Raw genomic sequence first — 288,358 nt, forward strand, 5'->3', positions numbered from 1 at the left:
CCAGCGTATGATCTCACCCAGCGGCTTCATGTAGATGTTAAATAGGAGGGGGGAAAGGACCGAACCCTGCGGCACCCCATACTTGAGGGGCCTTGGGGTCGATCTCTGCCCTCCGACCAACACTGACTGCGACCTGTCCGAGAGGTAGGAGGAGAACCACCGCAAAACGGTGCCTCCCACCCCCACCTCTCACAACCGTCGCAGAAGGATACCATGGTCGATGGTATCGAAGCCCACTGAGAGGTCAAGAAGCACAAGGATAGAGGGGTGACCCCTATCCCTGGCCCGCCAGAGATCATCGATCAGCGCGACCAAAGCAGTTTCCATGCTGTAACCAGGCCTGAAACCCAACTGAAAAGAGTCTAGATAATCGGCTTCATCCAAGGACCGTCGGAGTTGCAAGGCCACCACTTTCTCAACAACCTTCCCTACAAAGGGAAGGTTGGAGACTGGACGATAGTTGCTCAAAATGGCTGGGTCCAAAGACGATTTCTTCAGGAGGGGTCTCACCACCGCATCCTTTAGGAGGGGTGGGAAGATTCCCTCCCGGAGAGAGGTGTTCACAATCGTCTGGATCCAGCCGCGTGTCACCTCCCTGCTGGTCGAGACCAGCCAGGAGGGACACGGGTCCAGTATACAAGTGGAGGCACTCACCGCTCCCATGGCCTTGTCCACTTCATCAGGAGAAGCCCGTTGAAACTCAATCCATAAAACATGCTCAAGACCCTCCCCCGGTACCTCGGCTGGTATCGTGCAATTGGAGTCCAGCTCTGTCCGAATCCGAGCGACTTTATCCGTCAAATACTGAACAAATTCCTCAGCTTTACCCTGTAGAGGGTCACCCGCATCCCTCCCTTTCAAGAGGGAGCGGGTTATTCTAAACAAGGCGGCTGGGCGCGATTCGGCGGATGCAATAAGGGCGGCAAAATGCGAACATTTCGCCGCCCGTATTGCCACGAGATAGGCTCTAATAAAGGCTCTCATCAGTGCTCGGTCTGATTCAGATTTACTGGCCCTCCAGTGGCGCTCTAGGCGTCTCTTTTGGCATTTCATCTCCCGGAGTTCCTCGGTGAACCAAGGAGCCCTCCTGGATCCGCCGCCTCGGAGAGGTCGCAAAGGCGCAATCCAGTTTAGAGCCCCCGCCGCCGCCGTATTCCAAGCAGCGACTAAGGACTCCACCGGATTGTGGACGATAGTGTCAGGTATTTCTCCAAGCGCCGTCTGAAACCCCATTGGGTCCATCAGGCGTCTGGCGCGGAACCACCTAATCGGTTCCTCCTCCCTACAGTGGGGGATTGGCCTCTGAAAATCAAGCCTCAGCAAGAAGTGATCAGACCATGACAAGGGCAAGGTTTTAATGCCCTTCAACTCTAGATCACATCTCCACTGCTCCGACAGAAATACAAGGTCAAGTGTGTGACCCGCTGAATGAGTCGAACCTCGAATTACTTGGGTCAAGTCCATGGCTGTCATGGAAACCATGAACTCCTGCGCCCCATCAGAGCGTTCACCAGGTGTAGGCAGGTTGAAATCCCCCAGAACCATAAGCCTGGGGAACTCCACCGCCAACTCGGCTACTGTCTCGAGGAGCGAGGGGAGGGCTGTTGCAACGCTGTTGGGAGGTAGGTACATTAGCAACAGACCCACTTGACCACCAAGGTCCAGCTTCATCAACAGGGACTCACACCCGACAAACTCCGGAGCAGGGATCCTACGAGGAACTAAAGACCCTCGGACGATGACAGCCACTCCTCCACCCCTTCCCTGGGATCGCGGCTGATGAAGCACCTGAAAACCTTCTGGGCACATTTCAGTGAGGGGGACTCCTCCCTCTGGGCCCAGCCAGGTCTCAGTAATACATGCCAGGTCTGCCCCCTCGTCTAAAATTAGGTCACCGACAAGGGGAGCTTTGTGAACCACAGACCTGGCATTTAGCAACAACAGCCTGAGACCAGGGCCCTGACAATTCTCGCCACCTGGCCCTGGAGTGGAACTAACAGGGCCGGAAGGAGGGATCTCTGTGATGTAGCAAACCCTCCTTCCCCGGTAATGGCCAGCCCTGAAGCTCCCGTCATACCTGCCCCTCCCCATAGTGACCGTAATGCTCCGGCCCTCCCCCGCTACCGTAGACCCCACAACCCCTCCCACAGCTCCCGCACCATCCAGCAGGCAATCCTTAACACTCATTCTAGGACGGGAAGTAAGTCTGGGCCCCTACCACTTCTGCAGTGGCACTCAGTGGAGGAGACACCAGGCAATACTCTCAACCCTCTCATACACACACAGCCACTCACCCATGCAGTCCCCACGAAATAAGTTAAACACAAAAAATACAACAGTATGAATTTTAAAAAAAGTGGGTGCAAACATCAATCAAGCATACCATTCACACTAAATTCCTAAAAAATTCGCAGAGCACTGCGCTAGTGCGATGTAAGATAATGGTGTGCAGATGGAGGGCGAGCTGCTCCGCTCTTCTCCCCTCCTCTGAGTCCTAGAAGAGCTTCCCAGGCCACAGGTCCAAAGTCAGTAGCATATAAAGTGGCTGTAAGTGGAGAGAGCACGGGATAAGGGTCCGGTATTGGTACACAGCAGCTTTCCAGTCCTACGTCCTCCGGATCCAACAAACAATTTATGGCCCCCGTGTCGGGGGGTAGTTCTTCTCCTTCCCCTGAGATTGAGCAGGGTCCAGGATCCGGGGGGGGGGGGAGAGTCTGTGGGGCCAACGTCTGGGACTGGCCCGAGCTGCTCCAGAAGATGGAATAAAGGGCGCCAATTCCTACAGAGCCAAGTCCTGACCCCTATGGCTGCCATCATCTACCAGCACTAAGAAGCAAGGTGCACCTTGCTTCTCCTCCCACTACCTGCCACCCCTCGCTAAAGGGACGGCGGGGAAGGGAACCAGGCAGGCTGCCTTTACCATTGGGGCGAAGTGGGTGGTGTTCGGCCGCGTGGTACGCCTCTTACCTTTTCCAGGTCTGTCGCGTTCCTCGCCATTGTGTCCAGGGAAGCCCCTGGTATAAAAAACCCTTCTCGCAACTTCAAGAAGTTTGATTGAACTTGCAAGAAGTATTTTTTTAAACCAGCGGCTTTCCTGAACACAATGGCGAGGACCGCGACAGAGCTAGAAAGGTAAAATTCACGCCTGCTTCTCACCTGCCCCAGAAAATAATAAGCCCAAGGCCATATTTTGTGGGGCAAAAGAAAATAACACCCTGTCTTATTTTCAGGGAAACACGGTATGTATGTATAAAACTTCCTGTGTTCATGGCAGTTTATGGAAAGTGAGGATTGCTAACAGATTAGCCCAGTTGTAGGAAATCAAAACAACTTATTTTGATATGTTTATTCTTCTCATAAATGTGATGTATCTTATGCCAGATGAAGGAATTTTTCAATCTAGAACATAATTAAACCATATATAATGTAAAGATGTAGATACCTTTAAGAAGAATATACATAGTGAGTACTATATGAAATGTTATAGAGAACTTACTGGAAATATTTTATCTTTAAGAAATAGGAAATGTGATTGCAAACTTATGTATACTTACCCAAGAGTAATGGCCACTTAACTCAATCGGACTTTCTATGTAAACATGCAAAGGATTGAACCATACACAGGTCTGCGACTAAAAAGCTGTTTGATTATTTTCATCTAATTTCCATGTATTTTGGTGTGGTGAAAACAAATAAAATATTGAAAAAACTCCTAGATGTCATGATTTGCCACAACATGCAAAATTGTCTTCAAATTTATCATTTTTTTAATTTTTGGTATTTTTTTTATATTATGGGGTTTTAACCAAATTTAAAGCCCAAATTACTATTAATTAATTCACATAAGTGCATTTAAGATATAAAATGCCAAAAAAACCTTAAAGGGTTTGTCCGAGTTATGTAAAAAAAATATAGCACTGTAAATCTGATGGTCAGCAATATATACATAAGCTAAGCAAGTATTAAGTCTGTGCTTCCAATGGTAGAAGGGGTTAATCTTTCCTGAAGAATCCAGTGGGAGGGAGGCACAGGGCAGATAGCAGCATCTCCAGTCAGTGCAGGGGGCGTGGCCAGCACTGTGACGTCTCGTGTACAGACACAGAGCTGCTCTCTCCTGCATGCCACACTTGTGCACGAATCATCATCAGGTTCTTGGTTCTAGGCTATTCACACTTTTTCATCGCAATTCATGTTAGCTCGTCATTCTTCAACAGTTATGTTATGGCTCCGCGAAAGTGTATTATATGTTATGGCTCTGCGAAAGTGTATTAATTTGCCAAACAGTTTCTGTTTCATCTGTGGTGAATATACAGTGTTGAAGCAACAGCAGAATATTACAGACTTTGTGAAAAAAGTATACTTTGCATACTTTGAACTAAAAATTGGAGATCAAGATGAAGTTTGGGCACCTCATAAAGTGTGCAAACGGTGAGTTGAGGACCTCCGAAACTGGTTCAAGGGTAAGAAAAAATCTGTTATGGGATTCCTATGGTATGGCAAGAGCAAAAGAACCATAGTGATGACTGTTATTTTGTTCATGCGATGTGAAAGGGTTTAATTCCAAATGGAAGTATTCCATTTCATACCCCAATCTTCACTCAACAATTCGTCCCATCCCCCATGGCACAGATATACCAGTACCCAAGCCCCCTGCTACTTTGGAACAGATACCTAGCTCTGATGAAGGTGAAGTCATACATGAACCAGATGACGAATCAAGTTCTGACTTTGAAGATGATACAAGACCAAAATTGTTTTCTCAGGAGGAGATGAATGATTTGGTAAGAGACTTGAATCTTCCCAAAGATGCCACTGAGTTACTCGGATCAAGGCTGAAAAGCAGGAATTTATTGTTGCCAAGAGTGTCATCTTCATGGTTCAGACATCGTGAAAATGAGTTCATTCCTTACTTCGCCCAGGAAGACGTTGGTTTATTGCATCGATGTCGAAGGTCTGATGGGTCAATTTAAAATCCAATATGATTCAGAGCAATGGCGTCTTTTTATAGATTCTTCAATCTATAAAAAGATTCCCCCACTCGAATTGTGTGGTTGTTGACTGTTTTTAAATTGTTGTAGTTGTTTGTCCGTTGTCTTTCCTCCTATTTGTATTCCCCCCCCTTACTTTGGTTTGTGAGCCGCACTGAGTCCCTCTGGGAATAGGGCGGCATAGAAATGCAATAAATCAAATCAAATCAAATCTTCAAAAAGAAGTCTCAAAGCAGTTTTACTCCACAGCGGATTTTATGCTTCCATACCTGTAGGTCATTCCATACACTTGAAGGAAACCTACGAGAACTTGGAATTGGTTCTTCGTAAACTTAAATATGAAGACCATGGTTGGCAAGTGTGTGTGGACTTGAAGGTCTTGTGCATGCTGCTCGGGCAACAAGCTGGGTATACCAAATACCCTTGTTTTCTGTGTCTATGGGACAGTCGAGACCGACAAAATCACTGGACCAAGAAGAGTTGGCAGCCGAGGGTGCTAACAGTTGGTGAAAAAAATGTCCTCCGAGAAACTTTGGTACCTTCCCATAAAGTTCTTCTACCACCTCTCCACATAAAATTGGGATTGATGAAGCAATTCGTAAAATCACTTCCAAGTGATGGAGAATGCTTCAAATACTTGGTCACCAAGTTTCCATGCCTGTCGGAGGCAAAATTGAAGGAAGGTGTTCTTCGGACCAGACATTAGAAGTTGATCAAGAGTTTGTCAATACCATGACGGATCCACAAAAAGAAGGGTAAATTGCATTTAAAGAAGTCATACAGAATTTTTTAGGCAATAACAAAGATCCTCACTACAAAAAGATTGCCGGAAGAATGCTGAAAGCATTTCAAGCTATAGGTTGCCTGATGAGTTTGAAAGTGCATTTTCTCCAGTCCCACCTTGACTACTTTCCTGAAAATTTGGGAGCTGTGAGTGAGGAACAAGGTGAATGATTCCACCAAGACATTAAAGAGATGGAAACGAGATACCAGGGAAAATGGAACATTACAATGATGGCAGACTACTGTTGGATGCTTCAGAGACACATTCCAGATGCTACTCACAAGCATAAATGCACCAAGAGGAGCCTCACAAGGAGGAAGAATCGAATTTAGTGTGTGTAGGTGAGCTCATTTCAGTTCAAAAAAGGATTTTCATGAAAATATTGTAATAAAACTTTAATTTTATAAGTCTATTTCCATTTATTTTGAGGTATTGCCTTATTTAACATAGTTACCTAAATTGTCAGGAAATGTGATATCCTATGACAAAATGGACTCTTTTTATAGATTTTCAGATTCAGTGCACCAAAAAAAAAAAAAAAAAGATTACGTGGAATAACCAAAACAGCTCTCGAATTTTTTTTTTGCAGACCTGTGATTACATCTGATTCAAGACAGATTCACTCTGAGGTTATTGTAACAAATTACCTATTGACACCCAGAAATATTATCTCAAACTAAATTGTGATATAAATATCATTCACCTGGAAATCTATTTTATTGACTGAAGTTATAACATCTTCTGCTATAAAAGAAAAAATTAATAAAGATTGTCAACTACGATTTTAAATTCAAGGCATCAGGATTTGTAATGTTGAACAGTGAGTAATCACTATTATCATAATGATATCCTTTCCATTTAACTTGATAAATATTGCTAGTTAGAGGCAACATTTTTATGTACTATTCTGTATCACAGAAGGCAGAATTATTCCTGTAAATAGCCTCTATGTATTTATTTCATAATAGAGTACTTCTTTGAATAATATTTGCATTAGTGCATCAAATAAAAGGTATGATGCTAGGAAATCCTTTTAATCCTCTTATTTATCAAACACTGCAGAATAAGGTAAGAAAAAAGGGGGAAAAGAGAAATTGCAACCGTTGCAAGCTTTTCCCCCAGTATTTAAGCAGCTTTTATTTTCCTTTAAATTTTAAAGTTTATTGGTTGTCTAAATATGAATATACTTTTATAAGTTTAATTTCAATTAATAAAGATAAAAATTACCACAAGATTTAACCCTGCATGTATGGAACATCTTTGTGTAACATTCATTTTAACAAGATTTCATTCAATTTATTCATCTATTTTGAACTTAAAAGCAAACTTTTCTGAAGTAAACAGAACTTAATTATTCTATACAGGATAGTTCTACACACTATAATTTGAGTGTTCAGAAAAAGCTACTTAAGGGTATGCATATTAATGCAATATGCATTAGTATTGCAGTTCCAAATTTAAAGTAAAAACAGTGCAACAAGAATGGAAATAATTGAATCATTTTTAAAATCTGTCTTGTATACTGATGATGATTGCAAACATTAAATTGATATTTGTATCTGTAATTTTTCCCCTCCTCTTATCTTCCTCTGTGTCAAGATGATTTTCTTCCCAAATATATTTATTTAACTCCATTACTAATGCTGGACATTAATATAAACTTGTACACCTATTAAATGGTATCTTGACTACTAGAAGGGAAAGGAGGAAGTATACAATACAATTGCTTGTTCATACTGGATCCTTTCAGAAGCTTGCCTCTGTTTCCAAATTTAACTATACAAATGAAGTAGTCTTTTTCAAAAGGTCTAGTAAGCAGCTCATTGAAATCAGTGCTTTTATACAAGGAAACTGATTCTGTATTCCTTGCACATCTGACATTTTCATTAACTTAACTGGAAGAGCTGATAACTCAGATTCTCATGGATCTTTTAGGAATATTAACTTTGTGATCTTTGCACTATTTCTAGATATGCTGCACATTTTATATTTATTCAAATATTAGTTTGAGTGCTTTGCAAAATTCTTGCAATTACACTTATGATTCTGCCATTAATCAAATAACATTTTCTATGATCAAATCGTTGCTGCATTCCTAAAAGTGTTTATCTGAGAGTGGCTAACAGTAAAATCATTGGGACTTCTGAAGTAATGTATAGAACGCCTGTAAATTAGATTTCCGTTAATCCCATTAAAAACATTTCCCTTCTCAAAGCAGTATTTGGATTCCCCCCCCCCACACACACACACTTTAGCTGCCGAAATCTCAGCATCTCTCTCATACTCACGCACACTTTTGTGTTAGAAACTCCACAAACTACTTTGACATGCGCTGATTTCAGGGTCTTTGACCTGTCTGGAATTACACACTTTATAGCGGGTGCCCTCTGGTTCTATTCCCGCTCATTGGCTACTTGAAAATGAATATGCAAATAGCCTCTCCCCCCACCCCAGCCTCCCTTTCTTCTCTTTTGGTGTTTCAAGCAGCCGCCAGGCGGAAACGAAGAGCCGCGCGCTTCCCACGGATGCCGCGAAAGGGAGGGGAAGGGGAACGGGGGAGGGGCAAAGCAAAGTGGTTGATGGTTAAGGGAAGCCACTGCTGAGGTTCTGGCCAATGACAACGAGGTGGCAAGAGGCCAAGAACGCAACTCAGCCTTAACACCGCCAGCTCTTTCTGCGGAGCCAGACGCGCGGTGGGGGGGGGAGCGGTGTGTATGTGTGTGTGTGGGAGAGTGAGCGAGAGAGCAGCGAGAGAGCGCACCCCAGCCAGCCAAAGGGCGGGGTGGGGGTGGGGAAAGGGTTCAGCCTCTCCTGGACCACGTCCAAGACAGCAACCACAACCCACTCTTCAGTATTGCAACTCAAAGAGGAAGGAAGATTGAAAAAGAGGGAGAGCAAAGAATCGGGGGAAGGGGGGAGGCTCTGTAGACAGAGTTTTTTTAAAAAAATTTTTTTACTTTCGCTGATTTCTCTCAACTCCTTCTCTAGCCAAGAACTTTCTGAACAATCTAAACCAGTAACTCTTTCGGGTGCACACAAACCTATGTATAAGAGGGAAGGTTGCCCTTGGAAATCCAAACAAAGCTAAAACAAAAAACACCACCCCATACCGGCTCCTTGAGAAAGGCATACATTGGTTCGCTGAAAAAACGCGAAGCCAACGGGTCCCGAGTTGTGTTACGGAATTCAGGAGTCCACGGGTTTAAATGCAATACAATTCAATGGTATGTGGCATTGGGGACGAGTGGATATTTTTAACTTTCTTGTTGGCTGTCTTCTCTCCCTGGGTAGATCGCCTTGGATTTACAAAGTGGGGGCTGTTTACAACACACACACACACACACACACACACACACACACACACACCACGCACACGTCATTTTCTTAATTTTCCGGATTGAAGAAATGGATTTGTTTGTGTTCTTGTCTCTTTTGGCAGCTTTGTCCACGGGCCACACATTCATGCCAAGAAACAGTTAATTGGAGCTTGTGTCCAAAAGTGCTGAACTTGGTATATTTCCTGCTTCCAACTTTCTCTCCTGTTTGCTGGCAAGTGCCCGTTAAGCATTGAAAAAGATTAATATAACATGTTGGTTGATTAATTTGCAGCTATGTAGTTAGGGTTGCTTCCCCTTCTTAACAGCTGTCATAGATACACCCTGGTTCCTTCTGCTAAGCGGTATGGGAGGGCAATGTTGCTGTAGTGACAGGGCTATTACTTTTTGCATGCTAGTTAACTTATAAGAGTAGTTTGCTATCCTACACTATGGACGTTTTTCTTCTTCTTCTGAATTGCTAAGCATTCTCTCCTTGGGTACGCTTTTTGTGGCTTGCTTATGTTTTCCTCTATCAAATGGCGGTGTGGGTCTTACTGTCTTGCATAATTTCAGACCTATTCCCTGGATAGATGTCTGCTTTCCCCACTTGTCCTCCCTTTGCCTGTGTCTGGGCCATATTTTAATGCACAATATCCCATCCATTGTGGTTGAATGCGGAGTGTGTGAGGACTTGGCTGCTCTCCGGTTGAAGGGGGCGGGGAAGCCCGTTCGACTTTGACACAAGATGCCGATGTGGCGTGATCTGAATTATTATTAGGGCTGTGAACATGGCTATCTCTCTTGCTGCTGCTGCTGGAAAGGGCTGCCACTGAACTTGAGAAGGGACAAACAACATCTCCAAGTCCCCTTCGCTCCCAGTACAGTAGCTGGCAGAGAAAAGGCGCCAAAATACACAAGATTAACTTTCTTTTAAATGATGCTGAGGCTCTACTTGTGTAATCCTAATGAATAGTCACAGGAATAAAATTAAAGCTTAGAAATACATTATATATATATATATATATATATATACATATACACATACACATATACATATACACATACATACATACATACATATAAAAGAAAAAGTTGTAAACTTTCAACCTTAAGTAATTTAGCCTGATTCTTTATCAATAAAATTTGATTAATATAGTCATGTTTTCAAAAAGGTTTTCTACTGTTATGGGAAAACAGAGGGCTGAGCAAATTGGACATTTACGTAGGCAGGGTGAAAAAATTTAACTTGAGTAACATAAAACGTTGTGGTTTTCAGTTTTATATTGAGGTCTCATGTTTGAATTTTTTGGTCGGCGAAAGGAGAAAGCTTGGTTAATAGAGACACCATCAAACCATATGTGGACAGAGGTCAAGCACACATATGCTGTGAGAAAGATATACATGCACACCACAGATATTTAAATAGTTGAATACTCAAAAATATGTATGCATGATCATAAACATCCTAATTCCTTAACTGGAAACAATATTTATGATATGTGTGTGTGTATTTATTTCAAAAATACACAAGTAAAAGGAATATAATGTAGTAATGTGGTTAAAATAATAAAGTGAAATATAGATGAATGTTAGACATACATTTATAAAAGAATCATATACTGTGAAATCAGATATAAGTACCATTCAATTCAACTGGCTTATTCCAAAGTAATTCAGTATTTGTAGTCTAAAACAACTAATGCAAAATTTTTAATTATTTCTCCAAAGTGTCAAGAAAGAAAAAAATATTTTGTATAGTAGGAGTTTATGAGACTGAATGAATCCGAGGGATAACATGGGTTTCAGAGTAATATTTTAACTAAAGTAATCGGTATCTTGCAAAATGAAGAGTGCTTTTTCCTAGATGTTGTCAGTGATCTAAATGTAGGCTTTTCAGCTTTGACTATCCTTTAAAAATGTTACTGGTAAAATATTTTGTAAAGTGCTTATGAACATTGTGAAACGTTCAGTGTTGTACATAAAGCCAGAAGGAATAAGAGGGTTTGTTTATGAGACCTAGAAAATGAAACACTGAGTCCTTGTCTATGGAGAATGGGGGAGGGGGGGAAGGGGAGGGGGATAGCCAGGACCTTCTAGATTTTGATAAAACATACAGTAAGAGCCAGCTAACTTTCTATGTTTGCAGTAAAATCGCTGCTGCTTGCTTGGTGAGTTTCAAACTATAGATATGCATAAAATCTAGGAAAAAAGTGACTATACCACACCTTTAATTACTCTATATGTGTATATAGGTAGTAAAATAATTGAAAATATAATTTCTTTGCTTAATTTTGTCCCCACAATACATATATTCTGCCTGTAATACTGAAAATGACATTGAAAAATGAGTCTTACTGATCTTTCAATCTCTGATATAAAAGTTTAGGGTCAAATGGTCATCCACTACTAGATTATTCAATTATTTGCGTAGTATACTATTGTGTAGTATATAGTAGTATACTATAATACTTTCATTGTTTTATAGTTTTTAAAATATCTGCCTAAATTCCTAATCCTAAGAATATGCATTGTAAACCATACATATCTAATTGCAGACCTAGCAATACATGTTTTTGTTCCATTTTAGTGTTTTGTCCCTGTTTTGTGGTTGCAGACTACATCTTTTAAAATTAATGTTTATACAAATGTTAGAGGTTGCAGGTTGTAAGAGAATCAATTGACTACTCATGTAATGTTCTAGTAGAGATAATTTGACAATGCAGACCTTAAAAAAAATTGTTGCAGAATGTATTAGTTTTTTTTTTTTAACTTACCAGTCAAAACATAATAAGTGAGTTTCCTTTCATTTATAAATATTTTTCTCCTTATCGAATTTGGAATAATTGTTAATTATAGTTGGCTTGGAATTGTTGTGATAGCATGGGAAGTATATATACACACATATTCAAAATTATATTTTCATTAAAAAGTGTTCTAAAAGTGGATTAATCTACAAGAGGATTAATAGAATTGTAGAGATACAATTTTGTATCTTCCAATGTAAAATGTTTTAAATTGAGTAGTATGTTGTGTTAATTTTTATGCCACCTTTTCATACCAAAGCACTGCTTAAGCTAAATGTTGTTTTCTGTTGAAAAATTTCTTATTACTGCAAGAGACAACCGAAAATATCTTCCAGGTAAAGTTTTAGTTTGGCATGTGCACATTATCTGTTTATGCTTCTGTACACGCTTAAGTAATTACTGTACTTTATGTCCTCAGGAGAAAGTTTCTAAAGCTAGTGGATGCTGTTAGCATGTGGTTATTATGCTTGGATTATTAAAGATGGGCATTTATTTAGATGAATCACAAAACAATTTCCACTCCCTTCTGAAAGATGCCTCTATGGAATGAGCTTGGTTAGTCTTGGCTTTCAATCTTGTTCCTGGAAAAATCTGCAGTTACAGTGCTGTTTGTGAAGCTCGTGGTGCTGGTTTGTTGGTATGTCAGTGAGTAAAAGGGCAGGCTGGGCTGGGCTGGGCTTTATATCTGTGGGGCACCTAAGGACACTGAAAAGCACAATTATACTGTAGTTTTACAAGAGTTTTTCCATCCCCATGCCACGCTGTAGTCAGACATAGATCTGTCATGTTCTTTTTTTCCTCACTTAGTGGAAAGGAATAGGGTTTGCCTATGTTTTCACAGCTTCCTGTCATTATGAATATGTAAACTATATATTGCCATGTAAAATCAGCTAGTGAAGCTCTTTTTGGAATTATAATAAAACTAGCTATAATTCATCAGGACTACCTACTTCTCAAAGGAGTTAGCAGTAGTTAACGCTTTTGTGTTTCAGATCAGTCATTATTTAAAGCGTTTGTTTACCTCTAAGAGCAAGGCAAGAGTACTATGTAGAGCCAATTACCTATGGAATGAACTTGATTGCCTTTGAATAGTATTAATACAGGTAGTCTTCAACTTACAACCATTTGTTTAGTGATTGTTTGAAGTTACAATGGCACTGAAAAAATGATTTACAACTGGTCCTCACACTTACAACCATTGCAACATCCCCACAGACATCCAGTCAAAATTTGGGTGTTTGGCAATTGGCACATACAAGTATTCCTTGATTTACAACAAAAATTGAGCCCCAAATTTCTGTTGTTAAGTGAGTTTTGCCCCATTTTACAATCTTTCTTGCCACAGTTGTTAAGTGAATCATTTCAGTTAGTAACAGTAAAGTTAGTAACATGGTTGTTATGTGAATATGGCTTTTCCATTGAATTTTCTTGTCGAAAGTTTGCAAAAGGTGACCTTGGAACACAGCAACGGTCGTAAGTATGAACTAGTTGCCAAGCAGCTGAATTTTGATCACATGATCATGTGATCAAAGTGCCATTACCGAGACGCATTTTCACTTGTAGCCTATCACATTTTAAAAGACTTAAATATGAACCTTCAAGTTGTAAGACTTCTCCTAATAGCCATCAAAATGTGGAGCAAAGGCATTTAATCTTATACTAGTTGAATTCACAATGTTGTCTTGTCAGAATGTAGCTTATTTTGGTTTTGGATTAGTGTGTTTTCTTAACTCAAGCACTGTAGTTTGTAAATCACCATTCATGACTTAGCGTATTGTCTGCATCTAGCTAAATTTTGATTAATCAAACTACAGTTTATAGTGATTTGTGAACCCAGCCATTATAACAGTGGCTTAGTTTGCATGGCACTCTTGTCAGCACCACCAAGGTGCTTCCTGATTGAAAGGATTAGCTAGTGACATCACTGTTGCCCGAGGGACAAGCAGTTGTGGGCTCTTTCACATCCCTGACAGCAGCTAGAGCAAAGGACTAGAGCTTATCCTGCCCTATGGCAGCATCTGAGTCTCAAACACGGGCTTGCTAACTTTCAACCCAGCAACCTAACCATGCAAGCTATCGTGCTCCTTAGTGGCTTATTTTATAATGTGGTTGGTTTGGTTTTGGATTAGCCTTGTATATAAACATAATTTCATATAGTCCAACTAAATCATGGTTTGCTTACAGTTTTATTTAATATAACAAAATTGACTTGTTTGTACTAAGGAAAACTGGTTTACAAACCACGATGGGTAAGTTTATAGAACACACTAAGCTATGAACAAATTGTGAAAACCTAGTAAATCTACATATTCGGTGCCTAAATGCAGATATTTCTGTATTATATTTTTCAGGTAGCACATGGTAAATGTTGTGCAATATGTAATAGTTGCAGCTTCTCAGTGTTCACTTATTGAAAAAAATGGACAAATGTTTTTGGCTAGTGCGTTCACACTTAAAATTTGGAGAAACTTGAGAGATACATGGAAAAGGATGAATGGTGGTAGGGATTTTATTTTGGCTCTTCAATCTTGGGGGATGTATGAAGAGAGTTTTCATGGCTTTTTATGTTCAGAAACTCTACTTTCACTTTTGAATAAGAGATCCGAAGGAACAACAACAAAAAAAAAGGTTTCAAGATCTGAAGATTGCCCAGCCCTGCCTTGGAAGACAGAATGGTACATTCAGAACGGTTCGCTCTGTAAGCTAACTTTCTTTTCTCAGATGAGAAAAATGATCTGACCATTATCAAAGCTAAAATGTGCCTCACTATTGGATAGCTATCCCATCACCCTTGACTCAGCACAAAAGAATGCCAGGAGAACATCTGCTTGTTCCCGTTATTAATCCCTATCCCGACTTTACTGCATCTGTTCTGAATCACTACTGAACCATTTGTTGGAATTTTGGAGAGACGCTGGTATCAAAAATAAGGATGGGGACAGATGACAAGCACTTAGGAAACAAAGTACTACTCTGGTTAAGCCCAAAATAGCTCACCCGACCTTTTTTTAAGATAATGCATGTGTTGAACAGAGAAGATATTACTTTAAAACCGGTGCTTATTTATTAATTATTTATTTAGCAATTTTAAAAAGTTATGTACCTTTTACCACCTATCTTTTAAAGTGAACCTAGGCGGCCTAACACCAATAAAAGCAGAAATACAACAATTATGACTTTAGTTTATTTCATTCAGGGTTGGAGGCAAAGTAATGATGATGTCATAGGGCCATGGAAAAACTGGGTTTGTAAGGGCCTGTTGGTCCTGTGTTAAGCTGCAAATGAGAACAGAATCTGGCTGCTGGTCAGTTTATTTCTGAAGTGATAATAGGAGGGGAAAAGTCATATTTTGTCACAAAGAGTAAAATGACTTGGACAAACATGGGTAGATGACTATTGTTATATTTATTACTAACAATATTAAATGTGAATGTCTGAAAAGATGATCCATTGGCAGACCTGCATAAAAATCTGTGTTAGTGTGAATACTGAGGAATGTGGCCTGAATCTGGGACAAGCCTGAAAGGGAATGTTGGTGTTATTTGATTTTAGAGAAATGAGAAATAGAGAGACTTTTAATACCAAGACCCGAACTAACATTTGTATAATACTTCAACGCTGAGATTTTTTCAAGCTTATCACACCCACAGTTTAAAGCTTTTATGATCTCAAAAGATTCATATCATTATCCCTGAATTAAAGATGGGAAATGAAGACCCACTGCCTGAAAAGTTATCAAACTTCATACAGTAATAGAAATTATATTTTGGCCAACAATCACACTTACAAATCACAAATATATTTATCCTGAAATAAATCTGAAATTATTTGATTATGTTTCCAAAGAAATAAAGAAGGGTTGAAATGCCATGAAATGTATCATCTATTGTTACATGTTTTCATTTAAAATGTACCTGTTGTGATTATTGTTTGTGATTCAGCGGATTTAATACAGGTTATTAAAACTAATGTCTTGTGAATATATATATATATATATATATATATATATATATATATATATATATGTTGTATTTGTGCTGATAAATCATATATATATATATATATATATAGTTGTATTTGTGCTGATAAATAAAAATCTTATATATATATATATATATATATATATATATATACACACACACACACACACACACACACACACATACTGGTCTTGTTTTATTCTGGTCTTTTCCCGTGTAAGATTGAGATTGTCTTGGCAACGTTTCAGCGAGGTCTCACTCGCCATCTTCAGGCTGGGTTTGGGGCTTAAATTTGGGCTTTAAGTCCAAAACCCAGCCTGAAGATGGTGAATGAGACCTCGCTGAAACGTTGCCAAGACAATCTCAATCTTAGATGGGAAAAGACCTGAATACAACAAGACCAGCATACCTACACCTGTGAAAATCTACGAAAACATACATATACATATATACTTACATATACATATATATATATATATACATACATACATACATACATACACACACACATACACACACATCTCTTGCAATCTCAGGTTTCACTGATTTTTATAAGCAGTGGTTTGCTTAACCATGGTTTATTCAGTAACCCATAATTTTTAGGTTCAAACTACGCAAAGCCATAATTTATAGTAATAAACCAGTATGGTTTGCATTACATGGTTGAACACTCCTAGTATGCTGAGCCCAAGCCAACCTAACCAAACTATGGCTTAAAATGGATTATGTAAACTCAGCCACAATGCAATTCATTTGATCTTGCTTTATTGTGTTGTATGAATCCAGCCACTCATGGTTATGGCTTAGTGGGCTGTCCAAACCCAGCTAAATGTGGTTTTTTTCCCTAAAAAAACCCCACAGCTAAATAAACAATGCCTTATTATGATGTGTATACTGGTATTAGTTCTTAATTTACTTTAGTTTCTACTTCCTGTGTTTCTGCCTTTCTAGTTTACAGTGTAAGCCCAGGTGCTTATAGAACATTTCTGTAATTTGTGAATCAAAAGGAAAATGGAAGACTATTGGCTTCAACTGATGCCCAAAATAATGCCTTATGCAAGTGTCAAAACAGTTGAAATAAATAATTTTGAGCAAAGAAATTTAGTGAAAATACATTCACAGGCCATAAGGAAAACAGGCTCATGGCATTTTTAAGGTGATTTTGAAAATTGTGTGATAAATTCATAAATAAATTTGCTACATCTTGTATTATTATATGTAGAGTTTTGTTCCTAATACCATTCTTTAATGAAAGAATATAATTTATCTCTTTTACCCCTTTGGAATTGCACCTACATTAAGGTGGGCTGCTTTTGAAGACTTAACAAGATGAACTTCGTTTCTTGCTTTGACATTACCTGCTTTGTCCGAGCCCCTTCACCCCCCCCCCCTTTTTCAGTTTGTAAATTTATGAGAATTGCAGCTGGTTGCTTTGGCAAGTCACCCTCATTAAGAGCCCCCTTTGAGAACAGGCTGTGTTTGAATATTTCCCTAATGAGGACAGGACGGGGTTAAAAAGTGACCATTTCATGGTTGACTTGAACCTGCCTCCCGTCGATGTTTCGTGGGGAAATGCTTGACCCGGAGAAATGCATTTTTTGCAAACGCGAAAGTCAGCTGATCCTTTGCAAATAGACGGGGAGGGAAAAGGGGCCGAAGGAAGACGCGCAGGGACCAGTTTACCTGAGGCAGGCAAGTGCTGGTTGTGGAGGGAGCTTGACTTGGGCAATCTCACTCCCTCATGCTTGGGGCGGTTTCTCATGGCCGGGCCGGGCGGGACGGAAGAGTTACACAATACTTTGGGGCTGGTGACCTCAATGCAGTCCGTCTACACGGGCTTCTGTGGAAAGGCTCGGGTTTGCTTTGCCTGGGCGTTCCTCGGATCAAAGTCCGCAGGTGTCAAGGCGGGGAAGAAAAGCTTGGATTTTGTTTCCTAAGCCCCATAAAGCCTTAGGAAGGAATAATGTAGGTGTAGTTGGAAATGCAAGGCCAGTGGGCACCCTCTTGGCACTTGGCTTTCCGTCCCGTTTGTATTTCTTGTGGTCACTTTCTTTGCTCTTCCAAGAACGGGAGATTTTGCGTCTGATAAGTGAAAGGAAAGTTTTAAAGCAGAGATCGGGGCGATTTCAGAACTTGGCGGCCAAAACGAGAACGTTTCCTAGTCTCGAATCCACTTTCAGATAAATCCATCAATGGTAGCGCACCCCTCGCAAGCACGCACACGGGGGTGCGAAGGGGAAAAAAAACGTTCTTCAAACTGACTTCCCGCCTTAGGGCGAGTGTGAGAACGTCGTTAGTGAGTGCGTGTGTGTGCTTTAATATGCTTGCATTCCTGGAAAAACAAAAAACCCGCGGGCGCGAACTTCTTCTTGGCACGAGCTGGTGGGTGAGATTGAAAGCAGACGGGCCTATTGCTCCAGCAGCTGGCTTTCCTTTTCTTTTTTGCTTCCCTCAGGGGGCCCGCCACCCATTTCCTCCTCGCACCCTGGTGGAAAAGGCTGCTGCCCGAAACGGACCCCCACAAATCAGACACGGGCAGGAGCGAAAGTCTCGGGCGGGGATGGAGGCCACGTGGAAGGGGTTCCCTACGAGCATGGCGCCTTTCCACCACAGGGTTTGCAAAGAGCAGGCTGGCTTTCACTTTTCAGGGTGGAGTGAGGGAGAAATCTGAGCGAGTCTTCAGTTCGGTGACCTTGTTCCACATGTAGGCGACGGGGTCGCGGGTTTCCAGACGCTGCCTAGGCTGCAAACGTATGCAGGGGAAGAGCCGCCAACGCACATTTCCTCCACACCCCCACACCCCCCTCCCGTTCCTGTTGTCTAATCGGTAGCGAAGAGGCAAAAACTTTCCCGCTTTGTAGCCCCTTCCCCTCGATCGGCGAGATTCAGGATCTGCAGACAGATCGGGTTGGGGTTTCTTTCGCCCCACCCTTTCTCCCCCCCCCTGTGAAGGAATTTTCCACCGGGCGGTGTTGTTGCCGCGCTCTTTCAGAACTTGAACTAGGAAAACGCTCCCCAGTCCCCCCCCAATGGGCTCGCTTTTGAGTCCCCCCCGGAAAGGGGAAGGAAAGTGAGAGTGTGTGCAAAAGTAAAGCGCGTTTGGGAAAATGTGTGGCCAAGCTCTAAGTACTGTACGGCAGTGATTAAAGAGGAAAGGCAGGGAGAGGAGAAAGGAAGGGGCTCGGAAGAGGTGCATTTACAGCAGCAGCAGCGACGGGGGGGGGGGAACGTATGCATCGATTGTGTAATTAAATAATAAACCGAAATTCCAAAGTGTTTGAGAAAGCTACAACGAAGGAAGGGCCAGAGAAAGGCGGTAAAAATGCCCTCCCCCTCTGCTGAACTTCCAGGTCTTGCAGAAACCAGTACACCGAAGAAAGGGGAAAGAGTGTAAGGGAGGAGGAGGGGAAACCAGAGATTGATCGTTTTGAATTTTCAAGAGATCATTTTTATTACAGTGGGCGTTTGAAAAGCAGGCTCTGAACATTATCCACAGAGAAAGGGGGTGGAGAGACACACAGAGAGGGAGAGAGAGGGAGGCAGAGGCTGCTGCTGCTGCGAACTGTTTCTGCAGCCTTGGGGGACGCGCGCGCGCGCGCGCACACACACACACACACACGCACACACAGACTCCAGGGTTGGCGCTCTACTGCACAGGGCTGTTGCAAAGTTTCGCTTGCCAGGATACGCCAGGATTTTCCTGCTCCGCCGCTGCAACCTTGAACTTTGGCAACGTGGTTGATAGTACCGTGGTGTATCCCGCTAGCTGCTTTTCCAAAGCGCTTGGAAATCCGGGAGAAAGAGGGAAAAAAAGCAACGCGAAGGAAGGAAAAAAATATATCCCGAACCTCCCCCCGCTTAACTCCCTGCATTCCATTCAACCCCCACCCCCTATCCCCATTCCGCCTCCTGTCCCATTTCACCAGCAGCCACTGCAAAACAGCAGCGAGAGTGAACCGCCGCCGAGAACAAGAGGGTTAAAAGTGTAGATTGGATTTCACCCCGGGAAATCTAGCGCTCGGAGTGAACTTGAATCTTTGGCTATTTAAGGAGGACCGGGGCTGGTTGCGAAGTTGTGGCGATTCAAAGCAGAGCTTTCTCCGGATCCATCTTTTCCTTTTGGAAGCGTTAGATGATTGTAAAATGAATAGATGAAGCCGTTGCGCTTTTGATACTTTTCCTCTCGGCAGAAGTGCTATCTTAGAGCGAAGTCATGATGTATTCTCCCATCTGTCTCACTCAGGTATAGCCGCCTTTTTTCTTTTCCTTTATTTTTTTTAAAGGGGGGAAGTAAACTTGTACCGAGTTGCACCGAGTACCTATGATTAGAACTGTTCAAAGGAACATCCGTTCCGTCCTTGATTTTATAAGGGGGGACGATTAAAATGCATGTATTTGTGGTATAAACCTATTTCAAGGTGTGTTTGTTTGTGTGGGGGGGGATAGGGACGAAATATAAATATTTCAGAATGACAATAATAAACGAGCATTATTAAATTACTCTTACAGGAAAAAAAGTGATTAGAACTAGCAGCCACGTCGTGTAGATTCACATGAATTCGCCACAAAATAACGATCCGTTTTGCAGATACACTTAACCTGAAAAAGGAAAGTGTTCCCTTATTTTTAATTAAGCAATGGCTGGTAACATAATACCATCCCATGCTGAATTAATCATATATACTTAAGGCTGGTTTGAGAAAAGGTGACTTAGCTGAAGGCTTGCTTTTTTATTATCCTATACATTTTTTCCTTGATAAATTCCGGTACTTGGAACTTTTTGAAGTCAACACCCAAGGTCATAAGGAAAACTCAACCTTTCCTGCTAATATTAGGCCTGCAGACACTCATGTATTTTTAAAACTGAGTAATTGTGTATACTACACATACATGATTTTGCTTTGAAGAACATTTAGACAAAATGTATATTGATTTAATCTTATGTGGTTTCCATTCACATAAGATAGTTAAAATTGCAACACATGGTGTGATTGGAGTAAAGGTTGGTGGCATAGAAGTTTCAAAAGAAAAAAAAGCGCGGAGTCAGATCCAATATAAATTATAGCATAGAAAATGCCTTTGTGATGTTCAAGTGTCTAAAAGCATGTGACATTTGTACCATTTTTTCATTCATTAGATATTCCAAGTAGCATATAAAAAAATCAGGTCTGATTGAAATCTTAGGGTACAATTTGAACGTGTTAATGCATACTAATTAGCTAATATTTGTGGGAAGTCTTTGTTATGTAATATTTTGGTTGGTATTAGGATCAAAATAATAAAACTTTCCTTTGACAATTGGAAGCCATTGTAATTCTATTGGACTGGAGCATTCACAAATTATGAATGAAGATTTAAACAATGATAAGGATTATTCAGTGATTGGATACAGTCCTGTAGCTTTTTGGCTGACACGTTTTTATTGTTTATATTTTGTTTGGCATCAAAGTGTGATTAACTGGAATCTTTTTAGCAAGTAAATGGGAACTTTACTGATGCAAAACAGGTGTAAAAATGTTCTGAGGTATTTGAGAAATTATAAAAAGTCAGCACTTACACTTCAATGCGCACACATGTTTTATGCCTCTTGATCAGTTGGCAGAACATTGTAAAATTCAATATACTGTTTTCTCTTCATGTATAACATTTAATACTTAAGGGGACTTCTACTAGCCATATAGAACACATATTAGTTAGTTTCCTAGGATTCCCTTGCAAAGCCATGATTTGGCTTTGGTCTAGGATCATATGTTTGGGTTTCTGTGGTGATAGGTGTAGCTGAAAATTTAGCTTAAGTTTTTAATGTAATATGCTTTATTTGTAACGTAAGGTATTATCCATTCTTGTTTCTGGCCTAAAGTCTCAGTTCACAGAAATGTTTTAGAATAGGTATTTGTGCCTGAACTTATTACAATCGAAGTATTAAAATTTTCCTTGGCTGTTATTAAGCAAGTTTTATGACTTGCTTATTTACCATAAGCATAGCATTAAATGTCACTTTGTCTTTTCCAAAACAAAACAAATTATTTAGGTGAAGTTTGCATGCAATCTACAAGTCTGAAACAGTTTTACGGCAAACCTAGTATCGACCAATTTAAGATAAGTCAAGTGTTTCAACAAAATGCCCACTGGTTTTGAAATGAAATGTGTATTGCTTTGCCCAAATGATTTCTAAGCTGGTTTTCTATTTAGTTTGTGAATTTATAATTCACAGACTTGAAGAATGAATAGTTATAAGAACAGTTGGGACAAAATTCAGACACCATCACCACCCCCCCCCCTCAAATTTTGAATACATACCCATTGTCCCATGTTTGCAGAGCAGGTTTATGGTGAATATAATATTGTACTACCAGTATTTTATAATATATTTGTTGTTAGAAATCTTAGAAATGAGGAAAAGAAATATCTGATAGGCTAAAAATGGTATAGAACATGCATTTGATAACCTTTAAAAAAGAATCTATATAAAAATAGTTGGATTTTAGGAGCGGTTACTTTGTATGGTTGTGGTTACTTTGGAGTCAAATTAAGTTGCATTGAAATCTATAAGATATAAGAATAAATAAGGTGTCAATAGACATTTTGTATCTTGGAAACCTAACCTGGTTAAATAAAACAGGATTATCTGAACACATTCCTCTTTTTGTGTAATTAATATAAACTTAGTTTTTAGGTTCATGAATAGTTCCCTATGTTTGTTAGTACTCACAGCTGAAGTCTTTTTTTAAAGAAGTAGCCCAGCAGTAAATACAGATTTACGGTATTTTATATCAAAGCTAGAATTAATAAATTGACAATTAAACGTAAGTGTGTGTGCCTTTGGCTATATCTTTGCAGTGTTAACTTTATTTTGTGAAATAATTTTCTGAATTCATTTAACAAACTAATAGGAAGGTAAAATAGAAATGGGAAATCATTTTCTTTTCTTTTTTCTGGAGAAAAAAATAAGTTTTTTTTATAGCGGAAGGTAAATAACATGAAGATATTGTGGAAATTGACAATGATTGTAGATTCATAAGTATTGTGGTTTAAAATAACTAAGAAGCTTGATTTATCTGTTACAAAGTTTGCTCTTTGTTTTTATTGTAATCTCTGCAAAATACAACTTTTTCTTACATTGTGCATCTTTCAAAATATCAGATTTTATAGTGTGTAAGCATTTTTGAAGAGAACCTGTGTAATGTAAGTTTTACTTGAGAAGCAGTTTTTATTTCAACAATATTTTGGAATGTTACAATAGTTGATATGTATATCAGTGACTTAATTTTATTTAAATATGAATTTTAAGCCAACATCTGTTATTTAATGCAGGAGTTGAAAAACATGAATGTATTTTTTTTATCAGATAACTTGGATTTTATAGCTGCATTTTCATAGCAGTAAATACATTCTGGAAACTTTATAGGTAAAATTAGAATTTGAAACCAGTGTGTATAATTTTAAAAACACAGAGTACAATAGTAATAGTAATCACAGACACCATGCACTGTTGCATTCAGGTAGGTCTGTAGTTGCCTAAATGTGATTAAAATAAAATAAAATTAAAACCCAAAACTTCATAGGTTTTTTTTTGTTAAAATGCCAAATACCATGATCTGAAATGTCAATATCACAAGATCTTTGTTTGGAATTTATGGGGTAATATATATTGTAAAATAATTTTTAAACATACTAGACCTAGTTTCTAACAACTCAATTCCTAGACTTTTTAATAATTTCTTATAAAAGTTAAAAGTAATGAATGAAGTTTCTTATTGAAATACATGTTTTACTAAGAATTCTATAGCACTCAGTTTCTGAGAAAAAGAAACTGTGGTATTAAAAAAATGGCATCAGAGTGCACTGAGATAGGGAAGTCTTATCGAGGGCTGTGGTTGCTCTAAGCTGTGCTCTCTTCCCACACAAAGAGCAGATTGTGGTTTAACTCTTTCCTTAATGTAGTTTGTGCCCTTAAAGTAACAGAAAACTTAAAAGTCCCTGTGTAGAATGGCTTATCACTTTAGTAATTGCTTGAAACCTTGTTTTAATTGTATTATAATTCTTTTTATGCCCTGTATTTCTATTCTACTTTGATTAATGTCTGCCCTAAAAAGGAAAGAGACATATATAAAACCAAACCATTGCAGGTCTTACAGTACTTCTTGAAAAGTCTTAGTATTAGGTGTTATTATAAAATCTTGCTATTTTTACTTATAAAAATGCAGGATTCAATTTAAAGAACATTTCAGTATTTGCTGTAAATGTTTTGCATGAACTTTCGTTGAGTAATTTAGTTGATTGTATGAACTGTTTGATAAAACTCTACAGGAATTTTGAATTGAATTTTAATACATTTTATGTTCTCAATCTTAAATATAGGATTCTTAATTGGAAAACAAATGTCATTAATTTTAAGTATTTTAGTATTAATATATATGCTACATTTGGCTTGAAAAGTACAATTTAATTATATCAGGACTAATTTTTGTGTCAATATTTTACAGTATTATGATTTAAATCCAATTTGAATTAAATATGGTCTAAAAAAATAATAGGTCAAACAAATGAATGAGTAACATTTATCTCTTTTGTCACAATTTTCTTTCAAATCTTATGATAGGTGCCAGGACTATAGAGATAATTTTTCTTTGACGTAAATTATATACTGTATGTGACAATGATGGAAATTGAGGCAAAACACCTTAGTAGTTCTTATTGATCAAAATAAAGTAATTGCTAGTATTAACCAAAGTTTAGTCAATTTAAACAAATAATAAAATATCAAAAATATGTATGAATAGTTAGGTAAAGCCTGTAAAAGGAAAAGTTTGCAAGTCCAATATATCTATGTATTTCAGGAAAAAAAGTTTACCCAATAACGCAGTATTAATATCACATTGCCACAGTGTGTTAGATCACAAAGTAAGCAAAGTTTGTTTCAAATTATCCTTTTTTCTTTGTGTACCTAAAAGGTTTTTTTGGGGGGTTGGTGGTGGTGGAGTGAAATAATTATTACATACTTCAGAACCATCCTTGACTTAATAGGTAATTAATTCCGTGAAATTTTGTACCCCATAGTGGAATGAAACAATTCAGTTCCATGAAACTTTTCAGTATTTTTTTAATATTTTTTTTGTAAAGTTAAGCAGGGAAACGTGCATCTGGTGAACGCTATAAGATACCCTAATTTTATTAGAACGATGTCTTTTCTTTGGCCTTTCTTGCCTTATTTCTTGATTTCTGTAGTTATTCCTGCTAGAATAATACTATGATAACTGGAATGTTGGGTGATTAATAAGGGATTGAGTTATATTTTCATTGTTCATGGTGTTTGTGTTATCATCAGACTTTTGCTGATGACAAAAGTGAAAACTACATAATGCAACATTGAACATAAATACCATAATGTTTCTGAATACAGAATATGAATGATTTGCAATATTAACTTCTACATTTTTAATATTTTTAAAAATTTGCTGTACCATTATTTGTCATTTGTTAAATCACAGCCAAAGCATTCAAAATCCCAAAGCCATTTTGTTTGATTTTAAACTAATATAATTGTATGTAAGTTTTGAATCAAGCCCAAGGAATTGGTATATTATAAAATATTACTCCCATAAGTGAATTATCCATATACACTTTTTTAATATGTATGTATCTTTTCTAGGAATTGTAAGCCTGCTAAAAATGTTTAGGAATGCTCATGACATAACTTTGCATTTTACTCATTTCCCACCCAAAAAATAATTGTTTGTGGTTGTATAAGTAAAACTGGTCCCTGAAGTTTTGTTTTTTCTATTTGTTTCTTCCAACAGGATGAATTTCACCCATTCATTGAGGCACTTCTTCCACATGTCCGTGCAATTGCCTATACGTGGTTCAACCTTCAGGCTCGAAAACGCAAGTACTTTAAAAAACATGAAAAACGAATGTCAAAAGATGAAGAAAGAGCAGTCAAGGATGAGTTACTTAGTGAAAAGCCAGAAATTAAACAGAAGTGGGCATCCAGGCTTCTCGCCAAATTGCGCAAAGATATCCGCCAAGAATATCGAGAGGATTTTGTGCTTACTGTTACTGGGAAGAAGCACCCATGCTGTGTATTATCCAATCCTGACCAAAAGGGCAAGATTAGGAGAATCGACTGCCTTAGGCAAGCAGACAAAGTCTGGCGCCTGGATCTAGTCATGGTGATCCTTTTTAAAGGTATCCCCCTGGAAAGTACCGATGGAGAACGGCTCATGAAATCCCCCCATTGCACAAATCCAGCACTTTGCGTTCAGCCACATCACATAACAGTATCAGTCAAGGAGCTTGATTTGTTTCTGGCATATTATGTGCAGGATCAAGGTAGGGCTTTTAAAAATATTTTATTTATTTATTTAGATATTTATACACATATGCACATGAAAATGCTAAACCACCTTTTTGTTTTTGTTTTTAAAAAAGCTTTAAACATTTCATATATGTTTATAGATATTGATATGTGCTTGCTAATGTATACAGTAGATGCAGGAATATACAAAATACACATTAACATTTGTTATAAAAGTTGAAAAATACTAGGAATGATTTTGGTGTGTGTTACAGAATATATTCATAACAATTGTATTCATATTTTAAAATTAATAGATACTTATTTGCCATTGTTCTGTCTTCATTATGAAAATAGAACCATTAAATATAAAAGAATGAAAAAATGGCATGTTATTTTATATATATTGTTATGCAGCCGCATTATCAGTGTTCATAGTGTGGCATTTCTCCAAATTTTGAGGTAAACAATAACTTCTGCACACATTTTAAACATTGCTTCGATATTGTTGTTTTAAATTATAATGTAATGAAACACTTTTATGGCTAACGTTATGATTGTATATCTACTTAGATGATTTGTTTTCAGTGATGATATTTGATCTAATGTAGAATTTGTTATGTTTTTTGTTACATACATTTTTTACATTAAAGCCTTTAACCATTATGGTAGATTGTTTCTAGAACCACATAATAAATATGTCTGTTATAATCGTGGAGAATTTGCAGATGGCGGCTTTTTACATAAATTGGCCTGGTTCTAGAAACTGCCAAAAGAAAGATGGATGGGGAATGTGAATACAAATATTAAAAAGTAAAATTATTTTGCATGTTTCTGGTGATACTACCAAAAGACTTGGCTTTTTCTTGATATTCCTAGTGTTGATTTTGTATAATTCAGTCCAATATTGTCGTTGTTAACTTCTAACTTTATACAGTTACTGTATAGTATCTTTACCGTGAAAAACAAACATTTACCATAAAAACAGTTCTCTTTTTCAATAATGAAAGCAGTTATAAAACTGATTTCCAGTTTAGAGCAAGTGAATATTATTTACGTTCCATTGGTCTCAATGTGAGTTTAGCATGGCTAACCTTCTAAGCTTTGCTGTGATATGCATTTGAAAATTCTTGTAATCTAAGTCTGCAATCTTTGAATGGAATTGAAGGAGACCCTCATTTAGGATTATATGAATTTAAATACACTACAAATTAATCTTGAAAGAAAAACAATAGTGAAAATTTCGATCTGATTATATGAACTATATATTCCCTTCACCTCAAAGAGTATTTAAAAACATAATATTAGTAACTGAAACAAGTGTTAAATATAGTTAATATAGTTCTGTTAACTATAAGTAGAACAGTTGTACGTAGTCAGGGACTTTATGATGGAATATTTTACTTGGTTGCATATTATCTCCATTAGAAAGTCACCTGTATTTGAAAATAAAATGAATACAGCATTTTTATATCTGTGCATATATATTTCTTTGGATGCTATGTTTGCTTGCATTGAGAGATGGATTCCTGTAAAACACTGATGATATCAGATGATACTAGGGTCTGTGTATGAATTGTCAAAATAACTTCTGTAAATGTTTTTTAAGATGATTGGATTTTTCCAATATTCTTTCAGTTAGTGACAATTGTGGATGAAAAGTTGGTATCTCTATATTAAGCTACCTATAGAAGGACACTATCACAAGTGATACAAAACTCCATGTTTTGGAGTTAACTGTTTTTGTGGTAGAAATATATGTTCATTTTTCCTTTGTATAGAATAAGATTCTAGGTTTGAATTATTCTCAAGGTAGCTTCCTCTTAATCCATTGGCAGGCAGGGAATGAAGGCTGGTTACATATATACATGAGTTATAGCAAACTAAAATATTTTTAAAGAGAGTTGGTTTTCTAGCTAAGTACATGAATAGCTACTTGGTATTGTGTCATTGGTTAATGGGTGGGATGATAAGAAAAATTCATGGAGAGAAAAAAAGATAAAATTCTTGAATGAATGAAAGAATAAAATAGAGCTATATTGAAACATTGGCAAAAACATGAGGAAGAATAGTTTGAGAGCCAGAAATGGTTGCCAGTGGCACCAAGGTTGGCATTGGACCTTCTTTGTTTAGACTAGAATGCCTGTGATTTGTTACTTGGTATCCGCATTGCAGAGCAGAGTAATGCTACAATATATTGATAATTTCTTGATATAGAAATATAAGTCACTTTTATTATTTGCTGGAGAGTATTTTTCAGTTTTTCCAAATCTACCAGTCTACCAAGTTATGGTATTGACAGTATATAACTCTTTTTTAAAAACAAAAACAAAAACCTGCCCTCTCTCTTTTGCCATCAGTTTTTTTCCAGAATTCCCATCTTAAAGTTTCAAAACACAAGAGAATTAAATTCTTATTTGATTGATGTTGATTCCTTTTGCTAGCTAAGGGCAGAAAATAGTCTTTAAAATAATTTGTGGTCTACAGGTGTGCAGATGAAGCAAAAAGCCTGTTTTAATAACATTAATTTAAATGTTACATGTTCTAGTTAAATTCATTCAAAATTAAGAATTAGGATTACAGTATCTTGCTTAACTGAAAAGGATATGTTTATTAGTTTCTTTTATTTGGTATAGGCTGTGTTTCAGTCTATAAAATCAGTTGGTAATATTTGATTCAATCAGTACAGCTCTTATGCTGTGTTCCGTTTCTACAAGAACCGCCATTTTGTTTGTCAAGTGCCAGCAGAGTGGGGGAGGAAAAGCAGACAATGTGCTTGATGCCAATAATGGTTGCCAGTGGCACCGAGGTTGGCATCAAACCCTCTTTGTCTAGTTTCTGAATGCCTTTGATTCGTTGGTTGGCATCTGCATTGCAGTGGGCACATTGGAAAGTTTTTTGACAATCACTGAATGAAAGCTGTTGTATTTATTTGCTGCAGTAGAACTTCAGATAAAAGAAATCTGTCCTCTAATAGATAACTTTTTTATTCTATAGCAGCACATTTTTAAAGTTCTTCTTTTTTTATTGAAATGAACTATTTTTGGTGTGTATTTCTTTTCTAAATAATTTAATCCTCCTGGTGTTTGCTGTTCTGGAGTTATAAAGAAATGCATGCTTTTATTTTAGGCTGCCTAATGCATCTTGGGATATATTATGTGTCCTTAAAATAATTATGATAACACATAACACACATAGCACACAGTGTTTCTGAGTCTTATTTATATGTCATGGAATTGCACCATGTTTTTTATTTCAATAAACTTACATAACTAATTCAGCTTTAGCACCTTGATTAAAAATATTAGGAGTCTAATACTGCTTTCATTAATCAAGCAAATAGAAATATATTTTGTTTTCCACCGAAAGATACAGTTTATCCCGGTTTGCTTTAGTTTGGGTGCACTTGGATTATCAGATTGTAAAACATCAATTATTTTTGTAAGTAAGCTGCATGAGTTGGCACCCAAGGCCAGTGCAAAGACTAAGGCATTGCTGCTGTTTCCTAGATAGTATTAATATTGTTTTCATGCAAACCTCCATTATTCTCTTAATTAATAGGCTAGCAGTTTTACCTAAAAAGCCACATGAAGGAAATCTGGCCTATACAAGTGCTGAAATGTATCATGTCTGTAGAAAAAAAGGGGGAACAGATCAGGTGACTGCTGATTATAAGAATAAGAAAAAAGAGAATAGTTGATTCTAAGAATAAAGTAAAAGAGTGTGTGTGTGTGTGTGTGTGTATATATATATATATATATATATATATATATATATATATATATATATATATATATATATATATATAATATATATTATATTATATTATATTATATTATATTATAACACCCACACGTTCTTTGTTGGCATTATATTCAATTCACATGCCTTCTACAATTGTAACTTACATGTAGTTTATATCTAGAAGGTGAATTATCTTGGAGGAATTGGTAATAGTTTATATTATTAGTATCATCTTGGGAGAATCTTTTTAAGCATACACAATTTGCAACTGTATTGTATTCATTGGGGACATTAATATTAGGCATTAGTTATTTCTCTCTCCTTCCTGGTACGTATTAATGCAGTAATAGATATTAAGATAAATATAATTTATTTTAAAAAGTTTTAAAAAGGAAAATTTGAGTTAAGTATTTTTTTAAATTGTTTTTTGAAACTATTTTTTGTGTGTTATACATTTTGACTAGTATATTGATTGAGGTTAATAATTGTAAATAGAATGAGAATTTTATCCGTTAAAATAAATATTGAAAACAATAATCTGGACATGTCAATTTAGCAGTCATAAAGGCTAAGTTAAGGTACAGGTTTATTGTTTTTTGAAAGGAACTATTACAATGCAGCAGAACGTAAAACATAATCTGCTACTGCTTATTGAAACAGTTGCAATATTGACTAACTTTTAACAGTGTATTGACCATTTTAAAGATATTAGAATAACGATTTTGAGAAGATATATTTTGCACGCAGTGAAATGACAATTTAAAAATTAGATACTTGAAATAAACCATGTAGTAATGCAAAAACAACATAGTGTAATTGATATTTGTGTATGTGTATAATGTGTTTTACATGAGACATGAAGTACATTTCTATGTTTCTAAGGACTTCAGAGGGTATGGATAATAGTCATTTGTTCATGCAATTTTCTATGTAAAATTAGTTTAATTATGCCAGTGGTAGCAAGTTTCTGTAGAAATCACTAGTACTATATTATTTATGAAATAAAGTCAATTCCAGCGATCTAGAAATATGAGCATAGCCATTGCGGTTTGTAAACCACATTGTAACCTATTGTGAACTCAGTTTAATGCAGTGCTTCCAAACTTTTAATGTCATTACCCATGCAGAATACAATCCGGATTGGTCACCGGGCCAGAGGTTTAGTTTCTCGAGCTTTCGGACTTGTGCTGGAGCCCATCCTCAGGGAACATCTCTCTACCACATATTCTGGTAGAGAGAAATTCCTTGAGGATGGGCTCCAGCACAAGTCTGAAAGCTCGGAAGACTCAACCTCTGGTCCCATGACTGACTCCGATTAGATCCTGCAACATTATCCTGGGACACATATATTTGCCTTCATTTGTAAAATATTTTTAAGTCAGTTTAAATATCCTTATTGTGATTGGGTAATGGGTTTGTGTTACCCACAGGAAAAGCACTTTTACTGAAGTTTGGGTAATTTACCCAAGTTTGGGAAGTACTGGTTTAATGTGATATGTACACCTAGCCATTTAAGATGTTTGCACAAAATGGCTGCTGCCAAACTTGAATGACTCATTGTTTCCCTTGCATGTAAAAATGTTACTTTTTTATTGATGTCACTCTTCCGTATTGTATTAAAATATTCATTACAGTATTACATATTCCAGCATTGTTCACTTTTCAGTAGGATTTGGCATACAATTTGGTGTATTGAGCAAAATGAGTGTTTTGTTTGGTCTTGGAATTTTCATTAGATATAAAGCATATCAATAATAATATTAAATGTATTAATATATTAATATTGAATATTTAATGTACTATTTCTTGAAAATCAAAAAGCATTCTTAATAACTTGCATGCCAACATAAGCATGATTTTTGTCTAGACATTTTAATGATTGCAGTAACTAATTCATGTTCTGGACCAGAAACTTTTTAAAAATCCAATCTTTGGAAAAGAAGCACACAATTTTATTTAGAAATGTAGGAGGTGAATTAATCAATTGGATCAGAAATGAGTAAATGGATATGCAACATAGTTTCTCAGTTATTACAATTTCTTGTTTTACTTAACGCTATTTCTGAGGGTCTCTGGATTGTTTGGAATTATAAAATGGAGGGGACCCAGCAGCAAGGCAGATTAGTTGAAAGAATGTTGCAGAACTAGCTTTAGTAAGAAGTAATGCTTTTTCTGCTCCTATAAAAGGACCTCTAGAAACAACTCTTATTGCTTCTTAGTTTGTATTTGTATAGGAAGGCAAGTGTTTAATGTTTTGAATCAGTTTATTTAGTAAAAATAATGGTGTTTTCTAATATTTTGAAGTAAAATTAGAAGTGGGTAATAAAATATTTAACGGAAAGTGATTCAGAATAATTTCTGCTATGCAGTGTTAAACAAAATTCCACTATAAAGAAATAAAAGCTAGTGCATAATTACTACTTAAGTTAAAGATTTTATTGGTAAAGTTCAGTTTTTGACCATATCTTCTGGAAAGTATGTTCTTTATAATATACCTTATGACATTATGAATGTACAGAATTTTGAAAGGACAGCTCTTTAGATACTATATTCATTTTATTTTTGTGAGAAGAATCCAGATGGATGTTTGTTCATCAACACAGCAGTTTTTATAAGCAGAACAATTTTCTCTTTTGATCTGTGTCCCTCAATCTGCTATAACAAGTAGTGGGCCACTCTAATGTTAGTTTAAGATTTAGGAAGAAGATAGAAAACTATTGCAGAAGCAGAAGCCCATGCAACAGTAAATGTCAATAATAGATGGAGAACATTCTTAAATTAGTCTAATTTTATAAAACCTGAATACATTAAGCTTCAATTAGATGGTTGATATAATTTTGCTTGGTAAATTTCACAAGTTTTTGCAAAGGATGACATAAGCCCAATTACGAGATGTATTTAGGGTAATTTGGTCTTGTGGATATAAGCTAAATGCATATTCGTAATTAAAGAATGGTTTTAAAAATGGAAATAACAGTAGTTGCTGGAACTAATAATTACGGGGTTAGAAAAGAAATGTAGCAGTTATTATTTTTGCTGTGGTCCTGAGGAAAACCCATCTTCTTACTTTTATGAGACATTTCACACATTAGCGACATGAAGAGTTCCTCCTTACTTGAAGTAGTAAGATTCAGAGTATGATTTTTCCTCAAGTTACTAGTAGAGAAGGGGATTAAATTATTTTCTCTGTTCTGATTAATTATCAACATACTCACCTCTGATTATGGGTTTTAAATTTACATATTTAGGTGCAGTTTGACCCTAGGTTTTGGACTTTCACTGATTAAATAATGCTTGTGTCCTATATGGCACTTCATATGTTGCTGGACCATAGCATATTGGCCATGTTGTTTAGGAGTCCAGGCAGTGGGTTTATTGTAGAATCTGGATGTCCATGTGTTCCATCTCCCAGATTATACTGTGGTGGTCCACAGAATAATTCATGAAATAGCATAGATGTTGGCTGTTTTACACAGAAAAGGCTGCTTATTCTATGAAGTAAAAATATCTATTAAATAATTAATCATTGTCACATTTTGTAATTTAATAATTTGAGAAATGAAAATTTTTGGCCGTGTTTCCAAGGATGAGGACGCACACATTGCATGCTGGCAAATAGGAAGGCAAGGACTTGTTGCCAATTTTGATTTGCTTGCATATGTATAATTCATACTTGTAAGCATGTTTATCTAAGAAATGTAATTAAATTAGTTTCAAGCAAGTTCTTGATAGATATTCCAAGGATGTTCTATTCTTCCATAGACATTCTAAAGACATTTGTTAAGGATTCATAGAGCTCAAATTCTACTGATCTTCACCGCATAAAGTGCTAAATAAAATGGACTGAATGACTTGGGCTGTTTTACATGATGTCATGAATTCTTGTGCTTCACAGTTCTTAATATTCAGTGGCTATTATTTTAAGTATAGCCATTTTATATTTCTTAGTCAATCTAAGGAGTAACCTGTGGAAGCCTTCCACTATTTAAAATAGTTACCTGCTATTTCTAAATCCAACCTATGATGCTTTGAGAAAGAATAATGTAGATAGATTCATTTTGAACATGATGAAGGCTGAGCATTCTTCTCTCTAAAAGTAGAAATTATAAAATCATATGCATCTCTCTATGTGTGAAGATCAGTTTACAGAATTCTTTACCAAAACTGTACTGTTTGGGAATTCTAGGAGTTGAAGTTTATATGTTTAGAGGTCACTGAAGTTGAAGAAGATTGCTATAAGCATTTTAAGGAAAAAGTTCCTAAGGCATTAACAATATTGTTTACATTAAAGTGTATCTCACATAATGAGATTTACATCAGAATTCATTTCTAGAATTGTGCTGCAAATTTAGCATTAAAAACTAATATTTCTTTTATATATATGTGTGTGTGTATATATATATATGTGTGTGTGTGTGTGTATATATATATATGTGTGTGTTTGTGTGTGTGCGCGTGCGCGCATACACACACACACGTGCGTGTGTGTATATATATATATATATATATATTAACATAGTGTTCTTAGTGGTCTGAGATGAAAAGATGTGAAAATTACTCTTAGTAAAGGCAGCTTGCTTTTTATTCTGCTGATGTCTGAGGTTTCTAGATGGATTACCTTAAATTTGTTATGCCACGTTAAAAGCCTTGTTTTATGAGGCCAGTCTCAGCTCATGGCCTCAGTGTCAGGAACCCTGCTATGTGATGCAACATGTCTTGTTAGGTTTAATTGACCAAAGCTGATTTGTTAAAACAATTCATTTGAACAAGTAACTTATGCCCAGGCCAAGTTGCTACCTGAATCTTTTGACCTTGACTTGTTGGGGTCATGAAAAGGCTATGAACTCCTTGACCTTTTTGTTGTATAGAAGTGTCACTGTTTCTTCTGGTTCTTTTATGGAAATAGCTGACAAGCAGGCTTCAGTTTTGACTTTACACCCCAGTGGGCTTCTAGGCAGCCTCTGGAATTACTATGTCTTTTATTTAATGTGGTCTGGCTGCAGTCTTGGTTTGCTTTTGTCTGCTGACAATGATGGGGACAAATTGGCAGCCCTTGTTTATATAGAAAGGATAAGGAAAGGATTTCTTGTTTCTAGAAGGCTAATTTTAGGTCTGTGCTTCCCTAAGGCTGTCCCACATTAAAAATGTGCATTTTAAAAAAGAAGCACGCAGTCATTTTGAATTCTTTTTCTGAACTTTTATGACAACCACATTAAAACTTATAGCAGTTCTGGATAAACCCCTTGGTATAGACTTTGAAACCTGTTTTAACTGTGCTTGTTGTTTTTTAAATATATATTTAAATATTTATATTATTCCAGTGTTAGTTGGGAAATACTGGGATGATATATTTGTACACTACTTCTAAATAGTATACAAATACTGGATATTGAGGGATTTTGTGTTTTCAGTATTGTAATTACACAAATTCAAACAAAATTAGTGGGCCATGAATAATATATCAATTTGAATAAATGGTTCCACCACAAAACTGCGGTGGACTAAAGCGCGCTCGACGAAAGCGCGTACATGACATCATCACAGCGCGACGAAAACATCGCGCTGTGAGCGGTAAATTTAAAATTAAAGCGAAAACCTTACCCTAACCCCCCCCAAACCTAACCCTAAACCTAACCCTTAACCTAACCCTAAACCTAACCCTAAATCTAACCCTTAACCTAATGCTAAACCTAACGCTAACCCTTAACCTAATCCTAAACCTAACCCTAACGCGTAACGTAACCCTAAACCTAACCCTAACCCTTAACCTAACCCTAACCCTAACCCTAAACCTAACCCGTACCTTTATGTGAATCGGCTTGCTTTAATTTAATTTTAATTTAATTTATTTTTAATTTTTTTCGTCGCGCTGCTGATGACGTCACGTACGCGCTTTCGTCGGGTGCGCTTTAGTGGACCGCGGTTTTGACGGGTCACGGAATAAATAACTTGAATAGCCTGTTAATTTGACTATTCTAATGCTGGACTTGCATATCAGTTTCTATTATTGATGTCAGAAGTTCTCAAATAAAGATTCCATAGGTGATATATCCCCTTCCTCATTTTAAAAGTCCTTGCTAGCCTACCTGCCCATACTAATTCTTAAGGCTTTTTCTGTATGATTGGGGCATGGTCTATAGATCAGTTTTTTAATATCATATTGACAAGTTCCAGAGCGTTCAATGAAAGTATTCTGCATAAAATAGAGGATCCATGTGGTAAATGTAGATGTGAGAAAAGTAAATGCTATATATCAGTCTTATGCAAAGCATGTTAGTGTCAGTGAAAAAGGAATCATGACTTCTGGAAAGATTAAAACAGCTGCATCTTTTAAAGATTGGTAGTTGGTTTAAAGGCTATCCTCAGTTGTCTATATGTGATCATGTTTGCAGTTCTCCTGGGACTTCCAGCAGAGAAGCTGTGCCAAAATTATTTTGAGACAGTTTTGCAAGCTTTCTAAAAGATGCAGTTGATTTTATTTGTTGGAGAGACATACCCAATTTATGCTAATAATGCTTTGCAGCCCCCATTCCCTTTTTGACTGCTTTATGGAGTGTCACTGCAAGGTCCAGTTGGGGGGGGGGGAGTCCATTGCATAGATTAGAAACAAACAATAAATTATAACAGTACAATTTTAGTCCATCTCATCCCCTAGTAAGCTATGTGTACTTAAGAAAATGGAACTTTATGTGAAAATTCATTTCTAACATGGGCAAAGAAAAACAATATGACAACAGATTTGCCTGGGACTAAAACAAGAGACAGATGGCAAATAGGTCTTCTGCCTCAAGGGGGGTGGTAGTAGCTGTTGCATAAGATGGGCAAGAGAAAATGACACAATAAGGTTTGATTTTTGGTTCTGTAAATAAGACCTACATTTGAATTACAGCAGTTACAAAAATATTTCATGATGGTTTCTTAGGATTTTAAAAAAATCTTAATATTTAAAATAATAATAATTAATTCTTGTCCACGTTATTTGGAGAGAAACTTGTCTACTTCCTGGATCAAAGCCATAACCATGGATAGTTTCTTTGCAGGAAGAAGTGAAACAGTGCATCTGTGGAAACAGCTAGTGGAACTATAGGTCAGTTGTTAAAATATCATAAGGCATAAATTCCCCACCTTTTGAATAGATACTGTTGATGGAAGAATCCATTGATGGATTATGTATCATCAAGTTGTTTTTGAACGCCAGTGACAAAGGATGACTTTTGTCCATGACAATCTATCCCTAACCTATTCTTTCAAATATCCCAATGGTGACTCATCACCATTGCAACAGAACCATCCACTTTGATGCTGGTCATCCTCTTGTCTTTTCTTTCATTTTTCTAAGCATTGGAGCCTTTTCCCACAGAACTGGTTCTTCGCATAAAGTGTCCAAAGTAGGATAATTTGAGTTTTTCATTTCTCCTTTGAATGGGAACTCTGGGTTAATGTGTTCAATGATCCGTTGATTAGTTTCTTTGGCTATCCATAGTATTTTAAGAAGTCTTCTTCAACTTCTTCAAGTTCAAAGGGGTCATGTCCTGTTTCTTTAAAACCAAACTTTTACTTTGGTAGAGTGTCATAGGGAATACTATGGCTTGCATGTTTCTGATCCTTATAGGAATTAACACATCATGGCATTTCAATATATTTTATAGCTTCCTTTCATATATATTTGGGATATAGTTCAATAAATAACGGGACAAAATGGAAAGATCCATGTGTATATTTTAATATACAGATAGTCTTTGAGTTACGATGGCAATTGGGAGCTGAATTTCCATAATTAAGCAATGCATCATAAAGTGAGATGTCATATGACCGTATCACTTATCAATGGGAATGGCACTCAATATAGCTGTTATTGATTGAATATCACTTCTCGTTAACTAAGGACCAATCCCAACCCAAGCCATTCTCAGATGGCCCCTCCCAGTCCCAAGACTTGGCCCTTCCAAGGTAAGGTATTACCTCCCTTTAATTTTCCCCAACTGCCTATCTCCACCCTTTTGGCAGCCATACATCTTGTTTTGCAGGGTGGCAAACATTCATAAAATTGCATGATTCTGGTTGTTTGTTGTCCTGCAGTTCAGGGGCTTTTTGGCATGCTACAACTCTGCAAGGAACCCCTGAGCTGGGGTGTGAAGCTGCATCCTCCAATCCTGCAGGACGAAACCTTAGCCCAGTCCAGCAAAATAATGCAAAGTTCCAGCTGCATCTGCTCTTGCAACCCTGTATTCAAGATCCTTGACTTTTACCATGCTCTTGCTCCTGTTCCTGACAGGGCTTGCCCCGGCTGGCTCTTGGTGAGGCAGCTGTTGGTCACACGAGGCGTTCTTCCTGAGGTCATGTGAGGAAACTGCCACATGCATCCTTAAAAAGAAGCCCTTAAGCAGTCAGTAGCTAGCCTTGCAAAGGGCTGTGCTGGGCATGCTTGGTCAGTAGTAGGAACAAGGAGGTGGCAGAGTGCAGTAAGCCAAAAGAACAGAAATGGGGAGGAAATAGATTGCTAGGGGAAGTTGAAGCACCCCTGTGGTTATGTGGGTGGGTTGTCAAGTGCCGAAATTTTAATCACAAGACCCCAAGGGTGTTGCAATTGCTCTAACTTTGGAACCAGACATAAGTACTATTTGTTTATCGCTGCCATAACTTTGAATAGTCTCTGAATGAATGTTCGTTACTTGAGGACTATTTGTATAATTAATTACTTATATTCAGTCACACTTATTGCTATCATCTGTTGGATATAGCAAAAATTACTTTAATGTTACCTCAGTCGGAATCCTTTTCTCTTTTTTTTTTAAAGTTTGAAGAGAGAAAACACCAAATATTTACTTGTGCAGGAATTAAATTTAATTAAAACTTTCATTATCTAGGACAATTAAATATAAAGAATAAAACTGGCTCAGCTCACAGCATTGCAGCATAAAAGACACAGAATAACTACAAAAGCAGATGAGAAAGATAAGAGCAAGGGGGGAATAAGCACAGGCACTCATTGTTAAACTTACTGTATATAGTAGCTTTTATGACTCACTGGAGTGGAAAAAAGTTCAGAGGGAGAAGTGATGTAATTTGTCTTCCAGGAAATCTAACATGGCCCTGCTTCTCTGTCGATCTCCTGCAGCTTTTCTAATCCTGTATGGAATCCAGCTATGTTTGCATTAATTGTTAGTTAAAAACCTATTTGGATAGTTGGTGGTTGCTTCAGGTGTTACATGTATTAAACCTGTGCAACTATATTTTCTACAAAGACAACTCTGTATTTTATAGAATAATATCTGAATATTCTCCTCCGCATGTAATTTTGCATTCCACCTTTATTTTCTACAAATTAACTCAAGGTGGCGAACATATCCAACACTCCTTTGTCCTCCCATTTCCCCCACAACAATCCTGTGAAGGGAGTTGAGCTAAGAGACAGTGACTGGCACAAGATTACCCAGCTGGCTTTCATGGCAAAGGTGGAACTAGAACTCAGGGCAAAATGGATAAAAATTGATGATTTAAAAAAACAACAACGATTTTTTAAGTTTGATTTTTTTAATTTAAATCAGATTTTTTTTATTTTTATCAAATTTATTTTAATAAAATGCTTTTGGAGTAAAAATCTATCTAAATATAGTTTTTTATTTAAGATCCATTAATAATTTAGTTTATTCAGCATGAAATGGAGCTTAGTTATGTAGCATGAGGCTGTATATTCTGCAATATTTATATTTTTGGTAAACTCATTCAATGAATTCAAGCTGTCCAAGCTAAATCCCATGTTTTCGCAAAAATAAGACAGGGTCTTATTTTCTTTTGATCCCCGAAATAAGCACTTGGCCTTATTTTCGGGGAGGTCTTATTATTTTTGAGGTGCAGGAGGCCCTTTAACCTCGTCCTATGATCCACGGATGAGTTGATCCAGAGAGGATCTGCCTCTGGCACATACTTGCTAGCCCTAGTGTCACTGGGCCTGCCACTCTTTTTGTGGCTGCCACTAAGAGAAGAGGCATGGTGGCTAGGGTTTGTGAGAGTGGTCTCTGTGGGGCAGTTCTGCGTGGCTGGCAGGTCCATGTAGGACGCGTGGGGCGTGTTCCTCATCTGCTCCCCGGAAATGGCAGGGACCGGCTGCGCATGTGTTTAAATATTCTAGTGGAGGGCTTATTTTAGTGCATGCACTCAAAAGCCCAATTAGACTTATTAGCCGGGGATGTCTTATTTTCGGAGAAACAGTAGGAATTCATTTGTTTGCAAATAATAATATTAAAGATTCTAACTACTAGCAAGGATGAGTCCTTACATTTAAAGAGCACCTGCCATTTCACCTGCTGCCTGCCACGTCCCTCACCTTGTTGTGTTACTGCCGCTGCCGCATCACTGGCTGTCCCATTAAGAGATTGAGAGAGATTGAGATTTGTTTTATTTAAATGCTGCCCTATTCCCGGAGGGAATCAGGGCGGCAAACAACTCAAAAGGGGAAAGGAAACTCAAAACTACAAGACAAGCATTTAAAATAGCCAACAGCCACACGAGTCGAGAGGGGAAGGGAGCTCATCAACCCCAGGCCTGCCGACACAGCCAGGTTTTAACGGCTTTTCGGAAGGCCTGGAGAGAGGTGAGGGTCCGAATCTCTGCGGGGAGTTTGTTCCACAGGGCCGGAGCTGCCACAGAGAAGGCCCTCCCCCGGGTCGTAGCCAGATGGCATTGGCTGGTAGACGGAACCCGGAGGAGGCCAACCCTGTGCGATCTAATGGGTCTTTGGGAGGTAATTGGCAGCAGGCGGTCTCTCAAGTACCCAGGTCATTAAAGTGAATGGGACTGTGGTGAATCAACAGCGGGTCAAAGGAGGAGCCGCTGCGGGACAGAGATGACAGTTACCCTTTAAAAATTATGATTCAAATTGAATTGATTTAAATCAAGCCTTTTTACTAGTGATTAAAATCATGATTTAAATCGACTTGATTTAAATCAAATCCACTCTGACTCAGGGCCTCCTACTTTCTAGCCTGCTGCCTTAAACACTAGTACAAACTAGAATGCTAGCTATTATGCAATATTATGATATAGAACAATAGTGGGTAGCTTTGTTTGTGTGTTTGTTTGTCAACAAGTACAAGGAAACAAGTATGAAAACACATGAAAAAATGGCACAAATAAATGGATACAAATAAACAAAACATAGCCATATACACATAAAGAGATTACATATAAATGGGACAGTAGGACAAGGATGGTAGGCACGCTGGTGCGCTTATGCCATATGTTTTTGTCACTATGAAGATGGAATAAGTGAGAAACTTTCAGAGCAGCTCCAAAAGACAAAAAGGTTTGCTTAGGCAGATCTAAATTTATGCAACACATGGAAGAATACTTGAATGATATCTTTGAAGATGCCACAAGTTATAATTCTTCATATGAAAGATAGTTCCATGTAAACTGGATCATGTAGCAGTATTTTGGAAAAGTCCTAAGATGCCAAAGTGTAAAATTATTCCTACAATAGAGATGGAGGCCTCAAACACACAACCTGTCCTCGAGGGGTGAAATCCACTCACCTTTGCTACTGGTTTGGTAGCAATGTGAGCACGCATGGCAGAACATCAAAAACGGACATGTTGATGTCCGGACAGGTGGGCGGAGACTGCTACTGAGCGCGCCTGCAAAGATAAACAGCGAGAGAGGGAGAATCTGATTTGCCATGCGATTCAGCTGATTATCGGAAAAACCAGTTTGCCCGAACTGATTTCATTTTTTTTACTATGGGTTCGGGTGAACCAGTAGCATTTTTACTACTAGTTTGGAACCAGTAGTATTTTACCTCTGCTGTCCTCCCCCCATTTTATGTTACGCTCTTTCAGTCCCCAGGAAAATTAAGACCACTGCACAGGTTTACCAGGGAGAACCCTAAGAATTAAAGGAGTTAGTAGGATCTTTGCCTACTCAGATTCCTTCTAATCGACTTGCTCAGACTGAAGCAGCTGCTTGGATAGCAGCGAAATGTTTCAAACCAACAAAACTAAATCCAGTTGCCGTGAGTCAACTTCCGAACAGTAAAAGTTGTTAATCTGCATTTGCTTCCACATGTCGCCTGGATTAACAAGAATAAATAACACTCTAGATGCTGATATAGATGAAGTGGCAAAGTGATAAGCTGAGGTAAAATGTAGCTGAAGGTAGACTTTATGGCCGACAGGTATGCAGCTCTATTGTTGGCACTATTCTTGAAAGAGGTCCAGCTGTTTCTCTGTAATTTGGTGCCTGAAGGAAAGCTAGATTAGCTCATTTGCCCTTTCTCTTGACATTTTATAAATTACTGATCTTTGGGGGTATCAGAAATTTGCTCCCTGGGATATTCTGCCTTATCCTATATTTTTAAAGTATTACTTTATACAAAGCAATATAGAAATCAAATATAACCCATGCATATCTGACATAAATCAACTATCCACCCTCACACACACACACAAAATGCAATAAATTTGATTTAGTTAAAACCACAAGTCAATTTTTAACAAATGTAAACTTTGAGCTCTATTGTCTTCTTTTTTTTAATGCCACTGTTTGATGGCAGCGTGGTCTTGATTTTATAAGAGTAGTAAATGAATAAATACTACAGTACATCTAGGAAAAATACAGATGAGCGATGCAATTATCTTATTGCATGGTTTTCCTTGTTCTACATTATTAGATTTCTGTATACTTTAATTGCAAGGCTGTTCCAGCTTTATTTTTGAAAGGTTATATTGAGTTAGAGGTACCCAAAATGCTGATCGCATAGATATGTTCAGATGGCTTTGATCTTGTATTTATTAGATAGTAACCACCAAATCACAAAGAACCTTTCTAATTTGAAAGAAAAAATGTTTAATATTAGATTGAGTGTGTCAAAGACTTCGGGCATGCTTAAACTTGCATCGTTGCTTATTGTTAGAATTCCAAAGTAAAAATTATTCCCAAGTAAAAAAAATAAACCTGTGAAATTTAGTCTTCCTTTAAGTTGTAGATAATGTACTTTGTTGGCTTCTTATATTTTCTTCCTAAGTTTTCAAGGGAAAATGAGTAAAATACTATGAAATTAAACCCAGAATATCTGATTTGTATAGTTAATTATTATTTATGTTCCTTCCTTTCCTATCAAGAACCTTTTTAAGAAACTGAGAGGCCTAAGGGCAGAATGTAGCGAACCATAATTTGGATGAAGCTGCCTCTAGTATGGTGTACGCATTCTGTCCTTTTCCTCATGACTGCTTTTTTTAAAAAAAAAGTCCTTCTAAAATGTTTTGAGGTAGCAAACTGGCTAATGTGCAAAGGCTAAAAAAAATGCTATTTTTTAAAAAAAATTGCTACAATGAGCTTATTTCTTTTTGTTGCATTTAATGATAAAAACATTTTTTTGTTCTCTTTATTTTGATCAACGTTGATACTAAAAAGTATGTTGCTGCTTCTCTACTGACTAAAGAATAATAGGACAGTGTTACAAAATAGAATTATAAAAACGATTTGTCTGTTTTAGTGCAGTTGCAGACTTCTAAAGTTTATATGCCACTGTTTTTCCACACAATGCTTTCCTGTTTTTCTACACAATGGTGTCAGAAATGTGTTTTTATCCTACAGTCCAATTAGTTATATTTGTCTGTTTATGTTTCTGGGATTAAGTTATATATTCTAGAAGGTTTTGGGGTAAGTATACAAAACAGTTATTAGGATTGTTGTCATTATAACCAAAGGGCCAACCCTATATTCATTTTGAGCTCCTTAAATCACTAAGATTTAATTATGTTCTGGCTTGTAGTTTAAATTGTAAAGAATAAATTTAAACTAAGAAATAATTCTTCCATAAGTCTTATATCTTTCTATATCTATCTATCTATCTATCTATCTATCTATCTATCTATCTATCTATCTATCTATCTATCTATCTATCTATCTATCTATCTATCATCAACAGGAATCAATTCCTAAAGGAATGAATATTTTATTTACATATTCATATACTGTATTTTAATATTATGCCTTTCTTGCTTTTTATATTAATGCAATAGTGGGTATTTTTTCATGATCTGTAATTATCCAATAACAATTACTGCTCCATTTATAAATACCATAATAAAGGGAAAAGTGGCTTATAGAAATATAAGGAATATTAGTCTCTCAATGATTAAAAAGTCTCATTATATAGTAACCCTTTAAAATAAATATTTGGAATAATTTTTAATTCTAAGAAGCATTGTATCAGAATATAATCTGTTTCTCCTTTCTATATTTATCTAATAAGAAAGGGACAAACTTAAAAATAAGATCAAAATTTTGTGGCTAAACATTTGAATAGTACATAGAACAATGAAATAATGTGAAAATGTAGATGATAATAGGCAAATAATACTTAGGTTATAATGAATTATGACAGCTGTAAAAATGTGTCTGTCTGATGTCTGTCTAATCAGTGCTTAAAATTGTGTTAGCATTTACATAATTTATAATTATTAGTTCCAAGTAATACTTTTTAAAATGTATAGCCAATGCTCTAAACTCCTCAAAAAATCCAGTGTGCATTTCTAGTATAGTTGATATTTAGACTGTGCAAGTTCTAGAAAGAATTGCAACATGGGAAAGTGTTCATGAAAACTTCTTCAAACAACTGAAACATATTTTACTTTTAATGTTTATATTAAACACTTAATGTTTATTATATTATTATAATTAATATGCACAATCTTATTTGCATTGTTTATAAAAATATATTCTAAATATATCTTAATGCTTTAGGATATGTATTGTAATAGAGTACATTGGTAACTATGCATTTTTGAAGTAGTAAAGAGGTAAAAAAGGTCATAGTGTCCTCTTCCTAAATCACTTGATTAGCAATGTAGATGTCATTTAAGATGGATGCTAAACAAAAGGAGAAGAGTTTTCATATGTGAACAAGCAGAGATACAAAGAAGATCTATGTATAGTATTATGTAGAAAAATCATAAGAAATAGTAAGCTAAAATATTAATGACATGAGAGGAGGAAAGAAACATAGATTAATCTAGTTTATACCAATAGATTCATTGATTCTTCATATCTTCCATTCTTGGAAACTGTCCTTTTTATTGTAGCCATAACCTACTTGTATATGGATGCACTATCCTCCACTGTTTCTTTTTTTAAAATTTCTGTTTTTAAGATCTCCTTAACTACATCCAGATATAATTTTCTTGGTCATCCTTTTCTTTTAACACATTCACACTGAAAAACTGATGTAACTGGTGCAATTTACTTTATGTACATTTGCAACTGTAATAATTAGTGTAATTATTAACTTAATTATTGGTGTAGTTATGTCACTTGTATCAGTTGATCATGTTTGCATAATTGTACAAACAATTCACATTATGTCAGAACATGAATTCGGATTTAATGGGCATTTGGATTTAATAGATGCTGTTTCCCTACTAATTGAAAGAAGCTTTCACTGTAAATACCAGTGATGGCTAACCTTTTTCTAAAGGAGTTCCAAAATACTGCATGCACGTGCTATCGTGCGTGCATGCCCACCCACCTGCGCATGTGTAAGTGACCCGCAACTGCACATTCGTGAGCCCCCATCTGCGCATGTGTGAGCCCCCTACACATGCCCAAGTGACACCCCACTGCATATGCGTGAGTGACCCTGCGCATGCGTGAGCCCCCCACCGCACATGCACAAGTAACAGCCCACTGTGCATGTGCGAATGACTCTTGCATGCGCGGGGGGGGATTTTCACTCTCCCCAGGCTCTGGAGCTGGGGAGGGTGAAAACAGCCTTCCCCGGCCCTCCAGAAGGCCAAAAATCAGCTGAGGGCTGCCAAAGGCTGCCATGCTGGCAAATATGGCTCTGCGTGCCACCTGTGGCACCCGTGCCATAGGTTCGCCATAACGGGTATATATCATACTTGAATGTGAGAGTCAGGCAATTCCAAATAATTCCACATAATTCCCTAAAAATTTGGCTAACGTTCCATCAATCAGGCTGGGGGGGCAAAATTTATACCCCTCAGACAGGGTCCGCAACTTGGGAGTCCTCCTGGATCCACAGCTGAGTTTTGACCACCACTTGTCGGCTGTGACCAGGGGGGCATTTGCCCAGGTTCGCCTGGTGCGCCAGTTGCGGCCCTACCTGAACCGGGAGGCTCTCACAACAGTCACTCGAGCCCTTGTGATCTCTAGGCTGGAATACTGCAATGTGCTCTACATGGGGCTGCCCTTGAAGAGCATCCAGCGACTTCAGCTAGTTCAGAACGCGGCCGCGCGAGTGATCATGGGCGCACCACGGTTCGCCCATATAACACCAATCCTCCGTGAGCTGCGCTGGCTACCTGTTGATCGTCGGGTGCACTTCAAGGTCTTACTTACCACCTATAAAGCGCTCCATGGTAGTGGATCTGACTATTTGAGAGACCGCCTCCTGCCAATTACCTCCCTGCGTCCCATCAGATCGCACAGAGTAGGCCTCCTCCGAATTCCATCCGCCAGTCAGTGCCGACTGGCGACTACGCGGAGGAGAGCCTTCTCAGTTGCAGCTCCGACATTATGGAACAACCTCCCCGTGGAGATCCGTACCCTCACCACAGTCCAGGCCTTCCGCACAGCCCTCAAGATCTGGCTATCCCGTCAGGCCTGGGGATAGGATTACTCTTACCCCGCCCGAATGTTGAGTGAATGTTGTGTTTTTATGGATAATTTTCTTTTATTCACGATTCTTTTTCTTTTTAAGTCTTGTCTTGCACTCCCTTCCCCTCATTGTTGTAAGCCGCCCTGAGTCCCCTCAGGGAAAAGGGCGGCATATAAATCCTCAATAAAATCTAAAAAATCTAAAAAATCTAATAGTTCAAACTCTTTTACCTAGTATGCAAATACGTCCTCAAATAACAAAGGTTTAGTATTGGCATCCAAACTTATACACTAACTATGGAAATAACAGACAGCTGTATGGGGGATGCTGGTTGGCTTTGGTGGGGAGTATAATTTATTATTTTTCTTTTCTAATGCAGTGTTGGATTAATAACTGAATTTACTAATACTTGAGTACATAGCTGTAAGCTTCAAACAAATTTACAAGAATCGTGAATTCTTGTTTAGAAGTTGACTTATGTTGAGCTAAGGATGTTATAGAACATAGAGAAGTGGATTTTATTTTGACAGTTTGGTTTGAATACCATAGTATAGCAAAACATATTCCTTTCCTGATCTTTCTAAATTAAAAAAAAAATCTTGTACTGGGTTGCAAATGAGAAATATCCTGGAGTCTGCAGAGCTGGCTAATGTCAAGCCAAGCTTGTAGAGATTCCAATAATCTTTTGTAAATGATATTGCAGTTTTACACAAGCCAGATCCTTTTGTCTTCAATTGGCTATGTTGCAATCTGAGATACTATGCTTTTAACTCTTTTATTTTCAGAATTTGAATAGGTCATGCAGCCATCTAAAGGTACGAGAAGATTACTCTGGAGTTCAAATATGTGCAATCCTCTCATTTCAAATAGGGGAAGACTTCAGAACGTTTGCTTGCTTACTGAATCAGATGCACTTGTACTTTTGAACACCTCTGCTTAAATGTTTCTCCCACCACTAGAATCATAATCTTTATAGATATTTTAAAGAATAGAGAGAAGCCACTTATTTTACATTGACCCTTTATTCCCATAACATTTATTTAATTAAAAAAATACTTGCCACCAATTCAATTCATGATTTTGGGAAGCTTGCAATGTTCTGTTGCTTCTTGTAGTTTTATTATTCAGATTTGCAAAAAATTGTGTTGGATGGCAATTTGCCACAAAACATTAGGGAAGTTAGCTCAAAAGGAAAATAAGGTGGTAGTTCACAAGGACTCTACCCTATTATTTCAAGTTGTTGATATGAATTCTCCATCTGGTGACATATCTATGAACAGTGTCTCCAGCCTGTGGCTTAAAATATATCCCTTTCTAGCCAACTGATTTACATATCACAAAAGGCTTTCTCCTTTTGCCAGGGAACCTGTCCTGGGAATGGATATTGAATCATCAAATCCCAGATAGCAGATTCATCCGAATATTTGTGAATACTCTTTAATGAAAATTTTGCTACCTGTCCTAGAAATGGACAATTAACCAAAGTATGGAACTTATTTTACTTATAAAAAATACATATAGTGAAATTTCTTTGAGGGCAAAGCCTTTACTTTAACTTTAATTGCATGAAATTGGGGAGGGTGGGGGCTAAACAAAACAGAAAAAAATAATCTGTTTCAAATTCAGAACAAATATCACTCTTCCTCCCTTGTAACACTGCATTGTTGCCAGTGTTTCAACACAGCATAACAGTTGTTTTTCTCGCTCCCTACTCAGTTGCTACCAGCATTGCTGTTATTTGGGCTTGTAAATCTGTTCCTTGTCATGAGGGTTTTAGTGATAAGTGCTCTGAGGTTCAAGAACTTGCCCACTTCCAAACATTTTAAAATCACTTGCTTTTGTCCTCTGTCTGCCTTCAGCCCTTGTCACCATCAGAACTTTATTGTTGTCCCTCTGAGTCTGTTTTTTAGTCCTGGTATTTGCTCAGAGTAGTCCTAGTCCTGCAATTTTCTTGGCAAGTTTTTTTCAGAAGTAGTTTGCCATTGCCTCCTTCTGAGAGAAGGAGAGAAAGTTGAGAAAGAGCCCAAGGTCACCCAGCTGGTTTTCTGGAGTAGCTTGCAGGATGGTCCAGGAATGGGTATTATCACATCCAATTGGCCTTGGGACTTAGTTAAAATTGAAGCCACGCCTCCATGCTCTCTCTCCTGGCCGCAGTTTCAACTCAGTCTGACCTAGAAGAAACATCTTCTAGACCCATCTTATTTCTTGAAATCCTTTCCTGGACCTTCCTTTAACCTCCTTCACCCTCCTTAAATCCTGCCTTTTTCCTTCCTCTGCCCTGAAAAAATTTCCCTTTCAGCTGTAGCAGACCATGGCCATCTTGTAAGGGGAAAACAGTGATCGCTTCGACCGAGAGAGGCTCTGGCGCCGTTCTGGTGGCCATTTTGAGCCCATTCAGGACCATGTGGAACTGGGCGAAGCCGCGGATGGCAGCGATTGGAGTGAGCCCTTCGCAACCCATGGCTTCGTATTCGCCAGCTCACACGAGGCATGATCTCCCGGCCATCAGAGATGGCCTTGGCGGCAGCCTAGATTCACATAAAAATCACCGGAGGGCAGTTTCCAAGAACAACGCACATGGAGAGTGCCAGAGGAGCATGGGGATTGTGGGAGTGGCTCGTGATGCTGTTTTTCAACCTAGGCTGCAAGTATTGTCGATAGGTGTTTGCAATCATTGCAGGACTTTCCTGGACCGGGCAGGGCGGCTATGGAAGGGAGGGTGGAGGCAAACAAAATGGCGGACAACGCGGAGAGACCTGCCTCTCTTCCTTCTTTCCCAGGAGAAGGGACCTCAGGTGTTCTTTCCTCTTGGCCCACAGTTTCAACCCTGAGGCAGAAGGCCTCAGCTGCAAATTGACCCTCCAGAGCCACGCAAAGGGATAAGCTGCACAGGCACAAAGCCATCACTAAAAGGGTTATCAGGGCTGAAAAGGAACTGGGGAAACAAAGTAGGAGGCTTAGCCTTTCCCCAGCTAGGTCCCGTTTCTCAGTGAGAGGCTCATTGAGGGCTGAGTCTGGTCATAGATCTCCAGCTTCCATCAAAGAATATTCTAGGGAGGTTTCTCTTTCTTCCCCCATCTCTTCTGGGGATCCAGATGAATATCAGGGAGATTCCTTCGATTGCCTAGCGCCAGCTTCAGGACCAGACCAGGTCCTTACTGGCTCTGCAATCAGACTTAGCTGAGTCTACTGGAGGTCAGGGGCAGTTACCCATAGATATGGCAAATGTCCCAGAGAGTTTCCAGCTTCTAATTTCACAGGCCATATCTCATGGCATTGCCACTGGACTGCAACAGCGCATTCCATCTTCAACTGCTGAAGGACCTGCTAGGGCCCCTGGAGGCAATCCAGTTCAACCCATTCCCATTGCCACTCATAGGTATAGACCAGTATCTCCGTCATTGGTGGGCGAGGGATCCATTGTGGGGGAAGAGACCCACAGAGATCTAGATCTTTCTGATGATGAAGACACTCCGGCTCCAGACCCCCACAACTTTTTCAAGGTTATTTCTGCCCAATCTGTTTAAGTCTGCTGCGCAAAGCACAGGCTACTTCAAAGTTAGGGGAAGGGGTGGCGACCATGGAGGGTTCCACTGCTCAGACAACAGAAGGTGCCTTTTCTCAGAGCCTTTGGCAGAAAAGGTTGGGGAAGTTAATCTCCGTGGTTCTGTGGGCACATCTACACGCAAGGACTCTGCAGTGGCTGCTTCTCCTGTATCAAAGAAACTGCACCAGCAACTCCATTTCCAAGATCTTGGTGCCTCCGCAGGTGTTGCTCTCCGTCAGATGGTGGCTGTCTCCAGCCTTGGACAAGGGCTGCGAGTTCAAGGAGCCCGATCATCTGACCCTGACAATGGATGCCAGCCTCTTTGGCTGGGGAATGCTTCTGGGCTCGCAGCTGGCACAGGGCCGGTGGTCCTCAGCCGACCTCCAACACAACATCAACTGGCTGGAGCTTCGGGCGGTTCATCTGGCATTGAAACACTTTAGGGACAGCGTCAGAGGCCAACACATCCTTGTCCTGACAGAGGCCAACACATCCTTAATTTTCCTGTAGCAGCAACGTCTCACATCAACCGTCAGGGCAGTGTAGACTTGAGAGCCTTGTGGAGTGAGGCTATGAAACTCTGCGCCTGGGCAGAGAGGCATCTATGTTTCATTCGAGTGGAGCACATCACTGGGGTGGACAATCACCAGGTCGACTGGCTCAACCAAGCCACGGTAGACCATGGCGAATGACAATTGCATCCTGGGATCTTCCAGCGGATTTGCCTGAAGTGCGGATAGCCAGCCATGGACCTATTCACCACTGCCTCAAATGCACAGGTGCCCAGGTTCTTATCCTGGTTCCCGGCTCGGGGAACAGAAGGCATTGACACGCTTTGCACGAGGTGGCAATTGGGCCTTCTCTATGCTTTCCTCCCCTTCCCCTCATTCCCGGAGTACTGAGGAAGGCCTCAGAGCAGGTGGAAGTCATTCTGATAGCGCCACACTGGCCCAGCAGAGCATGGTTTGCATATCTAGTGCATCTGTCCTCGTCACCTCTGTGGCAGATCCCAAGAGAGGAGATAGAGCTGTGTCAGGGAACCCTGGTTCACCCAGAGCCTCATTGGCTCCAATTGACCGCTTGGCGATTGAACGGTGCCGTTTAAGGGACGCCAACATTTCTGCTAGGGTGATTAGGACCATTGAGGCCTCAAGGAGATTGTCTACCATGAGAATTTACAATTCCATGTGGTCCACATTCATTGCCTGGTGTAATTCTGTTCTCACTGATCCTATTTCTGCTATGTTTCCCCAGGATGGCCTTAATAAGGGCCTTTCCCATATCACAGTCCACCGACAGGTGGCAGATCTTTCCACCATGCTTGATGAGGAAGACTGTCAGCTGCTGGCTCAGCATCTGGTTGTCAGGAGGTTTTTTTAAAAGGGGCCACTAACTTGCGGTCACCGGTGATCCACAGATTTTCCACGTGGGATCTTTCCACTGTACTTCAGGCCCTCACCATGGAACCTTTGAGCCCTTGAGGTCAGTTAGTTTGAAATTCCTCAAACTGAAGGTAGTTTTTTTGTGACGGTCACATCAGAGAGGCACATCTCCAAGCTTGGAGCTTTGTCCTCTAGAGCAGACTTATGTGTGTTTTATAACAATCTGGTGGGCCTCTGCCTTCTTTTTTGCCAAATATTAATTTTCCTGGGCACCACTTGGAGAGTCCAAGCAACGGGTTAATTCAATCTGGTTTCCCTGGGACTGAAGAAACTTTTTCCTTGGCCACGCCTCCTGGTGTAGATAATCCCCAGAATTTTTCCTCAGTCTGCTCGTTCAGGATTGTTTTCTGTGAGCTCCAGCTGAATTAATCCTTTTTGGCTTGGACTCTGCTATATAAATAACTTTTTCCTTCCAATTTTTCCTTCCAACTTATGTCCTCCTACAGTTCACCGTTATTCCACCTGGCAGCTGTCAGTGGTTCTACAGGCTCTCACTTCTCCACCTTTTGAGCCTATTCATACCTCATCTCTTCGCTATCTTACCTTAAAAACGGCTTTCCTCATTGCCATAACATCCGCGAGACGCATTTCGGAGCTGGCAGCCCTGTCCGTCCGGCAGGACCTGTGCGTTATTCACCCCGACAGGGTTGTCTTGCGCCTAGATCTGGCTTTCATTCCGAAAGTTAATACTTGGTTCCACGGGGCACAGGAAATTGGTTCCACCACAAAATAGCGGAGGACAAAATCGCGCTCGACGAAAGTGCGCATTTGACGTCATCACAGCGCGACGAAAACATCGCGCTGTGATCGAAAAATGTAAAAATAAAGCAAAAACCTTACCCTAACCCCCCCAAACCTAACCCTAACCCTAACCCTAAACCTAACCCTTAACCTAACCCTAAATCTAACCCTAAACCTAACCGTTAACGTAACGCTAAACCTAACGCTAACCCTTAACCTAACGCTAAACGTAACCCTAACGCTCTAAACCTAACCCTAACCCTTAACCTAACCCTAACACTAAACCTAACCCTTACCTTTATGTGAATTGGCTTGCTTTAATTTTATTTAAAATTTTAATTTTTTTCGTCGCGCTGTGATGACGTCACATGCGCGCTTTCGTCAAGCGCAATTTTGTCCTCCGCGGTTTTGACGGGTCACGCAGGAAATCATCCTGCCTAACTTTTGTTCACGTCCCTCTCATCCTAGGTACAAGTTGGACTTCAGACGGGCCTTGCGGATCTACATCAGTCGCACTTTGGACTTTGGATTTCTGTAAGTCAGCGCTCTCTTCAGTTCATTCCAGCCCGGCTCCTTGGGCAAGAAGGTCTTATCTTCCATGATAGGCAGATGGCTGAGGGCGTGCATCGCTGCTGCCTACAAGAACCAGTCCAGAGCGGTGCCTCGACACATTTCCGCCCACTCTATGAGAAGCGCGCCCACCTCTGGGCCTGGGCCACCCAGGCCTCGATTGACGACATCTGCAGGGCGGCCAATTGGTCTTTGCCATCGCCCTTTGTCAAGAACTATACGTTGGACGTGTTTGCTTCAGCTGAGGCCTCATTTGGCAGGAGGGTGCTCCAGGCGGTTGTGCCCACGACTCCCGGGACTATTCTGCCCACCCAGATGGACCATAACTTGGGTATGTCCCATTGCTTGGACTCTCCAAGCGGTACACAGGAAAAAGGAAAAAGACCATTGGCTTACCTGAAGGGTCCATTTCTGTGCACCGCGGGAGAGTCTAACCCGCCCTGGCTGATCTGTCCAGGGATTCGTGGCTGTCGTGTCAACTTGAACTGACTATTTCTCTGACGCTATTTCTCTAATCCTCTAACGGGGATTAGCTACACTAGGAGGCATGGCCAAGGAAAAAGTTTCCTCAGTCCCAGGGTAACCAGACTGAATTAACTTGTTGCTTGGACTCTCCCGCGGTGTACAGAAAAGGACCCTTCAGGTAAGCCAATGGTCTTTCCCCATTCTGTCGGTCTCAGGAGGTAAATTCTTCCTGACTTCTGTCCGGATCCTACTAGGGATAGGGAACGACTTGGGCATCGCTTGGATGTCAAACATGCCTTGCATATCTTCTTAAAGCGTACAGCCTCCTTCAGAAGAACGGAGGCTTTGTTCATCTCCTTCCAGCCGTCCATCTTGGGTTACCTCTTTTACTATAAGTCGGTGGATCAGATCAGCTAAAGTGCGGGCTTACGAAGCCAAGCGCTTTCCAGTACTGGCGGGCATTACTGCGCACTCAACGAGAAGTGATGTTACAACAGATGCTGACTTCTAAGGGGACTCCGGACCAGTAGGTTCCCTCCCTATGGGACTACATCTTTGGTATCCTGGACCATCCTGTAAACTACTCCAGAAAAGAACAGTTGGTCCTACCTGAACTGTCATTTTTGGAGTCTTGCAGGATGGTCCAGGTCCCACCCTAAGCGATTAGGTCTGTAGTCGATCATAGATTAGGGGGGCAGAGGGGTTCTTTCCCTTCTGACTTGTTTTTAGGCACTCTTGCAAGCTACAACCTCGTTGAAACTGGAGCCAGGAAGAGAGAGCATGGAGGCGTGGCTTCAATTTTAACTCAGTCTTGAGGCCAATTGGAGGTGATAATACCAATTCCTGGACCATCCTGCAAGACTCCGAAAACGACAGTTCAGGTAGGACCAACTGTTCTTTTATGCCTAATGCAGGACTAGAACTCACAGTCTCCTGGTCTCCAGCCTGATGCCTTACCTGCTGTACCAAAGTAGCTCTCACTACAACATGGTTTTATAGCAAGTCAAGTCCATATTTTTCCTTTTTCTTGCTTTCACCATCCTGGCATATCAGTTCTGCAGGAATCCATAACAAATGTTCACCCTCTATATTGAATAAAAAATAGCCAGTGATGATTGCTAATCTCATAATTAAAGTAATTTCTCGTATTTAATTTAAATATGAAAGAATGTGCAATTTAATTTGATGGCTCTAATGAGAGTTTCCATTTAAAAATAAGGTTTTTTTTTTCTATCTATGTTAGTGGTTATTACCTAGAAGACATATATAGACACAATCGTGTTGTGACCATGCCATTCTTCTAGATTCTGTTGCAGGGAATAGCAGCATGTTTCTTTTCCCTATTCTGTTGTAATGCTGCCTTGTTTTTTGAACCATTTGTCACTTTTAGGTCATGTGCCTGGGACCACTTAGCACAGCTATGAAGAATGCTACGAGGCAATTGTTTCGGATCATGCAAATGAGACTACTGAATACTGAAAGTTATGGGCAATATTTTGGAAAATACCAATTTACTGACAGATTTATTGAGTCAAATGTATATATGAGGTCCCTTGATTTCATTGTAATGCACTGGAAACAGATGTTGAAGTGTCCCAAACTGAATTTAATAGTTAATCTACATTCCACATGGAAGCTACAAACAAACCATTTAGAAATTTGTTGTTAATCCTGTTAGAGATTCTGAAAATACACCCTGCAGAGTACATTCATTTTCTACTTTCTCTTGATTTTTATGAGAATAGAGATAGATGCTTGTGATAAATTGTAATTTAATTTGTAAGTCTTTTGGACAGACAATTTAGTCTCTGTCCAAAAGACTTACATTTTCTGTTTCACTGCAGGCAGTCCTCTAGGCTGATTCACACATCTGTTAACAGGATAAGCAGTCCTTTCTTTTTTAGATAAAAAAACTAAAAAAAACATAGGTCATGGAAGCTTGTATTTGTAGTTTTTGCTTTGGATGGATTCAATCTTTCATTGTGTTGATTTTTTTATCTTTTGTTATTAGTGGGACAATTATTAGGAAACATACATTTATTTTAGTTTAGTTTTTACTCATACTACCTTTATTTCCTGTACCTTTTATTCATTAAAACTAAGAGGACTAGTAATTTAAATGCTGAGAGGTTCATGTTTCATTCTTCTTAGTCAAGAGAGCTATATACCTGTCAGATTACAGGCAATTCTCACTTAATGGCCGATTAAGGTTATAATGGATCCCTCCAAAAAATACTTAAAACATTTTCTCAATGTTATGGCTGACATGTTCACACAAACACACACTGCAGTCACGTGATCACATTTCAGGTGCTGGTGACATGACCACAATTTGTGACTTTTTTGTGTGTCTCCAGCAAAAAAACGCTTATTTGGGAAAATGCGAAGTTGGGAAAACAATCACATTTTTACATAGCAATCAGAGAGACCTGATTTATGAACATTGTAAAAAAGATTGTAAAATTGAGTCAGATCACTTGGTGACCCACTTAACAGCTGCAATGACTTACAATCAAAATTCCTGGTTCAATTGTGATCATTAAGTGAGGACTATCTGTATCTATAGAAATAATCAGTAAAAAGACAAGCTAGAGCAGGGGTGTCAAACTCACATCACGGCAGCATCACGTTACTTATCGGGACTCCCCCCCCCTTGCTGAACTGGGTGTGGGCATGGCCAGCTTGTGACGTATCCGGCCCACGGGCTGGGAGTTTGACAGTCCTGAGCTAGATTTTCAAGCTAATCACTAGGCCATCAGGCTAAACATCTAGTTTTTATTTTGGTCTTGAAGCCGCATATGTGTAAATTTGTCATAAGCTATCATTTATGGTACTTGTAGTAGACCAGCGGTGTGCAGTTTTGTGAAAGTACTTCTATTGTGCAGAGAAGTTTTGGGTTGGGAACAAGATCTGTTATTGTAGGTCTTTCCCTTTATTTTTTGCAGAACTAGAGAGGCAAAGGAGTTTGTTTCTGTTTCTGTTTCTTTCCTGCCTATGCCATTCTAGGACTTGCCAAATGCCTCAGAGGTTTGGAAAACATAGAACCCTGCAATCAGTACAGAATAAACAAAATTAGTGAATGCTTCAGGTTTGATTATAGAAACCAAACAGGGTGATAGATTAAACACTTTTTCTGAAGAAAAGTCCAGAAAAACTACTGAGACCTGAATAATTCTGAGAATGCAGAATTAATGACGTCTGTGATTTTCCATAATTGTCACTGTATTTATTGTTAGTTTTGGGTTAGACATTTTTGTCAAGAGATGTCAAAATTGTTTCCTTGCAATTGCTGCAATTATAATTTTGAAAGTGAAACCTGCATGGATTTAGAATAACTCTAAAATTCCCAATCTGTTGATTCAACGTTACTATGATCACCATAACTTTACTTCCCTAGGCAGAAGTAGTGTATCTTGCTGAAAGCCTCATTTAAAAGTTGCTGTTTCTGTACAGGAAGTAAGAACATTGAAAATTAATATAAAGAAATCAATACAAAATATTTATAGATGCTATAGGAATTGATGTTTCTAAAGTTTCACACAAGTTTTAGCAATTTACAAAATACTATCTTTTCTAAAATTATAATTTAAGCACATATTTCTTTCATAAATATATTAATAACACTGGAAATGTAATATTTATTCTTTCTCTTAGCAATTGTTACAACAGGGAGAGATGCTGCTTTCACTATTTCATTGCATCCTTTTTGAACCACACAGGGAAGATTTTCATGGCTGGGTTAGTTCTGGAGAAGATTCAACTGAACTCTAAGTAGTTTATTGTGCTAATTTGTTGTATATTTTGAGAGTTTAAGATACTTACAGGTGCTCATAATTAGCTGAATTTGTGGGGGTACTAATTGGTCAAACTTACGGGATCAATTTTAATTATTGCAAGCAAAATTTTGGTAGATGTTAGGCCAATACTTTGTGTTTTATGAATATAGTCCACTGTGATTGTCAAAAGACACACACACATGTATGTATGTATGTATGTATGTATGTATGTATGTATGTATGTAATAGATGTCAAGATATAGCAGTTGTTTAATATGGTTCAGCACTTCGTTATAAGAGAGTTAGTCTCATTGCCAGCAATGTGTGCTATTAAGAAGATAGTGATGATGTGGAAACATGGAAGGTGGGATGGTTTTGCTTACAATATGATAATTTTCTCAATTATCAAACTTCAGTTACACAACCCTTTTGAAAAATAATCAGCTGGCCCACATTGCCATGCATTTAAAAAAGAAGAAAAAGCAATTTCTTTAGGGCCAAAATTTCTTCAAGATTACCCATTATTTTGTTTTTTCTGCATTTTTTCTGATTTTTAAATTGTGATGATTTTATTAAAATTACACCCTACTGCTTTATTTTGAAATACACATACTTGCTTAGAAAAGGGGCAAGTGCAACGGTCTAGAGGGACTGTCAAATCACATTTGGTAAATATGTTCTTTAAAAGGTCATGCCCCATCAAAATAGTTTATCATTCCCTGTTTACATGTAGCCTCCGACTTGCAGCCACAATTAGAACCTCAATTTTGGTCATAAGCCCTTGCAGTCATAAGTCAAGGCATGCATGTGACAAACTTGATTTTTTACTGTTTTGCAGTTACAAGTAAATCTCTTAGTTGTTAAGCAAGTTTTAGTAACTTACCATCTGTTAAAGTACAGCAAATGATCTCTTCTTCCCATATCCCAATTATACCTTACCTGTAAATAAATCCTTAAAGCCCTTTTGTTCAATTTTGATCAGCAATGGTCCTTTCTGCGATATCACAATTATTTTAACCTTGATCAATTAAACCAACTTTATATTCCTTCTTTTCAGTTTTAACAAATAACCTCCTAGAACTTGATTTCTTTTTCTTTCACTATCACTTCTCACAAAATCAAAATTTTAACAAGTTTCCCTTAAAGGAATATCCAGGTCACTCCTTTATTTTGTCATTTGTATATCAATATTTCTTGTTATTGTTAATTATTAAGATATCAACTGCTTTAATTTATATCTTTTGTATTTTTCCATGTCATTCTTGTAGCCTGTCATTTTTAAATCCTCTTTCAGATTATTCTGCGTCTTGTCCAGTAAAACTTGTTTGTCTTCCCTAATATCTTTTAAACATAGTCTGTCTATAGAGGAAGACATTCTTAAAATTAACTTTTGGGTTCATTTTTCAAAAATATTATTTAATATGTCCAATGTTAAAATATTTTGCTCCATCTTGTATCAGTATGTCAAACTGAGGTATTCTTTAATCTGTTCTGATTCTTCGTAATATCCAACTTTCAAAGTATGATCCTATCAGTTTTTAAAAAACAGAATTTAAAGCAAAAGCATTTTTGCATTGAAGGTATTCTTACAATTCATGCCAAAATCTTATTGCAAATCCATCTGGATTCTTAATTTATTTGTAACTTTCCAAAATCAAAGTGAATTTTGATCATGTATCGTTTGTTTAAAGCTTAATTTTTTGTGGTTTTCCTAAGCATGTTGCTTATAACTGTTATCAGTGGATTTTCCTTCTTGTTATGTTGTTGGATTTTTAAATTATAATATAAAACAGTTTTTAGAAGTGGGTATGCAATAGCAGTTTATCTTGTCTACTTTTCAATCTGTTAAAAAGTAACAATTATAAGTGTATCCATGTTTTTAACACAGTAACAAACTAAGAAAAAAATTGTTATGATCACTGAATGCTCCACATTGAATCTGAATAATAGAGAAGAATTATTACAACACATTCTTTTTGGTTTTAGAATAATTGTAAACTTAAATTTGTATTTGGAGATTTTACTACTGCCTGTTATGATTATGTGACCACATAAAGAGCAGTTAAAACCTATAATTCCTGACTGCTTTTCCTCTTCTTGTTTATACATGTATGTAGTTATATGTATCCTCTCATCTTTAACCGTGTGTGAGTCAGCTAAGATACAAAATTCAAATAAAAAGCTTATAAGTGATACAATCATATAATTTAGAAATCATCATCTGCATATTTGCATAATTAAGGAAGAGAGTATAATATATGTGTTTTTATTTTATTACTAATGGCAACATGCACATTGGTACTGATAAAATTTAAGTATACCGAGAAGAGCATCAGATTTTTTTTTATGATGGTAAATTGGTTTACTGATGAAGCTATTATTCTGAGAGATAGGGGTGTAATTAAAAATATAAGAGTAACTGTTCTGCAGCTCTGTTTAAAGCTTTTAAATAGTAAAAGAAGCAAATATTTTCCTGCATGAGCAGGAAAATGAAAATTTATTAACAGATCAGTACAGATAGTCCTCAAATTATGTCCACAATTGAGCCAAAATTTATTCAGCCCCTGCGGTACTTAGATCTGGCCCGGGGGTCTGGTCTGAAAACAGTGAACGACCAGTCTGCGGTGCTTCTGCCAGTGAAAACGGGCTCCTGAGCTTTGTTTTCACTGGCAAAGGGTTGCAGGAGGCCATGGCAGCTGAAAACGGAGCCCGGGAGTCTGTTTTCGCTGGCAGAGTGTTCGGGCCGCCACACGCGCCCGACAGGAATGATATTGAGCAGGCCACACCCACCCTATCCACCCAAGGTCAAACACAACCCGGATGTGGTCCTCAATGAAATCGAGTTGGGGTAGAACATGTTTCTAGAAGGAGGCATTAATCATCTTTCTTAATTATACAAAAGGCTTACAAAAAAGTAAACAAATGATATTCCTCCTGCCTGTTCTCATTTGTAAGATCTGAAAGCCCTACAAAGTCCAAAATAGAAAAATCTAGCTGTCCTATAATCATAGTACTATAATGTTTTTCCCTGCAAAGATTGGTGGAAAAGGTTAAGTGTTCCATAATTTTCCCTTTCTCTTCCTATCCTTGATGGAAGAGATACTATGTAGCTTGGAAAAGCAACACCAGTCTGTTCTGTGAAGATCCAATAGAGATTGGTGGTGGTTACTATCTCCACAGCTGTGGAATAGAACTTCAATAGACCTATAAAAAAGGATCTCTTTGTGGTCACTTTGATCGATTGTTAGAATTACTCTCCTTATATTGAAAGTGGTGGCTTCCTGTAACATATGACAATCCTGGAAAAACATGTGGCTATTGTAAAGAATTGCAGACAGGAGTATGTCATTCATGCCCCCACATAGTTCAAAGCACTGGAAATGAATCCAAAGTATGCTTTTTCTGTATTAGGAGAATATTAGGATATCATTTATTGTATTTTTCATATTTTCCCAAAACTAGGTTGTGACAGAATGTTATTCATATAAACCAGGGGTGTCAAACACATGGCCTATGCCCGCAATAGGCTCAGAGTTGTCCCACGGATCTGTCCCAGAGATAGTGAGGAGCCAGCCTGGGTTACACCGGCCAATCCTACCCTTGCCCATCCAGTTGATCGTGACAACAAGGCCATGCCCATCCCGGCCTCCCAAGAGCAAACAAAATCCTAATATGACCTGCAATATGATTGAGTTTGACACCCCTGATATAACTGGCCAGTACTAGAGATTTCTACCTACAAATTGTTCCCCTTTCGCCAAAGTGGGGCAGTTTATTGATGCTTTGGAACAGAAATAGAGTTTGCATGGTACTTATTTGCTAGTGGCCAGGTTCTTCACAATACAAAAAATGACTTCCTATGTGTTAACAGATGGTAAATTTAGTGAACTCATACCTATGTGGGTTCAACTTTTGAAATAACTGCTTTGTTGGTCGGGACTGGAGAACGAAACAAAAAAGAATAGTGGAATTTTTCTTTCCTGCCCATACTCTATTGAAATTCCTGGAGTCTTCTATTGATTGGCCAGGTAGCCCTAGATTAATAGAGTTTGCTGGTGCTCTGACCTATAATTATCGTATTTCATCTGCTACTCCCTTTATACAGGTGGTTTTAGGATTGTTTTGAATGAGTAGTACTTACAACTGGTCCTCATACTTCCAGTGACCTATGGGTATGTATCACCATTATCTTCATTGACCTTCATTGCCAGCTTCCTACAAGTATCAACAAGAGGGAAATTAGCAGAATATCTTAAATGTTGGTCATTTAAAGTCCTTCTTGAACAAACCATAATGATTTGCTTAGCACCACAACCAAAAATGCTGTAATGTCTGCCACAAGGCAGCTAGTCATGTGATGTTGCACTTTATGACCATGTAGCTTAGCGATAGAAATTCTGGCCAAATTAATGTTAAATGATGACTATCTTTGTAGTGGTCAGGTTCTCTCCGGCCCATACTCTTAACTATCTTTGGATACATTGAGCAGAGCATTGTGGCTAACTAATATCTTTCCTGTGATCCTGTGGAGCACCCTGAAATTGGGATACTGACACTAGGTGGAATGTCCTTTTTTCATCTCGCTCTGTTATAAGGCTGTTATAAACTCTTCTCTATCTAGACCCCTTCCAGTCAGGCTTCAGACCCGGTTACAGCACAGAAACCGCTTTGGTCGCATTGACCGATGATCTCTGGAGGGCCAGAGATGGAGGATATTCCTCCATCCTGGTTCTCCTCGACCTCTCAGCGGCTTTCGATACCATCGACCATGGTATCCTTCTGCGACGACTGCGGGAGGTGGGAGTGGGAGGCGCCGTGTTGCGGTGGTTCTCCTCCTACCTCTCGGACAGGTCGCAGTCGGTGTTAGTGGGGGGGCAGAGATCGTCCCCTAGGCCCCTAACTTATGGGGTGCCTCAGGGCTCGGTCTTATCCCCCCTACTATTCAACATCTACATGAAACCGCTGGATGAGATCATTCGCAGGCACGGGATTAGATACCATCAATATGCGGACGATACTCAACTGTATCTGTCCGCCCCGTGCCAACTCAATGAAGCGGCAGACGTGATGAACCGCGGCCTCGAAGCTGTTATGGACTGGATGAGGGTTAACAAGCTCGTGCTCAACCCAGAAAAGACCGAGTGGCTGTTGTGTTTCCCTCCCAGAGATTCGACCAATATTCCATCACTCAGGCTGGGGGGTCAAATTCTACACCCCTCAGAGAGGGTTCGCAACTTGGGAGTCCTCCTGGACTCACAGCTATCGTTTGACCACCATTTAATGGCTGTGACCAGGGGGGCATTCGCCCAGGTTCGCCTGGTGCGCCAGTTGCGACCCTACCTGAATCGGGAGGCTCTCACAACAGTCACCCGGGCCCTTGTGACCTCTAGGCTGGAATACTGCAACGTGCTCTACATGGGGCTGCCCTTGAAGAGCATCCGGCGACTTCAGCTAGCACAGAATGCGGCCGCGCGAGTGATTGTGGGTGCACCTCGGTTCACCCGCATAACACCTATCCTCCGCGAGCTGCGCTGGCTACCTGTCGATCTCCGGATGCGCTTCAAGGTGCTATTAGTCACCCATAAAGCCCTACATGGCAGTGGATCTGGATACTTGAGAGACCGCCTTCTGCCAATTACATCCCTGCGACCAATAAGATCACATAGATTAGGCCTCCTCCGTATACCATCGGCCAGCCAGTGTCGGCTGGCAACTACAAGGAGGAGGGCCTTCTCAGTAGTAGCCCCGACCCTTTGGAACGAGCTCCCCGTAGAGATTCGCACCCTCGCCACCGTCCAGGCCTTCCGCACAGCCTTGAAGAACTGGCTCGCCCGTCAGGCCTGGGGACAAGGATAGTTCCCCTCCCGAATGATGAATGTATGTTGTTTATTATTTTATTATATGTCTTATCTTAATGTCTGTATTTCCCCTTCCCCGATTTTATGTGAGCCGCCCTGAGTCCCCTCAGGGAAAAGGGCGGCCTACAAATATTAATAAATCTCTAAATCTCTAATCTCTTCTCAGGATCTCTCTGAGAAAATCCTCAGCTCTTAGAGGGGTATACAATTCAGATTGAAAAAAGGAAGGTACTAAATTATCTTAGATTCTCATTTGTGATGCAGAGAGATAGGTAATTGCTGTTTGAGAGGAGTTGTTACTGAATCAACAACAACTCTCCTAGCCATGAAACTAGAGTTGGTTCATCATCTGAACTAACTGCCTCTTAAAGTGATGCTAGGATTGGAGTAAGGCATTAGCAACTTAATCCACAGACAGCTAGGTTGAGAGCAGTTTTGTATCCACCTCTTCAATTTAGGTGGAGGCTGCTGTTCAGACTTCAGACTAGATATTCAAAACTCCATATTTAGGAACTTACAGTAGAAATTTGACAAACATGACAGTAGCAGCTGATAAGTTTTGTTCTGGCCTAAGAATCTTTGGATCTCACCTTTCCAGCTTCAGCTTTTATTTTAGGGAGAAGTGCTTTATTAAAGCAATTCCCTGCCCCCAAATTTCCATGCAAATCTAATAAATGTTATTATAAACGTAAGAAGTGTCTTAATATTAATGAGTTGCTTTGCTAAAGCAGCTGCAACTTTCTTTCATACTTGTGCAGAAGCTTAAGAAAAGGGCAGCTTAATTTAATGAACTTAATTAATAACTGGATTAGCTTGCATCACAGTTGAGGGAATGCTTGCCAAATTTGCAGATGATAAAAAGAGGTGGGTGGAGATGTGGCTAATACTTCAGAGTAGAGGGAAACTGTTCAAAAAGACTCGCAAAAGGTGACAATAGAAACAGATACAAAAAAAGAATGGAAATTTAACAGGAAGAAAAAAGAGGTAGTTTTCAACTTACAGCCACAATTGAGCTCAAAATTTCTGTTGTTAAGTGAAACTTTTGTTGAGTGAGTTTTGCCCCATTTTACAATCTTTCTTGCCACAGTTGTTAAATGAATCATTGAAGTTGATAAGTTAATAACTGTTAAGTGAATCTGGCTTCCCGTTGACTTCGCTTGTCAGAAGGTTGCAAAAGCTGACCTTGGGACACTGCAATGGTCATAAGTGTGAACCAGTTGCCAAACATCTGAATTTTGATCACATGGTCATAGGGATGCTGCAAAGTTCGTAACCATGAAAAATGGTGATAAGTCACTTTTTTCAGTGCAGTTGTAACTTTGAACAGACACTAAATGAACTGTTTTAAGTCAGCTACCTGTATAAAATTCGACATCTAGATAAGAGAAACAAAAGAAAGGATGGGGAAAATCTGGCTCAAGAGCAGCACATGGGCGCACTAGTGGATCACAAGCTCAGTGTGTTCCAACAATGTAATATAGATGCAAAGAAGAGCAACATCTTGAAGAACATCTAGAAGAGCATAGATGTTACTAAATCCCCAGCTTGGCAGTTTTGAGGAATACGGTTATTGAAGTTTCCCATGATGAGAACTAGATAATTTTCTCACCATTTGTCATAATCCTCAATAACTGTTTATTTTTAGCTAGATTACAGTTCATTTTGTTTACCCCTCTCCTTCAACGTTTTATTGATGGCCAGGAAATTTCTGGTATCCGTCTGGTTATACTATACAATAAGGTTAAAGATGTGTACTTCTTTTATTGATATACCGATACGTTTGATTTTTAGGTTAAAGTTTTGGAAATTTTTATAATGTGCAGTATGCTTTTACATTTGAAACATAGTAGGAACATTACTGTTTTTATTATTCCTCATGCACCAATTCAGCATAATTCCAAGGATGATCAGGCATAAAAACCTGATGTGGCAACATATTTGGGATCTCCCCTTATCAAAGAGAAATGAGCAGCTGCACTTGTTAAGGTTGTAATTGAAAAATGTCAGTGACACTTTCTCTTACATCAGAAATATAAAACAGCCTTTTCCTTAATCATCTAACATTTGCTAAAATGTTACTTAGCTTCATTTAAGATGTTCAGTTTGGTTAATCATCTGCTGATGAACAGATGTCATTTAGAATTAGTTTAAAAAACTAGCCCATTATTTGGCTATTGACTATTTCATGACTGACTTTAGCTCCTGACTGTTAATAGAGTGAATATTGTCTTCAGTTTTGATTTTGCTTGCTTTGGGTACACAGTTGGATTATTTTTCAGCAACAAGTACACACATTTGGTGTTCAAAACCCTTTATTTGTAGATAACATCTGGAATTTATAGTCTTATCTGCTAAATGTCATCAAAGGTGAAAAAAGGCTGTTTCCCCTGTGGTTAATTGTGGTGAAGTGCCACATTATATTTTACTACAGTTAACAGCTTCAGGGCGCCAAGAGCATGTAGCTCTCTCGGGAACAAAACTTTTTTTCCTTTCAGCTTTAGCTCCAGGAAACCTGAACATTTGTGTTTTTAAGGCTGCATACTACTGGGAAGGAAGTAGGAGTGGAGATGTGTAATGAGATTAAGGGGATATGAAAATAAGTTTGCTGTGTGTGATCTAGGTTCTGCAGATTTTATGAAACATTCACTGGCACATTCTTGGATTTTTTTAAAAAAAAGGATACAGACAATAAAAGCAGAGTGATTCATCTTGAAAGATAAATTACACTGTACTCAGTGCATTAAACTGTTTCTTCCGTATTCTCCTTATGGGTGTTCCAAAAAGGGTTAGTCCTTGTTGAGTCAACTCAAGGCTTAAGGCCTCATGGCTATATCCATGTAGTTAGGTTGGCAACAGCTTCAAAGCAGTGTTACATTTCCTTTTCTGGATCCCCCCCCCAACATCTTCCTAGTCTATTTTGATCTTTCCCTGGTGATCATCCATTCAAGAACTAACTAGGCCCAATATTGTTTAGCTTCCAAGCCAAAACCAGATAATAATTCCATGCTTTGTTTTAGGTCTTGATTTGGAGAAATCATTATCTGTGGGAAACTTTCTGGCATAGCCAGAAAGGACATAAACGTACAGGATAAATATAAATTAAAGTGAATAATAGCATGGCTTTAAGATTTCAGATGGAAGTGGCAACATGCCTTTTTGCTTTCTATAATCTCTGTCTAGAAGACTATGGAAGCATAAGTAATTGTTCTCCATTTAAGGGAATTTTAATGAAATATGTTAGAGCAGTGATGGTTAACCTTTTTCGGATCACGTGCCAAAAGCAAGGGGGAGCGCAGGAGGGGGGTCATACACGGGCGTGCCCACACCCATAATGCATTCGACCCCCCACACGCATGCGTGTGCAACCTCCGCCCTCCCCCCTGCTTTTGGCCTGCGATGGACCAATTTTTTACCCTCCCCAGGTCCAGATGCTTTCTAGGAGCCCGAGGAGGGCAAAAACAGCCTCCCCTGCCCCCCTGGAGGCTTCAGGAGGCTTCCCTAAAGGCTCAGGAAGGCAAAAAACAGCCGTACAGGCAACCCAGAAGTTTGGAAACCTGGAAGTTCGAGAATGGTGATTGAATGGTAATGCAAGTCTGTTCCCAAACTTCCAGTTTGTGAGTTGGGTGGTTTTTCACTCTCCAAAGGCTTTAGGGAAGCTCCAGAGGGTGAAAAATGGCCGAAAAAGAAGGTCAAAGTCAGCTGGCCAGTGCAAGCATGTGTGCTGGAGCTGACAGGGCATTGCCTTGCGTGCCCTAACAAATGGCTCCGCATACCACAGGTTCGCCATCATGGTGTTAAGAGGCTGGAGGTAGAATCACACACAATAGCTGTAAAATAATAGTGTATTGGGGGAGGGCTTTATAAACAAATTATGCTTAAAAGAATTCTATATCATGTGGGAGCTAGGCATTACAATTTTTAAAATATATTTTGAGCAACATCAATTCTTCATACTTGATTGTTCACCCCCAATCATTCTTCCATTTCAACTATTAAATTTTTCTTTTGGGTGAAGATCAAGATGAATAGGGTGAAGCCCCTTTTGCTTTTTCTGTACCTTCTAAAAGAGAAAATAATTCAGAAAATTGGGACAGTAATATCCTAGAAAGGCCATGATTAACAATCTTTGTCTTCTAACAGATGTAGATGTAACAAAAGGCTCCCATCACTATTTATGCTTCTTTAACAGGTGTGAAGTTAGCTTTGGAAAAGATTCTGTGCATTTTGGTTGGACAGGCAATTGAGTCGTAGATGGGCAACAGCACCGTAGGAGAAGATGAGGCAGAGCCTGGGGCAGAGTCAAGGGAGGAATCAGCCTGGAGTTGTTACATTCCCACAAGCAATCCAAGTCCAGCCCCCCCTCCCCCGAATTCCATGAACTGTTCTTAGTGCCAATTTACTGCTAACCGTTAGTTGAGTAGAGTCTTGTTTGTAGGCATGAGCAATAAGTCAATTTAACTGAAACTTAATATGTAACCCTGATTCTTTGCACCTGACAGTATTGCTTTTATTAATGTTTCAGCTTTTAAAATCTCAAATATTCCAGCCAGAATTGACAAGTTAATTCTCTTTACTTCTGATCAGATGTGATTATTTTTAAGCATACACATGCTTTGTCCTGTCTATTACATTTTTAAATTGTTACATCTAATCATGAGATTGCAGGTATACCTATTAAATCATGTTTACGTTGCTGTGTTCATAATTGAAACTTATCTTGTTTATTTCCCATGATCATCAGAGACAGAAATGATGGTATATTTTAATGAGTTAATATTCATGCTATACTTTAATAGGTACTAAAGTAATATCTATCTATCTATCTATCTATCTATCTATCTATCTATCTATCTATCATCTATCATGAGTCTTTACTATGCTTTTTTTTAACTTCTGAAATTTCTCCAGTTCTCACAGGATGAAGATTAAATCCCTTCTGATCAAATTAATGAGGGCTTGAACCAAGTACATTCTTACCAGTCGTTAAGAAGTATAATCCATTTTAATCTAGAAATCTGTCATCTAGCAAATATAGATCATGGTTCCAGAAATAACATACTTTGCCCCTTGTGCTGTATATGAAAGCTCTTCTCTTTTGTCAATTTCCACAGCAACCACCTGCTTCTCAAGGTTTTGGTCTCTCATTTCCTGTTCCTCACAGACCCTTTACTCTGACAGGCTTGGAAAACCTCTCATGTATGGAATATCTTCTGATTCTGTTGTTTTGGGTTGTCTTGTCCATTGGAGATACTGTTTTATTCATTGTGGATAGCTACTTTCTGTATCAATTTCTTTTCTAGCCCTCCTTTTTGGTCCAATAAAACTTGAACCCATTATGTACTAAAAGTATAATTTTCAAATGCTTTAAATATGCGCAATATTGGTCCTGAAATAAAATGTGGGCTATTGTCCAGAATATTCAATTGACCCCTAAATGCTTACAACTACAATTTCAGGATATATTCAGTCATTTATCTATGGCTTTTCTTCTTCTCAGATTACTGGTGTCTTCTGTGAATGACACATAGTGTTATAAATACTAGACTTATCAGATTTCAATTATCTACATTGTTATACAAAACATATGTATTACCATTTTACCCTACTTTACCATTACTCTTTTATAAGGAACCATTTTAAGTATATAACTTTTATAAATGGAAAGAATTAAATTCCATTTTTTTCTTTTGCCATGGACCATGAAACAAACTTTTGCTAGTTTCTGTATATGATTGTGAGGCTGGAACAAATAGCTTGGTTTTCTGTACAGTAGAAAATCCTCTATATTAAATAGGTAATTTATAATTTTTAAAAAATAGTTGGTTATCTAGATCAGGGGTGTCAAACGTGCTGCGTGATGTATTGGGACTTCCCCCTCTTCGCTAAACCGGGCAGGGGTGGGGCCATCATGTGATGCATCCAGCCCGCAAAAGTTTGACACCCCGATTTAGATCATGCTAGCAGTCATTCTGTATAGTAACAGTTGATGCTAATGTAGAGGTACATCCTGTATACCTACAAGCATGGTTGCATTTGTTGCTCTGTTTGAGACATTAAAACAATCTGCAATGGAAGGAATTCCTATATGGTGTTTTCTTTAAAGTATGTGGCTTCCTGTGTTTCGTCTGAGAAGCATCTCCTTAGAATTAGAGGATTTCCTCTACTGGCTTCCTTCATCATCTTTGTCATTCTCAAGAGTTTTTTGACACTTGAGTATTACCCCCGGGTGAAGTAGGATTGTGTCCTTCAGCAAAGCTGTTTCAACTTGCATGAGGATTGGACACAACCAATTATGTTCCATATGTGTAAGGCTTTCTTTTAACACATGGGTTGATAGTATTTACCTGCCTGCCTACATCTATGCTTCATATGAAATCTTTTGCATCTATTATTATCTGTCTTTTAATCAAATCGATAAAAAATATTTTACTTGATATGGCTCATCTTGCTCAGACATTTTATGTGACCATTTTGCTCTCAGTTTGCTTAGCATCCTAAAACAGCTACCATAGGATTTGTCAGATTGCTAATGAAGAAAGCTTATTTCAAAAAAGATATACTGTAAGTATTTACTTGCTGTTATACTTTTTTTTTAATATGGACAGAAGCAGGGAGATAAAATCCCTAAAATCTCTCATCTAGTTTTCCTGATATTTAAGTTTCAAACACTATTTGTTCTCTTTCTCTCTCTCTCTCTCTGTGTGTGTGTCTACTTCATATTTATCAAATATGAATTAATACAAAAACTACTCTTGACAAAAACAAAAAAGTAAACAAAGATATGAGTAAAAAAGAATACCATTTAAATAAAAATTTAAAAGGATCAGTGTGCTATTATTAATGGCAAATTTTTATGAGAATGTGCTGCAATATTTTATTTGTAATACATGTTGGTTGCAGTTTGCCAAATTTAGAAAGTTTCAAAACAGCCTTTTTTATCATAGCCCATAGTGTTGTCTCCAGCAGCTCTCCCTCCTGTAAGCCTGCTGTCTGGTCATCATCCTTCTAATTTTGCTGCCACATTAGCATAGTGAAAACAAGAGAATATTATTTTATTTTTATTTGTTACATTTATTTGCCACCTATTTTGCATGGGACCTCTCTAGGCAGCTTACAGTAATGAAAATAAAATGAACAATAACATAAACAATGAAAAAAACCTCAAGAATATATCAATATGATAACCAAAAATATGGATGGGTATAGAGCAGAGAGCAAGGAGTGGAAGTGGAGTCTGCCACAAACCAGCAGCCACCTCCAGTGTGGAACTCCCCCAGGCCAGCTTGCTGAGCCAAATCTTCAGTCTCTTATGGAAGTATAGGGGGATGGGGGTCAGATAGCAATAGCACCTCGACATATATACTGCTTTAAAGTGCTTTATAGCCCTCTTAAGTGTTTACAAAGTTAGCATATTGCCCCCAACAATTTGGGTTCTCATTTTACTTACCTCGTAAGGATAGAAGGCTGAGTCAACCTTGAGCTTGGTGGGATTTGAACTGCCAAATTGCAGGTAGCTGACAGTCAGCAGAAGTAGCTTGCAGTACTGCACTCTAATCACTGCGCCACCAAGGCTCATAAGATGTTACTTTAAAGCAGGGGTCACCAACCTTTTGGATCGCAGGAACTCCTAAATTCATAATTTTAAATCCTGCAGACCACTAATATGATTTTTAAAAAAAGATAAATAGTATTTAGTGCAATATAAAAAATGCAAATACTTTTTTCTGCAGACTACCAGAATTTTCTCGCAGACCACCTGTGGTCCACGGACCACTAGTTGGTGACTGCTGCTTTAGAGGGTAAGATGTTCCAAAGGGCGGGTGTTGCATCAGCGAAGGCTCTTCTTCCAGATCCTAATAGTTAAAGTTAGATAGGATCTGAAGGAGGCCTTCTCTGTCACCATGAGTAGGACTGGCTTATCCTAGTTGGGCAAGGCAGTTTATCAAGTAGCCAGGGCCTATCCATTAAGGACTTTAAAGGTCATAATCTTGAACTGTACAAGGAAGCAGACCAGCAGTCAGTGAAATTAATGGAGCAGAGGTGTAATATGGACCATTGTATCTCCTCCAAGGCTGCTCTTGCTTCACTTTTGTGCCAGCTGAAGCTTCTGAATGGACTTCAAGAGTAGGCCTACATACTGACTAGTAAAAGCTGCTGCAGCATCACTCAGACCGTAGATTGGAGTGAGTTGCAATCCCTCATCACTTCCTTTTCATTATTATTTTTACCATCCCCTTGTCCAGGAATAATGCTCCTGAAGGACTTGCCATTGCTGGAAGATCTGGCCTCAGGAGAGCTGGAACTGTAGTACAAGCGCCTGATGGATACAGCTATAAAAGAGCCAAGGTGGCGCAGTGGTTAAATGCAGCACTGCAGGCTACTGCTAGATCAGCAGTTCAGCGGTTCAAATCTCACCGGCTCAGGGTTGACTCAGCCTTCCATCCTTCCGAGGTGGGTAAAATGAGGACCCAGATTGTTGGGGGCAATATGCTGACTCTCTGTAAACCGCTTAGAGAGGGCTGAAAGCCCTATGAAGCAGTATATAAGTCTACTGCTATTGCTATTGCTATTGCTATTGCTGTATTCCAAGTGTGCTGAGAACCAGAAAGGCAGGGCTAGTTGTATGAAGTTAGCAAATATGTGTTGTTTTCTTAGTTGATTGTAATGCCCACTTTTGCTGCTAACAGCCAACACCTCATTTTTGTAGATTATTTTTCATTCATCTATATCTATAAAAGCAAAAAACACTCATACAGCATCACAAAATCTCCAGAACCTTAAAGCCTACAAACTTGAAATTTGGCACATATGTTCCTCTTGGCTTCTAGGTGCCTGCTTAGAAAGGATTTTTCAAAACAACCATCAGAGCATTTAGTATAGGAGAAGACGGAGGAAGAGAAGGGGATAAGATAGGAGAAGCCTCTGTGGGGCCAGCCTGAGGTAGAGAAGAGGAGAGGCCGATCATAACTACTCATTAATTTTCAAGCTCTGTGTCAATTTATCAAGCCTGATCACATAGTTTTGTAGAGGAGCACGGGTATTCAGCTAATAGTACATAAGCATAGGCGTGTACATACAGATACTAGGTTCTAAATTTCCAGTAGAATTCAGTAGATCTCTTTTGTCCTGCTATATAAGCGGACTTAAAAAAACAAGCACCTTAAATGGCCTAGCTTAATTTCCAATAGAAATAAAGGTTCTAAAGTGTCCGCCCCCCCATGAAATCAATACATGCTGAGGGAAACAATTCTAGTTATAATTTCTTTGTAGTTGTTCTGTACTATAGAACTTCAGCTTCGTTTTCTTTTTTTGTTTTTGTTCCCCTTGGGGAAAAAATGAACGATACACTTTTTTTTTTTAAATAAGTGGAAGGTCATCCTCCCCTGCTGGTTCCATAGTCTGGTTTAAATTTCGTTTTTCAATCTAATGTACAATATGTTTGTTTCTACGTATGACAACTCTGCCGTAGTGTGTTCTTTCTGAGTTTTAATGACTCAGATGTCATAATTAATTTGATGAGCAGGTGGGGGTTATTAGCCTTGTGCTTCACTTGCTAATAGCTGCACAGCTTTTCTAAAGTACTCTTTCAACTAAAGAGGCATTTCTTCACACAGAATAAACAGTGCAGCACAAAAGCCTGTTAGATAACTATCCATGGATTTGAAAAGCTGCCAAGCAGATGTTGTTGTTGGAGCTGGCCCAGACGAGATTGGGCAAGGCAGATTCTAATGGGGGAAGAGGTTATATACAACCAAGATGCTTTCTCTGCATCGGTTGGATAGTGTTATGGAAGTAGGAGGTTCTTCTCACAAACAAAATCCATAGTTGTTGGCCTCGTGCTCACTCTTAAAAGACAAACTCTTCAACTGTAAATAAATGAGGAGTGAAAAAAGCTCCTTCCTCTTACTATCCATATGGGAATGAATTAGAATGTTCATCCAGCAGCCAGAGACTTCTGGTTCATATTAAATTGGCTGTGTGTGATTTTTGAAAGGCCTACAGAGAATTTGCTTCATACCTATCAACATATGTAATGAGCACTGCTGCTCTGACGTTTACCAGAACTTCTAGGTTCTGTTGCCTTACTATAAATTAGGTCGTGCAAATTTAAGACAAAATAGTGTTTTGTTTCCTGTCGCCTCCTGATTTAATTTTTTCCTATCAAGACTTTTCTTCTTTGTTAAGATATGACAAATATCAAGGGTTATAGTAATTTGTTATGATTGGGGGTGAGGAGAACAACAGTAGAATTCCATGTAGGACACTAGTCGATTGGACTGAAACTAGAGTGATCTGCTTTCTGGTTTTGTTTTTTCTTCTGTGGAGGAGAAGCCTAGCTTTCTCTTTCTCTTATTATACTACTACTGTGCTTCCCCAAAAAATTTCTTTTATTTTCTTTTGACCCCCAAAATAAGTGCTTGGTCTTATTATTTTTGAGGTGCAGGAGGTCCCTTAACTTCAGGGCATCGCCCATGGATCAGATGATCCAGAGAGGGCCAGACTTTCTGTGTTTCTGACACACTCTTGCCAGCCCTAATGTTGCTGGGCCTCCTTGTTGCTTCCCATGCAAACAGCACAAAGTGAGAAGGAGAGGTGGGGGGAAGGAGGGAACATGCCCCACACGAACCTGCCATCCATGCGGAATGGCCTCCTGCAAACCCTAGCTTCTGTGCCACTTCTCTTAGTGGCTGCCACAAAAAGCGGCAGAAGGTCAAGAAACGCGATGGAGCTGGAAGTCAGGTAAGATGCATGTCTCACAACTCCCTCGCCCCATCCCTCCCCACCTGCCACCCCTATCTGCCACTCCCCCTCATTGGCCATGATTAGCAGGCCAAGTGAGCTGAATGCACCTCCAACGCCCGGAATGAGGAGAATATGAGAAATGGGCTCTCTTGCAGCGCCTCCTCTCTCTCTTTTCCTCCCAAGCAGCGGCAGTGCATCCGGCTCACCAAATCTGGCCTGGTGATCTTGGCCGGCAGTGGCTCTAGCCCGATCCTGAGAAGAACCGGCCTCTGCTCAGAGCTCTGGTGCCATTCCCCCTTCCCCCGGCTCCAGGTTGACAGGGCTAGAGCTGGCCAGAGTGTGACGCACAAGGTGCATGGCTGGGCCTGCCACTCCTTTTGTGGCCGCCACTAAGAAAAGGGGCGTGGTAGCTAGGGTTTGCGGAAGCGGCCATGGTGAGGCTGTTCCACGTGGATGGCAGGGGCATTTGGGGCATGTGGGGCATGTTTTCCCCTCCCCACAGGAAATGACAAGGACCAACTGAGCATGCCATTAAATGTTTTAGAGGAGGGCTTAGTTTAGTACATGCGCTCAAAAGCTCGATTGGACTTATTATCTGGTGAGGTAGATGCTTTGAATCCAATAATTTATGTTTTGAGAACAATTTAAGCTTTATAATTGGCAAAAAGTAGTTTAAAATCTATGTGTAGAATTACACATAAGAAGTGTGAATTAAATTGTTTTATACATGACATGAAATATGGCAATGAACATGTTTATACTAAATGTTGCGGAATACATTCCTACATGCAACGCATGACCATATAAACTATACATTCTGGTCCTGTTGATCTTGTTGATCATAAACAGCATATTGAGTTATCCTCATATTGTACATGAAATGTGTAGTTCTATTGCTTGCAAGAAGCTATTTCAGATTTTAGAAATGTGTTGAAAAGCATGAGAAAATCACCACCACTTTTCCTGTGTTTTCGGCTGGAGGGGCTACAACAGGGTTTGTTACAGCCTGATTGGTCCAGAGACTGAGGGATTTTCTTAAGTATCCTCCTTTCCCTCTCAGCTCCCAGTTTCCCTCAGTCTTTGGTCCAAGCACTAGCTGTGGCTCCAGTGAAGTACTATATTAACTTGTGATAAATATTCGATAAATTGGATATTCTAAAATTAATTCTAAAACAAATTGCCATCAGAGAGATGTTCCTGTCTCACGAAAGAGAGCAAGGGGCTTCGCTTCCGGCTCCGTGGCAACCTGAGAGCTGCCTGCTCCTTCTGAGCGCAGCGGAGGCCGTTTTCGCTAATTTCAACATGGCTCAAACGCAGCCTCTAGCGATCACCTTTAAAAGTTCTGGCCGATTCTGATCGGATTTCAGTGCCGCTGCTGCCGGGGCCTTGCCTTGTGGAGAACAAGGATAAAAAAAAGATCCTACCTGCTAAGAAGCAAACATGGGTTTGTCAAAAACAGATCATGCCAGACTAATCTTATTGCATTCTTTGACAAAGTGAGAAAATTACTGGACCATAGGAATGCCGTCAATATAGTTTACTTGGACTTCAGTAAGGCATTTAATAAGGTAGACCATAACTTACTACTAGATAAAGTAGAAGAATGTGGGTTGGACAGCATCACCACCATGGGGAATGGGGAACTCATCAAATTTGCAGATGACACCAAGCTGGCAGGAAAAGCCAACACTCCAGAAGACAGGCTTAGGATACAGAAGGATCTTGACAAACTTGAATATTGGGCACTATCTAATAAAATGAAATTCAATCGTGAAAAGAATAAGGTTCTACATTTAGGCAACAAAAACGAAATGCACAGGTACAGTATAGTTGGTACCTTGCTCAACAGTAGCAACTGTGAAAGGGATCTTGGAGTCCTAGTGGACAACCATTTAAATATGAGTCAGCAGTGTGCAGCAGCTGCCAAAAAACCCAACACAGTTCTAGGCTGCATAAACAGAGGGATAGAATCAAGATCACATGAAGTGTTAATACCACTTTATTATGCCTTGGTAAGGCCACACTTGGAATACTGCATTCAGTTTTGGTCGCCACGATGTAGAAAAGATGTGGAGACTCTAGAAAGAGTGCAGAGAAGATCAACAAAGATGATTAAACATATGAATAATGGTTGCAGGAACTGGATATGTCTAGTTTAATAGTTTGTAATAATGGAAATAAACCTGGCATCAAGATTCGTAATGTCTGCATCAAAACAGTCTTCTAAATGCATTGCCCAGAGATGGTTCCTATTTTTCTATTTGCATTTTCTACTTGCTGGGACAAGTAACGGGAGCTCACTCGGTTACGCGGCACTAGGGATTCAAATCGCTGAACTGCCGTCTTTCTGATTGACAAGCTCAGTATCTTAGCCAGTGAGCCACTATGTCCCCATAAGAGGACATTAATAGTCATTAATAGGACATTAATAGATCAGTAGAGATTATCCAGGCATCCTTGTTAGGGATGCCCCGCTTACTATTCACTGTGGATAATACCCAATTATACAGTACATCTCTGCCTTGGGCAAATTAAGTGGTCTGGGGACCTCTTATCCCAGGGCCTGGAGGCTGTGAGATTCTGGATGGAGGACAACAGTTTGTAAGGGAACCCTGGAAAGATTGAATGACTTTGGGTTTTGGGCCCTCCAATTTTTGCCCCAGACAGACCTGGTGCACTATGTGGGGGTCCTCCTGCTTGAATAGCCCGTAGCAGTTGAGGCTAGGAGGGTCTTTCGTATTCCCACTTGCTCTTTGTGCCCATGGACACCCCAGTAGGGGACATAGAGATTTTGTACTGTTTTCCTGTACTGTGAAGCCAGCAGGAAAACTGGAGCAGACACACTAGAGCAGTGATGGCTAACCTTTTATGCTCACGTGACACCACCCATGCATCTCACCACCATAGCATGCACACGTGACCCCCCCAGCCCCACCCCCCTGAAGTCTCCTGGTTCCCAAAATGGTGTGCTGGTGGCGCACCCCCCGCGCTACCCCACCCACATGCATGCACGACCCCCTGTGCCACTGTGCATGCATGCGCATCTCCTGCATGCACAGCAGAGGCCTGAAAATTAGTTTCCAGCGGGAGGCACATGCGCAGTAGAGCTGAGGTGGGCAATGGCTCACATGCCCACAGAGAGGGCTTGGCTTGCCACCTGTGGCATGCCTGTCATAGGTTCGCCCTCACAGCCCTAGAGAGAAAGAATTAGCTACCTTTACCAGGAATCAGTCACAGGTGATTGTGGTAGCCACATGATTTTCCTGGAATATGTGTCCATGATTTCCTGTATATGTCTGGACAATTGCACCATCCCCCCCCCCTGCCCTCCCCTTTCTGCTTTCTTTCCCTGCAAATACAAATATTCCTTTAGTGGCTATTTTAAGTTACTATAGCACTGAAAAAAGTGATTTATAACCAGACTTCACACTTACAATTTACAAAGCATCCCCAAGGTCACAAGATCAGTGTTTGGCCAATGGCAACCAGTATGTATTTTGTTAAATCGATATTTATGCTGGGTTGCAGTGTTCTGGGATCATGTAACCACTATTTGCAACTTTCCCAGTGGGCTGGGAAAAGTCAGTGGGGGAAGTCAAATTTGCTTAATGACTGCATGATTCACTTAATAACTGCAATGATTCGCTTAACAACTGTGGCAAAAAATGTTGTAAAATCAGGAATGACTCACTCAACAACTGCTGTGCTGAGCAGTGGAAATTCTGGTCTCAATTGTAGTCATAAGTCATGCCTGTACTATTTAGCTGTACAATGTATATTTACACTTTTTGACTGCAATCTATTCAAGTACTTGAAATATTTAATTTGCCCAAGGAATGTTCAGTTCCTGTTCATTCCTCTTCTCCAAATAGACTAATTGCTACTTGCCCAGAATGTGATATCTTGAATTACTTTCTGTGAGGGCAACAACAGTACTTTTGTTATTAAAGTGTAGTAAAAGGCAAAGATTGGGAAAAGTAGTATTTCAATGGACATTCACGAGAAAGACAGAACGAAAACTACATTAGCAATAAGCATGTGGGTGACCCCTTAATATCATGAGGTTTATATCTGACTCTAAAATTACATATATATTTCTTATAAAATAGTTTAGCTACCAGAATCGAATTACAATTTGAGTGTTTGCCGAGTATTAGATTCAAACAAGTAAAGTACCTCTCAGAAATTACTAGGACATTTGATGAACAGAAATAAGCCAGCCACATTTTAGCTCAGTACATTCGTATAACTTCTACATGTTCAAGTTATGACTTCACTGTGTTGTGCAAGTCTAGAAAATTGTTTCAATTTAGTAAAGAATATTATTGTAATGGTGAGAAAGCATTTTGCATTAATACAGCCTTTGTATTTTATCACCAATTATTAAATATGACAGGCACATAGCTTTTGAATAACATCAACCTTTCCAAATTTAATGTTTTCAGAATGTGTTGGACTTCATCTCCCATAATACTCATCTGGCATGATCATTACTCATGGTGATAAAACTTATGAAAGTTAAAAATGAGATATATCTGGCAGACATCAGACCAAAGAAGACTGATAAATTATTGGTTCCTTGTTTGGGTTTAAAAAGTTTACAGTATGTGTTAATAGACATCATATACATATGGTACTTCTTTTAGGGATAAAGAAGCTCAGTTTAAGCATTTTTAAACAAACATGTAAACTATAAAACACAATGTGGAATAAAAAGTAATTTTAAAAAAACAATTGTGCCATATGTTTTAACAATATGGTCACATTCAGGTATGCACGTTCCTGTAATATTTTTGGGGAAAGCTGTGCATGGACCTCATTGTTTAACAGTTTGAGACCCTTCGCCTACAAATAATTTTAACATATTTAGTTGAGCATGTATTTTGACATACTAGTTATTTTTCCCTTTTCAAAATTCTGTCTAATATCAGGAGAAGAATAATTTCTTTCATTATAACACTTAGTTAACCCACAACTATTGTAAGTAAAAGTGTCAGAAATATACTAACACCAATATAAAAGTAGTAAGGGCATAGAATTTCAAACTTATCCAAGTCTTTAGGAAACTATAAGTTCCATGAGGTGAATTGGGCAGTGAGCTGTTCTCTTTAATAACTTATATACTTAGTTACTACTAAACATAAATACTTTTGTTTGGCTCAGTGCAAAAGAAGAACATGTTAGTTCTAATATAGCTAGCTCTGAATCCTGTTTTTTTTAAAACTTATCTAATGACTGTGCTATTCTGGGCTCAGTCCCTACAAGATCAACCCTCTCTCTCATCCGCTTTGATCCTGGTAACTAAAGTTCATTCCATAACTCAGGTCAGACAGAAATGATGCATTGCATCACAGCTGCTTTTATGAAAGTGTTTATTTCATATCTGAAATGTTTTTAATATACATGTGCTTTGCTATGACTTGCAGGAGGAGATACAAAGCAGTTTTACTGGAGGCAAAACAGCCACCTGTGAAAACTAATTGGAGAAATTGCATTGTGTTGGTATCTGTGGGAAGAATCCAGCAGGAAGAAAGTAAATGTTCTTAATCTGAAAGCCAATTACCTGCATGGCAAAATGCTCTCTTTCAGTAAGACAATAATTCAAAATAGACATGGAGGTTGGATTGGAATGGGAGAGAGTTGGGCAGAAGCAGGTTACCTCTGCCCTTGAATTAACATCTATCTTCAAAAATTCAAAATGGGCAATATTCATCGTTTTATTTTTGCCATTGGCTAATCTTTCTTCCATTTGGGGGTTTCCTCCAGGGGTGGGTTTCAGCTGGTGTTAACTGCTGGTTTGCTTGTGCATGCGCATGCACAGTTCAATGGAAATTGTTCTGCATATGTGCAGAACTAAAAAAAAAAGAGATGGTAACGGTGACTACCAGGGAACTGGTTCCGGAGGCAGGACCACCTTGGGTCGCTGCTGGTTCTGCAACCCAGACTGGCATTCCACTATCTGTTTGGCCAAACTGGGCCAAACTGGTAGGAACCCATCTCTGGTTTCTTCCTATCATCAGAGTAATGAATATCACAATAGAAAAATAATCACCAGTCTTACTACCTGGCATGGATGGGAATTAATACCTAAAACATCTGAATTTTGTTTTGTTGCATATCTCTATGTTACATCAAGGACTAGTGTTTTGTTAGTGGTGAATAACCACTGCAAGTTCTATTGAGCTTTGACAGAAAAATGCTGTTGTGAGTATGAATCAATTATCTATCTGTACTTTTGCATATGGGGAAAGAGGAAGAAGAAATTGTATGACATAAAAAGTAATGGTAACTTTGCCAGCTCTTCATATTGTGACTATGATATTACTGGTAATGCAGTTTGATGTTTTCTCCCCAATATCAGCTCATGTGCAAAGATGCCATATTTTATTACGGATTTTTTTAAAATTAGCTTCCCAGCTGGTTATCTTCATGCTTCTGTTTATACATTTGCTTTCCCTTTTCTGTGTTTAGTATTTCACACATGTCTTTCATTTTATCATTTCATCTTTTGTTTCTGTGGAATTTGAGTTACTTGGATAGTTTGCACAGACGTGCTAACAGATTTTATGTCACACATTTTTTTCCTTATAATTGTGACAAAGAAGTCACAAGTGGCTATGCTTCATGCTGTATGTTCCAAAAGGTGCTTTGCACGCTGCCTATCATAACGTTGTCTAGATACTTTTTAAGAATCTGGGTGGTATTGCTGTTAAAGTATTGTGTGGTATTATAGTAAATGACCATGCAACAGAACAAATACATCCCACGGTATAGCTTTTTCATTCTTTCAAGATCACTTGGGATTCTTTCTCTGATTTGCTGTGCCTAAGGGAGTGACAAGTTTGAAATTTCATCCTATTATATTTAATTGAAAACAAGCTGTTTCATGGTTTCTAATTTGAGCAGACTTGAGAAGCTTCTTGATGTTTATGCTTGCTTTTTGTCCATTGCAAAATCAAATTGTGGAAAATAGATATGTAGACAGCTATAGTTGTAATGTGATCATCCTATGAACACGAGGCCTACAAATGAATTTATCTAGAGGTAAGCAGCATGGTGCTTTTGAGCGCCAGAATACCCAATTTCATATCATTGGCACCCCTCTCCACATGATTTTTGTGATAAAACATTTTAACATTGAGATGAAATGGGTGGCAAACAAATCTAATAAATAATTTAAAAATAAGGTGCATTGTATTGAATAGAATAGAACAATCTTTATAATCTGCTATTAATAAATGTTGGATATGTGAAATTCAATCTTATTTAGTGGCAATCATTGTACTGAGATTTGCTCTTAAGTAATTAGTATTCAATCCTATACCCATTTATTTTGGTTTTAGTTTTATCTTGATCTCCCAGTGATCCTTGTACATGTTAGCTGTTTGTTTGTTTCTAATATATTTTAAGTTGTGCATCAGTAATAGCAGCATGGAAATATAAGCTAACTAACTCCAGAGGACCACTTCACCAGATAAGAAATGTATTCAGCACCTTTTGTTTGCATAATCTCTTGAAGTTTAATGCAGGACTTGTTGAAGTGATAGTTTGTTTGCATATCATTTGCTGCAACCTGAATGACTGGTTATTCTGGTCAGAAGAAAATAGCACTGACATCATGTGATTCTGGAAAAATGAAAACTACATTGGAACTTGGCCTTTTACTACCCAATGGTCTGGCAGCAGTCTTGGGGTTGGCTGGGAGCCCCATTGAGTTTGCTAATATAATCAGTTGACTGCTAAGCTGGACAGGCTGCCTTGATTTTTTGATGGTTGGGGGGTGGGTGGGAATGCTGTGTCTAAAAGAATAATGGGCATTAAGCCACTAGTGTTCTTCATAGAATAATTGCAGAGATTAATCCTTTAGTTGCTTCTGATTTAACTAACAGTAAATCTTAAAACATATTGTGAAATAGATTCTTAACAATAGATTCTTAAAGAAACTCTCCAATGGTTTCAGTGTATTTAGTTGAATACCATCCATCCATCCATCCACCATTAACTGTATTTATTCACAAAAAGAAATTTATATAGATAAATAATAAGGGATCTTTATTGAAGTTGTTCATTATTGTGAAATTTAAATTAGGAGAAGAATCAACTCTGCAAAATCTCAGATAATTGTATTTCTCAGTTGGAATATTGTTCTTTATGTTTTGAGTCTGAGAGTGACCAACATGGACAGAATTAAAACTGGGAAGCTGTAGGATTGAGGAAAGGTCCCGTAAAATCTTAGCAATGTCCCTTAAGAAGGACATACTTTCAAAATTTGAAGGACTAGAGTACCTTCAGTTCCACTTGCCTGGCATGACACATTAAACAAGAAAACAAATTTACTGTTTATAGATGGAACCTGAAACGCAGATGTGAAAAAAAAATTCTCATAGGTAGTTCAGTTTGTGAATAGTTTAGATTCGGATCCTAGTTTTTTGTCCAGTCCACAGAAAAATAGCTCTTATGAATGAATTTTAGTAAGAATAGTTCTCTCTTCTTAATGTAAATGTCTGTTAAAAAAAGCAAAACATTAGGATTGAAGCTGCAGTGTATGTGCAGCGTTCCTTTTTCTTATATTAATATTTAGTTAAATCTGTGTAACTTTTGATTTCCCCCTCTCCTGTTGGGCCACAGACTGAGGAAGAGTCATTAAAACAGTTGACAGGAACTATTTCAAAATCCTACCCAGATTTCAATCAATTTATTTTCCTGATTTACCTTTGCATTGTATGAGTATGGTAACTATTGAGCAGAAAAAAGAATAAATTATACTTCAAAGTGAATAGTAGAATGAAATCTAACTGGACTTGTTTCAGAGGTATTTCTAAGGCTTTTTAATGTGTGTGCATGCACACACATGTGTGTGAGTCATTCTTTGCTGAACAGAAAGAGACTGTCTTGCTATTTGCATGCAAATTATTTTGGGAGATTCTTCAGGGATGAAAGCAGCGGAAATTCTTGGATATCTTGGAGCAAATCCTGTTGGTTGGCTCTAGATCTTTTGCACCTGCAAAACCAGCTAATAAACTGTTTGCTTATTGAAGCCATTATTACCTGTCTCCATTTCCATTTTTATCTTAGATGTCACTGTCACATAGTGGTGTAGAATGAAGTATGTTCATAAAATTCTTAGGGTTATAGAAAGTATATCTTTTCTTATAGAAATTACATGAGGTTTGTGCAGGAAAGTAAGTTTGTTTCATATATTGAATTTCAAGTTATTCTTTTTTTGTTTTTCTCAGTTACTTACTGATTTTCAAATGGAGAGGAGGAAGCAGGAAGAAATATGTCTTATGCCAGATTTTTTAAAATAATCGTTCCAGTTAATGCAGAAATCCAAGACCATTGGCCCCGGTAACCAATGATGGGAGGGGGCTGTCCAACAGTACATACAAGTGGACTCTAAACAATTACAATATTACTGTAGAAAACAATATTTTATTGGAATATACAATTTTTATTGGAATATTTTTGCTTTAAACAAATACAGAAAACAATTTCAATTATGTGAATTTAAAAATATATTATTAATTTATTCTGTTTACATTCTGCCCATCTCAAAGCCGCATACACACATCTATTCTTCTCCCCTGTTTTCTCTGTACAGTTGAAAATACAAATTTAATGATGATTGAGTAGAATTTTAAGTCTGGCCTGTTTAAAATCTTAGAGGCTAACCATAGAAAATAAAGGTACTCCTTGCTTAATGTTGTAGTAGTCATGTGACATCACACCTTAAGATTGTGTCATATAGCAACAATTACCACTCCAATTATTCTTAGTTAGTGAGCACTACATGTACCTAGAAGAAAAAACACAGTGTCTCTAAATACATGTGGAATACAATGTTTTACCCAGAATAAATAGTGTCAACTTTAGTTAATCTAGAGGAGTCCTAATTAGAGGCTACAAAGTCTAAGGAACTGTGGTTTCTAATGTTTCTGCATTCATACAATCTTCCACAGTTCTCCAGTATTGGTTGCAGGAGGGTTCAGGAATGGGATTATCATGTCCTAATCTGCCCACGGACTGAGTCATAATTTTATCCAGGCCTCTCTGATTCCTCCTCCTTGGCCCCAGTTTCGACTCAGTCTGGCCAAGAGAGGACATTTTTTCCCTTGGTTCAGCTGAATTTTCTTATTCCTACTTCTTAATTCCTTTTTCTAATTCCTCCTTCCTGGACCCTCCAAACCTTCACTGTTAGAAAAGAGAGGCTTGTCAACATTATTTGAGTGGTGGCCATTCATCGAGACCGCTGGCTGGCTGGGAGTGCTGCCGCTCCCAGTGGATAGGCAAGCCATGTGGAGATAGAAAACTTTTGTGTGAAAAGGTGGCCCAGCGAGGAGTTTTCCCCCCAGCTGTAAGCAGCATGGACTTCTCCACAATTGCGCAAGAGTGGGGCTAGTGTTTCCAGCACCAGAACGGCCAACAAGCTTTTTTTCCATCGACGGAGCTAGATTTGAGCACGAATCGAGCTGCCCATTATCTGGCAGCCATTTTATTTATTTATTTATTTATTTATTTATTTATTTTAATTTGTCAACAAGTACAAAAACCACATGAAAAATGGTACAAATAAATGGATAAAAAATAAGCAAAACATAGCCCTAAACACCTAAAAAGAGTACATATAAATGGGACAGTAGGATAGGGACGGTAGGCACACTGGTGTGCTTATGTACGCCCCTTAGGTACCTCTTAAGAAATGCATACAGTCCACGGTAGACAGCTTAAGGTAAAAGGTATGGGGGTTAGAGGAACTAACAGGATGGGGTAGGGTGTTCAACACATTTACTATTCTATTGCTGAAATCGTTTTTCCTGCAATCAAGATTAGAACGGATTATATTTAGTTTGTATCTATTGATAGCCTTGTGTTATTGCAGTTGAAGTAAAAGTAGTCATTAACAGGTAGGACGTTATGGCAGATTATCTTGTGCTTTAAGTCAGGTCAGAATGTAGAGTTCAAGATTACCCAGGCCTAAAATTTCAAGTCTGGAGATATACAGAATTTTATTACTAGCAGAAGAGTTAAGTACTCTTCTTGTAAAATACCTCTAGACCCTCACTAATGTTTTAATGTCTGAAATGCAGTTTGGGTTCCAGGCAGGTGAGCAGTATTCAAGTATAGGTCTGGCAAAGATTTTATATGCCCTAGTTAGTAGTATAGTGTTGGTCATAACACAGGAGGAAACAAGGCTTCCCTAACTGGCGCTCAGGGCATCAGAGTGACCAGCGACACAGCACATGCTGCTCCAGGGGCAGAGATCCGAGGCCGGAGGCTTGCAGTTCAAAGGCAGTGAGTAACGGTGCCCTCAAAATGGCGGACACCTCACCAGCGAGGGAGGCAGGTCCTTCTACAGTCCCTAGGGCACTCAGGGAGAAGAGCTCAAGCAGGACCTCTAGGTCTAAGCAGCAAGGAAATAGCTCTTCCATCCGCACCTCCACTGAAAAGAACGAAAGGAGAAGGCAAAAGGCACTTGATAAACAAGTGGCCAGGATGGAGCAGCAGCAAGAGAGGCAGGCTGCTGAGACTAGATCTTCTCAGGCAACTGTTCAGCCAATTTGTCCACCTATTACAGAACCTGCCTCTCCCATTGATTCTCTGGATTAGTACAGGGAATCTCCTGACAGAGAGGCTTCGCTATCCCCTCCTCTCTCTTCTAGAGAGCTATGTGACTGTCCTCACAGAGAGCTCCTGTGACCTAGATTCAGGAACAACCTAGCCCTAGATTGGCTCCCCAGGTACCCCTTGCTCCCACAGTGGCTAGCCTTGGGTCTGCTCAACATCCTATGCCTGAGGTCTCTGAACACCTTCGCTTAATTATCTCCCAAGCCATCTCATGGCATTGCATCGGGCCTTCAGTAGAGGAACCCAGTTTTGTCATTAGCTCAGGGTTCGCAGGGGGTGCCGAGGCATTCCCTGACTCAAGCACAGAGATTTGTCATCTGTTTTAGCAGACAATATTATTTTATCCAATCAAAAAAAGTAGTTGCTATGGGATCTGTGAGACACAATTGGATTTTATTAAAATCTAATTAAAATATTCCTCCATAGTCCCTGTTGCCGCTTGCATTTGTTCATTGGAACATAGAACAGAAAGCAAGATGCATAAACATAGGGGGCATTGTTTATTATTCTTTTAGTTTTCTGTTCAGAATGCTGTTTCATAATACAATGTTAATTTTATACCACGCAAAATGAGTAGTTAAAGCTAAGTTAGTAATTCTTTTTCCCCTGAAAGTAATGTTAAACAAACAGCATGTCTTTATTTTGTAATTTTCATAATGTTTGAGGTATTAAAACTTTGTAATAGCTTCATGATTTAATTTTTCACAGTTATGCATGAAGTTGTACAGTTTTGTCTCAACCGCTGTAAACTTGGTTTGACAATTTAGCCTAGACTGTTTAATTGGTAAGTGGGCGTGGGTTCACACAGTAGATTGAGTATGATGTGTTTGATTTTGGACTAGGCTATTGCGTGAACAAAGCCATAGTAGTTTATAAATTACACTTTATGGTACAGTGTATAAACTCAGCCAACTGTGGTTTATTTCTATGCTTTCATGATTAAGTAACTATATTAGGTGTGGTATGTGAACCCAATCACTTTTAATTTCTGTTCAGTCTCTCCATTTGGAAACTAGATACTATCTTACAATAATCACCTAGGTTTTAATAGGTATGTGTCATGGAAAAATAGGGGAGGAGTATTGAATCTCACCACTGGGCAAACAATTGGTTTCAGAGCAGTAGGGGAATTCCACATCTATTGATATTTTTTTTTTACTCAGATTAGCATGTTATTGATTAAAAGTATAATAATATTGATGAAGAGATGCACACAAAAATAAAGAAATTCAAACAATATTCCTATGCATTCACTTAATATGTATACTCTGAATGACGAGAACCATTTTGGTCTAGTGGGTAAGAGTCCAGGTTGAAAACCAGGAGACTGAGTTCTAGTCCCACCTTAGGCCTGAAAGAAGTTGGTAGGTCACTTTTTTCGCAAACAATGGATAAGCTGTTGGTCAAAATAAATAAATAAAGTAGACTTTGCACTTGAAGGAAATTGCTCGACCGCTGCTTGCACAGCCTGGTTGCCAACAAACCATGGCTGGTGCTGGTCTGTAGCCTGAGGGGATTGGGGACCCCTGCTCTAAGAGATATTGAGAAGGAAAGGATTTATTGGAATGGAAGCTTTGGGATTATTCTCAAAACTCAAGTTCATGAGTGAGTTAAGGCCTTAATTCTAGCTTAAAACGAGTAACTTTTAAAGTCAACTAGAAGACAGGAACAGAAAATTTCTACATCTTGGGACAGAACTGCATTGTCACTTTGAATGTGGCTCTTAACTCTATTACCCAATACCTATTGAGATTGTCAAGGCCAGAAAAAAAATCTGTGCTTTTGTTCTACATAAGAAGTCAATAAGAAGATTCAAGCTGAAGAGCCAATAACTAAACCCTACTTTGTTTTGTGAAAATAGTATTGTATGGCATATCTCCTCTTGTGTACAATTATTTGTGTAAAAAGTTCCGCATTTTTGGTTTTCTGAACCTTATCGTTAATAGACTAAGTCATATACAGGCTTACTTTTCTGTGACTTCTTTCCCTTGTCTGAAATCAACCATTGAATTCCTCATAATCTCTTAGAAAACTTAACGCAACAAATATCTTTAGATGGTACACTTGGTTCTCAGCATAATTTCTCAAATTGATTGACACTAGAAATCATGAATATGTCTTAGAGAATTTGTAAGAAAAGAAAAACCTTATTGTAATATCAACTTCAAATATATAAAATGAGATAACATTACGTATTGTAGAAGAATACCCTTTAGAAAAGCTTGCTGGTCCTCATCAGTATGTGGCATAGATTTCTGTTATGATTTTTGGATATGGGTCTTTAGGACTATTCTGTGATATCTAGATTGCAGTGGAAATAATGCAGTAGAAATAAACCATCTCTTTTATTTTTTACTAGCTGATGACCCAGCATTGCCTGGGTATTTATAGACAAACATCAAAGTGTTAGTCTGACAGGAAGCCATTGAGAGGGGCCTTTCTTCCCCCTACTCCCAGGCCCATCATCCCTACCCTCTCACTTCCCCCTCCCATGTGCTCCTCTTTCCTGCCCTGTCTACAACCCTGGCACTTCGTAGACCTACTGTGTGAGGGAGGCCTAGGCCTTAAAGGCTCAATGTGTGAGGGAGCATGGTAAATCAAAGGCCTCTGTACAGGACTAATCAGGGTCCCTTCGCCTCCCATGACATCACAAACAATTGCCACTCTAGGACACTGCACTTGCTCTCCTTAAAGGCCCAGACTTTCCAGAGTTATGCTGGAACACACAAACACACACACCAGGGATGTCTTATCCCCACAGTGTTTGTCTCTGGAGAGTAAGTCATCTGTGTACCAAATTTGGTTGAAATTGCTCAAGGCGTTCCAGAGTTATGCTGGGCAAACATCCATCCATCCATTGTGTGTGTGTAATTATTATTATAAATTTTATATATATATAGAAAATAGAAGATTATCTGAATGACTACACTAAAGAGCTAAACTATATATTTTCCTACTGTTTTGGGGTGGAAGTTGTTATGTTCTGGCTTTAGGCTACTAGATCATCTCATTGGGTCATCATTTTAGAGATATATCCTTATGTAAATAAAGAATGGGCAGGCAAAAGCAGTGGGAGCAAGAGTGACTTGTGACTTCCTGTTGTGTTTCCTTGTGGGAAGCGGGCAGGAAGCATCAGAAATCTCCCTCCCTCCTTCCTTTTCCTGCCGGATTCCCCATTTACTTTGTTTGTGGAAAGTTTGCAAGGAGAAGGTCAGTGTGGAATCCAGCAGGAACCTGTAAGTCCAAGACCTACAGGCAGTAACTGTCTACTGCCAAGTGAGAGGGCAAGAAGGTGTACAGGAGTGTGGGTCAAGGTGGTTTGAAAGCTGCCATGTGGGTTGGGGAGAGTGGTATGTGTCAGTGAGGGTGTCTGGGTTGCTTTGGATTGTGTGAGAGGTGCCTCACAGGTAGCTCGAGTGTACAAAAGGGCAGCATGGGAGGGGACGATATGCGGGAGCTCCTCCCTTCCTCCCTATCTTCCTTTCTTCTGCTTTTCCATTCCAAGAGGCAAGGTAGGGTAGGAATCAAGGATTTGTGGAAGATCGCTGGTAAAATGTCATTGAATGTTCAAAATACTATAAGCATCATATGACAGCAGCAGTAGCAGCCTGACAAACCTGAAGCCACAACTTCCAAAACTTCATTCCCTTGGGAATCATGTGTTTGGGACGTATTCTGCAAGTTAGCCCATTTGAGGTACCTTAGTTCAAACATTGTTGCCCTAAGGTGCACTGTTTTGCCCAGTTAAAAATTACATTAGCAAGAGTTTTAATAGTATAAAGATTCAGTGGTAAATTGACAGTTACTTTTATTTTTGTGAATTTTGTATGTCACAATATAATTTCGTCTTAGTGTAGAGATGTCTGAGTGTTTAAAGTCATTGCCAAATGGACTGCTGATGGCTAAAGAGCCGTGAAGTTGGAGGGTGTGTGTGTGTTTTTGGCAGGCGGACAGTACATACTGTATCGGCATTTGACAATAGTGCTTTAGACGTACTGCCAAGTATTTGTAACAAGATAGTGCTGTCAGTGTATTTAGTTTTCAGCTCTCCTTTTACATACCCTACATTTCTTTCTTATTCTATAAACAATGCATTGCATGCTTTTTATACTTCTGTAAACAATTCAGACTTGTAACTTGAGCTAGATTTGAAGTTTTCTATTAGCTGCTTGTACTTTTAGTTTTTAAAATTCTATAGAATACTTGGCTGAGGAATCTTTGTAACCACGTCATAGCAATGTATTTTATTTTTAAAACATTTTATTTATTTATAATACCATTTGTAACAAGCAAGCATGTTAAAAGAACTCAAGCTTCATTATTACTAGTTTATGTTAGTTAAGAAAGCAATCAGTTGTTAGGGTCACATAGTGGATGAAAGGTAAAAGGAATATGATATTCTACTCCCATTGGTACTATATTTTTCAGAATATAAGACACACATTTCCCCTCCAAAAAAGAAGGTGAAAATTTGGGTGCATCTTATACAATAAATGTAGCCCCACCCACCTCCACCAAAAATGTGAGGCATGGAGGCAGCGATGGTCTGTGGCAGTCCCTGCAGCCTGGAACAGCTGATTGGGGGTATTCTGGCAGCCCGATCCACCTGCCAATCAGCTGTGCTGAATCAGGATGCAATAAGTGCTGAAGCTGACCTGGCTGGTCAGAGTTTACAGCAGCAATCACATTCAGCAAGCACAGTAACTGATTCATCAGGATTCAAAGTATTAATAATATACAATACATTACCAAAAGCAGGTTTTCCAAGGTAGCAGTAAATACAAGCAAAACACAAGTAGTCTCACTTTCAGTTCGCGGCTAAGGGTCCTTCCTGTCTCCTCCTTGCTCACACAGCAAATTTCAGCCCTCATTGGCTGACTTAGTTGCTATGCCTATTCCTTGGCTGACTTTATTACCATGTGTCAGCTGAATACCATGTATGCTGATAGGCAGAGGCAGAATTTTTTCTTCTTATTATTTTCCTTCCAAAAATCTAAGGTACGTCTTATATTCTGGAGTGTCTTATACTCTGAAAAATATGGTAATTCTTATTGTTTATCTAGAAAGGAAAAAAGGGAAGAATGCAAGAGAAGTATCACTAAGCCTCCTCTTATTTTAAAATATACACCAACTACTGACAAGCAATTCATTACAAATCACCCCAGATGAATTTTCAGGATGTTATAAAATTGACATACCTGTAGTTTTAAAACAAGAACTTTTAATTGAAGGCACAGTAACCTTTAAATCTTCAGCAGAATTTTGACTGTATGGGGCACATTGCCCAGCAGACATGTTTTTGTTTCAAGTAATTGGCCAAACTCAGGTCTGGCAATGCAGGATGGCAACAATTGCTACCATCACAAAGCAATATTTTGATAATGTTATCTCAGCCCTATGCAAGAAAGGATGGAAACTATAGTAAAAATGTTTTGTTTCCCTTTTTGCCAAGTTTTTTTTCTTACAGAGCCACAAAAAATAATTCTAAATAATGTTTCAGCACTTTACATATTGATGATAGAATGTAAAACAATTGTGATGGGTATGGAATGTACTGTATCTTCGTACAGTCATGTTTCAGATTTAGGCGCATTTAGAATATATCCATTGAATTCAAAGATTTTAAGTAAATCATGCCTAAATTAATGGAAATCAGTTTACTTTCGAGATATAGCTCAATCATTTTTAGAATATGAGTAAACTTGCTATTTCTGATTTAGTAAAGAAGAAATTTTCCTTATATAAAAAAAAGAAAGACAGCATGGTGATTTGGATTCAAAGGAGGAAATGTGTTTCATAATGTGCATGGGGACACATACATTTCTTTAAATCAAGAGTCCAGGAAGAAGACATAGCATTTTAAAAACTTAACAATAGATGTAATATATACCAAATCACTTTTTCTCATTCAAATCTAGAGCTTTTTACAGTTCCAAGTGCAAATCCAAAGTACTCAATTTATTTATCCCAGTTTCTGAATTTATTTTTAGTTGATTGATTGCATACTTACATTTACTCATGAGTTTTATTCCATCAGATCTCAGTAATACATCATATTTAAAAATATAAAAGTTTCCCCTGTCCAACCGTGCCCAACTCTAGGGGGCAGTGCTCATATCCAATTCCTAACCGAGGAGTCAGTGTTATCCAAAAATACTTCTATGGTCATTTGGTTGGCATGACTATATGCCGAGGCACACAGAACACTGATACCTTCCCACCAAATTGTATCTATTTATCTACTTGCAATTGCATGCTTTCAAATGGTTAGGCTGAAAGGAACTGGGGAAAGAACAGGAGCTCACCTGTCACACAGTACTTGTGTGATGGGGTCTTGAACTGCTGACTTTTCAGTCAACAAGCCCAGCATCTTAACTGCTAGGCCACCATGCCCCCTTAAAAATGTTTATTTTGTTGCATTTAGACTACTTCCTCTTTGTGCCCTGTATTATGCTAATTTGATAGAAGTCTTTGAATCCTTGGATCATACAACTTGACCTATTCCTTCTTGTATTTATGTGCTCATTGTTGGGTGTCCCAACATCCCTTCCAAATGCCATTCTGAGGATTTTCCATATCACCATTTTCTGGTCTCTCTTCTATTTCCCTAAATAATTCAAAGACTTCCAGATAAGGATTGCAAGAAATCCAAACACATTGCTTTTGTGTTCTTTTGGGGTACAGCCAATCTCATGTCACTTTAGAAATTAATCCCAAGCCATCAAAAATTCCAAGCCATTCTCATTGGCGCCATCTGTTCATCCAGTTTTACTTTAAATATACTTATCTTCCTAGTCATCTTTCAACATAAAGAAGTCAAGAAAATGTTTCCTCTGCTGTGCCTACAGCTCTTTAATCTCCTTCCCAATAGTTCATAGTCTCTTGAGGTATTTTCAAGACTGGGTTTGACTATACCATTTGTTCCTACTTGGACCAGTAGAAAGAGATAATTGACAGTGTACCTAAATAGTCTTAGGAGTTTTTTCCCTCACATTCTGAACGTAGTTCCAAAAAATCTCATTTCTCTTAATAGATGTTCTATCCCTCTCCACAGAAATCTTCAGTCACCAGCCTCCATTGCTTCCTTCTTTTTTGGACAGAGGCAGGAATCCCTTTTGCCAGGCAAACTATGGAATAGCCTCCTTTTAAATAATCAACCTGGTCTTTAATATGATAGCCTACCGGAGAACATTATAAAATGAATTACTCTGGAGGAACTTTTGCAGCTGAGTGTTGTCTTACTAATAATTGTTGTTGTTTAATATTGAGATTTACCATACTGAGATGGGCCTTATAGTATGAACTATAATTTATGGTCATTAGAATTTTTTTGATTAAAATTTGTTAATTTATTACTATGGACATTTAATGAAGATATCTTTCTTTAGCGTTACTGTAGATGTTTTATTATTTATGCTTGTACCATGTTTGTTTTATTTTTTGTTGTGAGCGACTATGAGCCTCTATTGGGTTGGTAGCATATAAGTTAAATATATTTAGAATCATTTTGCATAGTACTGAAGATTTGCATCAGATGCTTTTCACTCAATACTTCTTGAAACATCATAAAGGAGTAGACCTAGGACTTAGGTCTTGAAGTGCCATAGCAGAACTTTTTAGATGTGTTGGACTTTTCTGACACGTTCTTCCATCCCTTTGTCCTTTCAACATGGATTAATATCTACTGGGGCTTCTTCAGAGTATTGTTGCTTTGCAGGTGCTGCCCATATCTGCCTGTATCTATTTCAAGAATTTGTCACTTTTCATGAATATTCTTTTTCAGGAGAACAATCAACCTACGCTAGTAATATATGGTGTTCGTGTCTTTAGGGAGAGAGAGGGGGGGAGTTGGTTACCAGATACACTCTTTGTTGGGTGGCGATAGCATCCAGGAATGGGTTAATTCCATCTGCTTTTTGACTCAATCCAATCAGCTAGCAGACAGAGTTAACCCATTCCTGGATCACAATGGAGAAGGGGCATCCTCAACAGGTCATTGAAGCTGTTACATCATGTTCATCTCCATATTCTCTGATAAACCATAAAATAAGAAAGTGCCTGTCACACTGAAGCTTTATTTGGTTATTGTGTGGGAGAGGGCTTCCTTATATGCCACCTGACATTGCCTCATGTAGGTCAGCAAAAATCAATGTTACACTCACACAGTTAGGGTTACCTGGTATCTGAACAGATAAAGCAGGACACAAACAATTGGAAAGGAGAACAAATGCAGTGGCAGTGGGAACACACTGTTTAACTTCATTGGCATCTACAACAAAAATTAGAGTGAAAAACTGTCTCTTCATTGGACTTAATATCACTTTACTTTTTCCAGGATTAGAAAAACTGGTTTTCCAATTTCAGGAACGTGCTACAGGTAGTCCTTGACTTATGACCTATTGCTAACCACCATTCAAAATTACAACAGTGCCAGAATGAGTGCTTTACAGCCTGTAAATTACTTCTAGCTGTCATAAAACGTCAGCTTGTAATCCTTGTCCCCAAAAAGCAGTTACATGACTGCATTTCAGGTACTTGATGTAGCCTTGTTCTGAAGAATCATATTGATGTAGCTTAGCATAGCTTAGTCATGAGACAGAAACAGCATTGCTTGCTCTGCTGGATGACCGTTTTTGGCATTTAGAAAGTAATGCACCTCTTCTTGTACTATTACAGTTTGTCATACCAAACCACTGATGATGGTAGCCTTTTCGACAACCGGGCAAGTGATGGGAGCAGGAGATGCTGTTTACAGCAATTCCTTAACTACCTTAGTGTTCTGTCAGTCAATGGTGATTGGGAAACAGCAGCAGTTGTTTACTCCCTTCTTCCCTTGTATGTGAAGTGCCCCAGGAGCCAGTATTTTTGTCCTATTATTTACATCTATGTGAAACCATCAGGAGATTTGTTAGTCTGAGTAAAGTATCATTGGTTCTGTTTGTGTCAGTACCATCAACAGTACCATGATATGATGGAACCGTTGTCTTAATTTCTGGAGGTGGTAGGAAGTTGGATGAAATGAAACAGAGCAGGTCAGAGGCCCTCTAACAAGCAGGTTAGAATTCCTAATTGTCCATCAAAGTTCTTAATTAGGTCACTGATGTCTCTTGAAAAGGTGATAGTGGATTTGAATGAATAGATGGCTGCTATGGCCAGGAGGGCATTTGCCCAATTTTTGGTTCACCAGTTCTGGCTCCTGCATCATAAGGATCTTTCAGTGATAACTCATGCTCTCATTATGAGTCTGTCTTCGAAAACCCTATGACCACCTGTGCCGCAATTGGTACAAAATGCAGTGGCAGGTTTACAGATGGATGCTAACAATCAGTGACATGCAGTGAGGTTTATGGCTGGTGAGACGCTGACAGGGGTTTCAAATTTTTTTAGACTTGTGGACTTCAGCTCCCAGAATTCCACAGCCAGGCATGCTCAGTTCCGATTTAAAGCGACAGCATTTGTTTTTCTCCTTTGAATGAAGTTTTCCTTCAATCTTTTTCTTCTCCCTTCCCCTCCTTCCTCCCTCTCTCCCTCCCCCCCTCTCTCAAAGAGACACACGGACACAGAGAAGTTGGATCCCTCTCTCACTTACTCACTCTCAAACAAACACAAACACAGAAGTTGGATTGGATATATTTTCCAATGGCTTGAAAGCAGCTCCTCTGCCATACCCCGCTTGCCATTCCCCTGCTGCCTTCTGATTTGAGCCTTTGATTACAGGTGGAGCCACGTTGCCTTTTCAAACTTGTAATCATTGAAGCTGGGCTTATATACTTTTATCCAGCTGTGTGTGTGTGTGTGTGTGTGTGTGTTTGAAAAGGCAACGTGGCTCTGCATGCAATCAAACTTTTTGAATTCCTCCCCCTCCCTCCGACCCACACACGTACATTTTCCAGCTGTTTCAGAGAGGATTTCAACTCTGCTCTTGCCTGCCATAATGAAAAGAAAAAAATGTAAAAGGAAAAAGGCATGAGCTGAGGCCAGGCTGAGCTAGTTGCTGCCAGAGCCTCTAAAAAGCCTCTAAAAAACGCCCTTTACAGGAGGCAGGAGAACGACGGCAGGAATTTTTCGGCTTTTAACCCTTGCTTAGCTCTGCTCGAGTGATTATAAAGTCAGGCTAGATGAAGCACCTCGTTCTCCTGCCCTCCTGTAGAGGGCACTTTTTTAGAGGCTTTTTTAAACAGTTAAGCACTAAGCAGAGTCATCCATGGTGATTCTGGCAGCAACTAGCTCAGCCTTTTTCCTTTTATATTTTTTTTCCTTTTCATGATGACAGGGGTGTGAGGCTCTGCCTCCCCTGACTGCACGTCCCTGCTAACAATGTAGAATTATTTTTGGATTTTATGTTGGTTACCAGTAGGATTCTGGATGCAATTCAACATGTGTTCTTGGAACATGGCTTGAGACCCTGTAGCTGCAGGACTGGTTTTATTCTGCATCCATGAAGTAAGGGGAATGTTTCTTAGTTACACCTCTAAGCATGATTTACAGCCCCAGAGCAGAGAGACACATGTGGCTTATGCTGGGCCTGCCAAATCCTACCCAACTTCTTAAGGCACTGCATAGTCCTTTTCTTATGGCACTGACTCTGCTTTCTGCCTGGATTTCGGCTCCCATTCATATCTGGGGCCAGCTAAAAATGCTGCCTGTTGAAGGATTTCAGCTCCCCTCCGTGTATGGAAGGGAACTCTGGAGGGATGCAGAAAGGAAGCTAAAATCCTCAGGTTCATTTCTGCATCCCACCAAAGTTGGCAAGGAGTTTTTTTCAGACATCCCAAAGATGAGAGGGAGATTTCTCAGAAAATGGCAGCTTGCAACCTACCTTGCTGGTTACCAAACTGATTTTCTGAAAGTCAGGAGAGAAGTTTACAAACACCATGGAGTCCTTGGGAACTGGTTGTAAGTGCAAACAGGTTGTCAAGCACCCAGATTGTGATTGCATGACTGTGAGGATGGTGGTACAGTGTTTTGCTATTGCTGGAAATACTTTACAGGCTGTCATAATTCCGGATAGTGATTAAACAACCAGTCATAAGTTGAGAACTAACTGTAGTTTCTTTTTCACTTTCTTAGTTTTTGATTCTTTACCACAGTAAGCCACTTCACTTCTAATAATAGTGACAGATCAGGTGAAAAGTATTTGGAGCTGAATCCATATGTGAATAGTTGGTAGTGTTTATCAGCCATTTTTTATTTGAGTGGAGAATGGGATGAAGTTCCAAAGTACTGACTCATGTGGTCCTAGTAGAGTGCTAGGATACAGCCATTTCCTACTTTTGTTTAAAAACGTACTAACTCTGCCCGGCGGATGCATGTTCTTAACTTCAGGCCTTTGTGGAAGGAAATGCTTTGGCTCTTTATTGATTACCAAATGCTATTTACTAATTGTTTTTTACTTATTGTATTTTACTTGTAAGTGGTAAATAATGTGTCACCTCACTTTTAGTGTCCATTTGTGAATACGGCAGCAATGTGATGTCTTTTAAAATAATTAGAAAGGTGAAAGTTGTCTGATTTATAGCAGGACTCAGAATACAGTGTTTTAAAAGAATAGTAGATTATTCTGGAAACTCAGTAAGATTTATTCTCTTTTATAGAGAATGGTTCTATATCAGAATGATACACATCAAGTTTCATGCATGTCTTGGGACCCAATAGAAATTTGTAGGACGGACGGACGGACGGACACACACACACACACACACACACACACCTTGAATAATAAAAAATTTAACTTTTGAGATTAACATTTTCAACATGTTTTTCACATTTAGAGCTTTAGATCATCAAGCTCCCCCTTTTGTTTTCCTTGTTCTGTGAAATGTCTAGCCAGAAGAGCAGTTCTGCAAAGATTGTGGATCTAGGTTTCTTTTTCTGTTGGATTTAGTTAGTGAAACCAGCCTTCAGAACCTGAAAAATAAATATTTTTATTGTTTTCATTTTTCATTTTTTCTTTATTAGTCATTTTGTTTATTCAAACACTTCTGTTGCTTCAATTTCATATTGTGTGTGTGTGTATTCATTAGACATTAAAGGCTGTATAAATCAATAGCATTGACATCTAGTGTGGCTGGTATCAGAGGTGGTATTCAGCCAGTTTGCACTGGCTCGCATGAACTGGTAGTGGAAATTTGGTGAGGATTGCCGAACTGGTAGCAATCGCTGGCTGGCCATGCCCCCGAACTGGCCACCGCTTGCTTGCCCCACCCACCTGAGGCTCACCCTGCCTATCCCAGCCCTATATATATTGTCTTCACTTTGCCATGTGGCCCAGCTTCACGCCTCGCCAGTCACCTCCGTGCCTCACCTGATCTTCTCCGCTCACCAAACGTAAGTAAGCTTGCCCTTTGCCTTGAGTCGGGGGGTGTCACCATTCCCTGAGGCTCCGTAACCTCTGCCCACCTTGGCTGGGTCAGGAATGCATCATCCCCCAGCTCTGCCCTTGCCCCAGAGCCACCACTCACTCACTGCCCACCTTGGCCAGGTCTCTGACCTTGCCCTCTTGCCGCCGCCCGCTCGCCACTCTGCTCTCCCTTTGCCAGTCGCATGCATCACCCTGTTTCCTCTCCTTTAGCGGCCCAGGCCCTAGCCCTGCTTCCTCCCCCCTCGCCTCTGTTCGGGCTGCTTACCTTCCTCATGCAGCGGCTGGTCCAGACTCTGGAAGGCAAGCTGACCTCCAGTAGTTTTCGGCAGCTTCAAGTCAGCCGCTGCTGCTGGGAAGCGGCTGGCAAAGAAGCCTCCCAGACAATTTCTCTTTGTCCTTTAAAGCTCTTGTACACTTTCTCCCTTGCCACAAGTTACTTTCTCTGTCTTATCAATCAGTTGTAGTTCAGCTGCTCCATGTCTTTAACCCATACCACATGACATTCTTTATTTTTGCTCCTCATAGCCTTTTCTTTTGTTCCCTTTTGCTATTATTTCTACATCAACTTCTCTACACTGCCATGTCTTTTATTTTAGTTTTATTTTTGTCTCTCTCACTTATTTCTACTTCCCTTATTTTTTTTCATTTTTTTCTATTCTTGTAGCTAAAGTAAGATCTAGTTTCCTTAGAAGACTTGTTTAAAAATATGTTAAAGGTTTGCGGTTTTAAAACTTTTTTCTATTATCTAGCACTTTAAACTAATGGAAATATAGTCAGCCTAAAGAAGATAAAAACTAAACAATATTATTTACACACACACACACACATATACACGCACAAACAAAATTTGTATGATTGATATATCATGAGTGTTAAACCCGCTGTGTCATGTTCTCATGTAACAGAGCATGATGTTTTTCCCTTAGTGAAGCTGAGGTGGGTGTGGTCTGTGTGTGATGCATCTGACCCACAGACCACCAGTTTAACACCTCTGATCTATATTATGTAAATTAAAATATTTTCCTGTGCACTCCTTGGAGAGTCCAAGCGACGGGTTAAATCAGTCTGGTTGCCCTGGGACTGAGGAATCTTTTTCCTTGGATATGCCTCCTGGTGTTACTTGGCTCCAGAATTTTTCCTCAGTCTGCCCGTTCAGGACTTATATTTGTGAGCTCCAGCATAATTTATCTGGGCTTTGACTCTCCTAGTATTTCCTTTACTTTTTCCTTAATTTGTTTTTTCCTATAATTAACAGTTTATTTGTCTCCCCTTTTTGCTTCACGTCGTTTGATTTCTCCTAGAGACTCGGAGGTAAGCGTGATGGTGGTGGGTGATCCGCTTGCCGTGCCTCCTTTAGATGGCAGCGGAGAGCTGCTGCTTTTGCTTCAGACTTTTTCCTCCAGACTGTCAGGGAGGGGCTTTCCTTGGAGTTTCTCTCCCAACCCCCTCAGAACTTCATTCGCTGTCCGACCCCCTCTTGCCCTCTCAAGAGGGAACTCATAACCCAGGAAATTCACCACCTCCTGGAGATCAATGCTGTAGAACCCGACCAGGAAGGGAGGGGATTTTATTCCATTCTCTTCCTGGTGCTCAAAAATTCAGGGGGGTGGAGAGCCATCTTGGATCTCAAGAACCTCAACCGTCACATCGCTTACAGGAGGTTCAAGATGCAATCCCTGCAGACTACCCTAGCAGGGATTTGCCAGGGGGACCTCCTCATGTCCATCGACTTGAAGGTGGCTTATCTACACATTCGGCCACAACACCGAAGGTTCCTGCGGTTTTTCTATGCCAGCCGACACTACCAGTACAGGGTCCTTCCATTCGGCCTGTCATTGGCACCCAGGACCTTCACAAAAGTTCTGTCAGTGGTTGCAGCACAACTCAGGCGCAGGCCCATAAGGCTTCAATGTTACCTGGACGACATTCTCATCCAATCGTCATCCAGGAAACGGGCCTTACGGGACCTCCACATTACAATGAGGTCCCTCAGGAATCACAGGAACCTGGAAAAGAGTCATCTCATCCCAACTACCAAACTGTGACATTTTCACCGGGACATTCTTCATCAGCACATCCTCCTGATGACGGACAATGTGGCCACCAAGGCCCATATAAATTGCGGGGGCGACACCAGGTCCAGGAAGATCATGGCGGAGGCCCTGGGCAGGAGGGCAGAGTGTCAAATTGCATCCATTCTCTCTGACCACATCTCGAGAGTGGATAACACGCAGGCAGACTGGTTGAGCAGGACCACCATAGACAGTGCGGAGTGGTGTCTGGATCCGGCCCTGTTCAACCAGTTGTCTTACAGATTTGGCATCCCAGTGATCGACCTCTTCGCCACCCGAGAGAACACGCAGTTCCAGCGCTTCTTCTCCCGCTTTTACTCGCCAGGGGCAGAGGGAACGGATGTCCTTCGATACAGATGGCCTCAGGGTCTTCTGTACGCCTTCCCACCGCTTCCTCTTCTACCACAGGTAATCTGCAAGATCATCGCGGAAAGAGTGGAGGTCCTGCTCGTAGCTCCCCACTGGCCTCGCAGGTCATGGTACACCGACCTCGTCAGCCTGTCGGTCTCATCCCTATGGCGGATCCCTCAGCCAGGGGCCATAGTACACCTGGATCCCCAGTGGCTCCAGCTGGCCATCTGGCACTTGAGGGGGATCTCCTGAGGCGTGAAAGCCTGTTGGAGGAGGTTGTGCGTACCATTCAGGTGTCCAGACGACCATCAACGACCAGGATATATGATTCCACTTGGTCCACTTTTGCCAAGTGGTGTGACAACTACCGTCTTGATCCAGTCACTGCACCGTTTCCCGCGTACTGGACTTTCTACAAGGAGGCCTAGACAAAGGTCTCACCCCCAATACCCTTCGTTGTCAGGTGGTGGCACTATCCACCATCTGGTCCGGCGACCCGACCCAGCCCCTCAGCAAGATCTCGAGGGTTCACTGTTTCATTAAGGGCACCTCCAACTTACGCCCTCTGGTGGTTCACCACTATCCCATCTGGCAGCTGTCGGTGGTCTTATAGGCTCTTACCTCTCTGCCCTTTGAGCCTCTACGTATGACATCTTTTCATCATCTCCTTAAAGACTGCCTTTCTCGTTGCAATAACATCTGCAAGACGCATCACGGAATTGGCGGCTTTATCAGTCCGGGAGGATCTATGTGTCGTCCACTCAGACAGGGTCGTACTGCGTACTGGACCCTGCTTTCATCCCAAAGGTCAACACCTGGTTCCACAGGACGCAGGAAGTAATCCTGCCTAACTTCTGCCCACGTCCCAACCACCTGAGGGAATGGGGTTGGCACAAGTTGGATGTCAGACAGGCCCTGCGGACAAACATCAGATGCTCTGTGGACTTCTGCAGGTCAGAGGCCCTCTTTGTTTCGTTCCAGCCTGGCTCTTGGGTAAGAAGGTGACATCTTCCACGGTCGGTAGGTGGCTACGAGCATGCATTGCAGCTGCATACGAATACCAGTCCAGGGTGGTACCCCGGCATATTACCGTCCACTCCACTAGGAGCGCTGCCACTACCGCGGCCTGGGCCACCCAGGCTACCATTGAAGACATCTGCAGAGCGGCTACTTAGTCCTCACCATCGCCCTTTGTCAGGAACTATAAATTAGACATGTATGCCTCGGCCGAGGCATCTTTCGGTAGGCGGGTTCTACAGGCGGTTGTTTCCACGACTGAATCCCAAGACTGTTCTTCTGCCCGCCCTAGTGACATATAACCGTGGGTATGTCCCATCGCTTGGACTCTACAAGTGGTGCACAGGAAAATGACCATTGGCTTACCTGAAGGGTCCTTTTCTGTGCACCGCAGGAGAGTCCAATTCATCCTGGTTTTATCAGTCCAGGGATTCATGACCGTCGTGTCAACTTTGACTTTCTTTACCTGATTCATGACGCTTCCAGCCTTCACGGTTCCAAACCATCTCAAAATTCTGGCACCAAGTAACACCAGGAGGAATGGCCAAGGAAAAAGATTCCTCAGTCCCAGGGCAATCAGACTGATTTAACCCGTCACTTGGACCCATACTTTTAACATTCTACAAGATAATTAATATTTGATTTTAAATGAAAATAGAAAGAAATAAGAAAAAAATGTAGATTTGGAAAGCTTTCGATGAAGAATTCAGAAGTTACTGAGAAGGAAAAGCTATTGTTTTAAATGCATAGTGCCAAATTGTCTTTCTTCACCCACTTCTTTGCTTTTTGTATGCTTTTCTCCTTTTAAGCCAACATAGTAAACATAGTAGAGTTTACTGTTTGCTAATCGCCATGTGTTTACTTTTTCTTCCCAAACTGAAGTTGCTAACCAGTACATTACCTACCCGTTAATATATCCAAATAAACATGGGAAGCAGTAAAACAATGACAGTATAAGAAAATACATCCTCATTCATGAAACTGTCCCTTTGGATTTTCATGGATATTGTGAAAATAGTATAATGTGGAGTTGTTCATAGGACTGTTCAAAATTATACTACAAGAAGTATTTAAAATTATACACTATTCCAGGTCGTCCTTGACTTACAACACTTCATTTAGTGACTGTTTAAAGTTACAACGGCACTGGAAAAAGTGACTTACGACCATTTTTCATAGTTACAACCTTTGCAGCATTCCCAGGGTCATGTGATCAATATTCAGATGCTTGCTAACATATTCATATTTATGACTGCTGCTGTGTTCCACGATCATGTGATCCCCTTTTACGACCTCGGACAAGCAAAGTCAATGGGCAAGCCAGATTCATTTAACAACCGAGTTACTAACTTATCAACTGCAGTGATTCACTTAACTGTGGAAAGAAAGGCCATAAAATGGGACCGGATTTACTTTAAAATGTCTCACTTAACAACATAAATTTTGGGCTCTATTGTGGTCATAAGTTGAAGACTACCTGTATTTCTATTCTTTTAACCTCTGGTTTTCCTTAGCCAATGCTATACATATTATGTACAGAAGTTTTATTTTAAGGGTTTCATAGTAATATAAGTTGGAGCTGCTGGCCTAGTAATGCCTTACCTTCCTCACATGGCTGGACATGTTTCATGTCAGTGGGAAGAAGAAGATGTCAAAGGTCAGTTGGGGATAGTGGACCGCAGGGTCTCCAAAAGGGCAGACATGATGGGGGGGGGAGGGAAGAGCTTTGCGTAATGATTTCATTGCTTAGTGAAGGAAATTCTGCTCCAAATTAGGTCATTAATTGAGTACTTCCTGTACATGTTCTTTACAAGGTAATACTTAGAATTAAGTACTGGTTTATGATGTACTGGCAGAATTGCAGCATCCTTAATCCCTAAGAAGATGCTTTGTTACAGATTCATTATATTTTGGAAGTGGCCCTTGTACAATAGAGTTCAGCCAATCCCAAACATTACTATCTTGACTACAGTGTATATAAATGAGTTTCTGTTGTTAAATTAAATTCGGAATTGTGGTGTGTGTGTGTGTGTGTGTGTGTGTGTGTGTGTGTTGGTGAATGTCTTCCTTAATCTGAGCTACTTTTTTAAAAATTACACTCTAGAAAATTGTGTCTCACTGGAGTGGCTCTTACAATTTTAGTTTCATAATTGACTGCCTGATTATGTTATGACACAGCTTTGCAAGCAAAATAAAATAAAATAAAGCTTGACACATTTTGTGTTCAAAAAGACATAACTTTTCTGCAGTACTATATTTAAAGATGAGAAAAAGAGAAAAAAAAAGCTTTTTGCCTTTGTTAATTCAGTTCTTTGTCTCAGTGGAAATAGAATAGTGTTTTGTTATCCAGAATGGAAGATCTGCCACCTTCTAAAGTACAGCTTCTTAATGTGCAAGAGATTAAGTTGTCAATTTAGTTACCCTGCTTTTATACATATAATGCTCTAGTGTGCACCTTTACACCTCTTGTCATAAAGCATATAATTAGCTGTATTCCATCATTATCATCAGTCATTCTTTAGATAACACCCTGATGCAGCTCTTAAAAAAAAAGGAAGATGGAAAACACTTTGGACTAAAGTTTGAATTAATTTTTGCATTTGTATAATAGGATACATCAATCTCTGCTTTGAAAATCATTGTATCTCTAACCTTGTTCAAGTATTACCTCTGCTATTTAATATAACACAGAGAGACAGCGATGAGCTGCTCCTTCCTTTTCCTTGTTTTTATGATGTTGTAAGTAGGTCAGGTTAGAGATGCTTATAGGAGAGTTATCAGCTTTGGATAGCTAACACTCTGTGCCATTACTTCCCTATGCAATTGCTTTTCAAAGTTGGTACAAAACCACAGTGCTTTTTTGTGGCAGTTGTGGGAACTCTGCATTTCATAATCATTGGAATGACATAGTTGAAAGTTGAGTTGTTTTCTGGTAGACTCGAGCGAGGGGCGACTCCTGGGATATTCTCACAGCCTGATTGGTCTAAAGACTGAGGAAAATCTCTTTTAGCTTCCCTGTTGGTTCCCAGTTCATCTTTTGGTCCAAGCACTGTTTTTTTGGTTCCCAGAGAGAGTGAATAATTTTTTTAAAAAATTGAGTCTTGAATTTGATCCATTGGCTACTTTAAATTCTAACCTTTCTGAGCTGCTATCTTGCAGAGACAGGGTCCTCCATCTCGCAGCAAGCAGAGGGAGGGCTAATTGGCTTCACGCTTTTCCCACATGTATTCTAGGAGCTCTGACCAGTCCCTGGAACTGCGGGGATGTCAGGCTCCATATTCTGCAGCTCTGCGGGAAGAGCTGTCACTGGGAGGTGGCGATTGGGCTGCGGGCGGCTTTCCTAGCCACAGGAAGCCACACATGGGCGAAACGAGCCACAGCAAGCTTTTTCGAGCTGTGGCTGAAGAAAAAAGACAGTTTAAAGCGTGCAGAGACCTCCGGTAGCCATTTTGGAAGCTGTGAGTGGAGGCAGCCATTTTAGAAGCAAGCACATGGAGGCGGCCATTTCCTGGCACCGTTCCCTCGACTTGCATTGCGGCCAGAATCGGGCCGGCAAGCTCCAACCCAGATAGCCCGATATTCATTCCCGCATGGCCCTTGCACCGGCTGGTGGCTCTGGGCACTGAAGCTTCTGAGACACGTGAGTGGCACTGATGGTGGAGAGCAGGCAGGCCACTTCACAGGCCCCGGGGAGGATTCAAATTGAAGCCGAGGAGGGAGAGATGGTTGGGCCCAGAACAAGGGAGCAACAGCTAAGCCTTCAGCAGCCCAGCGCCCCTCCAGAGCAACCCAGAAGGATGAAAGCCGGCATCAGAAGGCCCTTTGGAAGAGGATCGCTAGGGCAGAACAAAGAGCCCAGGCCAACAAGCCTTCTTCTCCAGTTAGATCCAGGTCTCCCCTAAGGTCTGAATCCCATCAATTGGCCTCTCCCCCCAGTGGATTCAGCCCTTCTTTCCCTTCTGTCTCTCCCACTGGGATTCCAGGCAATCCAGCCTGGAAATTTCACCATCCTCTCCTGCCTTGCCTCAAGGGCACGGGGAGGTGGTCAGGGATCCTTTGGAGGGTTCATCCCAGGATTTCCTTCCCCCCTACACCTTAGCTCCACAGAGTCCTGCTCCAGGACATTCGGAGGATGAGTTTGAGGATCTTTTATTGCTCCCTGAGAGCATTAAGAGACTGATTTCCTCAGCCATTTCAAAGGGTATTGTTTCTGCAGTTTCCTTGAGGGAACAACATTCGCCTACGGCACCTAGGTCCCAGATTTCTCACCAGGCCAGGAGCTCCTCAGACTATCATCAAACAAGGCCCCCTTCTCTCTCAGTACTCAGTGAGGTTTCATTGTTAAGGGATGACTCCTGTCAGGACATGGGGTTTTCAGAGGACAAAGACTGTCCTCCCGGATCCCCCAGCCTTCCCAAATCTCTTTGCTCCTCCAATGTTTAAACCCTTGTTACACAAAGCCAGGAAGTCAACTAAGGTCAGGACAGGGGATCCTGCCATTCCTTCACCTAGAGACCCTAATTTGGTCATGTTCTCCAATACAGTGACCAACAAGGAGGAAGTCCCAGCTCCTCCCCTTTTTCTAGAGGTGGTCAAGAATCAGTGGGCTCGCCTTTCCACCTTTCCCAACCCAGGCAGCAATGACTGTCACTTTTACAACATGGAGCAGGCCTTCTCTCAGGCGCTTCAATTGCCCAATGTGGACACCCCAGTAGCCACCCTAGCCAATGTCTCATCCATAGTGTCAGGGGATGTGACTGATAAGTTGAAACCGGAGGACAAGCAGGCGGAACTTAACGTTATGTAAAAGTTTAAACACCTCCGCGTGGGCTGTAAAGTTTGCTGCAGCTGCCTCTTATTTCAATCGATCAGCAGCCATGTGGCTCTGTCAGTTACAGGATCGCATTCCTGTTCAGGACGAGCGACTTCACCACGATATTACAAAAATAATTGCGGCCACACAGTTCTCGGCGGATGTCACCCTTGATGCTGTGAAGTACTTGTCCCGAGCTTTAGCCACCTTGGTGACTTCCAGGCGGTTGGTATGGTTATGCAATTGGCAAATTGACAACCAGTCCAAGTGGAGTCTGGCGGCTGCCCCATACACTGGGACTAATCTCGGTGAATCCTTAGACCGATTCTCATAGAGAATGATAAAAAGAAAGTCTTGCCTACCAACACCAAGAAGATGGACAACTATCCGTCCTCTTACCGTAGACAGTCCTTCAGGGCCCCTGAAGAGGAGTATCATCAACAGAGATACGCCCCTTATAGGTCCGATAGGCAGTTCCAGAGGCCCTACTAACAGGAGAGGACAGGGGTAGATACCAGGGCCAGTCCAGAGGGCCCTTTCGTGTGTGTGGGGGCTGCCCCTTCCACAAAAGAAAATGACTCCAACCTGGGGTTTCCCATAGGCGGCCGCCTGGAAATCTTCGCAGATCAGTGGGATGGCGTGACATCAGATGCCTGGGTAAGGACCACAGTCAGGAATGGACTGGCTGGAGTTCCTCTCTATGCCTTTGACCTTCTTCAGAAACTTTCCACCATCCTGGGACCTGGAACGCTGTCGTCTGATGTCATTAGCCATACAACATCTGCTGGACATCGGCGGTAGACGAGAGGAAGTGGCGACATCCCACTCCAGCTAGACATAGAAGGTAGTCAGTCGGGGTGAGGTGCGGGTGGTGGTGGTTTGCCCTTGCTGTGTCTGTTTTTTTGGCAGCATGTTCTGGTCATGCGACTTCGAGGAACTGGAAGCCAACAGGGAAAGGAGGAAGCTAAAAGAGATTTCCCTCAGTCTTTGGACCAATCAGGCTGTGAGAATATCCCAGGAGTCACCCCTCCCTCTTGTCTACTGAAAAGAAGTGTTCAGGTAAGGACCAATGTTCTTTCTATGTTATCTTTTGCTACTATATTTTGACGCACTCCACCCATGAAAAGTTGGATTCCAATCTGAATGTCTTCAGCCACACACCCAGGATGCAAAGATGAATAGTTTGTGTGCCCCTGAGCAAACAATTGTGTATCAGCAAGAGACCAGCATTGAAAAAACTGGTGTGTTTCTAATCCTTTCCCAGGTGCCAGTGAATGTCCATATCATTTAATTAATTCTTTTAAATGATATACCGTATTTTTCGGAATATAAGACACACTTCCCCCCCCCTAAAAGAGGGTGAAAATTTGGGTGCGTCTTATACACCAAATGTAGCTCCGCCTATCCGCCGGCCCCCATCCTTTGGCGTCTGCGCGTCCTCTCAAATGGAGCTTTTGGAGAGGCTGTAAACTCAGCCTCTGAAATGGAGCTTTTGTAGCTTTTGGAGGCTGCAAACTCAGCCTCTCAAATGGAGCTTTTGAAGGGTGAAAAAGCAAGGTGAAGAGGCCAAAATGGCAACTCAGAACAACTGCTACCTTGTTGGACCAGTTCCATGCCTGCTGTAATCACTGGATGCCCTGCAACAATCAGCTGCATTTTTGAAGCTGCCCCAATGAAGCACGTGCGAGCGTAGTGAGCATGTGCATGCGTGTGTTTCCAACTAGTGAAACTATTGCTAAACTTCACCTCTGCGAAGAGCTGATTGAGGGTATTCCGGGAAACCGATCGACCCGCCAATCAGCTGCTCGTGATGAATCAGGCTAATGTGCTAAAGCTGACCAGGCTGTTTGCCAAGGACGCTAGTCAGATGAAAACCGATGGATGCTGGTAGGCAGAGGCAGATTTTTTTTTCTTATTTTTCTCCCCAAAAACTAAGGTGCGTCTTATATTCCGAAAAGTACGGTAGTTGGTGAATATAGGCTGTTGGAGTTGCCCATAAAGATGCAGAAGACTTCAGTGTTATAAGATACTCTGCTTCAACATGTAGCCATAAATCAGGGTGTTAGGTATATTCTGTTCTTGGAGTGAACAGCAGTAATTTATACTGAAACAACACATTCCAAGATAAGAAGGGCTCTTGTAGATAATTTCAAAAAAAAAATTGGTGGTGCAAGACCAGGAATTTCATAATTGGTAGTAATTTCCTTTCCTAGTGTGAGTTCAGTTCAGCAAGGATGAACATCTATTTTTAAAATTTATTTACTAGTAGTAAGAACAACAAAGCTTAGTTCTATTGACAACATTCAACATAAAGACTACAGTACACAACTGATATTTTAATGGCTACCTTAAAATTGACACTAAAGAAAAAGAGGGAGAAAGAGAAAAAACTTTATTTTTGATCTCAGTATGTTGCACCCTTTTAGAGCTATTGGGGGCATCACCTGTAGTATATAGTATAATATATACTAATAGCTCTAGACGGGTGCAACTAAAAGAAAGTTTTCTTTCTTTTTTATCCCTCTTTTTCTTTGAAGTTGACAGGTAGCCATTCAAATCTTAGTTGAATACTGTGGTCTTTATGTTGAATGTTGTCAGCAGAACTAAGCTTTGTCATTCTTACCAGATGAAATTTAAAAAATGGATGTTTATCTTTTCTGATCTGAACTGACACTAGGGCAGGAAATACACTTACCAGTTTTGAAATTTATTGTCTTATACATATCACATAAAACTCCTAACTGGGATTCCCATCTTTTGGTTCTGGTTGTGTTGACTCATACTGCAACGGCAAATTCAAATCTCCAGATTTCTTCCCTTGAGTTTCTGTTCTTTTCTGTACACTCATTAGAGCTCTGATGATTTAATGTCACCAACTTAAGTCTAGGCTGTGTCCATTACCCCGCTACTAATATTGATAGTTTATTTTTTTTTACTCTATTGCATAAGAGTGATTTGTTTTTTGAATTCCATGGAACTTGGAGGCCTTTTGGCAAAGCATGCCTGTATAGACTGCTGTTTGTCTGTCCCCATTCACTGAAAAAACAGCCTCTTAATAGCCATCCTTAAATGTAGTATTACGGAGTCTGTATATGATGCTATCCAATTTTGCAATGGTTTGAATTTCAGTTTGCCATTCAAAGTGAAATACCTTGTTAAGGTGGCACCCTGCCCTCTTTATCTTATCTTTCTGATACCCATACAACATTTTTTGAAGAAAATATACACATTGTTACACCTATGACGCTTGTCTGCAACTTCTTGAAGTACCTGAGCCTTTTCTCAGGATTATATACTGTGTAGGATCCCAGGGAAAAATGGATTTAATTTAAAACATTCCTGATAGATGATGTATGTATGCAAGCATATTTCTGTGGCAAATTTTTCCTTTCAAATCTGAAAAGCTACACAGCCCATTTATTTAATGTCTCAATTCCACATACCATCTCTCCTCCCTTCTATTTTCTAGAGTATTTCCCACCTTTCCTTAAATGCCCATACAGTGCTTGCCTTTTATACAGATGACATTTTCATTGTGGTCTCATTCAGTTTTGAGCTGGGAATAAGATAAAGATGTCTGATGTCATATTGATTGTTAATTATATTTGTGGATAAATGTGTATGAAACGTTTGTCATGTTAAAGGTACATTGTTTAGGAATTGATTCAGATAATATGGCTTCAAATGAAATGATTTCAAGTGAATGTTACATGGTGAATGATGCAATAAAAACCTGACTCTAAAAACAAATAATGTATTAATCCTAAGGTAATTGTATATGATAGAGTAAGTGGAGTAAACAATCACAGGTTTTATATACATTGAATGAATGAATGAATGAATGAATGAATGAATGAATGAATGAATGAATGAATGTATGTATGTATGTATGTATGTATGTATGTATGTATGTATGTATAGAGGAATGTTTTGTTGCATAAAACTACCATGTTCATCATGGTAGAGCAAACATAAAAGCTAAAAATGAGTCAGAATTGGTTTATAGACTATAATAGAAGCAAGGATAGAAAAGTATGGAGAGATATATTGGTATAATTAAATTTAGCTATGTTCCTTTATTTTTCTTGTTGCATGCCTTGAATTTACATAGGTTACTACTTTTTTACACTGAAAAGGAATAGGATAAGCTTATATGCTGGGTATATTATGAATAAAATTATTTTGAGTATTATTGTATACTTGTGATGAAACAATCAAAACAAATTAGTATTTGTAGAAATAGGATCCCCTCACCCAAGTGTCAAACCAACAATCCTTTTATAGCATCAGTACCTTTATCCTTAAACTTCATTCGGATTGCTGCTGCAAATTAGAATGCATTTTAGAAACATATATATGTGAGTGTGCAGTTTTCTTGTCATATAAGAATGAAAGTGAATATATGTATTTCAAGATAATGCTGCAGGATCCAATCTGGATCAGTCACTGGGACCAGAGGTTTTATCTTCCGAACTTTTGGACTTGTGTTGGAGCCTATCTTCAGGGAGCTTGTTAATCCCCTATTACAGGATGCATTCTTAAATTCCTCAACTGCACCCCTCCCCCTAAAAAAAGGAAAGAAAAGAGGACAAATATTTTATACAATCCAGTCTTGTCTCTAAAGATGGTAAAAATGTTGATAGCAGACCGTACTTTTTGCATTCCTGCCTTATTGCAGTGGACTGATGTTTAATAGTGACATTGCACTGAATTGCAGTGTGCCTGTTCTGAATGCTTTGAATGCTCCTACAAAAGAACAACAATATTGAAGTAGGTCAGTGATGGCTAACCTTTTTGTTGTTGTCTGGTGAAAGCGCACATGCCCCTATAATGCAATGTGTGCATTATCCCCCCTGTGCCCATGCCCATGTGCATATGATTCCTGCATGCACTCCACGCATGTGACCGCCACATGCACATGTGAACCACTTGCATGTGCATCTGCATGTGCCCATCCCCGCGCATGCATGGCAGAGACTCGAAAATCAGCTGGCTGGCGAGAGGCACGCATGCATGCATGATGGAGCAGAGCTGGGTGACAGCTCGTGTGCCTGCAGAGAGGGCGCTGCATGCCACCTGTGGCACATGTGCCATAGTTCGCCATCAAGGATGTAGGTGATATGTTACAAATTATGTAACATATATTTGAAAATACAATTGTATTTATTCAGTTGATACAAATTATATAAATGTTATTTGTAAATATGTAATAGGGACTTATGGTGCCGGTTTTTATGTAATCAAGAGCGTGTCTATATACAACAGGCAAATATTGACAATCGCAAGATAATTTCAACGTTTTCCAAAAAAACGTATTTTAAAAGGGAGAATGAAAAGATTAGCTGCTAAGGACAAGGGGACATTCATATGTGTATGAACCACTAGAACCGTGATGGCGAAGTATGGCATGCATGCCACAGGTGACACACAGAGCCCTCTCCGCGGGCACGCGAGCTGTCACACTAGGTCTGCTCCATCATGCATGCATGTGCGCCTCTCCAGCTGATTTTTGAGTCTTTGACATGCATGCGTGGGGATGGGCACATGCGGGAGATGCACACAATGCAGGAGGGTTGTGCACATATGTATGAGGGAAGGGAGAGCAAGGGGCATCCCTCACACTCCATTTTTGGTCCCAGGAGGCTTCAGGGAGGCCCAAAACAGGGCACAGGGGTGTGTGGCCTGTTTTTGGTTCCAGGAGGCTTCAGGGAGGCCTGCTAGGACCAAAATGGAGCAGGGGGTTGTGCTGAAAGCTTTTTTCAAGATTTAAATGGTTTAAGCTATATTAAGCAAATAAAAAATAGCATATTATGACTAAAAGACTACACTTCAGGGGAAATATACTTTTAATTATTTTTTAATACTTTATATCACATATTGGATATTCGTTTGCAATTTTATATGTATAGTTTACCTTTTTGGCTAAAAGTTGAGAATACTAAATTAACTTTCCAGATGCAAGCATTTTTTGAGATTATTTATAACTTTATAAATAGTAGAATAATAAAAAGTAGAACTGATTTCCTTTTTAATAAAAGACATTTTACATTTAGAATCTGCTTAGTGTAGCGTAAGCAGGTCTAATACCGCAATTTTTAGTAGTTGAGAATGTATAATTTTTGGTTTTCAAATTGAACAAGTTAACCCAGAAGCACTGTGACAGCTTATTAGCAAAATAAGGAGGTCTTTATTACTTGGTATCTTTTGCCATTTACCTTCCACTTTTAACTAAATTAGTTTTGCAAGGCGTCAGGGTTTAAATTGTGATTCAGTGCATTAACTTATCCTCATACTGCTTTGATTGAGCAAAGCATCCATTACCAATGTCCTATCCAAAGTGACGTTTCCATACAGGCTGCCTGCTGTTTCATTCAAAACCACAAAGCAGCCTGAAATGACTTACTTCTTTTTACAACTTGCAAGGACTTAATGGGCTGTGCTGGCCCCCTGCCAAAGCTTTTAAGAAACTTTATTAATATATTATGAGACTGGGACACCATCATGTGGGATTTAATTTTATTATTCATTTTAATTGAATAAAAATATGTGTGTACAATTAAATCCATATTGCATTCTACTAAATGTTTAGTCTTCTTAGTCACTGACATGTTTAATTTACAGATCAGCTTATGACTTTGTTTTTTAAAAGTTGAAAACTATTACTTTAAGACCCATACTTCAGCATAATCTTTTAAATTTGTGTTTGAGAGACCGTTATACAGGTGTAAAGTAACTTTTTTTTGCAATTACATTTAATTGCAGCAAGATCATATAAGTGGCACTTACTGTACATCTGACTTCTGTTTAATTAGTGAAAATACAATTGAAATTGAAAATTTTAATCTGATAATGAGATGACATCAACATCTGGAGGCTTTTGTCCATAATGGTTGATATGTATGTTGGAATAACAGTTGAGATTAAAAAAAACACTTTGATATAACTGTTTAGATTATCACTTTTAATATGTGTGCAAGGTACACCAACTCTTGTTTGTTTTGTTTTTGTAATATTTAAGGTTCTTTAAACTGTAAACAAATTCATCTGAAAGCACTTTCTTTTTGTTGATGGAAGTACTCATGCTCTTAGAATGTCAGAAGAATATTTTAGAATTGGGAAATATTTACTCTTGCCAATGAAGAAAAAGCACATACTGTGTATAAAGAACAAGTAGGCTTCATTTAGAAGTAATATTAGATCATTGCAAATATATATAAAAATGCTTTTAAAAATAATTCTTCTTGAAAGTAGACAAATAATTTACTTATGTAATATTGACTTGTCTTTTTTGCTTCCTCATGAATACATATAGGCCTTGACTTATGACATAATTAAACCCCAAAATTATGTTGCTAAGTGAAACATTTGTTAAGTGAGTTTGGCCCCATTTTATGACCTTTCTTGCCACAGTTGTTAATTGAGTCACTGCAGCAGTTAAGTTAGTAACATAGTTGTTAATTGAATCTGGATTCCCATTGACTTTGCTTGTGAGAAGGTTGCAGAAGGGGATCTTATGCAACCATAATAAATACGAACCAGTTGCCAAGCATCCGAATTTTGATCACATGACCATGGGAATGCTGCAACGGTTGTAAGTGTGAAAAATGGTTATAAGTCACTTTTTTCAGTGCCATTATAACTTTTAATGGTCACTAAGTAAACTTTTGTAAGTCGATGACTATCTGTACTGCAATACTCAAAAGAATTTTGAGCAGTCATGAATTAGTACAATATCACTACAGTCGCCTTGAAATTTATCAACTGTAGAAATAGGGTGAGAAACAAACTGGTTCTATTCTTAGATTTGTGGCTAATAATCTCATTGTGATTTGAAACATTTTTATTAAGGAGGTTTCTTTTCCAAACTGGTACCAAAGGAGGGAAGAATACAATCAGCAAAAATTATCAGAGAAAGGCAGAGAAGAAAGAAAAAAGAAGGCAGAAAAAAATCTACCAAAGAAAGTGGTAGATTTTATCAGAAATGTTTCTTGTTTGCATATCACAATTTATTAAAAGCTCCTAGTTAAATTAATGAAGCTAAGGATGATGAAAGATTTAGTGTGCTTGAATATGTACACTGTATGATAAATTTTATCTTCGGTATATAAATCTTGCCCTTTTACCTTTGAATGAATAAGCTCCATAGTTGGCAGATTTTATTTAAACCATTTCTTTTGAAGATTTTGTTTTCATGGAGTTAAATGACTATTAGGAATATTCCATTTAAGTAGTCTAAAAAGAAATTAAAAGAAATGATATTTTTCTTGTGTGAAATAATTTTGTTATATATCAAATGCTTGACATGGAGATAAGTGCTAGTTCCACTTTAAGAAAGTGGATACTTTTCCTCAACCAATTCTTTTTTTTCCCAAATTAATTTTTCTTAAAAATGGACGATGATATTTTTGGCAATAAAGCAGAAAAATTATTAGGATGTGAACTTTTTGTTTATTTAACTATGAATATTTGGAAGATTTTAGTTCTGATATGTAAGTGATATGCTAGGAGGGTGTTATCATTATCAACAGGTTTTTAAACTTTATAAAAAGATATTTTAATCTTTTTTTTTCTTTAGCAAACAGCCAAGTAAAATTTGAAATATAAAAAAATTAATGCAACATTTAAAAAAATTAAATTGGTATGTAAAACTTAAAATATTGGTACATCTAATAGAATCTTCTTATGTTTTGGAAGATTTCCTCATGTCAGGAAATAAATACAATTGTTTTTCTCCATTTCCCAAACTTTGGGATAAATTAGTACAGAAGAAAAAAGATATCTATAAACCTTCAGTAGAAGGCTATTATTCATAAATTTGTAATTAGTTGAAAGTTTCTAAATTGGAAGTAATCATGAAATGCTCTCAATGAATGCAGCTAAAAAGATTTGATACCGAAATTGTTAATACTTTTCATTAGCTGACAGATGAAGACTGATTGCAAACATAGGTTTTTTTTGTGGGGGGGACAATGAGAAAGCAAAAGTTACTTAGCATATCTAACTGATAAGTCCTAGTTGAAGCTAAATATTTGATTGGTTATATTTTAGGGGTGGGGAAGAGGACGAAAAAGAAAGTTTATTAAAGATTAATGATAGACGACTAAAAGGAATCTAAGGACATCCAAATCCTGAGTCTGTGGAATTTTAACTCTAGGTCATCAGTCGTTTTATTTACAATGACACTGTAATTTAATCGTTCTGTGACTTTAAATTTGATTATTAACTAAATGGGGGAAGGGGCGTTTAAAGTCCTTTTATACATAAAATTGTCTAGATTGCACATGTATTCTGCTTTCAAATGTTTTAACTACTTCTTTTTTGCCTTTGGTCTACACAAGATTGGAAGTAAACTGTACGGCACTAGAATCTTGAAAATCCCATTTTAAAAAATCATATTAAAAATGAAGTTAATGCAGCTTACCAACTTAGGTTTTGTCTTTCTTGGTCACCCAGAGTTTTCTAGGTTTCATTTTTTTTTTGCTACATTTCTACCCTTAATAGGCCAAGGTGGCGCAGTGGTTAAATGCAGCACTGCAGGCTACTGCTAGATCAGCAGGTCAGCGGTTCAAATCTCACCGGCTCAGGGTTGACTCAGCCTTCCATCCTTCCGAGGTGGGTAAAATGAGGACCCAGATTGTTGGGGGCAATATGCTGACTCTCTGTAAACCGCTTAGAGAGGCCTGAAAGGCCTATGAAGCGGTATATAAGTCTACTGCTATTGCTATTGCTATTGCTATTAATATTGGTGTTTGCAAACCTATGGCAATTTCCAAATTTCACTTTGGTTGTGATGGTTTGGAATAGGAAGCCAAGAAGTTGAAGGTGGCTGCTATATCTCAAAGTACTATGGTTGAAGAAATATCAATCTTGAAATATGAAGTACATTGTAAAAACCATAGATAATTACCATTTATAATAATACTATCCAATGTACATATGCTACAGCAGCGCCCTCTCCAAAACCTTTTAGTTCGCCAGGCACCGGTTCCATGGAGCGAGATTTTTCTGTGGGCCAGAGGGGGCATGGTTTTACATGCTGCCTGCATTCCTCATGTGTGTAGATAGGGCTTCACTCTTTTGTGTGGCCTGATTTCTGGTGTGCTGTAGACCACTGCCAGTCTATGGACTAGGGGCTGGGGACCCCTGTGCTATAAGATTGATATATGCAAAACAGAAACTTTTCTTTTGAACCTAAATCCCAATAAGCCACATTTCAGTTTTTGTTGTTTCTGGTTTTCCTCTCCTCCCTTCTGTCCCTTCTCCCTCCCTTCATTTCTCTGTGTTCCTGTTCTGCATAATGCACCAGCATTCTAATATTCCCTTCCTCCATGTCTCCACTTACGGTAGTTGTTGCCACTGCATTTGGCTTTTATTCCTGCTCTAAGGTCCTCTCCCTACATTTCTGCCTGGAGTGAATATTGGTCTTTGCTGTATTTTCATTTCATAATCGAAGGGCATTTTCAGTTTGGATAAATACTACCCCAACTAACTATTCTATCTATGGAATGATCCATGGGTGAGCCATTTCATACATCCCTGGTAGGGAAGCATTTCTTGTTATCTATCCAATATTACAGTGAATTTCAGGAGTGTTTTGTTATCAGTCCTTAAAAGCTGTTAGATAAGATTCCAAGTTCTGCATGCCAAAATATCAGGAAATATTTGTCATGTTTTTTCTGAACACAGCATTCCAAAAATAATTGCTTGGAAGTTTGATCCATTTGTATTTTTAGGTGTTATATGATTTCCACTTCAATTTAATAATTTATTTTTATTTGGAAGGAAATTGGATCTGTAAAATCTGATTTTAATATTTCCTTAAAGTATGAAATGTATGTACATGTGATTTATTTCTTGATAAACTGGAATCTTATGTAAGCAATAAATCTCAGTAAGCTCTTTACGTTTAAGGTGTGTGCTGAAAACCTTCAACTGTTATAAGTAAACAGCTCTTTCTATTAAATTAATGTTTTAACACTGAGATAATAAGTTTCATAGAATAAAGGGGTCAAAGTAGTCTAGTTTATAACAATGCAGGTATAACATTTCTTTAGGACATAATTCATATTCTGCCACTTTTGAATACATATTCACAATATGGTATAATCTAGTACTCTCTTTTTCCCAGTAACCAAATTCTCTGATAAAGATTCAATACAACTACACAGCTTTAAAAAAAATAGCTTGGCTTTTGCCCTTCACCTAAGACGACATACCAGGTTGACGACATTTCAGGATAACTGCTTGGCAGCCATTTTAGATACAGACTATGCTGAGACCACACTGGCTGCCAAAAATTGCAGACGCTCTGTGCCAAAATACTCTTGGCAGTAGAGATAAACTTGTAGAGATACACAGTCCAGAAATATCTTATAATTACAAAGCACAGGGGGCAGAATGTTTTTACAATACAGCTGTGCTAATGTAAACATTTAATTTGGCAGTCTTATCCACCCACTTTTCAATTAACTGGGTTTATGAAGATACTTTAGGTCTGTAATAAACTTTATTGCTACTTCTTGTGGTATACAGTTTATGAAACACAAATTTGAAGGCGGATGGGTGGGTGGGGGTTTCCTCTCTGTTTTGCAAAGCAGGTTGAGCACTTTATGCTGTCATAAAGGGGAAATTGTGGTGACTGTTTGAAAAAGCAGCAGGACCTGACATTATTAAACGGTTTTGCTGTTAAAAAACTTTTACTGACAATTGCATCTGTTAGGTTTCTTCAAAAGACAATAAGCGGGTATTATTATTAGAAGATGAGATCACAAAAGAATGCTTGTTTTGAAAGTTGTTAAGATGTAGTATTCTCAGTACTGCATATTGCTATTATAGTGTTACATTCCGTAATAATAGTTCTTTCTATAATTCTTGGATCCCTCGGATAATCTAAAAGAGATATTTTTTTAAAAACATACAATTATTCTTGAACTAGATCTAATGGTAACATTTAATATTACTTTTTTTTTTGAAAATTCTAATTTCATATACTTGGAACAGTTTTATATTTTTAATGAATTTGCTTTTATTTGGTAAATTTATATGCCTGCGAATAGGGTTCAATAACATACACAACTCTTTGTTTAGCAAAATTACCTACAACTGGTCTTTACACTTACAACTGTCATAGTATCTCTGCAGTCACATGATTGTAATTTGGGCATTTGGCATGTGAGATTACATTTGGGCACTTGACATGTGTGTTTACATTTGCGGTGTCCTGAGCACTCCATGATCCATATGGAGGCTCACGTAATCTTTAGGACAGTACTCCTGAAGGTTACAGTCTAATATATTGGCTATATATTAGCTGAAGACAGTCCTTCAACTTATGACCACAATTGAGATGGTTATTTTTGTCACTGAGTGATGCAATCGTAAAGTGCAATGACCCCATGACAGCATTGCTTAGCAATGAAAATCCCAGCAGTCCATTGTAACTCCAGACGTTTGAGTTGTTAAGTGGGAAGCAGAGGAAGATCAAGGTAAGAAGTTTGGGACTGCCGCAGAGGGATGAGGGAGGTCCAGTGCAGGCTGTGTGCAAGTTGGGAGGGTGCTGCAGTGCATTGTGGACTCAGGCTAGGGAAAATGTATAGGATGCATGGGTGCAAGTGCAGAGAGGTCAGAGAAAGAATACACTGCAGCTGAGATCTTATTGGTGCACTGGAAATCTGAGGCTCATGTAAGCCACACTGTGAAGTCCAGTTCCAGCCCAATATAACAGTAAGCATGGCAAAGGACTTCTTAGCACACCACAGCTCTGGGACTGCAATAAGTCCATTAGCTGCAACGCAAAGCCCAGCCCTACATGGTGCAGAGGGAGTTCTTGATATCCCATGAAGTTACAGCCAGCTCAGTGGAGTCCCAGCTGCTGTCACCAACTTGCTTGGCAAGTTTCCAAGCACCCTAATTTTGTTCATATGACACTGCAACAGTTATATCTTTATAGATTAGTCCTAGGTTCCTTCATTTAGAGCCACCATATCTTTAAACAGTTGCTAAACAAGTACTGCCTGCATATGATACTCTTAATCTTTGGTCATTTGAGATTTGTTGATTGTCTACCCATATTTTACTACCAGTGATTCTTTTCCCTTGGAGTTATTGTAAACAACATGAAAGTCACAATTTATTTCATAAAATAGCTATTCCACCACTCCTGGTCCTGGCCATGGTAATACTACACCCGAAAACCATAGTGGGCACTTTCACAATCCTCCTCTGTTCTAGGATCTTAAGTTATGCACATCATGTCAGTTTTCTCAAGATTCTGGATGAGTTATTAACATGTTTACAATTACTGGAATCCAGACCCATGGAGGATCCTCTAAGCCAGTATTGAGCAGCATTTCATTAGAAAGGGTATGAGGCACTAAGTCCATCTTTTCAAAGAATGTCCTCTGCCCCTGTGCCTCTTACTGTATCTTTCTTTGCCGTCAATTTAGATATGTTATGCCTGTCCCAGTACCTTCTCTCTTCCATCCTTCCCTCAGAACCTAGAATTCAAAAGTCTGAACCGTACAATTTCACAGGTTCCAATTGGCCTCCCTGGTGGGCACCTCCAAGCTGCTTCTGCCTGAGACTGACAGCCTTCAAATCTATTAAGCTACTCACAACTTACTTCTCATTTACCTCCCACATGTTCAAAACTATTCAAAAACTAAAAAGTAACATCACATTTTAGGGCCCTCTTATATTTATTGTAGTGAATAAGACCCTATCTTATTTTTGGGGAAACACGATAGTTTTGCAAAAATAGTTTTTACACATTGTGATAGATGGGGATTTTAAGCATCTGTTACATGTTCTTATTTTGATGAACCCTAAATAATGAATACTTCTTTCATTTCTGAAGATAACATTGTGCTTATTTATATTCTTAAAAATAGTACAGGTCAATTTACAATACAATTAGGATCACAATTTCTATTGCTAAGCAAGTTGTTTGTTAAGTGAGACACACACAATTTTACAAGCTTTTTTGCCATGATTATTAAGTGAATCACTGCAGTTGTTAAGTGAACCATGCGGTTGTTAAGTGACTCTGGCTTCCTCCCATAAACTTTGCTTGTCAGAAGCCAGCAGGGAAAGTTGCAAATGATGATCACGTGACCTTGGGATGCTACAACTGTTGTAAATACATGCTGGTTGCCAAGCACGTGAATTTTGATCATGTGACTTAACGGAATTTGCTATGATGGTTGTTAAGTGCAGGAGTTGGCTATAAATCACTTTTTTTCCAGTGCTGTTATAAACTTCAAACAAATGCTAAATGAATGGTTGTAAGTCAAGGATTCCCTGTAAAATTTGTTATAGCGTTAGCAGTCAAAATAGTACTAGTAAAGTACAAACATTATATTGAAACAATGTATGCATATATTCTATCTCAGTGGTAGTCAACCTGGTCCCTACCGCCCACTAGTGGGTGTTCCAGCTTTCATGGTGGGTGGTAGGGGTTTGCTGTAACTCTGCTTTATAAATTTTATAAACTAAAGTTACTTCCCTACTTTATAAATCATCATGACTGTGGAACCGGTGGGCAGTTAGAAAATTTTACTACTAACAGAGATACCAAAGTGGGTGGTAGGTATAAAAAGGTTGACTACCTCTACTGTAGCTAAATAAGAATGTCATAGGTTGTAAGTGAAATCAGTTGAGAGGGGGTGAACATTAAAAGGAAAATGGGATATTTGAAAGTTTAAATAGAAAACTGCCTCTTTTTTCTTGTAGATAAATGGTGAGCTCAATTGTAGATTGACAAAATCAGGTCGTTTTGCTCTAACACATTTCAAAGTTCCATTATCTTGGTCACACAAACAAGAAAAACTCCCACCCTGTGGTCTTAACTAGCCTCAATTAGTTCCAATTCCTTCCATTAGCAGAAATACCATTTTTGGAAGTAGCACAAATTTAATAAGATAGATCTTCTCCTATCTGTACAGGATTAATTAGATGGTGGTTATGATGCCAAGATTATAGTGAAGTCAGTAAGATAGTTTTCTTGAGCTCTGTAACTGGACAAAGAAAAAAGCAGACTATTTTATTATTTTCAAATTGTGTGGATAGAATTTGAGAAAAGAACAGGTTATAATTCTAGAATAAAGACAGATAAAATGTCTTTGCACTTTGCAATACATCTAGAGCATAGACTTATCAAACAAACATTCAGAATAATATTATTTGAAAATTTAAGAGTTTTAATCTTAAGGTGTCTCTGCTTTGATTTGGTTAGTGATATATTCACTTAAGCAAAGTAAGTTTGCAATTTTATAGATGAAAAGCAAACAATTATTATTTATTGTGGGATACTGAATTAGGAAAGATATATTTGGTTCAATATGTCAAATAGCAGGTAGTAAAACTACAAGGCTAGATTTAGGGTGATTATTTATTTATTTATTTATTTATTTATACAAATAAATTATATAAATCAAAGCTGCTGTATTTTAACATGATGCAGTAAAACTTTTATCTATCAATACAGTGCAACCATCACAAATGAGAAAAAACAGACAATTTGGCAACAAGTATTTGTTCTTTTATTTTTACTTTCCTGTACATAGCAGACATTTTATGATTCTTTCTTACCAAAACAGTAATTATCTAGCCCAATCAGGCGACACTTTTCTGACCAAAGAGATCTTGTTTCAAAATGTATTTTGCTTACAGTGTATAAATGCAGATAGTTGCTTTATTGAAAATAAAGTATAATCTATACTTAAGAGAACTATATAAGCTGAAAAATGAAGCTAGACATGCAGTTTGAAAAAAAACAAAACCATCCTTCCCACTGTATAGAGCAGGGGTGTCAAAGTTGATCACATTACGGGCCAGATAGTGATGTACTGTGAGGCAGGGTAGGTGTATGAGCTGTATCTGGCCTGCAGGCCACCTTTATGAGCTGTATCTGGCCTGCAGGCCACCAGTTTGAGAGGTCTGGTATAGAGGGATGCATGTTTAAGGATACATGCAACACCATTTTGAAATGAAAAATTTGTGCCACTCTATTCAATATTTTCCAGCAAAACTGTCTATAATTAATTGATCTTTCCCAAGAATAAGATTAACATTTGTTATTAAACAACATGCAAATAAGCTTGTGATATATTACTATCACACTGAATTATAGTGATTTTATAATGTACAAAGGCTTAGCACATAAGGTTACAAATAAGCAATATTTGAAATTAAAGATGTGGCTTATGTTACCTGTTGTGAGAGTGAAGTACTGTTTATTGCAAATTATATTCCGTATTTGCTGAGAGCTAATAGTAAACTGATGCAATGTTCTTTTTTAAAAATACTTCAGTGAGGCTGAATAAAACTTTCTGCAGTACAGAAGCATAGGTTTAAGCAGATTAAAGATTGGCATAGGATTCAGTTTTATCAGGCATTTAGTATTTAAGATGTACAATTCATCAGTCTTTTTCTTGGCAATTATATGGGCTTCCCCCACAGTTTTTGGTTTGGCAGAGAGATAGTTGGTTCACCCTGTTGCAGAATTGTCTGCCAAGGAGACGTGGCCAGCTTTTGCTTCCTGTCTTCCTCTTTGTCCCAGGCTCGCCTTTGCTAAAACTGCCAAGTCATAAATGCCAAAAGCTTCTTCCAGAAAGGTCAAACTACTAGTTTAGAACCACCTGTGCCAATTTTTTATAGTTCTTTTTATCTTTCTCTGTTTTGTGTAATGAAAAAGTAGTTGCCAGAACAGTATCTGGGACTTTTTGGATAGTGTTTATATGCTGCACCACTGCCAACTGTTTGAGCTTAGTCAGCATAAGGTGTCTGAAGTGTAATTCTATTTATAACCATGCCACACTCAGAAGAACTTAAAATATATCCGGTTTATCTTGTGCTTTCTCTTGAATTCAGTCATGTACATGTTAAAGTTGTCTGTCTTTGCTGCAAAAGTCTGTTAAAATAAGACGACCATTTTTTTCAGTGTGGTGATTTACAGTAAAAGTCCTTATATGTCATTCCAGATAATGCAGATATCTAGGTATGTGTTGTTTTCCATGATTTTTACTATCACCAAAGTTTCTTTGCAGTTTGCAGTAAAGGATAAAAACATAAAACCAAAGGATATATTTTAAGAATTAAAGCAATTAACCATTAGAAACCGGCTTAAGGAGACCAATTTTCAAAGATGTTGTAAAATTGGCTACAGAGAAACCTTGACCCCATTAGCATGAGATAAGCCTGAAGCAATTGTTGATTAACTGTAAGCTGGAATTCATGCAGAACATGAGTGGGCAGTGTTTTCCAGGTAGGAAACTGGAGGTGAGGCTTATGATTAGATGGTGAGTTGCAAGATGGTGTTAACAGAATAGGCAGGGCCTATTTGTTTTCTGTTTTGTCTTTTGGGGAACATTCTAGACATTCTAAGAGAGTTTCTCCATAAAGAAGACTGGATCCTTGGAACTTCTGCTCCATAGTGGGCTCCTTGAAGAAAATAATTGGTGGGAGTGACTTACTAGAGCATGGGTCAGCAACCCACATCTCTGGAGCTGGATGTGGCTCTATCACCCCTCTGCTGCGACTCCCTGTCACCAGTCGGCTCCACAATTGATAGGTCTTTCAGTTAGGGCAGGTAGAGGAAAAAGGGACACTATGCTAGGAGGAGACTCTGTGGTGGAGAAACTGGACTTCCGGTCGGCTCCAGAATTGAATGGGGGCTTCTGGTTAGGACTCTTGTGGCTCTTTGAGTGTTTAAGGTTGCCGACCCCTGTAGTAGAGTGAGTTGTGACATTCTCTGCCGGACATTCCCAGTGCTTCATATAGTTATTCAAAATTCCTGTAAACAAAACAGAATCCTGAGACCTGTTGTATAATAACGGAAACTATGCCGTACAAAATTATTGAGAAGTGTTTTGTGAATGCAGTACTTATTTGTGAATTATTCAAACTCAGCTTGCCTTTTCTGACTTTCATGGCTGCTGTGGAAAGACATGGTGAGACTGCAAGGCATGTTCCATAGCACCTCTGCATCTGAAGCATTGCATGGGCGTAATAGTTTCGATTTTAGAGACCACCTGCCTTTAACAATACTATCTGAAAACTTTCTACGTGGATCACACCCCAGGATCATCTATCTGGCTTACCAAAGCAATTCCATACTCCTCTTTGAATGCAGTTTTAATTGGATTGAAAATAACTACAAATAGGTCAATATAATTTCAGCTGCTGACAGTCCTGAAAGAAGCAGAAGCCATTACCTTTTAATCTGAAAATATATAGGTTAGCAAATGTGGTATCTTTTTTTGATGGTTGAATAAGTTAAACAGTCTTTTTGTATAAGCAGCATTTGGGTTCAAAATAAGAGATGCATTAGAAGTAAATTGCTTTGAGATCTTAATGGTTTCTTTTGTTTTGTTTTAAAGGGAGTAAATGTGGCAGACTCCATTCAGTTGCAAGACTTAAATGATTGATTAGTATTATGTGAATGAACCTTTGAATTCTCATGTTCATTTCTCAGGCCCTGGAATAGTTGTAAGGAGAATACATAAATTGTGATAGAAATTAATTTCATTTAAACTGGATTTGTGTAAATTTACCATAATAGGGTAGATAAGGAAGTTATCATTTCATTTATTTCAAGTAGTAATTGTTTAAATCTGATGCCCTTATCAAACATAAAACCAAAATAATTTAAAATAATGGTTGTACAGCTGCATTGAGATAAGTGATCTTGTGAGCCTAAGAGTTACATTATATTAAGATTTTAAAAGAGATGTGCTAGACAGCGCAGTTTTTAACTATATTAAATTTATACTATGCTGTTCAAACTGGACTGTTTTGATAATTTTTGAAATATTTTGAACCTATTTAGCATTTCAAATTACTAGTCCCCAAAGGAATATTTTGAACATGAAAGAATTGGAATTTGAAACATTTTGTACATTTACCACATTTAAATTTTGCCACTAATAAGCACATATACTATTCTACATGGTTTCTTCTGTCACCTTTGAATCTTGTAAGAACTGAAATAAAAAGTGCATAAGGTAAGTACAATTACAAGTATTCCTAAGTAATGTAAAGTTTAATGGATGGATTAGAAATATAATTGTGTGTTTTCTCTAATCAGATTCTTTATTCTGTCTGGGCAGTCTGAGAATGCAATTGCAGCAGTTCTGTAGAATATAAGTTTGAGGAAGGTTATGTTGTTTCAGGAAGTGTCAGTAGGCTTGTATATTTATTAGCAGGAAAGACATAGTTTTTCTTAGTACACTTACTGTGGTTATCAGAACTGTGCAAAGCTTCCAAGGTGTCCTTTACTTTGAAGATTCAGTCAAAGAATCCTTTCAAAACTGCTTTACAAAGCAAAACCCCTTTAAAAGCAGAATGAAAACACTGCATTTCTTTATTTCCTGTTGCTCTGAAGCCTCTTCTTGAATTTCTAGTAGCTGGAAGTGTAGCCTCAGAGCAACGGGGAAAATTGCATTGCTTCTTGGTATATAGTGCCTAGTGGAAGCCCTGGACAGCCTCCACATGTGGTCCCATTGTTTATTTATTCAGTTTTTCTCTTGCATTTTTCTCTAACTTGAGAACTGTACTCAAGACAGATGACAAAATGTAAAAAATCAAAGCACAAAATGAAAAGCTTAACATAAATCAGAATGGTAAAATTAATGAACAATTTATAAAGGCAGGGAAAATGGAGGCTATATGGTTCCTTCACAAGCATAATTAGGGAGTGATGTAGGACAGTGTTTTTCAAACTTGGCAATTTTAAGATGTATGCAACTTCCAGAATTCCTCAGTCAGCATGGCTGGCTGAGGAATTCTGGGAGTTGAAGTTCACACATTTTAAGAAAGAAATATAGAAGAAGGTTATTCTTTGCATGTCAGTTAAGGGGCTTTTAACAGCAAGTCCATCTTTGGACAGCCTCTATGCACTTTAGGCTTCCAGAAAGATCTGTCATGTAATTATGCCTTAAGCCATTTGGGGTCTTCTTAACACCTATATTTTAATTGTCTCTAGTAAGCAGTGGCATTCAGTTCAGATATTTTGGTGCAACTTTGATACCACTAACTTGCATTGGTTATCAACATACTGCAGTTGCTATCCTTTTCAGTGCTTGCAGGTTTAAGATAGTCACACAAAACCTGTAATAGGGAAGAATGCAGCCAACACATAAAGAACAATTCTGTTCAATTTACAATTTGCAATTCTGTCTGGCTCAGGAAACGTTACAGCTGACAAACTAACTGTAATCATGATGCTTGCCACACGTACCACCTGTAAATCCTGTGATGGATAAGGATTAAGAAGCATTCCATACTGAATCTTAGTCTCTCGAGTCCAGTTGCCGACTAGCTAATAGTTACTCTGTCTTATTGGCTTTAAGTTCACTTGTGTTCTTCCAGTACAGCTTTTGCCAGTTGTTCCTATGCACAAATTGGTTTGACTTTTAAGCTGATTATTGGAAGAGCAGTTTATCTTAATATGAACTTGTTTGCTCATTAAAATTGAAAGGAGAGATCTACTTAAAGATTCTGAGGTCTGATAGTTTGATGTATTGGAGAAGATCTTGCCTTTTAAGTGATGAATTGTACATAGCCTGTACTTTTTCTGGTTTATAAAAGGGTGCAAGAACTTCATATTTTAGAGTGGACTTTACTGCTTGAGTTTCTCAATTTTTAAAATATTTAAACAAATTTTAAGTCTTTTATTTTTTTATTTTTAGTCATCTTGTGTACCATCTCAATAGTGATGATAGTAATGGTATATGCAATTTGTAATGATTGCTTCAGAATTAAGGTATTGCTGTAAGCCATGGGTCCTCAAACTATGGCCTGCAGCTCGCCGAAGCCATTTATCCAGCCTGCGCAGGACCATGAGACTGCTCCGCCCACATTGCCCTGCCCACCTTTCAGTCGAGCGCAGGACTTACCTTTTCGAGCCCCGCAGGCTGGAACTGAGAGGTAAGGCCAACAATTTTGGCCTGCAGAGGCATTCTGATTGTGGGGGAAGTGAAAAATAGGGTGCACAGATGACCAAAAATGGGTGAAAATGGCCCATTTTTGGCCAAAAAGCCATTTTTGCCTGTCATTGGTCTGCAGATGATTCTGGATGTGGGGAGTTGAAAAATGGGTTGCACAGATGCTCCAGGAGGCCAAAAAAACTGGCGAAAATGGCACGTTTCACCTTCCCCACCTCCAAAAGTTGAAGAGGTAGACACAGAGAGGGGGGGAGGGAGGGAGGGAAGGAGGGAGGGAGAGAGAGATGGGAGCTGAGAAGAATTACTGCAAAACTGAGTTTCCTGAAGTGGACCACTAGACTTCTAAACAACTGAAAAAATGATCTAGTAAAAAAAAAGGCAACCAAAAGAGCAACATGGAAACAAAAGCAAATAAAAAAGCCCTAGGAGCAAAACAAATTAAAGCTTACTTTGTATGCATTGTTCAATGGACTGTTAAATGGGCCATGCCCACCTAGTCACATGACCTAGCCATATCCACCCAGTCACATGCCTACCTAGCCATGCCCACTCAGCCTCCCCCCCAACAGTCTGAGGTACTGTATATTGGTCCCCTATTTAAAAAGTTTGAGGACCCCTGCTGTAAGCAAGTAAACATTTATTTGGTGTAGACAAAGGTGAGATATGTGAGGCCCAAAACAATAGTCCATACTCCTTTACTGTACAGAAAAGTACAGGCGTGTACTTTAGCTTATGCTTGTGTATCAACCTGTATAAAGTTTATGGGCCTCAAGACCTGATTGTCAGCTGAGTAGAACCAATATGATCTTATTTCAAAATGTGTTTGTTTTAGTGTTTAGTATATATTTTTCCTATTATTTTTATTTATTTATTAGATTGTGTCCCCCTCATCCCCCCATCTTGTCTACATTTTAATTTTAAAAAAGTAAATTTGCATCGAAGCAAAAATACAAAATAGTTTTCACTAGTATATATCAGATACTGTATTCATATATACTCTTAAGTAATAGTATTGCAAAATGAAATTATGCAAATAACTAGAAACATGAAGAATATATTATAATTACAAATTAATATTGATGTTAGTATTTCAAATATTTCATTTTTAATATTTTAATAAAATGTTAATATTTGAAATCATTTTATTTTAATATTGAGCTTTGATGATGTTACCTAGTCAGATAATGACACTTCTTTAAGCAAACAATAAGTACTCTTATTGTTTCAAGAGTGCAAAGATTTAGTCTGCTAATTTACAATCAGTATTACGCTTAAACTATGAGAGATTCAAAAATTCCTTTAAATAAATTGTGAATTTTAGTAAAACAGCATGTGTTTTCATTTTGAGTTTATTTATAAAATAAGTAAAATAATATCCCACAATTTCATTTTTTAACAACTTCAAAGCAGAATAATGCTTGTGCTAACTTTGGTGATGCCATCTCATTTCATCCATAAAGCTTCAGATAATCATTGCTACAAACATTATGCTGGATTCACTAGATTATTCTATTTTGGCAACACAGTCATTATTAACTTGAAAAAAAAATGGAACCAAGTTTAAAAGCAGGAAATCCAGTTTTTCAGTAGAAAGTCAAACAGAAATAATGAAAAACTAATATCTCAACTGTTGGCAGCACCACATTGACCTTGGCTGATCTCAGAAGCTCTGATTCTTACTTGGATGGGGATCTCCTGGAAGTGCCATAATTATTAACTACAATAGAAAGTTCGGGGGGGGGGAATCCTTGAAAAGGGATTTTGCAATTGCAAAGAAAAGGGTGATTACAGTGTCTTTACTTTTTCATATTTATTAACATTTGTAGAGGCCATGAAATGATAAATCTTTTTCTTCTAACAATAATGCATGACCAAAAGCTATTAGAGGCTATGATTAGTTTTTGCAAGTGTTAATATATTGTATTATGAATACAGTACATTGAGTGGTTGGCATGCTCTTCTAAAAATGCCTAATCTATAAGACAATTGCAAGAACTGTGTGTTTAAGATTCATTATATATTTAAGGAACAATTTTTGAAAACATTTCTAGTTTCTTTATTAATAATTTTATTCTTGTTTTATTTATGATACTCCTGTCTGCAGACATTAATTCACTTAATTCAAGACCTCTGTACAAATAATGTAATTTAGTTTGATGTAATTTTATTTCAAGGCAGTGATTTCAAATAATAAATCTGAAAGCAATGTGGATTGAATCTCTATATGCAAAGATGCATAACAAATACACTGAATACTTTTAAGAAATAAGTTAGATAATATTTAATTTATGTGAAAATTCCCCCTCAGGGTATATATCTCTGATATCTGTAAAATTTTAAGATCTTAAAGTAATAATTACTCATGAAGGACTATTTTGTTTTATATTCAATACGAATTTTAAAATTATTAACAGAAATTACTATTGTCAACGCAAAGGACAGTGGTGGGATCTTGCCAGTCCTGCTTTCTCTACCCATGTGCTGCAGAGGTGGGTTGCTCCCAGTTCGGCCTTTATCAGGCGAACTGGTAGTAGCGGCGGTGGGAGGCTCCGCCCACCCGCCTGGATACTTCTGCGCATGAGCAGAAGCTTCTGTGCATGCGGGTGTGTGTGAGCATGTCCAAACCGGTAATAGAAAAATTGGTAACCCACCTTTGATGTGCTGGCACTTTTCTGGAGGAATTTGCAGGATTAGCCAGGATTGGGTATTATGATGTCCAATTGGCATCGAGACAGAGTTAAAACTGAAGCCATGCCTCTTTGCTCCTTGCTTCTGGTTCCCAGTTTAAACTCTGTCTGGCCGAAGAAGGACGAGTTGCTTTTGGTTCCAGAGATTCCCAAACACAATCCAGTGCCATCCTGCAACTTCTTCCTACCTGCCTTCCCCCTTTTGCCTCCTTCTGCTTTCTAGAAGCCTCCCCTTGGTGTGGCTCTCTCCCAGCCGCCGGTAAGGGTTTTGAAAATTGTTGGGGCTATTAGATGTGGGACGCCATTCCAGTGGCCATTTTGGGCCTTGTGTTCCGGCGGGCCACATGGGCTGAGGCAGAGGCTGCTATGGAGCCTCAATCTCATACCTGCCATCCTGGGGGCCAATCCCTTCTACAACAGTGGCTGCAGCAAGGCCCAGTGGGCCCAGAGCGAAGCCAGGAGGCCTGGAGCGGCGCAGGATGTCGAAGATCGTGCGGTGCACCATGTGGCGCTGCTGGCAGCTGCATGGCTTGAAAAGGGGCTGGAAAGGTCTACCGGTGGCTGCGATCATCACGTGGAGGCCGTGAGTGACTGGGGGAAGCTGTTTTCTGCTGCTGGTTGGGTGGGATGAGCCCAAAAGAGGCCCGACCTAGCACCATGGTGGATGGAGAAGAGAGGCCTGATTCCCCCCCATTGTCCCCTGGGAAGGGGCCTTCCATTGGGGCCCAAGAAAGACCCACAGCCTCTGCAAGGCTGCGCAAGACCATGGCTGCTGGGAAGCCTTCCAAGGCTTACAGAGGGACGAATAGAGGAGGAACAGGGCCCTGGAAAAGCAGGTATCCAGGGCTGAACAGAGGGGTAGGCCTAGTTCTCCCCTGAGGTCCAGATCGCCTATTAGATCGATGTCTAGGACTATCTGAGGCGCACGGAGAGCCTCAGGAAATCTGAGGCACTTTTCATTTCCTTTTACCCATCTTCCTTGGGGAAGAGGGTGTCCTCCTCTGCCATAGGGATGTGGATCAAATTGGCCATCGCACTGGCCTATGAGGTTCAGCACCTTCCGGTTCCCCAGGGCATCACGGCACACTCCACCAGGAGCGTGGCTACCTCCGTGTACTGGGCTATACAGGCACCTATTGCGGTGGTTTGTAGGGCCGCTACATGGGTGTCCCCGTCTCCCTTTATCAGGCACTACAGGTTAGACACTTATGCATCGGCTGATGCGGCGTTTGGGCGTAGGGTGTTACAACAGGTGGTAGGAGGAACCCAGGACCAATAGTGCCCCCCCCCCGAGGGATGTTAACTTGGGTATGTCCCAATCCTGGCTAATCCTGCAAATTTCTCCAGAAAATGACAGTTGGTCTTACCTGAACTGTTATTTTGGGAGGTTTGCAGGATTTACCAGGTTCCCGCCCTGTCTTGCTTAGCAATAGAAATTTTGGACTCAATTTTGATCATAAATCAAGGACTACCTGTATTGTGCATGATATTTTAAATGTGAATATATTTATGTTATTGGCTCTTTGTTTTTTAATATTTTAAACTATATTTAGAGTAGATGCTTTATGTGATGCTATCTGTCTCTATATTTAGGATAACATTCCTTTTAAAAAGCACTAGGAGGATGCATGCCAGATGTTCTGTACGCTCCATGCTTATATTCTGTGATTCAGGATTGTAATCCTCTATTTTGAAGAAATAAATAGGTTTAGAATTAGTACACAAGGCATTCAATTTAGATAGAAGAGGTAGGGAATCTCTTGATTTTTATTCTGCTTTTATTCTCAAGAATATTAAACATTGAACAGATAAATGGTAAATTACAGACAGAGTTAATAATTTAGGCATATCTGCATACCATCATGCTATTCTCCTTCAGGTTAAGCAAGTTTTGCAGAATGTATCTTTGCTCGTTTCATTTGATTTCCATTGCATTCAATTTATTTTATATTTTCTTCTGACATATGTAATATGTAATATAATAGGTTTTTATGCACAGCCATTGTGATTGATTCAATAAATTTTTATTCCAAATAATAGATAAAATGCTACATAGCACCTTTATAGTAGAATTTGTATGTCTTAAAATTTCTCCAATCATTTTTACAGGTTTAGTAAACATTCTGATAGTTTTTAGTAGATTATTTAGCTGAGAAGAAAACACTTATATTAAAAATATTTAACTTAAGCTGGATTTGAAGACCTTGATCTATCTGATTTACTATTAAAGCTAATTGATATCCTTTCTTTGTTGGGCCTCAGTTGTTTGAAAGATCAACGTTCTTATACTAAATGAAATCTAATGTTTGTAATTCCCCCCTTCCCCCAAACAATTGTTCTGTTAGCAAGATAAGACTGGTACTGCCACTCCTCATTTTCCTAAAAGCTTCTTATTCTATAAGCCTAAATGTTTACACCTTCAACCTATTTGATACTTCTTCCATATTTTATTGGCATCAATATAAAAGTCTTAGAAAGCAAAGGTACAATAGCAAAACGAAATTCAAAAGAATTATTATTTCTCAATTGCTAAATTCTAATCTTCAAATATTTGCATAGAAAATATTTAAGATGATGACTGAATATTGCAATTTTGTACACATGCTCTCAAGTTGAAACTACAATACAGCTTTTTGCTATCTTAAATTGAGCTGTAAACATGCAACATTAATTTGTACAGAAAGTAAGACATTAAATCTGCAAACAATTTCAGAACCAAGTCTGAAAGAATACTTTAAAGTATATTTAGGTTTAGAAGTATATGTGTGTGTTATTTAACAAATAAGTTCCTAATACCACTACGGTAGGAATATTGATATTTTACAAAATGGCACTGCTATGGACCTGAATCAAGCTATACCATAATAAAAATGTTTTGTGTATGACAGAAGCTGTTACAAAAACATCAACCCTATAAATGAAGAAAAATTGTCAAGTAGACACCTGCTTTGTTGGTGTTGAAATGATTAACCTATGGCCTATAGTTAGAGGTGCTGTTTACCTTACATAATGATTGACATGGGAGCAGCGTTCCATCAACACACTCTTCTCTTTCAAAAAAATGGAAGGCAAAATAACTGGCTTTTACCCAAGAAAAGAAACACCAAGCCTCCCAGATAGTAACTTACTTAAAATCATAGTTTTAAACGTACATTCTTTTGTTACCAATATGTAAAGTAGGAAACTGTCTATTCTTGGATAGGAGAGGCTGCTGGAAGGCTTAGTATAGAATGTGCATAGTTGACAGTCCCATAACTATTTTTTCAAATCTTTGTCCACCATTTCATGGCATAGAACTTTATAATTAAGATGTTTGTCGAACTTTTTTCCTTTCCTATCATTAAACAAATGCTTTTTTTAAATAACTTTGTTCCTGGAATAAAGAAAGGGAGTGTTGCATTATAGTTGATAGAAGCAAGATAAGAATTAAGTTTCTTTTTCTTCCTCAAGGGTTCTTAAGTCTAGTGTTTTTGTTTCTTCCACCTGTGGGGTGTGTCTGTAAGGAACTCTATTGTGTGTCACACCCATGGGATTGAGAAACATTGCCTCTAGCTAGGTAGCTGTCATACAGTTTACTCTCATCTGCCTTTTTGCACTTAATTTTCAAATTATTTCCTTAGTTCATTTTCCCTTGAAGCAAATATCAGGATTCTTTTCCCTTTCCCCACCTGCAAGATATATTTACATTTTATTTTCAAAAATTATAGTTGGTATGGCTATTGTTTACATAAATAAGTTGTTGGATCACATCTTATTCATATTTACTGTGTTTCTCCATAGAAATACCTGAAAAGTTTAGAATGCAATTTAGATTGTCCAGAAGTTTTATAATTGAGTATTTTAGAAATTATGTTACAGGGAAATATAAAGCAAACATACTAGCAAAAACATCATTGTTATGTTCTAATGTGGGAAAGCCATTAGACATGAAGACTTTACATCTCCGGACATACTCAATGTGGAGTTTGTAGGAGATGGCAGAATCAGAGAAAAATCTATGCAAATTTTTTGAAGTGAAACTATCCTTTTCCAGGAAATTGTTCATATATTGTTCTTTGGATTACATTGGTTCTGAGAGTTAAAATCTTGTTTATAGATTAATAGTCCTGTTTTAGTACAGAAATCAGTGACTAACTGCAGACTGCTATAATTAGAAATAAGGCTGAAAGGAAAACATATTTTCATATTGCAGGTATGTTATCTTTTTTAATAATAATTTCTATTGAAGTTTAAAATTGATACAAACTAAAAAATATGAAAACAATAAAGGGCTGAGCAAAAGATGGGGGAAAGAGTGTACATATATGAATATATATTTTAGTCTTAAATAAGTAAATCAATTTTATATTCTGTTCCTTTGCACAGCAACTAACCATTGTTGTTGTCCGTAAAATACAAAAAAAAATCTTCCCATTCCTTATCTCCTTTCTATAAAGAAATCTCCAAAGTCTCTTCATTCAGGTTGAAGAAGAAATCCATTAAGCATATTGAAATTGAATCCTTTCAAATAATGTCACACAAATTAATTTCACTTCATCTCAAAAGCTGCTTCACAAGTTTAATATTTTCCTCTTCTCATATTTTGTCTATAATAGATATTTAATAGCTCATCATTAGATCAGACAAGGATGGACAAGAAAAATTAATGAAAAGCTGCTAGGAGAAAACCCCCAATCATACGTACTTTAACCTTGGTCTGATAAGCCAACTTCACAATTTTTTTGTTTTTCCTGCTAAAGGTCTTAAGTTTATTTCTTTTAAGTGATGTCCCAAAAACTTCATTCTTTATTTTTTCTCAGGAACTCCTCTGTAAGCATAGCATAGTGATGGCAAACCTTTTCGGCACTGAGTGCCAAAAAGGTTGTGCAGAAACATTGTGTGCATGCGCTCTTCGAGGCCACACTCTGGAAAAGCCGACTTTCTGGGTTCTCATGTGCATGAGCGCCCAATGATCAGCTGCCCAGTGTGCATGCACAGGCTGGTTTTTGGCACTGCTATGTACATGAAGGGATCACGCTCCAGAAAAGCTGAATTTTCAAGTTCTAGCGTGCATATGCACCTGACAATCTGCTTGCTGGTGCACATTCACACACCAGTTTTTGGCACTGCTGCACAGGCGAAGGACAGCTGATCGTCGCGCATGCATGCACTCAAGAAACTCAGAAGACAAACAGGCAAGGCCACGTGTGCCGGGTGACATACCTTCATGTGCCATAAGTTCACCATCACAGGCGTAGCACATCTCTTTTATAAGTTCAAAGTAAGAAAGTTGTCCAAGTCACTCTTCTGAGTTGAAATCTACACACAAATGGATCCATGAGGTATTTCATCTGATTTATTATTTACTGTATTTTTTGGCGTATAAGACAAACTTTTTTCCTCCCTAAAAAAGGGTAAGAATAAGATGCACATCTTATACATTGAAAGTAGCCCCGCCCACCCACTGTCCCTCACCCTTTGGCTTCTGCCTTCCAGTAATTTACCTCCTTGCAGCAAACCGGAAAAATGGGGCTTGCAGAGGTGGCAATAGGCTATGGCAACCCTTGCAGCTGAAACAGCTGATCATTGGGAGGCCCATACTGAAACTGAAAGTGAAACGGGCTGTTTGCTGCAAGGAGGCAAATTGCTGGGAGGCAGAGGCAGATTTTTTTTCTTGTGCTAATCAGGCTAAACTGAAACAGGCTGTTTGCTGTTTGTTGCAAGAAGGTGTCAATAACTATAAATGCCTATAGAATGTTCAAATTATTAGACTTATTTTATGAAGACTGCTTTATTATTTTTGTAGACAACTTAACAAAATGAAGAAGCTTTTTAAAATAAATGTTTGATCTGAAGAGATCCAGTGCTATTGTATCTTCTTTGAAATAGCAGAGAATAATGTTTACTTCCAGAAAGCAACATCAATTTTAACAGCATCTGTGCAAGTATAGTCTGAAATGTAACACCACAAACAGTGTATATTGTTTGTAATGTTTGCTGTTTGCTGCAAGGAGGCAAATTGCTGGGAGGCAGAGGTAGATTTTTCCCCCTTGGTTTCTTCTCCAGAAGCTAAGTGTTTCTTCCCCCAAAGCATACTTCGGAGCGTCTTATACTGCGAAAAATACGGTGTGTGTCTCTTTTAGCTATGAAAATATCAGGTGGTTCTATTTGTAAGTCCTACATAATACCTTTGTCAATATCATTCTTGCAGCTTGCCAATTTTAAATACATGCACAAAATAGTCTGATTCTCAATTTATCTCCACAGAAAATATTCCTAAATTATTTCAAAATCTTACTTCCAATGAATTTGGTATTTAGTCTATTTATAACTTTTCAAAGTCACTCTTCTTATCTCAATTTTGCTGCTTATTAAAAAAAGGTTTTCTTTAATTTCTTACATTTACATGAAATTGTTGAGGATTGAAGGAAAATCATCCAGGGATTTGTCCTTCTGGAGGTTCTTAATATAAAAAAAATAAATTTACAAGCCATTTCCAGTGAAAGTAATTAAGAGAGGAAATGGAGAAATTTAGTGTCGTTTTGAAGGCTCTGAATCGCTACTCTTTCATTACTATGAAATTTGCTGGGGACCATTATGGTCTTGTTATGGGGAGCATTGTGAGGAGCACTGTCGTCTTCTTAATCTGGAGTGGAATTTTGGGAGCCAGTTCATTCACAAGTCCTCTTTTACCACAGTCATCTACTCAACTGTCTTCAGTTCTCCATTGCTTCTCTTTCATCTCGATCAAGAGCCAGGTATTGGTGAAATACTGTATGGAAACAGTTTGCACTTTTGTCTTAGTGCATCATATATGGTGTAAGAAAAGCAGTGACAAATTGGGAAAAAATCTTAAGTCTATAAGAATAAATTAATTGTAAATAGAGTATATCATAACAGATGAAATAATTCCAATAGAACTTGTATCATCAGTTAAGAATTTCATTAGTGAAAGGGAGTTGCCTTTAAAATACATTCCTCATTTTTGTCATTATAATTTAATGCCTTTAACAATAGTAACCTAAAATTGCAGATAACACAGCTCATTATGAAATAACACAGTTAGAAAGTATACATATGTTGTTAGTACATTAATAATTCTAGTTACTATCCTATTTGGCAGTTTAAAACATTGCTTCGTAGTAGAAAAAGTTGACATATTCTAAATATAAGAGAATGCAATTTGAGGTTATGTGTGAAGAATTCTTATTGCTTAATGTTAGTCTTGTAGTAGTAAATGTACAGCTGTTACTGGACTGCAATTAATTCTTAAAAAATTAATTATATTATTTGTGTTACAACCCGGAACATTTTTTTGGAAATGTAATATGGTAATTTAATTCCAGCTATTAATTCCAGCACGGCTAACTTTGGAACATTTTAAAATTAAGAGACTCTTTTATTGCTCGTAATATTTATCTTACCTCAGTTACATAATTTACAATGCTAGGAAATAATGCTTGAAACACACAATTGTTCTAGTGTTCTACTACTGTCTGTAACTTATTGTGGAGAAGTTTCTGCTAGTGTGCTGATTGACATGCTCTCTTATTTTAGTTACTTACTACATCAGCAGGATTAACTTTTCAATATGGTTTGAAAAGGACAAATAAGCAGTAATAATTTCACCTGACTTGTTTTACTATTCCAATTAAGATATTAAAGATATTAAAAAGATATCCAATTAAGATATTAAATATAATAATATTCTTATAAATGTGTAATATATCCAGTAAAAATAGTGGACTTCAACTCTCAAAATTCTTCAGCCCCCATTCTGGCTCAGGAATTCTGGGAAGTGAAGTCATAATGTGGCTAAGGTTAAGAAAGGCCACTGTGTAAAGTAAATGAATCAAGTGGAGAACACTTGTGATAAAGAATGTTCTGTTTTTATCCTTTCCTGTGTTCCTTAGAGCAATGCTGCAATTTAATTCCTATAGGATCATTAGAAATTATGTAACAATATAGCTATATGAATATACTTTGAACTCTATCTAGTTTCCCCAGCTGCCAGAAGTCACAAAATGAGTTTGGAAGGTTTAGTTTTACACATTTTCATGTTGTCTAAGTCTGATATTCACAATTGGAAGTTGTCTTGCTTGGAAGTAATCACAGGTAAGATTAATTATAGGTTGCCATGTTTGGAGGAAATAGCAAGAATTCTTTTTTTTTTAAGTACCATTTTCTTTTCACCAAAGAAAGAAAGAAAGAAAGAAAGAAATATATTAAGTACATGAGATTAATGCATACTTCACTGTATTTGTTCTACCGCATTCTTAAATTGTGGGTGTGCAGAAAAGAATAAAAGAGGGAACTAAAATCTCCAGATTTGCAGTGCAATGGTGGGGAGATTATAAAAAAAAAATAGCCCACTGTAACACTAAGGAAGTGACACACCAATGGAACATTAGGTGCCTAATACATAGTAATATAGTTTATTGGTCCTTTCCAACTCTGTTAATCCATTAAAGGTAGTGGCCATCTACATTTTGGAGGGGAGTAGGAGAAAACTGATCAAAACAGAAAGGGATTTTATTTCACATCTTGAAAGACTTACAACTTATTTTACAGATCAAAATTATTCTTAGCAGAAATGCATCCCATTAAAACAGCTGAGAAAATGGCGAAAACTGAAAAGCTTGTTTTGTTGGGTTATCTATTATAATTGCCACTATTGTTTATTTAATTAAAATTAAATAAAATTAATTTATTAATTTATTTAGTGTACAGAGGTCATGCAATCATTGATATACAAATTTAGTTTAAATGAAGCATTATAATATTTGCGTTGTATGTAAGATATGTAGACAATACAATATAGGAAATAATATATTAAATTAAGATAAAACCATAATAAAATTAACATAATATGGAGCCATAGAATTGTAATGGGACAAATGTTATAATTTAGTATCTAAGAAAGCTAACCATCTAATTGCTTCTGGTGTGGCTGAGATGAGATCAACCCAGGTGCCTTGAACTTTTCTGAGGGGACATTCTTGAACTGTATGTTTTATAGTGCACCACATTTGCATTTTGGACTCTCAGCCATTCCCCACCTAAAGAGCTTTGCCTTAGTTCTGGTATGGCCTAATTCTATTCAGGCGGTTCCATATTTTGGGGGGCAGATACATTCCTGGAAGTGGTTTTGTTGCATCTGTGTGATCTGTTTGGTTGTGGTTATTAAAAGTCACCCATCTTAATCACCATTCTTTATCTAAATTGTAAAACTGTGGTACGTTATTCCAAATTGGTTTCCTAGACTGAAATCTGGTGAGATATAGAGAGTCTAATATTTTATGTAATGGAAGATCTCTAGGAGTCAAAGGTATGTTTATTGTATTCCACTCTTGGACTGTCTATTGTAGTCACCTGAGATCAGGAGGGGCAATGTTAGAAAGAAAAAGGAGCCATGAGAAAGGTGTGGATTTAAAGGTTCCAGCTATTATTCTCATTATGTCATTAAGGTAAGCATTCATTACTTTGGTTTTACAACTTCTTCCCCATACAGATGTGTAGTATTTGGCAACAGAATGTTCTAAAGATTGTGCCACTATAAGCAATGTTTTGGCTTGTTTTTCCCAGTCTGTCCCTGCGATTTTCTTAAGTTGTTCCTGGTTTTTAATTTTTGTCCAATTACTTTAAGGTGTTTTCCAAATGTGAGGGATCAGTCAAGGTTATTTTGAGTTATTTTGAACGGTAGTTGTGTTTTGTCCTCTCTGTTTAACTCCTCCCCCCCCCCTATGATTGCTTAGAGGAAGGTGCATACTTTGGTTTCATTTGGATTAAGGCACAGCTGCCTCTTCTCATAATATTGGTTTAGTAAACAATTTAAATCTTGATAAAGGCAAATTATCAAGGCAAATTGCTGCTATAATCCATTTTGTTAAAACTAGAGAAGATAGGTTTTTGAAATGCCCATGAAAGGGTATGTCTAAAGGTATTTTAAAAAATTCATAGCAATTAATATACCAATGTGTAAAGAAGTTTAATTCACAATTAATATTCAAAACTGCTATGAGAAAAACATTGAGGTGTGGTAAAAGTAGTGATTTTTGGAATTTGGAAACAGTTATATGGTGTAAATATCTCACTGGTTTATAAAAGGGAATAAACTGCAAAGAAAACTATTCTTATGTGGGCAGATTCTGTTTGGCTCTCAGGTCTTTGATAAGTTGTTTAAATGTGCTGAGTGTACACTCGTAATCTATGATTAGGAACACCTGGAAAAGCTGAGATGTTGGGTTTTTGTAAGATTATTATCAATACGGTTTAGGACAAAAGGCAACTGTGACAAATAACAATAACTTCATCCACTATGCCTGTGATGGCGAACCTATGCCACAGGTGGCACTTAGAGCCCTCTCTGAGGGCAAGTGAGCTGTCACCCATCTCAGCTCTACCACACATGCATGTGTGCCTCCCACCGGCCAGCTGAGTTTCAGGTCGTGCAGAATGGTTGCATGCATGTGCAGGGGGCGGGGGGAGCAGGGGGGTGCACCGCCCTCCTGTGGCCCATTTTTGGTCCTAGGAGGCTGCAGAGAAGGCCTACTGGGCCCAAAATTGGGCACAGGGTGAAGTTGTAGTCGGTTTCCGTGCAGCCTGTTTTTGCTCTTGCTCTTTGTCGGTTTCCGTGCAGCCTGTTTTTGCTGTTTTGAGGCTGCAGGGAGGCCTCCTAGGCCCAAAATGGGATAAAGGGGGGTGTCACATGGGTCACACGGTAGGGGTTATGCATGCATTACATTATGGGTGGGGGTGCATGCTGTAGCGCCCGCGACACTATGCTATGACACCGGTCCATACACCCATTTTGACTTTAGGTAGTCCTTAATGCTACAATTAGAATACAAAAGGCTATCTGGACTATTCCTTGGGAATTTAAATTGGATCCTTTAAGAGAAGGAAAGGAAGTGTAAGGTCCTATATTTCCAACTACATTGAAAAGTAGTTATGCATAAGCCTTAGATGAATATAGCTTCAGTCCTGCTAGGATATGCTGTGCTCCTCTGAAAAGAATGAAATATGGCCACTGTTTTTTGAGCATTTTGTATGACATCATTTTGATATGTACTGCATTTGGGGAAGCTATGGAAAACCATGCCCAAATAGTTAAAAAGTTTAATTTGTTTGGTACTCCGGCCATATTTCCTCCAGGCGTGTCATTTAGGCGTCTTTGCAAAGATCAATTTCTCAGTTTTAGTAGTTGCTTTCAGTAATTCCTCAGAGCAATAATTGGCTAGAGCATTAAGCGCTCATTTAAGTGCAAAAAACTTTTGTGACAGGACTTCTGTGACATCTGCATGCAACAAAGTTGCAATATCTGTGTTTGCTAGTTTTGGGGGATGAGGTTCTAATTGATCATTGTAGTCATGAGTGAATTTTTGTAAAGATTAAACAGCAGGGAAAATAAAATATATCTCTCCCTCATGTAAGTTGTAATATCATTCGTGTGGCGGCCTTGCATACTGCATCGAAACTTGATTCTAGAATTCTTATAAAGATTATGCATACACAACAGTAATCTTCTATTAATGGCAATGTTCATATGCTTAGTGCTCTATGGGCTAGACTTGGAACTAGACTGGATATGAACCTAAAATCAATAATGTAGTATAATATTGAGCTTATTTTAAATGTGTAGTTTTGGGCCAGGTATTGAAGTATAAAGCCCTGCCAATCAATAGAATGTCCAGTCCTGAAACTTATTAGCTTATTTAGAATATGGGTATCCATACCTTTGGCTTGCCTGGGTTGTATTGAATGAAGAGGAATTTTCTTGTGCTGCATATAAAGTATATAATGCAGTTAATGAATATAAATAACAAATTTACTTTTTTTTTTTTACAATCTTATGGGGCTGCAATACTAGTTGTTCAGGGCCGCATGTGACCCACAACCATGGGTTGGACATACCTGTTCTGGATCAATCCAGTTGACTAATTTTTTGTATAAATGTCTAACATAGAACTTACTTATTATATTTAAAAGGCATATAATTAGCAAGCAGGTCTCTGGTGTCATTTTATAAATGGATAATATGAAAGCTAGTCATCTGGAGTTTGTGCAGGTTTTTTTTTTATATATATATAAGTAAACAGGGACGTAAGAAATGTGGTCCATGATTTAAAATTATGTGTAATATTTCAGGGTAATAAAAGCCACCACAAATCTACCTCGTTCTGCTCCAAGAGCTGCTGTGATAAAGATTTTTACTCACTTATCAACAAGCTTTTAGCTTGCCATGTTTCTTGAAGTCAGAATATATCAAGTTCAGCAACAATAATTCATGAAAATGGAGTCTTTGGATTTAATATTCCATCCTGCAATATCCCATAAAATAATTATTAGAATTTTGATGTATACACGTATCAATATGAGCACCCATTAGTGGCCATGTAAGAAGTAGATCCTCAAGAATGGTGAGAACATATGTTTGGTACATACTGTTTGGTATCAACTGTTGGAGAAATTAGTACTTTATATTTTGGATATATTTTGGAACAGAAGAGGCAATTCCAAGAAGAGCATGAGACCAAAACCCAGGTTTCTGTCTCTTGAATGGTTGCTTTCTCTTGAATGTTGCTGATTGAGTTTACTGACCTAGTCCTGAGTGCATGGTTGGACTAGATTGCTTAATGGTTTCACTGTAGAATGTGTGTCTCTTAATTCATCCAATCTCTGTATGGAGTCGGTTTATTCTGAATCTGGCAATGCATTGTGTCCTTGACTTATAATCACAATTGAGATCAGAATTTAAGTCACTAAGGGATGCTGTCATTAAGCAAGTCATCATGTGGCAAGACCTAATTTTATGATCATTTTTACCATCGTTGTTAAGCGAATCACACAGTAATTATGTAAATCACACAGTCGTTAAACAACTTTGGCTTCCCCAATTGACTTTGCTTATATGAAGTTGGACAGGAAGGTTGCAAATTGTGATCACATGCCTGCAAAATGCTGCAACAGTCGTAAATGTGAGCCAATGGCCAAGCACCTGAATTGTAATCATGCGAACATTGGAATGTTGTAAAAATTGTAATTTCAAGGTTGGATCATAAGTCACTTTTGAACTGTTTTTCAACTAATGATTGTAAGAAAAGAACTATGACTTACAACCTCGGCACATTCTCTAGCTAACTTGAGTTTGTTGGTTGAAGCTTTTCTTAAGACGTTGCTGGTGAAACAGTCCTGAGGTTACCTAGATTCAATTTTTTTCCCTTAGATTTTGAAAGTGGTGATACAGTTTTGAGACAACTGTTCCAAAACCAGGCTAGATTTCTCTAAACCGAAGACATGTACTGAGAATATTGAGAAGATGCTCAGGAAGAGCTTCATTTTGAAAAGCAAAATGATGGAAGTCATTCTGTGTGTAGCAAATTTATCAAGAGTTTCCACAGTGGAACAGCTCACTCAAGGACAGAATAATTGCCCTTTGAAATCTCATTGCCTTCTATTCACTCCATAGTTGGAATAAGTGGAGTAATCTGATTGGTCTGCAAGTAATAATTGTACTTATCTCATCTTTGCCTTTTTCCTGCTTGAGAGTTAAGTCCTCCACAGTTCTTTTTTTCTAATAGATTCAGGAGTAAATACTGTATTAGCTGTTTGTTGCTTGTTGGTGTGAGCAGAAGGAATCTTAACAGCTTCTTCTGTTCTATTTAGTGATCCTCAGTGTACTTTTATAAAGTAGTTACTTTATTACTACTTATTTTTCACCAAAGATAAAATTTGAAAAATCAAGATAACCAGTTGTGTTGTGAACTGGCATTGTCTAGTTTTGAAGTCTGCTAGATTCTTCCTTTTTAAGCTCATATACTATCCATATAAGCAATGCAGTTGCTGAACAAACAGCAAGTAATCTGGAAGTGGGTAGTATCTACCAGAATGGGAAAAAGTTATTGATTCTCCATTTCTGTCTGTAGATCCCATTATAAAAAGTTAGATCCTGTCAATCTGAAGAGTAAGTAGGGTCAAAGTTACTTGCTAAAGTTGTAAAGTTTGTTTATATTCATCCATTTTCTGCTGCTTCAAAGGCTTGGGTGGTGTCTGTTATTCAGTGTACACGTGGTCTCTTCTTTTTTCCCCTCATTCTTGCATCCTGTTTTATATCAACTACCCCCCCCCCCGTACATTCTGTTCTCTCCCTCCCCTTTTAGTCATAATCTCTATTTTTATGGTTTTATGTATGTATTTTTCTGGTTTTATTGCCTTTAATGTTGTAAACCATTCAGAGTTGCCTCATGGTGAGATGGACAGGGAACAAATAAGCTAATCAATTAATTAAATATACTTGCCACTTACATTAGAAAATTGAAAAAATTCTAGCCGTTCATAACTGCTGGTTCTGAAGGCTTCCCGTTTACTTCCCTATTCCTTTCATCTCCTCAGGAGCTTCAATCTTCTTAGCACTTCCTTATATTTTAACTGGATCATGATGTTTCCTTCTGCAAGCAATTCTGCTAAGCATCTTTGTCAAGAAATCTCCCCCACTGCTTACTGGATATCTGGCTCTCAAATATCTCCCTTCTGCGGGATCATATAAGAAGGATGTCAAGTTTATTGAACCATTTTCTGTAATTTTACAGTTTAGTCCCATGACCTTTTGCTTGTAGTTTTCAATCACACTGAAAATACATCCAATCTTACGAGACCATTTCTTCTTGGAGAATAGAACATTGCGTCCTCCTCCTTCCCTTTTTATATACAGCTCCTGTGTCCTTCCCATTTGATGTGGGAGAAGGCAGATATGTCTTGGACTTTTTATGCCACTGGGCATTATGAATGCTTTGACGGATCTAATTGCAATAGCTTTCTATAACCAGGTGGCATGACTGGCTGCACAATCAGGCTCAGTATTACTTGATTGGAAATCCCAAGGGAGATAAGTTTATAAATATCACTCTAGTGATAGCGATTGGCCAACTGAAGATGAGATGGTTCTTGAAGAAAAAGAAGAGATGGAACACCCTCCTCTTCTTGCTGTCCTGTGTATTCCACTGATGAAGAAAGGACAGGAAACAGGATGTCTGGAAAATTATTTTCTCTTTCTAGTGGCCCAATTCATGAGAGTTGATTCTGTGTTTTGATAAAAGTAGTAAAAAATTAGTTGTGATCACAAGTAGTGAGTCTACTTGCCATGGTTTTTGTCTGTTATCTTCCATTAGATTCAATATCTGTGATAAATGCAGATGGTCTCCAGAATTGAAATTTCCAGTCTCATAACTGGTCAAACTACAAGTGATATAGCCTGAATTTGCTCTCTAATGTCAGTCTTCATAACAAGAAGGCAAAAATAGATTTACATCCTGATATAGATGTAACTTAATTCATACATATTTGCTGATTTAATATAAAGTATGCTAAAACCAGATATATTTTAAATGTTGCATATAATAGGTATTAAGATTCAAAAATTTGGGTTCAACTTGCCATTGCATAAAATAAAGGTTATGATATATCTGTATACTAGCTGAATACTTGTGCTCCGCTACGAAACTATGTGATCAGCTTGATAAATCAACACTTAACAGCTTAAAAATTAATGAGTAGTTACCATTGACCTCTCCTATCCCTTCTCTCCCTGAGGCTTGCTCCACAAAATCCTCCCCTATCCTAGCCACTTCTCTTCCTCAGGCTTGCCCCACAGAAATGTCCCCTATCCTATTCCTTTCTCTCCCTTAAGCTGGTCCCACAGAAGCTGCATCTATCCTATCCCCCCTCTCTCTCAGGCTTGCCCCACAGAAGCTCCACCTATCATATCACCTTCTCTCCCTCAAGCTGGTCCCACAGAATCCACACCTATCCTATTCCCCTCTCTCCCTCAGGTTTGCCCCACAGAAGTCCCACCTATATTATCACTTTTTCTCCCTCAAGCTTGCCCCACAGAATCCTCCCCTAACCTATCCCCTTCTCTCTCTCAGGCTTGCCCCACAGAAGCCCCACCTATCCTATCCCCCTCTCTCCCTCAGGTTTGCCCCACACAAGCCCTACCTATCTTATCACCTTCTCTCCCTCAGGTTTGCCTCAAAGAAGCCCCTCCTATCTTATCACCTTCTCTCCCTCAGGCTCTTTTCCAAGCTCCCAGCCAGCAGGCTGAATGAGTCACACACTGGCCACACCCATGTTCAAGTTTTCAGGTTGGGAGGGGGGTAGAATGTCTAACTCCTTAGCATCAGAGCATGTTAATAATAATATACCAAATACTAATGCTTTGATGGTCATTCTGAAAAATCTTTGTTACCGAGCACCTAGAAGCCAAAAGGAACAAATGTACCAAATTCCAAGTTTGTAGGCTTTACGGTTCTGGAGATTTCGTGATTCCTGCATGAGTGTTTTTGTGTTTATACATATAAATTGTGTTAGGCAGAATAGATGGAATCAAAAACTATAGAAATCATTATAATTTATGCTTAAATTAACTATCAAAACTAAAATACTTGATATTCTTAAAAAATCATGTTTCTGATATAGAAAGCATTACAGATATCTGTGGTTAATAACCATTGGTTCAGCTAATAATAATGCTGCAAAAATGGTAATTACAACTGCTCCTTGAAACTATGGCTGTTGCAGTGCCCCCACAATCACATCATCAAATTTTGGGCACTTAGTAGTCTGCCCACATTTACGACCATAGTGTGTGCTTCAGCTTTCCCTGCATACCTACTACCTCAAAATTCGGCCTGTTTGGTCACCCTGTACTCTGCTGCCTATCCTTGCCCTCCCCCCCTTTCACTGCTGATAAAACATACCAGGCTGAAACAACTGTTAAGCTCTTTATGAGGCCCTCACACAACCTTCCCATAGTATCTTGCTATAGTAAAAGCTTAACAGCTTATGCCTTTGAAGCATTAAATTTCATATAAACTTTATTAATACTAAGTTAACTTTCTATCAAATTTATTTAACTATATTATTTCAGACCCTTTTTATGATTCCATTATAACATTCATTCATATTATATCTGTATCCGATGATGCTAACTTGGGGCTAAGCTCAATAAATATATTTGGTTCCACCACAAATCCGCGAAGCCCTTATCCGCGGAGACATAAGCGCGAAGACTAATTCGCGCCGTTCTAAGCGCTAAGGAAAAACGCGACCCTACCGCGATGACATAATCGCGGAGGGCAAATTTGCGCATTTCCAAGCACTCAGTACCCTAAACCTAACCCTAAACCTAACCCTAAAACAAACCCTAAAACAAACCCTAAAACAAACCCTAAAACAAACCCCTAAACCTAATCCTAACACTTACCTTAATTGAAATCGGCTTTCTGCCGCGGTGCCGTTTTAAAGCGCCCTTCTGTTGCCACGCTGTTGTCGCGGAAGTGATGACGCACGGTGATGACATCGCGGCTTTAGCGCCACGATTTTATCACCGCGATTTTGACGAGCGCGGTTTTGTCGTGCCACGAATATATTTATGGACAGATAACATTTTAGTGGGAGAGGTTTGGACATTATTGTATATGTTTCCTGTGGATCTTGAAAAGATTGTTCCATTAAAGTGTTATTTATTTATTTAAGCTATGTTTACAGCTCTTGAGCCTTATGGGGGTTTCTAAATGTGTGCCTCATATAGCTTGTGTTTATTTAACCATTTTTATACCTCAACATTTTGGGAATGATACTTTTTCCATTCTTCAGTTGCAGCACATTGTTTCCAGTTGTATATTTTAGGAAATATAGGCCAGGTATGCATAACGATTAAGCAAAACTTTCATAAGGGGTACCAAACCATGCTTTCCCCTCATTCTTCAATGATAACAGTTAATTATTCAAAACTACATTATACAAACTGATTCATTCAAAACACTGTAAGCTTTGTGATATGCTAAAACAAATAATATATATATTTTCATATTTTTTGTTTGGTAGATTCTGGACAATCAGGAAGTCCAAGCCACAACGATCCTGCCAAGAATCCACCAGGTAAAAATGAATTTTAGGCCATTCATAGTTGCATGTTGTTTGAGAGCAGATTGTGTTATTCATAAATACTTTGTTTTCATAACACATTTATCTGGGGCAAATTTAAACATGATTGCATCTAATTTCATCGTGATACGGTAAACCAAAAACTAAAAGTAAGCACAGCAGCTGCTTTCCATACCATGCTAGGCCAAAATATAGTTATCTACTATAATTGATTCAATGGATCATGTAATCTCCAACAGTATATGTAATTGATTAGCACTTTGTAGTGGGGTTAGGTTAAACAATAGATTTATTAGTTTTTATGGAATGGAAATAAGAAGCTGACTCAATTGTTTTTATAATATTAACAAATAATCATCTAATGACTGTTAAAAGTTATGGCAGCACTGAAAAACTGGATGTATGACCAGTCCTTGAAGTTCCAGCCATTGCAACACCACCATGGTGACATGATTGCAACTCAGGCACATAATATTGTTGTAGGAAGCGATGATCACCATTTGTGGGATTAATTGCTGGTTTTCCAAAGTCAATAGGGAAGCCAGCAGGTAAATTTGTAAGTAGGTCCCATGCATACATTTCCTCTTGTCCATGCTGAGCCTCCCAGCGCCCCCCCCCCCCCAGCTGTACCTCCATACTCCACCACTTCCACCACTTCCTGCATGGCTTAGGGATAAGATAGAAGCCAGGATTGCTGTTGCTAAGTGAAATAATCACATGATGTCATGCTTTACAATTACATTATTTAGCAATGGAAATCCCAGTCCCAATGGCTTTCGTAACCTGAGGACTACTTATATAAAGACTTTATGTATATTAGATTTCTAGAAAAGGAAGTTTGTATTCTACCTTAGACTTTATATTCTATTTTTCTATTTGAGGCGTTACAAATTTGATAATGTAGAGCAAGGATTAGCAACATTTTTGAGTTTGACTTGCATTTGGAATGTTGAAAGCTATAATGGACACATTCATAAAATTATTATTAGCTGCTTATTCTCCTGTGCGCTGCTTGGAGAGTCCAAGCATGGGTTAAATTCAGTCTATTCGCCCAAGGACTGAGTTAATTTTCTTAGCCTCTTCTCCTCATTGAGGACCAGTTCAAAAACTCAGTCCAGCCCAGTTTTGGGGAGTTCCTCAGTTTTTGGGTGAATAGACTGGGACTCTCCTAGTTAGATAGAGATTTTCTTATTTTTGTCATCATCTTAGTCAGGAGAAAAATTACGCTTTAAAATGAGGTTCCTGTTAAATTGCTGAGAAGACTTCGGAGATTCCTGGCTCTCTGTTTGCCAACAGAGCTGAGGTTCGTTGGGGTGCTTGTCCGGCAGTGGCAGGAGCCCCCCCCCCAGCTGTCCTTTAACTGTTTTATCACCCGGAGATCTCGACAGAGGCTCCGGATTGCGTCTGGCAGCTCCCTTATTGCCCGAAGAAGCGAGGCAGCCAATTTGAAGCCGTTTTGGCGCGCTTTCAAGCTCCGGACGTTACAGCTACCATGCTTTTACTCTCAGCAAGCAGATAGCCTCAGGGGAGGTTTTTTTAGCCTTAGTTTGGGGCACCGGCAAGGCTTCCTCCCCCAAGAAGACCATACTCCCATCCGGAGGACATTTCTGTGTGGCGCGCAGCTTTTATTAACTTGCACCTGTGCCAGGCCTACTGCTTTTGCAGCCTTGAAAACTACATGCGAAGACATCATGGCTGAAAGAAGCAAGAGGGTGCCAGAGGACAATCCAGAACCCACATCAAAACACAGTAGGCCAGATTCACCTGAGGTGAAAAAAGGAATCAAGGGCACTAAAGGGAAGGGGACCCCTAACCCCAGAGGTGGCAAGGCCTTATCCAAGGCTGAGGCCCGCAGGCATAGAGCTCTAAAAGAAGACCTTTGAAAGGGCCAGAAGACTGTCCATTTCATCTGGACAGCCATCTAGGGATCCTAGTCCCTTGCCCCAGCCTCGAGAGGTTTTTCCCCAGGATTCTCCAAGAGAGTGTAATTCTCCCCCAGTTATGGAGGAGGAATTTCAAGCCTCTTTACCTGCAGCTTCCCTGGGGTATCCAGAGTCTTCCTCCATCCAGGAAGAAATATGCCCTTTTGGCTGCTCTACCCTTGAGGAGAACCCAGTTCCCTCTAGACAGGCTGGCAGGGAGGGGCGGAAAACTTCAAGATCCCCTGAGGATCAGGGCCCCAACCTGTCGTCTCAGATGCAAAGGGCCATTGAACAGGCCATTGAGAGGGGCATACAGGTTGGTATTCGAAAGAAGCTCCAGGCCTCCAAAGCCACTTCTACCAAGACTGTCCAGAAGCCTGTCCCAGGGGATCAGGTACAATGTCCCCCTTCTCCAGGCACATCTATCGCCACAGAGGAATCTGTTCTGGAAGAGGACAATGCAGAGGAGCAGGAATTTTCAGAGGATGAGAATCCTCCTCCTGAAAAACCTGCCTTTACTGACTTATTCCGCCCTTCCATATTTAAGTCAATATTGCATAAAGCCAAGGCTTCTACCCAATTGGGTATTACTACCCAGGGTTCCACTAATACCTCTGAATCTCAGGATCTGAAGGAAGGGCTTTTTGATGAGACCACCCCGACACAGGAACTAGTTCTGGCATTGGACATGTTTGTCAATGTGATTCAGTGCCAATGGGCCCAACTGGGCTCTCTGACCAATCCCAGCAGGGTAGACAAAAATCTTTACTCTGTGGAGAGCAAACTAGAGGATTTATTGCAATTGCCACAGGTGGATACCCCAATTATCTCCCTTACCTCAAATTTGGTCCTTCCTGCTGACCTCCTTGAGGGCCTCAAAGCCGAGGACAAAAAGGCAGAGAAAGCTTGCCACAAAACCCACCAAGCGGCCGCTTGTTCATAAGGGCTTCTTCCTCAGCGCCATTTTTTACTAGAGCTTCGCTACTGTGGCTGAGGCAGCTGAGAGCTCATCCCCCCTCAAAAGGGTCCAGGTGGAGACACGATCTTAATAAGATAATTGCGGCTATAGAATATTCGGCTGACGCTTCACTCAATGCAGCCAGGTTTGCCTCCCGGGCCTTAGTATCTAATGTGTCCTCATGCCTTCTGCTGTGGCTCCATCGCTGGCAGGTGGATATGAAGTCAAAATGGAAGTTGGCCTCTGCCCCCTTCAAAGATGGACAACTGTTTGGGGAACCCTTGGAAAAGTTCTTAATTGAAACCAAGGATAAGAGGAAAGTTCTTCCTGCCACCACTAAGAAGCCAGACAAGAAGGGGGGGAGTTCCTTTTTTGGAGACTGTCCTTTCGAGGGTCTGATTCCTCAAATGCGGGCACCTCTTATCAGAGGTCATATCCCCAGGGAAATGACCGTGGACAGGATAGAGCCAATTTCAGGGACAAGGGTTGCCAGCAGCAGCAGTCCTTTCGATGCCCCTTTTGCGGCGGTTCCAATAACCACTCCTACCGCAGGTCCAAGTGACCACCAACAGGATCCTCCCGTAGGCAGCCATCTCCAACTATATGCCACTCATTGGGAGTTGATCTCCTTGGATGCGTGGGTCCTCAACACGGTCAGACAGGGCCTAACCCTGGAGTTTCTATCCCTTCCCCCAAGGACCTTTGTCCGATGTCCCGTCTCCTAATCTCTTCCCAAGAGGGAACGCATGTAGGCGGAGATTCAACATCTCCTACAGATAAACGCTATAGAGCCAGTCCCTGTAGAGCAAGAAAAGAAGGGGTTCTACTCAATTCTATTCCTTGTTCCCAAAAGCTCCGGGGGGTGGAGGTCCATTCTGGATCTCAAAGCTCTTAATCGACATCTGGCCTACAAGCGTTTCAAGATGCAATTCCTACAGACCATCCTGGGTTGCATCAGAGGAGGGGACAGATTGACCTCTGTAGACTTGAAGGAGGCGTACCTGCACATCCCCATCCGCAGATCCCACAGGAGGTTCCTTAGGTTCCACTTCGATGGCAGGGATTACCAATACAGGGCTCTCCCGTTCGGCCTGTCGTCAGCACCAAGGACTTTCACAAAGATATTGGCGGTGGTAGCGGCACACCTACGCTTCCGTCCAATACGACTACTCTGTTACCGACCAAGCCGTCAGAGATGTCCAATACACCATCTCCACTTTACAACATCACGAGTTCTTGGTGAACCGGGAAAAGAGTCAGCTTATGTTGTCCACCCACATATTGCATCTAAGTGCACTGATAGACTCGAAATGTTGCAGAGTGTTCCTGTCTCCAGACCGCAGATGCAATGTCACAACCTGTGCTTGGGCTGCGAGGGTAAACCAGCTGGCGTCTATCATGTCACTGTCTCAACTTCTGGGACTCATGATTTCTTGTATAAACATAGTTCCATGGGCACGTCTACATGCCTGCGACCTACAATGGCTCCTTCTTCCCATCCAGCGGGTGAAGGCCAGCAACTCTCCCAGATGTGTCAAGCTCCCCCTGAAGGTAAAGCAGTCCCTTTGGTGTTGGGAACTGCGGGCAGTGACGAAGGGTTGCCTCTTCAGAGAACCAGAACGGCTGGTAGTCACGACCGACACGAGCCTCCAAGGATGGGGGGCCCACTTTCAGGAACAGGTGACACAAGACAAGTGGTTGCAGAGAGGGGCAACACAGAGCATCAGAGCATGCTGACCGTATCATTCCCCGGTTAGATCCGGCCTTTCTGTCAAAAGTGGACTCTCTGTTTCACAGGACTCCAGAAGTAGTGCTCCCTAACTTCTTCCCTCATCCTCAGCATCCCAAAGAGCATACCTGGCACAAGCTAGACATTCGGCGGGTGGTCTGCAGGTACATCAAAAGGACGGAGGGTTTTCGCCAATCCGAATCACTTTTCGTCTCCTTTCAGCCAGGCTCAATGGGATGGAAGGTTTCTCCTTCTACAATCAGTCGCTGGCTGAGGGCTTGTATTAAGTTGGCCTATCTGCAACAGGGCAAAGCAGTACCACTTAGGGTAATGGCACACTCTACAAGGAGTGCTGCCACCACGGCTGCGTGGGTGACGCAGGCCCCCGTGGAGGAAATATGTCGGGCAACCACATGGACTTCTCCAACCTTATTCATCAAACACTATCTCATTGACTCCTATGCGGCAGCTGAGGCCGCCTTTGGGAGGAGGGTGTTACAACAACTTGTAGCGACTCCACGCACCTTGGATGTTTCTGTTTCCCCCCTGGGACTGCATAACTTGGGTATGTCCCATGCTTGGACTCTTCAAGCAGCGCACAGGAGAATGACCGTTGGCTTACCTGCGGGAAAGTCCAACCCCGCCCTGGGGTTTACTTCCTCTCTTCAGGATCGCTTCAGTGGTGTGGAGCAAAGACACTTGAACATAACTGGAAGACACATTATGCACACGTCCGTTACAGACCAACGCCTTTGTTTTTGAACTGGTCCTCAATGAGGAGAGGAGGCGTGGCTAAAAAAATTAACTCAGTCCTTGGGTGAATAGACTGAATTTAACCCATGCTTGGACTCTCCCGCAGCACCCAGAGAACAACCGTTCAGGTAAGCCAACGGTCATTTACAGAATAATTGCCATAGTGGCCATAGCCAGTTGTAAAACACACCATTAGTATTACAGATGCTACTCTTCTGCAAATGAATATGTTAAAAACTAGGACGTTGTTTTGCAGCATGCCAAATAAAATAGGTTAGGTAGAACAGATTTCTCAGTAGTGTCTTAGTGAACACTGGCAACATCTGAGCTATCAACTGCCTATTTAATTGCCCTAAAACTATATTCCAGTTTTGGTACATCCCTTTCTTATGAAGTATGAAATGCTAAGTTTTTTGTTGCCTGAAAAGAATGAATATAAATCACTGTATGCCCACTGGTCTTACCCAAGATATTAATGAATCTATAGGACTAATAGTAAATATATTTTTATAGCTATCTTTAATCCAAATCCAGAATGTAAAGAGTCCAGGATATTGCATGCAAAATTACTAGAGTTATTGGAATGTCATATTTTTTGCAAGTGCTTTGCCAAGAAGAAAGGGCGGGGGGAAATCCCTGCAAACTGCAGTACTTGGCAAAGCTACTGGCAGTGGAAATCAGTTCCTCTATATTTGGCTAGACTGTTGCATTCTTTAGGGTGTCTGGTAATTTGCCTTCTTAACTAAAGAGGAAAGGCAAGATGTTTTTGCCAAATAAAAAAGCATTAACAACTGTTGCAAAAAATATATAGTTTATTTTGGGGAAAAAAATGTTAGTAATACTGATTCAGGCTTCCATAGCAAACTTGACAGCTCAATTTATGAGCCTTATCATTTGGTTATAATTACCTTCAACACAGTTGGTCTAAAATGGTTCTTTACCTTTAGTTAATTATTTTAAATTAAGATTTAGTAATCTAACTTTACAATACTGAAAACTATACTATAGTCTTAAGATGGTACAGAGTGCTGGATATAAAGTATCAATTTCAGTACATGTAAGATTTCCTTAGCATGAACATGTGAGGTCTGTACAAGCTGCAGACAACTGTTATTAATTCAAATAAGCTGTATACCATGATTTTAATAGGTTACTGTACACTAATTACTGTAGTAGTGGGGATGGGGCCACGATGTCTCAGTGGTTAAAGAAGTTGTCAGTTGGAAAGCTGACAGCCCGGGTTCGAGACCTGAGTGCCACAAAAAGGGATGAGTTCCTGTTCCTGCCCCAGCTTCTGCCCACCTAGTATTTGAAAGTATGCAAATGCAAGTAGATTAATAGGTATCACTTCGATGGGAAGATAACACCATTCCATGTGTCTCTATAGTCATGCTAGCCACATGACCACAGAAAATGTTTTTGGACCAGAAACAGAGATAAGCACTGCACCCTACAGCTGGATGCATCAGGAAGAGGAAATCTTTTTTTTTTATTACTGTAGTCAAACCAAAAGTGTAAAAAACAATGTATACTTGGTGTTTAAGTATGTGTTTTGGGATGTGAATTCCTAAGATTTTCCTTTAGTTTATCAACTGGCAGCGAAAATTATTTTATAGATACTAATTCATGATCACAATAGGGACCGGAATTTTGGTTGCTAAGCAATGTAGTTGATTTGCTAAAAATGTTTAATGAAGCTAAAATAAAGGTAAAATGATGTAAACCCAGTAAAACCAACATGTACCATAATATTTTATACAAGAGCTTGCAATCCTAAGGGATTATTCAGATTTCTTCACCCATCTCTTAATGGCAGCAGGTTTTGCGGGGGCCTCTAATGAACAAGACCAATCCTGGAAAGAAAGGTTTCTTTCCACAGTTGAAACTTGAGGTCAGAGTGATTATCACAAACTGTTATTTATCTTTATACTTTGGTCAAATCCAATTATTTGCTTCATTTTTGAATATATTGTATAAAAGTGGAAATCACAGTAAATTTCTGCCTCTTTCTTCTGGCTTTAAAAAACCCTGTTAGAAACCATTTCAGTTGTCATATCTGCAAAAAAGCACTAGTTGTCCATGGGATTTTCTTCTCTACATTTTGTGACTGGCCAGTAAACATTTTAGAAACATAATGATAATTACCAAAAGTTCGCCAGTTAGGAGCAGAAATTGCTTGCACTAATCTTGTTTTGTTTTTTAATTGTATAACTTTTTAAATTGCTACTGGAAATGCTACATATACATCTCTTGACTTAAACAAACTACCCTATGACATGGTGATTAGCAAGCTAATTATATCAGGGCTAGATAGCATGACAACTATGCCACAAGAACCCGTCCCAGATTCTCTACTTTTTGATATTTTCATTCATTCATTATTTGTATGAAGATGTATAAGGAATCCTACCCATGATTTTGCAAATGGTATAAAATTGAACAAAATAACTAAACCCTTAGACTGGACTTTTCAAAGTAGTGTTCCTCAGCATGGTCTCAGTCCTTAAAAAATATACAAGTAGTGTTTTTTTCCCCCTCCCTTGACCAAAGTGACAGCAATTTCACTAATGCTCTTGTAGGAGGCTGCAAAGGATAGATTTGTTTATTTTTCTCTTTCTGACTCTGAGGAATGGAAAGTTTTTCTCTGAAGCCATTGCTAAGGGTAGTGGGTGCAATTATAATCATCTTTATAAAAGAAGAAAAGGGAGAACTTTTATCTAAATCAGCTTACAACCAAGTGTTGGTAATTGCATGACATTAACGTTAAAAAACTTATGGATAGAAGCATATCTGCCATTTTTTAGAGCCGAGGTGGTGCAATGGTTAGAGTGCAGTATTGCAGGCTACTTCAGCTGACTACTAGATGCAGTTCGGCAGTTCAAATCTGACCAGCTCAAAGTTGACTCAGTCTTCCATCCTTCCGAGGTGGGAAAAATAGGACCCAGATTGTTGGGGGCAATATGCTGACTCTGTAAACCGCTTAGAGACGGCTGTAAAGCACTGAAATGGTATATAAGTCTAAGTGCAATTGCTATTTGTGAGTGTACAAGGTGGAAAACTAAGATCAAATCACAGACACAGGAAATTATGGATAAGGATTATCACCTGTGTTTTTATATTTTGTTCCTTAAATGCCCTCTTATTTCTATCTTGAATATGGATAAAATAATTGAAAAAAGTGTTTAGGAGATATTTTTCTATGAAAGAGTGAAAAGTGCATTTTCTGCATTTTCTCATTGGAAAGCCTGAGTCAACTTTGAGCCGGTGAGATTTGAACTCCCAAAATGCAGGCAGTCAACAGAAATAGCCTGCAGTACTACATTCTAACCACTATATCACCGTGCAGAAACCATATTTCTCAGAAAATACTTTCTGAAAACAATGTATTGATAGACAAAATCAGTCATTTTATGATTCATATTGTGCTGTGTAAAACTGTTTAAGTTATAAAATTTATTTCATCTCTTAAAACTGTTTAAAGCAGGGTGTCCAAACTTTTAGCTTGCCTGGGTCTCCTTCAGTGAAGAGGAATTGTCTTGGGCTGCATATAAAATATATAATATAATTAATGTATATAAATCACATAATAATGTTAATAGTTATGAACTTGGGCCACATTTCTAATTGTCCAAGGCCACAATTGGCCTGTAGGCTGAAAGTTTGACATCTCTGGACTGAAGTTTATAAGGTGGGTTTGGGATGATAAAAATCCAACCATGACCACCTGTTCAATCTATAGATCAGCATCTTCTAAAGTAACATAGAAAACCCATGTCTTCAGAGTAAAAAGCAAAAAAATTAGTATGGCTGCCAGAATGAGAAAATTTTACAAGCTATTCTTAAAGCATTAGCCACAATTAATAAAAGCTAGCATGATTACCTTGATTGTTGTATATAGGACAAGAAATGGAAGTGCTCTTTGATCTGTATATAAACTATATATAATTGTATATAAACTCTATTTACAAACTATTTTTTTCTGGAACTTTTGCAACCTGTGCGGAATTAATTGGCCTTCAATTATTACTATTGAGAACTTGCTACTTTTTATTACATCTTGTAGAGAATTAATAATTCATAAGTAATTAGGAAATTAGATTCATGGTTCAGTATTGTTTTACTATCTTTACAAGTCAAATAGGGATGCAAGATATACTGAACATAATTTATGAATAGTAGAACTATTTATATTTAGGATTGTACTCTGAATCAGATCTAGAGGCTAAGTGGATGGATAAGGAATCCTATAGCATTATATTATATATTTTGCCAGGTGTTTTTAAAGCTTGAAAAAAGATCAGATAGCAACATGGTGGAAAATCCGTAAAACATTTCCTGTGAAGGGCTGTAGGAAGATTTGAGTAATCAGGGCTCTATGTTTGAAGACAAAATTGGTTTGTGGCCGTTGTCTGATAAACCATAACCATCAGTGGTTTTCTAATCACTTTGTAAAATTAATGCATTTTAATGAATACAATACTTTAATAATATACCTTTCTATAAGAATGTAAAATAGTCTAGCCTGATCTAGCCAAAATCTCCCTTACTCCAGCATTTGTTTTTCACAATGGCCAACCAGCTACTGCTGGGGTCCCCATGAGCATGAGAAGAGAAAACTTTTTTATTATTGTTTGAATGATAACTGAAGGCATGATTCCAGCATCCTGGAACTAACATTGAAGTTTCAGACTTGCATTGCATGAATTGTTCAACCTCCTTTTAAAACCATCCAAACTAGTGGTCATGTCTTACAGTAGTGAATTTTCATTAATGTTTCATTGTGTTAAAATGTACTTTCTTAAGTCTGTTCTAAAACTAACTAATCCCATTAGATAACTCTAGATCAGTGTTTCTCAACCTTGGCACCTTGAAGATGTCCGGACTTCAAGTGACCAAGGTTGAGAAACACTGCTCTAGATCCTAATACTTGAGAAAAGGGCAAAATATTTTCTCTATCCTTTTTCCCCTTATGAACGTTATTGTATACACACTGAATGTCTCCCATTTCAAGTATGTAGTATACAGCGCTTCACACAGTATTGCACACCAAATGTGAACATACCACTGCTTTGAATAATGCTGGCAATTTAATCTTTGAACCATTTCTTGATGAACATTAGCATACAGTTTCCCCTTTTTGCAGCTGGTGCACACTAAGTTGACACCTTTAGTGAACGATCCATTATGATATAATGATCTTTTTTCCTGGGTAGTTATAAGAATTCATCAATCTAAATATGATTTTGCCCAGCGACCACCATTTATATTTACTTGAAGGGAATTGTATTTGCTATTTAACTCCATTTAATCTAAAGAGCTTTCTGAAGTTCTACACAGTCACTTTTAGCTTTTATTATATTGAATAGTTTGCTATTATCCTCAAACTTATCCATCTCAGATTTATTTTCAGTCCAGAGCATTTACGAGCAAGTTAGAAAAGCTGGTTTTAACAGATCTTGGAAGGATTTTGATCTTATTTTCTTAATTAGGGGAAAAAAAGATTCATAGGTACCTACATTTTGTTTTCGGCTTAACATTTTGTTAAGCCATTTAATAATACATAAAGTCCTCTTATGCAGCACTAATAAGTATAATCAAGAACATTTTATGAAAGATGTTTTTAAAGGCTTTTTGTAAAACCAGATTACATGTTGATTACAGATTACATCCATGCCCATATATCACTTGATACTTTAGTTGGTAAAACCAGAGTTACTTTTGCAGAATCCATGAATTATCTAATTTCAGCAAGGTTTCATCTTGTGTAAATTAGTTATTTTTATTTAATTATATTTTCCATCATTTGCCCTGAATCAATATTAAGTCCAATTTTTCATAATGAACATTAAACAGATTCTAACCAATAATTTTAGGATCTCCCCTTCATCTTCTTAAAATTGTTGTCACAGTATTTGACTTTTAGTCCTTTGCTTTGGACCCCAACGTAAGAGATGTGCCATGGTTTTGCAAATACAGCAATCTTACATTTGACTTTTTAAAGATCTCTCAGATGGGTGTCCTCAGAATCTGCTGTTTTTGTATTATATAGGCTCTCTTTTTACCTCATTTACTTTATTTCTGATTTACTCTCTGAGAAAATACTTGCTGTGTATTAGTTATTTGGTATATATCTTCTGTGCCAAAAGCGAGTGCTAAATATTTGGGTTTTTCTACAATATCTGAATCTTCCTCGAGCATTTATTTCCTTCTTTCTTATGTAATTTCAGGGTTATAATCCTATTTCGCAGGAGTGGAAGAATTTAGAAAAACATTTCTAAATGTTTTGCATTTATCTCAGTATCATAGCAATTCTATGATTATTTCACTATTTTTTCAGTGGAAGTATATGGCAAACCATTGATTATTTAAATACCTTTAATTATTTAGAGGAAAATGAGGAAGCAATATGCATTGACATAGTTTTATTTATATAGTTCAAATTAAAATTGAATATACTAACCAAAGCTTTGCAAATACTAGACAATGAAAGTAAGTATTTCACTGATAAACTATCTTTACGCAAGCTACTGCATTGACATGTATTCTCTTTTTTAGTTGCAGAATGTGTATTATGTATTCAGGTTTTGGAGTTATAATTTGGTACATAATCAGATGGAAAATCAGGTTTCTAATAATTAGTTTGCATTTTTTTTAATGCAAGTATGGCCATCAGGTACTTCTATTCACAGGGTATGTTATGACAACTTGCTCCAAACCTGTCTTCCTAAAGACGGGCGCACATAGGACTTGGGTCTTTGCCCAGCATTCACAGTGACACCAGTCTTATAATTGTAGTATTAAAGTAGGGGTTTTCACACCTCCTAAAAAAAGAAGAATACTATTAACCTCTCATAGTTCTTTGCTGTATAGACACAGAGGGATCTTGTTTGATTGACCCTCTGATTATAATAAATTATATTGTTCAGATTTTTCCAGGAGGATTCTGGTAGATTTTTAGATTAGAAATGGAAATAATTAGTGAGTTATATTATTTCTCATGTCACTATCTCTAGAATAAACAAGGTTTTAGTCAGTTATACTGTATTATAGATTTAAACAACAGAAATATCTGACCATTTGAAGTAATGTATACAGGGTTTTTCATATAGATATTTTAGTAAGAACCTTATCTTCTATTAGAAGAACATGTCTTCTTTTATTGTCTCCATACCAGATCACACTAGACAGTAAATATTGCCTATTATCGTCACAAAGATGAAAGTCAACTACTGTATATGTCACAGTAGGTTTATTAACTAGTTTACATCACTAAATTCTTTCAACAATAGAACACATTTTGTCGAATTTCTATTTTAAAAATACTTTTTGGAATCCGACTTATAGAATTGAATATTTGGAATTATATACAAAATGCCAACTAATTGATATTGTATTATTTTAATTTAAGGCTTATCTCATTTAAGCTTTCAAATAGTACTGTACATCTTTTGCATGTCTCATAGCTAATTTAATTCTCAATATTTGCTCTTTTAAGGAAAATTGTTTTAGGCTTCAATTCTAAGCATGCCTCTGTGTGATGAAATAATCACCAAATAAAAATAAGACTGTTCTGTGGAGCCACTTTATTTTCCTGACTTTATAATGTGTAAAATCTATATGAAATATAGACACTTCTTTTTCAGTGCTTGGAAAGGTGTCTAAGGGAAAGGAAAGATTATAAATTAATTTATACTACTAGAAGTGAACAGCTACTTTCTTAATGGCATATTTTCATTTTCTACCACAGTTCCCCAAACAGTAGTGGTTGAAGGTAACTATAGAATCAGGCATTTTCCTGCTATTTGTACCATTTATAAATCCTGTACTCAAAAACAGTTCAGCTTTCTTATAGCTGTAATACTAAAAGAGCTCATTTTCACAGTTACCTCTTTCCCGGCTTATCTTTTGGCATATGTACATGAGATAACTTGTAAGGAGAAAAGAAAAAAATTAAGAGAAACCAGTGTGATGATTTACTCCACATTTTTTCGGGAAATTTGGGCATTGCCATTCAATTAAATACAATGGAATTTTATTAGGACAAGAAGAATGTTACAAACTGAATTGTAATTTGATTCATTAAGGTCTTTGTCATGGAATGACATACCAGTCACATATCTTATGTTTCATTGTCCAGTTTATTGAACCAATTTTTCAACTATTTAGAAGCCTATAATCCTAAGTGTACAAAAACTACAAATTCCTTTGAAATATTTCTTTGAAATTTGAAATCATATATGATTATAGAAAGTCCTATAAAAATGTATATTTGGATAATTTTAATAGAATTTGATTGAAGTATTCAACCATGAATGGATTGCAATTGCTATTCTAAATGAACTAATTATTATTTTATTTTTGTTTTATTTTTTCATTCCAGTATATCTTGAGGATAGTTTTGTAAAATCTGGAGTCTTTAATGTATCTGAACTTGTGCGGGTGTCTAGAAGTAAGTCCTTTTCATTTTCTGAAGTTTTATTTTATTTTTGGATGTATAATTAGATTTATATTTGTATAGGTTGCTATATGATTCTTTCCAGAGTTGATTCTTTATAATAGTGCCTCCAGTTACATAACTAACAATACAGGTAGTCCTTATTTATCAATTACTCATAGAGCAACCATTTGAAGTTACAGCAAAGCTGAAAAAAGGAAGACTTATGACCAGCTCTTAAAGTTGCAGCTGTTGCAGTGCCCCACAGTCACATAATTGTAATTCATGTGCTTGGCAACAAACACATATTTACGATGGTTGCAGTATTCCATAGTTACGTGATTGCCATTTGCAACTTTCACGGCTGGCTTTTGATATGTAAAGTCATTGGGAAAGCCAGTAAGCTGCCGTCACATGATGATGTACTTAACAACCAGCAGTGGTTTGCTTAATGATTACTCTGAAACAGACTTCATAAGTCAGCACAGTCACATGACATTTCACATAATGACCATGCTGCTTAGCTGTGGAATTGTCAGTCCAAATTGTGGTCAGTAAGGACTATGAACAATGTAGCTAATGCTATATACCACAAATTTCTATTATTGATAATTGTTTAACATATGATGGTTGATCACATCAATTCACTTTAAAGGTGGATTAAAATCGATATCAGAATTCATTTCTTTTATCTGTAAGAAAGTTATAATCTATAAATAATTACCTGGTAGTATGTTCTCTTAAACTTGATGGGGCTTACGTCTGTGTAAACAGACCCAGGAATTTTAAGTATTGAAAATACATTGCAACTCTTTACAGATGCACAATAGTTTTGGGCCCTTTAATGTTGTAAGTTAACTGTATATAAATAAACATAAGACACATGTGTTAGTGACATGAAAACAGAACATGTAACTTGGAATAATGTTAAATAGAAGTTTATTTTCAAAAGCCATTTTTTATTTCACAAAACAACATTTGAAGTTCATTATTGCCTATAGATAGTGAGGGTTAACCTAACTTGAGTGCGCGTGCCAGAGGACTGGAGTCCAGAATAGAGCAGCTGGCTGGTGTGCATGTACACAGCAGCTAGCTGTTCTTCTGGGTTCCATTGCGCACATGCATGCTGGACAGCTGGTCCGGTGCTCATACATGCCGGATAGCTGGTGCTGGCATGCATGCGAGCCAGCCAGCTATGTTCTTGGGTTTCATTGCATGCATGCATGATGGCCAGTTGGTTTTCATGTGAAGACCAGCTGACCAACACGCATGTGTGTGATAGAACCCAGAAGAGACCAGTTGGCCAGTGCACATGCACGTGATGGAACCTGGAAGAGCAGCTGGTGATGGTGCGCGTGCCCACAGAGAAGGCTCTGCATGCCACCTCTGGCACATGTGCCATAGGTTCACCATCATGGTGATAGACTGTGTGACTTGATATGTGTGAGAATTGGAGAACATACAAACCAGTTAATAGGGGTATGCAGAGCTTCCTAGGAATGTTTTACTGTGGGAAATCTTTAAGAGAACCAATTCCCTCAAAGGTATCTTGTGAAACAGTGTATCCTGCTGCATTTAGGAATGGTCTCCAAAACTGATGCTCTGGGAGATGGCTGACAGGAGCCTGCTTTGAAAATATTGCATTGAGCTCATTCTGGGTACCCAGGAGCACTGCAAGCTATTCTGTGGGGTAAAGCAATTCTGCCTATTGCCTCCTCCAAATGATTTGCTAAAGAATTTGGGCAAATAGTTGAAAGAGCCTTTGTCTGTTTCTGTCAAAACTCTCAGTTCATAACCCTGTTTAACCCCACTGAAAGATAGTTTAAAGAGGTCAGAGGCACCAAGAGTCAAAGTCTTTCTTTGGGGAATATTGGGAGCAGTTGAAAAGAATGTATTCCACTATGATTTATTGGACTTTAGGACACCTTACCCATTTTCACTTGGGTTTGCATGCTGAGATGGGAGGGAAGGCTTGTCCCATGCCCCTAAGTACAAATTATGTCTTTTAATTGAACAACAACTAATAATTAGATAAAAGTGAATTTGCTTTGATTTTGGGTTATATTAATATGTTTGTTTAAACAATAGGCTTGACTTTAAATTATGTTCTTTAGCACCTATAACCCAGGGAGCTGGAGTAAACTTCCCCATTGGAGAACTTCCAGGTCAACCATACTATCATGACATGAATTCAAGTGTTAACTTACAGCGATCGCTATCCTCTCCACCAACCAGGTGAGCTTATTATGTATGTGGTTATGTAATATATTTTAAATGATTTTACTTTGCAGCTTTTCAATAAAATATGCATTTGTCCAGTAACATGGTTTGTGATGGATGAAGGGGAAGGAAGGGCCTTAATGGAACAAAAAGATAAGTTGATATATATTGATCAACATTCCTCAATAAATAATTCCAGTTGACAGTTTTGTAATGAAAATAGTTCACAGTAGAAATTATGCACCAGAATGAAAATATCGAGAGAAAACCTGTAGCTTCCAAACCCGTGAGAATTGTTAATAGCACGGATAGGTGTCTCATTATTTGTTTATAATTTGTTGACTCAGAAAGGCAGGGAAGAGACTTTGAATTAAAACTCTATGACATAAACCTACATAGAGGATTTTTATTCTTGTATATCTTCATAGGCAGGTCTGCTTGCGCATGTGTAGCTTCATTTTTGACTGCAATAATGAAATTAATTTGACTGTGCTGGGTATGTAAGTAAGCCTTCTACTGACAAGCCAGTTCTGGAATAAGGCCTGTTGGAGTCCTAACTCTGCATGCCTAATCTAAAAACAATCACTAGTATATTAATAAGAGAATAATGTGTACAGTATATATAACTTCAAAATCAGTGTAAAGTGTCAATATGTCTATCAAATGTAGTTTTCAGGATTGATAGGTCTGAAAAGTATTGTAGTTTAAAATATCAATAGAAATTCTGCTTAAATAAGCCCTTATTTCTATATGTTTACAGTAAGAGACCCAAAACTATATCCATAGATGAGAATATGGAACCAAGTCCAACAGGAGATTTTTATCCTTCCCCAAATTCACCAGCTGCTGGTAGTAGGACATGGCATGAAAGAGATCAAGGTGAGTGCTCAGTTCATTCTCTGTCTACTCAGAAGTAAACTATTTTGAATTTAACCAGGTTTACTCATAGATAGACAAAACAGTATCTTAGAGCTCTTTTTTTCCATTATTTCTTCAGAAACTATGAATATATGGTAGATTGGAATAAAGAAGAATTTTTTTAATCTTTTGAAGTTAAAATACTTCCTTAGAATATTACATTCAGTAGTAATTATAATATCATCCCCATTATTGAAAAGTTCTATTTTGTATTCATCAAATGCACAAATCCCTTTTTCAAAGCCATAGTACTCATTTACAAGAAATATTTAATAATTGATTAACTGGTAGGCAAAATGCAGAGACATTATATTGATTAGCAGAATCTAGAAAGATTAGAAAATGATTGAATAAATTATTGGACTTCAGTTATACTGTGAAAGAAAGGATGATTAATCTTGACATTTTTTTTCTGGCCATGTTGCTATGCATTTAATACTCTGACATGAAAATATTTATTTCTATCTATTGGTTCCTGTGGACTTTGTGTGAATAAAATCTGAAATATAAATGAGAAGTACCCTGTTTTACAGAGGCATACATGCATCGTTATTTACACAAAGTTACGAATGATAGACCTGAAGTAAATTTTAGCTAAATGAATACACAACCACATCTATAATGTTTTAATGTTGTTCAGCCATGCACTTTATTTCATAGCAATATTACATTGAAGAGGAAAATTAAGCATAAATAGTGAATGGAAATGATTATTTCTTAGTTTTCACAATACTGCCTTTATTTCTGTTCATGTTATATTATATCATTGCTTAGTAATTTTGAAGCTCTGTGATGTGTGAAAAATTCCAAAGATTATTAGAATTCCAAAGATTATTTAAATATATAGTAAACGATCTGATAAAATATCACATTAAAAGTTAGAATTATCTGTTTTCAGGAGTTTATTTCCTTTTTCTCATACATTTATACCTACAATCACTTACTCTGTAATTTATAATTTATACATCAACATAATTATGCCAATTTCATATATTGGTCATAAATGTATGCCTAATTTCTTCCTAATACAACACTCAAAACATAATTTTTGTAAGACTCATGGTGCTGCATGAAGTTTTCAATTTAATCTTTATAACTGTTCCCTTTCTATTGTAGTTGTCTTCTTTCTTTTCTTTTTCTGTTCATTGAACAGAAGTCTTAAAATAACATTTTGAATCCTTTTTCCCTTTTTTCAATACATTTATAAATGTAAAATTTTTGTGATGAAGAAAAATGAAAAATTTCAATACTTACAGTTATGAATTTGATATCAAAAATCTTGCAATATCTGTTTATTTTTGTATTTTTCAGTATAAAGTAAATCCCTCAAATAATTGGTTTGTTGTGTTGGCTTTTAAAAGTGTCATCTGTGATTTGTTTTTCTTGTTTTTATGAATAGGTTTTGGAATTCAGATAGTTCAGAAATGAGATCTGGAATGTTTCTTAAATTGTTATAACTTATCTACTGTTCTGTTGCTCTTGCCATGTGTAGAAATGATTGCCTTTACCAGGAACCATCACAGATATTTAAAGATGGAACTGAGAAAGCATGTTCCGGATTCAAGGTTAAAAGAAATGCGCACATTTGTACAATCACTTCTATACATGGTGTGGGAACAGGATCAAACTACATAAGCACAAGGTCTACTCTGAAGGAGACATGACATTTATACAAAGTCTAATTGTCAAAATTGTCCTGATAGGTTAAAAATTTGTGATGGTCTCTGCATAGTTCTAGTTGTGGAGTGTAGAGATCTGTGGTGCTTAATCTTTGGTAACCTTCAGTTAAGAAAAATGTGTCTGAGTGTATTCATGAATGTGAAAAGGCCATTAAAAGTTTAGATTGTTTCAAATACAAACTTATTTCCTCCCCAGAATTTTAGTTCTTCCAGTTTGTCTTTTTTACATTTTACTTTTTCTGATTGATATTTAATATTATTTTATATGGTCTTTTGGGGTGCTTTCAATTTATTTTCTATAATCATTACTATGCTTTGTGCATGGCCATTGATTTACGCCTTTTTTGTATCTATATTCAGTTTAAGTGATATTTTACTTTTCTTAGATCAAAATGCATATTATTCTCTTGATGTGCTTCAATAACAAGTACATCCTTCATTGTCAATTAGTTTGCCAGAATAGTATCCGAAATGCATCGACACATCTCTTTCTAGTTTTTCTAAAATAAAAACCACTTGCTCCAGAAAGCACAATTTACCGGTATCTATCAGAGTAACTATTCTGTTATTGAAATATTTTTATTCTGATCTTTTCAAATTAAGAGGCAAAAATGCTTTTGCACATTTAGATATGTTTGAATTTCAGCACAGATATGACTTTGTTGTTCTGAATTGGTAAGTACTAAGGTTTGATACAATTGGTCCCAGAATCATGGTATCTTCAGGAGATCTTCTTAACTAGTTATGTATCTTTCCAGCTTCTCAGTTTGGGCTACTGAATATTCCGGAGGCTTTGGTTTGCTTTTCTCTAGTCTCAGATATAAGGGTAGGAAGAAGCTGCACTTGCAAAAGGTGTCCATGCAAAAGAATTTGGTATCATCATAAAGGAGAAAGAAGAAACTCTGTTGACTAAATTGCTGCTTTCCTAAGTTTCCGAGGCTAGGGGGAGAAGATGAGTTACTTGTTATCCTCAGTTCCCTTCATGCAGTGCCATAAAAGTATGGTTATGCAATAACGACAGACACAGATTTTCTAAAAGGTTCCTGAAATTCAGCTGCACTTGAGATCTTTGCTCCACAAATATGAATTTGCAGAACCACAATTATTGGTAAGTAGTTACTTTTTTAACAACAGCAAAAGATGATAGTTTTATTGTCAATTAAGAAAAGTGGGAATTGTGTGGATTTTAAATATTATATATAAGAGTTTCACCTTTGAAGAAGTGAAGGTTATCCTAAATAACAGATTCTGAGTTTCAGTCTGTAAATAGTCAAACTAGTACCATTTATGTGCAAGAGAAATACCAACACATTGGAGAGCTTGAAGGTTTGTTAAATTATGTGAAAAACAAGGTTAGAGACAAACAAAATTAAGTTGAAGATTCCAGAGCATTATAATGAAAACTGAACATATTTGTTGATGGATGAAATTTGACTGATTATTGAGGAGAAAAGAGTATCTTCAACATTGCAGTACTTTGTCCTGCAACATTGTATTTCCTGCTTGTTTATTTCTCTTAGGCACATTTTATTGAAAAAAGACAGTGTCATATTCATTAATTATTTGCTTTCTGAGTTAGGTAATTTGGAAACTAATTTTGAAATTGTGCAATGGCATAAGATTAAACCACATCTTGGTACATACTTGTATCTGAATTGGTCAAAAAATACTCTGGGGTTTGTTTGTTTTTTTACAGTTGATTTTAGTTGATAAGACATTGTACATATTCCTGATAGTTTTAGATCTGGGGAAAAAAGATAAGAATTTACTGTAAGATTGAGAATCTTACAGCAATGATATAATTCTGAAAAAATCGAGATTAGTGAGCCAATAGGCTATCAGGACATCCTATAATAGCATCAGAGGTTTTTGTGGTTTGTGAATTAAAATCATTTGCCATTTAAGTGAAAATGTAGCTACTCCATTCTACTTTGCTTAGAGCAGTTAATTCTTTTCCCTCTCAATAAAAACCTAAACATAGGAAGGAACAATTAACATGTAATTTTATATTTTAGGACTATGGATCTAGTATTCATAATCTTATATGGATCGCACCCCATGGTCTTAGACAGTTATTTTTTAACATTACTCAGAGCTGTGGAGTGATAATGAAAAGGAATGGATGGTATACTTCATCTTACTCCTCAAAATTATAAATGATTTTTAATCCTTGTTCAGATTCATATAATAATACATTTTCAATTGATTATTAATTTATATGATTACAGAAACCAGCAAGCATTCTGTACAAACAATACTATTTTTAAAGGATACTTCTTCAAAAATTAAATAATTTAAAATATGAAACAGCTGCATGGATTGCTATGCTGGGATTCTATGAAAAGAACTGTCATGATTTTTAAAATAAGCTCTCTTTTTTTAATGAAAAGCAAATTTAATTGGTCTCTAGGGAAACGGCAACTTTATCTTGCATATTTTATCAGTAGTTTAAACTTTTAATATTTTTTGTTAAGAAATATTTGATCCAAAGTAGAAAAGAATGATGTGATGCTTTACGTCATGTACCATAACTGTAATATTTTAACATTGCATATCCTAAATTTTATTTATTTTAATACCGTGAGAGATTTGTTTGGAATTGTACAATAGTGTGTACAATTAAATAAATTTTAATTTTACAGTTTCTTCATCATGTTCAGTTTCCTATGATTCTCCTGCATTCAACAACAACAAATCATTACAACCACAGCTTACCATTAAAACAGAAGCTCTTGGATCTTCTTCTCCTGTTCTTCACCTACCCTCTGCTGGGCCTCCTTGCGATGAGGAACAAGTATCCTCTCCTGGATATTCTTCTGGACCTTTGCCATCTTTTACTATATCCCCATCTTCTGGACTTGCTTTTTCTGGAATTCCTTTAATTACAGGGCCTTCTCCTGATGGATCTTTTCTGATTAGACCTTCACATGGTTACTCTAAAATGGATATATTAATTTCTGAGCTAAGAGAATTAAAAGAGGAGGTGGGTAGTGCTGTTCAGGAACTTAAAAACATAACTGATCAGCTAGGCCATTTGCTTGCCTACACAGAACAAAAGTCAAAAGTAATTCCTACTACACCTACTGAGAGTTGAGTTATGTCGTGGAACCCTCCATCTGGATTATTTTATTGAATACTATTTAACTATGTTACTCTACATTCATTTTTTTTCAAAAGCATGACCAAAATATTATCTGAAAAGAACTATATACAGTATCTATATTCTGCTAGCAAATCATTTGTCCTATTGTAAATATATAATATTTCATAGTAAATAAATGTATATATAGCTTATATGTCAGTTTTTGTGTTTTTATTTAAAGTATATTTAGAAGCAAACTTTTCTCTAAAACTGGTTATTTATTATCCTCCTAATACATTAATATTCCTAAAATAAGAATTGTTTCTAATTTCCTGTTAGAAAATATATTTCAGTGGAAAGCTGATGTGAGTTTGTTTATATGATAATCATCTTTGACAGAGGTTTGAACTGTAATATCAAAAGAGTTTCAATTGGATTTTTGTGCAATAAGTTACAAAATTTCACTAAATTAATACCATATTACCAATTGTTTTGAATGGCTAGAATTCTGGGGGGGGGGGGAATGACAGGAACAGGGGGACACTTTTTACTGATTTACAAATCAGAAACCAGGACTACTAAAATCTGAATTATTGAAATCTCAGATTAAGCTGTTTGATTCAAAGAAATATTAAGATGATATTGAAATGGGAAGTATGGTGGAAAAATTATTAGTGTAATGCATCTAATGTATATAAAATGAGTGGCTATGTTTCTTTCTGAGGGACCTTATTGGGAGTTGGAAAATATAATTGTTAGGTGTATATTAAGTTGAAGAGATGTTAAAAGCAAACAATGTGTTTTATTTTTTTTAAAAAAGTGAGCTTGTCTGGTCATCAGTTGGATAAGCCTGGCATAAGGGAGAATGTCATTTTTATCTTTTCCACTCGTGCAGCTTCCCCACTATTTTAGAAAACTGGTAGAATTTCCTCTGGTCCAGAGATTCTAGAAACATATTTTAAGAAACACTGAGCTAGAAGACAGAACAAAGCTCAAAGTGTTCTTGATAGGTTAGGGAAAAAAAACTGGATGAAGCTTACTTTTTAAATCACAGGATATAATACTACTATTCCATTGTGCACTAAAACCCTACTTCAAATATATATCCAGTTTTCAATGTCACCTTCTAAAAAAAATAAGTCAATGGGATAATAAGATAACAATTAAATATTGCTAGGGAGACAGATTGAGAGAACTGTATTTGGCTATCCTCCTTTAAAAAGGCAGTATGTTGGTTATGCCAAATCAAACCTGGTTAACATGAAGGATTTAACTGCTAATTTATTTTTGCACTTATGATCCCTGAGATACAGCCTCTCAGTTTGTAGCCCAGTTATGGAATTTGTCATTTTTTATATTTGTATTTCCACAAATACAGAATTATTATAAAACAAACAACATGCTATTACTTATCATTCAAGGACAGTTTAGCAAATGCTATTGCTAGTAAGCAAGTGCTGGGGATATAAATAATGCTGATATGTAGTTAGAATATCATATTGAGAATGTGAGAGCTCTGATATCAAATCTCAGCTTGGTTAAGAGGTTCACTGAATAATATTGGGCTATTAGGCCACCATCTTTCAGACTAATCTATCTCAAAGTGTTGTGGGGCGGATTAAAGCATGGTGAAGGAAACCATGCTGTCCTGAACTCCTCGGACAAAATTTGGGATATGAGCTATATAAATACATATAATTTATTTGGATATAATGGAATTTCATGCATTAGTCCATCTTGGTAATATAATTGCATTAACATTTGCATTAACATTGGATTACTTTTTTTTTCACTCAAGTTTTTTAAGCAGAAGTTTAAGTTGTGGACTGAGTTTAAAGATTTATCTAAGCTGTGTTTTTATTGAATCTGCTATTTCTCTATATTTGTAAATTTATGATTTTTGTATTAACATAATTATTAATGTAATAGTTGCTGTACAAAATTGTAGCCACAATCCAAAATAGAAATAGATATGTGAATCTCAATTATATAAACACATCCTTAATATGTGTCAATGATTTCACTTGAGTTTAAATCATTTAACTAAATTTTAATCCGTTCTTAAAAGTGGTAATTTATAATGCAAAATTCTTCAATGTATCTGTTATTTTTCTTTATATAAGTAAATTGCATTGCATTCAGCATAAGATTACACCAATTCTTAATACAATAACGTATTGTCCAGTAGCAAACACTTGGATTTTGGAGTTAAATTTCATCATCACAACCAAGATTTTTAATTTTATTTTTAAAGTATCAGTTATAAAAATGTTCTAAAGACATTTTCTAGATGTCATAATCCAAAATAGTTATGAAGTGTAAAAACTGAATAGTGTTTATTAGGATTTCAAGAGTTGATTTCATTTTGGGGGAGCAGAAAGGTTCTAGTAATCCACATATAGAGTGGGAAGGCAGTTAGAATGTATGTTCATTCTTACCTTCATTTTTAGTCTTATAGATTATTAGAAAAGAGACCTTAATTACAACAAGCAGAATGAGGGGATAGAACTAAGGCCCATGTTTCCTAAGGACCTCATTGAATGTTATTAGATCTGTGTGAACTATGGGCAGTTTTTCTTTTTTCCTTCCATAATGATATTTTAAAACCATATATATGAAAAAGAAATATTCAGGGTCAGTTTGGATCTTAGTCTGTTCCCTATTTTCAACACAGTAACTTTTTGACTTTGCAACCACTGTGCAAATGGGACTGTTCTGATACATTCTGTTTATGTTTTTTTTTTAATTCTCAGTGAATTGCTTGCAATGCTCTAAAGCAAGTATGGAGCAGTGATTAAATGGGAATGGATTTGGGATTTAAGCTGGTGAAGTAGATTCAAAAATATTCTGCATCTGTACTGATGTCCCATTGTGATTTCCCTAAAATTTCCTAGGAAAATGAACATGTTGTGTTGCTGTCTGTGAAAGCTAAACAGGTGTCCAGTGTGGGCAAGTGGATCTTTAAGCTTTGCCTCACTTATATGTTGCCTCGGGTTCTGTTTAACAGGTGGCTTCATGATTGGTGTACCATGTGACATCTACCAAGGGAGTTCCTCAGAGGGCAGCCTGCTCATAGAGAGGCAGAGGGTCTTGCCTTTTGATGAGGAAATTGCTGAAACTCATGTCTCATTAGTGTCTCTTATGGTTCTTGGGAAGCAAACAACAGTTTAATTAAAGTCTGACGTAAACACATTTCTGCACATTTCCCTGAAGCATTTTATCTCATTAGAATTGATCAAAATAGTTGCCTTGGGCTAACTTGAACAGATATACATCTGGAGCACCATGTGTGCAAGCTGCCTTGAGTGAGCTACATACGCTATGCTTCATAGCAACTTACTTGTTTGCTTTACTTTGTAGGTGCAGTTACCTTGTTTGGGAAATGAATTGATCCAACTTTTTCTAATTTGTTTGTGCCTTTGTATCACTGACATGCTAGTAATGCATACTATATAATGCAATCAGACATGCATATTCTTTACCTTTTTAGTATTATGCAGTAATAACTGGAAGCTTTTAATTTATCCAAGCTTCTGATTAATTTCTTCAGGAAAATATTCAGATACCGTTGTCCATTCTGTATTACCATATACATACATAGTGTTGGTATCAGATTATTAGTAACCAACATTTCCAAAACGACAACAGTTTTTTTCTGTACTGCACAATATGTTTTAGCTCAGCCGTCTTCTGAGTCTTGGCACTTTAACTGACAAAATTATCAACGATGGTGAAGATGTTTGGGATATTCTCAACATTGTAATTTTCACTTTTAAAGGAGTGGGGGGACTTAGGCTATAGAAGGCTATTTAAAATGAACTTGGACAACTTTGTAATGTTAAATCTATTCTAACTTTGATTTCTTTTACTGCATCTGTGATTTTGATCCACAATTAATCTATTCCATTACTGATGCAAGTGGCTTTGTTGCAGTTTTGCAATTTGGGCTGTGCAAAACATTTTAAAAGATGCTTCAGAAAGTACATTGCTGTGAATGTACCTCTCTTTTTGAAGCATTAGAACAGCTGTTTCTTTGGGAGGCTGAGGCAGCTGCTGTAAAAGCTTTCTTCTATTGTCTTTGCATATACAGTATGTGCATCCAAAAACAATGCTTCCATTGGGGAAAGAAGTTGTGCTGAGCCTCCTAACATATGCCACTGTTTCAATACATCAAAGGGGTGTTTTGCTAACATGCTTCATGGTATACCCTTTTCAAATGCTTTACATGGCTCTGTTTGGGTACCTCATGTTTGATACTCCATTATGAATCACCCATTTCATCATGTGATCCTAATTGCTACAACATATATTGTTGATGTGATTAAGTATAGTATGCTTGTTTCTTCCTTAAAAACACATCGCAGATGCATGCGCTCCCAGAAACAATCAGTGGAGAATACCATTTTTCATAAATACAGACAAGAGGTTGTTTTTTTATCATGCAGTGCTATTAACTAATCATCAAGTACAAAAATATTTGTCTCAGAATAACATGTTTTGTTTTAATCACATCTAAAGCACTTCAGTATTTTACTTTTCTTTCACAATTTCCTGTCTCCCTCCCTGAAACATTTATTTAAGTTAGTTATTTTCCCAAGACAATAAACCTAGCTTAGAATGATTTACTTGCCTTTTGAAGAAACACAGGACTCTCACTAGGTTCATTGATTGACGATTAACAAGGATATGTGTCTGTAAACAAGACGTTAGTAATTGTGGACTTCTACTCATATTTAACATGGAAAATTATTTTGTATCTTTGAATCTTTCAATTCTTTTTATTTCAAAAGTTGTTTAATGATTATACATTATGAACTGAAGTACATAGTAGTGCTAATAGTAACCAGACCCGTTCTGTCAGTGTAGTCTTGAATATGAGTTTTGACTGTCAGTAACTTCTGTATTATTTATTTCCTTTTTTCGTTTAGAAATCAGTGTTTTATATACTACTTTCTTTTTTGAAATTACATTGTATACCATAAATTATGTGGTGGTTGGTCTGTACCTAGATGTACAAAGCAGTATCAAGAGTCTGACGTTTATTGACCAACCCATGCCATTTTCCACATTGTTGCTACAGTACATAACAGAAAAAAATTGGTGAGACTAAAAAAAAAAAGTTACTAAGCTTCTGCTTGAAAATGTCAGTGAGCTGCTGTTTAAATTGGAAGAAGCAAACCCTCTGAACTCTTTTTGGGCTCACAGCACACAGCAGGAGCAAATTCATTGATTTTGAGAGCTTTTTATCTTCAAGGTGGGAATTTGGATGTGTTGTGCCTATCAAGCACCACAACAACCTCTTAGGACTTTAATCTCAGCCTGGGTTCTTCATAATCTCTCGCTCACAATCATGAAAGAATCATTATATGAAAAACCAATAGTTAAATCTTTTCAGGTAGCTTCTTATAAAATGGGCTTTAAGAAAATGAGAAGTGCATTCAATTTATTTAGGTAGATGATTTTTGAGGGCCTTTGTGTCAATCTTGGCTTAATGGAAAAGTTCCTGCAGTTTTTCTGCTATATAGTTGGCCATTGCCTTCTTCTTAGGGCTGAAATAGAGTGTGTCTAGCTCAAGGTCACTCACTTGACTTCCAAGCTTAAGACAGAAGTAGAATCCAAATTCCTCCTAATGCAATATTTTAACCACTAGACTAAACTGGCTGTCAGGAGAAAATATATTTCGTTGAGGCAATTCCGTTAACTTTAGAGAAGCTCTGACATATGGATTAGGCAGGAAGAGAAAGAGAAAAATAGAGGGCTAGACTTGATTTGACTGAGCCAGCCAGAATGCTTCATAGATGAATAGAGAAATATGTATGCCCTCTATTTCTGAAATACTTTCTGTCTATTTGTTATTTTTTTAAAAAAAAAATCACCTCAAAGAAAATTACTTTGGAGAAATTGTTTTATTTATATCATTTATAATTTTTGGTTACTTAAAGAACTAAATAGTAATGAATGGCTAGGCAGTCTTTCTAATAGTGATGAAGATGTTTTTTAGTAACTTGCATTTTCACTTTTTCTGAGGGATTTGTAATCTTCTAAAATGGTCATTGGCAAACCTCAGAATAATCATGTTGTAAGTTGCTTTGAGTTGATATTGCAAAATGAATGGCTATATAAATAAATTCAATTAATCAGTCAATCAATCAAACAGTCTTTAATTAATATGTAGTGAAAACTGAAAATGAAATTGAGGAAGTATAGAAAACTAAGAAATTGTAAATTACACTGTTCAGATTGTATGAATTCAATCAAGACTTGCTGTACAAATAGAACTTGTACTTCTGAAAGTTCTGTCTGTAGACATCTTTCTCTTCTCTAAAATGGAGAAGGTTTAGAATCAAATTACACTTATTGCAAACTCGGTGAAAACTTAACAGAAAATTTGGCTCATCAAAATCTGCATTATTGATAAGAAAATATTTATAAAAATGTATAATTATTATACATAATTGTGGATAACTCAGTTAAATGCTATTTTTGGCATCATGCTGTTAAATGTTTTAAAGAAACAACCCCCACACAAACAGAGGTTGCTGAGACAAAGCTTATTTATTCCTACTTTTGCTAGTATTCATTGAAGTATGGTCTCTCTCTGTGTTTCAGTCACTGTCCTATCTAAGTGCAGTCTTGTCACATACGTTTTTTATGTCTTCTTAAATATTTCTGCTCAAGTTCAGCTCTTCATTTAATACTCTCCTATCTATATAATAGTGCGATGTTAAACATGTAAGCTGAAAAAAAATTGAGAATATGTCAACCGAACTATACTGATTATATATAACATTTGTAGGATTATGTGTAAAGGAGAGGAAAATTATACTGCCTTTGTGAAATAAATACAGATATATATTAAAAAGTGGTTGTCCCTAACAGTGGAATTGCTGATGTAGATACGCATTTATTAAAACAAGTGTGTGAATGGTGGATGTGTGTGTGTGTGTGTGTATGACTTTATTGTATAAATATGAGGTGTGATAGTTATGGTGATAACATCTCTTACGTTTTAGGATTTTATTTTATGGTTACTAGAGGAAGCCTATAACTGTTCATCTAAAGTAATGCATACCCTTTACTGTTTTTCAATGTAGTGCATTTTAGTCACTAACTTAGGAACTGTTACTTCTAAAAGAGCATAAGCAATTATCTCGAATCATTATTGTGATTTTGGGGTTAATGGACATGTTGTGTTGTATGCCATTGCAGATATGTCTTCTCCTACCATGAAGAAACCTGAAAAGCCTTTGTTTAGCACTACATCTCCCCAGGATTCTTCGCCAAGACTGACTTTCCAGCATCATCATCCAGGAATCCCAGGAGTTGCACACAGTGGTGAGGAAACAAAAGTGATAGAAAATGTCTTAATGTTTATCTTTCAAAATGCAAAAAATGCAGGAAAGTTGGGTAAACGTAACGTTAATTCAATACTTAACTCAAAATTATACCAGATTATCCTATGAGCTGGAGGCTTGGAAAATTGCTTCAGCTGAACTGTATTTCTTTAGCAAATGTAAACAACATCTCATTTTTGGAGAAACATCCATTCTGTCACATCCATAAGTGTTTTATTTAGATCGTGAGATGTATAATCTCAAATAGGACAATCATTTTATTTATGAATTGATATGTAGATAGATATATCACTATTACATGTGCACTGAGATTAGTACATGATTGTTTTCTTCTTTTTAACAGACAGTTAAATGAAATTCATATGATATCCTGGGAGTACATGTAGGGTTTGAATAAGAGTTTCAAGCATTGTTATTTATTAATTTTTTAATATATTTGTCATTAAAAATGATTTATGAATAATCAGAAAAATAGTACAATAAAAACATGTTGAACAAGTTTGATGTAGTTAAGGAATCAGGCGAGAAACCAGGAGACCGTGAGGTTTAATCCTGTCTTAGACCCAGAGTGAACTGGGTGACAGCAGGCCAGTTACTTTTTCTCAATTCTAGGAAGTTAGCAATGGCAAACCACTTGCTAAGAAAACTGCAGGAACTTGTTTATGCAGTTAGCAGTAATCAACATTTCTTGCAATGAATAAATACATACAGGAATAAAAACAAGCCAATAAAATACAGATTGTTAAAGGAATTAATAGCTGGGGAAGGGCAACATAAAAGATTGGCTTTTGAATAGGCCATTGTAGAGCCTGCTTGTTTTGTGCAAAGAAGGACAGGTGTCTCTGGTAAGACAGTAAGCTTTGGCTCATTAAAAGCTAAACCTTCCCTGCAGCTCTTAAATTCTTATGAAACTGATATAATGGACAAAAGTTTTAGTCACGTCTGGGGCTTTCCATAGTCATTCCAATACTTTGAGTCTGACTCAGTCTTTTACACAGGTGTGATAAATGCACAGGAAGTAATTCCAGCCAGTTATTTAATCACTACATTGTGAACTAATGGTACTTTTGAGGTTTCACCTTGTGAATTGTGCTCAGTTTGGGGCATAACAGAGATTCATTGAAGTTGAAACAGATTCAGTGAAGTTGAGAGGGGGGGGTTGTTATCTTTAGCGTTAGAAAAAGACAGATGAAGAGGCCATGGTAGCATGCTTTAAATACCTGAAAGATGTCGCATCACAGAAGTTCAAGATCTTTCTCATTTTGTGAAGGATGTAGAATATTGGATTCAAGCTACAGAAAGGCAGATTAGCTTCAAGCTATAGAAAGGCAGATTAATCCACTGCCAAACTGGAGAGCAGTTTGGCAGTGGGTTGACAGTCATTGGTCTGGACCCCTCAAAAGTTACATAACTATTTAAGCAGATTTGGGGGGAATGTACAAAAGTGGCACAATTTGTTCTATTAAGCTAACTATATAGGATAAAAGATTGAGCAATGGCTAAGAAATTCTCAGTTTTAAAATTTATTTCAGTCATCGTGAAACACTATATTTGTCCTTTTAGAGTTGTAACATAATTTTTGTGGCTAGAAAAAGAGCTGCCTTCATTATCAGAAACTGAGTAGCAAAATTATATTTTGAACTTCGAACAAAACAACCCCATGTACCATTTTTATTGGGATAGTTCAATCAAGATTTTGCACCTGGTGACTATCTAAAAATTCTCTGATAGATTGCTTTATTATTTACTATCAAATTTATAAATTATATATTTTTATCATAGTGATTATAAAACATGAAGGCAGTCTACAACTAAACTCTTTACCCAACAATTTTAGGTTGATGTTCAGTGTCAATATCAGCAAGATAGTGTTAGTAATTATTTCACTTATATCTTTATTTATTTATTTAGCTGCCAATCTAATATATGGGACTCTGAATAGCATACAGAGTTAAACAATACCAAAATCACCAAAAAAGTAACATAAAAAACCATTAAAAACAATCATTAAGAATCATTTCAAAAAGCATAATCTATAGGAAAGCACATTCAATTTCACTAGCAATGCAACCAATCAGTAGGCTTTATACCCATGTTACCGAATTCTCAGCCTTGGTGACAAAGCCATGTTTTCAAGCCTTTCCAGATATTTTGTTTCAGTGGAGTGGCTATGTGGCTATAGTGCAAAGAATAAGTGGGTGGGGTGGTGTAGCTATCTTCTAGAGCTCACTTTATAAAATGAATCTATTCAATTTCCTTCCTCCTTTTCCACATTGCCTCCCTTATTTAGCTTATTTGGAAGCTATTAGTTCATGCAAACGGATAAACACATGGTATTGATAGCATTGCTTCTGTAACTGCATGAAATAAATGTGGAATTTTATAATGATAAAGCTTGATTCTTTTTTGCTTACTCTGGAAGATGTATCAAGTATGATGGTCTCAAATAGTTTAGTATGATGAAGATTATCTATTATTTGTTACTCCTTTACTGGAAATCCTTGAACACAGCTTATAGTGTACTTTAAGGAAAGTCTTTTTAAAATCTTCAAATTTTCAGCTGTGTAAACGTATCATTTAAGAGGTAGTTAAATAATAGGAAGGCCTTTCTGTGAACTGAAATGACATCATTACTGCCCTTATATCAAGGGCTCTTCTGATACTGAATTTTCCCCACGGTCATTTTTATGAGAGGAGTCGATTTTCATTGGCCAGTCAATCTGAATTACCTAGCCCTATGCTAAGGTTTTGTTACCATTTGCTTATTCAAATCAATGGCAGGTCCCAAATATAATTTAAGAAGAATTTGTCCTTTCATTTTTAGATTTTATGGAAGCCCCTGCAGCTGAACTGTTGTTTAGCAGTGTAATGCTTGAGGGCACCTGAACTTCAGATCTTTAGCGTCTTTTTGATTGAGCAAAAGTTTTTTGGCCAAGACCATAATTGCATTGTGAAAAGGATCTCCTCCAACACAGAGGTTTAAGCATTCAATAAGAGCTAGACAGACCTACTCCTACTCCCCACTTGACCCACTTACTGGGAATTTGGGGTCAGTCACTCACTCTCTTGCCCCAACTTTATTGTTGTGAATATAAAAGGGAGAAACTAAGGTTACTTTTACCTTTGAATGAGTTATAAAAACAATTTAGCCAAGGGGAAAAAAGTAGACGAAAGTGGAACATAAAAATGCATTCTACAATACATTCTGCATTAGCCACAAGTTCATTTGAAACAAGTATTTTATAAGGCAGAATTTTTATTCAGAATATATTGCTTTTAGGCCCTGGTCAGAGTCAACCCTGGCCTAAGTAATGATAGAGATAAAATGACTTGTACAATATTAAAGCTAGAAGCAGTGAAGATAATACCACTCATCATATTAGAGAAATATATTAGTAAACTAAATAATAATTTGTATGAAATATGGTTGTAAATCTACATCCAATCTAATGCATTGCTTTGCAGAGTGAGATGGACAGTATATTAATTAATTTAAGTTATAGCTATATATTTATTGTCCCCATATGACAATAATAATATCATAACATTTGTTCATTCCCCCATTTCTTTTTTTTGTTTTTATCACACAATATATCTTATATATAAATGAAATGATATTAATGATTGAATGATAATGTATCTCCCATCTCTGAGGTACTAGCTCTGCAGTAACAAGATAATCTTTATATTCCCTTTATTGCTGAGGACTTTACTGTGTTTTTAGATTTAGCACACAATTGCGTGGTAGAGAAATGCAAGGGGAAAAATCTGTATGGGATATGATAGCCTTTTTGTTCAGAGAGATCTTGGGTGAAAGATTTTCCCAGGCCCTTAAGTTGAACATTCATTAGCATTTTCACAATGGATTGCTAATTATTCATGGTGTTATTGCTTAGTAATTATTCCCCACCCTCCCACCCTTTCACATGCATTTAGCTAGGGAATAACAGAAAGTATTATTGGATCATTTATTCCTGCTTCGGACTATGTCTCTTAACTTTCAATTAAAAACATGTTTTATAGTTTTAATTTTATTGATTTACCTTAATTAGTTACCGTATTTGATAACTGAAATATTTTTTCTGAAATGCAATGCTTTCTCTATGCAGAACTGTGCAAAATAGAGTAAATATTCACAAGAAAGCAAAATTGCATCACTAAAGAAATAACTATCTCCTGAGACGCTTCAGGTATGAAGGACTAGTGGTTCAAAAGGTTGTAGGTTAAAAATGGGATGATAGGAAGAAAATAAATAATTTTATATTGTTTGATTTAGATTTTTATCTACTGTCTTATGTTATATTTTATTATTAAAAAGATACTAAATAACTTGTGCTTTTTTCTCTCTTCAGTCATCTCAACTAGAACTCCACCTCCACCTTCACCATTGCCATTTCCACCACAAGCTATTCTTCCTCCTGCCCCATCTAGCTATTTCTCTCACCCAACTATCCGATATCCTCCTCACCTGAATCCTCAGGATACTTTGAAGAATTATTCTTATGACCCGTCCAGTCCACAAACCAGCCAGGTACTGTAACAGCCAATAATATGGTCTTGGGATAAATAGTCATGGGAAGAATTTTCCTGTAACACGTTTCAGATTGGATGCTTGCATTTGTTTTGCCCAAACCCTTAGTGCTTTTTGGATCATTAGCTGATTTCGGAATGTTATATAGATGAGCGTGCATAACTCTTTTTGGGAAATTCTGAAGACTACATGGGATCAGACCAAGCTAGGATTTCTTTTTCGGATCTGAGAACTATTCTGAATCTTTGCTTTGTGTATTGTATGAAGGGAGCTGGTTGAACATGTACCCTTTCTTACTTTTTTGCCTAAAGTCTGCTAGATTTTCCTTTGTATTTAACTTATAGCTATTTATGGCAGTTACTGTGCATAAAATAAGTCTGAAGTGCTTGATTCAGGGAGAAGTCAAGAATGTGCTAATGTAAACACACACAAAAATGCAAACCTATTTATAGTTTGCTATTTACATAAAATCTTTTGAATTGCATACTGCTCTTCAGTATTCTGAGTATATTTGGCAAGTGTTTGAAGTGTTGGAGAAAGGTAGCAGTGAACTGTATAAAAAAATGAAGATGAAGTGGTTAGTTTGATAAGAACAATTGCACATGGTTATGTGTCAGTTCAGACATGTTTTTAGCACAGCAATAGTGCAGTTTTTAAACCAGAGGAGTGATTTACAAAAGGCTTGGTCACAACTGCCTTCTTATAATAACGTTCACATGTTGCATATATGAACTGTATAATATCTGAAGTATAATGTACACTTTATTGCAGTTTGATTCCAATTATTTTTGTCTCATGTAGAATTTTCTGAAAAAAATCATTTTTTGTGTTGCTTTCATTTCAAGATTTTGATTGATATTGACAGTTTAGTTTCTAAGCTGCTTCTCAACTTTGCATTTTTAGCATTAAAGTACAAACACAGCAAAATAACTGTTTATAAAAGTATAACAGAAGGATAACCAAAATTTACAAGCAATAATATAAACAACCATTTAAAAATCAGCAGTACAAAGTTTCTATTCTCTTATTAGAACCCAATATGCAGCCTAAGTCAGGCAACATCTATCCTTCAGAAAGGAGATTCAGAAAATTGAAGCTAGCAGGAATTCAGAAAATTGAGAAAGCATGACTTGATATCTATCACAACTCCTTCCATAGAAGCATTCTATCAAACATTTTGAATCCACATTATTTAGGGCTTTACAAATTTAAGACCAGCACTTTTAAATTTGGTTTGGAAACAATGTAAGACTTATAGAATTCTCACAAAATTAATAATATGTGCTTTATGTACAATCCTAGTCAGCAGTATTTTAATTTAATGTATTTTACGTAGCTCCATGTTCAGCATGATTTAATAGTCCTGTTTAGAAGTTGGCAAATCATGTCCTGTAACAACTGTGATGGACATGACCATAATGGAGCATGTCCATCACAGTTTTAATTCATGATGGTGGTAAAGTAGCTCATGCGGGTATCTCAATTTTATGACCTTTTTGTGATTATTGTTAAGTAAATGACCTTAAGAAGTAAGCACCATTTTCGTAGTAAATGCTGTGAGTGTAGGATGCTACAAACCGCCATAAACTGGCCCAGTTGCTGTGTGCCTGGTCACAGGATTGGGGAAAGGGGGCAACTGTTGAAGCTTGGAATAATCACTAAGTTGCCGAATGTAAGTCAAAGTCTGCCTGAAATACTATAGCAAATTCGTATCTGGTTCTGAATGTGGTAACCAGAGTTGTTGATATGTTTTCATGTGATTTCAATGTTATATCCAAAACAACTTCATAGTTGTTATTTCTACTTTCAATAAAAATATTTTTTTCTAAGATAGATGATCCACCCTTTCCAATATCCTTGATTCTAAAAATAGGTGTATTGCTTACTTATATAGAGCTGGAATTTAGTCACTATGTACAATTTGAAGGTTGATCTAATGATAACTACAAGCTAATACTATATCGTAATGAAAAAATATTTAATTTTTTAATGAAAATAGAAGAACTTTAAAGATACATTTGTCCCCTAAAGCAAAAATAATCATGGTTGAAGAATAGTCTACCAGCACCACTCTCTGGAATACACATATTATAAAAGAACAGAGTATCCGATTAATTCTGATTTACATTTTCTGGCAGCTATGTATGACAAATATTTGTTTCTCCAGAAAGTTATCATCAAGCATAAATTTTTACATTTATTTTTTTCAAAATAGAAATAAACCACGTTCTAAGCCCAAAGTATCTCAGACCATGATGGGATATTCTCAAATAAATAAGAACTGCATTGCAACTTTTATCACATAAATAATTTTTCTTAGATGACTTGTGTTCATTATTATTAAATATCAAATTTAATACATGTAGTACTAAATCCCAATATAGTAAATGTATCTTAGAGTCTAAGATACAAAATGCTATCAGAATCATACTGTTATTACTATTATTTCTTCTGCTAAAGTGGTTAATGGTTTATAGGAATTCATTTCAGTTAGTATAACACTTCAATTGAGAGACCGCCTGCTGCCAATTACCTCCCAAAAGACCCATTAGATCACACAGGGTTGGCCTCCTCCGGGTTCCGTCTACCAGCCAATGCCATCTGGCTACTACCCGGGGGAGGGCCTTCTCTGTGACAGCGCCGGCCCTTTGGAACGAACTCCCCGCAGAGATTCGGATCCTCACCTCTTTCCAGGATCCTCCTTCCGAAAAGTCATTAAAACCTGGCTGTGTCGGCAGGCCTGGGGTTGATGAGTTCCCTTCCCCTCTCGATTGTGTGTCTGTTGGTTATTTTAAATGCTTGTATTTGTAGTTCTTGTGTTTCCCTTCCCCTCTTGGGTTTGTGAGCCGCCCTGAGTCCCGCTGGGAATAGGGCGGCGTATAAATAAAACGAAACCTAAACCTAACCTAAACCATAAAGTCTAACTAAAATATCAATCAGAAGTCCTAAATAAAAGCTGTCTTCTATTGTACATTTACTTAAGAAATACATACATTTCATATTAATAAATAATTTTTAAATTTGGTACCATTATCAAAATTTGTAAGATTAAGAGCTTTAAAAAAATTAGTATTAGCTTTTTACCTTTTTCTTCCTTGCTAGTTGCATCTTTAATATTGTAAAACATAATTAGGAAAGGATAATTCCCGAATATTACTGTGATTTGAGAAGACATTTCTCCCATTAAATAATTATGTGTTTATAATTTTGTTAGTATTTAATTTAATTTATAGAATGGTAAAATCTGGACTTGTTAAGCTAAAGTATGGAGTTTAAATTCTTCTTTGCAGTTTTGGTGATTCACACATCTTTGTCTGATTCTACCTGCATCTTCATATGAAAGTTTCTAGAGGTCAAATTTGGCAGGAATCTTTTCTCCAATTTGGAATGCATGCTCAAATAATGCTGTTCCCATTGTTGATTATATAAAGCTAGAATCTAGGCATTTTGGTATTTTGTTCTTTGCTGGCCTTTTTTCTCTTCTACTGCTGTTCATGTTTTTTTCATTTTGCTCTAGTACAGCATTTTCTTTTTGCTCTAGCACAGTGAATGTTTTGCAAATTTTATCTGCTACTCTTGTATTACGTCACCTGATTTTTCAGTTGTTGCATAGAAAATAATTTTGAAACTATAATAATAGCCTGTTGGAAGAAAATTAAACTCCCTACACTATTCAGCCATAGCTTCTCCTCCTCCAGTGAACCTCCCTTTTTTTCTTGAATTAGATTTCATTGTGGTTGGTTGTCCACCACTTTGAATACCTCAAGAAGTCCATTTGTACCTGGGGTTGTTCATAATCCAGAGGTTCATAACCTGGGGACTTCCTGTATTCAACTAATGTTTGTACTCAAACCAGTAGTTTCTATATGAAAGAAATCTATAGTTGCCTAGAGACCTAATGAGTCCTAATATTGTGAAAACAGCTGTCCTCTCCTTCACATTTTAGGAGTTTGGGGAAATTATATAAATATACACAACTACACTTAGCTGTATCGTAGAATTAGGTTAGAATTACATTCTGCAAGATTGACAACAATGTAAATACATTGGTATACAGAAGTGCCAAGATATTTATCCAGTAGATTGTAGTATAAAAATTCCTTTTTCAAAAGTATCAAGCAAGTATATTGAATGACTCTACCAATTGCAATTTGAGCCAAACCAATATGCATTCCATTTAAACCCATGTGATTACAATAATTTCCAAAATTCCATCTGTACATATGCCATGTCATATTCCATTATGCTTTTCTCACCTCACAACATATTCATTAAATGTTGTTTTCAAGTAACTGTTGTGATGATATTATTATTCACAACGTAAAAAAAAAAATTAACATGGCATCTTTATTTAAACTCCCTCAACCGTTCAATCATTGTGCAATGTTAGACGTTTACATTAAGATCAGTTAAAGTTAAAACTCCTATAGCAGTTTTGAAACTAATTTCTATTTTGTCTTTTTGTTTGATTTTTAAGATTGTCGTAATATTCTGTAAGCAGAATTCATTATAGAACTCTCAGGGATTTAGCTGTAGTTTTGCAGTGCAATTGCATTTAATTACATGTGACCAAATATACAGGAAACCAAGGCTGCTTCTGCTAAACCAAAGAATTATTTTGCTTTGGGATGATTAGTTTTGATGTATGAAATCTATGTGAGCTGGTATTGATAAATTATTATTATTGATAAATTATTGTATTGACGCTTTACCAAGGTTAATGACTCAGTGTTAATGACCGTCTTGTAAGGCAAGTTAGTTATTATCCTTACAGAGTCGGAAGTACAGAAACTATCCTTGAGAATTGATATGGTGAGATTTATAGTAGAGTCTTCCTGTCATTCAGCTCCATTTTCCCTCCCCCCCACTCCCTCCCAGCATTATTACTTAAACTTTTGTAATTGATAATGCTAAAACTATTCTGGTAATTGATGTAACAAGACAGTTATGACAGCAGTTCATCTTTGTAGCCCTTTGTTATGCAAAAAACTTTGAGTTATGTATATTATTTTGCAATGCTGAAGCACTTTTTAGTATTTCATAGTAAATGTTAAGGTTTAGGACAAGTAGTTGTAGATATATTGAAATTGTATGCTAGAGTGAATAACGTTTGATATTTAGAGAGAATTTGTTTCTTGAATAGAAATTGGTTCGAATGGAAAACTTTTTGGAAAAGGCATAAAAAATTTTATGGACATCAAAATTATAACAATAACTAGACAACTATAATAGTAAAAGCTAGTTTTGATTGGAAATATGTATATCTTTTAAATAAAATACTTATGGGAATTTGAATTGTGGAAACTATTTGCATTTTTAGAAATTGAATGTATTATAAAACACATGTGAATTAATTAATTTAATTTTCCTTTATTCAGGATAAAATTATTCTGTAGGGTGGTTACTTGCACTTTTTATACCCAAGATCTATACAACCAACTTTAGAAAAAACATGTTAGTTTAAGTTCATATTAAATGGCATATTCTTGTATTATTTTTGGTGCCCTTAAATAACGGGAAACTCGTAGCAAATTTGCAAGAGATTTCAGTAGTTGCATAAAAAATTAAAGCATGCAGTGTGAAATAAAGAATGTTAACAATGTTGGAAATTCAAAAGCAGTGATGCACCTTATTTTAGTGATGATAGCATAATAATTAACATACTAGTCATTCCTGTAAAACCAAGTGTGTGTTTCAAAGCGGTCATTGTGAAATTTGTGACCAAAGCAAATGGGGTAAAAAAACCCTAGGTTTCCAAATGAGTGGTTATGTTCAAAAAGTTTTTCATTCATTTAGAGGTTAATTTTTTATGTGAAGTAGAAATAAAACTAACAGTTCGTAGTCCAGAAGAGTGTAACTTTTTTTGAAGCATGGATGTTTGGGACAGGGAGAGTAATTGTAGTATTCATCTGGATCTATTTAATTAATTAGAACATTTTTTTGACAACAGAATGGATTCAGGAAGTTAATAAGACTAATATTACCCATGCAGTCCTTGAAATATAATTCTTGTTAAAACAGAAACATTTTTTGTAGGCACGTACTTTTATAGTGTTAGCAAAAGTTAGAAAACATAATAGGAAACACAGAGAATAAAGATAAGTGCTAAATATACAAAAAGTTATATTGTAGTCATAATTATTATAAAAGTATATATAGTCAATGTTATTTGACTAAATTATGTCCTATGTCAGTGATGGCTATCCTTTTTGTCCTTGCATGCCAAAGCATGCACAATAGCGCATAGGTGTGCCCACACCCATAATACAGTGCACCTGCGATCCCCCACGCCCTGTTTTGGCCTAGCAAGCCTCCCTGAAGCCTCCTGAAATTAAAAAAAAGGCATGGGGGGCACCCCATGCTGTTACAGGTGTTATGTTGGCCTTGTATGCAGCTTTATTCCTCTCTAGCATTCATCTCCATTGTTCAGTGATGCATTTCTGCCTCTCTAGGATTTACCTCTATCTGCTCCTGTGAGGCACTTCCTGTTCTTGTTGGATGTATATAGTTATATTCTCGATGGCTTGTATAGTGTTTTGCAGAGACCTGAAAATCAGCTGGGCGGGAGGCCTGCGCGCATATTTGATGGAGCTTACCTGGACAATGCCTCGTATGCTGGCAGACAGTCCCCCGCATGCCACCTGTGGCACGCATGCCATAGGGCCACCATCACAGTCCTAGATGATGTCTTCCTTTATGCATATTGAAATAGCTGTTGGCAACAAGCACCAATGTTCAATTTCTCTTTTGCATAATTTCATTTATTATTTCTATAATTCCAGGTTCCCTGACTTCTCAATGTTTGCATTCCCCATTACTTGTACTATGTCCTTAGTGTTACACTAAGCATCTCTTTCTAATTGCCCATAGAATTCCTTAGTATCTTCCACCATTGGTATGATCCATGAATTTATGCATTTATCCATCACTGGTGCATAAACCTATATCGCTGGATACCCACTATCTGCCATTTAAAAAAAGTTATAATTAAGAACAGTCCCAAGCAATGCCTTTTTTAAATATATAAATGAAATGATAGGTAGGTAGGTAGGTAGGTAGGTAGGTAGGTAGGTAGGTAGGTAGGTAGATAGATAGATAGATAGATAGATAGATAGATAGATAGATAGATAGATAGTAGATAGATAGATAGATAGATAGATAGATAGATAGATAGATAGATAGATAGATAGATAACATGAAACCATATTCTCTAATAAAGATGAAAGTTATTCACACATTATTCAAGCCCATATGTAATATCCTGGAGAATTTGTGAAATGAAGGTGACAGGAAGCAAATGTTGCCCCATCTCAAAAAAAAGTAGAAATAGGATGAGTCAACCAGATATCAATGACTGGGAAAATTTTAGAACAGACATCAAAGCAATTGATCTGTAAGCACCTTGAAAAACCTGTAGTAATTATCCACATGTTACTGTTGTTTTTGTTAAGAACAAATCTTTCCAGATACAATTTTGACTGAGTAATTTCCTTAACAGAGTATGAAAATGTTGTATGCATATTGTATATTGACGTGAACAAATTATAAGACAAAGTATCCTATCATATGCTGATTAACAAGCTAACTGAATGTGGAATGGATGTCATGAAATTAAGATACATAGTTTAGCCTAACCACTCCCCCTCTCTCCCCCTCCCTCCCTCTCTCTCTCTCACACACACAGACGCACACACACATGTACTAATAGATGAAAGTGGAAACAGTTCTTATTAAATTTGCTGACAAAACCATATTGAGGGGGATAGTTAATACTAGAACTGAAATTAAATTAAAAATGACTACAATATTAAAAAGTTTGATTCAGAGTAATAGAAGTTGAAAGTTCTTCATTTAGAAAACAGAACTTAAATGCACAGGTAGAGGTTGGGGACTACTTGACTGATACGTAGTAGTTTTTGCCTGCAAACTTAATGTATGTGGTTCCCCTCCCCCCCAAAAAAGCAATGTTAGGTTGCATCAGGAGAAATATATTTCCCAATAATAGGAAATAACTATTTCATTATAATTTCCTTTGGTAAGATCTTATGTTGAATTCTGAGTATATTTTGGAAAACATTTTAATAGAAATTCCGAAAATAAATACTTATTGTATTTAAGAAAATAAATACATACTTCAGATTAAAAAAAACATTTTAGTAAAGGGCAATTAGAATGATTGGAGGTATAAGCAAGTTCTCTGAATAGATACTGAAGTAGCTGAAGATCAGATGAGATGACTTGAAAAATATGATGCCATTTTCCTTAAAGGTTGTGTCACATAGACAAGAAAGTAAAGAATCTTTAAGATAGATTCTGACTGAATGTTAGAACTTTCATACCTTGGACTTAGAATTGGGCCTTTCTGGTTCTGGTTCTGATTCTGTTCAATCATTGATGCTCCATTCTTTCACGATCTGTACTACAACCATAAATATCTGTTTTAAAGTAGGCCATTCCAGTCAATTCGAATGTATTTATTTTTGAAACATTCAATTTAGTATCCTTGGTGTGTTTTTATTATGCATTAGAATCTATTCTGGAAATATGAGCATTAGACACATGCAGAATATATTTGTGCAAAGATGTGCAAAGCTTTCAAGAAATGCTTGACAGGATGTAGGAATACTGTGGGATCTAGGCATTATTATATGGTACAATTTTATTAAATAAGTACATCTGTTTGAATCACTAAACCAGTCATATCTTTTAAAGTAGCTGCTTTGTGACACCACTTGGTGTGATACCAAGTGTCTGGGTATGCACATCCATGCAGAGATTGACAGAAACAGCTTGTAAAGCAGTCACACAAGACTGGAAAAAGATGTGGTAGCGTTAAAATGTTAATCAAGTTTACTGCAATACTAATAGGTTTTTGCAATACTTCAAGTTCAATGATCCATTTTTTAAAATAATTATACAGTTTAATAAAACTGACTGCCTGTTGACCAATGTTTTTGCTGTTTGTGGAATTATATGAAGGGGGAAAAACATAGTGCAAGTCTGCTGTAGAACATCAGGCATTTGTCACCTATAATCCAGGAATGAAGCAGAGCTACATTCTGACGCCTCTTCTTTTAAAATGTTATAATATTAGCTCACAGGCTTAAGCCGTGATGAAACCCAGATTTCAATCCTCCATGTTAAGCAGTAGTTCTGCTCCATTCCACACATGCTGAAGCTATCCTCCAAAGCAGTCTTTGTGTTATACTTTCTGAAAATAATTCTACATTATCATGTCTGAAGATTAATAGCTCCAACACAGGATTGCAAAACTTTTGGCTCCTGGGCCAGATACATGCGCTGGCCATGCCCATGCCTGTTTTAGCAAAGGCGGAAAGGTACTGATATGTCACATGACGCAGTGATGATACGAGTTTGACACCCCTGCTCTAACATAAACCAAATCGATGTCTTAAGAAATTTGGACATAAAACTCCAAGCATTTGATACCTCGGCCCATCAGTAATGGGAGGTCAAAACTAGGCCTCAAAATTTGCAAATGCAGTTTTATATTCTGCCAATCACCATGATGATGGCTATTTTCAGGACAAAGCATCAGTCACTTGCTTTATATATAACACACAGATTTGTTTCATGACTTAACCTGAATCAAGGGTGGGATGAAAGTAAATCTGCTGGAAAGTGTCCCACTATGTACTGAATCCTTGCTAAATCTAGAATCTGGCCTAAATGCAGCAGTGGGACTGCTGGGACTTTGCCACTTGAAATACTGGTTCAAATTGTTTTAGGTAATGCTTTAATCTCCCTACCTTGGAGCAATTTTAGAAGCTTGGGGAAATAGTGGCAGCCTCACACAGTTACAGTGCAATGAGCTTTTAGGCCATTACCAAAAACAAAAGGTTTTTGATTGTTTGGAATGTTTGGAATGTTTATTATAATTTATAGGCCGCCCTTTTCCCTGAGGGGACTCAGGGCGGCTTACAAAACACGGGAAAGGGGGTACAAAGACAAAAGACATAAGACAATACATAATATTAAAAATAGAGCACAACATTCATTCATCATTCGGGAGGGGACAAACTAAGATTTTTCATCCCCAGGCCTGACGGGATAGCCAGATCTTAAGGGCCGTGCGGAAGGCCTGGGCGGTGGTGAGGGTGCGAATCTCCACGGGGAGATTGTTCCATAGCGTCGGAGCTGCAACTGAGAAGGCTCTCCTCCGCGTAGTCGCCAGTCGGCACTGACTGGCGGATGGGATTCGGAGGAGGCCTACCCTGTGCGATCTGATGGGACGCAGGGAGGTAATTGGCAGAAGGCGGTCTCTCAAATAGCCAGATCCACTACCATGGAGCGCTTTGTGAGTGGTAAGTAGGACCTTGAAGTGCACCCGGAGATCAACAGGTAGCCAGCGCAGCTCACGGAGGATCGGTGTTATATGGGCGAACCGTGGTGCGCCCACAATCACTCGCGCGGCCGCATTCTGGACTAGCTGAAGTCTCCGGGTGCTCTTCAAGGGCAGCCCCATGTAGAGCACGTTGCAGTATTCCAGCCTAGAGGTCACAAGGGCTCGAGTGACTGTTGTGAGAGCCTCCCGGTTCAGGTAGGGCCGCAACTGGCGCATCAGGCGAACCTGAGCAAATGCCCCCCTGGTCACAGCTGACAAATGATGGTCGAAACTCAGCTGTGGGTCCAGGAGGACTCCCAAGTTGCGGACCCTGTCTGAGGGGTATAAATTTTGTCCCCCCAGCCTGATTGATGGAACATTAACCAAATTTTTGGGAGGAAAACACAACAGCCACTCGGTCTTTTCCGGGTTGAGCACCAGTTTGTTAGCTCTCATCCAGTCTTTAACAGCCTCAAGGCCCCGGTTCATCACTTCCACCGCTTCATTGAGTTGGCACGGGGCGGACAGATACAACTGTGTATCGTCCGCATATTGGTGGTATTTTATCCCGTGCCTCCGAATGATCTCGCCCAGCGGTTTCATGTATATGTTAAATAGTAGGGGGGATAAGACCGAACCCTGCGGCACCCCACAAGTAAGGGGCCTCGGGGACGATCTCTGCCCCCCCACCAACACCGACTGCGACCTGTCCGAGAGGTAGGAGGAGAACCACTGCAGAACAGTGCCTCCCACTCCCACCTCCCGCAGTCGTCGCAGAAGGATACCATGGTCGATGGTATCGAAAGCCGCTGAGAGGTCAAGGAGAACCAGGATGGATGCATGGCCTCCATCTCTGGCTCTCCAGAGATCATCGGTCAATGCGACCAAAGCGGTTTCTGTGCTGTAACCGGGCCTGAAGCCAGACTGGAAGGGGTCAAGATAGTTAGCTTCCTCCAAGGTACGCTGAAGCTGGAAGGCCACCACCTTCTCAACAACCTTCCCCACAAAGGGGAGGTTGGAGACTGGACGGTAGTTGTTAAGAATTGCTGGATCCAAGGACGGTTTCTTCAGGAGGGGTCTCACCACCGCCGCCTTCAGCGCGGTGGGGAGGTGTCCCTCCCGAAGAGAGGTGGTAACAACCGCCTGGATCCAGCCTCGTGTCACCTCACTGCTGTTGGCAACCAGCCAGGAGGGACACGGGTCCAGTATACAGGTGGAGGCACTCACAGCTCGCATAGCCTTGTCCACATCCCCGGAGGCAACATCCTGAAACTCAACCCAGAGATGGTCTGCCAGATTGTACTATTCAGAACAATCTAAGTAATGCCCTAGAGACAAATACCACAGACCTGTGGGGGGCTGTTTTTCCACACTAAGCATTTAGCAAAAATTATTTGCTAATCTTTTAGGAGAACATTTATTTGGACCTATTTTCATGTTTTGCTATCCTCATTTGTAAAAAAGTAGATTTAATAACATTCCTGCTTGAAAGAGAATCCACCCCGTTGCAGGAGTCTTTTTAATATGATTTTGTGTTCACTTACTCAGCATGACAGGTTCATCCAACAACATTTTTCCTCACCCTCTATCCCTTTCACTATATCACTAACTACTCTTAGCTGAGTTGTATCTCTGGATATTTGTAGATGGATTGTGAAATTTATTTCCTTTGCTATTGCTACTAGATGCTCAATTGTCCAGCCCTTTTGAGTTCTTCATTTAAACCAGTGGTTCTCAACATGTGGGTCGGGACCCCTTTGGGGGTTGAACGACCCTTTCACCTAAGACCATTGGAAAACACATATTTTCGATGGTCTTAAGAACCGAGACACCAATTTTATGGTTGGGGGTCACCACAACATGAGAAACTGTATTAAAGGGTCGCGGCATTGGGAAGGTTGAGAACCACTGATTTAAACAGTCTTAGTATTTATGACCAGCTTTATTTAATCATCAATAAATTAAAGTAAAAACATTAAAAAAAACTTATGAATATATTTATGTTGTTTCAAAATTAGAAACAATTCAGAGAAAATTCTGGGAAGAATATTTTAGGATGGAACAATATATTGCAAGGATGCTGCATAAGAGAAACCTAAATGTCTTTTTGTTCACCTTATCAGGTACACCAGACAGAAAAACATGGCTGGATAAGCTAATTCCTCTTTATTATAAAACTACATGAACAGAATCTTGCAAGTCTGAAAGTACAATTCTCCCACTATCATCTTTACAGCTTAATAATTCAGGGATGGTATATCCAGAGCCTCTTGCTCTTCCCACTATGCAGCTGCAACATACTTCCTCTTATCTGACCATTCCCAAGGCAGTATATATCCCAAGGTCATTCCCATATACCATTACGTTTTTGGATTCTATTCCTTTATAGGCTGGTAAAATATACCATTCAGTCACATGCCATACATCACACTTGAATACTGTAAATATTATGAAAAGACCTTGTTCATGACTCTTTTAACATCCTGTAACATTAAAAAGTATTATAAATTTAATTTAAAGTGATACTTCACCCTACATTTACGAATTTAAATTTCATCAATATCTGTGGGTATTAAACATACTTTGCATTATCTCTGGTCTTGCCAGTAATTACCTATATTTTTTATACTCGTACATGGATTCACATATTAAAGGGAGCATTGTATAATTAAAATTTAAATATCAAAAGATAATTGAACCAGGAAAATTCTGTAGTTGGGTTATAGTATCCATAAAATTGTCAGTATCAGAGACCAGTGTCAAACATCCCTTGATTAATTTCCACTAATGCAGTGTTCATTAATTGAACTAATCTATTAAATAATTTGCTGACTTTTATCAGTATTTTTAGCACTGTTGTACATTGTACTTTAGTGATGTTATGCAATATCTCATATTTCTAGTTTATTACACAGACAAACTAAGTAAAATAAATATACATTAGTATGATATGTGCAATATTTGTTATGTTTTATACATATCAGCCTGTATACAGATCATATACTGTATCAGCTTGGTTCTGCTGCTGATTTTATGTAAATAAGTAATGCGCTAGCTTTCTCAACTATGACAGAAATTGATGTTCTAGGCACCTTAGATGTTTGATCCATTGTCATGATGTAAATATTTTTTTTATTATTTTAAAATTAAATGTGCGCTTTGTAGTTATAGACTTTAAACTAATTTGCAGCATTGGCATGTGTATTTACATGCATTTCATCTAAAAAAACCAACATTTGACAGGTAAGGGAATTAAAAAAAAGAATAAAATAAAGCAAAGAATGCATAAAGCTAGCAAACATAGAATATACCGCCCACATCTCTCCCCCTCCCCACAAAACGGTACTTAACTGTTATTAACATTCACCTCTAATACCACTTCATTGAGTTTTGTTAGTTATAGGTTTACTCTGTTTTACTTCTTGGGTCCTACATTGTGTAAAGTTATAATAGAGCATATAATGTTGAAAGAATACTGTAAATTATTGTAGATTTTATGGCTGCAGATATTTTGGAGTGGTTGCAATCTTAGAATTAATCAAAATAAACATTTAACTAATATATTTCATGATATATCACGTTTGTACTCAGCCCTCAACATCTATACTCAAGCTCCCAGAAAGTAATTTTTCATTTGTTCAAAGATGACTACTATAACATGATACTTCAAAATAGCTAGATCATACATCTGCAGTACAATGTGTGTACATTATTAATAATCTCTCTGAATCTCAATTGATGACTACATATATGTGGTTACTTAATTATACGTTCCATTTATCATTTAATAGTTAAACAAATATTTATATGTTTAATTTTATCACACAGTTGCTTATATCTACTTCATGTGTCATGCACAGGCAATGGTATAGGTTTTTAGAAGCATTTTATCTGTAGTTTGATGTGAATACAAATGGATTTGCCAAGGCATTTGTTTAAAGAACAATCTATATTTTAGGCATCCTTTTAAAGTAAATAGTTGAAGCAATAAAAATAAAATGGTTGATTCTATTATATAGCAATCTTTCCTAGTAATCAAATTAATGTTACTACAATTAATTTAGTGCAATTGACTATTCTTTAATTATATGGTTACTTACCATGTTACTCCTCCTGCTGAAGTAATAGACAGTTTCCAATGTTTATGTAGGGGCATCTGCATTTGTAATAGGCAGTACTTGTGCAATAATTAAACTCTCAGGCTGTAATGTTAATATCAAATCCAAAGAGGGATTCTGGTAGGTGTCCTGGACCACTTATTAGAAATTCTTTTTTATTCCTTGTTCCCACTGAATAGCAATAATGTGAAAAAATAAGTGCACTCCATTGATTTTTAAAAAACTTTTTCAGCATATTCCAACATACAGATGTTTGTTCTTTAGTCCAAAAATATTGTTAGATTAAAAAGCACATGACAAAACAAATATCATTCCACTTGTTACATTTTGTAGTCCATTGTGGTGGTGGTGGTATTAGCATATGGTGGTGTTAGAACATGCTTTCATGCTTCCCAGAGTGCGCCACAGGAAGGCTAGCTGGCTTTACACTAGAAAGTAAGACAAGCGTCTCTTCCTGCAGTATCATCTAAGGCCCCTTCCTTTCACAAGAGCCCCCTTGTAAGCGGGTGTCACAAGTGACAAGGTTCCAAACCAACAGGAATCTGACTTACTGCATGGAGTACCTACTTATCTAATCACTCAGAACATGATTTTGAACTGTTAGGTGGACAGAAACTGAGGCGAGTGACAGGAATTCACACCCGCCACACAATGCCAGGACTCAGATCACTGGAACAGATATCATCTCCAGCATCGTTAAGTCACTGAGGCACCATACCTCAGTCCATGGTGTAATTTAAATAAACAAAATGTAGAAAAAGTAGATATGCACTTAATTTCTAGAGAAAATACCTAAAGTAAGAATCAGATGAGCTAGATCAGATGCATGAGATAAAGTCTTCATTAGAGAGGATTTGGAAGGAACCTGCCTTATTTAAACCTCAAACATTTAGTTTAATTTTTGTTGTTATTAAAGTGTGCAATATCACCAGATTGAAAGAGTCATCTGAGGGTTTGAGAAAGGAGGTTAGTGATTCCTATGGGAAGAAATTTAAAATGATCTCCAAACAATTGGACATCAGTCATCCCACTGGCCAGCTACAGTACAATCATCTAACAAGTAAAGATTTCAAATACCTGCCAATTTGCTAGAATTGAATAAATTTGCCCTATCTCAGCAAATTTAGTCTGAGAGTAGAACACAAGATATGAAAGAAGTCTCTAAAAACCCCAGAATTTCATCACATGACCCACAGGTGGTGGTTGCCAAGATTGATGTCCCAAGAGCATGAGTATACTGTTAGTCTACTGCACAAATTAGATCTACATGGAAGTCATCCCAGTAGAAGAACGTTGTTGTCCAGAAAGAACTTCAGGGCAAGGCTAAAGTTTCCTCATGAACATCTAGGCAAAGTCCAGCACTTCTGGAACATGTGCTTTGGAGAGACGAGGAAAAGATAGATTTATTTGTCAATAATTTGAATAAGCATAAATTTGTCACTAGAAATGCTTGGCAAAAACCAGAAACAGCATTTTACCAGAAGAACCTGATACCAAAGGTAAAGCATAGTGTTGGAAATATTATAGTTCAGACTGCTTTGTTGCATAAAGGCGTTGATTCTTCATTGTATCAGAGAGTGCTTGAGGATAATGTGAGATCATCAGTCAGAAGATTGAAGTTCAACGCAAAGCGAACTTTAACATGACAGTGACCCTAAATATTTCAGTAAATCTACCAAGGAATAGCCGGGGGGGAGGGGAGAGAAGAGAAATACAAGTTCTGCAATGGCCAAGTCAGAACCCCAATATAAATCCCATGTAGATGCTGTGGACTGAACGCTGTGCATTAAAGAAACCCCTCAAAAACACACACACCCCTTACACAGTTGAAATTTTTATTCATGGGGTGATGGTGGTAGTAGAAACCTTTTCCAGCTTATGTCAGAGACTGGTATATACTTAGAAGAAATGTCCGCTTGAGATTGTTTCTGCCAAAGAGCCAGATATTAAAAGCCAAGGGATGCACTTACTTTTGGCAGAAGGAAACAGTATATTTGTTAAAGTTTGGTTCAATAAGTGGTTTTTATTTTTCATAGTTTTTTTGTTCAATTTTTTAATATATATTGTTTGAATGAAGATAACATGTCAAAAAAACATGGTGTATGCTTACTTTTTTTACACAATTGGTTAGAATTTTTCAATCATCTACATAAGATCAACAGAATCTAGTGATAACATTTGGGTTCTTTTTACTTATTTATTTATTTGATGTTGATAAACATTTAGGATCAATAATATGGCTTCACTAGTGAGTCTGTTACCTGATAAATAGGTGCTTGAGAAAATTATGTACATAAGAAAAAGTTGCACAAGTTTTAAACACACCAACATTAAGACTGCAGTTGTATTCAGAAAGAAAGATTTGTATGTCAGATTGATACTCTACAGCTATAGAATTCTGGAAGCCCTAAGATACAGAAGGCATTATATGTGTATTTCACAAGGCATTCTTCTGGTTTTGTTTTGTAGCCTAACAGCAGTGGTCAAGTAGTAGGGAAAATGCCTGGCCATTTTACTCCAGTTTTGGCACCCTCTCCCCATCACAGTACGATGAGACCTGTGACCTTGACTATGACAGACACTAAGCCCATCACTACATCCACTGAAGGTGAGGCATCTTCACCTACAGAAACCAGTAAGTATTTTGCCTAGGGAAAATCAATGTCCATCAAAGGATCAAAATACTTTCCAATTCAGGCCAGAAAAGGCACCTTTTCCTCCTATTTGACCAAGCAGACACTCACAATTAATAATATAATATCACGATAGTTTTACAGTTAGTCCTCAACTTAACAACCACAATTGAGACCAAAATTTCCATTGCTAAGCAAGACGGTTGTTAAGTGAGTTGTGCTCAATTTTTGCCACTTGTTAAGTGAACCACTGCCCTTGTTAAGTAAAGCTCATAGTCGTTAAGTGAACCTGGCTCCCTTACAATTGACTTTCTTTGTTGGAAGCCAGTTGGGAAAATTGCAAGTGTCAATCACATGACACTGGGACACTGCAATTGTAAATACATGTTGGTTGCCAAGCACCCAGATTTTGATCATGTGACCACTGAGATGCTGTAACAGGTATAAATCCAAGAACCAGTTGCAAGTCAGTTTTTTTAGTGCTGTTCTACCTTTGAATAGTTATTAAACAAATGATTGTAAGTTGAGGACTACCTGTATTCTACAGTTATTAAAAGTCAAATTACTCTGCAACCTTTCTGATAGAGCAGCCACAGTAAAGACGATAACTAATTTGACCAACAACTGCCAATGGAAAATTAAAACACATTCAGTTTTTAAATTTAAGATAGACATTCTGAAAACCAGAAGCACAATCAAGATTTATAGCTGCAAAATTGTTGACATCTGAAATCCAGAGAAAGGAAGAGATCCAGCTGTTTGCTCCTAAGAGAGCTTTCTTGAAAGCAGATATTGTTCCACAACATTAGACCCAATTATCATAAGCATTTTTATTCATTAGAATAATGAGAATCCTTTGGAATATCTATATTTGAAGAAATTTAAAAACCTCTGCCTAGCACTCATTCATTTACTGTTTTCAAAACTGTGCCCTTATCCTATAGTCTTCAATGGAATTGCAGTTTTAGATCAATACTCTAAACTTGTTTGAATCAAATTCCAACATTAATCATTTCAACAAAATGCAACATTACAGTAGTCATATTAAGTCTACTGGAAAAAAAACTTATATATTGTGTAATTCATCCATTTGCTATAATCGCTTACCATATCCTATTCAATGGACAGTGTCAAGCATAATGGTCACTAGTGATATGAGGATAGTGGCACAAAATTTTCACACTGAATAATATATACATTCATTTATTTTCTTACTCATTGCTTCCACTTGATTTTGCCACCACTTGGAAATACAGCTTACTATTTTCATAAAATGGTTCAAGTAATCCTTGAATTAACCTTTATATTAGTTGAGATGTATTTTTGTAATTATAGAACAAACATTAATTTATTGACTATAATTCATTTAGTAAGTACTTACAATCAGTGTTAATGTCAGATGATTTGATAGGGCATGCATAAGCATTTAAATAAAAAATATTTAAAAGACAGATGGGAAACATGGTCCCCCCCAATGTGGCTGAAACAACTCCCAGCAACTATAGCTATTATGTCATAAGAGATGCAGGGCGTGACATCAAAGTCCATAGATTAACATCCCTTCTTGTTAAACCAGTAGGAAAATGATACCAATTGAACTAAGTCTGAAATGTACTCATAGCAATAACACTTAGACTTATATACCGCTTTACAGTGCTTTACAGCCCCCTCTAAGCAGTTTACAGAGTCAGCATATTGCTCCCAACAATCTGGGTCCTCATTTTACCGACCTCAGAAGGATGGAAGGCTGAGTCAACCTTGAGCCTAGTGAGATTTTAACTGCCAAATGCAGTCAGTCAGCAGAAGTATCCTGCAGTACTGCACTCTAGCCACTGTGCCACCATGACTCGTTGTAGATAATGAAATGGAAAGTTAAAATGAGAACAGAAAATATTCCTGTGTGGGTTGGGAAAGTGAAACAGTTTCTATTCCACTAAGAAAATGGTAGAGGAGTTGAATTTTTCCTTACCCAACTTCTTAAAACAGCAAAAATCCTGTATGGGAGAAAAGCTGTTTTCTAGCAAAGATCCCAGATTCTTCTGCCAGCAATAGATTTTAAGCCTGTGGATTTTTTTTAAATTTAACTTTGACATACAGTGCATCCAGGTTCCTGGCAGAGGCTCACTCTTGGTTGATAGTAACCACTATAACCACTGTTTGAGAGAGTTAGATTGGTTCTGCTATGATTAATCTAACATTAGTATAATGTAATTAATGAGGTAATAGTTTCAAAATGATTTATCTTATAATTTTTAATTTTTTAAACACATACTTATCAACAGCAGCAAAGAAGTTTTTAATGATCCAAAGTACCACATCTGTCAGAAGTGAATGGGAATGTGGTTCAGAATGTGGTGTAGAGTTTTCATTAAATCTCACCCGTGTTCCATCTCAACAGAGCACTCAGGAACCATTATTCAAATAATATGTTAAATAGTGTTAAGGACACATAGGGAGCATTAAACATTGTAATAGTATTTTTTGAGGACTCATTATAGGTCTTCAAGAGAAGAAAGATTACAATAGCAAAATATACTTAAATAAATTTTACTTCTGCATGAAGATTTCATTTTTTCACTAATGTGTATGTTTTTAATGTAGTAAGAAAAATGGCACAGATGACATCTAAAATTGATTATAGTTTATATTTTTTATTTTATTAAAGAGTTTCACTGTGTATCAAGATATACCTTTACTGAGGAATATACTCAGTTTTAATTCTATTAAATCAGTGCTTATGATAAGATCTGAGGCACAAAAAGGCAACCAACACTTATTTATCTGTAATTATATATTTTGGCGAAGTATTACATGTCAGTGTTGATTTTCTTAAACATTTTATTTAAAAAAAGTATTGAAATGATTCTTCCCATTAAATTAAGAACATTCACATTCCCCATTATAGATACATCATTTATTGTAGCTCTTCAGTGGATTTTTAATAGTAATTCTTTTAAGAAACCATATATGTATTCTTTGCAAAATGTGAGTCTGCATTTTTGAAATTAATCCACCTTTTATATACTCACCTTTCATTCTTTAATGATTTGGTTATTGCAGTCAAATCATTATAAAATTATGGATACTATGTCTCAGATTTAGGAAGTAGAGCAAAACCATCAATTTCAGTCGATAGACTATCGTTAGTTCTCATCTTATGATGACAGTTGGGACCAGCAAAGGAGTTGTTAAGTGAGTCATGCTGGATTTTATGACCTTTTTTGCCAATTATTGACTATTAAGCAAGTCGCTGCAGTTGTTAAGTGAATCATGCCTTCAATATGTGAATCCAACTTCTGCCCTTGACTTTGCTTGTTAGAAGCCAGTTGGGAAAATCACACATAGTAATCACATAAACACTGGGACCTTGCTGCCATCATAAATACATGCTGGTTGCTGGGAGTCTGAATTTAATTTTGTAGCCATTGGGATGTTGCAACAGACTGATCATAAATCACTTTTTAAAATGCTGTAATTTTAAATAGTCACTAAATGAACAGTTGTAAGTTGAGGACTACCTGTAACCCTGAGCAATCAACAGTTAGTGACTTTCATTGGAAATTTACTTATTCTTGATTCAAAAAGTAACCTTCTATTTTTCACGCAGAAGAAAATGTTAGGACTCTGAACCTCCTAGGCCAGGGGTGTCAAACTGGCAGCCTGCAGGCTGGATGCATCATGCACAGGCCACATTCACCCTGGATCCGCAAAGGCAAAAAAGTCACAATATGTCACATGACATGATCAAGTATGACATCCATGTCCTAGGCTGAATATCAATTCTTACGTTGTCTTTTCTTCACAAGTACTTAATTTTGAATATGGAGCATAATAATATAGTTTCTACCAGTTATTTAAAATAATTAGCTCTCCCTGGAAAAACCATTAATGCCACATAAAAACGACTCTTAAATCAACATTGGCATTTTGTATATGAATAGTATTAGAAGCAATGTACCTTACATTCATACATACACAAAGGTTTAAGGATTATTTTTATCTTGCTTGTGCCTCCACTGGTAGAATTCTAATATAAAGTGGTAAAAGATGAGAATCAGATTTAATTAACTTCTCTTCAATGAACTGGAAAAAAATTAAATGATTTAAAAACTTTATTATTGATAATGTAGTTCTATTTCCATGCAGATTCCATTGAAGTCAATAGGCAGGCTTGAATTATGCACTTAACCAGATTCATGCTTCATAATTCTGAGTCTCTCATATTTGAATAATATGAGGTAGGTTTCTGTCTTTATCAATATGTTTTGTTCTTCCTTAATCAGCCTATACAGCTTCAGGTACCTCCCAAGCCAATCGATATGTGGGACTAAGTCCAAGAGACCCTTCCTTCCTACACCAGCAACAGGTGGGCAAGTTTCACATAGGTATTAACAATGAAAAATACAAATATTTGCAACAGGTTCCTTCTTATTTGCTATCACTAAACTTTAGAATCCCAAGGGATTCAGTAGCTTTATGAAGCCTGTAATATAGGAAACCTCCTGTGTTTACCTGATAAACCTTTTATCTTCTAAAAATAACAGAAAAGATTTCTGGTCAGATGCAAGGAAAATTGATTCACTATATAGTTTTTTAGCATTTCAGTTTTAAACATTTAAATTTTCTGCATTAGCATCAAGTAATTCCAAAAGAAAAATGATGTAATCAGATAACATTGCAGAACGTCCTGATTCCTAGATTTATGAGGGTTAAAGGGCTTTGTTGATAGCTTGTGATGGAAGATCTTTTTCTTCTTACCTAGGTTCTAATAAAAGTTACATTTCTAATAGGATTTTATACATTACACCTCATTAATACTGAGCATCTACTACAAAAATATTTTTTCCCAAACTGAAAGTATAGTTTTTGGGTAGTGAGAGATTAATAAGGGACACACAAGAATTTATTTATTTATTCTGTGTATTTGGCCACCTATCTAACAGAAGCAATTCTGGGCAACGTATAGTACATTACATACAATAAAATTGAATTCTAGTTGTCCAAAAATAATGTATGGTTCATGATAATGAATACAGTTTGAGTCATTGTAGTTTGGTGGGCATTTGTTCATGTGAACCTTTCTTGTGATATAGTCGGGTACTGTACTGATGAATCTGGAAATATTTTTGTCCTCCATGCCCAAAGTATGGTATTTTGTACTTCTTGTTCAGTTGCTAAGATGTGTCTATTTCTTTGCGACTCAATGGCCACAGCACAAAATCAGCAAAATCCATAAATTTGATAGACTAGGATAAAATACTTTGGATTTTATATCACATCAGCCTCTCTAGTATGTTCAGCATTAAGGGATTATGAAAGTGGTTGTCTAAAACATCTGAAAGGCACTTGTCCCTATATTAAATCACACTATCTTGAAAGTGCTTGGATATAGCAAGTGTTGGTGTTTTATTTTGTTTTGTTTATTCGTGAAAGCATCAAAGAAAGTTACTAAAATATTAAATATGTATTAGCTATTTAAATCAGTTCATTTCTTATATGATACATACGTTTTGATAAAGATCACATTTATATCAAGAAATATAAATGAAACTGAAATAGGAATAGTTCCTAATTACATAAGTAGATACAAGACATTTAAAATTGCAAGTGATGTTTAATTAGGAACTATAGTGTCCTGGACTTGTTTCCATCGGCAGAGCTGTAGTAATACCATTGCTTGCTATTATGGATTTTTAAAATTTATCCTGTCCTGCCTTTATTATTAGTAGTAGTAGTTACGATATTCAAAATGAAGTTCGTTCCAGATATGCAATATTTTAAAAATAATAAAACCATTTATTTCTAAATTGGTTGACTATTCTTACTCTGACACTGTAGTCAGGCAGTTGAGTTTTGCACAGTGATTTCCATATAACTGAAATAATATGTGGTGTGTATCAGAGGTGGGTTGCACCTGGTTCGGCCTGTGCATAGAACAATTTATATTGAACAGTGCATGCGCACGTTCTTGTTAAAACAGTTCCAAAACGCAGAACAAACAAACAAAACAGTTTCCAGTTATGGCATTAATAGTTTCTTACCTTTAACTGTAGGTTTATAAAAGATTGGCATGTTCAGAGTCAGAATGCTATTTAATTCTGCATGCTAAAGATACCACTGCCCTACAACAAGTTGATCCTTGCTATTAACAGAATTCAGGAATATAGAATTTGAAGTAATTCTTAGAAATTTAAGTAGGGAACACCTTGAATTCCCTAAGTAGGTCTACTTGAACTAGAAGCAGTGCAGTACAGAAAATAAGCTTGTAGTGCAAATTAAAACTAAGTTTAAGTTCTAGGCCTAGTTAAAACAAAATCCTTTACTTTCCCTCTTTTTGCATGCATCTGATTCCTTAAAAACTTTAGGAAATGACGATGCAATATAACTTTATTTATTTATTTGGAAAGATTCCCAGGGAGAAATTGTCTAAATTACTTGGATAGAGTAACGATTATGCTTTTGTAAGATATAAATAAGATTGATTTATTATGTCTTTTCATTACTTTACAACAATTTAAAAGAGACCACTCTTCCTGTGGCAGATCCTAAATGCATTTAGGTTAAAATAGACCATGATGAATGGAAGGAAAAATCAAAAGTTACGTGAAATAAAGGCAATCAATCATTTTATATTACTTGAGAGAAAATCTAAATTAGAAAGCCAATGGTTTCAGTTCCAGAGAAGTGTTTTAAACATCTACAATTCCTTTTAATATACTCAACCTTTAGGAATAAATATTCTTATAGGTACATACACAGCTTCACAAAATTGAGGTTTGTAGAGATTTATTCTTTTCATTTATGAGAGGTTTAATCTAGAGTGCTATTATTTGTTGTTGTTAAAGAAGCCAAAATATAGACTAATAATGACCATAAATTTAAGCAGCTTATATTGTTTGTGATTTTTCTTATAAATAGTCTATTTATAAATAATATAAATAACAATTTAGTAGAAATTCCAGTAAAACGATTTATTACAGAGAGTTGCTGGAATGTTTGGATTTCTCAAAATGATTTAAAAGATTATACTGAGAACCAGCATCAGCAATGCATTTTAATTTATTAACCAGGTTATTATTTAAAGAATTTAACTTAATATATTGATAATTATAAAGTCAAAAATACTATTAAAATCATAAATCTGAACATTCATTTTTCTATGGTTTTAGCTCTTACAATTGTTAAATTTAACTTTGTTTAACAAATAGTGATAAAACAAATAGTGATATAAACATTGATATAGCACTTTCTAGACATTTAAATATTGATTGTTTTATACATATTCCCTACCCAGTATAAAATTGTGGTTCCTTACTCAGTATGAAATTGTGATTATGTTACATCACTTGATGATGTAATATAATCAATGCATTATCATCCTTGGTGTAAAGATTTTTTCACTGAAGCATACCAATATAATTAGGAGAGCTATGGAAGGGATTCCAGATCTGATTTTGTTTTCAAGAGTAACAGAGAAATCCTTTATTTACTCTTACCAACAAGTTTCCCTATGCTCCTTTCATTCAGGAAATGAACTTAAAAAAAACACCTTTAGGATTTATAATAATAGTGAATATCAGATGTTTGAATCTTACAAAAAAGAAACAAATAAGAAAACAACTAAGCCAAAATAAAATAGTAGTTGAAAATTATATTGAAAATATTATCATTTTATATATTTGTTTTATCTAATCATTCCAAAATTTATGCACCTTTAATATCTTTGCACTGCTTAACTTTAAATGGAATTTATTGCTACACGAAAATAGATATTCCTAGCATTATTTTCTGACATATTTTTGGTCTTTCCCAGGTATTAAAATATATTATAAAATAGAGAATTACTAATAATTACTCTTTATACATATTATATAAGATCTTGAGAATGCCTCAATATAAATTTTCTATTTTTTAATGATTAATTAGAAAAAGAATGAATTCCTGTGGTTAATTTGTTCAGGGCACATAAATGAAACAGAAGAGGTAGTTTCAAGTAAATCTGTTGTCTTAAAATTTCAAGATAATAAGCCTTCTTGCTTTAGGGCAATAAGTAAAAGATCCACAATAAACAAACTTAGATTCAGGAAATGAGCTATCTGACTGCTCATATTGTGTGCCTTATCATAACTGGCAGCTTGATGTAAAATCTGATCACATGACTGTCAAAAGAAGCATGTAAATGAATAAGAGGTCATCTTTTACCTACTCTTGTTGGAAAGGAAACACATTGAAAGGAAATTTCAGTCAAACAATGAGAATATGCAAATGTTTATCGATTTCCTCAAATCAACAAAAAAAAAACACCATGCTCTGGTATAACTAATTAATTTTTAAAACACTCACTTGAAGAATTATCCAGAGAAATGTGGAAGGAAACCAATTCATTTAAATTAGGAATAGTAAATGATATATTTATGTTAATCATTAATTTGTGATTAGACCAAGTATTTTAAAATAGAGAGATAGTACAAGCAAGACCTTTAAAATAGTGCAAAGGATTAATGTATAAAGACAGAAATCAAAACCTGTTGGCTACTTTTGAGTACATAATATTGGGGATTCAATACTGAATATTCTTAGTTAGAACTGCTTTGTATGCAAAGGGGTGGCAGTATAACTCCTGTACTATTATCTAAAAAGTAGATAATAACGTAGGTATTTTCTTTAACAATATTCACAGATATTTTCATGGATCTTAACAAAATGTATCACTTGCACGTTTGAGCGATTTCTGATTTGCAGTTTCCATATTTAGCTTGGTATAATTTCATACTTAGCTTTCTAATGTAATAAAATTATAAAACGTGGCATGAAAGCACAATTGATCGAGAGCTAATTCAATATTAATTTGCAACAACGCATTTCTGTCCCACAAAGGCCATTCAGGGTTGGAGAGAGCATCTTCTGGGGTTAGTTCTCCTATGGGAAACTAACATTTTATAATTGTCCATGCCCAGTTCTTTGTGAAAAGACAATCCTGTTATGGAAGCCATTTTATTATTATTTGTACCACACGTTTCCAAATATTTAGATGCATCTCTAGCCACAAAGTTTGTCTTTTGATTTAAGGAGATGTTTAACAAATCTTCTAGCATCGACTCCCCCCCCCCCCATATTCTCAGTACAGTAGTTCTTAATGATATATCAAAAGGATTCCCCAACTGAGAACATTTTATTCAATGTGGAAGACTTCATGAATAGAGATGTTTTACACATGTATACATGCATGTACACATACAAAAGCCATCCCAGAAAGGAGCAAACCTTTTAAAAGATCTTCCAGGGCATTATTTTAAGTGCTATGTGTAACATGAGGGCATGTACCCTCATGCTTTTCCAAAAGGCAATTGGGCTTTCTTGGTTTTTTTCTTGAAAACATTTCGCTTTCAAGAACAAAAATAAAATGTTTTCCAGGGAAAGAACCAAGATAGTCCAGTTCCCTTTTGGAAAAGCACCTTGGAGACAACCATGAACTAGATGATTGAGAATATCCATAGACATGAAGATATTTAATATAAAAGAGAGGAAAAAAATGGAAACAACAATTTTTGTTTTGTGCATGAATTCCTTTGGGATCTGTTGTTTTGCTCTTCAGCTGATAACATCACAGATATTAACAGAGCAGAAGAGTCAGGTGTATAAAGTGGGCCATATCTGAGAAACCATGTTCAGTTGCAAAAATAAACTTTAGATAGATTTTATGTTAATTAGGTGGTGTCCTAAGACGTAGAAATATGTACTGGATTATCATAAAAAGAAGTAAGGCAGTAAGTGTAATGATACACAGAAATTCGTGGCCAGCTGTATTAGCTGTGGGTTGCTGAAATGGCCTAAAGTTCTTATATCTATTGATCTCCTACATGCTGATTAAAAGTTGGTCCTCCAACTTTTGGATCACCATTTTAAAGACGACAGCATCAATAATGTAGTACAACTACTTGTTGTACTACGCAGGCAGCATATTGCTTGATGTTTGTGTTTATCTGTTTAGTACAATTTTAATTTCTAAACTATGCTACAGTTCATATGAAAGGGTTTGCAAATAACATTTAAATATGTTTTGTGTTTTCAATAAGTTTAAATCAGGTCTTATTGTCTTCTGCAAATGCCAGAAAGTCCAATTCTATTAGCAATATATTGCTGTTTTTATTAAAGACTTTTGAAGATGCTTAAAGAACAACTTTGCCAAAATATTTGTTCAAACAACTTTTTAGAACTCAAAACATCAGGAAACATGGTTTCAGTCTGCTCAGCTGATACAAGCTCCTCAATATTCTGGTTCTAGCTGTACTATCCTTCAACAGGAGAGCAACTATTGTAAGCTTGTTTGTAATTTAGCTCTCATGCTGGATCACAATTAACAAACTATAGTTTGCACACTCCATTCATGCCTCTTTCTGTCATTCGGTGTTTGTTTGTTTGCTTGCTTTTATTTGTTCAATTTCTGTCTTGCCTTTTTGCCTGCAGGACATTCAAGGCAATAAATTCTACAATAGAGTGTTTATAAAAATTAAACACTATGATTATAAACAAAATTAAAATCTATTACATAAAGATAAAGTATTTCATTTTTTTTAAAAAAGGTGATTAATATAAATGGAAAACATACAGCAGAAGTTCAATTTGACAAATTTCCAAGAGGGATAAGTGGCTGCACACATCTTAAATCATGAAATAAATCTTCAGATTTTATTTTTTTATTTTTTTAAACTTAGTTATGGGAAGTGGTATAAAAATGTAGCCAGCATATCTGTCAGCAATAAAACTTACTCTAAAAATACCCCATTTTCTTTGCATAATTTCTGCCATTGTTACTATACTTCAAAAAAAAAATCGACTGAATGATTCCATGTCTATTTAGTTCCTGGGCACTTTGAGATTTCATTTAACAGCAGAAAATATAGAAACATTTAAATAAATTAATAAATAATTATCTGATAGCTAAGAAAACAGTTATTAAAAATCTGTATTTCCTTTTCTGAAGACTCAGCAAGACGAAGCTGAGAAATGCTGCTGAGTCTTCACACTGGGTCAGGACAAGAGGATAGTCTTTAGCTCAGTGCATATGTTTTTTCAGGAAAGGAGTGCAATAAATTGAATTGCTATGAAAGTCACTGCTTAAACTAAAACATTGATCTTTTAGAGCCACTTACATATTGTGGAGAGGGAAAGAAATGGCATTTATATACAATTAATCATAGTCACGTTATTGTATTAAATTCAAGGTGCTCTTTGATGCATGATATGTTAGTTATTTTATAGAGATTAAAATCTCTGTTTTCTTAAAAGTTTAGATAAGGCTTTTTTTATCGGATATAAATATATCACTAGATCTTTAAGGAAAAAAATGCTAACTTCTAGACAATGGCTAAGTAGAGTTACATGGATAGATTTTTTAAAAGAAGTATTCTGGTGATTTGGTGATCTGGGAAACATTTATTTCAGCGTATATGTAATGCATTTCTTCTTGTATTTAAAATCTTTTAAATGCTTTATCTTGAATTAAGAACTAGGTTATTTTACCAGTGCATGTTAAGAGATGCTGTATTGAGTAACCCTAAATTAATCAACCTCTATTACAAACGCCTCTTTCCTTCTTGAACAGTAATATAAGATCTTCGTGTAATTTTGGACCCTTTCCTATAAGTTGCATGTCATCTGTGTATCACCAAATGCATGCTTTCAAAGATACTGATTTTTTTCTCTTTTTTTTCTGGAGATTGAATAATTTTAAGTGCTTTTTATTTTCTTTCTTTTAAAATTGAACATTAATATTTACTTTGTTTCCAGCTAGGTTTATAATATAATTAATTGCTAAATTCCAGTTGTTCTTTTATGCTTTGATTAATAGAAAAGCATATTCATGTAGCATTTTGTATATGTGTACAATTTTATCTTGCATTATAATAATTTACAATTTATTTTTAAAAACTGTTTCTCCCCCCCCCCACTACTACTACTTGGGGATGTAAGGTTTGTACCATATAAAATGCTAGTTTGCATGTATTCATTTAAATACTAAAAACTGTAGTACTGCTCGATCCATATCTGACTGCTAGGTTTCAATTGACAGCTGAGGATATGTGACTGGACCATGAATCAAAACGGCAGGCATTTATACCCCAGTGCCAATGAGGATACATTGGGAATTACTTGGCAAAGGTAAAATTTTAATTATTTCCACACCTAAACTATCTTGGGTTCTTCATTATCTGTATAAGTTGGCCTCCAGGATTAAATTTGTCAAAATTTTAACTGTAAAATAACTAACATCTTTTGAATTACATATTTAAGTCAAATGAACTTTAGAGTTAAGCACTTGGGATGCCAAATACTGATACACTGTCAAGTATAAAACTATGTGAAAAAAGCAATATAGCAAAAATGGATAGGCACTTTGAAGTTTGTAAATGTATATTATGCTTATATTACATTAAGAACGGTTTTAGGAATAAAATACATGACAAGAATTGGTATATGATATTGGGTAATAAAAAGGGATAATACCCAAAGGAACTATTTGAGAAATCACATGGGTAGAATTTATGAATTTAGGAAATGTTCTGTGAGGTAAGATAAAACTGTGTCTTTTACTTTGCTACACTTAGCTCGCCTTTCTTTCAAAAAATTACTTTCAGAGTAAGTAAAGTGAAACTGCTACTTTGAAATAGATTCTGATGGGAAAAATTTAACATGCTAGTTGATATGTGTAATTAAGTAATTCTGAATCTTTACAGAATTGTTTCTGATTCAATTTGATAATGTCATGAAAAAGTATTTCCTATTTCTTTCCCTTTTCCTCAAAATACCATTCCAGATGATTCCCCAAATACAAGAGTAAATCCTTGGAGAGTTTCAGGAGATGTAGTGGAACGGGGATGAAAAGAGTGATTGCAAGTGGAATCTTAGGCACATTCACTCTCTTCACTGCACACACACACACACAACCACACATAGATGCCCACATATATTCAAACCAATGTTCCTTCTCATTTTACACTAAGGGCTGCAAAGTAAAAGTATGAAATCCTTTATCCTGATTCCCTTATCTTCTGTTATAGTCCTAGAAATTATCAATCATATTTTAATGGGCTTTCTAACTTGAATACAGGTAGTCCTCAAACTTAGGACCACAATTGAGCCCAAAATTTGTTGAGTAAGTTGTGCCCCATTTTACAACCTTTCTTGCCACCTTTCTTCTTGTTAAGTGAATTGCTGCTGTTGTTAAGTTAGTAACATGGTTGTTAAGTGAAACTGGCTTCCACATTGACTTTCTAGTGCGAAGATCACAAAAAAGTGATCACATGACTCTGGGATATTGCAACTGTCATAAATACATACCAGTTGCACATGGTTCAAATTTTGATCACATGAATGGGGATACTGCAATGGTCATAAGTGTGAAAAACAATCAAAAGTCACTTTTTCAGTGCTGTTGTAACTTTAAACAGTCACTATACAAACGGTTATGATTTGAAGACTACCTATATATAATTGGTTGTTATTACCAGTTATTTTATTTAAGAATTGATAAATCTGAATAGACTGGATTCTTTGGCTTACCCTACAATGTAAATAGAAAATGATCTCTATAGGTTCATTTTAACCAATATCTTGTCTTGAAATATTTATGTCTCATGCTTAGTTTTGTTCAGAAAGTTTATTTAAGGAAACATATTTTATAGCTACTCTTTGAACTGCCTTAAATGTCCATTAGTTCTCTCCAAAAATTTAACATATTTCTAATTTATATATTTTGTTTGTTACGTTTGGTTCAGATTATGTACATTTTCATCATCACTGTCATAGTTAATCTTTAATCCCCCAAAAACATAGTTTTGGAGAAAAAAATATTAGTTAAATATTCCACGTTCTGTAAATTCTGGTTCTTCAATTTATTGTAACTGATTTTGTGAATACCTTCATGAGAAAGAGTGTAAACTAAACGTATTAAAATGTATTACGACTAGTACATGAACTATTAATAGGATTAGGAACATTTTGGATTCAAATCCGTCATACTGCCAGTCTAGATGGAGAAAAGGCAGGAGTGTACAGAAGTGGGATCATTTTTTCCATTCAGAATTTAGTTAATTTATTCTATAAGGAAGCTGGGCATTGGATTTGAAGATGTCATGTCATTTTTGATACAGATAGTAGCTATGTTTTGGGAGTGCAATTTTGAAAGGGCATTCGTCCATTCTTAATGGTATTTTCAGAACTGCTGTATGGTTTTGGACAGGAAAAAACCCAAGCTAGGCTTCAAGAGACATTCATAACCCCACGTTATAAGTCCCTTGTCTTAGTGTGAATAAACAGCATTCAATTGATTCAAATTTTACTGGGTGATTTTGCCTACGTAACCTTAGAGAAAAAAGATTATTTTGGGCTAGGCCCAAAACTGATGGTAATTTATTTTTTATTCACAACATAATACTATTATGTAAATAAAAGTTTAGTGCCCATACTGTTTCCTGAGATCTTCCTTTTTTGCCTCTAGCATTCTCACCATAAAACTTCCAATGAATATGAATTTACTTATAAGCCACTATTTTCCTTTTTTAAAAAAAAATAATGTCTATTTTTTTTATAATCAGCTCCTAATTAGCCTTTATAGGAAAAATATTCTAAACATAGTAAACATTGCCCAAATAATTTAGAAATAAGTTTTATTTCTTTTTAGCATGATTTAAATAAAATTTAATTAAGCAAGAAAGACCAACAGTTCCTGGATATTTGTTCTAATATAAATTCAACCAGCATGCAAATATATGAAATTTTAGGAATATTTTATATGCTCTATGTGTGAGATTATTTGAATTGGAATATAGTTTAAGAAAATCAATCTGTCTCTGTCTGTCTGTCTGTCAATGTGTCTGTCAATGTGTCTGTCTGTCTGTCTCTCTCTTTCTGTGTGTGTGTGTGTGTGTGTCTGTCCATGTGTGTGCGTGTGTAGAGAAAGAGAGAGAACTTTTGTTCAAGGGTTTTGATGGGAAGGTCAAACTGGGGCAAACCATATTGCATCATGGCATCATTGTTCAAATGATATAAACTACATGCAATACTTGATTTGTGTCATGACATAATTTGTTTTGTTTCTATGATGTCATGATGTATGTAATGCCATCATTGTTTCTATTCAGGAAGATGCAATTTCTAATGTGTGGTATTACATTGAACTATATATTTATAGTTCAACATACAGCATGTAATATTACCTCTTAGTGCTGAGTAAGGCCATAGTGTTGAACTATTAACGGTTGTGAACTTTTTAAGTTTTCAGCCAGACTTTTCAAAAATGTAACATTAGGGCAATAATTATAAGGTATTATTACTTTGTGTTTTAAAAAAGCAGATACATTTAATTCGGTTTTATAAAGGATTGTCCTGAATGCCAATTTAAGTTTACTTTTGCTGTTCCCAGATCCTAAATTAACATTTCTTGCTTTCAGTTTGCCATCTTGCCAGAGAAGTACAAAACAACAGTTAGCTTCTTCTTTGGGCTCAGAACACTGAAATTCTTTTCTACTCTATCCAAGGGGGGAAGTGTCAAAACATAAAACTTTTTGGAGCAGCTTTCCTTGCTCCCCTTCCACTCTGAAGAGTTGTTTTGTTGATGTTAAGCAAGTAAAATGAGTTTACTGTATGGGAAAAAGAAGACCGGGAACTTTATTTTACTATCAGAACAGCCTTGCATATTAAAGCTTCTAAATGTAAACTTAAAAAAAAAGAAAATCTGTAGCAATAACTTCATTCTTCTTTTGTTTCTTTCAAATAAATTACCTAATATATCATACATTTGTGTGGACTAAAAATGCAGATTCAATTTTTATAAATAAGAACCATGGAATGAAAATACTGACTGATAAAATCATTGGAGTACAGGAAGTAGCTGGGAAGGATTTCTGGCTTGTTTCAGTTTGTCACTATCTCAGTTATAGTTTCACCCAGCTCTCTAATAAAGAAAGATGTGCAGAGAATTATGTTTCCTTTCCATTTAAGCAAACATCTTCGGAACACTTCCTAAGAAATTAATTGTATTCCAGCCAGACTTGCCTGCTGCCATCCCACAGGAAATGGGTCAGCAATCCATTAAGATGCCATTAGATAATCTAATTTGGAACTTAATCTCTAAATTAACCATGCTCTATACTTGAAGCATACTTGAGAGAAAGAAAAAAAAGTTCGTTTGAATCGATAGGGAAGCTGAAGCGTGAAGAAGGCTGTTTGTTTTTTCTGTAGCTGTGGTCACGTCTCAAGCCGTCTGGTAACCAGGAGAAACCAGACATGATGTAATTCCAGATTGAACTTGAACTTCAGGGACTGAGAATGGGAAAACAATAGACCATAGGAATCAATAATGTCCATTTTCCACATGATTATGTTTGGCACTTTAAATTAACATTTATGGAAAAAACAGCAAAACTACAATATGACCAACACAGGGTGCAGTGGAGAATCCACAAAGGAAAAGAAAGAAAACAATTTCTTCAACTGTATTTTGTGAAACAAGAGATTTCAATAGAGTAAACTAGTTGTTTGTTCTGAGTACCCTTTTGTTCTCTTAGGTAGGATAAACTTAATCTTATGTTTCCTGTCAGATGATTTTGGTGGTGCTTTTAGGAAAGGAGGAGCATGTTTTGAAAATGCTCTGTGCTGTGAAGTGGACTATTAACCCCTTGTGGATCACAAAAATGTATATATTCAATTTTAGTCTGCGTAATGTCTTCAGCTATAAATAAGGGCATAGTTTCTAAGGAGATGTTTCTCTTAACATTTACAAAATAAAATAAATATATGGTAATGATTGGCTACGTCAGTGCCTGCAAAGTTGTATCATGGACCTACTAAGCATCTCTTGTGAAGGAGTTTAGGAGAAAAATAAACAATGCCTCTATGGTTTTATCTTTTAAGAAATAACTTCTGAAAGGACTGAGATGAAGCAAATTAAAATTTTGTTAGGGAAAAGAGATTGATATGATACAAAAATAAATTTTTTGGCTGATCTCTCCTGTACTGTATTTTAAAACAATGTGTCAGCGTTACACCCGGGCCATCCCCCCACCTTTTGTACTTTTTCAGTCACCAAGGCCAACAGAGGACATGGTGACAATATTGTGTTTCATTAAAAGAAATGCAGCATATGGGGCCCCTTTAAAGCAGTTTCAGGACAGCGTAAGGAAAAAGGAAAAGGGTGATGAAGTTTGTTCAACTTAGTATACATATTGGATTGCTTTTTTTGTAAAAAGAAAAAAACCCACTATTCTGTGGAATTTTTACTATTTAAATGCTTAAGTAGGAACTTAGGCGTAATGGTTTCAGGAATGGAAGGAGGGGCGAGAGCAAGAGATGCTGACTCACTTTGATTTGTTCTATCAAAAGTTAAAAATAAGTTCTGCTGGTATATCCTGTATACAGGATGAGGAACCAACAGATGTGGCAGCAGGAGGAACAGATAAGCTCTGAAATAATCATGAAATTTGACACTGAGTGTATTAATTATGGATATGAACAATTGATCCCAAGAACAGGATGTTTGTCACTTGGGTCTAGTTATTATATATTCAAGACATACTGCCATTTCTGCCTATAATAATATTACATTCCATTCTTAATCTTTGGAATAGTTTCCTCAGCACCCTTTTAAATGTCCAGAATGTCTGAAGTAGACCATGATAATTTTCATTACTGACACAATAAAATGCATCCAGAAAGTGTCATTTTGTAATATCGGTTGCTGGGATGTGGGGAACAGTATTTTATCTTGCAATGCAACTCCTTAGTTAGAGATCGAACTTGGCTTCCTTTACACGTAGTGTTTTGCTTTGAAAATGCTGCACGTGACATTGGTACAACCAATACTGGTAGCTTAATCTCTCTGTCTTACTTAAAAAAACTTAGGTTAACCAGACAACTTGGAATGTAAGAAAAGAACATGGTAAAAAGTATGGTGTGAAATTAAATTAAATAATAGATGATAGTTATAAAATGAAGAGAAAGGTATTAGTGGAAAAACTTTAAATGATTTTGTGGACTAGAGTTGATGAATAAATGCATGGAAGTAAAGACTCAGGTTTAAATATGATTAAAGGGGCTAAAATATAAGTCAGAAGGTATAGATTTGTGACATCTGGGTTGATTTGGGTGTGATTAAAAGTATGAATGGATTGATTTATAATACATCCATATTAACCTTCAGTGAATGGTGATAATAATAGAATGAGAGATGAGTTTAGGGGTAAAAAACTCAACATTCTATATTAATGTGATGTAGGAGAAAAAAAAATCATTGGATGACATAAATGAATGAGTGGAATTGGACCTTTTGGAAATCCCAAATTGAATGAGAGTGATGATTTATGAGTATGAGTTTAGTTGGAATTCTTTTTGTTTCAGATGCACAATTTAAGCATAAATCTATTCATGCCTATTGATGGTAAAAGTGGTGTAAAATACAATAATTTGATTGAAGATAAAGTGTAGAAGGATGATGGGACGTTCACGCTTAGGAAGACAAATCCTTAGGAAAATATATTATAAGACATAATTTATCAACCAAATGGAAAGAATAAAAAGTAGATATAAAGACATTATAAGTGTTTAAAACAGAACAAAAAGGCTAATGTCATAAATTGCCACAAAAGTGTGTTTAGTTAATCTAGAAAGTATGGGAAAATATTTGGTAAAATATTAAATTAAAAAAACCATGGTTGAACAAAAAAGCATAGAATGTTAATGCAAAAAGTGAAAGTAAGAGAAAGATACTATATATTTTGTATAGACAGAAAAAAATGAAGAATTATTCAAGGGGATGAAGAAGACATAAAATGAAGCATTTGGCAGAGTGAATGGATTTAAAAATAAATGTAATGAAAAGATTTGTGATGAATTGAAGTGAAAGAATGTTGGAAGGAATATTTTAGAGGTTTCTATGGGAATGATAAAAATATTTCAAAAAGAAGAATTGAAATGGATGCTAGTAGTGAAAAAATATTGAAAAGTAAAAGATAAGATTTCCAAAAAGAATTGAAATGAATATTATGTTAATATTGAATAAAAATGTTGAAAAGTAAAACATAAATACTCAGATTTTAAAAATTATTAAAATACGGATTAGGTTTGCTAATGGAGTCACTTTGATTTATTTAATATGTGTATAAAGACTGCATCTTTGCCTGAGGATTGGAGAATGCAGTTGATTTCCTTCACAGAGGACAAGGTAGTAATAGCAAATGATGAATGCAAGAAGTACAGTAAGTTATTTCCTTAAGTATCCATGGGAAGATGTTGGGTTGTATGGTGAAGCTTATGCCAAACCAAAGGTGGTAGACCAGGGTTTTTTTTTCTTTATTGCTTCATTGACAATTTATATCTGTGAGAAAGTGAAAGTGTATAATAAAGCAAATAGGCTTGAATTTTGCAAGAATGTGGTTTAAAGTTCAGTGCTAAATGTGAAATAAATAGTATATGATAGAAGAATGTATGAAAAGAGATGAAATACTTGGCAAATAGTTCAGTATTATTCAGGGAATAAAAACTACGTGTAGTATTCTCTTGATTGTTTAATAATAGTGTGAATAAATGTGTAAAAAAATTAACTGGTTCTGGCAATAAAAGTGTTTTGAGAACTAAATGCCTCTTATTGATGAATGAAAATTATTTGCAACAAATGTTAGATTGTATGATGAAATGTATAGATCTGAAAACAAATGATTCAAAGTAGTTGTGTTTGGTAATGAAAATGGAGTGAATGAATGAAAGTTACATATAAAGGGCAAAAACTAGAGCAACCCAATGAATTAATGTATTTTGGTAGAATATAGACTAAAGATGGAGAAAATTAAGCCCAATTAAGTTGGTAGAATGCATTCATTTGTATGAATGACTATTGAAAGAAGCAAAACTTGTTGCATATAGGAGCATGTTTCTGTCTGCTCTATTTAGTAGTTTGTTTGTAATAATAATAAAGGTGGGATACAAACAAATAGTTCAAGGTGGTGAACTTATCCAACACATCTTCCTTTTCCCCACAACAACAACCCAGTGAGGTGGGTTTGGCTGAGAGAGAGTAACTAGCTCAAAGTCACACAGCTGGCTTTCATAGCTAAGGCATAGAGTAGTTTAGAAATATGTTTGGTAAAACAACAAAAGATAAGGTCAAGGGTAAATGAACGCGGAAGGAATGTGAACTATATACAGAAGAGGATTAGTACCAAAAGGTATGCTTAGATGATTCTGTCTTATAGAGGAAAGGATTGAATTGTAAAAGAAAAATAATATTATTATTGTTATTGTTTGCACAATCAGCTAGATATTTAGACTGGACATGGCATTTTTGAATTTTTACCAAGCGACAGGTAGATATTGTTTCCTAATATTAAAGATGTTGTTGCCAAATGTAAGCTGTTCCAAATGAAGCTTCTGACTAATAGTGATTTTGTCAATGCTGATGGCATTCAAGTAGTGCTCCAGAAATTTTGGTATTGCACCCAAGGCACTATTACTATTGGTCGTATCTTTGCTTTCTTTTGCCATAGTTGTTCTACTTCTGATTCCAGCTTTTTCTACTTCGAGATTTTTTTCCAGTTCTTTCTCTCCTATTCTGCTGTCTCCAGGTATTTCAATGTCCACTTTCCAGATTTTTTTTTGTCTTTCTTATCACCAATTTTTAAGTTGGGCATGTGATGTTGCAAATGCTTGCCTGCTTGAATTCTAAAATCCCAGACAGTTATAGGAAAGTGGTGTTTCTTGCAGATTTTCCAACGCATCATTTTATTACTTTGCTTTGTCTTTATTTTTCATCAGTATGTGCGATTTCTTTACAGTGGTTAACTAATGGTCCATTGTTTCTTCAGCTTCTTTGCATAAACAGCATTTGCCACTTGTTGCTGTCTTCTCAATTCTGGCTTTATATACATTCTTAAGGCTTGGTCTTGTACAACAAGAATTAGTTCTCCTGTCTCTTTTCTTCAGTTTCCGGTTCTTAGCCATTGCCAAGTCTTACTTATTATCTACTTTGCCAATTTTTTTAATGTATTGGCCATGTAATACTTTGTGTTGCCATGTCTCTTTTTAAATCTATATTAGATCTTTCTTATAGGTCATTTTGGTATCTTCCCAATTAAGTAAGTCCATATTGTATACTAGCTTTAATGCATTTTCTTCACTATCCTTCACATATTCTTCCAATACCTCTTTTTCTTCTTCAACTGGAGCATGATTCATTGTTTTCTGGTCTTCATATTCAGGGCTTCTATTTCAGCTTGTGAGTATAGTTCAAAATTCCAACTCTGTACCTCACAACTGGTATATTATCCATTGACTTGATAATATTTCTTCCACTGAGCTTGGATTTAAGATCTTCTTCACTTTCTTATTGTATTCACTTCTAAACTTCAACTTGACTTCAGTGCAGTTGATGATGTCAGCCTGAAGGATGCCTAGGTATTTGTATTGATCTTCTTCATCCAGATTGGTGATGTTATTTACATAGGACAACTTGATTCCTTCAGTTTTCAACATTTTCCTCTGTTGGATGTTAAAGATGGTACATTTTTCTAATCCAAATTCCTTTGCACTATCTTGGCTATAAATGGACAGCTATTCCATTTCAGGTGGTGTTTTTCCATATAGTTTCAGATCATCCATGTAAAGGATAACTTGGCAGATGTTGTTTTATGTTTAATAGTCATGTCTTGAGTTGTTCAGTATCATTGACAGAGTAATCAGTACTGTGACAAACGGTAGTGGTGACAGTCTCCCTGAAGATTTCTTTCTTAATATTAATCTGTAGAAGTCTTATCACCATTGATCAGCAACTGTATCATTGATCTTTGCACAAAGATTCTGATATTTCTACTGACTTCTATTATTTAAAGTAATTTGATTATCCAGTCATGTGGCAGGGAGTTGAACATAATTAATCCAAGCTATGTTCAAGTTGGTCTTCCTTTTGTAACACTTTTCTAAAATTATCTTGACAAGTAGAAGCTGATCCTATTTGGATGGTTTCCTTTCTGCTCAGATAGAAAGCTTGTATTTCAACTAGATGCTTTTGGGCTGTATCAGCTCCACACAGCAGTTTGAAAGTTGTTGATTAGCAGGAAATTAGTCTGCAGTTGTCTGGGATTGTCCCTTTGGTTAGATCTTTCATTATCAGGTAGGTTTTGTCAGATGTTAACCAATCTTCAATTTCAGCGCCTTGCAGTATGTTGTTACCCTGCTTGGCAAGAGCCAAGGTGGCGCAGTGGTTAAATGCAGCACTGCAGGCTACTGCTAGATCAGCAGGTCAGCGGTTCAAATCTCACCGGCTCAGGGTTGACTCAGCCTTCCATCCTTCCGAGGTGGGTAAAATGAGGACCCAGATTGTTGGGGGCAATATGCTGACTCTCTGTAAACCGCTTAGAGAGGCCTGAAAGGCCTATGAAGCGGTATATAAGTCTACTGCTATTACTGCTATTGGCAATGAATGGATGCAGATCACTCAATTGTTTCAACCCAAAACCATGTAGTTCATCTTCACCTGGTGCTAACCAATTCTTGATCTTCCTTTTCTCCACCAATTCTGATGTTATTACAAGTTTTTTCATTTCAACTTTATTTTTCCCTTTTTCTATCTCTTTTATCCAAGCTGCATTCTTATTTGATTGTCAGATAGCCGTGCCCAGAACTATATTGTTTCTTTGTCTAGTATTGGCTGCTTCATTACAGTCCCTCCATTAATAGATTTGTAGAAACATTTCTGATTCGACTGAAATTCTATCTCTAGTGTGCAAGGCAAGCTTAGTAACAACTGATTTTCTTTGCTACAGCTGTTATTTTCTGCTTTATTATTTTCAGTGCTTCTTTGGTGTTCCTTATCTCTAGGTGATATTTTATGAACAGGTATTCTTTGATCTTCTTGTTCTTCAAGTTCTTTTCTTTCTTCTGTTCTATTTTGATTGCATCTGATCTTAGCGTGCTGATTTTATTTTACAATCTGACCTTCCAATTTGAAAATGGCTCCCCCCCTCCTGTTTGTTGATTTTGCAAATATATCAGTAGGTATATTTCTTGCAATAAGCTGGTGCTTATATTCAATATTTTAGTATTGACATCTTTTAATATTTGTGCTATAATTGGAGTGTGGGGGTTGTGACAAGCTTCAAAGTAGGCAAGTTTATTCTGTCATTTTTGTGTATTCCATATGCTCAGTTATTTGTATCAGTTCCGCTTTTTTCAGATAGAGGACTTCATTCTTTCAGAGGAGAAAGTAGAGAATCTCTATGGGAATGAGAATGGCTCAAGAGTGATGCTGGCTTTCTCTGCTACTAACAGAGCTACATTAATCTGCTATCCTCTGTTCTGTTCTTTCCAATTTTGAATGTTACTCTTTCCAGAATTTATTTATTTATTTTTTATTTGTCAACAAGTACAAGGAAACAGTTATGAAACACATGAAAAAATGGCACAAATGAATGGATATGAATAAGCAAAATATAGCCATAAACACATAAAAAGAGTACATATAAATGGGACAATAGGACAGAGACGGTAGGCATGCTGGTGCGCCTATGCATGCCCCCTTATGGACCTCTTAAGAAACGTGTATGGTCCACGGTAGACAGCTTAACGTAAAAGGTATGGGGGTAAGAGGAACTAACTACAGGATCAGGTAGGGTGTTCCACACATTTACTACTCTATTGCTGAAATCATTTTTCCTGCAATCAAGATTAGAAGGGATTTAGTTTGTATCCATTGATAGCCCATGTGTTATTGCAGTTGAAATAATAATAGTCATTAACAGGTAGGACGTTATGGCAGATTATCTTGTGCACTAAGCTCAGGTTGGAACATAGATGGCGTAGTTCAAGGTTATCCAGGCCTAAAATTTCAAACCTAGTGGTATACAGAATTTTATTACGAGCAGAGTTGAGTACTCTCAACTCAAGAATGGATACATTCTTTTCAGATCTCCTTTTCTCATTTTGAACAAATAATGCAATTTTTCTTCTAGTAGTCCAGGAGTTGTTGGCTCTAATTGCTCAAGCCCTGAATCCTGTAATCCACTTGTCACCAGAAGTACAGTATTTCCAAAATCTAGCATATAGTCCATGTTGATTCAGGCGATGACCAATCTTCTATAGGTTTCTATAAGTTACATTATATCATATTCTTTATGGGAGACACTGTATTTGTCTGACTTGTCCGATGAGACCTGTCCAGTGTGGTCAAACCTCTGACACGCCTCTCATCTTTCTCAGACTAAGCAAACCTACAACTATGTCAGGGTAGTGCTTCATTGGTGACTGGCTTATTATTGTTGCTTTAAAACATGTATGCCACTTGACTCTCAACAATCCTTTGTGACTTACAACAATCAGAGAATTTGCTATAAAGTCAATAAAACATCAATAAAATCAATAAATAAAAAAGATGGCAAGTATGATAGACCAGATTGAATGGAGCTGGGATCTCACTTCCTTTGCCAAAGACTGAGTGAAAAGACATGTATTCACAGAATTACTTAACAAGATGAAAGAAGAATTAAGGGATGGAGAGGAAGGGGGAAACTATTGTAAGTTATAATTTGTTGAATTTTATGATGTCCTCAGACATAGGGCAGAAGTTAAAAGAATAAAAGGCAGTATATAAATCAGTGTATGGATGTGGCGTAAGCAAAGATGGCTTGCAAAGATAGAATGTTATGGAAAATAATAGTGATTGTTGTTCATGTAAACTATATAATACTGTTTGCTTTATTTTTCTTTCTCTTTTCTTTTCCTTTGCCTAATGTTATTATGCATTATCATCATGGGCAAACATGTAAACATATATGTTACTAAATTAAAAAGGTAAAGACGATGGATAAATTTCCAGGTCTATTAGAATTAAAAATACAAAATACCATATTTTTCAGAGTATAAGATGCACCTTCCCCCCCCCCCAAAAAAAAGAGCATGGAAATGTTGGTGTGTCTTATACACCGAACAGCCATTTTTGACTTCCTGAAGCCCCATCCCTGCATACCACTTTTGCAAAGAATGGGTTAAAAACGTGCCATTTTCTGCAAAAAATTGAGGTGTTTTTGCCTTTCCCCAGTCCACAGAAGCACTCCGCAGGCTTCAGCAGGGCTGGGGGAAGGCAAAAATGACCCCGTTTTCTGCCCATTTTTGGCAAAAACAGGGTGATTTTGCCTTCCCCCAGCCCTGCTGAAGCTTGCAGAATGTTCCTAGGGGCCGGGGAGGAAAAAAACCTTTTTTTTCTTACTTACCTCTTCAAAATCTTGTGTCTTATATACCAGTGTGTCTTATAGTCTGAAAAATAGGGTAATAGCTACAATATATCTTGAGTATAACCTTTCAGTCTTATGAAAGGGCAAATTTTGATCCAGGCATTTATGTGTGCTGCATCTGTTCTTAAGGCATATACTGTACTGAAGTCTGACATATAGGAAATCAGTCTCAGGCATTGGGTCAGATATGAATTTAGCTAGCATCATTTATCAGTGACTGAAAAGAATTTGCAAGTTAAACAATAGCATGTCAATAAGTTTCCTTAATAACTTTATAGATAACGTTCTTTCAGTTACTTAATATAATATCTTATTACATATTTTCACAAAATTTTAAAATTTGTTATTATAATGGTAGTAAAAATAATAATAATCAAAATATTTATTTGACCTGAAAAAATATCAGAGCATGCTCTGTTAACTGGGCATTAATTCTGAAAATAGGATTGAATGGTGTTGTCTAGTTTCTGTAAAACTTCTGGACCAGAAATATTACATTACATTTGCCACAAAGTACGAATAAAAAGAACACCTCAGGTAAAATGAGATAATTTAAAAATTGTTGTAAAACAACTAATTTAATACTACTCTTTGTCCTTCTGTCACTCCTACATGAGATCAAATCCTACAGAAAACAACACAATCTTTATGTTAGGTCTTTTCACTCCCATCAGTGACCAAGAGAAATATTCAGCAATGGCAGGCTATAGTAATTGTAAGAGTTACAATTAGCAGAATACATGGATCACTTGGTGGAGGGAAGCTGCTGTTGCATCTTTATGGGAAATGTTATATGCATTTAGATGCAACAACCACACGAAATAATTTCTTAAAGTAATTGTATGTATACCAGTAATACTATGTCCTTAAGGAACTACAGGGACATAAAAAATGTACTGCAGAAGATGAATCTTAATCGACGAGTTCATTTAATCTGAATATTTATCTATCTCAGGAACTAGTATTTTACATTTTAAAGCAATTTTTATTTCCTATATAAGTATGTAAATCTAGTTATACTACAAATGCCAATGAGGTGTATTTTTTAAACCTAATCAATATACAGCTAGGTGGAGGCTTGTAAAAATATTATGGATTTGCATAACAATAACTTATGAGAGTTGTACCATTCTCCAAGGATTCATAAATAACACTGATAAATACTTTGTGTGGTTTTTAATACAATTACAATATGGTGGGCTTAGGCAAATGTTAAAGTTGTCAAGTTATATTGCAACAAGAATCCTGTTTATTGCTGACTATAATTCATTTTCATTGAATAGTTTCCCCATATAAATGAAAAATAATAATAAAAATCATTGTTTCTCTGTACCTGCATATTAAATGTGAATTAAGAGAAGCTTGCGATGATAGGAACAATATTCTGCAAGCATCAAGGGCTGTGTTAAATGGCAGAAAGGAGCCCATACTAAGCACTTACTCATTTGCCACAGCTAGTTTTAGGATTAAATTGATAAGGCAATCAGTTGCTGTGTAATATTCTATTTGCACTTTGAAGTTAAAATGTGCTGTTAGAATTATTGTTCAAAGTCAGGTGGCTTTCAGATGTTCATTAAAAGGTATTGCTACTTCAACATTTTAAATGTTTTTCTGCTTTCTTTCTTCTTTTCCTTTAACAGTCCTGGTACCTGGGCTAGCTTGGTCCCCTTTCAAGTATCAAACAGGACATCAATTCTGCCCACAAATGTCCAAAATTATGGTTTGAACATAATTGGAGAGCCTTTTCTTCAAGCAGAAACAAGCAACTGAGGGAGATTGAAACTGAACAATACTATAAAAGAAAGGAAGATGGGACAAAAGCAAAGAAGAAACTGAAGAAAGAAGAAACATAAACCAGCAATTGCAGCACTTACAATCATTAATTCCCTTAAGATTGAAACTGTAATGGCAAAACAACAGCAACAACAAAAAGCGGGATTGGGGGAGAGGATCGATGATATTTCACTGATCGTGGAAATATGCTCCTCCTGAGTAGCCTTTGTTCTATGAAATTCACTGGGAAATAGATGTTCTGTCTCTGACAATATATTTTAACTGACTTTCTAGATGCCTTAATATTTGCATGATAAGCTAGTTTATTGGTTTAGTATTCTTGTTGTTTACGCAATACGCATGGGATCACTATTCCTAGTTAGCTCTCAAAACAAAGGCTAGGAGGCATCCACAGAGCTGCAGGAGAAGGAAGGCCAGAAGCCATTATTTTTCCTCAGCAGTCTGGTTTCTAAAAGATTTTTCAAAGAAAAAGAAACAAATTCAGCTTTTAGTTGTCAACCCCAATTTATTTAACTTAGGTCCTTAACCCAGTCTTTTCTTAGTGTGTTATCCAGTTTAAATTTTTCAGGAAGTCATTTAAATAAGCAGGCATTCTATAAAATCAATGCCTTACTTTGGGTAAAAGAAAGTGTTATCTTCTCAAATGACAGTTTAAAAAACCTGAGAAAGACACTAAAATAATTCCCCATGCTAATGAAAACATTAGAGGCAAGTGCAATTTAAAACCTGTATCTAAAGGGGATAATTGTTATAAGTCCTTTAGCCCTTGGACTCTAAATCGAGGGGATTAAAAGACAAGATAAGTTTCAAAAGTATTTCGAACAAATGTATTTTTCCCCCACTTTTGAAAGGGAGGGATCATTAAAAGGCATTAACTAAATCAAGACAAATCATTTACTTGAGAAAAGGAAATTAATTGAAACACAGCACTTAACATTGATTTAGCTTCTGCCTCCTTTGAGGTATCTTATTTATTTAAAGTTACTGGTTGGATCAAGAACCCATAAATAATGGAAATGGTTTTCTAGAACCTTCATGACAGAGAAAGAGAGGTAAATCCATGTCACAGGAGCATAGCTTCTGGTTTACAAATGGGAATGATAGGTTGTCGGGTTGTGGGAAAGGGATCTGAAATATATATTTTAAAAATGCACTCTTTAAAAAGCATAATGACAGGGTGCTGAAAACTTGCATGGTGCTCTCAGAAATTAGCCTTGTTTGACAGATTTCTCATATACACAATATTGTGCATGGGCAGATACATTTGCCTCTACGTCTCTATAAAAGAATAATTGAAACTACTCTATCCAGTAATCCTAATTTGCACGAAGTTATAATGTCCACATAACGTGCCTTGCCTTGAAATCTAAAAAGTGACATCACTACACTTGTTTTGCTGCATTTATTATCATTTTAAATCTGTACCATTTTTATGACAAAATATTTTGTACTCCAGATGGGAAAACAACAACAAAAGTGACATCATGGATTTTTTAAGCAGTTATAACTTTATCTCACATTTATAAAGCATATCATGGCTGTGTATAGTTGCCGCTTAAAAATTGTAATCGACCAGCAATATTTTCAGTATTTTGGTGTTTTTTCTATTAATCTTTCATGTTTTTTCATCTTCCAATTAATATTGGGGGGAGGGGATTCAAATTTATACGACTTATGCAATACCAAGTTTTGCCTATGTAGGTAGTGCTTTTAGCTGTATTGGTTATTATAGGTAAGTACACAGATTTAAAAGACAAAAGATTAATGTATGCTTTTTTGTTTGTTTGTTTGTTTGTTTTAATTGACCAAAGTGGGTACTGCTATTTTTGCAGTGTGATGAGGTCCTTTTTGTGTACTAAGAGATGGACAGGGGATTTTTTTTAAACTACGTACATATATCTATATATTCTGGGGTGGGTGGGGAGGATTTTTAACACTTGACAGTGTAGCTGTGAAGCAGAGCACCATTGGCTGGGTGAAGGCTACAAAGCAACTTTTCTTCCTACTGTGATTTAAAAACAAAAGAAAAAAAACTAAAAATGGTGTTTTCTTTTAAACTTTCCACCTGGGGTGCAAGCTGAAATCATTTCTGGTTTGAAAACAGACATAGTAATAATGAAAAATAAATAAAAATGGATTTTATTGGAGGCAGACCTGATTTGAGAAAAAAAATACCTACTTAGAAAAAAAATAATCTCAAGACCCACAGAGATCAAAAACCCTGTAGAATTTTGCAAGTTATACATCCATCATATAAAAACCTAGTTTGACATTTAAACATCACATAGCATACAGTGCCAAAACAGTATGTGCTATGAGACAAAACATCTTCTAAAGATGCTAATTGTATACTAAGTATTGAATTGGATTCAGTATTTGTTTTCTATGAATGGAGGCATTTCCAGTGGGAATTCCATAATGTCTTCTTCTTTGTCCGTTTACAAGAAATGAAATTCTGATTTCCTTTTCGGCATCCCCCAGCATCACTGATTTCTATTGTCAGAGATCAGGTAGGAATGAAGGACTGGATCAGTCAGGGACTAATCAGTCAGTGGATTGTTTTGCTGGATCAGACCCTTTCTATATCCTTTCTCCCATGTGGATCTGTGCTCCTTTATTTCAGTACAAATCGCCAAGCACAAAAATGCACACATACAATGTGTTTGTGGACAACCTGGTTAGATATTAAAATTAGCAATGTAGAAAACTATCAGCTCTGATGGCTTAATTCTAAAGGTTTTCTTCTCTGGATAAAGGGTGATTCTATGGGATCACAGCCCCCTTGCACAAAATCTACAACTATGAAATTGTTAATTTCCACACTGTATTTCTAGTACTGAGAAGAACACAAGAGTAGTCAGTCTTATTTTCATGTTCTCACAAAGACCCTAGCTCTTTTCTACGTAACTAGTTATAAAGCTTAGATTAGGTAAAAATGAAAATGATTTAGCCTTACAATCTATTTTAAAAAAAATAACACATTATACAGACCTAGTGTTGAGAGAATGCTCATCAGTTGTATTTTGCACCCAGCAGTAAAAGAAAATTAACCAATTAGCATAATCCCATATTGTCTCTAGGATAGAAATGAATGTAAGTACAAATCTAATGTTAGTATTCATAACTGGCATGGATGTAGGTATTTTGTCCTTGGAGTCTGTACTGAAATACAAACAAACCCAAACTAATATTCAGTCTCCGTGTTTACCAACACATAATTTTTATTTGCCTTTAGTTTCAGCAAATGTAAATTGATAGGCAGTTCAAACACTTTTATACCCTTATAAAGAAACGTTTTAAACAGTTTTTAATCTGCTCTTTTCAAGCAGCTATACAAAATGGATGAAAATTCCAAGAGAGTACAATTTCTCTTCAAATAAGTGTAGCAACATAAAAGTAAAAATAAAATTATTTTGAAGAAGAGTAGCCCAAAAGATTGCCATTAGACCCAGAGAAGCTACTTCTAGACATTCTGTCCAAATTCATGTGAAATTTCACTCTTCCCCCAAAAGAGCAGTATTTCAAAACACTTCTCTCAACTAGAAATAAGCAATACTTAGGATTGCCATAAAATAAATAATAAAAATAATCCTGATCTCCTGTTTTGACCATGGCCTTTGGTGCTAGGCACAATATGTCAATCAATTTCCACCTGCATTGCCACTGAATTAATTGGTATTTTACTAGTTGCAGCCTTCTTTAAAATAGTGCTGAGAATTATCAATGCTGAAAGAGAATCAGATTCCCTTTCAGATTTGGCCTGCACCAATAAATGCCTTTTTGAGAAAGTTGCTTCTGTAAAGTCTTAAGGGCAGTTGTAAAGCTGTAGGATTGTTGGTAAGGCTTGTATTTATAGGTAAAGTAAGAATGAAACCAACTATATGTTGGCTCTTTTTCTGAGCCCGTTTGTAAGTGAATTAATTCACTAAATATATGCCTGTTAGGAAGAACTGAAATGTACAAACACTTAAGAGTTGGTGGGCCACAAAATGATGCACTGTTCTTTCAGTTTATCCCTTAATGAGGGAGAGTTTCATTAAAAAAGGCTGGAGTGCGGTAGCCACTTAATCCAGAAATAATTTATTTCATTGGGAATACTGAAACCAAGTTGAATTCAGTTTTTAAAGTGCAATAGTATAACAAACAAGCAGAATTTGACAGAGAACAGTTGCAATTCAATTTCATAATAATCCTGACCTAACTAATACATCAATCAAATGGATGTATTTTTTTATCAAAGGAAAATATTTATAAAAGGCTACCTTGCTATTTTAGATCCACTTTCTTGACATTAAATTACTTGGTCATTTGGATCATAATTCTGACAAAATTTTCAGGATAATGCTCTCTGTGGGTTTTTCTGCCTCTCTTTCTAATTGAAATATCCATCGTATCTACATCATCTACACTTCTCTCAGAGCTGAGAATTCCAGTGCAGAACGAAGTGTTAACACACTCTAAATCTAATCTAAATCCCCTCCTTAATCAGGAAGTATATTCTGACAAAATCAAGTCACCCCGTTCTATGTGCACTGTTCTGCCTTTTTCAATTGCTTTGCAGCCTTTGCCTCTTGGCAGTGTCACTGAAGTGTTTTTCCCCCCTAGAATGACATGAACAGTTGAGGCTTGACTAAGGAAAAAAAGGCAGTGAAGGAGACTGTACATAGACATGGCAAAATATTAAATATAGCAATATAGTTGTGTGTTCAGGTCAGCAGCTCCATTTATAATATGTGAATGAACCTGTGAAGCTGCAATGAAGAGAAGAACAGAGGATCTTCTTAATGAACCCACCTAGCGTGTAGACAGTAATTTGTACACTGTATAGTTTTGTTAAGATTTTTTTTAAAGCACCCTCGTTTGTAAAGCTAATTTTTAGCAATTATAATGGAAATGTATGTCATTTCCACTTCTAACGTAAACAAGAATCTTCCTTGTTTGGAAACTGGACTTGGGTTAAAACTCTCCAGTTTCTTAATTTATCTATTAAAACAAACAAAAAAATCTGTCCATGTTACGAGATATTTCACTATGCTTGAAAAGCATAGTTACTGATCCTTTTAAAAGAAATTGTAAATGGAGAAAAGTTATATTTTATGAAGGTTATTTTGTTGTATTTAGTATTGGAAAGTTGGGTTTTGGAGCATTTCAGAATGTTGGAAGCACCACTGTCTTTTTTTATTAGTATATATGGCCTTTAGCAAAAAATGTTGTGATTGTTACATGATGGTATTTAAGAGCAGGTTCACAGAGCATCCAGGAGAGAATTTCAGTGAAAGAAAAATGAAAACAGTACTTATGTCTCATATAGCAGTGTCCTCAGGGAGCAAAAATTTGGATTTGCAATTAGGAGCTTCGTAAGGACTTACTGAATGAGATTGCACAAGGATATACTGAGCTTTGTCAACAGTGCGTGTCCTGTATCTAAGTCATTCTAAATTTTGTATACTATGTGAGATTGTGAAGGCTGCATCCCACATTTGATGTACAGTATTCACCCTTGGGAAAGAAAGAAAAAATCTCGACACCCATGCTGGCAGTAATGCCTCCAGCATGACATTGATTCTAGTTTACATGTTCCTGCCAAGGTCTTTTGTTAACATTTGCCAGCTGCATGCTTCCTAGGCTTTTATTTTTTTATTGGGTTTCTATAAGAGATGCTAAACGAAAAACAATGCAGGCAAATCATGTTGAACACAGAAAGCTCAAAATTGAATGTCCTACTCCATGCGGAAGGAGCTGAAACCTGCCTCCTTCATATTTGCACTTTCTGAGAGTTCCCCTGTTTTTTCTATCTCCTCAAAACTTTGTGGGTGCGTTGGAGCCCACAGTCAGAGGATAACACGGACCACTGGGTTTGCCCTTTGACCCAGCACAATGACCCTTGCATCAGCCAAACCTATTGCCATGACAACTCTTGTACTGTTTCCATGCCACAGCTCTATTGGTCACATTTGTTAATAGCAAAGGGGAAAAAGCAGGAGACGGTCAATTTATACATTTTTGTTGCAATTTTTTTTCCTCAATGGTTGTAAGTAGTTTTTTTATATATATATATAATAAAAGGGTTCACTAGTTATTACTCCTTAGGATTATCTGTGTGTTGCAATTAAAATGTATGTTGACTTTGTGAAAGGGGCTTCAGTGGCACTCCCCACCCCACCCGCGCTCATTCAAGCCTCCGTTGCATTTAGTGCTCAAAATCTTTCCAGGAAGACTCGAAACAAACACAGCAAGCAAAAAAGCAACGGATGGCAGCAAGAGCCAGTGCCACTGAATCCAGTCTTTGTATTACTGTATTTTTGACAGAATGGTTTTGAAAACTGTGCTACAGGGACTGATGTGGCAAAATGTGTATCTATATGCAGAAGGACTTTTTTAAAAATAAAAAAGAAGTATGGCTTATTATGCATTCTTCATAGAGGGCATTGAAGTTGCATGGACTTGCGAGAAGTTGATGCAAAATGAGAGAGAGAAAGAGACAAAAAAAAAAACCAGCAAAAAAAATGTTTACCAAAAAGAAAAAAAGTGAGAAATTTTTAAAAAAAATGACCAGTGCCTGTTCAGTTTCACAGTCTCTGTTGAGTTCAGTTGTAAATATGTTTCAGATAACATTTACTTCAAAAAAATAAAATAAAAATAGAAAACTACAACATGGTAGAATGTGAGGGGTGACACCTTCCCAGGCTTAGACTTCTCAAGAGCTACATTAGATTATGTCTTCATCAAGCTGTTAATTTGTGCTTATATCATATAGGACTTTAGTGAACTGGGAAGAAGCACCCCAATCTCAATGATAATTCTCTAAGAACAATTTTTGTAGGGCTGTGTGTTTCTTTAGATACATTTAGTGCAACTGTAGGTGACAAGTAGTCAGTTATTGCTTGCTAGCTACACACCAGGGTTGATCCATTTTAAAACTTCTGGCATGGTCTATCCTTCTCCACTTCTCCCCAGAGCCAGAGGTCCCCAATATGTTAGATGTACTTCCGTTGGCTTTGTTTTTAAACGCATGCAGAATTTTGGTGTAATGATAAATTTACCCATAGGATGCATATATACTCTGCAGTTTTCACTTTTACAAAATCGGGACCTCTGGCCACCAGGCTCTTTTGGGGGCCAGAAGGTTTGTAAGGAGAGGTTCTGGGGAGAAGAACTCTTGCTTATTTGCAGGACAGACATGTTCTTTGGAGTACTTTTCATTAGGTTACAAAGCTCAGCTGCCACAAGTTTTAAACTGGTGTAAATCAAGCTTGAGTTAATGTGATTTACTGTTATATCCAGCCTATACTGCTAGCAGCTGCTCATACTGCAGTCAATTACTGGAAGCAGATATATTTCCTATGCAAAACTGTTTAAACAATAAAATGAGCTATGCTACAGCCCTCTGGTCACTTGTGTTTTCTTTTCTCTCCCTCTTAAAAGTAATAGGTTGGTAATATTTTGGAAAAGTTCTTGAGTTGTTGGTTTCTCAGAGCATGCAGTAAATCTTTTCAGTTTTCTGTTTCTTCTGCTTGAGGTTAAAATGAGCTCTGTATGTTCATGTATTCTGCTTTTTAATACACAGTTTAAGTTGGAGAATTAAAATAGAAAATGAAGCAGATATTTCATTTTTATCCTTATTTGATGACAAATAAAAACTGTTAATGTTTACCCCTGAACTGTGTTACTGGAAACTTGACCTGATCTGAGGTCCATTTACTAGATCTCTTGGTTTTTTTGTTCTGCAATTCCTGATAGATTTAAAAAATATTATTCATCTAGCCTGTATATACCAGAGTTACAATAATTTAACATGTGGTAGTCTGTGGCAAGCCCATTAGTGGATACCTGATTATGCGTATATGCCTTCATTTTAACTACTAGATGTGTTCTTGGGGTGCGGGGAATAGGATGGCCACCAGATTAAAATCAAGTGCAGAAATTCCTGCTTTTTGTCATTATGTAGTAGTCATTTGGATTTTTGCAATATAGATTTTTGTAGCCCTACTTTCATCCTCAGCCCATATACAGGCAACATTTAGATTTTCAAACTTTAAAGAAGACCTGGGACCCAATGAACCCTTATGGAATAGATGGAAGTAACAGGAGCCCTGCACTCTGACAAATAACCCCACCCCTTTTTTTTATAGCCGGTTACCAACTCGATTACAATCAAAAGCTTATGAGAAGCCAATGTAGCTTGTGAAGTAGTTGTGTAACATTGGCAGGTGATAATCATTAAAAATCAAGTTGAAGTCCATGCTGTCTCACCATTTCCAATGAAGTATTCACTCTGGATAATCTCTGGAAAGATATATTAGGAACAATTAACTTTAGCACACATTCAGAAATGATATCCCCTACTATCAGTGTTTCATCTGTTGAAACGGTGATCTAAAAAAGCCTTTCCGGTTTTTTTGTTCCATAATTTTTATTCACCGTTAATTTGTCCTATTGATGAATCATAGTTTGACCAAGTGGGACGAAACTCAATGTTATCCAGACTGTAGAAAGTTTACATGCGGGGTGGGGGGTCTACCTACCCACAAAACATACCCCAAGATGTTGGGGACTTATTTTAAGAAAACTGAGCAAAGCAAAAAAAAGAGACAAAAGATTTTCTTATATCATGCTTAGGGATAAAGGAGGAGAATGACAACAAATATATTATCAGTATTACCTTCTCTATTAATGATACTGCACCTTAATTATTACCATCATCTAATCCAATGTATGTATGTAAGAAAATTAAACTAATTTTTCAGTCCTGATGAATCACTTATAGATAAACTAATTAATTGACAATCCGATACCGTATTATTAATAACTTGCTAATAAACTATTATTAAAGTTTAATAATACATTGAAGCTCCTTTGATAATTAGATGTAGAAAAGTAAAAATTATGTCTCGGTTAGATTATGTTTTTGTTGTTACCAATTATCTCATATTTCCATTAATTGAAAGAGATCTATATTGTCACTTCAGTGGGATGCAATTTATCCACATGTATTTCATTTACTAATTGTTAAGTGGAAAATGGTAATCAATTAAAGTCCTTGAATTGGTTCACAGCTGCATTTAAAGACACTGCTAAAATAAAGATTCTGCTGTTCTGCAAGATTTTGGCCAGAAGGCCAAGCCTGCAGTCTTTAAACTTTGGCTTTTTCTCTGGGCTTGGTGCCAATTCATATACTTTTTGATTTTCCAGAGCACAAGGCCTCTCTTAGAGGTTTAGATTTAAAATAGTTTTCCAGATGCAGAACTACAGGAGTTTAACCCTATGTGAGATAGTCTGGATTATGAAAGTGGGAGCTTTCTTTGCTTAGTTAGCATTTATTCTCATAGAGATCTATCCCCTTTAAAAATTCTCAAGGCAGCTTAAATAAATTGAAGGTATTAAAATACCTCCAGTATTAATTTAACCCTATATATTTCTAATCCCATTATGCTCAATGGGAGTTTTGCACACCTCACTTCATTAGAAACAACATAGAAGTTGCAGAAAACCCAAACCAGTAATCACCCTAATAAAAATAAAATCATTTGTCAAGTAGATGTCCTTGACATGAGTAGCTGTCATCCAAAATCTCTGTGAAGGACATTTTATCATTGGGATGAACTACAGAAATATCTTCCTTCTTCAGTAGGTTCTTAATAGATGTGACAAATTGAAGATATTTATGTTAAAAATTCAGAAACTGATCAATGTTCATATGTTTTCATTTAATTTATTCAGTGGTAAAAATGAAATCAAAATAAATGAGTACGGCTGTTAATTGAAAGAACTCTTTAAAAAAAAATCCCTCTTAACAATATAACCATTTCCTCCCGGCTTATCTGTAAAAAGGCTATATGTAAGGAATAATTAAAAGAAGTGATGTGATTTTACTTTCCACTTTCATTCTAATCATCTGGGATTCAGATGACCCAATTGAAAGGAATTAAAATCAGCATGAATTGTTTGATTGACTTTAGTTAAGAGGTTCTAAAATATTTGAGTTAACTAAACATAGGCAAGTTTTCTGGAGGAACACAAAATAATCCATCAGTAGACTGGATCAGATGTAGATAATATATGTATGTAAGTTGGTCTATGATTAACATTTCAAGCGTCACTGCTTGTAAAACTGGCATATTGCAAACTGGGGCCCAGCTGTTCTTCCCAAAGAGGCATCAGGGGAAGGTGTTTTTCTTGCCCCTCTCCCTTGCTGTATATAGTTTATTACTAATTTTGTAAAGCTGAAACCAAACATCTCTAGAGGGATGAGCAGGGCACTTTGAACCAAGGCATTATATTTATTGATGTTGCTGTTATATTATTATGGTTTCCGCGCATCCAGCCAGATGTTCAGATGTTGGCACTTCTGTCTACCTATCAAGTCTTTCCCAAGGATCTGGGATAGGCAGATTTTTTTTGATGAGTGTGCCTCTTCAAAATAACTAGAATATTTAAAAATAATAAAGCACCAAATGCTTTTTTCTTCCCCTCATTATGTATTATACACTATATTTTGAAATAATATTTCCTGGAGTTCAACAAAAAATAAAAATGCAGTCATTGCAATAAGATGTGATTTGCTAAATTATCACTATGGGTTTGGATGACCTGCACAAAAGCATGTGTTATTAGATGTAGAGATAGATAGAGATATGAAGTTTTAAACAGAAGATTAAAAAATTAACAAGCATGAATACAAAATAAATAAAGGGATCAAGAAGAAAAACCAGAGCAAAACAAAATATTAAAAACAAAACAAAACCAGAAGCTGACTTTCTTTGCAGCAAATACAGGTACGATTACAAAAATATTTTTTACTCTACGGATATAAAAAAGGCTATTTTTTTTTCTATTATCAAATGTTTTCTAATCAACAAAATCACAAATTAAATTTATTTTTTTTCTGTTTCATACAAAAAAAATCATAAAGGATTTCCAGTCAGCAAGGAACACAGAAGTTGTCTTTTTTCTAATCAAGGAAGTCCTTTTAGCCATCTCTACAAGTTCTATCCAGTTTCACCAACAATTTCCTCCATTGTGTATAGTGCCAAATCTTTACACTTTTGTGCATATCATATTGCTAGTTATATATAATTTTTTTAGCATTCTGATAATTGTACAAATGAAGCACATTGCCAGGTATGTCCTTCTATTAGCTGATCATGTCTTGATTTTACTTTATATTTCCCTTGAAAGAATTCTGATTTATTACAATAAAGGTATCCATTTCTGTTTACTTACAATAACTCAGCTATAAAATGCTGCTTCTGCTGAAAGCCACAAAAGTGTTTTTGGACCCAACCTAGATTTATATTTATTCTATATTGTCATAATGGTTGCATCCAACAATGATTTTTAAATTCTACATTACCCTTAGCTTTATCATTCAACAAATATCCATGCTACTCAAATCTCAGATCATGTCTGCCTAATGCCAATAACCTATTTCACAGCAGCACCCACTTCTTTACTTAAACCAAATAGCAAACTGCAAAATACAATTTCAAATCAACTAGACCCAATGATCCTCTATCCTTACATTTTGTAATGCTTTATATTTAACTTGTGTTTTCCCCCTTGCCACATAAATTTAGATATATCTTTCTGGCCTTGTTTAAATGATGCATCAGTTATCGAAACATATTATCTGAAATAAAATAATATTCTAGGTAAACATCTTAATAATGGAAATTATCCCCAACAGTGGGTATTGTATTTTATCCTATACTAGCATCAAATTCTTTTTTTTACTTCATTTCATGTCTTAACATAATTATTTTCAAATTACATACAATTCATATTTGTCAAAGTGGTACCAAAGTATTTAGCCTCTCAATCTTAAAACCCATTTTATTCACCCATTCCATTTGATCTCATATTTTTGTCCTTTTTGTTAATATTTTGGTAGCATTTAAATCTCCATTAACCATTATTTGTGCTGTATGTGAATTATAAAATAATTTTACCCATTTTATAAAATTCTCTCCAAAGTTCAAATCTTCCAAAACTTTAAACAAAAAATTCCAGTTCAAATTGTTGCATCTTAAAAAAAAAAAAAAATCAAGGTGGCCTGTTTTTTATTATGTTGTGTCAAATATTCCAACACAGTTGTAACATTATCTTCAAGGCTTTTTTTTTTAGGAAGAAAACATCAATTGATCGTCGTGTATAAAATCTTGAAAAATTATTTTCAATCGTTTAGCTAAAACCATTGTAGCAATTTATGCTCACTGTTCAATAATTATATTGGCCTGTAGTTTCTTGTTATAGTGAAATCCTGTCCCTTTTTAGGTATTAATATTACATTAAAATATTATTCAACATAGATACAATATTTTCTGCATCAGGCATTAATCTGAACTTCATATTCTGCGCTGGCTGGAATTTAACAGGGAGGTCATTTGATGTTCTTCCTAAATATCTGTTGTTAGATGATCCGATTCATAAGATGCAAAAAGAACATCAGCTAAAAGTGAAAGAAATATAAGCTCCAGATAACTTCCCCATTTCCATCAGCAATGCTAGTCCTGAAAGCCTCCCCTTCACAGCCTCTGCACTTGTTCCTCACTATATAGTGCAATTTTATTGGCAATCCCACTTTTGATAAATTATTATATAACTCTATTGGGGAACGGCGTTCAATTTTATTCTCTCTGTACTAACTGAAAGCATTTATTTCAAACATTCATTGCTACAATTAGATCCGATGCCATGAATTATAGAACTAATCTGTGTATGGATGACACCCAGCTTCAAAGCTATGACTAACACATTTGCCAAGGGGTATAATTTCAGCCTTTCAAATCTGGCACCTGTATTTTAGCAGGTGAGTAAAACTGAACCCACTTAAATGTAAAACTTTTATACAGTTTAACAGAATACGTTCTAAACTTAGTGATTAGGAAGACATAAACAATACAACCCCCTAAACAATCAAACAGAAATTCAAACTCAAGGAAACACACATTTTTTGCTAAATCTTTATTTCAGCGGGGCATCCTTCCAAATAAATAGACTTTGGTGTAGATTTTTCAATTGATTTCAGAAAATATCAAATTGAAAGGAACAGTGACCAAAAGTTTCGTTTTCAGTGACTATCACCAATTTTAGGATAATGATGATTAGCAAACTCACAAAATTGATTTGAACAGGCAGATGGTTTATTCATGAAGAATATAGTTTTGTCAGTTTTCAAATATGGATAAGGCGAGGCCAATTGTAGAACCTATTGAACTGTAGGTCCAGTACAATTGCTGTTTTTATCCATTATCACTAATTAAAATTTTGAATTCATATATGGAGTAGGATTATGCCCTTTGCCCAGTTTCTGAAACCCGAAGAGAAACTGTAGAAAGAAAAACATACATTGTGGATGAATGATTGTATATGCACCCAATACACATCTACTTTCTTGATTTACTGATTTGCAGCACCAATAATATACCAAATATTTACAGGATGTCATTACCTTTGTAAACAGAGAAATTTTAAGTACTTAAGGAGCTCTTAATACAATTGGCCACAACCAAAGAAACAATATATTATTCAAAGTGTTTGACTAACACTTGTTGAATCAGGGATCTCAATCACCAGTTATTAATGTTAAGAAACAAAATGCCTTTTGTTTCTATCTTATTAATGCACAATCAAAATGTGGCATAAATAAGATGCAGCCAACTTTATATAGGAGGTCAAGCAACAATAAAATTATGAGTTTCTATTAAATGTAACGTTCTTAGGTTGAAATAAATAGCCTGTTCTAAATGTGTGAATGATTCTTGAATAAATAAAACAACAGAATGGATTCATGAGCTAAAATTGTTTGTACATATAGTAATGCTCATTACCATCCAACATTTATCAACTAGGTGCAGCCAACAAACACATCTGCTTTTAATATAGTGTAGGACTATTTTTTAACTCTTTCTTTTCCTGTATACATTCCTTTTTCTCAACATCTCTTGAAAGCAACTAGATGAGCTTGAATGAAACCCCAATTTGATTCTACAAATGCAAATCAAAACAAAGGAGAACATTCCCTCAAATGGAGGCACATTCATGAAGGAATTTGGACAGCCATTTTTTTTTAAGTAAGGGAATGTAGCCAATGCTACATTATCAAGGAATTTATAAAAATGGAATGAATGAATAATCTTGACACTCAAGGCCTATTATAGTACATTTTCTTTCAGCTGATGATGATGATGCAATGCTGGTAGCATCTTGATCGCCATTTCAGCCAAGATAGTAATGAAGTCCATGCTCAAAATGAGTTTGCAGGGCTCCATAACTAACCTCCAGGGAACGCATGTGGATATTATAAACCTTCTTCCAAGTCCATCTGACTTGGCTTGGCACAGCTGGTGATGTATATTCAGAGAACGGCAGGAGCCAAGTGAAGATGGAGATTGAATTCACACCTCATCACATCCCATATAAAGGGCAACATTTCAAGGTCAGAGTTTTAGGTGAATGAATGGAACAGCAGTTGGCAAAGACCCCCTTACTCGCTTTGCCATTCACTCTGAATGCAGCTGCTACCTCCAGCTTTTCACAGTTGTTTTTTTTAATTACTAAAATGCATGACTACTACTAAATGGGGAGGGGGGGAACCCATCCGTATGTTCTTAAAGTTATATTTTAATCTTTTAAATTGGCCCCTTTGTTTCTCTTCGTATGGGCTGCTTCCAAAATTAACCATATTGGTGGTCTGCACCAATACTGGAAATACTGTATTAATGAAGAGAGAAGGTGTCCAGAGGGAAGGTCATAAATTTGATAAACAAGAGGGCTAGAGGATTTGTGGCTTTTTTTCCTAATGTGACTGAATTCCCTACTGGCTCCTGAGATGGTGGCTGAAGAATGGCCAGAAGGTAATTTAAACCAGAATATCTGAAGGGAAACAGGGAAAAAAACTAGGCAATGTACAAATAGCTTATGGTTTATTTTCCTACCATAACTTGTTTCCCAAAGTCTAATGGAACATTTCTTTTTTATTTTAGGATTCAGCTGCCCTATCCAATCAGATGCCCTTCAGAAGACTTCCAATGCTTTAACCTTCTAGAATTTTGCAAAGTATCTTGTTCTTGATAGCATTCTGGGTTTTCTTGTCTTATCTGTGCTGTCTAAACAACAAGCCATATGCAAGTTTCCCTCTTTTAGAAAATGCAACACTAAAGAAGGCCATATTGTTTGTACTATTCTCAAATATACACTCCTTTTTGGACTCTCCTTTTCAAAATTATGCCCAGATTTTTAGTAAAATTCAACGTTGACTAGTAAATGCTGATTATTTCTGCCCCCTTCTGAAATAGCAGCAGCTGTTTGGTAAATCTTCTAATTCGGCTTCCCTAAAATAAAAAAAAAGTATGTGGTGGAATTTACATTCCATCATGATCATTCTAGGAGCTTCAAGTGACCAGCTGAGTATAAAGGCTATTTTGGGTGTAATCATCCTGGTTTATCAAAGAAAAAAACTTCATACTTCTCTTATTTGGAGGGGAGGTACATATTGTTGTACGTCATGGTTTTTGATACATATGGTTTATTAAATGAACAATTTTCTGGGTAAGTACAACAGATAAAAAAATAGCCATGGCTTTTCTACACTTGATCTTAGCCAAAAGGCAGAGAAAAGGCTTTTCAGTTACTGCTGCTTGGGATCTACCCAACGTAGTCAGACCATATTCAGCCCCACTAAATGGACCACATCTTTGCAGAGCATACTATGTAACCACAATCTTTGTATGCAGTGGTGGGATTCAAATTTTTTTTACTACCTTTATGTGGGTGTGGTTTTGTGGGTGTGGTGTGACTTTGTCCACATGGCTTTGTGGATGTGGCAGGGAAAGGATACTCTCCATTCCCTCCCCACCCTACCAACCTGTTTTTCAGCTCTGTTCTCTTGTTCAGGGCAACAAAAGAAGATCAGCTGGGAAGCAGCAGGGGTGGGGCCAGCCTATTTGCCAGTTCTTCGAACTATTCAAAATTTCCGCTACCGGTTCTCCAGAACCTGTCAGAACTGGCTGAATACCACCTCTGTTTTGTATGGACAACTTGAGCTTTCTTGTTATTTTCAAAATGGGACTTATGGCTTAAAGTTGGTTTGTTCTGAATTTTCATTCATTGCAAAGCCTGCTCAAATCAAACTGGTACAAGAAAGCAACCGACTTGCATGTAGTAAATTAAGCTGACATAAAACTGCAGTCCTCTTGTTATTAGCAGTTGTTTGGTGAACAGAAGGAGCTTTCATTCAGTCATATTGAAAGGGCTGACATGGGAGGATATGCTTAGTTTACAACTGTGTGGCAGCTTGTCCGAAGTCATGTGGTGAGCACATAGCCAGTCTAAGATTTATACTGAGGATCTGGCAAAATCTATCTTCCACCTTTATAGCTATTCTATCCCGCCTCCTAGATATACCAAAGATCCCTTTTATTAAGCCCAAGTGATTGGGGAAGCTAAAATGAATCAGAAATACTGTTTGGAAGAGACCTTCCTTCTTGCAAACTCATCTGTCATTATGACAGCAGATGCATCTCTCTATGCAAATAGGTCTAATGATAACCCAAACAAAATTAATTTTCTAGAACCCTTTTCCCAGATCAAGCTTCTCCCATTTTTAATCCTCATTTGTGCCAAGAAACTCAGCATATAAAATCCCAGGGAATTTGGTCTTTAACCAAATTCTTCATCCTCACTGTAGCTCTAAATTATAAACTCATTAATCTGTGGATGTCGAAGCATTTCAGAAAGGCCGCAGTTGGAGAGTTGTGGCTTCAAATCTACAACACACAGGTTTGGATACACAGCTGTTGGTCCCTTTGTGCGTTATTTAAATCATGCAGACCCGGCAACAAAACAGTCTCTCTCTATTAGGCTATTAAAAATTCCTCCTACTTCCCAATTTCTGCCAAGCATCTCTGCCCTTTACTGCCCTAATTCAATATTTCCTGACAGCCAGAGAGATTGCTTTCAGCTGAATTTGCCAGGGTGGGATTTATTGTACATGAAACAAAATTACTGGATAAAATGGCGCTGCTTCATAGTCTTGGGCCTCTCTGATTCTCCTTTATTGATGGTTGTACTTCTATAACAGAATTATACCAACCAAACCAACCAAAGAGATTGTCGAGACAAAATGTTCACTTTATCTAGTTGCCATCTCTTTGAGATAGTCCAGACCAAAAAATAGTATAGTAAGTACTAACACTACCCTTATTGTAAGTAAAGGTTTTGCCTGTCCAGTGTAGGGGATGGTGCTCATCTCTATTTCTTAGCCGAGGTAGCCAGCCAGCCATTGTCCAAGGACACTTCCTGGTCATGGAACTGGTATGACTCTATATCAAGGTGCACATAACACTGTTACCTTCCCACCAAAGTGGTACCTATTTATCTGCTCACATTTGCATACGTTCAAGCTGTTAGGTGGGTAGGAGCTGGGACAAGTAATAGGAATTCTCACCTAATTGCACGACACTCAGGTCTTGAACCCAGGCTGTCAGCTTTCCAGCTGACAAGATTAGCATCTTTAAGTTGCAGTAGGAGAATCTTGCAAGTCTGAAAATATCTTTCTCCCCATTTACTTTCCAAGGAACCAGGGAGGGTCCCTTCTGAAATGCTTTCCACACACCCATTTCCTCTGTGGGCTGAGATGTCTCTTATTTGACTTGTCCTGGCTTCAGCTCTTCCTCCTCCTGTTTCTCATGGACATTCCTACCTATCATTATACTACCATTCTTACTGCTTACCTCAAAGCCAAAAGAAGCTGGAAAACCAGAGATAAAAATGTTCTCAGGGAAACAAAATCTCTGGAAAGCTAACAGGGAATATTGATCTGCAGTCCTCCTGAATCAGGTCAACTTTACTGACGCAGGCAATTTGTTTGCCAACTTGTGATAACATCATACTAGCTGCAGAATCACGACATTACCGAAAAAAATCGCATCCAATAGGATCCATGAACTCTGTGAATCAATCAAGTCTAGAATAGAAATAGGGCAGAGATCAGGAGTGTCCATAGGTTGAGTAAAAAAAAGAATCAAGACAGTGGCTATGACTACACACATGTAAAAGAGAAACTCAACTTTGATAGCATAGTCACAGCTGACGTTGATAAGGTTGAGATAACTAGAAATAAAACAATGCAACCTTATTTCCCATAAATGCAGTAAAAGATAGATACATAGATAGATGATAGATAGATAGATAGATAGATAGATAGATAGATAGATAGATAGATAGATAGATAGATAATAGATAGATGATATAATGTGATAATATAAAGCACTGTCCCAGATCTCTGACCAAGAACATGAAACACTGTAATAACTTTCAGTCAATCTGGTGACCTCTTAAAGATTTGGAATTAGATTTGGCTTTGCAAAGTCGGACAAATCTGGATCTAAAGAGGGAAGAGAATCTTTCAGTCTTTATATTGTTTTGTTCAAATTTAATTATATTACTAGTAGGAACCCAATAGGTAGAGGCTGATTGCCTGAAGCAGAGCATTAAACTTAATAAACTGAAGCCAATTATTGCTACACAGAGAAAGTTTTATTTCTGATGACTATGTTCAGTGCTTTTAAAATACATCCCTGAAATCAAGTTTACCCTGAATGCTCACGGCAGAAGGAGCCTGATTATATGGAGAATATTAGGCTAAGTGCTTTTTCATAGATAAATCTGGAGATATATAATAAGTGGTATTTTCTAGAAGAAGCCAGACTGACAGTTTTGTCTTCTTAGATTGATAAAGTAAAAGGCCACCTTAATAATGTATAGGGAAGTTGTTAGGTCCGCCGGTCCTCGTAACAATTCAAGATTTGCCCCTACTAAGCTGAAGTCACCTTGCACGTTTATCATTGTGGCAATCGAGTGAGACTAATCTAAAGCTTAAGAAAAAACAACCAGTTCTTTGAACCATGCACAAGATAATCTAAAATCGATGCTAAATAATCTTCTCAATTATCAGCTTTAGGGAAGTGATTACAAAGAGTTTTATTAATATGGCAAATAGCAATAGTACTTAGACTTATATACCGCTTCACAGTGCTTTTCAGTCCTCTCTAAGCAGTTTATAGAGTCAGCATACTGACCCCAACAATCTGGGTCCTCATTTTACCCACCGTGGAAGGATATAGAAGGCTGAGTCATCCTTGAGCCTGGTGAGATTTGAACTGCCAAATTGCAGTCAGCTGGCAGTAAGTAGAAGTAGCCTGCAGTACTGCGTTCTAACCACTGTGCCACCATGGCTCATGCTACTATTCTTAGCTAAAAGTAAAAATAAAAATCAGGGCTGGATCTGACTGTTGGAGAAATAAAATATTGATATGGCTAGCATGGATAATAGGTTAGGAATAGGCAGACGTCCAGTACACGCCACACTGCTGTCATATGTTTCATGACATCATCACACAGAATTTCTGAATTGGGTCATTTGTGGCGCAATGTGATGACATGGAGTGATGCCACTTTTGCTTCCTCCTTGCTGCAGATTGTAGAAGATATCAGAAGTTTAAGAATGCATCCAACTTAGCTGTTAGTTAAAACAACCTGATTATTGCGTCTTAGTGTTTACCCACAGATCCAATGAGAGGGGGATAGTTAGAGTTACTTCAGATTTCATATTGAGAGATGGAGAAGAGGAGTATTTTTCTCACAACTGTGGACCAGGACAAACGTGGATAGAATCCATCCAGTTGAAAATACTGGCAAATTAGCATTTATTGTATAGATACAGCCGTGCTGATTATGAACTTTGGTGAGATATAAATCATGTTTGTAGCAAAAAGATGTGGACCCACAAAGCCACACACACTAATGAGTGGAAGATTAAATTCAGAGAAGTGGGGTAGAATCAAAGGAGTAGAACAGCAAGAAATCTGTGAACAGACTGAGGGAGGAAAAAGTGTAGGGACCAGACTAGAAACCGAGAAATCTTCAAGTATATTGTCAACTGTAGGGAAAAAAATGTTATAAATACATATTATTAATAACAGTTATGAGATCATATAATTGTGAATGTATATATGAAATTGATAAAATAAAAAAATAAAAAAAGAAATAACTTTAGCTTCGTTTTAACTATGATAATTATTGAGAATTAGGAAAATGTCCAGATTTTATCCCAGCAGCAACCCTTGGTCATAACTGTCTCTGAAGTCCTTTCACCAAAAGCAGAGTTCTGTACCTTGTTGAGAAATTCTATTTATTGTTGAGAGTTTCATTATTAAAATGGACATCAGTGCCATACAGGATAAATCATGGTTATAAATGGGAGATTGTTCTGATGTACAGAAATGGAGCAGTTCTCCCTAACTTTTTGTTTTCACAGTCTAATAATAACAAATGAACTGTGTTTTAATAATAAAAATTCAAGGACCATATTAGCATTTCAAAATCTTTGCTTTATATCTTTCATTTTACAATTAATGCTGACAGACAAATACAGTAATCATGCCTATTTGAATTTTCACGGCTGCTCTGGGGAGGATTTTAAGCAGACTATTAAAAAAATTGAATAACTCTTGATTTCTGAGTAAATTTTCAAGCCTAATGGGCCTCCTATACAATTAAGAATACATAATTATAGCATATCCAATAGAAGCAAATTGGATTGTTTTTCATTTTATTAAGAGCATTAGCAGTGCTTTACAAAGATCAAAGGTCCAACCTGCTGGGAATTAACATCTTCTTGAGGACAAAGTTTGAGATACAGCAACTTGCTCATATTTCATTTAGTAGGTTTTCCCATAGACATGTTTAGCTATGTTCTATTAAATTGTGCTAGATGGCCTGCCTTTCCTATGTGAAAAGCCATATAAGTTTGTTGCTCTTTCCCTACTATATATAGGAGATGAGCAGGCTTAGCTGGAAGTCAGTGTTAAGTATGTCATCAGTTTCGAATCATTCTTTACTTTACTTTATTGTCATTGTATGTATATACAGTTTACACATAGAACGAAATTCACATAACACCCCGAGACCGGGCCCAACATACATAACAATCCCCAAACACACCCCCACCCACCAAAAAAATCCCTGCCCCTAAACCACCCAAGCGTCCACACAACAGACCAAGTAGTGCAGTCCAATAGCTCACTGATGGTGGCCCTTTAGTTCATTGTTGAGTGCAATTATAGCTCTGGGATAAAAGCTATTCAGAAGACGTGTGGTCCTAGTTTTAACTGTTCTGTATCTTCTTCCAGAAGGCAACAGTCTAAAAAGATTGTAAGCAGGATGGGAAGAGTCTCTGAGAATGTTATGGAACTTCCTCAAACAGTGAGATGTGAAGATGTCATCCACGGCTGGTAGCTGGAGCCCGGTGATAATCTGGGCAGTTTTAATGATTCTCTGTAGAGCCTTTTTGTCTGCTGCAGAGTTGCTCCTATACCATGCAAGAATGCCATACGTCAGGACACTCAAATAGTGCTATGATAGTAGGATAGAAGTAGATGCTGAGATACCGTGTTGCCCCGAAAATATGACAGGATCTTATTTTCTTTTTACTTACAAAATATGGCCTTGGGCTTATTATAGGGGAGGGCTTATTGTTTTGGGGTTGCCGGGCAGCTGCTCCCTTGTGAACTGGCTCCTGAAGAGCCAGGCACAGCCTCAGGGGCGAAGCAGTCATGAGGTGACCAAGCTCATGAGCAACTGCCCGGCAAACCCCCTCTCCAGCCAGGCAGAGTGCCATTCACTGATCTAGGGGGTATGGCTAAGGTGCCAAGCCACGTGGTGCTCTGCCTGCTCCCCAGTTCCCGTGGCTTGGCACCTTAGGGATACCCTCTAGGTTAGTGCATGGAGCTCTGCTGGGCTGGAGAAGGGTTGCGCGAGCGCCTGTTCCTCGCCCAGCAGGCATGACTCTTGGCCTCAACATGTCCGGGCCCAGTTCTCCCTGCAGCAGCCGCCACCGCACTCTGAGCATAACATCTTCTCAGGTTCCAAACTCCCAAACTCGGCTGCCGAGTCTTCCAGCAGTGGCCACTCTAGGAGTGTTCTCTATTGTGTGGGCTGGCTACTGGAAGACTCTCTGTCTGGAAGACTCTCTTACAGAGTCTTCCAGCAGCCAGCCCACAACCATAGAGTGCACTCCTAGAGCAGCCGCTGCTGGAAGACTCGGCACTCGAGTTTGGGAGTTTGAAACCGGAGAAGACGTTATGCTCAGAGCGCGGTGGCCACAGCAGCTGCTGCAGGGAGAGCTGGACAACTCCCCCCTCTGGCCAGGCAGAACACCACTCCCCAACCTAGCAGTATCCCAAAGGCAGCAAGCAATGTGAGCACCTTTCTCCCCCCTGGCTCCTGCGGCTTGGCACCTTCTGCCTGACCGGAGGCAGGGGGGTTGTCCAGGGGGTTTATTTTAGGAGGTGGGCTTATATTTTTGCCCACTGGAAAAATGTGGCAAGGCTTTAGTTTCAGGACAGGTTGTATTTTCGGGAAAACACAGTATGTCGGTGAGCGGTGTTCTGCCTGGCTGGAGGCAGGGGAGGTTGTCCAGGGGGTTTGTTTTGGGGGGTGGGCTTATATTTTTGCCCACGCAAAAAATGTGGCAATGCTTTAGTTTCAGGACAGGTTGCTTTTTCAGGGAAACACAGTAGATTTATCTTCCTTAGCATTCTCAGGAAGTACATCCTCTTCTGTCCCTTCTTCAGCCACAAGAGACCCAAATCCAACCCATGAATTTCTTAGCTAGTGCCAATTTAGCGTTGACCATAAGTTGGCCAGATTCTTGGGTATAGGTAGCAATAACAAACACTTTGAACTCAGTGAATGTTCTTTTTGCCTGACACTATACTAGCATGCTACAGTATTGATGAGGAAAAACTGGTGATTCTATGAGACTATTTTCATTTTAGTGTGGAGAAATACCCAAACTATTCTATTTTATTAGCTTATCACCAATGAATTGACAATGAGAGCTATTTTATATGACACCATGGGGCTAGTGATTTTAATGGTCATATGTATTAAGGCTCAGCCATTAGCACCAGTGCTCCTCTGCTGATCTCAGTATTTAAACTGGTCTTGCTTATCCTTGGAAGAGGCAGTGCCAAGAAATTCCAGAGCCATTGATTAGATAGACAAAGCTTCCTGGGAGCCAATGAATAAAAATCCTGAAAGAAGGCAATAGCAACCACCTTGCCCTGGCAAGAAATCCTTCCAAGAAACCCAAATCAATGCAGACTCCAAGAGTCAAATTTGACTTGTGTCTTTTCTTTACTTGCATATTTTATTCTTAGGATTTGAACATATTGCCTAATGAACTTTCTAAGATTTTCCTAGTAACAATAGTCTCTTTATGTTCTAAAAAGCAAAGAGAAAATGATGAAAATGTTACACAGTTTCATCCTTTAATTAGTAGGGAATATTGCCTTTCCCAAGACTGATATTTTACACATTTGCAAAAATTCTTCCTTAACATCTGCAATATCCCTTTTTCCATTTCTCAATAATCTTATTTTGGCTTATTATAATTCCTGAGAGTCAGATTTCAAAATTTTGGTATATAATCCCCCATTATATTAATATCCCTAAGATGGGCAACTTTTGCCAGAAACTGGAAGTAAATGCTGGAAATATTGCAAATTATGTCATAAAGTCATAAAAATGAGCCAGTTGCCAATCACCCAAATTGTGTTCCCTTGTCTGCAGTGTTTGTATCTGTGTGGCCATCGTAACTTCAAAAACAAGACATAAGTAATTGGAGAGGTCGATCATAACTTTGAACAATTGCTAAATGAACAGTGATAAGTCAAGAAATACTGTAGATCGATAGATGAAGACCATGGATTAGTAAGGGATGTAATTTTTTCAATGTTCTCAACACTATGAATCAGTCTTTTGGTAGTGAATTGAAGCTGGACTTGTTTCAAAGGTGGGTTCCTACCAGTTCGCACCTATTCAGTAGAACCGGTTCGTCAAATCTACCGAACCGGTTAGAAGAGGTTCCACCAGTGGACCCGGAAAGCAGGCCACACCTACAGAAGAGGTTCCAAAATTTTTTGAAACCCACCACTGGTCCTTGGATATGATTATTCTACACTATCATGCTCATATTTATAAAACTCAGTGCCTCTGTGAAAGGTAAGGATGACTACTGCGTTTGTGTACAATCAGAACATTCTGTGTGTTGAAGTTGTTTTAATGCAAACCAAAGATGCCTTTTAAAAAACAAGTTTACATCATATTCTTATGCATGCCAGTGCTGTGTGTGAGGTAATTTAAGGTGGTTCTGACAAGTGTCGTCGGCATCTTCATATCCAGTCACATGGGCGGCAAGCCACTCCCATCCGGTCACATGGGCGGCAAGCCACTCCCACAAAGGAGGCCACACCCACAGAGTAGGTTCGAACAATTTTTGAAACCCACCACTGACTTGTTTGCAATCATATTGTCTGCTCTTGCCATTCTATTAGTATGAAACTGATTCCAAGGCTGAAGGTTCACCTGTCCAAAAATAGCTGCAATTAATTGTTTTATTAGTTAGAGATAAGCATCAATGAAGCGTTTCATTACCCAAACTAGGTAACATCATTAGTCAATCATCAGTCAATGGTGTTACCTAGTTTGGGTAATGAAATGTCTGCAAGAAAACAACCAAGCTCAGAGAGCATTAAGGGCCCCTCATTTCAACCATTTCAGTCGTTATTGATGAGCATCAATCTTGTTCACAATCAAAGATCAGAGCACAAAAATAATATAGATGTGTATACATATTGAGTTTCAGTTAATGAGAATTAACTTACACATTTAAAATATGAATCATAAAATGAAATTAAACGTAATTGAAGGAATTGTCTGTTGCTGTGGCTTGTACTGCATCCCGAAAATAGACAGCAATGCTGCTGATTCCATCTTGGTTAGTATGTGACAGCAGCACTTAGTTTAAAACCCATCTGCTGTGCTGGAACTCACTGGATGATAGGTGCTAGATGGCATTTTCAAGGGTCTGTAATAATCACCCTAAAGGAGCACATGCTGAACTGTCTCTAGTTCTTCACAGTCACACGGCCCCCAATTTTTGTATATAGGGATTTGATGATATCTGCTAGGGAGCAGAAGGCAAGGAGTAGGGTTTTGTTCTGAATAATTATTCCCACTTAGACCAACAGAATAACAGAGTTGGAAGGGGCCTTGGAGGTCTTCTAGTCCAACCCCCTGCACAAACAGGAGATCCTATACCATTTTGGATAAACAGCTGCCCAATTTCTTTTTAAAAGCCTCCAGTGTTGAAGCAGCTACAACTTCTGACAGAAAGCTGTTCCCCCGGTTATTTGTTCTGTTCTATAAATTTGGAAATTTATCCTTAAGTTTTACGTTGGTTCTCTCCTTGATTAGTTTCCATCCCTTGCTTCTTGTCTTGCCTTCTAGTGCTTTGGTAAACAGATTGACCACAGTGCTATCATGTGATCCCTGGTCCTTCTTTTCACTAGACTAGACATACCCAATTCCTGCAACTGTTCTTCATCTTTTTAGCATCCAGTCCCTTAATCATCTTTGTTGCTCTTCTCTGCACTTTTTTCAGAGTCTCGTCATCTTTTTGATATTGTGGTGGCCAAAACTGGATGCAGTAATCCAAGTATAATCTTACCAAGACATTATAAAGGGTTACTAACACTTCATGTGAACTTAATTCTATCCCTTTGTTAATGCAGCCTAGGATCACATTGGCTTGTTTGGCAGCTACAACACACTGCTGGCTCATACTTAAGTCATTGAAATAGCTGGACATTCAACCTGAATGTCAGTGTTGCCCTCCAGGTTCTACATTGTTTCTGGGTATCCTTATTTTGAGTCCAAGGGCTGCATTGGGACACAAGACAGAGACCACAATCAGTGGAGTCTGTTTCTCTCTCCTGCCCCATCATTCTTGAATGGAGCACAGAGTTTTATCTCATGTCTAAAGGGCAGTGCAACACATCCCGATTCAAAAAGATTTCAGGAACTGAAGAATAACAGTATAGTCACCTGTTAGATTTTAGACATCAGATCAGACAAGTGATTTCTATTGTTAAAAGAAATCAATCTTCTTTCAAAGAAACAACAAAAGTACCAAAGAGTCAAAAGCAGCGATTTTTTTCAACCTTGGCAAATTTAAGACTTCAGCTCCCAGAATTCCCCAACCAGGATGAGATGAAATCCACACATTTTAAAGCTGCCAAGGTTTTGCCTTAGATTTTCTCTGTTCCTCCGTCTCTCTCTGCCTGTTACAGAATAAAAAGCTGACTTACTGGCTTGTTCAATATCTTAGTCTTGGGCAACACGAACAATGTAGCTTTCCCTCTTTTTCTTTTTTCTTTTCTTTTTTCCAGGCAGTAGTATAATCAGAGATTCTAGAAAGTCTTTAAACTACAAACTCCAGATTCCACCTTAAAAATGTTCCATACTGTACATTGCATAGCCTGGGGTGCGCTGACTAGCTGCCAAATATCTTTCAGAGAATGATTTATGATATATGATAGTTCCTCAGCCCAAGTGGCGACCGTTTAGTTGAAACCTGAGAAAGAAGGGGCCTTGTGTTCTGCAAAAGCTAGGATCACAACTTTCTCTTTGGTGTGCTGGTGCAACACAAAATAGAAATCACACACATTTTACAATACTAAAATTTGTGTAAAGAACAGGACCCTGTTAAGCTAGCAAAATGACTTTTAGTTTGGTCTGCCTTTCTTTTTCTTTTTACTTCAGTTTTCCAAAATGCTGCAAGATAGGGCTCCCACATCTGGATGGCCACTAGATGGCAGCAAAGAGAATCAGAAAAGTAACCCTTTGCTGCCATCTCATGGTCTTTTGCATTTTTGCAGATACGTTGTAGGCATTCATTGTTTTTGTTAATCAGTATTTCTACTGAAACATAAGCACAACAGGCATTTCTGAAAAGGAAAACATCTCCTCCTTTTTCTCATTATGCCTCTTTCAGCAACAGCGTGAACATATTTTGACGGTGACCCCCCACCTTTGAATTTAACATTAGCACATGATTTCCTTTCAGCAATGGTCCCGCAAGTAGATTTTTGTTTTCTCCCAGCTTTCCGGCCTTGCCTATTTTGTGTTGTTCTGTGAAGCAATTTGCTCTGCAGTGGGGAAGTGCTTCTCCCATATGGCTTTCAGGAAATGCAGTAAATCATGCTGCTTGGTAGAACAATATGGATGGTGACCCCCAGGGTCTAGACCAGAGGAAGAAAATCTCCCAAGGGCTTATCATATAGGCACAAAATGCGGACTTAAAAAAAATATTCCAAAGGAAGCACATAGGAGTGTAATTATCCCAGTTTATTACAGTCCAAATATTTAGTAGGGGGCGGGGGGATGTAAGTAGGATGGGCTTTCTGGTATTATGAACAGCATGCACATATTTCTTATTAATTATCAAATGATTGAGGCCAGGAAGAATGCTTCTGTAGATCATCTTTTTCAAAACCAGTGTGTAATCTATACAGGAGAAGTGAGGGAAATGCCAACTTCGTCTTCTATTTGGTCAAGCTTGGTTAACACCTCTCTCTTTTCATTTCTTGTGCCCCCAAATGTTATTTAAATCAGGCAAAATATGCATATGTGTATGATTCATGTTCTCACTCTTTTGTGCCTTAATCAATGCGAGGGAAAATCCACTGCTGAACAGAGCTAAAACTACGGCATTATGCCTATTTGTATTCAGATATTTTTTTAAAAAAATATCTCTTTTTATTTCATGATTTCTATGCAACCCGTCTTTATTTGCATTGGGAACATAAATTGCTCATGAAACCAGGGAGGGAATCTTTAAGACAACAAAGAACATTAAAAAAAAAACACGAAAAGTTCGTTTCCAGCTGCTGATGCTTAACAAAAACATCCTGGAAATGTTTAGGTATCTTAAGGTGGCATTCCTGTTCCCACTTATCTTCACTTCACTAAAATAATAAGTCTTCTGAATAGCTGTGGAGGGGGCTGCGTTGAAAGTTAGAGAAAAGGAAACTATCCAACTGAGATTAGGGGGCAGTGCTTTGTAAAATTTTAACCCCCTTATGATTTTGAATCTTTTTTATTTGGGAATGAGGGAGAGGCAGTAGCAACCGTTCAATAGTTTTGGACCATCTGGGTTTTTTTTGGGGGGGGGGGAGGTTGCTAGGAACAGGGCAGGGGGGTGATGGTGGAACAGGGCTGTCAAAGGAGAAAGGGCTCAAAAAAGCTAAAATGGTGGTCGTGATCATGCAATTGAAGCTTCCTCTCTTTTCTACGTGACTTTTCTGCATGACTTATTTATAAGTAATTCTCAAATTATGACTGTAATTGAATCACGTCATAAGACATGCTAGTGATTAAGTAGGTCACCCTGTGACCATGCTTGATTTTTGAGGTGGTCGTTAATGAATCACCATGGTCAATAAGTGAACATGGCTGTCGTTAGGCAAATGCATTGTCCACAATGGGCATTTTTTGACTGGAAATCGGAAGTAAATGTCCATTTCCAGCAAAAAACATCATAAATCGTGAACACGTAACCGCTAGGTGGTACAAACAGACATAAATGTGGGCTAATTATCAAGCACCTAGAATGCAATTATGTGATCTTGGGGGGGGGTCAGATAAGGGGGGGGAGATGGCCATCGGAACATTGAATCTGGCTTATAAGTAGATCTGGGGAAGTTCTTCATCTCTTCAAACAGTCACTAAGTCAGGGATAAGCTGCACTTACTTTCTACATGAGTGGGATGTGTCAGTCCCATAACAAAGGGGCAGGGCTTTGATTGCATAGTCAGAAGTATTACCTTGATCTTTCTCCTTTTCCTCCTCCCACTCTCGCAATGCTGATGAGACTCCTTGGCTTAAAAAGCCAAGGGTTCTGGATCTTGTCAATCTTCTCTTGTGTTTTTTAAAGTTTGACACTGGAAGAGGCTCTGAAAGGGGGTGAGAAAAAAAAAAGTGGTCTGCATGTGATCAGCCGATCCCATGTTGTGTTTCTTTGCCTTTGAGTTTGTCTGCTTCTTAGAACAAAGCTGTGTGCGTATGGGGTTGCCTCAGCACTCCAGTTGCCTTTGTAAAATGCAGTTAAAACAGGTCTGATAAAATGTTATTTGTGTTACCCTCACTGGCACCCTGAAGCTTTGTATCTCAGGGAGATGTGTACACAGTGGCATTTTTAGGACATGGCTTATACTTTGGTAGTATTTTATTTAGATTGTTTTATTTTTTTAATATTGAAAGCCACTCTGTGGTATGAGTTACCCTGTGGTAAGATGAGTGCCCAATAAATTGGAGGGAGGGAGGGAGGGAGGGAGGGTGGAAGGGAGGGAGGGAGGGAGGGAGGAAGGAAGGAAGGAAGGAAGGAAGGAAGAAAGGAAGGAAAAACTCACTTCACTGTCTTGCTTAATAACAGAAATTTTGGGCTCAATTGCCCTAAGATGAGGAGTACCTGAGCATCATTAGTGAAACCTTATGAGATGTTGAAATGTGACTAGTCAATGGATTTGCTTTTAGTTACCATTATAGTGTTTTTAACATTTATTTTCATACTTATTTTGTATTGGACTTGTGTTTGAAGCTAACCACCCAGAGTCAGAGAGATGGGTGGCTATGTAAATCAACAAACTAAGAAGAAATATGTGCAGAGGTGTTGTCATCAATATCCTGCTTGCTAACCATTTTTTATCTTTGATCTTGATATCTTACTAGGGTTCTGGTAGAAACATAAAGTACCATTGAGAAAATGTGGGCAACTTTGGTAGCTAAATTTGTGGTGACTTGTGGAAATTTGTGGAAACTACAAGGCAAATCAAATCAGAAACTTTCCTCATAAGAGCGAGGAAATCTTAGAACAGAGTTGTCCAACCTTGGCAACTTTAAGACCTGTGAACTTCAATTCCCAGGACTCCCCAGCCATCCAAAGTTGCCAAGGCTGGACACTCCCCGCCACCCCCGCACCTTAGAATTTCTGTTCCAGAAGTACAAAGATTCAGGGACTTTGATAAGCTATCACCATTTTACCATAAACCTGGCTGATATTCAAGGCCCCTAAATAACTTTCCTAGCAATTTTCTGATGGACACTGAGCACAATCAAAAGTAAAACATGCTGAGCAATTAGCTCTAGCAAACATCCTGTGGAAGAAACCTAGCACTCTGTGTTCCAGGATGATTGACAGGAAACCGTTTGTTTGGGGAAGGGGAAGATGGACATTAGAAAAGCCATACTTTTCTTTGTCAAAACAATGGCAGGCAGAAAAATCACAGTAGTTATTTAATCAGGCCTGGGGGTGGAATGGGGGGAGGTGTTCTTCTAAGCAAACTACACACACACACACACACACACACACACACAGGCTTTTGCTGAAGTGGCAGAAAATAAAATTGGGCTATAACCATTAGCAATGCAAACCATTTTAACAGACATGAGGGACATTGGCCTAGTTAAAGCCACCATGGACTCAGCTGGAAATAGACCTCTTTTACCACCACTTGTGCCTGATGTGCTGAAACTACAAGCCATGGATATCTAACCTTTTGTCTTGCCTGGACTACATTGAGTGAAAAGGAATTGTCTTGGGCTGCATACAAATTATGTGATATGGGGAATGTATATAAATAATAAACCTTTTTATGATTTTACTAGCTGTCTGAGGGCCACAGATTGCACTGGTCTGATTTAAGCAGTGAGGCAGCTGCTTGCAGGGCCTATGTTAGATCCCTCGTGCAAACCCTTAGTGTGCAAAGCTCTCTCACTATAGAAGTTTGGAAGCTTCAGAGGAAATGTTGCAAATAGTAATGCTTGTGTCACCATGCCTAATGCCAACAGGACTATTTGGAGGGTAGGGATGTCTGCAGGGTATGACAATACAAAGTCAAGATAGGAGCTGTTATGGTGCAGTTGAAGGTCTGCCAACTTTTATGTACATAAAACATGTGCAACACACATAAAAACCAAGCAGAGTTTTGATTGCATCGTCATGGCCACTATCTTAATATTTTGAACTATATTCTGTGTACGGTATGCTGTACCAGCGTCAAGTAATCCTTGGGTTATGACTGCAATGGGGCCTGCCCATTATTGTCATAAGTCGTGATGGTTGTTAACCAAGGTGTGATCACCTGGCTTAATGACCCCCACAACTGCTGCCCCCAATGTGGTCATTAAGCAAAATATGAGGTGCCTCAGAGTTAGGGGAGACCCTGGGAAGCATGAGTAGGACCTCACTCAACTTCGTCACCTCCTCCAAGAGCTCCTTCACCCCTAGAGTCACCCCATGCTCTGCTTCCTGTCCCTTGGGGTCCTCACAGGCTGCAAAGTTGAAATCAGAGGTGGGTTCCTACTGGTTCGGACCAGTTTAGCTGAGTAAGTAGTAACTTGGCCTGCCACGCCCCCACACTGGTTCTAGTGATGGCAGCGCCATCTTGTTTTTTGCTTCTGTCCATGCGCAGAAGCTGTTTTTTAAGTATTGTGCATGTAGTCCTTATCAAACAAGCAAGCAAGCACAGCGTGTTCTTGAGAGACCCGGCAGTAGCAGCAGCCAGAGCCCACCCCGGGTTGAAACTGGTTTGTAAATAGCTTTTAGTGGAGGGACTGTTGTAACTTCAAACAGGCATTGAGCCACACAAGGACTACCAGTATCCTTCAGACTACAGAAACAGTCAAATGCCCACAATGGTGGCCTTTTGAATCTAGTCACACTATGCTTCTTTTTATATCCCATACAGCTATAATAAAATGTGGTTGCCACAATGCAAAAGTACACATATATGAAACTAGTGTGTCTGATGAGCATTCATTGTTTCATGCTATGGAAACTTTCACATTCATTTTGTATGCTGTAACATGGTTTTATTTTGACATGCCAGACTAATTATCATCTGGCTGTTCCCTGCATAACCAGTGCCCATTGTAAACATGCATAGAAGCATATTATACAATGTTATTTCTAGTTATGGTGGGTCCTGTCACTCTCTTATTTATGTAATAAAAATGCTCTTTCTCAGATGACTTAGAAAGCTAAATTAACTTCTATATGCATATCTACTTCATCTATCAACAATAGTTCTATCAGTGACGTGCGGTGAGGTTTATGGCTGGTGAGGCAAAAAGAAAAAAGCGGCTTTTGCCCATCCCGCCTCTATCTCCAACATAGAGGTGGGACGCGAGCAAAAACCACTTTCTTAAATGCCACTTTCTTTCTTTTAAAAGAAAGTGGCTTTTGCGGCTATGTCCGACATAGAGGCAGGACGTAGAGGCAAAAGCCGCTTTCTTAAAAGCCGCTTTCTTTCTTTTAAAAGAAAGTGGCTTTTGCGGCTATGTCTGACATAGAGGCGGGACGCGGGCAAAAGCCACTTTCTTTTAAAAGAAAGACAGTGGCTTTTGCCTGCTCCGCCACTATGTCTGACATAGAGGTGGGACATAGAGGCAAAAGCCGCTTTCTTAAAAGCAGCTTTCTTTCTTTTAAAAGAAAGCGGCTTTTGCGACTATGTCCGACATAGAGGCGGGACGCGGGCAAAAGCCTCTTTCTTTTAAAAGAAAGACAGTGGCTTTTGCCTGCCCCGCCACTATGTCTGACATAGAGGTGGGACATAGAGGCAAAAGCCACTTTCTTAAAATCTGCTTTCTTTCTTTTAAAAGAAAGTGGCTTTTGCCCGCGTCCTGCCTCTATGTTGGACATAGCGGTGGGGCAGGCAAAAGCTGCTTTCTTGAAAGCCCTGCCACTATGTCTGACATAGAGGCATCCCGCCTCTATGTCGGAGTCGGACATAGCGGCGGGGCAGGCAAAAGCCGCTTTCTTGAAAGCGGCTTTTGCCCACCCCGCCGCTATGTCTGACATAGAGGCGTCCCATGGCAAAAGAAAGAAAGCGTCAGCCCACCAGCAGAGGCGGATAAAAGACCTGCCTCTGCTGGCAGGCTGCCCCGACACAGAGAAAGAAAGCTGGCAGGCTGCCCTACCTGCCTCTCCTTCCCGCTTCCCTCTGAGTGAAGAAACAAACACTACCCCGACACAAAGAAAGAAAGCTGGCGGGCTGCCCTCCCTGCCTCTCCTTTCCCCTTCCCTCTGAGTGAAGAAACAAACACACGCACCCTGTAGAGGGCACTTTTTTAGAGGCTTTTTTAAACAGTTAAGAACTAAGCAGAGTCATCTATTGTGACTCTGGCAGCAACTACCTCAGCCTTTTTCCTTTTACATATTTTTTTCTTTTCATGATGACAGTGGTGAGGTTCTGCCTCCCCTGCCTCCCCTGACTGCACGTCACTGAGTTCTATCTATCTGAACATGGGTTATTTTTTTAACTTACCTTCAGTTGAAGGTATTGAATATTGCTAATATATCGAACAAGGACAAAGTGACTAATCAGTGAAGACCAAACCCAATGATTCGTATTGAAGACATACTATACAAGAAAGTAGTGTAATGACCCAGAGTTTTGTGACAAATTTAATTACTATATATCACCACAGTTTGAAGGAAGGACATCTGGGAATGAAAAATAGAAGTAATTATTTTGGATTTCATCAGCCAAAGAATTTTGGCTAGTGGGGTCCAGGAGAAGAGCCTTTTCTGCTATGGCCCCCATCCACTGAAATATTCACTGTTTTTAGACAGTGAGATCTGTCTAAAAACTTGGCTCTGCCCCTTGGTCTGTATCCCCAACAGGGACCTGCTACATTAAGGGTGGCTGACAGAGGTGAGAAGATTCACACTTCCAGGTTGCCCATAAACTTGGTTCTTAATTTTTAATCTTTTATTCTGATTTTTATTGTTTTTATCTCTTTTTAACTTTTTATACTGAAAGCTACCCAGAGTTTCTGTAGCACAGAAATTAAAAAAAAAATATTAAAGATTTTGTACGGTGGATGCTTGAGACTTTTTCAAGTAATCTTATTTTCTCCATTTGATCAAAAGGGATGTGTCCACTCCTGTTTTGAAAAGACTGGGCCAACTTTAAACAGGGAACAGAAACATATCATGCATGTAGCTTGAGACAAAAGGCAACCTTGCATGTCTACATTAGATGTTACTACTCTATATGCAAGTCTTGGGAGACAGGGAATAGCCTGGTGGGAAGCAAGATGCTGATTTATTTCATGCTGATTGTTGGGTAAGTGAAAATTCTTCCTGGTGTTAAGGAAAGGCTACAAACTTAATAGCATCTTTAATGGAGACAGGGAGCATCCATATTATTCTGTGATTCTACCTGGTATATCAACAGCTCTACAACATCTCTCTCTCTCTCTCTCTCTCTCTCTCTCTCTCTACCTACCTACCTACCTACCTACCTACCTACCTACCTATCTATCTATCTATCTATCTATCTATATTTCTATCTATCTATATTTCTATCTATCATCTACCTATCATCCATCCATCCATCCACCTATCTATCTATCATCTATCTATCCTTCCATCATCTATCTCCATCTACCTACCTACCTACCTACCTACCTACCTACCTACCTACCTACCTACCTACCTATCATCCATCCATATCTATCTATCTATCATCTATCTATCTATCTATCTATCTATCTATCTATCTATCTATCTATCATCTATCTATCTATCTATCTATCATCTCTATATATCTATATATCTATCATCTATCATATATCTATCATATCTATCTATCTATCTATCTATCTATCTATCTATCTACCTATCTATCATCTATAGACCCATTTATCGTCTATCTCTATCTATCATTTATCTATCAACCTATCGACCTACATCTATCTATTTATCAATTTATCTACCTACCTACCTACCTACCTATTTATCAATTTATCTACCTACCTACCTATTTATCTATTTATCAATTTATCTACCTACCTACCTACCTACATCCATCCATCCCTCTAGCTATCTAGCTATCTAGCTATCATCTATCAATCTTTCTATCATCCATCCATCTACCTACCTACCTACCTACCTACTTACCTACCTATCTACCTACCTATCTATTTATCTATTTACCTACCTTCCCATACCTATCTAACTCTATCTATCTATCTATCTATCTATCTATCTATCTATCTATCTATCTATCTATCTATCTATCTATCTATCTATCTATCTATCTATCCACCTACCTACCTACCTACCTACATACATACATACCTACATACATACATACATACATATATTTATCATATCTATCGATCTATCGACTTATCTATTATCTATCTCTATCATTTATCTATCGATCTATCAACCTATCTCTCTCTCTCTCTATATATATATATATACACATCGATTTTATGACTAAGATATCATAAACATTTACTCCTGCCTCAATATTAATTCTGAAGCTATTTTATTTATTAATTGGGTTTAGGGTTTTGCCTGTCAAGGCTCAAGCTAATCATTTTTTTAAAAAGAAATTGTATTACTTCTTAATGACAAAGTAATAAATCCTTAACCTGCATCCAAATGTGAACTAAGCCATCTCTACGGCACAATGGCTAGTAATCACTTCTTTAGCCGGAGTTTTCTCTCTTCAGGAAGTCAATTCTCTAGGTCATGCATTGGAGCAACTTGCTCCAAGTTTCTGGGGTATCAGTTTCAGATCAAATAATGTTAGTTTTCTTTCGATAACCCATGTAGTCTATATAGTATACATGCCTCACAGAGGTCTTCCAAATTTAATCCTTGGCTCATCCAAGCATGTAGACCAAATGACAGATAATCTCCATACCTCAATCCCAAACAGACTCCTGAAATGCAACATTTTGCAAGTCTTTGATATGGTTGGTGTGTCACGTGGAATGGAGGGACTTATATTCAGGACCATTTTATGCTTAGGGGAAAGTGATGCAGGAAATATTTGTCTTCAAAGCTCTGAGTGTATTTTTGTTCTCCACTGTCTTTTCTGATTTGTCCTGTCCTTGTTTAGTATTATATGCTATTTCTCAGAACAGAAAACAAATGGAAAAAATATTATATAGAGAATAAATGATATTAGCTGTAGCTTTTTATTTTATAAGATGGTCTCTTTTTCCTTTTACAACACCATATCAGGCAAAATATTTATCTGATTTCTTTCTTCCTTTTAAAAAAATGCATTCATTGTTTAGATATGTAAATTTGAGGAATAAATAAAAATGAATACATGAAATGAAAATCTTTTCCTTCACCCAAAATATATTCAGGTCCATTTAAAAATATAAACAAAGAAGCCATAAAATCTCCATCAATGATAAAATCTAATTGCTCCCTGAACAGAGAAATAAAAAATGTTAGAAATTAAATGAAAAAGAACTCAGAAAGAGTAACGGAGCTAGATATTAAAAGCTTGTTAATTTCTGTTGGAAAGAGTAGAGGAAAAGAGAATCACCACAGATACATACGATAAAATTTCTGCACCACCACTGGGAAGTTTTTGTTTCTTAACGATAAGAAATTTTGGCTTTATGCACAGTCTCTTGTTTTCTTTTGTTTTTCATGCTAAACAAATTAACCTACATATACATTTATTCAGGGGTGAGCTTCAAAAATTTTAGCAATGGATTCTCTACTCGGTTGCTGGGTGGGCGTGGCCATGTGAGTGGGACCTAGTCAGCCTCCTGCATCATGGTGAGGGGTCCATTTTTGCGTTCCCCAGGCTCCAGAGGCTTTCCTCGAGCCTCTGTGAGGTGAAAACTGCCTCCCCCAGGCTCTGGAGACCTTTTCCCCCTTCTCGAGCCTCTGCGCAGGCTCTGAACTTACCTCACATCCAAAATGGGCCACGTGGAGACTCCTGGGAGGGGTGTAGTGGTGTGGCAGCAGTGGGGTATGGTGGGCAGGGCCAACCAGGGGTGGGATTTGGAGGTTTTCCAAACCAGCCATAACATTAGCTACGGGTTCTCCCGAACCCAGGCGCACCCGTAGCAGTCAACCCCTGCATTTATTTATAAATCATGTTGGACCCTAAGGTGCCTCAGTTTAAAGCAAGTACAAAAGTAAACATGCAAAATATTGAAGATAAATGAAAAGAGCAAAATTTCATATGGGATACCATAAAACTATTCCAATGTCAGAAATGCTTCTTGCAACCTTTTTTTTAAAATAAAAGAAACCTGAAAACATCTCTTTGAAAGAAGGGTGCCGGTTTCAAGAAGGCTCTGCTTTGTGTTCCAGACCATAAGAAGGTAGCAAGTAGACACATTTATCTATTAAAATTACTGTTCTGAAAAAAAAAATTGTTGATAACAGCTTGCACTTGTATGAAGATCGAAAGGCAGAACAAGAGCTGGTCCTTTTTTAATCTTTGTTTTCAGCACGCTGGTTGCCATAAAAGAATTTGTTGAGCTTGAGGTTTGAGAAAGCGCCCGGCTTTCATTTTTTTTCTGGCACATGTCCTTTGCTAGAAAACAATCCTGCAGTAATGAAGGAGAAATGAGCTTCATAAACAGATGGCCGTTAGCTGGGCAGCGTAGAATGATCAAGCCTTGATGTGAAATCGAGGTCATTTTGCTACAGGTCCTCCAATTAAGTTTTTGCATCCAGCCATTTTCAGTGAACTAGAAGATGGCGGCATACTTTGGATTGCCTTTCTTGCTCTGCTGCTGCTCTCAGGTTGCCAACAGGCCCTACACTTCACTTAAGATCATCTAAAGTTTACAATTCCAAAGAGAACACAATTAATATTGCTGTTGACATGAACTCTATTGCTATCTCAGCCCTTGCATGGGATTTACGCTCTACAGGGAGGTTAAAAGGTAGCATTTTTGACATAGTGAATAGTGCTATTGTTCACTGCCGCCTCACTTAGAGCATAAGATCGTGAAAAAGAATTAAATTTACTATTGCGTTTTCAATGCGTTAAAAAAGACAGGGGAAAATAGCCCAGAGGGAGAAATTAGAGAAATTGGGCTGATGTCCCTCCAGGGGTGGGCTGAATTATTGCTGTATTATTGCTGATAAGCCTACTGCTAATTTTCATCCAGAAAACATTAAAGCAGTGTTTCTCAACCTTGGCGACTTTAAGTCCTGTGGACTTCAACTCCCAGAATCCCCCAGCCAGCTGTGCTGATTCTGGGAGTTGAAGTCCACAGGACTTAAAGTCGCCAAGGTTGAGAAACACTGAATTAAAGGTTTTACTGCTTTGGAAAAAAATGCAATCTGTGTGTCCAAATTGGGGCCAGCTATCAATAATAACATGGAACTAAGCCACATTGAAATGAAGTGAATATATATTTTAAACAGTCATATATAAGGGGTTTGTTACCCTATGCAGCACTTGCATCATAGCAGTCTTGGTATCATAAGTGACATCATAAATCACTACTTGATTTATGATACTACTTGATAAGACAAAAACATATGCGTTAGACATTATCATGATTAGATGGATTTGTAACTGGCCGACTCAATGTGTAGTCCTCAATGGAATTATATCTACATGGAGGGAAGTATGCAGTGAGATATCCCAAGGCTCTATCTTAGGCCCAGTACTCTTCAATATCTTCATAAATGATTTAGACAAGGGGATAAAACTCATCAAGTTTGCAAATGGCACCAAGCTGGTAGGAATAGCCAACACTCCCAAAGATAGGCTTAAGATACGGAAGGTTCTTGACAGACTGGAACATTGGGCCCTGTGTAACAAAATGATATTTAACGGTGAGAAAAGTAAGGTTCTACATTTAGACAAGAATAAACCTAATGCACAGGTACAGGTGGTACCTGGCTCAATAGTAGTAACTGCCAGAGGGATCTTGGAGTCCTAGAAGACAATCACTTAAATATGATTGTTTTGGCCACTCCAGCCCCCGCAATCTTAGGCTGCATTAACAGAAGAATAGAATCAAGATCACGTGAAATGTTAGTACCACTTTATAATGTCTTAGTAAGACCACACCTGGAATATTGCATCTGGTTTTGGTTGCCACAATATAAAAAGATATCTAGTCTAGAAAGAGTGTAGAGAAGAGCAATAATAATGGTTAGGGGCCTAGACGCTAAAAAAGGAAGAATTAGGTATATCTAGTTTAATGAAAAGAAGGACTAGGTATAACATGATAGCAATATTCTACTACCTAAGGTACCTTATCTTACCTGAAGGCAGGATAAGAAGCAACGGATGGAAACTTATCAAAGAGAGATCCAACCTAGAACTAAGAAGAAATTTCCCGACAATTAGAACAATTAATCAGTGGAACAACTTGCCTCCAGAAGTTGTGAATGCTCCAACATTGGAGGTTTTTAAAAAGAGTTTGGATAACCATTTGTCCAAAACGGTATAGGGTTTTTTGCTTCTTGACTTTTCATTAGGCCCTGGATTTGCCTGGAAGCGAAAACTTTTTGTTAGAGGTCAAGAAGCCCCATATAAGATCAAAAGCAAGTGGAGCAGTAGATAAATTGTCCCAACCCAACAGGTGGAACAAGAGCTATGGATATTTGGGAGGAGGAAAGATAGGGATGATCTGAAAAACAGGCTCTAGGAATGGCTCCAAAGACAATTTGGAGTACAGGAATCAATTCACTAAGGCCATCTTAGGAGGAGTCAGTTCCGGTAGAACAGGACTGCTTCTCCAGAGGTAACCCAACCATGTGGGGTAGGGATTGAAAATGGTGAGCAATGGAGAATTGGTGAAGGGGAATAACTAGAGAGCGGAAGAATGATAACCTTTTGCTCAGTGTCTTCTCTTCTTCTTGACAAAATGTGGCCAATTGGAATTAATTCTCAGAATCTTTCAAGGTAGAGAATACCTCAGGATAAGGATACATTGTGTTCCAAAGTCAATATTATTTCAGTACATTTATTACAGCAAATCCAACCTATTCATCCTGATAAAAAGATATGAACTTTTGTATCATGATTAATTTTATCCAGATCTGTAATTACATCGGCACTGGGAATGCTGGAGCGGAAGGAAGGAAAAAAAAACTTCCACTGTATGTCTTGTCTTTAAAATAAACCATCCGACAACCGACACCTCCTAAATAGAGATGATGTTGTACAATGGCAAACAAGGGTACAATGGATCCCTTATTCTGGGCAGGAATCCCTCTGGGTTGCACCCACAAGGAAACAAAGGAGGGTTGTTCACACTTCAAGGCACCTTGATGCTGCCATTTGACTTGATTTTTTAAAATTAATTATGCCATCCATTAAGGGAGAACTTTCTGACAGAGGTTGCTACCTGGTCTGGCTCTGAGCGATTTGGTCTGCATCCTATTGGTTCCACATGTGTTTGTTCTCAATAGGGGAGGATTCCAGGGTGAGAAGGAAGCATTACTGATCCATTCAGGTCAATCAAGCAGAAACCTTAGTTTTGTGTTTGTTTCTAATTCTTCCATCAACACTTGAATTAATACTTATATCAAACACTTGAGCTGTCCCCCGCTCCTTTATCCGTACAACTCTGGTTAAAAGAGGAGGAGTTCCAGTTAAGTCCACCCATCCTGTTTCTGCCCCCTTTGCAAATATGAAAGAAAAAGAGCAACAAACTAAGGCAAATCTGAATTCATGTACTTAGGAACTCAGCATAAAAGGGAATGGAAAGAAAATTGTATTATGTTCTGCTCTAATGAAATATTAAAGTCAGGATTATGATGCTCCCCCCCAAATGAGAGGTATATTTAACTATGCTGGACAGATTGTCCACCCAATGTACAGGCAGAAAATTGGGTGGATGATGTCTGAAGTTTTTCAAGGGAAGGAGAAATTCTCCAACTGTTTCCAAGAACATGGCACCCATTTGGCTGGAGAGTAGTGCTGTCCCTCTGGATATCTCTCCCTTTGGTTGTTTCTAGCTCTCTTTCAACATGCTGATGGGACTGGCCCTTCCAAGGGAAAAAACAGATTAAAATATTAAGTTGGAAGACTTCCAGGTAATTATAAATAGCATCTCGATGTTGCTTCTCCTGTGTCATAACCTCTCAGATTCATCCTCAACATGAAACATCTGATGAGAGGTCTGAGGACTCATCCATTACACGAAGCCCAAGTAGCTATAATTTCATTTTCCATACCCATATTGCCTCCAGTTTTTTCACACAGCCATGTTGTCCTATCGGGAAATCTGGATGATTCCATTCAGTGTTATTATCTGTGCTGCGACAGGATTCATTTTGAGGGATCTCACACGAGTATCTACAATTGGAGCACTTTATGGTGGATTTCCTTTACTTTTATCAGTGTTTTTTATGCCTTGATCTTAAACTAATCTGCAAAAAGGTGACACTTTGGCACCGCAATGGAGTTAAGCCAGAGGCGAAATGCTACTGGTTCGAACTGGGTCTCCTGAACCGGTATTAAAAACGCTACTGGTTCACCTGAACTGGTAGTAAAAAAAAAAAAAATTAAACCGGTTTGGCAAACCAGGTTTTCTGATGATCAGCTGTGGTGTGCGATTTACATTAGCTAGAAAGCAGGATTCCCCCCGCCTCACTGAACCAGTAGCAAAGGATTTCACCCCTGAGTGAAGCAGTATTTTGTTGATTCATCAAATACAGGTAGGTGTATAATCAAGAAACAAACTATATCCTCAATCAAGGAACTGCCAAGGTCACCCCCACTAACACTAACAGGGCAAGCCACTAGACAGAACATAAAATGAGAGCAAAACCCACTCCCTACTAGCACTGATGATGTTTCCTAGTTTGATATGAAATGTCTGCAAAAAAACAACAACCAAAGACCCCACACATCAAGCCTGAACTACAAATATTCTTTTCTACAGGTAGGTGTAGAAAGCACTTTATTGGGCAGAATCTATGCTCAAAGGCATTTACAAAGGTTTTCCTAGATTAGTTAAATAAAAAAAATCACATATACATGTAATTTTTGTTATTGCAAAACATTTTATTGTATGGAATTCAAGTGCTTCATGAGGATAAAAAGCCTTTTGCTAGATTTTTAGCTTATAACAGGGTGAAAGCTCTCATTTTCCATACATAATACGAATGTGTGCTTATTTTTAATCTTGTTGAATTGCAAACTGGAAGCCATCTCAACCAGTTTCTATTTTACTCTGAACAGATCTTGTATGCTGGAGGACAAAATCATGGCTGTCTTTATGACCATGTTGCACTGCTTGACCTGATCCATCACTTTAGATGGATGCAAAATTATAAAACAAGCTGCAAAGCTTTTAGTGGACCTTTAGGTTACCTTGCAGTCACTTAACGTAAATGGAGTCATAAAGATAAAAACGTACAAACGGCCCTGAGTCTCCTTCCTATTCTTTGCTCTACATTAATACAACACCACCCAGTTTTGATAAAGTGGTTTATGATTGCTAGAGTTTAAGTTCTCTAAGCATCCCTACTATAAAGCAATGGAACAATGGTTCAGAACAGATGTGCTGCAGCTATAGGATTACAGGCTGGGTGGAGGAGAAAAAAGAATAATAATGTAGAAAACCAAAGTTCACACCTTTGAAAGAAAAAAAATTAATCTGGTCCAGGGAAATCCAATCTATGTATTTGTCTAGAAGAATAGCCTATGAATTGCTATAGTGAAAATGAGGAAAGAAGAAGAGGAAGTGGTGGAGGAGGAGGAAGAAGAAGGAGAAGGAGGAGAAGGAGACGGAGACGGAGGAGAAGGAGGAGAAGAAGAAGAAGAAGAAGAAGAAGAAGAAGAAGAAGAAGAAGAAGAAGAAGAAGAAGAAGAAGAAAAGAAAGAAAGAAAGAAAGAAAGAAAGAAAGAAAGAAAGAAAGAAAGAAGTGGTGTTTTGGTGTAATCCAATGCTGATTTGTTTGGAAAACATTTGGATTTACTTCTTAGATAGCTTGCAAAACCCAAAATTTAGCAGTAGTGTCCTTATTTGACATGAGTTGTTCTGCTGTTTTGCTCTGTTTCAAAAATAAACATTAAATAATAATTATTTTGAAAAGCCCATTAAAAATACTTTACAATTTAAAAGAACAAGAAAACACTAAATCAATTAAATATATGTGTATATTTACTGTACTACAGTTATTGACCACTAATGGTGAATCTAATGCCTTTTTTCAGATTTCATAAAGACAGAGACAGAAGCAATTATAAGAGTAGTGATTTCAGAGGAGATCTGATTGTCCCTTTCGTATGTGCACAGGCACTCCAAAGTGACATTGAGATAAATCTTTTGTCATATTGACAAAAGTTTTGGGGTTCTTTGGATGCCACTGGCTTCTTTTGCAAATCTTTAAATCTGAGCAGATTTTTACTCAGAGGCAATTCCTCAGACAGTAAAACTCTAAGCTTAAAGATGAATAGTAATCCTTTAAATTATACTTAGAAAAAACTGGCAGATATTTTTGTATAGGTACAACCACAATTGATGTTGCTAAGTGAGACAGCTGAACAGCCATGAAAAGGAACTTCTTAGTATAACTACTCTCTATGAATTCAGCAAGGAAATCTCTCAGGCTGCAAAGCTGCTCTTTCAGGAAGGTATGACTCCATCTTTGTTAATTAGTAGGATTATTGTTGTGGCCCGTCAGTGGTCAGCGGAGCTGGCAGCAGATTCAGACAATGAGGAGATTGGGGAGGAACATGGGCCAGTCCTGGAGTCTGGGGAAGGCTCTGATGAGGGCTCTGGGTCGGAGGCAGAGAGGGGGCCAGAGCGTATGCCAGTTATCAGCTGCCTTCAGAGTCAGACATCAGTGAGGCAGATGAACAGCTGGAGCCTGTTCCAAGTATGCGCATGCGCAGAGTTGCCAAGACAAAGGGAATAGCTAAAGAACAGGGGTTGACTTGGGAGTAAGGCCACAGGTGGACAATAAATGGGCCTCCCAGAGGAAATAAAAAAGAAGCGAAAGGGGAGTGGAATTTGCAGGAGACAATTAGTTTGCTTAATTGGTTTGTGACTCTCTGGAGACTCCTTGCCAAGTTTTGCAGATATCGACCTGGCAGCTCTCCAAGTCAGATAAGGTCTGTAACTGTAAATCCTCCCTTGAAAGACTTTGCTGGATATGAATGAGTAGAATTCACAGTAAATCAATAAAAAGGGTTTTTGTTGGGACAAGGAGTTGCTTCATGCTCTTGGGAAGCCTAGGTCAAAACAATTATATCTACATTCTTGATTTGATCTTTACTATTGACAGATGAAGTGCCCCAGGCATATATTTGTCCCTTTCCATACTCTTCATCCCCCAACCATTTATAAAATCTGAAGGGCCTTCAAACGACAACTACTGAGAGGTGTTCCTTTTGGTTGTACAGGGCTTCTTTAGGCACAATCAGAGCTCCAATGCTTGATGGACGCATGACAATCTAATGCTCACCCACAACAGGCTTATTTGGGTGAGATGGCCAATGGTCTACCAATGGACCAGCCTTACTGTGACCAATGAGATTTTCATATAGAAATCCTGATGTGGCTAGAGCATGGGGGAATGATCTTTTCTTGTTTAGTTTTACGTAAGTTTTCAAAGCAAAACTGATTCCATAGCAAAGCTATGAGCAAAACCCATTTTAGAACAAATGTAATTCCAGAATCAAGACAAAAATGTTTTTCTCCTTAGCGATGTTCACAGGAATGTCCTTTCCGCAAGAGACTTTTGAATTTATACCGAATTACATCTTATTATCAGACGATTTACGCAACTGCTTTTCTCTTTCCCTTTAAGAATATGCTTTGGCAAAAAGATCCAGTGTCAGCAAAGCTTGAAAATTTGCAGGTATGCAGGGAAAATCCTTGAGAGAGCTTACCACTAGAAGGCCCTCTGGCAGGAGGCTCCATTTCACAAAGGCCCGAGAGAAGTTTAACTCAGATCTTCCATTTTGAGTTTAAGAGTGCTTGGATCACGCCAGGCAGCCTAATGTCCCCCTCAACAACACCATAAATATACTCTCAAGCAGAACTGAATGTGCATAGAAATTATATTATGTATTTCCAACTTGGAATGGAAGGGAAACACAGATTGAATTTCTCAAGTATCACAGGAAATAAATTGTGAGTTAAAACTCCAAACCTGCACAGAGTTAATGTTTGCTTAACCTGACTTTGCGGTGTAAGCATGTTTAAATGAATATTGGATTTAGACCTGTTAGAGGCCATAATCCTGCTACATATGTAAGGAGCACATATTTTTCCATGCCAGTTTCTTACTAAACTATCAGATGTTAAGTGCTTGAAGTGGGGGGGGGGGGACACACCAAGTTAGCTCTGTTTTTTGTCTCTTAATGAAGTTTGTCATGTCTCTGTAGGGAAGGGTGTGTGTAAAATAGTTTAATTTAACACTAACAAGAGAGGATAATCTAAAAGAACTCTCTCTCTCTCTCTCTCTCTCTCTCTCTCTGCAAAATAGGATGATAAGTATTTGAGAAAATATATCCCCTGCAAATTGTGTTTATCCAATCAAGCAGATCTGAACTAAGGTATCAGGCAGGTGAATAAATTATTTGTCTTTAAATCAACCAAATGGACAATTTTACCTCCTAGGATTTCAATTATAAACATCTTATCACTGAAGCTTGACTCTATGGAAATGGAGACACCAGGGGGGTATATTGATAATTAAGGTTCTTGCCTAATGCTTTATTCCTAACAAAATAATTTCAGTACACTTACTAATTTGACAGAATGTTTTAAATGATTTATAATTAAGTGTTAACATCCCTGAAATAGAACATTATCATAGGTTAATGGTCTCCTGCTGGAGCAAATGTTTATTTTCCAAGTAGGAGTGCTAATCCTCTAACAGTGTTCAGCTACAATGATATTATTTTCATAATAACAAATGTCTAGTTCATTATCTTATACAGGTGAGTGGAGCAGATTGACACGGCTGCTTCACCATACGATGTATTGACCCAATTTGCTCCAGGGATCCCTATAGCAATTGGGACTGGAGGAGGGAAGGCTGATTTTAAAGTACAGCTCCCAATTTTTGAGCATCAAAGAGATAAGTGCCAGACTTTCCTTTAAAAAAAAAAAAAATCCTAACCCACTTTCAATTTTCCCCCTCCTCCGCATCACATTTCAACTTTCTCCATTGTGCCCTTCAAGGTTTTTTCAGCTCCCAGAAACTTTGGAAGGAATTCATTTTCTTCTGTAGAGATTGCATTTCTCTTTGGTCTGAGATGGGTGGATTGAGGAAGGAAGGAAGGAAGGAAGGAAGGAAGGAAGGAAGGAAATAAATCACAGGATCATAGAGGAGCATGTACCACCACTCCTAAATTTCTTGCAGATTAAAGCAAAAGCTGAACTTCACTCCCAGATGCACAGAAGTCAGATCACTGGTCTTCAGAGAGAAAGAAAAAGAGGTCTCAGTTTTAGGGTGGGCAAAACAGCCAGGTTTGGGGCAAACAGAGAAATAAATAAATAGAGAAAGAATGAAAGAAAGAAAGAAAGAAAGAAAGAAAGAAAGAAAGAAAGAAAGAAAGAAAGAAAGAAAAAAGAAAAAAGAGAGAGGGAGGGAAAAAGAACAAAAGAAAGAAAGAAAGAAAGAAAGAAAGAAAGGAGGGAGGGACAGAGGGATGGAGGGAAGAAGAAAAGGAAGGAAGGAAGGGAGGAAAGGAATCATGAGATTTCAATGTCTTCTCATAGTAGCCTGTAACATCTGAGTATCACATCACTGAAATATCATGAAATTTGGCTATTTTGCAAGATCTGAGCTATTTTTAAATTCTTGTTTTTATTACATTTGTTATTACATTTGTCAGCACTCATGCCATCAAGTTTTGTTGCATGGAAAAAACTATCAAGCATAAGACTGCCTGGCTGTTAAAAACATTATGCTTATATTAAAAACCAAGCAGGTAAAAATGGAAGATTGCCCCAGGAGAAAAAAAAACTATAGAAAAACAGATAACTTCTGTTTTAGGTAATCCTTGACGTGCAGCCATTCATTTAATAAATGTTCAAAGCTACAACCGCGTTGAAAAAAATGATGTGATTTTTCACACCATTGCAGCATCCCCAAAGTCACATGATCAAAATTTGGATGCTTGGCAACTGGCATGTATTTACGGTCTCAGTGTCCTCTGGTCATGTGATCACCTTTCTGACCTTCTGACAAGAAAGTCAATGGGGAAGCTAGATTCACTTAATAACCATGTTACTAACTTAACGACTTCAAGGATTCGCTTAAACAACTGCAGCAAGAAAGGTCATAAAACAGGATAAAACTCAACAAGCCTCTTGCTTAGCAATGGAAATCGTGGACTCAATTCTGGGACTACCCATGGTCACCATCTTCCATCACATGTCTCTACCTTTTTGGCTAAAACATTTTTGTCAAACCTAACATTTTCCCTTTCTGACTCCATATGAATTGCAGCATAACTACTTCATTCTGTAACATTCTGTAGAGCTCTGGTAGCACAATGGTTAGAATGCAGCATTGCAGAGTAACTCTGCCAACTGCCAGGAGTTTGATCCTGACCGGCTCAAGGTTGACTCAGCCTTCCATCCTTCTGAGGTTGTTGAGGAGCCAGATTACCACTTAGAGAGGGCTGTAAAGTATTGTGAAGCAGTATATAAGGCCAAGAGCTATTGCTATTGCTACCCAAGTCTATAGAAAAGTCTACTGAAAAGTTCTATTGAAATGTATATTTAAAAAATTGATGATTGAGAATGTCTCAGGGAGGGTGAATTTTTTTTAAGATTGTGGTTGTGGCCACACAGTCAAAGTCCTGCCCAGTTTGGTATGCATACATTTAAAAGGGAGGGGAGCTTTATTTGCACTGGGGTGACACTATCTTGACTTACTTGGACTCCCTTGACGTGGACAGGACTTTCCTTATAAACATTTATCATAAATGCAGGGTATATGTTAAACTAGTTTGTATACTGTTTATTAATAAATATTAATAAACTAGTTCCAGAATACACAAGAAACAAGTGCATGAAAAAAAGGTGGACATTCATAAAGTAATAAATAGGAACCCTTGGCTCAAACATGGTCCTCCCAGATCTTAGTCCAACACCTAACTCACTTCACCACAGTGGTGAAATTATTATTTTTTTACTACTGGTTCTGTGGGCGTGGCTTGGTGGGAGTGGCAGGGGAAGGATACTGCAAAATCCCCATTCCTTCCCCACTCCTGAGGGAAGGATACTGCAAAATCTCCAAACCCACCCCACTCTGGGCCAGCGAGAGGTGGCATTTGCCGGTTCTCCGAACTACTCAAAATTTCCACTACCAGTTCTCCAGAATCTGTCAGAACCTGCTGAATTTCACCCCTGCTTCACCCCCTTCCTATGAGCTCTTGTCTTTTACTGCAAGAACCATCCATCACCAAGTGTTTAGCATTTTAATATCAAAAGTACATATTCATTTATCAAGTGTTCCTATTTCTATCACTGTTATCGCTTGTTGGCATCCGGTCACTGAATTAGTAGAAAGTTGTCTCAGATCGGAGGAATTCAAAACTCCTAGACCATAATTCTTGCTTCTCCCTGCCCCCTTCCAACTTGGATTTGTTTAATCTGTCACTTCTAAAGAGGGTCCCATCTCCTACACATATAATCCCTCTGAATCAGTGACCTCTCTAAGGCTACTCCCAAAGGATGTGATCCTTCTGCCTGTGAAAATGTTAGTCGGGCTCAGAGAGGAAGGTCTTGGCAGACAGCCATTACCTTGCTATAATTCATGGGCCACTATTACTCATTAGTTATGTTACACGTATTTAGCACAACAAACCCTTGGAGCATAAGACCAAGAGATGAAGACTGAGCCAAGAATAAAATCGTTTTTGCTAAAGAAGAGGGAATTATGCTCAGTTCAGATGGGTGTCCACTTCTCAATCGTTTCGTATTGGACAAGGTAGTAGTAAAATATGACTTCAAAAGTCCAGAAGTTACATGTTGTCTCAAGATACTTTTTTTTTTTGCAATTGGGACAACATTTGTGTTTGTGTGTCTTTGTGCATGTGCACATGTGTGATCTATCTGTTTTAGAAAAGGAAATATTTGCTACCCATCCAAGGAGATAGTAATATCTCCTGTGGCAGAGATTCTGTGATATCTTTTAATAATATGTTGTTCATATTATACTAATGAATTCATTGGTAAATCAGTTTCTATTGATAAGTACAAAATATGATAGATTTTTCTTCTTCTTCTAGAGTTTGCATTTTTAGTTTGTACTTTTAATTTTTAAAGGTTCTTATTTAAAGATAAAAATCATTTTGCTATGAAAATAAAGATACTTCACAATGGAAAAATAACACCAACAAGACATTGTATCTGAATGCAAAAAGCACCAATTATATACTGAATTAGTTTATAGATATGAATAAACTTTACTATCTCAAAATAAAACTTTTAAAATAACCTTCTCCCAAACAACTGCCATGTGATCTGCACTTTGTTTTCTTGTATAAGCTTTTCTGAAAAAGGTAGCAACTGACACAGGTAGTTGTCCACTTACAATTATTTGAGCCCTGGTGGCGTAGTGGTTAGAATGCAGCACTGCAGGCTTCTTCTGCTGTCTGCCAGCTGCCAGCAGCTTGGCAGATCGAATCTCATCAGGCTCAAGGTTGTCCTTCCGAGGTCGGTAAAATGAGGACTCAGATTGTTGGGGTCAAGAGGCTGACTCTGCTTAGAGAGGGCTGTAAAGCACTTTGAAGGGGTATATAAGTCTAAGTGCTATTGCTATTTGATTTATAACCAGTTGAAAAAGTGACTTACGATTGATGCTTTCGGTTGCAATCATTGCAAGATCCCCATTGTCATGTGATCAAAATTCAGGCTCTTAGTGATCGGCATGAACGTATGATAGTTGCACATCTCAGGCCGGGTCATGTGATCCCCATTTGTGATGGTCCCAGCTAGCGTCCTCAAGCAAAGTCAATGGGGGCAGCTAAATTTGCTTAATGACCATGCGATTCATTTAACAACTGCAGTGATTCCTTTAACAGCCGTGGCAAAAAAGGTAATAATATCAGGTGTGTCTCACTTAGCAACCACTTTGCTTAGTGATGGAAATTCTGTCTCCAGTTGTGATTGTGAGTCTAGGCCTACTTGTATAATTATAGATAGTCCTCGACTTACAACAGTTTATTTAGTGACCATCCAAAGTTACATCAGCACTGAAAAATGTGATTTATATGACTGTTTTTCACAGTTACAACCTTTGCAGCACCCTCATGATCATGTGATCAAAATTCAAATACTTGGCACCTGGGTCATATTTATGACCATAGCTGTGTCCCAAGGTCATGTGATCACCTTTTGAGACCTTCTCACAAGGAAATTTAATGAGGAAATCAGGTTCATTTAACAACCAGGTTACTAACTTATCAACTGCAGTGATTCACTTAACAACGGTAGAAAGAAAAGTCATAAAACAGGACAAAACTCAATAAATATTTCACTTAACAACAGAAAAGTTGGGCTCAGTTGTGGTCCTAAGTTGAGGACTCTACCTTGAAACGTTAGTCAGCTTAGCAAGAAATACTTTATCTCGTTCAGAGGTTTTCCTCCCGTTTTATTAAACAATCTCTTCATGTGGTGAGGATGTGCAAAAAAAAATTGGATCAGCTAATTCTGCACTGTGGAATAGTGGCATTATTCCAGCACGATGCGATCCGAGAATTAATTAGGAATATTGAAGGGTAAACAGTATTGACCTACACCAGGCATTCTATAATGAGACGCTTTTGCCAGTGTCTCAGTATGTATTCAAAAGTTTCTCTCCCCCTTTTCATACTAGGCATTAAGAGCAGAATTTATCTTCACTTGGATTTATGTAAGTCTTCTCCCATCCTTGCCTCCTTTTGTAGTTATGTTTGTGTCTGGACAGAGGAAGTGGGAGAGGGGAGTTAGACGGTTGGCTATGATGTCTTCTGACTCCTTGATTGTTTTACTCACAGGAACGTCAGCTAAGTTCATGGTCAGTTGCTTCAGGACGGGAGAAGACCCTGCCTCCGTCTTACAACCATCAGATTGTTATGGCTGAACCAGTGAGGAAAGGTCTGGGGCCCCCAGGCTGGAACATCTCCAAATTCATCACAAGATTTTTATTTCAAAAATTGAAACAAACTTTCTTGGCTTCCTGTTCTTACTCCTCTTTCCAAGAAATGATGAGGGCTGTCTGAGGGGAAGATACAGACTGGGAAGAAGAAATGTTTAGAATGTCCAAATATGTATTTTATGATGACCAGTTGCTGAACTTCTAAAAGCACCCCATTCCCCCTCTCCAGTGAGGTGTGGTAAAATTAAATGGGGGTTGGTGTATCTACATTTAATTTTTCTGTAGCAAAAGAAGCAGAGAAGTTATATTATAATACCTCCAGCAGCTGTACAGTTAAAATGTTAATTTAAAACAAAATAGTGCAAAGGAAATGATAAATTGCTCTGGATCCTGTTCTGGGCCACATAGTGATTTAAGAAACATTCTTCGAAACAAGTAAAATAAGATAGATTTGTTCTGTTCACTTCTGCGGCTGGTTTAGGCTGAAACCCAACCCACTCCCCCGAATAGCAGCACAATTGATTTTGGTTAGACTCCTTGCTGAAATAATTAAAAGTTTTATTAAATAGAGGAAAGAGAGAGAGAGAGAGAGAGAGAGAGAAAGAAAAAAAATCTGGAACCACCATTGGTATAAACCAACTTTCCCCCAGACTGGTGTCCTCCAGATGTGTTGGGAGTTCAAGTCCCCTCATTCCCCAGCTTGAACTGATTGCCTCAATGTAATTTATTTTTAAAAAATGAACAAGAATTTGCATAGCATAGGCTTTAAAAAATGCTGAAGTGCTAAGGGACATGCAGTAAAACATAAACAGAAAATAAATGGTTAGCTTTATATTAGACATATTAAAAATTAAATACAGCTTAAGATTGTTCCAAATCAAGGTTTAAATAAAACCATAATAATGTGGTTTTGTGGTAAATCATTCTTCTGACTCTGGAGATTTTGGATGCACAGTTCTGCAAACAATTTTTAAAGTAAGAACAAACATCACTTTTCTTTGAAGCAATTTAATTAATTTGGAAGTTAGATTTTTTTAAATGTACCTCTTATAAGTTTGATTAAGAAATTATGAACTAATTATGTATATTTCTTTGTTTTATATCTGAAAGTGACATGTCATTGACAATTGATGAATTGATTTAGTTTCTACTTCTTCTTGTTGTTTTACCATTGCTGCTGCTGCTGCTACTACTACTACTACTACTACTACCACCACCACCACCACCACCACCACCACCACCACCACCACCACTACTACTCTTGCTCCTCCTTTTCTGATTACCCCACCCAGAATCAGAATATGTTTTCACTTTAGTACTCTTATCAATTGAAGTATCTAACTGTAGTGTTTCACACACACAGTCCTGCCTGCAGCTGAGACAGAGAGGTCTGTATGGAGAAGTTTGGTATGCTGTTTAGGATAAATACTTCAAAATCCACAGGACTCCTGATTGGAATGAAGCCATTATCTTCAGTAGAAGCTGAAGACAAGCTGCAAATGTTTTGTATCTTTTTACACTGATTTTTTTACACCAGTTGCCGCTATTAACGATATACACCGTGGATCAATAAAGTTGATTGATGCAATAAGGTGCAGGGATGCAACTTAGCTCCTTAAATTTAGAGGGTTATAGGAATCCTGATGATTTTTTTTTTGGGGGGGGGGCATTTTTCCAGCCTGATTTTTGCATTTAATGAAACGTAAAGGTGATAATGATTTTGCTACCAGGATGGATAAAATGTTATGGTGTGATTTTATTTTATTTTTTATCTTTTTGGGGAGAAAGAGGAATGGAGGGTTTAACGATAGGAACATGTCAACAGAATCACTAGCTTCTCATCTGCCCTTCCCTTTCCCTAAATTTTGCTACCAATTTCAGTGGAACAATCTCAGAAGGAAGCCAATCACATTCTGCTTGTGGATCGGAGGGTCTCCTGCTGTGGTTCAGTAGAAGGTAATGCATGGATGAAGTATATTTTTGTTTTCAAAGCACAAATCCATCCATCAGACAGCAGTTAAAGATAACCTGCAGCAAAGACAATGTCCTTAATTATACCTCTGTTCGTGCACCTTTGAAAAATATGCACTATAAACAAGCATTAAAAAAAACATTTTTCATCTGCAGCAATTGAAAAGCACATCTCTTTGACTTGTTAGAGTATTACTGGTCTTCAGCTTCACTTATGTGGGTGCTTTGCAACACAGTATTATCCAGTTCAAACAGTCCAAGTGTGAAATATGGGTAAACCGCATACCAAACTGGTACTAGAGATCCAGCAGCACAATAGTTTAATTACATTGTGGTCGTTTTCAAAGCCTTGAGTGCAAAGTGCTGTGGCTGCTTCCTTTTAGCATGTGGTTTTGGAGACAGGCAGAGGGTGGAATGGAAAACCGCCCAGCGTGCTCCAACAGACATATAATTAAAGCTGATGAGTCATGATTGGACATGTGTTCCAAGGAAAGAACTCCTTGCCTAAGTCTTGAGTTCCTCCAACACCCTTTTTAAGGGAAGGAATTTGGGCTGGTAAATGATTTCCGACAGTTCTCCATTTATTTTGATTGATTTCCCCCGTTTGCATTTGTTCCCAACAGTACAAAAAAGGTCCATATTGTCTAGAGAATTTTGGAAGGACTGAAAAGGCACAAGTCTAAATTCCTCATGGTCAGCTCTCTGGTTGACCTTGTCCCATTGAGTATTTCTTAAATTAGCCTACCTCATAGGGCTGTGATAGGGTAGAATGGGAGGGATCCATTTTTATTCATGTAAATACAAATACGAACATTACCAAAAAATAACCACAAAAAAGATTCACTCAAACCTTAGGAAGAATTTGGTTAGATGAAGAACTTCCTGCTTACGCAACCAGATATAAAGGAAATCTTGCCTCTCTACTTCTTCTGTCTCTATGGTAATGTTCGTTGGGTTTCTAAACTTATATAAAAACAATGAAAGGGGAATTTTTGACACTGCTTTAGTAAACTATTAAAAGACATAACTATTGGCAGGGGTCTTTTTTTTGCATTCTGTTTCTGGTTTATTGCTTTCTGTTTTCAATATTTGGTTGAGAGCCACCCAGAGTTGGGTTTTAAGATGGCCAGCCTATAAATGTTGTAAATAAATAAGTAAATGGAGGAGGAATTGAGGACGGTATCATTTTTCAAGCTTTTAGCTTTGTCTCTCCTGTACAGATATTAAGTGAGTGGAGGCCCCTGCCTCTTCCGCAGCCACTGAGCATTTGGCACGCAGCCAGGAGAGCAGGAAGAGCCTCAGGGATATGCAAATGCCTCCCTAGATTGTACTGTCTGCCTCAATCTGAATCAGTCCTAGGAACGAAACAGGACCACCCTCAGACAGGGAAGACCAAAGGCTAAACTGGTTCTAGCCCATAGCCAAGAAACATTATTTCAAGCCTAGAGAAAATGAACTCCCCATCAGAGGTTAGAGGCTACTCAAGAGATCCGTGATCAGTTTTCATTCTTTGCAGCATAGACATTTCAGAGCCTCTTCCCCCCCAAAAAAAGTTTGTCTTATCGTTTACTTTTTGCTAAATTCCTTCTTCTGTTCCAAGGCTCTTAGGCTACAGCCTCCATCACCCACCACCAGTGTGATTTCACACAGAGGAAAGAAGAAGTATAGATGGAGATTCTCAGTCATCCAGGTCACGGTTGTCTCAAAAGTGCTTTTTCAAGAGGCAACTGGACTTTTTGATTTTTCTTTTCTTGGAAGACGTTTTGCTTTTCATCCAAGAAGCTTCTCCAGCTCTAACTGGATCCCCACCATCAAGTCAGAGCTGAAGAAGCTTCTTGGATAAGAAGCAAAACGTCTTCAAAGAAAAGAAAAACCAGAAAATCCAGTTGCCTCTTGAAAAAGCACCTTTGGGACAAGGGGAAATGTAGCACAACCTGGCTGGAGAAAGCTCTTTTGAAGTTGTGAGTTCTTCCCTCCTTCATTGTGAATAATCACTTGCAGTTTACCAAGAGCTTACAAATTAAGTCACCACTGGGCTAAAAATGAAGAGAAAGATGCAGGCCAAATTTTCAGATTGTACTTGTGGAAACTATTCATTGTGAATCTGGTTTGAAAATAAAAGGCATAGAGATAGCCTTCTTCCACTTTAATTTGACTTCTAGCAACTGGATGGTCAGCTGGTTTTTCTTGTAAGGATACCAGTGGGTAACCATCATCTTAGTCTGGGATGAAAACAATAGGTTATTTATAGGTTAGTCTGGTTGAATGTGACTGAATTTATCCTCCTATTAACGCATATACCGTGTTTCCCCGAAAATAAGACAGGGTCTTATTTTCTTTTGACCCCGAAATAAGTGCTTGGCCTTATTTTTGGGGAAGTCTTATTATTTTTGAGGTGCAGGAGGTGGCAAGTGTGGTCCCCTCATGGTTGCTGCTGTGTTGCAATATTTTTAGGGAGGGCTTATTTTCAGGAGAGGGCTTATTTTAGCGCATGCGCTCAAAAGCCTGTTTGGGCTTATTATCTGGGGAGGTCTTCTTTTCAGGGAAACAGGTTATTATGTTTCATTATTCACTGGCTGTAATGTACTCCCAACAGTGCAGTTCTAAGATTGAGGCCTTCTGCTCATCAAAGCAGCAGGGAAGCCAGTAGAAATCAAAGGAGAAAGATCCTGTTGCCATATTTCAAAGCTTGGAAGGAGAATGTTAGACTAGATACCGCAAGACAAGCCTTCATAAAGTGACCTGATTATTAGCAGAAATGATTGCTCAATGACAGCCTGCTTCCAAAGAAGGTTAGGGAATCCTAAGGATTTGAGATATTTCTTGTCCCATAGCCTACATCCGCTTGATCTCCATGTTTCAATTCCATAGTTTTGTAGAGATTTGACTTTTGCAAACCGCATGTGACCAGGTTGTAAAGAGAACACCATGTTCAAAGAACTATGCAAAAATCACAAAAGTGGGCCTGCCAAGCAATCTCCCCTCTGATTTTAAAAGCTGGGGAACATGTCCTATGCTTCTGATGGTAAAAAAGCAAAAACAAATGGCTTGCCTATCTGGAACAAGATTGGGCTGAACCTTCAGATCTGAGCAGCTAACCAGTATGAACAACTAGCACTTTATTATTTATTGGGTGGAGGGCATTTTAGTTTTTGCTTTTTTTAATGCAGCATTCCAGAAAATATAATCAGTGGCATGCATCCAGTTCCTACTTTGAAAGCATCAAAGTGGATGCAGCTGTTTGTGTGCCTGGTAGTTGCCAGTTTGATAGTGTGTAATCATATTTGCATAAAGATAAAAAGGAAGGTGTTATAGCACAGAGAAGAGCTTATGGTTTCACCATGCATTAAAGGTAATTTTAGACTAATTAGGTATAATTTGTTAAGGAATTCTTCCTGGCAATCACGACTCTGATTTTGTAATTATAGGACAATGCTTACTGTGGCTTTCAAAGGCAGGATAAAGCTCCCCCAAGGGGGTCATGTCCCACACTTGGCAGATCTAATGGTGCCACAAAAGACAGGTGTTTTGTCAGATTTCAGCCACACACTTTCGCACCTGCAACACATTAACTGCAACAGTGATGTTAATGAAAACCAGGTGCTTCTTCCATAGTCTAAATAAGGAGTCGGTGCTGATGCTCATAGTTTACTACCTGGAGACTCCCCTGTCTCTCTTTGGAGGAGTGTGGGGGAAACTCATACATTTTGCATTTCAAAGCTTTGGTGCAGGAGGAAGCTCAAGCATAGAGGGAAGCCTGCTCATCATCACTACTACTACTGCTACTGCTGCTGCTGCTACTATTACTACTACTACTACTACTACTACTACTATTACTACTACATTTCTTCTTCTTGATGTTGTTCTTCCTTTTCCCTCCTCCTTCCACCTTTCCCCCTTCAGCTGTTCATTGCTAAAAGGAAGGAAGGAAGGAAGGAAGGAAGGAAGGAAGGAAGGAAGGAAGGAAGGAAGGAAGGAAGGAAGGAAGGAAGATTTAACCAGCTCCATCTTCTAAGGAGAAACCTAGTTAATTTGATTTCTTAGGACCACTAAACAAGACTAGTTAGGTAGACACAGTAAGACTGGCTGAGGAATTCTGGGAGTTGAAGTACACACATCTTAAAAGTTGCTGAGGTTGAGAAACACTGCTTTCACATGAAAAAAAATATGATCAGATGTACATCTTTGGCTATTTCTGTAGATGCCTCCTTCCTCCTAGTGTTACCTTTCACAACGCACAATTCTTCTTCACTTTTTCTTCTTTTGAAGAAGAATAGAAACCCAGACAGGATACACTGTGCAAACCAAATTTTTAAAAGAAATGTTTTTTGCGATGCACGAGTGTGCAAATGAAGCATCACTTTTCAAATCATTTCAGCAGCTGTGTCTTTGGTACAGTTTGTGTGATTGCTTCAGAAATGGCTCCTGGAAGATTTTGCAGATGTGGGTATGCAAACCTCTTTCTCTTCCTTCTTTCCTAGCATAGATGTGGCTGTTTGAATGATTTAAAAGCAGAGTTTTTGTATGCACTCCTCTGGCTTGCAAAGCCCTTCCCCTCCCTTTTTTATCAAAAGGCTGTGCCCAACTCTGTTGTGTGGTGTGGGCTTATGCACTGTATTCACAAAACACCTGACTATTTGTCATCCAAATGAAAACTCAGTCCTTTTGCTGAGTCTGATAAGAAAATGCTACGTAAACCACCACAAATGTCTTGCCATTGAAGCTTGATAATGATTAAAAGATTAGCAAAGAACTTAGTAAATCTCCTCTTACTTTACCCTTCTTTTTGAATCTCAGATAGAAGGTGGCTGAAGACATATGTGTGCCTGATCTTTCCAAAGGTCGTTCAGGGCTTGGGATTATTAAATAATTCATTATCTTGCTTGGACCCAAACTAGAGGCACATTTTCCTGTTCCAATTTCAACGGTCAAGCAATGAATCAAAATAGAGTTAGAAAGGAGCTTGGAGATCTTCTAGTCCAAATCCCTGCTCAAGCAGGAGATCCTATACCATTTCAGACAAGTGACAGTCTAGGCCAGTGGTTCCCAAACTTTTTTGTCCATGCCCTACCTAAGCATCTTTAAAATCCTGATGCCCGCCCACCCTCCCGGTGACATATAATTTTTACTTTATTCAAAAATTGAACTCTACTCACACGGAGAAAGTCTAAAAGGCCATTAACTTGGTTTAAACAAAGTTCAAATTGCCCCCATTACAAATAAAATTGCTCTCCCTGGGGGGTGTAGGCCAGGAGTGGGTTCCTGCCAGTTCTAACCTCTTCTATAGAAGAGGTTCCACAAATCTACAGTGCCGTTTATAATGGGTTCCAGCTCCCTCCCCCCACCCATCCGTACATCATCAAGATGAAGAGCGAGAGGAGGAATTCTGGGAGCTGAAGTCCCCAAGTCTTAAAGCTGTCAAGTTTGAACACCCCTGGGTTTTTTTCTAAAGGGTTAGGGGTGCAAGGGTCTTGTAACTTGACAGTTTTAAGACTTGCGTGCTTCAAATGCCAGAGTTTCTGAGCCAACATTTTGGTTGCTAAGCAAGAGCATTGTAAAGTGAGTTTCACCACATTTTACAAGTTGACCACGCCCACCCAATCACATGACTGGCAAGCCACTCCCCCTGGTCACATGGCCAGCAAGCCACTCCCACAAAGCAGACCACACCTACAGAAGAGGTTCTAAAATTTTTTGAAACCCACCACTGGTGTGGGCCCCATGTTGGGAACCACTGGTCTAGACTCTTCTTAAAAACCTCCAGTGATGAAGCACCCACAGCTTCTGAAGGCAAGCTGTTCCACTGGTTAATTGTCCTCACTGTTAGGAACATTCGCCTTAATTCCAGGTTGCTTCTCTCATTGATTAGTTTCATCCATTGTTTCCTGTCCTGCCCCCTGGTGCATTGGAAAATAAGTTGACCCCCTCTTCTTTGTTGCAGCCCTTCAAACACTGGAATATCATATCCCCCCACTCCCAGTCTTTCTTTTCTCTAGACTATCCTGCAACCATCCTTCATATGTTTTACTCTCCAGATCTTTTATCATCTTAGTTGCTCTTCTTTGAACTTTTTCCAAAGTCTCAACATGTTTTTTGTGAAGTGGTGACCAAAGCTGGATGTAGTATTCCAGGGGCGGCCTTAGTAAGGATTTATAAAGTGGTACTAATACTTCACATGTGTGTGTGTTTGTGTGTGTGTGTGTGTGTTTTAGACCATGATGATTAGACCATAATGAATTGAAGAATAACAGCTACACTTCCTGGAAAGGGGCTAGTGTGGTTATTACAATAGCCAGTAATTAATCCAAAAAAAGATTATGATACTTTTATCTAGCCTGGTGGCCTCCAAATGTGCTAGACCCGGGATGGCGAACCTATGGCACATGTCCCACAGGTGTCATGCGGAGTCATTTGTCAGGGCATGTGAGGCGTTGCCCTGTCAACTGGCCAGTGTGCATGCACACGCTGGCCAGCTGAGTTCAGCCTTTTTAAAAACCATTTTTCGCCCTCCCCATGCTCCAGAGGCTTTATAGGAGCTTGGGGAGGGTGAAAACAGCATCCCCCGCCCCGCTCCCCCGGAGGCCCTTCCCTGAAGCCCCCAGAGCGCCAAAATCTGGCCCTAAGGAGAAACCAGAAGTTCAGGAACAGAAGTCCAGTTTACTCGTAGGGTTGTTTTTCGTCCTCCAGAGCCTTCAGGGAAGCCTCCAGAAGACCCTGAAGGCTCCGGAGGGCTTAAACAGGCCCTACGAGCAAACTGGAAGTCCATTTTTGAACTTCCGGTTTGCCCATAGGGCTGGTTTTTTGCACTACGAAGGCTTCAGGAGGCTTCCCTGAAGCCTCTGGAAAGCCCTGGGGGGCTGTTTTTGCCCTCCCCAGGCTCCTATAAAGCCTCTGGAGCCTGAAGAGGGTGAAAAAAGCATGTAAAAATGGGGGGGGGAGTGCTTGTCATGTGCACATGCATGCTGGGGGTGTGTCGCACATTGCATTATGGGTGTGGAATGCCCGCGCATGACCCCCCCCTGCACTCCCCCGCTTAGGGCACGCAAGCCAAAAAAGGTTTGCCATCGCTGTGCTAGACTAAGTAGTCTACAGTCTACATGGGGATCCTGGGATTTGTCACTGAACACATTTGGAGAACTCCACCGGGGAGGTGGGGCGGTCATGAAGAAAGGGCTTTAGGGATTACTTCACTTCAGTGCAAGGAGAGGATACAGGTGGGGTGAGAAAGAAGGGATGCTCAGATCAGCAAAATAGCCAATAACAAAATCCAGTGACAGGCAACTACTTGAGACAGAACGGGGCAAAACTGTTTTGAGGCCATGTTCCCCATTAGTAAGAGGCAGATTGTAGCAGGATGCTGACCTTTTCCTGTAAAGTATTGTCATCTGCAAGTTGTAACCTCATGCCATTAATTATAACCTATCATATCTCTAGAGTGTTTCTGGTCTATTTCTCCTGTTGGCATTAAACTTTTCTCCTGCTCTCCCTCCCCTGCTGTCTCTCCTCTCCATTTCCCTAACTCTCTGAAGAGATCGGGTTTCATGCTGCACTCTGAAATAAATTGGTGGAGGGGGGGTGAACAGAAAAAAGCATGTTGGTAGCGTTGTATGGTCTCTTTAGACAGGAGGCCTCAGCTGGAGGGAGAACGTGGGTTTTTGAAGGAAACTTTTTCACTGAGACGACAGCTGATTTATTTCAATCTGGGCAGTGTTTTTCATAACAAAATAAAGAGGAATCCATATTTGAATATGTTGTGTCTTTATGAATAAGGATTCAGTGTTTCACGGAGAAGAATATTCTCATCCTAAGAAAACTTCAAAGTGGATCAATTGTGACGGTTTTTGTTTGCACATTTAAAGAGTTTTGCAAGCACATACAGAAGTATAAAGCCTTTTTTCTAAGCAGGCTTGATGGCAAAGCCAGGTTTTTAAGTGCCTTTTGAAGAGCCACAGGGTTGGGGCAAGTCGTCTTACTTCTGCTGCTGAGGCCTCCTCCTTACTTCTCAGTTCTTATGTTAGGTCAGTAATGGTATGCTATTGTCCTCACTACCGGTTTGGTAGCTGGAGCGTGTGCGTCTGGGCATGCACAGAACCTTCTGCACATGTGCAGAAGGTTCGTGATGATGTCAGGGCGGGCGGGCGGAGCCTCGCGCCATCACCACTACTGGTTCACCTGAACTGGTGTGAACTGGCAGCATACCATTTCTGTGTTAGGCCCTTGGTGTTTCCGAACTTGGGTTTTCTTGCAGACATTTCATTACCCAACTAAATAATATCATCACTATGATACACTATGTTATCTAATTGAGTAATGAAACATCTACAAGAAAACCTTGCCACAGAGAAAACCAGAGAGCACTAACGTCCCACAGTTCAACCTTGAGTTACAAATATTCTCGTCCATTGGCATTTTTATGTTACATTATTGTAGCTCTGTTGTATAGAGTCACCTTTGGTGAAATGGGCAGCCATATGAATCTAATAAATAATAAACAATAGCATAAATACCCATCTATTACCTGTGGATTGTCAGACATCAAATATAACACAGCTGTTTTGCTGTGTCCCCTTGACTACGTCTTTGTACATTTAAAAAGTTTTGCAAGCATATTCACAAATATATCGAAAAGCCGCCTTTCTGAGCAGAGTGGGGAATATGCAGAAAAGCTATATGAATTTATTAAAGAGACCATGACTATCCCAATCAAATTCATTTGTCTTTTCTAGGCCAATTCAATTGCCTCAAACATTATCCTTGAATTTTATTTCCAAGGAATTTTTATATTGTGATGCAATTTTCTGTAGTTTTCTAGCTGTGCTAAACCAGTGTCACAGAACCAGATTCCCATGCTTATTTTTTCTGGAAATAATGAGCAATATTTTTTAAACGGACATTTCCTAATTGTACCCAAGAAAGAATACCAATAGATTTGATGAATGAAGTTCAAATTCTATCCATTTGGCACTCTTTGGATATAGGTAGGAAAACTTTATGAGAGTCACAGTGGATAGAGTCTTTCCCCAAAGTTCTGGAATATGTTTTTGTCACGGTTTGGGACTTAGCCTTTTTATTTTCTGAAGTCATAAAATAGATTAAAGCATATTCAGCTTGCAGTATTTAATGCAGACTTCAGATCTTCATTAATGACTGCCCATTCTTGAAAAGTAAAGTGGCATTAAATGTAATTTTGTAAGACTAAATAAAGTGGGAGAAATTAAATGAAGAGTATTCATCTTTGAAAAACAATCAAAGGGGTTTAAGGAAAAAAATGACTCTGAACATATTCTCTTTGCTTAAGTCCCAATGAATATAATGAAGATTATTTTTGTGTAAGCATGTGGGATTGAACTGGGACAAAATGATCCCTTGAAAATGCTTATTTAGGACGTTGCTTTACTGCTATTAAAAATTTCTTAAGGTCAGAAATATTTCCCCATGCTCTCATCCCTTAGCTAAATGTTACAATAATCAATGATGTTAGTGCTCCTTTTTTAGTAGATTTGGAAATATCTTGGGTACCTCTGAGCAATTTCCAAGGTTGGACATTTCAGCATCATACTCTTTCATTCTCCCACTCAAATATTTGCTAAAAGATAAAAATGTGATTCTTCCTCTCTTCCTCTCTTTCCTGCCCTATTGCTTTAGTGTTATATTTACCTGCATGGAAAGTGAAAATCATCAACAGATACTACTGCTTTATTGTAACCATCAATTTAGTTCTATAAATAGGAATTCTGACATAGCCAAAACCATGACATTGATACAAAAACCATGACATTGATTGAGGGCTCAGAGGACCTCAACATTTGCAGAGAAAGCTGATTAAACTTTAAGTACAAAATCACCCCCCCCCCAATCCACCAGTGCCCTCAACTAATAGTCTAACGAGGTCTGAGCATATATAGATTATTCACAGTATATTATAAACCATCGATATCCACGATATAGCCTTAAAAATAAAACAATAACATGTTCACACAAGACAACACACTTTAAAAGAAGTAATGCTAATAATTGGAATCCACAATAGCAGTGCAATATAACCATTAATTAATAATATTAAAGATTTTGCAAACAATCCTGACATACTAATGGGCCACTCTTTTACTGAACAGCTACATGCAGGATGACACTGATCTTCAAAGTCAATTTGGCACCTTTGTGGAAAGATTAACATTATTCATGGGGAGAATTCCATAATAGTGGAGTTTTGACCTAATAGCATCCCTTCCTGATTTGTTTCCCATCCTCCCTCCATCTCCCTCTCTCTTTTTCAGACTTCAGAAGCTGTATTCTGTCTTGCTAGTCCTATCTTTTGACTTTCATCGATAGAATTTCGTTGTGAATACTCAGCTGAATTTAAAGCAGGTTGCGATAAGTTGATTACATTAGCTTTGTGCAGTTGTACTTC

The 288,358-nt window shown here is 37.7% G+C and overlaps 1 protein-coding gene across 9 annotated transcripts; it reads left to right on the top strand.

Annotated features, from left to right (window-relative positions):
• The first annotated feature begins 19,399 nt into the window (after positions 1 to 19,399).
• On the top strand, positions 19,400 to 232,591 carry NFIB (nuclear factor I B). 9 transcript variants are annotated; one of them, XM_032214159.1, is made up of 12 exons: positions 19,400 to 20,116; positions 25,674 to 26,205; positions 147,405 to 147,458; positions 161,207 to 161,275; positions 163,375 to 163,495; positions 164,241 to 164,359; positions 176,369 to 176,494; positions 180,867 to 181,045; positions 197,978 to 198,143; positions 202,425 to 202,507; positions 210,215 to 210,303; positions 225,056 to 232,591. In XM_032214159.1, exons 1-12 carry the CDS (start codon positions 20,087 to 20,089, stop codon positions 225,183 to 225,185), a joined length of 1,698 nt encoding a protein of 565 aa, XP_032070050.1. In that variant the 5' UTR covers positions 19,400 to 20,086; the 3' UTR covers positions 225,186 to 232,591. The 9 variants fall into 9 exon arrangements, 8 of the variants coding, with proteins under 8 accessions (XP_032070050.1, XP_032070052.1, XP_032070053.1 ...); XM_032214161.1 differs by having other exon boundaries at positions 197,978 to 198,116; XM_032214162.1 differs by lacking the exon at positions 210,215 to 210,303.
• Positions 232,592 to 288,358: the final 55,767 nt, after the last annotated feature.

This window comes from Thamnophis elegans, chromosome 3 (assembly GCF_009769535.1).
Source record: "Thamnophis elegans isolate rThaEle1 chromosome 3, rThaEle1.pri, whole genome shotgun sequence".
In the NCBI taxonomy this organism is placed as follows: Eukaryota; Metazoa; Chordata; class Lepidosauria; order Squamata; family Colubridae; genus Thamnophis; species Thamnophis elegans.

Bases quoted from the DNA above. Each gene is read 5' to 3' on its own strand.
- NFIB (XM_032214159.1), top strand. From the start codon at position 20,087: ATGATGTATTCTCCCATCTGTCTCACTCAG. The intron at 161,276-163,374 runs GTAAGTCCTTTT...TATGTTCTTTAG, and splicing joins ACTTGTGCGGGTGTCTAGAA to CACCTATAACCCAGGGAGCT. The intron at 176,495-180,866 runs GTGAGGAAACAA...TTCTCTCTTCAG, and splicing joins CCCAGGAGTTGCACACAGTG to TCATCTCAACTAGAACTCCA.